Source organism: Megascapheus bottae, chromosome 9, assembly GCF_031878675.1.
Source record: "Megascapheus bottae isolate mThoBot1 chromosome 9, mThoBot2.hap1, whole genome shotgun sequence".
In the NCBI taxonomy this organism is placed as follows: domain Eukaryota; kingdom Metazoa; phylum Chordata; class Mammalia; order Rodentia; family Geomyidae; genus Megascapheus; species Megascapheus bottae.
In genome coordinates, this window is record NC_143517.1 from 30,511,246 (window position 1) to 30,760,566 (window position 249,321).

Genomic DNA, 249,321 nt, shown 5'->3' on the forward strand with positions numbered 1-249,321 from the left:
CTGCATGCTCCAGAATTCTTTCCTTCTTTTGAATGCAGTCTAGAAGACCAGCTCAAGTCAGTCCCATCTCTCTAAACACCTACGTATATCCCTCAGCACTTTCAGTATAGCTTTTTCCAAATCCTTCCTGGTTTCCTTTAATTCACTCAAGCAGAAAGGCTTATGAATTAAGTAACCCATATCTACCGGCTGGAGGGGATACCACCCCACAGTTTTTGCCTATAGACTTTCTAGACTAAAGGGAGAGAGGCCATGGGATGTGATTGTTTCAGCTCATCCAAGCTAAGTAGACAGGAATAAAAACCCAGCATTATTTTTAGGTAAGTTAACTGAGACTCTTAAGAAATGTATATATATATGGGGCTGGGAGTTTGACCTAGTGATAAAGTGCTTGCCTAGCATGCACGAAGACCCAGGTTTCTTGGTACCGCCGCCATAGAAAAAGCCAGAAGTGGTTCTGTGCTCAAGTGGTGTTGGGAGCCAGAGTGGAATCAAACTGTACCTTGATTTGCATCAAACAATGGCTTTATTGTCTTATTGTTTTCTGGCCTTATTCTGTTTAAATGACCTGAGATTTACCATATGAATGTAACACCTGGAAGTTCCCTGGGTCTCAAGGAGGGAAGAAGCTGGAGTGGAAAATAAACGCAGCAGTCTTTACCTGGACTGCAGACATCCCGGACCCGGTGTGTCTGTCTCTCTTCTATTTCTTCCTAGTCCTTGCCCCCTATTTCAGGAACCCCAATCTGCGAACCCTGGTTTGCTGCCGGCTGGCCCGGGCAAAGTGGTAGAGCAGTAGCCTTGAGAAAGCCCAGGGACAGTGCTCAGGTCCTGAGCTCAAGCCCAGGACTGGCAACAAAAGAGAAAGAGAAGGGGGGGAGAGAGAGAGAGGGAGAGAGAGAGAGAGGGAGGAAGGGAGGGAGGGAGAGAGAGAGGGGGGGGGGAGAGAGAAACAAATATTAATCCTGAGTTTCATGAAGGACAGATACTCCTAAGAAACAATTTCATTAGCAGAGAAACTTTGAATATGTTCCAAAAGCTTCAAAAACAAAAGCTCCATTAAATTGATTAGTATATTTGGCCTTTGGGGTCTTCAAAAACCCAGATAATATAGAGGAGCCAAGGGAGCAAGAGGGGTCAGTTAAAGACAAAAGAACAAGCCCTGTGGCTGTGGGGATTCTGATAATGGATTTGGCTCTGGGAACTTGAAAAGGGAGCATCATCAGTGTTGAGAGCAGGGCACTGGAAGTCCAATCATCCTAAAAGGAAGCCAAAACCACCAGGACTTTGCCCCTTCTACAAAGAAGAAAATCACGGGAGGAAGGTATGTCCTTTACTCCCAAGGGAGGAGAGTCCACTTGCCTCCAAGATGGGAGAACTGGAAGACTGAAGGTGCCCAAAGCTTCCTTCTAATCGAGCCCTGACGAGACAACCACAAATAGCATTAGAGGAACCTAGGGTTTTTCTTAAAATTAGATATATTATTAAATTTCCTCTCGGATTCTAGGACTCACTATTCTGCACTAACAACTTTCTCCAGACCTCCACCAAAAGCAAATTTCTGCTGAGACTGGTGTTGATGATTCTCCAAAGATCAAAAGATACACTCAACCCTTCACATGCAGGTATGAATATTTTATTTTCTCTCATCGGTTTCTAGTTATACCTAAATGTTCAACGCCTTCATGGAGAGAGGCATATTAGTTAATTTGGGGATAATTATAACCTTAGAACTGAGATACACATTACTAACATTCCCTTTACGAGGGCTGTTAGTAATCTCCCCTTCCAAAGACCTCTCTGGTATCCCAAAGGAAATCTCATTAGCAGTTCAAAGTCTTCAGGCATGAGACACAGAAATACTTGTCAAATAAATGCACAGCCAGTGATTATTTGTTTAAAGAATCATACGAAGTTTCCCCTATTAAGCCAGAAGCCTACTGAAGACATTAGCCTTTGATTAAAAAGTTTAAGTTTGGACTCAGAACAATATCAAACTCCATGTCCTAGTCTCCCTGTTTTAAAACAAAATGGGGAATACCAGCTTGCAATAAATGTGTCTAAGGGTTATTACCTTACATTAAGTAAAACTGTCATTTGAATTCAGAATTTTTCTAAGAATTCAAAGTGCAATTAAAAAAAAATCAGTAGGAATTTCAGTAAAGAAAGTCCCGGAAAAAGAAATTGAGGAAATAAATATAGTTTCCTTTGGATAAAAAGTATTTGGAAAGTAAAATTTGTCTTTAATGTTCATTCCAAAATGGAAAATGGAAAAATTGAAACTAACCACAGAATGTTCAAGTAAGTAGATAGTATGAGTATGTTTTAAATTTTATTTGATAGAACTTATTCGTAAAGTTAATAGCATGTAGTTTAAATTGTCTGTCATTTAAAAACTAAAGATTTTTTTAAGGTCAAGATTAATACACTGATTTTAAACCTTTATCCCATTCTTTTTGTCCAGCTATCAAAATAACTGCTTATGTAATATTAAGCTTGTCAGGTTTAAACCACATAAGCCAAAATTAATTTAAGTGTTCCTGTGGGTCCTTGGGTCTAGATGATACTTTAACAGATACTATCACATTTGGGATGACTATTTCTGGCTAACCACCACTACTGGACAACTGAGCCAAAAGTCTCCTCTCTGTTAGGAACAGCAAAATCACAATCAATGGGAAGAGACAGGCTAGTCTTCAAAATAATATGGCTTTAGAAATCCTTACTGCAGCCCAAGGATGAACCTGCACAATTGTAATGTTAAATGCTGTGTTTATATTCCAGACAGCTCAAATATTGTCTCCTCAGCACTTCATGATCTACTTACTCAGATTAATGCTATGTCTGACTCTGCCCCTAGCTTTAATGATCTCCTTACCTCATGGTTCTCTGGAACCACATGGTGGAAAACAAAATTATTGTTTATCCTTATGGCATTAATTTGTAGGGGAATATTAATTTGCTATGCCTTATATTGTTTCTATGTCTTATCATCCTCTCCAATTTCTTGCTTGACTTCCTTTCCAGTTCAGAGTCAAGGATGTTGGATCCTGGCAGTCGAACAGCTGAACTTCTCTTGTCACCCCTCCATAAGATAGGGCAAGACTTCAGGTCCCTGGTTAGGAAGGGCCAATGCCCCTAGTCAGCTTGAAGCAGTTACAAAAGACAGATATTCACCAGTCATATTCCCTTAAGATTACCGGACCAATGGCATTTTAGAGGAAAATGAACCAGGATAGATTAGGGAGAATGAGACATGGAACACAACTGCCAGAAATTCAAAAACTCAAGCTTAAAGCAGATACAGGAGCTATTCATCCATCTACTTCCTTTAAGATTAAGGGACCAAAATAATTTTAGGGGAAGTAACTGAGAAGGTAAGCCAGTGGGGATCCCTCAGGAACTCAAAGACTATTGGGGTCTCATCAGTGAACAGAGAACAAAAGGGAGAGGCCTCGGAGGGTATGCCTTCGGTCCCAGGGTGTGTCCACGGTGAAGGACCCTATAATCCAAGGAGGTAACTCTCCTGCTGCTAGTTAGAGGAAGTGATGGCTGGTTGTAGCTACCCTATTGGCAAACCAGCACTTTCTCCCCCCACCCCAGTTTCCTCCTGTGCAATAAGAGCAAAGACCTGTGTCTTTGTGCGCTGTGTGAGCTCAGTGCTACCCCTGGAGAACCTACACTCTACCAGGATATGGTTTTGCATTTTTGCTTGCCTGCCTACTTTCCTACAAAACTGGGGAAGGATTGGTTTGAATTTTCATATCAGTAACTGCACAGTCTCAAGGGATCAGGACTGAGGGGGATTTTAGAATCTAGTGCTGAGTCACTTTATAGAGGGGTTCCAGGACTGGAAAAGTAATCAACTCCCCAGGAATCTCAGAGAAGACCTTCCAAGGGAGGGAAAGCATAAGCAAAAAGCTAACAGTAGGAGGAAATCAGAGTGTGGCTAAGGAGCAAAGATAAGCTATAAGATATAGCTTCTTTTGCCCAGTGTGATGGCTCACACCTGTAATCCTAGCTACTCAGGAGGCTGAGATCTGAGGATGGTGGTTCAAAGCCAGCCTGGGAACTAAAGAACATGAGACTCATATCTCCAATTAAGCACTAGAAAATGGGAAGTGGGGCTTGGCTCCAGGCGTAGGGCGGTAGCCTTGAGCTGAAGGGCTCAGGGACAGTGTCCAGGCCCAGAGTTCAAGCCCCATAACCCACAAAAAAAAAAAAAAAGATATAGCTTCTCTTGAGAAAGTATGGTCTCCCTTGATTCTGAAGAGGCACCTCTCTACATTTCCCTTTAAAACACATAGACCCCTTGGGACCTCTCTTCCACCCCTTACAGGCATTTCCCATCTTCATGACAACGGAGTACTTGACTCAAATGGGGGGGGGGGGCTGTAAATTCCCTGATAACAGAGCTCAGATTACAAGAACAGTTTAACCAGGTGGCCTTACCAGAGTTCACCTGCCAGGAAGCTCCCTCCCTTTCCTTTGTCAGAGCAGTGCACCTGAATCCCACCGAGATGATAGATCAGCTCAAATAGCAAAAGTGTCAGTGGTTGCCCCAGCCATCACTCAAATATGTTGCGATTCCATTGGCCACCTGTGTATGGCCAAGCCCAACCACATGGCTGGTGGCCTATAAAAGTAGCCTGTGAGATTAGAAGGGGGTCGCTCTCTCATTCACATTTTAAAGATTGCCCTGACCTGTCAGTATGATTCTTGATGCTAGGCGCAGAATAAAATTCTGTTTAACTTCCACTTTTGTGTCAGACTTGTTCCTTTGATCACAGACTCTAATATTGGGGGACTAGACCCTAACAGATTCAAGAAAAGTTCAGCATACTGCTTGGGGACAAGGGTAGAGCAGAAGTCTTTATCTCAGGCTACATACTGGCCTCTTAAATCCAGGGAGAAAGAAAGTCCTCTCCATTTCAGTATAGCTGGACAGACCCTACGTGGGGGTGGGGATGGCACAGAACCAGATGGCCCAAAGAAAAAGTTGGCTTTGTTCCACAGGAGACTCCCCTCATCCACATGTCATATGCAGCCAGTATAAACCCCAAGACTCCCTTTCATGCAGGAGAATATCCCAGATAACCTACCTCCAGAACCTTGAGCCAAATAAATTTCTGTTTTTTTATCAATTATCCAGTTATAGATGATTTATTGTGGCCACACAAATGATCAAAGATGGAATTTGAAGACTGTTTTGGACTTAGATGGGAGACACGATTAACCTTTGGCCTTCTTACTAAAATGTCAATAACCACAGAAGATTAAAGTCTTACCACAGAAAGAGCCTGGAGGAACTTTGTACTAGGCCACTATTTTTCAGGCTCACCCATTTCCCCTTCACCAAATCTACTACTCCTTTCTCCAAAATTCCTCACTGCCCCGGACTTAGCACTGATATCCAACTTGTGAAGATATCCACTGATATCCAACTTGTGAAGATATCAGTAAACTCCAGTCATCTGACCTTCTTTGAGGTTCATATTTTATATGGGTCCTATACGTATAGTACATCGATCAATTTGTATATGACTGTTAAGCCACCTATTATCCATCTATTGTTAGCAGTGTCAAAGATCCAAACCTTCAGAGAGGGAAGAAAACGTTCTCTTTGACCTTATTATATGTTCTGCCTTCTCACCCTCCCTCCCTTCCTTTGCTCCTTTTCTTTCCTTTCCTTTCCTTTCCTTTCCTTTCCTTTCCTTTCCTTTCCTCCCTCCCTCCCTCCCTCCCCCTTCCTTCCTTCCTTCCTTCCTTCCTTCCTTCCTTCCTTCCTTCCTTCCTTCCTCCATCCCTCCTTTCCTTTCAGTTTGTTTCTGGTTTAGTGCAAAGAATTGAATCTATGGCTTCATGCATTCTAAGACTCTTTTTCACCACTGAGCTACCTCTAGCTCCTGCCCCAACGTAAGTAAGGCAACAAATCATTCTATGTTCAAGACCTAACAAATCTAGAAAGTTGTTCACTTTTTTTTTGTCTGTTGTGGGCTTGAACTCAGGGCCTGGGCATTGTCCCTGAGCTCAAGGCTAGTGCTCTACTACTTTGAGCCACAGTGCCAATTCTGGTTTTCTAGTGATTAATTGGAGATAAGCACCTCATAGATGTACCCTGCCTAGACTGGCTTTGAACCATGATCCTTAGCACCCTGGGTTGCTAGGATTTCAAGTATGAGTCACCAGCACCCAGCCCTGTCTACTTATTTTAATAATTTACAGATTGAGGACAAAGGTTTACTTCTACAAACAATAATTTTAAAATCAGAGAACTTTCAACTAATCATGCTTCTGAACTTTGGAATCTAGTTAAATGATTCATGTCTATATTTTCAGACTAATATGGGGAAAGAAACCTTGTTGAAATAAATTTGTTCAAACTTTCTGAATTTAGAATTACCTGGGTTTTATTTTTTTATTTTTAAATTTACTTATTGTGTTTTTATTTTTTGCCAGTCCTGGGGCTTGAACGCAGAGACTGAGCACTGGTCTTTCTCATGGCTAGAGCTCTACTACTTGAACTATAGCAGCACTTTCAGTTTGTTCTATATATGTGATAACAAGGAATCAAACTCAGGTCTTCGTGCATGCTAGGCAAGTACTCTACCACTAGGCCAAACTCCTAGCCCTAGAATGATCTGGTTTACTTGTCTTATTTACATAACCATCAAGGTGGCCCCTTTTGTACAAGGCAATGATATAAGCTTATTTTGAATATGCTTTAGTCACAGTAAGAATTTTTTTCTGATCATTCAATTTAAAATACATATTACAATCAAGTTGTATTATTTTAGGTCTGTCTTATTTTCAGACATTTATGGCTTTGATAGTAGTTATAAACTCAAAATATGAAGTATTTTATATATATGAATAAAATAATTGTAAGTAATCTAATCTAATATTCCCTATCATTTATAAGCTTTTATTTTGACCGTATTGACTTTAGTAATTTTTTACTTTAGCTTAATATTTGACAGAAAAAATTATAGTTGTGCATCTGGGAGTGTTTGCCTAGCATGAATGAAGCCCTAGGTTCAATACCTTAGTACCACATACACAGAAAAAGCAAGAAGGGTGCTGTGGCTCAAGTTGTAGAGCACTAGCTTTGAGAAAGCCCAAGGAAGGTGTAGGCCCTGAGTTCAAGGCCCAGAACTGACATATTTTTTTAAAAAAAAGAAATATAATAATACAGTTCTGACATAATGGCATGTACTTCAGACATGAATTATGTTTTTAAAGAAAAAAAATTGAATGAGTCTAAATGAATGTATCTCCAGGATATGGAAACAAAAGCTTTATCTTGTGTGATTGTTGTTCTTAATGTTCTATGTTATTTCTCTTCTCTTTTTTTCCCCTTATGGTTAATCTCATATTGTTACAGTATCTGACTTTGTTACCTGGCATATTGTATATACGTTTATTTGTTTATTTGAAATAGGAAAGGGAAGGGGAGGAAACAAAATGATTGGGTGGGGTTGGGAGAGGGAAATGGGGACAAAAGCATGAGGAGGGGTATCAATGTGTGAGAAGTATGCCCCTACTATCTGGCCAATATAATTGTAACCCCTTCATACGTTACAATAAAAAAAGACTTATAAATGCAAAAGCCACCAAAACACAAAATAAAAAGGCAAGAAACAGAAAAAAAGAAAGAAATTAAAGGCAAGGGAAATTATTTAAAATTGAAAATTTGGAAAACATTTCCATTAATGGTTTCCATAATAAACACTTGCAATAAATCAACTTAAAGAGAGGCTCACTATTTTGAGGCTTTCAGTCTGTGAACAGTCCCATGCTTTGGGTCTGTGATACTTCAGCTCATAACAGAAGAGGCATGTGGCAGAGGGTATCTGTTCATCTCGTAGCCAAGTATGAGTGAGCAAGGGTCTTTGGTCACTTCTGAGGGCACACCTATGATGACTTAAAACCTACTGGGTCACACATCTGGCAGGTTTTTACCACCTCCCAAATACCAAACTAGAGTCTGAGTCCTGGAATATGTAGGCCTTTGGGAGCCATTTAAGATCTGATATACTGAGTTTATTTTATTTTATTTTATTTTACTGTTGGGATGATGTATTACATTCATCAGGTAGTGAGTACATTACTTTGAACATTGTTATCCCTTCCCATGTGTTTCTCCCACTTTCTCTCCCCCACCCCCTCCCACTAATCTTGTTTTTCCCTTACCTTCCCATTTTCAAATACAAAAATAAATGCATATATGATATACCAGGTACCAAAGTCAGATACAGTAACAACATGAGATAAACTTTAAGAGGAAAAGAAGAAAAAAGAAATAGCTTCACCTAGTATATTAAGAACAACAATCACAAGATAAACCTCTTGTTTCCATATCCTGGAGTTCATTTTGCTTAGCCTCATCCTATATGGACATATATGTACATAGCTTTTGAACTATTATGATCCTCTGTTAGTAGAATCTTAAATGTATACTAATTGTTACAAATGAGGGAAACAAATGGTTTACTTCACTTAATATGATTTTTTTCTAAGTCTTTCCATTTCTTGTGCCTGGGAGGTTAGCCTAGTGGTAGAGTGCTTGCCCAGCATGCACGAAGACCAGGTTAGATTCCTCAGTACCACATACATAGGAAAGAAAAGCAAAAAAACCAAAAACCAGAAACAGGCTCCAAGTCTTTCTATTTCCTTACAAATGGGGCAATGTCATTCTTTCTGATAGCAGCATAGAATTTCATGGTGCATTCTCCCCCTCCCTGAATTCTTAGTGTAAGAATGTGCCTGCATAGTTCCTTGCCCTAAGGGCAACATTTTGTAATTAGGTCACTAAGCAACACCTGCCTGCTTGTATTGATATGCAAACATCCTACCATTGGACCTCCTACCCCGAACAGTACCCCAACCCCCTCTTGCCTCTCCTGAAGAGGCATATAAACCCCTGTGTGAAAAATAAAATTTGCAGCTTGATCAGAACACTTGTCTTGCTGCCTTCTTCATGTCTCCTGTCCCTTTCATTCCTCCCTCTAGGTTCTTGGCCCTAGTTGACGCCCCACTGGACGGGACATAAATACCACATCTTCATGATCCATTCATCTACTGAGGAGAATTTGGGTTGGTTCTATATCTTAGCTATAGTGAATAATGCTGTGATGAATATAGTTGTGTTGGTAAGTTTAAAATAGCCTTTTTTCCTGGATATTTGGTAGATGCCCAGAATTGGGATTGCTGGGTCATAGGGGCTGAGTTTTTCTTTTGTTTTCTTTTGTTTTTAATTTTTATTAGTGGGCAAAATGATTAACAAGATTTCCTAAGTAACTATTTGATTTCCTGTGCTATTCTTTTTTCTTTCTTCTTCTTTTTTTTTTTTTGTTGGTTGTGGAGCTCAAACTCTGGGCCTACGTACTGTACCTGAGCTCTTCAGTTCAAGACTAATGCTCTACAACTGAGTCTATTGGGCTTTTGTGTCCCAGCAGGTTTTGGACTGTGATAATCAGATGTTAACCTCCTGAATAGCTAAGATTACAGGTGTAAGCCATGGGCACCTGGCCCTCCAGCTATTCTAAACAAATTGTTCAGTATGTCATTCTTTGAATAAAAATCATCTTATAATCATAAGCAAGAAAAATAACGTGTTACATTCCAGCCATCTCATCTAGAAAACTAAACCAAATCCTTTGCTGATTAACAACGGTATGAGATAATCATGACCTGGAATTTCATTAAAACATAACAAGTTCTGCTAAGTGGAAATTTAGAAAACCCTTTGCAGAAAAGAACAATAAATTTTTTTATTAAAGAATTTATTAACATTTATTTTTACATCATATTTCAAATGACGTATTTAACAAACAAGTATTCAAGAAGGGAATCTAAATACAATCACTGGCACTTAGATTTTAGAACATAATTAAAATTAGGCTTAGGGTTTGTATGTCATAGATACATATTAACCTATGTAATAATATATTATGTCTATAGAGTCATAAATTAAACTTTTTTAACCAAAGAATCAGGGATTTTTTTGAGTGAAAATAGTGCTAAAATGTGACTCCTTGATTACTCTGAATGCTTGCCCTCTAGTTTTATTGGTTCATTTTCATGTTTCATAATATTTCCTTGGAGTCAGTATCTCAGCATGGAAGTTATTTCTTTTCTTTCCCCCACAAGGGCAGATCAAAATCACTCGCAGGGGAAAGTTCACCAAATAGATTCAGACATGAAGACAACAGGGTAGTCAAATTGTACTAATGCTTCTTCCAGCTATGTCAGGAGAAAGCAAACAGCAATATCAAAGATTCTCAAATTATTTGTGGAGGAAACTTCAGTCTTCTCTCTGTTTATGACTGTTTCTATTTGTGTCTGAACATAATAGTGAAGCCAAGACCTAGCATAGCCACAATGATTTTATGTTGCTATTTTAGAGGTATCCGGTCAACAGTGCTTCTAAGCAACTCAAAGAAAGACAAGGGCTTCAGACTACTTTATCAGGTGAACACTCTTGTTTGAGATTATTTAGATTTTCAAATTATAGTTCATATTTGAGTTTGCTCTTTTCTCACCTCTAGAAAAGAGGCAAAGACATAATGGCCTTTAAAGCTTAGCCTATGTTGGCAGGAAAGTTCAAACACACAAACTATTTTTGATAGCTTGGCCTTGGAAAGACCAACCTAGCTGCCTGTGAGCTATTTAAAACCTGCTCTAGATTCTTAGGCAGCCCCAGCTCTTCTGATTACATGTTTACAAAGCAGCCCTTAAAGATTCATGCTGTCTTCCATTCCACAGCCAGTATTCTCAAGGCGATTTATCTTTACAGGGAAGCCCCGATATAGCAGAATGGGCTCCATAAAATCTATGAATATGAGTGTAATTAGTGCCACTTTAGAGATAAGCCAATAAGCTCCTATCCACTACTAGTAGAAGAACCCACACTATGTCTGTTTTCAAATCTTAAAATTCCCCATCTTAGTCTCATATCAGAATGAATCTGATATACTGGAAATACTTTTTTTTGAGGAAATGTGATACTCTGTAAGTCATATGAGAAGAAAGAGCTTAAGCTCATAGATCCTAGAGCCAGACTCTATGATCTTTTGGCATTTTGCTTCATTTTCCTGTGCCTCAGTCCATCATTTTAAAATAGCACAAGTGGTCATAAGCACCTTAAAGATTTGTTGTGAGAACAGAGTAAGTTCAAGTCTGTAATGTGGTCAGAGTCATTCTGTGGAATGAGTAAATGAGTTCACGTTGTGAATAAATCGAGATTCTTCATCCTACATGCAATAAGAGAGCCCATTCTTCGTAAAGATTTATTTGTAAACAACAAAACTATGTGATGTTACATCTTCACTCTCATAAAAGTTGGCATTGGTCTTTGGTCAATCTCAAATTGTTACTGTATCTGACTTGGTTACCTGAGATATTGTATATATGTTTATTTGTTTTTTGAAATAGCAAAGGGAAGGGGGAAAAACAAGATGATTGAGAGGGGGTGGGATTGGGAAATGGGGACAAAAACATGAGAAGGGGTATCATTGTGTGAGAAGTAATGCACCGGCTATCTGGCAAATGTAACTGTAACCTCTCTATACATTACCCCGACCAAAAAAAAAAAGTTGGCCTTGCTCCTTTATGACACCTCAGATATATTTTTTTTTCTTTTTGTTGGTCGTGGGACTTGAACTCTGGGCATGGGCACTCTACTCCTTGAGCCACAGTACCACTTCCCACAGATGTATTTCTTTTTATCTTGCTCTAGAAAAAAAGAGGCCCTTACCAATCAAGAAAGAGATTTAGAACTACAAATACTGTATGAGCAAAAGTCTCTAAAGAACGGCAGTCTCAGGTGGCTCACACCTATAATCCTAGCTACCCATGAGGCTAATATCTTAGGATTGCTGGTCAAAGCTAGCTTGGGCTCACTCCAATTAACCACTAGAAAAAAGGGGAGTGGGACTGTGACTTAGAGATAAGGTGGTAGCCTTGAACTGAAGAGCTCAGGGACCCAGCCCAGGGTCAGAGTTCAAGCCCACGACCCACCCAAAAAAATTTTTAAAAAGAAGAAAGAAAGAAGAATTGCAGTCTTTATAAATGAACTTGATTTCTTTTTATCTGTGGTAGAAAAATCATTCTCATTAACTCAAGATAAATTAGTTTCTATTTAATCCATCTCTAATGACTTTCCCTTCTCTCCATTTATTCCTTTTCCCTTTCTTGCTGGAATAAAATTCCTGAGACTCCAAAGGTAAGAGGTAAAGGGGTTAATGTGGGGAGAAGGCAGTCAAGAGTTTATTGTATATACCACAAATGTAATACAAAGGAAGGGGTTGGGGGGAGAGAATGTTGAAAGGGTGACACTGATCAAGATGCATTGTACCCATAAACTGCTTTGTTAACTGGCAACTTCTTTGTACAACTACTTAAAGATAATGAAAAGTTCAAAACAAAATTCCTGAGACTTGATAAGTTTTTGAGCCCTGTTCATGGGGCTTTCTGGGAGAGAAAGGGTCTGAGACTCCATTCTCTGCTGTCAGGTTAAATTGTAATTAGAGTGGAGCTCTGGCTACTGGCACGTGGGCACTGGCCTCTTTCTGTATCTCCCATGAAGAACAACAGTTGGTAAAACAGTTGGCTTGGCGTGGATAGCCTACCTTTCATACTCTGTTACACCCCAGCTGCGGACTAAATTCTTAGCTGTAGAGAGTTGGGGAAAGAAGTAGGCTGGTTCATAGTTGTTTTGCCAAAACATGCTACCCTACTATTTCTCTCATAGTAACCTTTGGTTGGCACCATTCTGGAGTCATGCACTGTGTGACATTATATACTGTTCCAACACGTAAACCAAATTTCTATTATCTCTGTTTCTGTGAGTCAGCAATGGAGAAGCAGTATAGGTAAATAGTCCTTGCTCAGTTCTTTCTGAAGGCTTCCATGGACTGTCAGGACAGCAGAGGACTGGTTTACAGTTCCACTCACAGTGGTTCCTTGCCTTGTGTGCATTCTTGGTCAGGACCTGGAAGCCCTCTTCCTCTGGAGCAGGTAATCGAAGAAATATCACAACGACGCCATATTGTCCTTTATGACCCAGGTATAGAAGTCCCCTACTGCCAGTTGAATCATACTCCATTGGGCACAGTGTGGAAGGGAATAACAGAAAGTGGTCAACTCCAGAGGGACAGAACTGCAAGGCTTTGTAGAAGTTGACTTGCACATACCTATTCTAGAAAGCTTTATTCCACCTAGAATTCCATAAGCTATTCTTCTTGATCTCAAAATCCATCAGAAATAGGACAAGATCTGGGTTCTAGTTCTGTTTAAACATTAACTATAAGACCCTTGGAAATTGGTTTTTGTTGTCTTAAAATTGTGTGTGTGTGTGTGTGTGTGTATGTGTGTGTGTGTGTGTCCTGTGGGCTTGTACTCAGAACATGGGTGCTGTCTCTGAGCTTTTTTTTACTCAAGGCTAGTGCTCTACAACTTGAGCCATAGCAACACTGTGGCTTGTTTGGATGTTTAATTGAACTTTCCTTCCCAAGCTGGCTTCAAACTGTGATTCCTCAGATCTTAGCCTCACAAGTGCCTTAAAATTGTTATACATAAAATAGAGGGGATAATTTTCACTATGTTTTGTTTCAGAATTACATAATGTAATCCCTGCTGGCATCCAGCAGTTGCTTAGAAAATATTATTATCATCATCATTACCATTATTGTAGGAGGATGTCAATATATAACTGGATAGAAAGGTAGGCAATGAGCAAAGCTTCCCATGGTATATGAGATCTCAAGTTCCTCTTTCCAAATACTCTACCAATTCTTCTTGAAATTAGTTAAGTTTGGGCTGTTGATTTTCAGCTTTGCTTTTTCTATTCTTATATCATGACTTAAAATTGAACTTAGAGCCTTACCACAGACTCACTCTCTATAATAGTTATGATAAACTCTGCAAATCCTCAAAGTTTGGTTTGTATTACATAAAGTTAAGATTTTGAAATCTAAAGAACACTTCAAAGCATAGGCTCTTGGAAACTTCAAATGAGACTTAAATTCAACGGCAATAGGTATTACGATTAGCTACTGCTATTAGAACTCCCAATCAGTTATTAATGTAAAGGTCAGGCATGAACATGCCTTATGTAATTAATAACATTCTAATATTACAACAAATGTATCTGTCTCTGATTCCTGACGCAGAGCTGTTAAAGCTCTTGAAGTTTTCTGAATGTCATAAGTGATGGGAGCAATATTTTTTTGTCAGTCCTGGGACTTGAACTCTGGGCCTGAGCATTGTCCCTGAGCTCTTCAGCTCAAGGCTACAGTCCTACCCCTTGAACCACAGCGCCACTTCTGATTTTCTACTGGTTAATTGGAGATAAGAGTCTCAGGGACTTAAGTGCCCGGGCTGGCTTTGAACCATGATCCTCAGATCTCAGCCTCCTGAATAGATAGGATTACAGGCATGAGCTGCTACACTCAGCCTGGAGCAATGTTTGTTGTTATATTTGGCTGTAGCCTCAGTTCCTGACACCATGCTTTTTTTTCTTTTTTGTTGGTCATGGGGCTTGAACTCTGGGCCTGGGTGTTGTCCCTGAGCTCTTCAGCTTAAGGCTGAAGCCACAGCGCCACTTCTGGTTTTTTGGTGGTTAATTTGAGATAAGAGTTTCATGGACTTTAGTGCCTGGACTGGCTTTGATCTCAGCCTCCTGAGTAGCTGGGGTTACAGGCATGCGCCACAGGGGATGGCTTTTTTTGTACTGTTTGCACTTATTCCCTTTTCTTTCTTTTTCTCCCCCTTTGGTTTATTCCGTTATTGTTTTGGGTTTTTTTGTTTTAATTTCTGTATATTTTGTATTGTGTATAAGTTTATCTGATTTGGGGGAAGGAAGGAGAACCACAGAAATCGTGGTGCTAAGGGTGAAGCAATTCTAATTCCACAGTGACACACTCGGTACCGTGCTTCTAAAACACTTGAAATTTCCTAAGTAACAAAGGTAAAAGGAACATTTTTTTCTTATCTATGCTAACTCGATTTCCTTGTCACATATATGCTTATGAGTGAATGGGCAGATGGGAAGTGCTTGCCAAAGAAACCAACCATGTGATTAGAGGGCTAGAACTTTGAGCACCACCCTCAAATCTCCTGGAAGGGCATAGGAACTAGGACAGATTTAATTACCCATGGCTTTGACTTAATCAGCCATGCCTATGTAATGGAACCCACACAAAAACCCTAAATGAAGGGGCTCAGAGAATTGCCTGGTTAGTCAATCCACATGCTAGAAGAAGGGTACACTCTGACTGCACAAGGACACAAGCTGTCAGCTTGCAGACATTCCAGACTTCACTCTTTTGTGGAGATGTGATCTTTATCTGGAGACTCTGAATTCTTTTTACTATCTTTTAGAATAAATCCAATGGTAGTCAGTAAAGAGCTACTGATAAGCCTTTAACTGTGTGAGCCAAGACAGTAAGGCCTCACTGTGCAGAACAAATATGGAAATCCCTGATTTGTAACCAAGAAGTATAGGCAGCCTGAGGGCTCATGGCTTGAAGATACCATCCAAGGACCACTGCTCCCAACTGCAAGATAAGCTGCAATGAAAGGGTTATTTGAGCCATTACAGAAAACAAAAGAGACTAGGTCCTAGGCTATTACAGAGTAGAACTGGTGTAGGAGGCAATGAAAGATATAAAGATATATTAAACAATCCCAATAATAAGTGTGATCCAGTTGATCATTCTCTGGGGTGGTTAGACAGCACTGGGTCACAATAAAAAAGGAATTCTGGAGGGCAGTTTTGACTCTTGTCACAAGACAGTACCTGTCAGTCTTTCACTTCCTGGATTCCAAGATGCTTACAAAATGACTTCAAAGAGAACAGCTCAGAATAAACAAACAAAGAAAAGATATGAAATGAAGGAAAAGATTTTTAAAAAAAACTTTTATATTTTTATTATTCCTTGGAAATTTTGCAGGTCTAAGTGAAGTGATTTTCAGCAAAAGCAGATCTTTAAAACCTTTTAGAAAACTATGTGGACAACAGTATACCAACAGGTGCTGAGGGCTCTGATGGAAACTGAGCAGCAAAAGTTGGTTAAAGTATAATGGTTTTATTTCATTCAATAGAGAAAAACTAGTACAAATGAGAAACGCTGAGGCTGTCATAGGCTAAGTAACTAGTACAAGGTCACTCAGCTAATCAGTAGAGGAAGTGAGCCTGACCTCAGAGGAAACACTCTTGACTATTGTGCAGTTTTCCTGGTTAATCCTTCCTTGTTTATATTCACTATTTGATGAAAGAATGAACAAAGAAGAGGAAAAGTCTGTATTTCCTGAAAGTTCAGGAGGAAGGTAAACCAAAGGGCAGTGTTACCACGGCAAACAGAATCCCCTGCCTTTGGTGCCAGCTGAGGAGCACCCACCATGCCTTGCTTGTCCCTTTGTGGTTCTCATAATGTTGCACTTACAATTCCTTTTCTATTTATTCTTTCCCATTGGGCCATAAACAGCTTGAAGAAGGGCACTGCTTTAACAATTAGTTTTCTGTTCACAGTATGTTCCTGAGGCAATAATTGGTCAATAAATGATTACTGAATGAACACATCAACAGCTAAAGGGAAGTTTGAGATAATCTTTTTCTTTTGTTTTATGGTGTAGGGAAATTGAACCCAGGACCTGCGCATGCTAAGTATACACTATACAACTGATCTACATCCTCAGCCCTAAGAGAAGTCATTTTAAACAGATGAAATAGGAAGAAAGTTGTCAGACAATCACCTACACAGTCCCGGGGCCCACACTCAGTATACTCACAGAGCATTTAAGAGCTTTGATAGCAGAGGCAGAAACAAAAGGTTAGATTCTCAGCAGGAAACTTGACAGTTGTAACCCTTTGTTGTAAGCCTCAATTTTTTTCAATCTGCAAATTACAAATGATAGTAGTATATAATGTTGTTTTGGATGCCAGAATTAGATACAATGATTCATTTTCAATTCTTAGGTACACAAAGCATGCTATAATTGCTGTCTACATACTAAATTGTCATCAGTCAGTCATCATTATCATCTTACTTAATTGACATAAACTTATACCCAAATGTCTTTTCCTAAATAATTGTAGTAAGGCAAGATACTTTAGAAATGATGTAACCCACGCATTTTTTTCCTTTCAGAGTTTTCTTAGCCTTTGAGATGATAAAAACTAAATCATTTTCTCAACCCAAAGGATTTGAGAAGTTTAAAATGGAAATTGTAGGTGGTGGATTGACATGTAGGTGTGGGTGTTCTCAGAGCAACAATTTAAGAAGTCACCTTCTCCATTTGCCATTGGATCGAGAAGAAATGTAGAGTATGAGTATTGGTTGGTGAATGATCCATGACTGGTTTTTAACTTGTGTGACTAGCTGAATAATTGTTCAGACACATTCTCTTTTCTCAGATTAGTAATTGCCTTGACCCAACAATCGCAAGATTCATTTGTTTTCTGTCTTTCCTCTTTCTGTGTCTCTCACAAGAAACCATTTTGACCTATCACACTTGAAAGTTCTTACGAAGTTGAGTCTAAAGGTAAGATGCCAAGCAATAAACTCAGATATTAAAAATAATATGACATTACTGATGCATGATTCCTTTATCAACAGAGCAAGAAGAATTCTTCATGCTGATTTTCTGATCACAACAGTAACTTCTTCCTCTCCAGAGAAAGAGTTAAATAAAAATGCTCTTCCATTATGTATAAACACTATATATTGATCAAAAAAATACTTAAAACAAAAAAAGAAGATTGAGACAGACAACAGTGTCTCATACTATAATTCTAGCTACTCAGGCACCTGAGATTTGAGGATCATGGTTCAAAGTCAGCCTGGGTAGGAAAGTCTATAAAACTCTTATCTCCAATTAATCATAGAAAAAGCTGCACATGTGAGCTGGTCGTGGTGGTTCACATCTGTAATCCTAGCTCCTCAGGGGGCTGTGTTCTGAGGATGCAGTTCAGGCCAGGCACTAAAGAAAGTGAGACTTATCTCCAATTAATCACTAGAAAATGGGAAATGGGGCTATGGCTCAAGGTGTAGCGTGGTAGGCTCTTAGCTGAAGAGCTCAGGGACAGGGCCCAGGCCCACAGTTCAGCCCCATGATGAGAGAGAGAGGGGGGGGGAGGGAAGGAGGGAGGGAGGGGGAGAGGGAGAGGGAGAGGGAGAGGGAGAGGGAGAGAGAGAGAGAGAGAGAGAGAGAGAGAGAGAGAGAGAGAGAGAGAGAGAGAGAGAGAGAGAGAGAGAGAGGAGGAAAAACTGGACATGGTACTGTGACTCAAGTTGCAGAGGACTAGCCTTAAGCAAAAGGAGCTCAAGGAGAGCCCCCAGGCCCAGAATTCAAGTACCAGGACCAACAACAACAACAACAAAAAAAGGAAGATTGTCAGGGTAGTATGTAAGTGTATACAAATAGATTAAAATATGGTAGATTCAGGAGAGAACTCAAATAGTGCAATTTCTTAGAAAGATTAATTTATAGTCTAACTAAATAAATTCCAGAAAACAGGTTCTTGCCAAACACGGTGGCTCACACCTGTAATCCTAGCTATTCAGGAGGCTGAGGTCTATGATCAAGATTCAAAGCCAGCCCAGGCACTAAAGAATGTGAGATTCTTATCTCCAGTTAACCACTAGAAAACCAGAAATGGCTCTGTGGCTCCAGGGGTAGGGAAGTAATCCTGAGCTGAAGAGCTCAGGGACAGCTCCCAGGCCCAGAGGCCAAGCCCCAGGACTGACCAAAAAAAGAGAGTCTCACAGACTTTATTTAGTGCCCAGGCTGGCTTTGAACTGTGTCAGATCTCAGCCAAAAGCACATTTTTATAAGGAGAAATTGTGAAATATGTTAAGCTATGTTATAGTAATCCCATAAAATGCATTTGGAAAAACCCTCTAGTGATGGAAACATTTCATTGATCCAAAATGTCTGTAGCTCTTCTGTGAATAAGTAAGAATAGTAAAATGAACATTTTACTTGATGGTTTGTTTTCTTGTTGTTTGTTATTTTCCAAGTCTGGGGCTTGAACCCAGGGCCTAGGGACTATCCCAGAGCCCCTTTGCACTACTGCTTGAACCACAGTGCCACCTCTGGCCTTTTCTGATTAGTTTATTGGAGATAAGAATCTCACTGATTTTCCTGTCCAAGCTGGCTTTGAACCACAGATCTCAATCTCCTGAGTAGCTAAGATTACAGGCATGAGCTGCTGGCACCCAGCTTTCTACTGATTTTTTTTTTTTATGTAATAGATACCCTTCTGTACTCCATAAGATCTTTGACTATATCCATTATTGTACCCATTATACTTTTAACATTCTATTGTCTCTCACTATATTTTAAACAGAGTTCTATTATTTTTATCTTTGTAAACTGAGCACAAGCCTTGCTCTCTGATATAGTAGATAATAAAAATAACAACAGGGCTAGGTATGTTGGCAGATCCCAGATTGTTGGAAAGTGGAGCTGGAGAACCATGTATCTAGGTCATCTCAAGCAAAATGTTAGTGAGATTTCCAGCTACTTGGGAGGCATAGAGAGGAGAAGGACAATCCAAGGTCATCCCCAGATCAAACAGGAGATCCTATCTGAAAAATAACTAAATTCAGTACTAGCTATTCAGGAGGCTGAGATCTGAGGATCATGGTTCAAAGCCAGCTGGGGCACTAAAGAATGTGAGACTCTTATCTCCAATTAACCACCAGAGAACAGGAAGTGGGGCTGGGGCTCAAGGGGTAGGATGGTAACCTTGAGCTGAAGAGCTCAGGGACAATGCCCAGGCCCTGGAGTGAGGTGGTAGCCTTGAGCTGAAGTGCTCAGGGACAGCTCCCAGGCCCAGAGTTCAAGCCACATGACCCACAAAAGAGAGACAAATCCAAACAGCAAAGAGGACAGCTCAAGTGCAGAGTGGGCCAGCAATAGCTGGCAGGTAGAGCTTTGTAAGTACATGTGGATGAGAGTCTTCTGGCACAACTCACTGGAAGATGTCATTGGCTTGTTTGGAACACTTTGCAGCTGACATCGTGGAAAACCCCACTAGATGGGAGACTGGTAAGGGAACGACTAGTACAGCTGAAAGGGAACAGGCTCAGTGAGGAGACCCTGTTGATGGGTGCAGGCAGGTAGACTCTGCCTTTTTGGAGAGGGTGAAGATGGACAGGCAGTACTGGAAACATTAGGACTCACTTTTTTATTCTGCTGAGAAAATTACCATGAGATTGACTCAGCCGCAATGAGTCACTTTGTAAGTGAGAACTGATCAGAAACAGAAAGGCATTCTGTGTGTGTGTGTGTGTGTGTGTGTGTGTGTGTGTGTGTGTGTGTGTTCAATAAACCTGTTTTCTTTCCCTTTGCGGTTGTAGGACTGAGTTTCAACCAATAGAATATGTGATCTATGTGAAGTCCTCTGTTGGCTCTTTCCTTTCTCTAGTGCCACGGTGGTGGTGAGAAGACACAAGCTGGAGGCCACCTGGATGACAATGGCCCTTCTTTGTAACATCCTCATTGGATTATGCTGTAAGTGATCTCCAATATGTTTTCACTATGTTTCATTTCCAAGGTTTGAGAATAACTTGTTATAACTGAGAATAACTTGTTATAACATAACCATATTACATACAGATCTTTAAAAAAGAAAAAAAAACTTTAGATGCAATAGCAGACTCCAGATAGTATTATAAATAGGAGACACCTTTTTTTTTTTTAACAATTTTTATGATTAGTGCCACAGAAAACATCTTTTAAACGAAGCCATAAAAAGAAGAGCAAGCTCCTGTCAGGCACAGTGGTAAGATAACACATAAATGTATTAAAGCAAGTATACATTTTGGAACATCCAAGCTAGAATAAAGAAAAAGGACTGGGAAGATTCATCTACAATGTTAGTTTATTTTTTAAAAAAAGAAAAAAAACTAAAATGACAAGCAGAAGAAATAGAAGATCATAAAAATTCCACTGAAGATCAAAACAATGTCATTACAGAAAATTAATGTATTATTAAAAAACAGAATGGACAGAAAAACAATTTTAATTGCTAAAAGAAAGTTTTGAAACAAAACAATTACCAATAAAACCAATCACCAAATGAAAATATGGGAAATAACTCAAAGAATCAAATTTAAACAAATAAATAAGAAGGAAAGTTACCCACAATTCAACACAAATCATTTTGAAACAAGTGAGCATAGTTCATGCAAGAAATACTTCTCAAAAAATATTACCCAAGGGGCTGGGAGTTTGGCCTAGTGGTAGAGTGCTTGCCTAGCATGCACAAAGACCCAGGTTTGATTCCTCAGTACCACATACATAGAAAAAGCCAGAAGTGGTGCAGTGGCTCAAGGTAGAATTCTAGCCTTGAGGAAAGCTTGAGAACAGGACAGTGCTCAGGCCATGAGCTCAAGCCCAGTACTGGCAAAAAAAAAAAAAAAATACCCCCCAAAACCCCCCAAATCGAGAATATTCCTAGCAGTCATTGGTTATACAAACAAAATGGTCAACACTAAGCTGTACATCAGTTAGAAATAATTGTCTTAAGATAAAACACACAGAAGGTGGGGGGATAAGGAAAAAGGAAATGTAGGTGGGAGAGGGAAAGGTAGTAGACAGTTTCATCAGGGGCTAGGCAGAATATCTTGTAAAAGAAACTGTCTTTATTTTTCACAGCATGATGCAATCCACAAAATGTAGTAGAGAAATAGAAAGAAAACATCTAAAGGGGAAAGAAACAAAAACATAGCCAAGAGGATTAGATTAAACCAAGATCTCAGAACAGCAAGCAAATCTTCCCATATCTAAAATATCTCCAGGGATAATAGCACTCATGGATTCTTACTGGGTGGGAAAAGTAAGCAGAAAAACAAAAACAAATTATACAACCGAGAAATAGAAAATTCCTATAAATAGACTGAGGTATACATGAAAAACACCTAAATATGAAATAAATATTGAAGTCAATAATGGGGTTCAAAAAGCACACACAAGAAATATATAATTTGGCAATACAGAAGAGTATAGCTCACCAGTGAGGATGGACGAATTGGTGAGAAAAGTGGCTCCACTATGTAGCCAGGGCAGCCCAGGACAGACTTCTGGCCTTGCTTCCTAAAGTGGTATGTCATGTAAACTTCCTGTACCATAGTGCTTTTATCTAAACACTGAGAATGTTACTTGTACCTTTCAGGATTAATTTCATTCACATAGGGCATTTAGGACAGTCCTTGGTATATTATATCCTCAAGGAGAAATGCTAGCTTTGTTAGTAAATGTCCCCAGTTCCCAATGCAGAGACTTCAATCAATGCTGTTTAAAATTGAAGGAAGTAATTTTTAAGAATGACTCAACTGCTTAATGCTTTTCATTATCACTTTTCTTAAGCTAAAGGAAATCTGTTAGAACACAATGTCCCTGCAAGTTTATTTCTCTTTAACTCAAATATATTTAAATATAATACTCCTTATTTAGAATGTGATCTTATTAAAAATGACTTCTACCAATTTATAGATTTACGCTTCCATCTGTGTATATGTATGGGAAGGTTTCTGGAGTAAAATTATTTCTGTAGAATGGGATTTACCATAATCTTAAGACCTTTTTATAGACTTTAGTATTTCTTAATTTCCTCATATTGATTCTATATTTTAAAAATAAAAACACACGTCTTAAATGAAGTCAGACCCAAAGAAACATAGGCTCCATGATTTTCATGATTTGTAATCCTTAGTATACGTCTAGGATTTTCCTAGCAGAGGATCACAATAGATCAAAAGCAATGTGCATATGGCCATATAGGATAATGCTAAGCAAAAAGACCTCTAAGATATGGAAACAAGGTTTATCTTTGATTGTTATTTTTAATGTATGAGGTAAAGCTATTTCTTTTCCCCCTTATTTCTCCTTATGGTTTGTCCTGTTGTTACTGTATCTGTCTTTGGTAGCTGGTATATTGTATATATATATATATATATATATATATATATATATATATGTATTTATTGGAAATAGGGAAGAGAAGGGGAAAAACAAGATGATTGGGATGGGGTGAAAAGGAGAAAAAGTGGGAGAAAAGCATGAGAAGGGGTTTCAGTGTCCAATAAGTAATGTGCCTACTACCTGACAAATATAACTGTAACCCCTCTATACAATAAAATTTAAAAACAAATAAGTAAAAATAAAAACACTACTCTTTTAAAGTATAGTGTTTTTATTTTAAAGTATAATAACCTAGTCTTTATTTTAAAGACACTATTACTGGTCCATAATCCACTGACTATACCTTTGATTGAGCTTGGTATACTAGCAGAGCCTGTTGGTACATTTATCTTTAAGTATATTTGTTTTTCAAAAGATACTTTAAAAATTTTTACTAGAGGGGCCAGGAGTTTGGCCTAGTGGTAGAATGCTTGCCTAGTATGCACGTAGACCCAGGTTAGATTCCTCGGTACCACATACATAGAAAAAAGCCAGAAGTGGTGCTGAGGCTCAAGTGGTAGAGCTCTAGCATTGAGAAAGTCCAAGGACAGTGCTCAGGCCCTGAGCTCAAACTCAGGACTGGAAAAAAAAACAAAACATTATTTTTGTTGTACAAATGAAGCATCATTTAACAAAGCTTATGAATACATCTTGATTAGTGTCATTCCATTCAGCATTCGCACACCTTTTTGATTCACCCTTTGTCTAAGTTTTAAAATTTTTATGGCATATAGTATGAATTTATGGTATACACAGGGAATGAATTTACATTCTCCCTTCTTTCCCCTTTCATTCATTGACCACTTGCTCCTTGGTGCCATCCCCCTTCTTCATGTACCCATTTCCTAGTGTTGATTTTGTTAAGCTTTGACTTAGTCTCTCTCTAAAAAACAATGCTATTTGAGCCTCTCCAGAGTCAATTATACTTCAGTTAATTCATTTGCTACCACTTGCATCACCCAATATGTTTACTTACAAGTTTATAGGCACATTTTATCTACCACAATGAGGGAAACTATGCAACCTTTGTTTCTCTGGTTTACTTCACTGAACATAATTTTTTCTAAGTCTTTCCATTTCCTTATGAATGGTACAATATCATTCTTTCTAATAGATGTGTGTATGTATACATATATAAATATGTGTTTATATATATGGATATCATATTTTCTTCACCCATTCATCCACTGAGGGGCATCTGGGCTGCGTCCATATTTTGGTAAACAGTGCTGCAATGAACATGCTTGTGTTGGTTTGCTGCTTCTTTTTGACAGTGTTAAGAATGGAACTCACATATATAGCAACTACTACTGTAGTTGACTTGAAGCTCTCGCCACCAATTGTACTCCTGCCCTAAATGAAGTTATTCTAATCGTTTGTGTGATATCACATCTCAGTTGCCATTAACTTCTGAGTATTTTATTAAATCATTAAAAATTCTTCATGAGGTGCCGGGAGTTTGGCCTAGTGGTAGAGTGCTTGCCTAGCATGCACAAAGGCCCGGGTTGGATTCCTCAGTACCACATACATGCAAAAAAAAAAAAAAAAAGCCAGAGGCTGGGAGTTTGGCCTAGTGGTTAAAGTGCTTGCCTAGCATGCACGAAGACCCGGGTTCGATTCCTAGGTACCACGTATAGAAAAAAAGCCGGAAGTGGTGCTGAGGCTTAAGTGGTAGAGCTCTAGCCTTGAGAAAGTCCAAGGACAGTGCTCAGGCCCTGAGCTCAAGCCCAGGACTGGCAAAAAAAAAATCTTCATGAGCATGAATAATATTAATTATTCAATAAAATAAATAATACGTATAATTCTAGCATCTGGAGGCTAAAGCAAGAGGATCATGAGTTTGAAGCCAGCCTGGTCTATATAACAAGATAAAAAAGTGGCAGGGAGGGAAAGGAAGAAAAGGGAAGGGAAGGGAAGGGAAGGGAAGGGAAGGGAAGGGAAGAAAAAATAATTCTGACATAAGCTGTTACAAGGATGGGTAAACTTTAATGTGTTATGCCAGAGGAAGCAAATAAACAACAAAGAATAAATACTATGTGAATCAGTGATGACAAGTATTCCACTTCAGTAGTGAAATTCATAGAAACACAAAGTAAAAGGTTGGTGCTAGGGGATGAGAGAAGGGCAGAGGGAGAAATAATGTTTAATGGATTTGGAGTTGCAGTTAAGAGAGACTAAAATTTACTAGAGATGTATAATGATAAACTCTGTACAACAATGGCAATAAAGGTGTAACTAGAACAGGAAGCTTTAAGTGTGTATCTTACTATAATTTAAAAAAAATAAAGAAGGCCCTGTGTGGTATATATCTTTCTAGTCATAGCATTTGGGAGGCTTATACAGGAGGACTGAGAGTGCAGGGCCTAAGTAACATAGCAAGACCCTGTCTCAAAAAAAACCCTTAACAACAAATAAATAAATAAAAATAACAGTACCTACTCATCATTTCATTAGGAAATGGGGAACAATAGTCCTGGGGCTTGAATTCAGGGCTGGGCATGGTCCTTGAGCTTTCTCAAAGCTAGTGCTCTATCACTTGAGCCACAGAACCATTTCCAGCGTATGTGGTACTGAAGAATAGAACCCAAGGCTTCATGCATGCTAGGCAAATGCTCTACCATTAGGCCACATTCCCAGCCCCAATCCTTCCCAATTTTGACTGATGGTATTTGAGGAAAGCTCGATGAATGGAATATGAAAAGCCTCAGAAAGTTTAGTTAAACCTGTCATTACAATCCAGTCCCATTTCTGCAATTTGAGGTTTATTTTCATATCACAATGTATAATCTTATCTGAGAATACAGGACTTTTCTATAGTAAAGAATCTTTGGTTCTTTTTATTAATGGTAAGGAAGTATGTATTTATGTGCGATAATAATTATATAACTGCCATCCCCTTTATACATATGCAAAGAAAACACACCAAGATTGGGCATCGTAGTCTGTCTGTATTGGAGAGGCTGAGGTAGGAAGATTAGCACTAAGATCAACTCAAGATAAAAAGCATGAGATCCTGTCTGAAAAATGAACTAAGAAGTTCTGAAATTATGACTTACATGATAGAGCACTTATCTAGTAATTGCTATGATAAATCCCAGAACCAAGAAAGAGAGAAAAAGAAAGGAAGAAAGAAAGAGGGAAAGGAAGAAAGAAAGAGGGAAAGGAAGAAAGAAAGAGGGAAAGAGATAAAAATAGAAGGAAAGAGGGGGAGAAAAAAAGGAAGAAAACAGATGGAGGGAAGGAGGGTGGAGAAGGAAGGAAGGAGGGAAGGAGAGAGAAAACGAGAAAGAAAGAATGAAACATTTCAGGACACTTGAGCACTTAATGTTGAGACAAGTTCATCTTCCTCCTACTAGCTATCAAATAGGAATAAAGTATTTCCCCAACGGTCAAAGCTGTAACCAGAAATAAAAACCAGGTCATTAGAAATGAAAGTTTAAGAACAAGAGAAATATTAATTATTAGCTATTTTTGGAAAAGATACATTTTGTAGTATAAGTATATAATGTTACAGACATCATTTTCTGATATTGACAATTTCCTTAAATTGATGTTACAGACACACATAGTTTAGTGATATTGACAATTTCATTAGACTGAAACTGAATCTCAAACATATAAAATGAAATTGACATTATTTAACATGCTATCATAAGGATTACATATAACTACTGTCCTTGGAAAAGAGTGTAGGTTTTTATTTAACATGCTATCATAAGGATTACATATAACTACTGTCCTTGGAAAAGAGTGTATGTTTAATAAATTGTTCTTCCTGGGAATCTTAATAAGGCAAGAATCTGATTCCTGTTAAGATAATCTATATCTTCCTAAGTTCATTTTTATTCATAGGCAATTGAACTTTCGAGAAGTAATCAGGCTTAGAACTTAGGTTAATAAAAAAAATAATAAGACACCATTATCATCTGTCCTTGAAGCTCAAACCTAAAAGCCATAGAATAAAACTTTTTACATCTCTCAATTCAAAACTCATTTCAATTACTCTGCTACCAGAGGCCTCTTATTTCTAACGCAAAGAGCCTCCTCAGCCAGGCCTACAGTGAACAGTGACATTTTGCCACCTGCAACTCTCTGATAGGTTCTTTCCTACTGAAATCTGAAGCAGCAGTGATCAGGACAGGAAGATAGCATGCCTGCTAAAAATTTCTCTAAACCTGTCTTTAGGGAGATAGATGCTGACTTCCACTTTACCCCATCTAGCATAGGAACAGGAGCAAATTGACTCCATTTGCATACAGAATGAAAGTTTTCTTCATTCTCTACTTCTCTTAAATTATGGCCCAATAATACTGTTCTTTCATTACGAATGTCACAGAAATAGCACACTCTCTTTGTCTCTCTCCTATCACACCATCCTTGCAGTGTGGTTTTCTTCTCCTCTCTCCTCAGAGTTCACCAATGACCTCAAAACAGACACTAAATGTGTACCCACTTCACCTCTTCAGCTTTTCTATGCCATGTGACCTGTTTGACTAGCTCTCTCTCTCTTGAAAAGAGTTCAATTTTCTCTCATTTTATTATACTAAAATTATGATTTTGTCACTTCTCACTGAATCTTCTTCTCTCATCTGTTTTCTAAGAATGGGAAACATCAACTTTTCTTTTGGCTCCAGCATGGCACACTTCCTTTGGTGGCCTTCCCAGTTTTCATGGCATTTTAAATGCTTTATCTTATAACACCATGCTGGCATAACATCAATCTCAGTCCATATTCTGTTTTATTTCTATTTTCATAGTTTTACCACTCCTGTTTAGTCTGCCTAAATTGTTTGCCTCATGATCCTTTTTTTCTCAACTCAGCTCTAATTGTCACCTGTACCATAGGGTATCTTTTAATAGAAGTGAATATTCATTTCTGTGGCTGTCCAGAGTTGTTTCTTGGCATGTCATTGATAATGCTTCTTAGATATTGCCTCACTGTCGTTTCTTCTGGAGTCCGAGTCCAAGCCAAGAACAGCAAAGTACTGAGGAGGCTATAAATCTGTGCCTTAGAAGAGGTGGAAACCATCAGTACAGGTAAGGACAAAACTGATGTGTGGAATTCACTGCTGCAATTCTTCCAACTTCCTGACTTTTCTTCACCCCCCCCTCCCCTCACACAGTGTACATGGTTGTAAGGATCTCCCTGGCACACACTTTCAAACAAACACATGCGTAGACTGATTCTGCCTGAACCTAGAGTGGGAAAATGCTATGAAGTATCTAATGTGTCCTTTGCTGCTTGAGGAAATACATTTCACAGGCTAAGGGGAAAACAATAAGAAAGCAGGAGAAGTTGATGTGTGTTTGCTTCCTTTTAGAGTAGTTTCCATTCTTCCTTTTAAGTATTACATCTGTTTTGTGATCTTAGGTAGAGAGTCTGGAAGCACCAGGAGTGGAAGCCCACAGGAAAATGGTAACAGTACTCATGGAACAAAATTGACCAAACTTTGGAACATGTAGTAACTGGGTCTGATTCCTTTATGTCTTATGAAGCAATAGTGGGAATGGATAAAGGTAAATGACCCATCCTCATTTGAAGCCAGGCACTAGTTTAGGTGCTTACGCATTGTACTTGAGCACAGGATAACTTTATGGTGTCAAGGTTATTAAGACTATTGCTCAGCTGATAAAATTGAGTCTCAGAGCCAGGTGGCCAGGCAGAGTTCAAGCCCCATGACCCACAAAAAAAAAAAAAAAAAAATGGAGTCTCAGAGAAATAAGTTGGTTCAAAAGTCATGTGACAGGCCGGGAGTTTGGCCTAGTGGTAGAGTGCTTGCCTAGCATGCATGAAGACCCAGGTTTGATGTCTCCGTACCACATACTTAGAAAAAAGCTGGAAGTAGTGCTGAGGCTCAAGTGGTAGAGCTCTAGCCTTGAGAAAGCCCACGGACAGTGCTCAGGCCCTGAGCTCAAGCCCAGAACTGGCAAAAAAAAAAAAAAAAAAGTCATGTGACAGTGTTTGAGAACACAACAATGAAGACAGATGAATAGTTTTAAGAAGGAGGGATGAGGGATGGAGGATAAGGGAGAGCAATCAAAGGGATGAAGTTGAAGGGGTATATTGTAAGTATGTGTCCATGTCTCAAAATGTCATAATGAAACCTTACGTGAACAACCTCATGAAAAATCATGTGGGCTGGAATGTAACATAGTGCTAGAGTGCTTGCCTAGCATATATGAAGCTCTGGGTTTCATTCCTCAGTATCACATAAACAGAAAAGTCAGAAATGGTGATGTGGTTCAAGTAGTAAAGTGCTAGCCTTGAGTAAAAAAAAGTTCAGGGACAGTGCCCAGTCCCTGCGTTCAAATCCAAGGACTGGCAAAAAAAAAAAAAAAAAAAAAAAGAAAAAGAAAAAAAAAACCCACATGCTAAAACTGGGAGAGGGCAAGGGAAGAGGTAGACATGGTCCAAAAAGAAGTGTTCTCGTTACCTGGCTTATGAAACTGCAACTCCTCTGTACAACACCCTTATAACAATAAGAAAATAAAATTAAAAAAATAAAGCAATTAACACCATGCTTAGAGTAAACAACAAAGACAAATGGATACCATTGTGGTATTTGTTTAATCACCATTCTCCTGGAAGCCTATGGTGTGCCACTTTAACCAAAACATAAAGCACCAGAGGTCAAAGGACATAAAAACTTGCAAGGAAAACCTAAAATATCTCCATAACCTTTGTATTTATTAATATCTCCCAGAGAACCATAATTAGTGATGTAGATTGGTTAGGAGACGTTAGTAGAAAAAGGACAAGGTGGTGGGGGTAGTATTGTTTGTTTTTTCATAAATAATTTATACTTGAGGACAAAAACTTGTAACAATGAGTATTTAAGATTAATCTTTCAGCAGTGCCTCACACGTGTAATCCTAGCTACTCAGGAGGCTGAGGTCTGAGGACTGCAGTTCAAAGCCAGTCCAGGCACTAAAGATCGTGAGACTCCAATTAATCTACAATTAATAAGTAGAAAACCAGAAGTGGAGCTGTGGCTCGAGGGATAGGGCCCATAGCCTTGAGCCGAAGAGCTCAGGGACAGCGCCCAGGCCCACAAAAAAAAAAAAAAAAAAAAAAAAAAACCTAATCTCTTCAATAGTATTTCCTTTGAACATTTGTATTTGTCTGGGGGTTAAATTTTGAATTCTAACTACTCACTCATAACCTGCATTCCCTGGTGTACATTCCTCTTAATCAGGAAAGACACAAAGAAGTGAATGCAGTTTATCATTGCCATTTTTTCTGGACAATTTAGCTATATTTCAAACTTGTTACATTGAAATAGTGTTAGATTTCTAAGACATTGAAGCCTGGATAAAGGTCCCACATTTTTGTCATTTAGTTTCTGTCAATGGTTGTCCTCCTTACGTAACTACCCTGTAATATCAAACTAGGGATTTGACATTGGTACAATGTACACAGACTTCTGCATCACTTTATCACAAACATGGACTCCTGTAACCAGCGCTTCCACATAAACAGAAGTGTTCCATCACTTCTGCAAGTGTACTTCCCACCACTTCCTCTTCGTCTTCAAAACAAATTAGCAAAACCCAGGGCTGGAGGTATGGCTGAAGCAATAGTGTCAGCTGAGCAAGTACTGAGGAGGGGCCCTCCTTACGTATGTTGAGAACAATTACCAATCAGGATTATATTTACCTACATTTTAGCTCATTTTCCTTCCTTCCTGACAATCCCAAGGTATTTCTGCTACGGTTGTATTAGTTACTTTCATGTAGCTGTAGCCAAAATACTTTCAAGAACATCTTAAATGAGGAAGAATTTATTTGTTCATGGTTTTAGAAGGTTCAGTTCATGCTTGCAGACTTTAAGTACTAGGATACAAGCTCATGGTGTCAGGAAGATTGCCATAGGTACTTCACTCTTCTGAGAAGCAGAGCATGGCAGAGCTAAAGAAACAGATAAGCACCAAGAAGATTGCAGAATAAGACATAGCCTCCAAGGACTGGCTTCCAGTGTACAACCTCCTTCAGCAATATTCTGAAATTTCCAGAAGATCGCAAAATAGAACCACCAGCTGAGGCTCCAGCATTGAACCCATGAACTAGAGGGGAACATTTTTAAATTAAAACCATAACTGTCAAGAATGTTCTTCAACCGTTCTTTTATAGTAGCTCTGGCCATATAGTCTCTTCGTTTCCTTTTACCGAAAAATGTCTTTACTTCCCTTTGGAATTCTAGGTTGTCATTTCTTTTGCTTGAGTAATTGACAAATATTGATGAGAAATTCACTGTGGGTAAATTATTTTTCCTATTGGTAATGTGTCCTTTAGCTCTTGCTGTTTTCCAGTTTTCTCTATTTTTTTTTTTTTTTTTTTTGCCAGTCCTGGGCTTGAGCTCAGGGCGTGAGCACTGTCCTTGGACTTTCTCAAGGCTAGAGCTCTACCACTTGAGCCTCAGCACCATTTCTGGCTTTTTTCTATGTATGTGGTGCCGAGGAATCGAACCTGGGTCTTCATGCATGCTAGGCAAGCACTTTAACCACTAGGCCAAACTCCCGGCCCTTCTCTATGTTTTTTTTTTGTTGTTTTCAGAAGTCTGACTATGATGTATGTTGGTGTTTATCTTATTTGGAGTTCACTCAGATTCTTTAATCTGTGGTCTTGTGGTTTGGTTTTGTTCTAATTCTTTGCTTGTAGTCACTATTTATTTGATTATGATTTCAGCTCCATCCTCTTTCATGTCTCCTTGGATGCTCCAATGAATCAACTAACTGTTGGTTATTTTATTTTATTTATTTATTTTTTTTGCCAGTCCTGGGCTTGAGCTCAGGGCCTGAGCACTGTCCTTGGACTTTCTCAAGGCTAGAACTCTACCACTTGAGCCTCAGCACCACTTCTGGCTTTTTCTATATATGTGGTACCAAGGAATCGAACCCGGGTCTTCGTGCATGCTAGGCAAGCACTATAATCACTAGGCCAAACTCCCTGCCCCTGTTGGTTATTTTAATATCACATGTCCTAGAGACTCTGCTAATCCCCCCCACACCTACTTTCTCTCCATTGTTCATGTTATATAACTCTAGTTTTTCCTTCAAGTTCTTTCCTTTGTTCTCTTTACGTCCATTCACTGATTTTTTGGATTGTTTTTTTTTTTAATAGTTTTGCTAAATTTTCTACCTAGTATTTTCCAATTTGTAACATCTTCTTTGTAACTTTTTTTCTGCTGTGAGTCCGATTTCTTTTTTTTGGAAATTTCCTTTTGCTTACTGAAGCATGTTTAATGTAGCTGCTTTAAATTTCACCTAAGATAATACTAACATCTGAAACATAGGTTCAGCATGTGTTGATTTTGTCATCTCTTTCGGTTTGACATATACCAGGTTCTTGGGATGAAAGAAACACCATATCTCTTGGGTGAAACACAGACATAGTTATCATTACACATAAGACTGTTTAAGTTTTGCATGCTAGCAGCCCTCCTCTCATATTGCTATAAAGGGGGGAAGAAGCCCCGTCTTGTCATTGACATGTGGAAGATGGAAGTCTAGACTCTCCACTTAACTTCCACCATGTCCAGCTGGAGAGAGGTTCCATATTACTACTGGGTGGCAATGAGAGTTCAGCCCTCCTAGTGGGCCTCTCCTACACCTGTGAGCCAGAAGGGAGAGGTAACTTCCTATGGCTCCCATGTGACCTCCAGCGACATGTGGAGGGGAGAAATGGCCTGACCGTTGCTGAGTAGTATCAGACTTCTGGTCCTGCCTTAGAGGGAGGGAGAGGGGGGTCTTATTACAACAAGTGTATAGTGAAAATCAAGTCTCCCCCTTGGTCTATCTTGTCAGCAAAGGGAAAGATAAAAATTCCCAGATTTCAAGCAAAGGATAGGGCCTAAGGATCCTTACTGCAATCTGATACTCATTTGGCCTTTGCTGTCTGGGGGAATATGTAGTGGCTATTATTTATTCATTTATTTTTACTTTTTGGGGGGGGGGGATCATGGGGCTTGAACTCTGGCCTGGGCACTGTCCCTGAGCTCTTCAGCTCAAGGATACCACCCTATCCTTGAACTACAGCCCCACTTCCTGTTTTCTAGTGATTAATTGGAGATAAGAGTCTCTCAGCTTTGTACTACCCAGGCTGGCTTTGAACCTTGATCCTCAAATCTCAGCCTCCTGAGTAGCTAAGATTTCAGGCGTGTGTCACCACACCAGCTTATTCATACTTTTTTGAAAGAGATTCTCATTGCCCTAGGCTGGCCCTAAGCTCCTTAAGTTATGGGATCCTCCTAAAAATTAGAATTACAAGTCTAGCCTCTTTGCTTAGACTATGAGTATTGAATTTCATACTATTCTGAGTAATGTGATAAAATCTTGCACAGTCCCACCCAGGATGTGAATCATGCCTTGTCCAGTGATCTCACTATACATGCTTACTGTCCACTCACCATCCATCAGATTGACTGTCCCTGCATCCCAGATCTCTTACTCGCATCACAGTTACTTCACTTATTAATGGTCACAAAGAACAAGAGCAATGATGCTGGTGATTCAGACATGACAACAGAGAAGCCATAAAAGGATTCCTTTAAGTGAAAAAGTGAAAGGATAATAAGATATTTGGGGAAAGAGAGATCATAATTACTTAACTTTTATTATCATATAAAGTTAAATATATATATGTTCTATTTTATTATTGTTACTATCATACTGTACCCAAATTATAAATTAAACTGTCATACATATGTGTAGGAACAAATATTGTCATACAAGGTTTGTTACTCTCTGTGGTTCAGCTGTCCCATTAGTGTCTTTTTCTTTCTTTTTTTATTGTAATCAATAGAAGGGTTACATTATATTTGTCATTTCTTAACAATTATTGCTACTGCTTCTCATGTTTTTGTCCCCATTTCCCTCCCCCAACCCTCATCTTGTTACCCCTTCCCTATCCTATTTCAAATAAACATATATACAATATATCAGATAACAAGATACAATGAGGAATAACAGTACATTAAGAACCACAGTCAGACCTTATATGGCTCTTCTTTCTATATCTTGGAGGATTTTCTTTCTTTCTTTTTTTTTTTTAAGAGAACATATTTTTATTTTTATTTATTTATTTATTTATTTATTTATTTATTTATTTATTTATTTTGCCAGTCCTGGGCTTGAGCTCAGGGCCTGAGCCCTGTCCTTGGACTTTCTCAAGGCTAGGGCTCTACCACTTGAGCCTCAGCACCACTTCTGGCTTTTTTCTATGTATGTGGTACCGAGGAATCGAACCTGGGTCTTCATGCATGCTAGGCAAGCACTTTAACCACTAGGCCAAACTCCCGGTCCGATTTTTTTTCTTTTTAAAGTAGGAAGGATGTAGTTTGGCTCAGCAGTCAGAAGGTTCAGTTGAGCCCACTAGGGAAGAGCATTATTAGAGCAGGAAGGTGTGACAGAGACTGAGGAGCTTCTTCAGTGCGGACATGAAGTAGAAAGAGGGAACACCTTCTAGGGAGTCTTCTAATTCCCCCTCGTACCTAAGGGGAGTCTACTGTACAAGGCCAGATAAAAGTATTCCCAGAAAATATACCTTGATGTCATTCCTTGGTTGCAGAAGTCTTAGGCTTGTTTGTTTGTTCCAGTATTAGAGATTGAAAGTGCATCATGCATGCTAGTTAAGTGCTATACCACTGAGTTATACCCTCAGTCCAAGCTATTTCTTCTATGAACCTTCCAAAGTTTTCCTGTTTCCTTTGTATATGCTGTCTAGGATTTGTATGTTTCTGTATATACATATAGATTTAGTAGAAAGAATAAGGTAAAGTATATTTACTTCATTTTTTTGGAAAAAGTCCCTAGGTTAGAAGTAAAGCATTATAATTTGTCAAATAGTAAACCGTAGACATTCTCATTTATCAGACTGTTAAGATTTCTTAAACAGTTACTTACAAAGATGAATTATGCTTCTCTTAAAATTTGTACTCCTGATACCTCAGAATGTGACTGTATTTGTAGAAAGATCTGTAAGGAGGTAATTCAGTTACAATAACATAATTTGGATGGGCTCTAATCCAATATGACTAAGGCCTTGGGAAGGAGAGAAGATTAGGACCTAAACTGAGAGGGATGACCATGTGAAACTCTTTCCTTTTTCCTTGTAAAACCAGGAGAAAGATGTCTATCTACATGTGAAGCAGTGAGGTCTCCAAGAAAACCAATCATGCTAACACCTTAATCTTAAGCTTCAAGCTTCTAGATGTGTAGAAAGTACATTTCTGTTCTTACGCTACTTTTTACAGCTCTGGGAAACAGATACCATACCATAAACAGATGTGCCTTTTTAACCTTATTCATTTTTTTTAAACAAATGATCAAGACTATTATGAGGCAGTATAATCTGTTTTTTTCCATATTTTTTTGTAATTAATAAAAGGGTTACATTATATTCACCAGATAGAGGGTGCATTACCTCACTAACATTGATACCCTTTCTCATGACTTGGTCCCCATTTCCCTCCCCCCAACCCCATCCCTCATCTTGTTTTCCCTCCTTCCCTATCCGACTTCAAATAACCAAACATGCATATATAAAATATATCAGATAACAAGGTGAAATACTGTAACAATATGAGATAAACAAGGGACAGCAAAACAGGTGAGAGATAACATAGTTTATTAAGGACAACAATCACTCATTATATGGCTTTTATGTCTATATCCTGGAGGTCCTTTCATTTAGCATCATACTATATGGCCTTATGTATCTAGGTTTTGCTCTATTGTAAATCTCTGCTAGGAGATCCCAAGGTTTCTACTGATTATGACAAATGAGGGAAACCATTGAGCCTATGTTCCTTTGAGTCTAGCTTACTTCACTTAATATGATTTTTTTCTAAGTCTTTCCATTTCCTTACGAATGAGGCAATGTCATTCTTTCTGACAGCAGCATAGAATTCCATTGTGTATAAATACTACATCTTGTTGATCCACTCATCAACTGAGGGACATCTGAGTTGGTTCCATATCTTTGCTATGGTAAATACTGCTGCAGTGAACATTATCGTGCTAGTGGATTTAGTATGTCCTTGTTTCTGGACGATTGGGTAAATGCCAAGTAGTGAAATTGCTGGGTCATAGGGGAGCTCTATGTTTAGGCTTTTGAAGTACTGCCATACTGCTTTCCATAGTGGTTGAACGAGTTTTCACTCCCATCAATAGTGTAGTAGTGATCCCTCCTGGCCACATCCCCTCCAGCATCTGTTGTTATTAGATTTCTTGATCCTGGCCATTCTAACTGGAGTGAGGTAGGATCTTAAAGTTGTTTTGATTTGCATTTCTTTTATGACCAGAGATGTTGAGCATTTCTTCATGTGTCTATAGGCCATTCTTAATTCTTCTTCAGAGAAGACTTTCTTTAAGTCTTTGGCCCATCTTTTAATGGGATGGTTGTTTCTTTGGAGATTAGTTTTGGAGTGATTCAATTTTTTGAGCTGTTGATATATTTTAGATATGAGGCCTTTGTCCATTGTGGTTAGTGAAGATCTTCTCCCACTCTGTAGGCTTTCTAGTTAGTTTGCTAGCTATATCCTTTGTCATACAGAAGCTCTGCAGTTTAATGTAGTCCCACTTATCCACACTTTCTCTGATTTGTTGTGTTTCTTGGTCCTTATTAAGAAAGTTTTGACCTCTGCCAAGGAGACCTAGTATATCTCCTAGTCATTCAACAGTTTATGAAATTAACAAAAAGGAGCACACAAAATAACAGCTCCTTTGGGACACGGCAAAGGCAGTACTCAGAGCACTCTGAGTGCTTACATTAACACATTGGAAAAATCACAAACCAACAATTTAATGTTGCACCTTAAGATCTTGGAAAAAGAGCAACAAACCAACCCAATCCCAGTAGAAGGAAGCATATTATTAAAATCAAAGCAGAACTAAATAAATTGGAGTCCAAAAAAACTATAGAAAGAATCAAGAAAACAAGGAGTTGGTTCTTTGAAAAAATTAACAAAATTGACAGACCCCTTAGCAAATCTTACCAAAAAAAGAAGGGAGCACACCCAAATAAGGAAAATCATAGATGAGAATGGTAACATCATGACAGAAATTACCAAGATCCAGAGCATCATGAGGGAATATGTTTCAAACCTTTAGCCAACAAATTTGAGAATCTAGAAGAAATGGATGAATTGCTAGCCAATATTAAAATACCCACATTGAACCAAGAAGACCTAATCCAACTAAACAGACCTATTTCAAGCCCTGAAATAGAAATGGCAATAAGAGGCTTCCATCCAAGAAAAGCCCAAGCCCAGATGGATTCACAGCTGAATTCTATAAGGTCTTCAAAGCAGAGCTCAAACCAATGCTTCTCAAGCTCTTCAACAAAATTGAAAAGGAAAGCTCTTTGCCAAACTCATTCTACAAAGCCACTATAACCCTCATCCCAAAACCAGACAGAGATTCATCAAAGAAAGAGAACTATAGACCCATTTCTTTGATGAATATTGATGCAAAACTTCTCAACAAAATACTGGCCAACTCTCTTCAGCAACTCATCAAAAAAATTATACAGTATGACCAAACAGGATTCATTACAGGGATGCAAAGCTGGTTCAACATATGCAAATCTATTAATATAATTCAACACATCAACAGGAGCAAGGACAAAAATCACATGATTCTCTCAATAGATGCAGAAAAGGCATTTGACAAGATCCAGCACCCCTTTATGTTAAAACATTTGGAGAAACTAGGAATCCATGGAACATTCCTCAGTATAATAAAGGCTGTGTATGACAAACCCACAGCTAGCATTATACTTAATGATGAAAAGCTAAACCCATTTCCTCTAAAGTCAGGAATAAGACAAGGATACCCACTCTTTCCATTCCTCTTTAACATAGTATTAGAATTCCTAGACAGAGAAATAAGGCAAGAAGCAAGCATAAAGGGGATCCAAATAGGGAAAGAAGAAGTGAAACTTTCCCTCTTTGCAGATGATATGACTCTGTATTTAAAGAACCCTATAGACTCCACTCCCAAGCTGCTTGAGTTGATTCAAAATTTTGGCAGGGTATCAGGGTATAAAATTAACCCTCAAATCTTACATCATTCAGCTCTAAACCTTACATCATTTAGCATGGCCAAGATACCCAGGGAAAGGTAAGACATAGATGTCCACAAATTTTAAAAACAATGAAATTTTACTGGGCAGATATTCTATAAGCCTTCATTTAAAAAAATAGACAATTTTGTGGTGCAAATTTAGTTTACCTTTGTTCAATACAAGCTATGTTTCTCCTTTCTGTCATTGCTATCTAATTTATTTTTATATTTTTCTAGAAGAGCGTGTTTCCTGGGAAGCCTTATTTACTATCTTTGGTAGTGTAATTTCCAAGGCTAATTTTGATGAAAGATATTTCAGATCTGAACATCAAAATTCTTAAAATATCAGGGCCGGGAATTTGGCCTAGTGGTAGAGTGCTTGCCTAGCATGCATGAAGACCTGGGTTCGATTCCTCGGTACCCCACATACATAGCAAAAAGCTGGAAGTGGTGCTGAGGCTCAAGTGGTAAAGTGCTAGCCTTGAGAAAGTCCAAGGACAATGCTCAAGCCCTGAGCCCAAGCCCAGGACTGGCAAAAAAAAAATCTTGAAATATCGAGAATTAGAAGGCATATATATAGTCTGGCTCTACTTAGCCTATGTAAGACTATTTGTGAACAGACTGCATTCATTCTTTAGCATGGCATACTTAAGAACTGCATAAAGTACAGAATGTTAATAGGTAGGATGAAAACTAGATATTTTAAAGAGACATCTAGAATGGTTAACCAAGAACAATGTAAACTAATTGGCATGGTGGTGGTTATAAAGCATTTAAATGAAAGATAATAGACTACCAATTTATTATGAACTTTGTGAATGCTACAAGCACACTTCTGTTCTCTGAAGGTTTTAAAGAACTCTATCACAGGGGCTAAACCTAGAAGGCATGCTACAGCACAGAAGACTCCTTCTAATTCTGAGATGCTCTGAGCCTCTACCACTTCTTCCTCTTATTAAAATAACTTTCACATCCTTACCTGAACCAGTTCTGAGTTAATAGGAGTGACAGACTATACAATCTAGACAGTGAAAATGAAATTGTGCTAAAGTTATTCATCTCCAAGTTTTAACTATATAGTTTCTTTATAGCTATGTGATTTTTTTTGTTTTGTTTTTCTGGGGTTATGTAAGAATTTCAGGAAATGTACACAGAATGAAGTAAACTAGATTTTAAATTTAAGATGGTGGTACTAAAACTTTGAAAAAGCCAACAGAGAGAATAGAGTTGTCCTCTTAACTGGAAAGCAGGATTCAAGATAGATTTTGTCTTCATTAAATTTTATTAAGCGAGTGTTATGTAGTTAATAGAGAAGGAAATGACAAACCAGAAAGAATGGATGGGAGGGAGAATCACCACTTTTTGTTTTGTGTATGAAATCAAGGGTGCTACAGCTTGTACTTGGGTGCAGTGAAACAGACCAATAGCAAATAGAGCAGGCCCTGCCTTACTACACATTTTCATGACACCTCCAGGAGGGCCTTTTATATATGTATATATATATATCATTATATGTATCATTTTATATATATAATGATTTTTAAACTAATTAGAGTAAAAAGCACAGTCAAGTTAATTATGATATATATTCCCTCTACCCAAAGAAGAAAACTATAGAGTAAAAATATCTAAGGAGGCTTGATTATTATAATCAAAGCTAGTACATTAGGAGTTTGGAAACCTGGCCAAAACAATTCTCCTGAAAGTCTTCCAGGAAAAGACCAAATTTCTACTATCACTCCCTCCTGATTTAGCAGTCTAAGGATCCTGTGCTAAACTGTATATCTTAGGGGGGAGAAAAGTAGGCAGACACTTCTGATATATAATTTGAGAGAACCAAGCATTCTCCACTACCCCAAAAATATCTCCACAGCTAGTCTCAGATTTTGCACCCCATAATTAAATGTGCATTCTTTCTTCCCCTAGAAGGGCTTTGTGCTTTGTAGTCTTCTGTAACTGGAAAATACTGGGGTGGGGGAGTAAATCTATCAGCAATTCAGGAAAAATTAGTTAAAACAAGGAAGTGAAACATTCAGAGCAACTGAAAAGACAAATTGCAAACACTTCTTAGTTGTACCTAAGGCTTTGTAAATTCTCATTCGTTATCAGTAATCGTAAGTAATGCTAACTGAATACATTTCATGTGGCAATGTGCCAATCTGCTTCTTGGATAGTAGATTTGAAATTACTCATCAAGAGGTTCTCATACTCCAAAAAGGATCATTTTCTTTCATTTTTCTAAACTTGAATACAAATTAGTTCATGAGAATCCCTGACCACTGATGATTGAAAAAAATAAAAATAAAAGCAACCATAGATTTGCCCATAGTAATTCCAGACACATCTAATGAAAAACAAATCTCAATTCAGAATTGTCTCTTACTGAAAACTCTCATCTGCTCAGATCTCATCTTTTCTGTGGTAGTGGTAGAGATAAGGCCGAGGTCTATTAAGAGTGGTGTTTTCCAATCTCCTAGCACTGGCAAGGATGCCCCATTCCTAGGCTCTCTACTGGTCAAACGCCTTCCCTACAGAGATGCAGTTTCTCTGCTTTGGCCTTTAGGCTCTGAGTTTATTGTCTCTATCATAGGCTTTCACTTTCGATTTGGGAACTATAATTGTAGGCTTCATTCTCCAACCCTGCATTGATCCTAAGGGTGAAAGTCCAGGAAGTAAATCCCGGTGAAAACCAGAATGAGAAGTGTTTCTATTAATACTGCACAAGGGGTAATCCAAGGTTAAATAGCCAGTGCAGGGAAAGTCTGGGAATTTACTCAGGTGAGACTGAATGTAGAACCTGCATTCTTATGTTTTAAGTTTTGTTGTTTTGTTTTTAATCCAACAATCGGTTAAATTCCATGACTTGACAAGAGACTGTGACATAAAAATAAATAAATAAATAAATAAATGGGGCCCGGGAGTTTGGCCTAGTGGTTAAAGTGCTTGCCTAGCATGCATGAAGACCCGGGTTCGATTCCTCGGTACCACACACATAGAAAAAAAGCCAGAAGTGGTGCTGAGGCTCAAGTGGTAGAGCTCTAGCCTTGAGAAAGTCCAAGGACAGTGCTCACGCCCTGAGCTCAAGCCCAGGACTGGCAAAAAAAAAAAGAAATGGTGAGAACAAATCTGTCATGTGTTACTTTTAAGAAGATCCTACCAGAGTGGTACTAATATAGAGGATCATAGAGAGGTCTTTAGTTGTAGACTGTCTTTCCACAAATGCTTCTAGTGCAAATAGCCTTAGAAGATATTACCTTCTAGAAGCTAGGAGAAAAGGCTTGCTTATTTGCTAGCAAATATAATAAAAATAATGTCTCCCTCCAAGTCAAAAGTCAGATGGGCTTATGTGCAATGCACTAAAAAATGATTTAGCTCAGGGCCAGGAATGTGGTCTAGTGGTAGAGGGCTCGCCTAGCATACATGAAGTCCTGACTTCAATTCCTCCATACCACATACAGAGAAAAAGCCAGAAGTGGTGCTGTGGCTCAAGTTGTAGAGCACTAGCCTTGAGAAAGCTGTGGATAGTGCCCAGACTCTCTAGTCAATCCTCTGAACTGACCAAAAAAATTTTATTAAAATAATGATTTACAGGCAACAGTGGCTCATGCCTGTAATCTTTGCTACTTAGAAAGATGAAATATTGAGAACTATAGCTCAGGGACAGCCTGAACAGGAAAGTATATGGAATTAAATACCTAATTAGCCAGCAAAATATCTAGGCTGAAGGCATGACTCAAGTGGTAGTGTACCAGTCACAGGCAAACAAACTGAGTGAGAGTGCAAGGCTTTCAGTTCAAGTCCCAGAACTGGCTAAAAAACAGCAAACCAAAACCAGATTAAGAGCAGAGTTCTACCCTGGCCCTAATGGCTCACATCTGTAATTCTAGCTACACAGGAGGCTGAGATCTGAGGATTGTTCTTCCAAGCCATCAGGAGCCGGAAAGTCCATGAGATTTTTGTTGACACTAAACTACAAAAAAGAAAAGAAAATAGAAAGAAAGAAAAAAAAAGCCAGGAATGGAACTGTGGCTCAACTGGTAAAGCACTGGCCTTGAATACAAAAGCTTAGGGACAGTGCCCAGGCCCAGAGTTCAAAACGTAGGACTGACAAAAAAGGAAGAAAAAAGAATGGAGCTCTTTCATGGGAATGCAAACCCACTACCAATACAGCATTTTCCTACAATACTTTACTTTTCTGTGACTTGAAGGACATTGGAAGCAGTCAGAAACATGAAGCTCATGCTGCTTTTCTGTCCTGTAATGAATAAAGTCACTAGTCTGAAAGCTCTAGTAAGATACTCTATTATTAAGATGAGAATCATAATAACATTAGAAAGTCTAAAACATTCACAGTAACACATACACACACACACACACACACACACACACACACACACACACACACACGTGATTTGAACCTAGTTTTTCTGTTCCTCAGTATTTCCCCAGAGACTTAACATGCCTTCTTAACAGAATTCAGAACATGGAGTGACCAAGCTTGTTGATGTGTTAGTGGTCTACATGCAATGAAGATTTCTTGAATCCATGTTTTGAATCAGCATTGCTTTAATCTTGGGAATGAATAGTTTTGAAGCAAGCAAAGTTCTTGATCATATTTATCTTAAAGCCAGTTAGAAGACATATCAGAGGCAAATAAACAAGAATGGTATGGTATTACATAATATATTCTGGGAAGAAAATTAACACAATATTAACTAATATTACTAAACATTAATGGGCCCACAGTAATAGTGGGAAGAAATGCTCCCTTGTGTCATCATTGTTTATTAATAATTAAATAATCAAACAATGTAAACTGCAGGTTTCTTGACAAAGATAAATTCTGAATTTTAGTAGAATAATTTCCTGTTTCATTTTACTTTATAGTTTCCCCCCCTTTGGTGGACTTTAATTTGTATCTTAATTTTCTTTCATGCTCTCAACTTATCATCCTAAACATGATCTAAACAATTTAAAATGTATAGGGGTTGGGGGTTTGGCCTAATGGTAAAGTGCTTAACTAGCATGCAACAAAACCTGGGTTCAGTTCCTTGGTACCACATACATAGAAAAGCTGAAAGTGGTGCTGTGGCTCAAGTGGTAAAGCCGTAAGGAAAGCCCAAGGACAGTGTTCAGACCCTGAGTCCAGTCCCCAGGACTGGCAAAAAGAAAAAAAGATGTATAGATATACTAAATTAACTCATGACTTGGATATTCATTTTGTGAAAAAAAACTTAAAAGGAGTTTTACTCATGTTTTCAAAAGTGTTTTATGTATTCTAAAATATTTAAGTTATAATAAATATGAAAACTTTAAATTACTGTGATTAACTTCATTTGAATGATTTTTGAACATTTAAATGAGATGTTATTAGATTATGTTTCGAAAGAACATCATTTGCAATTTTATATCCATACCTAATTGCCAGTATAAATAAAAGGTATTATATGTCATGCACTATGATTAGAACTACTTATACTCAAATTTACAAGTAAATCTAAATTACTGAACATTGCATAATGTTCCCTAGGTCCCAGGTACAGCTATTACGAATCTCAGGTAATTGTGGTGTTCTTCTAGAAACATGACCTAGAAAAGTAAAAAAAAAAAAAAAAAAAAGAAGGCAAGAGGCAAGAAAATTAATGTATGGCTATTGGGAAATGATACTTCATCTTGCAAGAAATTGTTGTTTTCATGCTGTCTGTGGGGGGGAAGATCTGAAATGCTAATTAGCTTTCCTCCCATATAAGTGCTTCCTCTACTCAAATTATCCTGTGCTTTGAAGTCACATTAGCGTAGTTCTTTTGTTCCCCGGGCTGGCTTTGAACCGTAATCCTCAGATCTCAGCCTTCTGAGTTGCCATGAGTACAGTCATGAGCCACCGTGCCCCATGACAGGGAGGTCTCGTCACAAGAAGTTGCCATTCTGCTTATATAATATAACTTGCTGTATATAACACTGATGTATCCCTGAGTACTACAAAATCCTATTTAATTAGCAATTTATTACTCAGTATACGTGAATAAATGCATTAAAATTAAAATATACCATTTTGTCTTTGATTTCTAATAATAATTTTGACATAGCTAAAAAGACTTTGTACTGAATACAGTTTATGTAATATACACACTTAGACACTGTGAAATTAGACCAGAATACATAATCATTGTACATTGTATAAGTAGTTGAGTACTAAATTATCCTTCATATTAAATTCTGCACATAGTCAACTAATATGGGAGAAAAACTCCAAAGTCACTTCCTAGCAATTGCTTTAGTTTTAGGTCTTAATCCTAAATGAATACATAAAGGTTCAGATGAATAGTAATGAAGTAGCAGAATTTCTAGTTTAGAAGCCTCAGACTTTGAAAGAATTACATTCAGCAAACTGGAAGGATGGAACATGATAGCTGAAGAGGCTTATGTTTGCAATTAAGGCCACATTTTTGTGCTGTCAAATATTTCCAAGATAGAAACTTGTCCATTACCACATAAGGCTGCATATCAACCTATCCCAAAATTTAGTGGCTTAAAACAACAATAGTTTTTGTTGTTGTTATAGTTTGTTTTTCACATTCAGGGAAAGCTTACTATTTGTTTTTGACCTGATCTAGGATTGATCCATTCTGAGCTCACTCATACTATTTATTGATTTGGGGCTAACTGGGTCAAGATGACCTCAGCTGGTTTACACATGGCTTTTTTTCCTTATCCAGTACTTGTTCCTTGGTAGTGATCAACATCTAAAAGAGAGTAGATGGACACAGTTTCTCCTAATGTCTAACCGCATAATCAACATTTCATTCCTACAATATTTCAAGCAAATCATGAGCCAGTTCAGACTCTAGGGGTTGGAAAAGATAATTATCTTGACTCAAATTGTTAAGAGGGAGGATACAGGGAAGGATGGGGAATCTACTGCCATTTTGTTATCAATCTATGGCAATGAGGTCTCAGATGTTGCATGGCCTCTCCCTCTTCCAGTCTACCACTCTATGTACAATAAGCAGGTTACATCTAAATAACTCATTTGAATTGTAAAACCTTTTATAAATATTTGATTGACCTTCACTATTACAAGCATTTAACCTCGCTTTAAAAAGGAAACAGTCTTGAAGGGTTTTATTATATGGAGGAAATAGGATTCAATTTGCGCATAAAAGGTTTTTCCTGAAAATTGTCTGGAACTTAGAAGAGGTAAATAAAACGGAAAGCAACTGAGGCTGTTGAGTAATTCCGAAGATGAATGACTAAGGGGCTAAACTTAGGGCAGTAAACATAGAAAGAAGATAACTTACAGAAATATTTAGGAAGAAGGCCCCAAACCAATATTTATTTGTTGGTACGAATGTGTAGGTAAGTAAAGCAAGGATCTAATATTGAATTATGTGTTTCTAACTGGTGGATATGCTGGATACTCAAGATGAGGCATTGAAGATAATTAGTAGTTTTGAGGTATAGGCATAGGCTAGAGAGTTCAAGTTTGGGTAAGTGGGGTTAGAGTTTCCAAGAACATTTAAGCAGATGTCCAGTAGCTATGAGAAATAGGAATATGGAGCTCAGGAGAACTCTATGTTCAATACGCAGTTTAATATCAAGACCATCTCTTATTAAGGTGGCAATGGAAGTGAACATATATAGAACAAATGTATCAAGGAAGAAGTTATAGGAAGAAAAGAATTAAAGCTTTAAGTCATTTATAGGAAGAAGAGACTTAACAATGGGATTCTGGGGCAACTGTAGAAGGTGTTGAAATATCTAAGGCTGTCTTTTTGTGAACAAAATTCAGGCTACACGGAGAAGCCATGTGAAAGAGTTCTTGTTGACAACTTGAGTTAAGATTCCCAGCCAAACACCAGCATCAATTGCCAGACTTGGGAGTGAATTGTTTCCAGGTGACTTCAGCCCTGACCATTACTTCATCCAGCTTCTAAGCCTTCTAAGGGGAAGTTCCAGATATAAGAGACAAGCCATTCCCTGCACCCAGTTTCTGTTTCAAGCCCAAAGAATCCATGATCACAAGAAATACTGTTGGAAGCCACTCAATGCTGAGGCCATTTGTTAAATAATAACTTAGACCTCACTGAAAAACAGTGACATCTCCAAAGAGAAAAGATATACATTTTATTGAAGTAAGGAGGTCAAGTCTTGCCAACTTGGCCACGTGGTTAATGATAAGATCTGGCATCTCCTGGTGAGGGAAGGTGACTTTCCCAGCCCTCAGGAAATGGGCATGCCTGACTCTCTGGAGAAAGAGGTGGACTCTTTGCTGATAGTTTACCAGATCTGTCAGTCCAGTGCCTGGGTCTGTGAAGTTCCTGTGACCCTGCCACCTGACCTGACCCTATTTAGGCCTGACCCAGCTCAGGCTCCATTATGCCATACCAACACGTCTCTGTGTTCACATCCTGTGTCCTATCTCCTGGATGTTCTCTAGTCACTCTGGTGTCCCAATTCAGCTCTCGATTGCAGCTGAATTGGTTTTTTAGTATTGGTTTTGTGGTTTCCTCTCTGGCCTGTTCCCTGTGTTAAGTTTATATTGTAGCTGCTGGTCTTTGAGATTGGAGTCCACCATGCAGTTTCCGGCCTTTTAATAACCACTCCAAGATTCCACCTCTCCAATGTGGCTTCTCAGTATTCTCACCTTATAACATGATGATCATTTTTAAAGAACCTTAAACTTACAAAATATGCTTCCAACTCAAATTCTAATCTTTCCATCTTTCTCTGAAGCCAGGCATTCCTATTCACCTGTTTCTTAGGATTTAGAAGAAGCTCCATTTATCTACTCTCCAAGGCTACTTTAAATCTTATCCTTCCTCTGAAACCTCAATGACCCATCAAGATAAATTTTACCTTTCATTTCAGTCCTTTGAACCCTCTTAATAATTTGTTTTTGTTTTTTTAATGAATAAAAAGCTTATCCTACAAAACAGAACTAACTAGCATGGAATTTAATTATGTTTCCTGTGTCACACTGATTGCCCCCTCTATTACACTGCATGTAATAGGTATCCACTGGGGGCAGGGAATGTGGCTGTGCAGTAGGGTGCTTGCCTATCATGCATGAAGCTCTGGGTTCAATTCCTCTATTACATGAACAGAAAAGCTGGAAGTAGTACTATGGTTCAAAGGCTACCGTATTAGTCTTGAGTAAAAGAAGCTTAGAGACAGTATTCAGACCCTGAGTTTAAGGCCCAGGACTGACAAAAAAGAAAAAAGAAAAGGTGTTCACTGTTTGTTGAATGACAAACCTGAATACAAAGCTGATTCTTTTACTCTGAAAACTAAAACAATTTATTCATATCCTGCTTTCAAAGAAAGAGATTTATGTTTAGTCATACGTAAACTATATGTTCTTAGTGTCTTCCAAATCTGCCTCAGTTGTAGGAAGCTATTTCCACTTTATGTCATCTGAACAAATGTATTTCAAAGGATGTATGATCACATTGCACATAGAAAAGTACAGGGCCTAGTTTCTACTGAGTTTGTTGTACTACAAGAAAATGGAGAAGCCACATTTTGAGGTCAAATCCAGAGTTCATTAAAAGGCTGGTGACTGTATGATGGACTCCTGTCTCAATGACCAGAAGCCTAGACTGGTGCAGTAGCTCACGCCTGTAATCCTAGCTACCCAGGAGGCTGAGATCTGAGGATCAAGGTTCAAAGCCAGCCTGGGAACTAAAGTCCATGAGACTCTTATCTCCAATTAACTACCAGAAAACCAGAAGTGGCACTGTGTCACAAGGAGTAGGGTGGCAGCCTTGAGCTGAAGAGCTCAAGGACTAACAACGACAACAAAAATAGACCAGCACCTTCGAAGAGTGCTTGCATCAAGTGTTTTTTTAATTGTATTTTATTGTTGGGAGTTACATTCATCAGGTGATGGGTACATTATTTCTCAAAACTTGATACCTCTTCTCATGTTTTTGTCCCCCTTTCCCTCCCTTCATCCCATCCCAGATACAGTAACCTCATGAGATTAATCGTAAGTGGAAAAAAGAGAAAGAAAAGAAATAACTTTATGTAGTACATTAAGAATAGCAATCACAAAGATAAACCTCTTGTTTCATTATCCCAGACTTTACTTCATTTAGTCTTATCCTGTATGACCTATGCTTTTGAATTACTGTGGTCCTCTGTTAGGAGGATCCTAAATGTGTACTGCACCAAGTTTTTAAAGACAACAATTACATGCTTAGGGTGGAGACCAAATCTTACAAAATCAGACCTTTATGTGGCCATACTTAGGTACAAGCTCAGGTACAGGCAGAACTTTTCCATCTAGGAAAGAAACACCTCAACCTTCCATCTGGGGAAAATCTTAGAGAGTGGGTCAAGCCTTTTAGAGAAGTAATCAAGGAAGAATCAGAACATTCCCTAACATAAGCTTTCCTACCACTATAACATCTGCATTTCTACAAGGCAGAGCCCACCTAGCTCACCTTGAACTAGACCTCTGCATTCAATGAATGGCCTCTCACCTAATAGTATTTTTGTTCCCTCATCCCAGAAAGAAGCCCCAAGGTGAGACTGAGCCTCCTTACTTCAAATTCGTACAACTTTCCAAGAAGGAAAAAGGAAATAGGGAAGTGGAAAGGTGACTGACTCAGTGAGAGGCAGCTTGAGCCATATGGCTACTTTTCAGAAAAGCAAAGTACATAAATTTCAGTTGTTTCCTAAAAACACATTTACTTGTACTTCCCTGATAGATGTATGTTTTATTGTCTTTGAGAACTGAAAAATTTGTTTACTGAGAAAAAACAAAATGGGTGGGGGTGGGGGAACTAGAGGAAGTTGCAGAATCATCTCCGAAGCAGGCTGAGGGAAAAAAAGGAATCTTTTCCAGCTGAGTGCTTGTGAAACAGCAGTGAACAGATAGGACATTCACATGAATCATTCTTCCTTCTTAGAAAATGTGCAGTATCAGAACTGAGTACAGAATTTAAGGGTGAATGGGATGGGAGGTCAGACTTGATCATTTTCCAGATAGGTATAAAAGCGGGAATTTTAAATCACTTTTTACTTGTCATATTAAGGGATTGAATAGGCATAAGTAAGGACTGTCAGAATCACCAGACTGGGGGCATTGCATCGTCCTTTGCTTGTGACTCTGCTATGGAATTCATGGACCGCTGTTGACTTATTGGGTAGGTATTTCCTTAGAACATATTACGAATCCAGCCATTGTGTTGGGGGAGATTTATGTCTTTTATGTCATAGATTTATGTCTTTGCTTTAAAGGCATACTCTTTACTAGTAGGGAGAGAGACAATAAGAAAATAAGAATATCCCCTTTATAATAATAGCACACACACACACACACACACACACACACACACGTGCATAAGCAAAATGGAGGAGAATGAAAAAAGAATTAGGCTGGACTTGAGCACAGCAAGAGACACACACCTGGCAGAGGAATTGGAGGTTGTGCAAGGGACTGGATTTGGTGGTAGGTTTATCTAGGGCTTAACAAGGGAGCAAGATTAAAGAATGGATGGGGGTCTCTTGGAGGCCCAGGGTGGTATTCTTGACCTGGCCTATAGTGGAATGCTCCACCTTGGATGTGGGGGCTTATCATCCCCTGGGGAGCCAGGCTAGAATGAGCTGTCTGCAGACCAGCACATGAGCATGTACCTGCTGCTTTGCTTGACCTTGGGGAATAAGACAGAACTCAATCCTGCAATATATACATAGAAAAAAGAAAAGAGAATTTTCAGATGATGCTTAGGATCATGGAGAAATTAAGCCAGAGTGACATTGAAATGGCTCTCTCTATGGTATGGGACTAGCTCCAGAAGCCCAAGTCAGTGCAAATGTCGGTGCATTCATACCTATGGGACAAGCCTGCTGTTTGCTTCAAGTTCATGGTGACCAGAAGTTTGGAGCTGTTCTGAAATATAGGCCTCTTTCAGCTGACACTCCTTCACTGAAATAGCTGCTTCTCCTAGCATGCCCTCTGCCATGGATTATTTATGTTTTTCTTGATTCCCTAATGCCATTGATTTTAATCTTGAACAGCACCTCTTTTTCACTACTACGAAATCTGGACTATCCTGCTTGCTTTCTGAGACAGAAGCAAGTTTGTCTGATCCTGTGCAGAGCCTAATCCTGTCTAATTATTATGACTTGGATAGAGCATGCTGCCAGCATGCCCCACAATGATGACATCCTGGCATCACTTGGTTTTGCCTTCCCTATGTCAGCACCAGGATTTTTGCCAATTTGCCTATTCTTACAAAACTCCAGTAATGCCTTCTTGTTCTGTTTTGTTCCTCCAGGGCTCAGGATCAAACCCAGAGCCCCATATGTGCTAGGCAAGTTCTACTCCAGGCCTGTAAAGCTTTCCATTAATGCTCTCGAAACTACTTTCCCAACTGAAGTTGGGTTATGCTTTGAAGCCTTGGTGGTACAGAAGAATAAGCTAAGTAAGATATCCAAATCTAGACCTGCTTGATGGCTAAGGAAACTATAAATTAGCTTTAAAAAATGTAATGTCTGGGAAGAACATATATCGACAAAGACAGAGGAAGCTCAAGGCACTGTGAGGACACCTGACACTTCCTCCAGAGGTGTGCTTACACTGCTAGAGAACTTGAGGCACTGTGTTAGTCCAGTTTTGTTTTGTTTTGCTTTCAGTGTGTCAAAACTTTGGAGCAAAATCAACTTACAGAGGGAAGCTTTACTTTGGCTCACAGTATCAAACACTTCAGACCAGGCTTGCTGGATCCCTTATTTTGAGGCCTATGATGAAATAGAACTTTATGGCAGAAGGCCTTGGGAGAGCAAAGCTCATCACCTCATGGAGTCTGAGCACAGAGAACAGACAGGCAGGGGTCAAAGGCACACTCCAACTAGGCCCCATGTCTCAAAAATGCCATCATATTCCAAACCCAGCAAAAGAGTATTCCTTTGAAAGTATGAGAGCCCTCATGGTCCAATCACCTCTCCATGAATGAGTCTACCAGTCAAGATCCAAACCTTCAACACACAAGCCTATGGGGAGACATTCGCCATGCAAACTCTATCAGATACTCTGAAATTGCTATATAGATTCTTATCCTAAGTCATTTATTTAAGGATTTGGGAAAGATGTTCCATTAGCCCAGCTGAACAGAGACTTCATTTGAAGTACAATCTTACACAATGCAACTGCAAATAGAACCAGTAGGCCTTAAAAATGTTTGAAAAATGGTGGAGAGCACCATTCCCCTGTTCTGCCTCATTCTATATGTCAATCCCTTTACGTAGCCAGGCATCTTTCACTAGGCTGTTGGTGTCTGTTCTTGGGTAACTTCTAGTTAACACAAACTCTGCACTGCAATGGTATCTTCTGACTCAGACTTTTACCAGATACTCCAGCCCCAGCACCCAGAAAGGATTAATACGTCAAATTTACTCACACCTTAATTGAAATTCTTGTGTAAGAGAATTTGATTGGTCCAACTAGGCTTGTTTTCCTCTGAATGTGGCAAGATCCTGGAGCTGGAGATTGTATGCTCTGGTGACAGAAATACAGTAATTACAGGAGCTGCCAAAAGAAAGATTTTCTCAGCAGGGAAGAAGACAATGGGTAGCCTGTATAAAACTAAATACAGTTATGAAGTCCAGTTACCACTCACAACTACCATAGAGGTTACTTTTTATTTTATTTTTTATTTGTGGGTCTTGGGTCTTGAACTTGGGCTGGATGCTGTCCCTGAGCTCTTCAGCTCAAGGCTACCACCTCACCCTTGAGCCAAGCCCCACTTCCTGTTTCCTAGAGGTTAATTGGAGATAAAAGTCTCAGGTCCTTTTGTGCCCCAGCTGGCTTTGAACCTTGATCCTCAGATCTCAGCCTCTTGAGTAGCTAGGATTACAGGCCTGTGCCACTGTGCCCAGCATTTTTCCATTTTTGAAAGAGAAATCAAATTGTAACCATGCTAAAGATGGATATTTTGTCAATCTTGATCTAACAGTTTTAGTCTAGCAAAGAAGAAATTTGTAAAGGAATAATAAACATGGATGTGAATAAAAATAATTTTAAGGGTCTCAGACTAGGATGTGGCTGAAGTGGTAAAGCACTTGCCTAGCAAACACAAGACCCTGACTTAAAGCCCCCGTACCTCAATAAGAAAGGAAGGGGAAGCTAGGTGCTGGTGGTTCATGCCACCTGTTCAGGAGGCTGAGATCTGAGGAGACTCTTCTTATGAATTACTCAGAAAAATCTGGAAGTGGCACTGTGGCTCAAGTGATACAGCACTAGTGACTAGAAAGTGTTCATAGTCTTCCTTGTACTTACATATACTGTACCATATTCCTTGTATATCTTTCTTTTACACTCACATTAACAAATTTCTATGTCCTTCAATACACTAACCAGCACTGCAGGTGAAGTTTCTTCCCCCCTCCATCCGCCCCATAGTGAAGGCCTCATACTTGCTAGGTGAGCAGTGTGCTATATGATCTATGCCTCAATCTTTTTTCTTTTTTCTTTATGTATTTTTTCATGTCTGACCTAGAACACAAACTTCCTCTATTTCCAATTCCTGAGTAGATGGAATTACAGGCAAGAGGTACCACACACTCCAGGACAGAGTCCATTTTCAAAGGCAAAGATGACCACTCTCTTTTTTGGTCACACTTGGTATTCTTCTTCTTTGCATTCCTCACATCTACTGCAAAATGTATATGAATCTTAAATAAGTATCTATTGAATAAAATCAAATAATTATTAGAATAAGACTCTCGTTTCAAGTCCAGGACCACAACCCCACTACCCACCAATCTAACACAGAAATAAACAAGAACTAGGGTGTGGTTCAAGTTGTAGTGTATCTGGCTAGCACATATAGGCCCTGAGTTCAATTCCTAGTACTACAAAAAACAAATAAACCAACTAAAACCCCAATAATAGATGTATTTGGCTAATAATCTTATTTATATTTAAATTAAGATTTATGTGTGACTTGACTTTAATGGAATGTTGGATAGTTAATATTAGACATCATAACTCATCTACTCTGTGGCCATGATTAGTTGACCAGTTTATAGATGTATCATTAAGAGAAGAATCCTTATGTCCATCTTACTACAATGGTTTGTTTTTGTTTTTGTTTTTGCCAGTCCCGGGGCTGGAACTCAGGGCCCGAGCACTGTCCCCACTGGGCTTTCTCAAGGCTAGCACTCTACCACTTGAGCCAGAGCATCACTTCTGCCTTTTTCTATGTATGTTATACCAACGAATCGAACCCTGGTCTTCGTGCATGCTAGGCACGCACTTTTACCACGAGGCCAAACTCCCAGCCCTGAATATAGGGGTTTTGACAGCAGTCCCAGTAAACCAAAAAAGACAAATTCATTAATTACCTTGACAGACATTCAACAAGCATTTTTGTTAGTGACACTTTACTATGTGACACACATTTCCTATATCTATTTTATAATAGATAGATCATGAAGAATGAGATATCAAAATGGGATTACAGTGTTACATAATGATTGCATTGCAATCCCTGCTATAAGATATTGTTACAAACTCCCATAGATGTTTTACAATATCAGTGTGTGCATGTAATTGTTGCCTTCTTTGGTGGACGAGACGCTATATTATAATCCAGACTCGTCTTACTTGTTAATATCAAATCTGTGTAGCACAGGGCCAGCACCTAAGCAAGTTTCCAGTAAGTTTATGCCAAATGAATATGAAAAGGTAGATGTATATGTATAAAAGAATTGCACAGCCAGATGCTGGTGGCTCATGCTGTAATCCTAGCAACTCAGGAGGCTGAGATCTGAAGATTGCAGTTCAGAGTCAGCTGGTGAAATTCTTGTCTCCACCAGAAAATCAGAAGTGGTACTGTGGCTCAAGTGGTAGAGCCATAGTCTTGAGCTAAACAGCTCAGGGACAGGGCCCATGCCCAGAGTTCAAGCCATATGACAAACAAAAAAAAATGCATGTGTTCAATATGTAAATAAATGGCAGCATATTAAGTTATCCTTTCCTGAAGCCAATTTAAGAATGACAAGTTTGGGCCGGGAGTTTGGCCTACTGGTTAAAGTGCGTGCCTAGCATGCATGAAGACCCAGGTTCGATTCCTCCGTACCACATACATAGAAAAAAGTCAGAAATGGTGCTGAGGCTCAAGCGGTAGAGCTCTAGCCTTGAGAAAGTCCAAGGACTGGCACCAAAAAAAAAAAAAAAAGAATGACAAGTTTTTCAAGACAATTATTTACAAGCAAACAAATAAAATATATTTGTTACTGGATTCTGGCAAAGGTTTACTGGCTTAATAATTAAGTAATCTGTTCAAAAACTATTAGCTGTATTCATACATAGTACCAGGCACATTATTGGGTGTTGAGATGCAGGAGAAAATAACAAATCTTGATCTCTATCTGCATCGCTGTCTGTCTACAAGGAGTTTACAAAACCCAGAAGGTTCAAATATTATTTTCCTAAAATATGAAATAAAACAAAACACCTAACATATTTTTTATTCTATTTGGGCAAATGAAACTTTCAATTCTACATCATACTCTGTTATTTCAGAGACCACACCACTGTTCAAGCTAGGTATTGTTCATATAAACCCTTGAGTTTGGTTTCTTGATACAGAAACTCCTTATTCATCCCAGGGAGGCATCCAACTCAAGATTCTTCTATTATATTCTCCCGAGTGTGGAGATTACAGGCATGCAGCATTGCACCCAGCATAAATCTTTCTTTTTGCTTTTATTCAATCTTTAAATTCTTGAGACAGACTTGGTTTTCCTTCTCATACTCCACACTTTCCAATCACAGCAAGCTTTGTATAATCTCCATCACTGGGTTTTTAGAGTACATTGATATCATTATTTGAATACATTCCTTTAGGGCAGAGACTATATTTTGTCTCCCAATTTTGCACTTTTAATTCCTGGCATGTAACTGATGGTCAATAAATTCTTTAACTGTAACTGAAGGGACAGGTGTTTGGCCTAATCCTAGAGTGCTTGGCTAGCATACACAAAGCCCTGGGTTTAATTCCTTGGTACCACATACCAAGAAAAAGGGGGAAGTGATGCTGTGGCTCAAGTGGTAGAGTGCTAGCCTTGAGCAAAAAGTGTCCAAGGACAGTGCCCAAGTCCTGAGTTCAGCCCCAGAACTGGCATAAAGAGAGAAAGAGAGAGAGAGAGAGAGAGAGAGAGAGAGAGAGAGAGAGAGAGAGAGAGAGAGAGAGAGAGAAAGAAAGAAAGAAAGAAAGAAAAGAAGGAAGGAAGGAAGGAACTGAAATCATCTTTGTTTGCTACTTAGAAATTTCTCTCTCCCTAAGAAATAAGAGCCAAGACTTCACCTCATAGTCTCCGAAATTTTCTCAGACAGACATTTAAAGGCTAAATCGTCAAAAAATGTAACTAGGAAAATATTCACAAGCCCGAATGTCTTCTCTTTGGTTCTCATCCATAGCTTAAATCCACATGAGAATTTAAAACAAAGAATGTCATTATTTTTATTGTCTTGATCACATAAACTTCTTAATCCAACTTTTCTTCCTTTTTTCTTTTTCTTTTTTCCCCCAGTCTTAGGGCTTGAACTCAGGGCCTGAGCACTGTCCTTGGGCTTTTTCCTCAAAGCTAACACTATGCCACTTGAGCCACAGCACTACTTTAGGCTTTATTCTATGTATGTGGTACCGAGGAATCGAACTCGGGTCTTGGTGCATGCTAAGCAAGCACTCTACCACTAGGCCAGTTTAGACTCCTGGCACCTACATCATACTCCTGGCCCCTCAATTTCTTTTTTTCTTTTTTTATTGTCACTGTAATGTATAGGGGGTTACATTTACCAGATAGTAGGTGCATTACTTCTCACACATTGATACCCCTTCTCATGTTTTTGTCCCTCTCTCCCTCCTCCCACCCCCTCCCAATCATCTTGTTTTTTTCCCCTGTCCTTTCCTGCTTCAACTAAACAAATAAACATATATACAATATACCAGGTAGAAAAGTAAGATACAGTAGCAATATGCGATTAACCAAAAGGCAACAAAAGAGAAAAGAAATAACACAGTACATTAAGAACAACAATCATCCAAGATAAAGCTCTTCTTTCCATATCCTAGAGATCCTTTTATTTAGTCTCATCCTATATGACCTATGTACCTGGGTTTGGAGCTATTGTAATCCTCTGCTAGGAGAGTCCTAGATGTGTACTAATTATTACAAATATGGGCAACCATTGACTCTATGTTCCTTTGAGTCTGGCTTACTACATTTAATACAATTTTTTCCAAGTCTTTCCATTTCCTTATAGATGGGGTGATGTCATTCTTTCTGATGGCAGCATAGAATTCCATTGTGTATAAATACCACATTGTTGACCATTCACCTACTAAAGGCCATCTGGGTTGTCTCCACATCTTAGCTATGATAAATAGTGCTACATTGTTGTGCAAGTGGCTTTAGTATGTTCTTGTTTCTGGACATTTGAATAAATGCCAAGGAGTGGCCCTCCAATTTCTTAATATCTTATATATATAGTGACTATACTGGAGTTTGAACTGAAGTGTTATTTCACCTTTCCCTCCTGGGTGCTGTGCCTGAACTCTTCAGCTTAAGGCTACCACACTACCATGCTGAGCCACAATACCACTTCTGGTTTTCTGGTGGTTTATTGGACATAAGTGTCTCATGAACATTCATGCCCAGGCTGGCTTTGAACCTCAATCCTCAGATCTCAGCCTCTTGAGTAGTTAGGATTATACTCATGAGCCACCAACCAGTGGCTGGCTCTGAAGTGCTATTTCACTAGAGCCATAGTCTTTTTTTTTCATATATTTTTTATTGTACTTAATAGAAGGGTTACATTATATTCACCAGATAGAAGATGCATTACGTCACATACATTGATACCCTTTCTCATGTCTTGGTCCCCATTTCCCTCCCCCCATCCCCACCCCTCATCTTGTTTTCACCCCTTCCCTATCCTCTTTCAAATAACCAAATACCCATATATACAATATATCAGATAATAAGGTGAAATACTGTAACATTATGAGATAACCAAGAGACAACAAAAGAGATGAGAGATAACATAGTACATTAAGGACAACAATTACTCATTATATGGCTTTTGTTTCCTTATCCTGGAGGTCCTTTCATTTAGTGTCATACTATATGGCCTTATGTATCTAGGTTTCGTTCTATTGTAAATCTCTGCTAGGAGAGCCCAAGGTTTCTACTGATTATGACAAATGAGAGAAACGGTTGAGCCTATTTTCCTTTGAGTCTGAGCCATAGTCTTTTTCCCTATATTTTTTATTAGCATGAGTCCGTTGGACAAGGAGAATTCAAGGAGGATTTTGTTTTTGTTTTTGTTTCCTTGCCAGTCATGGGGATTAAACTCAGGGTCTGGGCACTGTCTCTGAGCTTCTTTTGAGTCACAGCACCATTTCTGTCTTTTTCTGTGCATGTGATACTGAGGAATGGAACCCAGGGCTTCATGAATTCCAGGCAAGCACTCTACCACTAAACCACATTCCCAGCCTTAGGAGGGTTTTAACATGTCTATTCCTTCTCCTCACTTTACTTCCCCAACCAATTTCAGGAAACTTCATTGTTCCAATATTCACTAGGCTTTAGTTATTTGTTCCGATAGAGTCTCTAGTGTTTATCTCAGATCAGTCTCAGGCCACAAACTTCCTTCCTGTGTCTCTGTAAAGTTGACTTTACCACCATGCCTCAAGGGTCTCACCTTATAGTTCACACAGGCCTCTAGCCCACAATCCTCTCCTATAGCCTTCCTTATTTACAAGTTTGTACCACTATGACCAGCATGAGATATCTTTCTGGAAAATTCAATAATTAAAATGCTACTGAGGTGATGGAAAAAATATTTCCTCATGTCAATACTGCCCCTAAGGTAGTAAAACAAGTTCTTCAGAGAAAGAGTAAAGTAAAAATAAATAAATAAATAAAACAAAAGGTATAAATAGCCAGCACTCAGTAATATCAGCACCCACGAGAATGTAGCAGGAGGTTCTGGAGTTGCCCACTAGCCACAGTTATAGGCAAAGATGAAAGAAAGAAAGAAAGAAAGAAAGAAAGAAAGAAAGAAAGAAAGAAAGAAAGAAAGAAAGAGAGAAAGAGAGAGAGAAAGGAAGAAAGAGAGAAAGGAAGGAAGGAAGGAAAAAAGGAAGGAAAGAGAGAGAGGATAGAAAGAAAGAAGGAAGGAGAGAGAAAAAAGCAAGCAAACATGAAAGACAAAGAAAGAAAAAAGAAGGAAGGAAAAATAAAGAAAGGAAGGAGGGAGAAGAAAAGAAAGGAAGGTGAAATAAAGAAGGAAAGAAACAAAGAAATAAAGAAGGAAGCCGGGCGAGATGGCTCACACCTGTACTCCCAGCTACTCAGGAGGCTGAGATCTGAGGATCAAGGTTCAAAACCAGCCCAGGCACAAAAGGACCTGAGACTCTTATCTCCAATTTAACCTCCAGAAAATGGGAAATGAGCTTGGCTCAAGGGTTGGGCAGTAGGAAAGAGAGGAAGGAAGGAAGGAAAAAAGAAAGGAGAACAAATGAAAGAAAAAAAGGAATAAATATGTGAGGATATTTATTATGTACAAACATCTGACATATTTCAAATACAAATACACAGTGTCCTCACTAATGAAATCTCATTTGAGCTTCTTTGTGTTATATATTGCTTCAGTAATGCTTTATAACAAACGTACTTTAAACAGTTAAGTATTACTCTAGTCCCCTACAATCTCCTGATTTCAAATGGTTTAGCTGGGCGGATCCCAGCTGGATTTCCTCTTGGCTGGAAGAAACAATGTAGAAAGCCATAACATTTTGATTGGGAAATACAAACAGATATCAATCAATCCAAACACTATATAACGTTCACTATAATGAGCATTATAATGTTCATCAGAGTAGATACTAAAAATAGAATTAAAGAAGTAGTAGTTCCTCCCTCAGCACGGTGCATATTCTTCTGTTGTTGCCCTTGAACTTTACACTTCACACTTTTTGACCTTTGCAGTCTTGACCTGCACCAGGGTCAAGAGAGAGTCTGGAGACTCTTGGGTCTTTGGCCTCCTACTGAAGACTACCACTGGCTACTCTGTTCTGAGACTCTGGGCTGCTGTCATTGCCAGTGGTTTATCTGGCTGTCCAGATTGGAGATGGATAGTCATCAAGGAACTTGTCAATCTTTGACTGTGTTGCTGTGACAAATACCAAATAGCACCTGATGCAATTCCCCAAAATTGTGTGTATGTGTGTGTAATATAAAAAAAATATACTGGTATCTATCTAGCTAATGCTTCTATATTTACAGAGCTCCACCTAGTACAATCACCCAAAATAGTTTGCTTCAGAGGATACAGCTGCTAGTCATATAGTATCCTTAGGTGTAAAATATTTGATAAATATGTATATACTTGACAAAGGTAGATAGGAGAGAGGACATCAAGGAAGAGAAGTTGGGCATCATGTTAATTTCACTGTCCTCAAAGGAATGTTGAAAGGAGCAGCATTGTCCAAATGGGTGCAACACTCTATATTGGATTTTGACCAGCAGTGGATCATGGGGAGAAAACCAGAAAGAGTTACGAAATGAAGAAAGAAACATTTGAGTAATGGCTATGGTTCAAACCCATGGTTTTCACAAACACATATGAAAGAGGAAACTTTTGAGTACAAAGTGCATGGTTTTTCAATCATAATGTAAATTGCCCTGTGCATTGTTCAGTGTTAACATATGTGATGTTAACTACTTGTTAAGAGCCAGTGAAAACTACCTCTCCAAAACACCACTACAAAAATCTTCTCCAGACACTTCCAGGTTCCTCTAGGATCCAAAATTGTCTCAGGTTGAGAACCAGTGGGTTAGTGTATTGGTTGTCTCTTGCCCAGATGGCAAATTATTATTATTTTTATTGTTGGGATAATGTATAGAGGGGTTACAGTTGCATTCGTCAGGTAGTAGGTGCATTACTTCTCATGCATTGATACTCCTCATGTTTTTGTCCCTATTTCCCTCCCCCACTCCTTCCCAATCATCTTGTTTTCCCCCTTTCCCTTTTGGCAAATTATTCTTTTTTTAAAAATTTTTTTAGTATATTTTTACTGTATTTTATTGTCGGGGTGATGTATAGAGGGGTTATAGTCATATTTGTTAGGTAATGGGTACATTACTTCTTTTTTTTATTGTAATTAGTAAAAGGGTTACATGATATTTGCCAGATAGAAGGTGCATTAATTCACATACATTGATACCCTTTCACATGTCTTGGTACCCATTTCCCTCCCCCCCCCACAAATTATTCTTAAAACAATAAACATTTATTGTTGATTCATCACATCTGTGGGTCAGGAGTGTGAAAGAGATTTAGCTAGGTGGTTTTGGCTCAAGGTGTCTGATGAGGTTGTAGTCAAAGTACAATCATCTTCTACTGTGTCTGGCACTTGGCAGGAGGTCTCAGTAATTGCTACCAAGATGCTTTCAGTTCCTCACTCAGTGGTGATTGTTCCATTACCATTGGTAGCTGCTAAGGATCCCATAGTGTGGAAAGGACCACAATACCTTCTCTTTTTTTTTTTTTTTGGCCCCTTTCTCTTTCTCGCTCGCTCCGGCCCGGCTAGGCCCCCTTTCTAGCTCAAGCCCCGCTCGCTCTGGCCCCGCTCGCTCTGGCCCTGCTCGCTCCGGCCGGGCTAAGCCCTCTTTCTAGCTCCGGCCCCGCTCGCTCCGGCCCCGCTCGCTCTGGCCCCGCTTGCTTCCGCCCGGCCCTGCTCCTGGCCCCGCTCGCTCGCTCCTGGCCCCGCTCGCTCCGGCCCTGGCTTGCTCTGGCCCGGCCAGCTCTCGCTTGCTCCTGGCTCTGCTCGCTCTGGCCCCGCGCTCTCTGTCGCCGTCTCGTCTCTGCCACTTTTCCGGTTTGGTTGTGTCTCGTCTCTGCCACTTCCGGCTTGGTTGTGTATGTGGGATACCGAGGAATCGAACCTGGGTCTTTGTGCATGCTAGTCAAGCACTTTAACCGCTAGGCCAAACTCCCTCATAACCTATTCTTGGAAGTGATATTTCTGTGTTAGTGGATATGTTATAGCCAAGTTGCTGACTATAGCCCACACTCACTTGGATGAGAACAGCTTCAGTTTGTGAAGGAAGAGCTATCAACAAACTTATGGACATAATTTAGTATCATTTATAGTTATAAGAAAGATTCTTTAATAAATAGTCTAGGGAATACCAATGAGCCCCTTAGAGAAAACAAAGACCATCATTCCAAAACAAATCCTAAAGGATTAAATTATTTAACAACAACGCAAAGTGAACTGTCAAGTAGAAACAAAAGGCAGATAAATACTTGATCTAAGGATGTGAAGAAAAAAATTAATAATACAAAGTTTTACAGTGACTCAGTATCTCCATGAAACATTACTCTTGTGAGCAGTCCAGAAAAAGAAGGGACAATCGGGACCAATAATAACATATCACAATCATTCATATAAGAATATACTATGATCACTTGCACACACAATAGAGAATCACATCTCTTCTCATATCATGCTGTGGGAAAATTAATAATAATAATAAATTATTGCTTATGTATTATGCTCATTCATTAGATAATTACAAGCATTTACTTGCTTTCCAAGCAAGTTATTTACTTATTACTAAATGCCATGTGATATGCCTATACTAGTATTGTAACTGAGGTGCCTTTTCATGTAAACTAGCCAAAACTTGTAGCTTATAAGCAATCACAGAGTGAGCTTAATATCAATTCATTTGTCACAATACAAATGTAGTCAGATTACAGAAGTTGCAATATTAATTTGTGGAGGAAGAGACCATAAAAATAAAAATGACAAAGGCCATGCAAGTCAGAATGTGGCTTTCAGTGACAGAGCTGAGCTTTGATCCTGGGTTCTTTCCTGGAAGGCAACTTGCCAAAGTGTTTCAAAAGGGCTAAATTTGTTCACACCCTTTGATTACTTTGAAAGATTTAACCTTAGACTTCTGGAGGAGTGGAGACCCCGCGGGATATGCATGGAACTTCTGACCAGTTGTTTATTAGCAGCTGTTAATTTGCTTAAATGGACCTGAAGGCAAAAAGTGGAGAAAATGTAGAGGAAACAGTATGTGTTTAAGCTGAAAGAAGAGTGAGCACTTTAAAGATCTCTGGAGAGATTTTGAAACAGGAGCAGTAGAGATGTGAGCACTAAAGCCTTGAATATCACTGATGTATCCTGAGATTTCTCAAGAACCAATGGATGATTTTGAATTGTGAAGTGACATTTTCAGATGGAAGCTTTAGAATGATCTTTGTGGATCATATGGATAATGCACCTAATTTAGGTGAAGTTAGAGGCAGGAACTGATACACTGAAGTGGAGACAAATTCACGGAATCCTGTTATTCTTCTTTTTTTTTTTTTTTTTTTTTTGTGGGTCAGGGAGGCTGGGTGGGACTCTGTGTCTGGGCGCTGTCCCTGAGCTCTTTAGCTCAAGGCTACCGCCCTACCCTTGAGCCAACCTCCACTTCCCATTTTTCTAGAGGTTAATTGGAGATAAGAATCTCAGGTATTTTTGTGCCCGAGCTAGCTTTGAATCTTGGTCCTCAGATTTCAGCTTCCTGAGTAGCTAGGATTACAGGCTGGAGCCACCACACCCTGCTCCTCTGTTATTCTTGGTGCACAATTCTACCAAAAAGTTTAGTTGTGACAGGAAAAGAGGAAAAAGACTTAGAAAGGCCATCTACAGTTAAAGGAAAATTTAGAACGGACAAATCTTAAAATGTGATTAGAGTGATAAATAGTAATAGTCCCATAGAATGAAGTAGGAGGCTGGCTTTGAAGAGGTTGCAGAAACATCTAGCCTGAGACCACAGGAAGCCAAGGTAACAACAAATTTGGGAAGTGGATGTAGGGAATTTGTGGGGATTGGATTAGGTGTTTGCTTTTTTTTTTTTTTAATAAACTGTAGACACATATGCTTGAATATTTTAGCTCTCTGAAGTAGATTAGATTATGTGGTGAGTAATGCAGTCCACGCACACTTGTATTAACAGGGAGATCTTACAAAAGCTACACAAATCTTCATCAGCACTAGGTAAATGGGTTGACTCATTTTATAATGGAGATAACAGAAACTTCCTTACAGGATTTATGTGGAAAATTGCCGCTGACATACAAACTTTCTCACCAGGTATTCGCTCTGTTATTGGGGTGACAGGTTGACAGAGGGGGAGAGCGATCTGATTACTAATAAAAATGAGCTGGCAAGTCTGGTAGGACTAACTACTAAGTGCAAGTCTTTACTTTTTGCAATGGGTTCTAAGTCAAATACTGAGCTAGGTCAGGAAGTATTCATTAACAGCCTACTTCTGCGGCAAAGTGTGTTTGGAGAAGAGAATGGCAGTGCCCAGAGGATCTTAGCTGAGGTCACGCGCAGGATTCCGCGGTGGATCAGAAAGTCCCAAGTCAGCAGCAAGTTCCAAGCTAGCAGCAAAGCCTCCGCCCCGGCCTCGGGGGTTGGCCCCGCCTCTTCCACAGGTTCAGGCCCCGCCCCCTTCTCCTATTGGCTGTCATTCGACCACTCGGAAGACCCGGAGGACCAGAGTTTTCCCAAAGGCAGGCTCCGTGAGCCCTCCCTGCGCATGCTCGCAGGAAGCTGGCTTCTGGGTCCGGAGTTGGAGGCTCTGGGGCGTCCGTGGCACCTCAGCGCGCGCGTGCGCGCCCGCGGGCGGGAAGGCGCGCGCTAAGTGCGCGGCGCCGGCATCGCAGGCACGCGGCCGGCGCGCTCCCGAGGAAGGGAGGCGTGGGGTCGGCGGGGAGGGTAGGGGGGGCGGAGGGTGGCGCGCGGCCGGGGTGGGGTGGGGGGTGGGTCGGGTGTCGGCAAGCTCGGCGTGTAGCTTCCGAGCGAGTGCGAGGCAAGGCGGCCTGGGCTGCCGGGGCCGACGCCTGGGTGGCTGTCGCCGCCGCCGCCGCCGCGCCGACTGCGAGATGGCGATCTTGGGCGCGGAAGGGTGAGGGCGCCCGCTGCAGGAGGAGGCGTCGCCGCCGCCGCCGCCGCGGTGGCTGCCCGGCCCGGCCGCCCGGAGCCGCCCGGAGCCGACGGCTTCGCCCCGGGGTAAGGACGCGGCCGGGGGGCGCGGTGCCGGCTTCCCCCCCCACTCCCTCCCCTCCCGCGGGGACTCCCCAGGGGGGCGCTCGGAGGCCGACGGCCGCCGCCGCGCTCGGGCCCCGCACCCCCCCACACACACACCGGGGCCGGGAGTCCGCTGGGGTGCTGGGGTGGGGTCACGGGTCTCGCCCCGTGGTGGCCTGGTCACGGGCCTGTGCTGGGGACGTCCGAGCCGAGTGTTTCCGTGACTCTGCAAGCCGCAGTTCCCCGGCTTCCTCAGCCTCCTCCACCTCCTCCTCTGGGACCTTCTCCTCCTCGTCCTCCTCCTCCTCGCCCGCCTTCCACCTTCGCCTCACACCTCCGGCCGCGCTGCCGGTACCCGGCACTTGCGCCCCAGTTCCTCCACCCCAAACCTGAGACCTCTTAACGCGTCTTCTTCAGACATGTTATTTAAAACAACCAACCCCCCAAACACTCGTGGGGCTCCCCTGGCTCCGCAGCTCCCCTCCACCGCCGTCCCCAGCTCCACCTTTTGTGACCCGGTAGGTTCCTGTGACCTTGCAGATTTCACCGGTCCTCCTCGACTCGGGTGGCCCGGCCCTCCCCTTTGGTCATCTTGGAACATTTAAATTTTCATTGTGTGCCCTTTGCCTTTCCAGCCTCTACCTGAGAGAGTGTGTGTGTGCGCGTGTGCGTCTGTGTGTGAGTGTGTGTGCGTGCGCGCGCGCACCGGGATTGTGCAGTGTGCATCGATCTGGAGTTGCTTCTTGTGTTCCAGTAATAATTGTAGGAAACCTTCCTTACCCGGAGAGCTGGAGTAGTTAGCATGTTGGTAACTTTTACTCTTCCTGGATAAAACCTGTTTATTTATTTATTTTCACCAAGAGCTTTTAGTTTGTTAAGTTTTTATCTTCCTGAGGGCGGTAAATGTGCCACAAGATTGGAGTTTCTGCTTTCAAAAGCTACTGTTAAAAGTCATGGAAAAAGAACCTCCAGGAGTCAGCTCAGCCAACCCCAGCCCCTGCGGTGTTATTTACCTGAAATACCTGGTTTACAGTTCTCTGCAGGTTTCTACAAGAGTTCATGCTTAGGTGGAAATCCACTCTGCCAGGCTCACCAAGTCTGCGTATTGCGTAAAAGAAAGGTATTCTCTTATCTCTATGGCTTGCTTTTAGCTGTAAAGGAGAATTTTTAGTTGTGGCTGATAAATGATCATTTTTTCCCCCCTAAGCCATTAGTAAGTCTTATAATTGAAAGTGTCATGGTCACATGTTGCGGGCTATGGAAATTGAGCCATGTAAAGTATGTGGCATAGTTCTTTAGGATATAACAACATTTTCAAATCCTTCTTCCCATTAAATGCTGACGTGCTTATAATACTGAAGACAAGGGCCTTGAAAAGCTGTAAGTTAGATTTTTGGGTAGAAGTGTCAAGATGTTGTGGACTAGTTCCAGTCCATGCTTTGAAAGAGATGTTGATCTTTTACTGCTTACCCTGCCACGGTTAAGATATTTTTTACTTCTTTGCACAATTATTAAGCATATATTGTGGGACTGTGATAGGGGATTATGATGAGGAGGATTATCAGTTTTTTGCCTTCACAGACTAGAAAGGTAGGGTCTCTGTAACTTGCCATCCTCAGAAGTTCTGACCTGACAGGTATGAACCATCACATGAAGCTTATCTTTTAACATATAAACATTTCATAAACAATACATTCTCATAATTCAGACAGGTAGAAATTTTATTTTATTTTTTCCCTTTTTAAAAAATTTTATTTCATTGTCAGGGTAGTGTATAGAGGTAATGTATAGAGGGGTTACAGTTACATTCATAAGGTAGTAGGTGCATTTCTTCTCCCACCTTGATACCCCTTCTCATGTTTTTGTCCCAGTTTCCCTTCCCCAACCCCCTGAAATCATCGTTTTGGTAAGGTTTCATTCTTAGAGCTGTTGGATCTTGGGCTTGAAGGATGACTATGAGGTTTGATGGTCAGGTAAAGGTGATGGAAGCAGAGAAAAGGATCTGAGAGAACACCGAGTTCTATCTACTGGAGAGAGAAGCAATAGTTTTGTTTGGGTGGAACATTAAGTATTTGTACTTAATGTGAGTATTTGTGTTTATGGGTGAGAAAGCTTGAAGTAAACAAGTTAGACAAGGTAACGTGTTGCTTTTTTTTTTAAAGAATTTATTAACATTGATTTTTACATCATATTTCAAATGACGTATTTAACAAACGAGTGTTCAAGAAGGGAATCTCTATGTACAGTTGCTGACACTTAGTTTTTAGAACATAATCAAAATTAGGCTAAGGGTTTGTATATCATAGATACATATTAATTTATGAAATAAAACATTATGTCTATAGAGTCATAGGGTTTTTTTTTTTGGCCTGTCGTGGGCTTGAGCTCAGGGCCTGAGCACTGTCCTTGGACTTTCTCAAGGTTAGAGCTCTACCACTTGAGCCTCAGCACCATTTCTGGCTTTTTTCTATGTATGTGGTACTGAGGAATCGAACCCGGGTCTTCGTGCATGCTAGGCAAGCACTCTACCACTAGGTAGGCCAAACTCCCGGCCAGAGTCATAGGTTTTTATGTCTCTGTAGTTATGTTTATATTTCTAATACCATGCCCATAGGGTATGCTCTTGTACTGTTTGGATCTAATAGCCACATATTAAGGATACCATGCGCCTTTTGTTCCTTTGGTCTTGACTTGTCTCAATTCGCTCTAGATTCATCCACTTCCCTGCAAATGCCATTATTTTATCTTGTCTGTTGGCTATGTAGAATTCCATTGTATATATATATATATACCACATTTTCTGTATTAATTCATCTGCAGTAGGGCATCTGGGTTGTTTCCATCACCTGGCTGTTGTGAATAGTGTAGAGATAAACATAGCTGAGAGTGCGTTGCTTTTTAAACATTTTTTATTGTCGGGGTAATGTATAGATGGGTTACAGTTACATTTGTCAGGTAGTAGGTGCATTACTTCTCACACATTGATAACCTCTCATGTTTTTGTCTCCATTTCCCTCCCCCTAACACATTGTTTTTAATGTCAGGCTGATAACTTTCAACTTTGAAGGTAGTGAGGATTCCACAGATGAGTTTTGCATTGGAAGTTCAAAACTTTTGTCTTAGGAGGATCAGTATGATAGCATCATATAGAGGTAGGGCAAGCCTGCATCTACATAAACCTGATTGCTGAGGTCATAGGCAAGCATAGGAGTCTTGAATCTTAGATTTCCATTGGTATATGCATGTTTGTCTTATTTTTCATGTGCTTGAGAGTCTAAGTGACTAATTGGATGCTCTGGAGAGCAGATAGCAATATCCTAGCAACTCAGGAGTCTGAGATCTGAGCTCATAGTTCAAAGCTAGGCCCTGCAGAAAAAATTCCATGAGACTCTCCTCTCCAATAAACTACCTAAAAAGCCAAAAGTGGGGCTGCGGCTCAAGTGGTAGCCTTGAGCCAAAAACAGCCCAGGGACAGTATCTAAGACCTGAGTTTGAGCATGAGGACAAGTTGCCCCTCCCACTTGCCCTCAAAAAAAAGAGAAAAAGGAAAAAAAAAATGAGGGATGGTGGGAAACAGGAAGAAGGAAAGAAAGGAAAATGATGCTCATATTCTCATATTCAATGAAAAGGATTAAACGAGCCAACTTGTAACTAGTTTATTTGTAGCATAGTTTAATCAGTCCATTACTAACTTTTGCACCCGATAACCTGTTATTACTTGATTTTTTTTTCGAGAAATACAGAGAGAATAATTTCTTCTATATTTGCTTCTTTAATTTTTGGAAAGACTGGAATCTTTAATTCTTCATATAAGAATAATGTTCATATAATTCTAATGAACAGTGAAAACCCAATAAATTGCCCTTTATTAGTGACATCCAATGAGTTTATTAGTAATACACATACAAGAAAACACTTCTTTGCTGGCATTAAGATAAAATAATATTCATTGTAGATATTTTATTTTCATTTAAATTATATTTAAATGACAGTTGAGAACTAGGTGGTTAAAAGGGATTCATTGCCTTGTAGGTGACAACACTGCAGCTCTCACCTGTAATCCTGGTTTCTCAAGAGGCTGAGATCAGTGGATCATGGTTTGAAGCTAAGCCCAGGCAAAGAATATCTGTGAGACTCCATTTCCAAAATGACTAGCAAAAGGATAGGCTGGAAATGTGACTCAAGTGGAAGAATGCCAACATATGGTTAGCCTGCAGTCAAACTTAGAACAAAGACTAAAACGTTTATTTTTTTAGAGTAAATAGAGGAAAGTTTATTGGGGTACATTCTCCGGCAAAACTTTTATTTTTGTACTGATTTTTGAACATCAAATTCTTTGTATATCTTCGGCCTTGAAAGACTAGGGCTCTGTCACTTGATCACTTGAACCATAGTTTTGCTCCTACTGTTTTGGAAGTTAACTGGAGACTTTCCTGTCTGTGCTGGCTGAATTTTATTTAGTATTCGCACTAAACTTATTTATTTTTTACCTGAAATTACTTATAAGATATATATGGTGTAATGCACCTTTTATCTGGCTAATATAACTCTAACCCTTCTATTAATTATAATAAAAATGTATAATAAAAAAGATATATATGAAAGGTACAATGGTGAAAAGAAGGTATTAGTTTCCTTTTGAAAATTTGTTGCTTTTAATTTTATGATTTGAAGTTGAAGTTTTATTATCTTTGATGATTAAGTATATATAATATTTCATGATTTTGATAATTACATATCAAACTGAACTATTGAAAAAGACAAGCCAAAGTCCTTACAAATTAGTTTCTTTTTCTTTCCTTTTTTTTCTTTGGTTGGTATTGAGACTTGACCTCAGAGTCATGTGCTTGCTTATGGCTGATAGTCTACCATTTGAGCCATACCTCTAGCCCTGTGGTGTGTGTGTCTCCCTGCACATGCATACATACTTGTCATCGGACCTGAAACCAGGGCCTATGCAACGTCCCTGGACTTTAAAAAAATTTTTTTTTTATTTTTTGACTAGCACTCTACACTTAAGCCATAACTCAGGTGATTGAGAGTCTTAATTGCCTTTCTTGCTTTGGTTGGCATCCTTAGATCTTAGCTACGATTACATGCATGACCAAACTAGCCTTGCGTTTCTCTGGTCAGTTGGATATTAGAAACTTGTACAGCTTTCTTGTGGCTTTAAACTCCCATACTACAGATCCCAGCCTGTTGAGTACTAAGATTACAGACATGAGCCACCAGTGCCCACAAATTAGCTTTTTTAAATTTATGAGTTTTTTTCTACAGAACCATATGTCAGATAGTCTCTAACTTATAGTAAACTAGCATTTGTTGATTTAGTCTTGACATTTCTTAAACTTGCTATTTATTCACAACACCTACTGGTGTAGTAGCCATATGCCATACATTCTACTAGGTATTTGGTACAATTTTGAGACAACAAACATGAAGTTTGTTCTCCTAGCTTGGAAGATAAGGTCATTGACATCATCAATCAGTAAGAAAATATACCTGTCTTCTCAGGTTGTGGGAATTTGGAGATACATAATTAACTATAACCTCCCTTTTTTTCCTGGCATTTGAATACATTATGCAGAAACACAAGAAACCTGGTAAGCATTATTTCAAGCATCTTTTGCTCTGTGAACTGGTTTTATTTGTTTATAGTTTTGTTCACCTGGATTGGGCTCAGTTGGTTAGTTCTGCAGGATTTGCTGGTAGTGACTGCTTTCAGCTGGCATTTTAGGTGAGGGATGGACACATGTATCCTACGTTCTTTGTGCAGTCTTAGTCTAGCCTGTCCTCTCTAGGTGGCTTTTGTAAGGATTGCCAGTTTTATTGGTAGCTTATGGTTCTTAATAATGTAAAATTAGAAGCAAATAGGCCCTTTGAAGCCATGAGTTTACTCCTGGGATTGGCAGAGTATTACTTCTGCCTGCTTAGAGCAAATCAGAGGTTTAGCTCAGATTTCAGGAGAGGGGACAGATTGCACAAGTACTTGAATCCTTTTGGGGCCACCATCCAAATAGATTACCAGGAATTTTACTTTGAAAAAATACAGTGTCTGGGCCAGGAATGTGGCCTTGTGGTAGAGTGCTTGCCCAGTATGCACGAAGCCCTGGGTTTGAATCCTTGGTACCATATACACTGAAAAAGCTGAACATGGTGCTGTGACTCAAGTAGTAGAGTGCTAGCTTTGAGAAAGCCCAAGGACAGTACTTCAAGCACTGAGTTCAAGCCCCAGAACTGGCAAAAAACAATAACAAAAAACCCCCAATGGTGGTCATGTTATACAAAAGCGAGTATTGTGGGAAACTAACTGAAGCTTAGACTGCTTTCCTCAGTCTAAACTTTGAACCTGGTCCTGCCTGAGGGAAAGTTGAGTCTAAAGTGCAAATGATAGCACATGTGGCATGTTATACAGCTGGAAAGAAATCAAGGGGAACTGTATGTAGCTTAGAGTTAAGCTATAGAGCATGTTTAAGTCCTTGGGTTCTAACCCTGCCAACGTGCACACACACATACACACAACAGCCTCTACAGCTTGAGATCTGACCAAGCATGCATCCACTGGAATATGGCAAGATTGATTGTCTTTGAGGGCAGTGGAATATAGCAGAGGCCCATCCCCCTCACTCCTTGTGATTAGATAGGAGACCAAGGGGAGCAAAGCTACTTGGCCAGTCACTCTGGCCTTGACCCATCTGTGCCCTACAAATGTATCTTTCATTTGCATTGTGTTAAGAAAGGGAGAGAGGAGCCATTTGTATGAGAGATGCTTAGTAGTCAAGGAGAAAATACTCTGTTATGTGGAAGTTAGAGGAAGATGGCCATGCTTCTCTCTTCCTGAAACAAGCAGATGCATTCAATGCTGACTGTATTTATTTATTTTTGTACTCTTGATCTCAATGTCATTTTGCTTTCGTTTCAGTACTATTTTTATTTATTTATTTTCATGTTAACTACTGAATGATGACATGGTAAATGTTTGAAATACAGGATATGAATTTTTAAAAAATAAATTGTAGCTCTCTGAGTGGAATTGTGAATTAGTACATTTCATTGAAACCTACAGCAAACCACTTTGCAAATTTCTGGAAATGGTGCATTGAGACCGATGTGAGGAGGAGTTAGGTGCCGGAAAGTACTGAAACATGATTTATAGAAATAGGAAAGACTAAGATGCAAAGAGAACTGTCTTAAGAAGGTTCATCTCCCTCCCCCCCCCTTTCCTTCTTTCCTTTTCTACTTCCACGGTAGAAGTTTGAACTCATTAGAGTTTGTGCTCACTTGTAATACTTGCTAGGTTGGCACTCTACCACTTGAGGCATTCCTCTGGCCTTAACCTTTTTTTTTGGGGGGGGGGGGGGTTGGTCATGGGCTTGAGCTCTGGGCCTGCGCGTTGTCCCTGAGCTCTTCAGCTCAAGGCTATGACCCAACCTCTGAAGCCACTGAGCTACTTCCCGTTTTCTAGTGGTTAATTGGAGATAAGTCTCATGAACTTTAGTGCCTGAACTGGCTTTGAACCTTGATCCTCAGATTTCAGCCTCCTGAGTAGCTAAGATTATAGGCGTTAAGTCACTGCGCTGACTTTTTGTTGATTATTTTGGTATACAGGGAATTTCATTTTGACATGTCCATGTATGTGCACAATGTGCCATGATTAGACTCAGTTTCTTCATTACTCTCCCTCCTCCTACCTTTTCCCAAACCAATCACAGCAACCTATATTCATACGTGTAATACAGAACTTATTTATTTTCTGCCTGTCCTGGGCCCTGTCCTTGGGCTTTCTCAAGGCTATTGCTCTACCACTTGAGCCACAGCACCACTTCCAGCATTTTCTGTGTATGTGGTACCAAGAAATCGAACCCAGGCCTTCCTATGTGCTAAGCAAGCACTCTACCACTAGGCCACACTCACGGCCCATAATACAGAATTTTGACCACATTTATCCTTTTTCCTTCCCCAGTTCCATTTGTACTGCCACTCTGACTTTTAGCGTATGCTGATTGCCCCAAGGGGTTTCACACATGAGTATGCAGTATTTTAGTCAGATTGACCCCTTATTTACTCTAATTTCACCCATACTCACTAACTTGTATTCAAGAGAGTGAATTTCATCTTTGTAACATAGATCTTCATTCACAGGTACAGTATATTTCATTATTGTTTACTCTCAAACATTTTCTTTTCCTATCTCTAATCTCCTCACATAGTTCCACAGTTATAAATATATTATGTTTATATGACCCTCTTTGTGTTTACATAAATGTATATCTTTTAGGTCTAGATCTATATATGAGAGAAAATATTCATCCTTTGGCTTTCTTAACCTGGCTTAATTTCCTTAATATGTTTGTTCTTCAGTTCCATTTGTTTTCCTGTAAATGCTATGCATTACTATTCTTTACAGCTGAATAACACTTTATTGTCCACATATATCATATTTTCTTGATCTGTTTATTGGTTGTAGGGCATTTGGGATGGTTTAGTAGCTTGGCTATTGTGAATAATGCTGCAAAAAACACAGGCTTGCAGGTGCTTCTATTGTATCCTGCCTTAAATTCCTTTGGATATATGCCCAAGAATAGTTGTTGAATCATATAGAAATCAGTATGGAGGTTTCTTTAAAAACTAAAAATATAATTGCAGTGTTTCTTAATGGTACTTCTTGCTCTAAATTACTTGGGTAGTTCAATAGTTCTAGCAGTAACAGAAATGTAAGCATAGTAGCTTTATTTAACTGCGGAGAATACATTCTTTTGATAGCTATTTAGTATATTTGTAATTATGGTTAAATAGGGAGAGTAGAAGCCTATTTTGACTTGGAACTCAAAGTTGAAAACTGCTGTCATATTCTTCCAGTGAATTAGCCCAGAGAAGATACTGTGTGCCTTAGAAATAGAAGGACTTGGCCAGGCATAGACGACACCAGTAGTTCCAGTACTCAGAGGATTTTGAGTTAAAGGATCACCATCTGAACTACATAAACTATATCTCTGAGTTAAAGGATCACCATCTGAACTACATAAACTATATCTCAACAAATCAATTAAGCAAAACAAAATACACATAAAGCAAAAACAATAGAAAATGGTAGAGTTTTCATGAATTAGTTACTTGGCATATGAATTGAGCTATAGTTAGAAATCTATTATATTTAGCTTGTATCAGAGCTGTTTAATACTGTCACCTCAGTTTCTTCTTTTGAAAAAGGTAACAAATCTTCATTACTATTTTTTTTTGTAAGAATTAACTGAAATAATCCCCCACCCCCAAGTCCTGGAGCTTGAACTCAGGGCCTGGGCACTGTCTTTGGACGCTTTCTGCTCAAGGCTAGCACTCTGCCACTTGAGTCGCAGCACCACTTTTGGCTTTTTCTGTGTTTGTGGTACCAAGGACTTGAATGCAGGGCTTCATGCATGCTAGGTGAGCACTCTATCACTAGGCTACACTCCCAGCCCTTGAAATAATCTTTATAAAATGGAACTTTAGTGATATATATGTATGTATACATAAATATATATGTATGTGTGTGTATATATATATTCAGTTACTTCATTTATAATTAAATTGAAAATTCAAAAGGTAGACACTCAGTTGTGGAGTTGAATGTGTATATGAGCAGAGCTGCATTTTAAATCTCCTCCCTTTTCTTCCTGTTCTCTACCTTTTTCCCTTTTGCAATTCTGGAAATGGAACTCAGGGCCTCAGTAGGCCAGTGCTCTTGACACTTGTACCATGCATCCAAATAGTGTTTACTCTCTTTGTCCCACCCCTACCTCTGCCTCCTGAGCAACTCAAATCTTACCTTTGAAAGGGGCAGGGGGAGAGAGGAGAGAGAAGTGGTGTAAGCTGCTAGAAAGTTGGTGTTGATCCGATTCAATAGGACTCACCTTATCATTTGGTGAAGGGTTTGGCTGTGTAACCTGGAAACAAGAAATGGTTAACCTCATCCTCAGATAGAGTGGGTAGCTCAGCTTGTCAAGATACAGTTTTTGCTTAACAGTTCTCTGAGAGACTACTTGTTAAACATTCAGGCTATGAAGATCTTTCAACATTTTTATTTTTGTTTTTAAGCAAGCATTCAGCTGATATTATACACATGAATTTAATACCTACTGGCAGAAACTGAATCTGTATTTGTGGTTCTAGTGAGCTCTGTTAGAGATAGTTTTCCTAACTAAATTAGTGCTTCCTAGTGCCCATTTCTAATGTAACTAGAAAGAGAGCTGAATGCCTGAATCTGCCAGATGTTTGAAAAGGCTTACATGGTTGGTAGGACTTGATTTCCAACCAACTACAGGAATCTAATACAGAGTGGTTGCCACAGGACAGGGAAATGACACCATTCTATAGATTTAAAGACATTTAAAGAAATGACTAAGAGGTAGGCTGGATATTACAATTTATTTAATAAGTCTGATTGCTTTTCACTTAGCTAAAATAATCTACTCAAATAGAGATTTGAGAGATTTTGATTGAAATGCATCAAATTTAGAATTGGGCTTTTGGGGAGAAAGTAGGTTGGCTGTGAGTGTGAGATGTCTTTTGGGAAAAGCCATTGTTTATATAAGGGCATTGACTTGGGAAGAAATTCATGAGAGAAGGTTTAATTTTTAACTAAAAAAATAAAAATTAAAAAAAGCCAATTGCTCTAACTTTTGCGAGTGATGGCCGCCTATATGCATGTAACATAAGCCTTCTCTAATTCTGTGACCCACAGAACTCCAGAATCTGATCAAATCTGTTATTGGAAGAGCATAAATTGAAACCAGTTCAAACCAAAAAGCGTTGTTGAAATAAACAGTTATGGCTTACGTTTTGTGGTAGAGAAGAAACCAAGCCCATGATACTTGTAAATTTGAGTGGAAAATAGCAGTTGACATTACTGTTTGAGGAGCCTATTGTTTTTGAGGCTGTTTTCACTGTTTTGTGGCCCCTTCTGTGAGGGGAAAGAAGAACAATAGACATTTCTTTTTGTCTTGTGACTTGTGAAATACAGTGTTTGTTTTTAGATGATGAATACCCAGATTGAAAAGTATACATTATACTAGGGAATTTCATTTTTTGAGGTTAAAATTTTTGTTAATTATCATTTGTTTTAAAACTTTATGTAGTTTAACATTTTCTTAAAAGTATTTTTTAAAACTTAGACCATGAATGAATTTTAAAGAAATCTAGACTTGTAGTCTGGCACTCACTAATTGACTAAGTGATATGGGTCAAGTTAACCTTACCTAAACCTGAATTTTATGATCTATACAGTGAGAATAATAATACCTTATTCATAGATTTATTTGTATTTTAAACCCACATAAATTTTAGTAATCTGGCACTTATTCAGAAAATGGTATCATTAGAATGGTTGGGAAATATCACTAATTTCTTCAAATCTGTTTTAGAATTTTCATTATTATTGTTGTTGTATTTGTGCTGGTCCTGGGGCTTGAACTCAGGGCATGGGCACTGCCCCTGAACTCTTTTGTTCAAGGCTAGTACTCTACCACTTGAGCCACAGCTCCACTTCTGGCTTTTTGGGTGGTTATTGGAAATAAGAGTTTCAGACTTTCTATGGCCTGATTTCCAATCCTGATTCTCTAATCTCAGTCTCCTGATTAGCTAAGATTATAAAGGTGTGAGCCACATCACCCAGCAAAATTTTCGTTACTTTCAAATGAAAATTAACTCTGTCTACTGTTACATAAATCCCCACTGAAGTCTGAAGCATTCAGTGCCTGTGCTTTGTTTGAAAAATGTTTATGAATCAGTTAAGGGCAGTAAGTATTCTCACATGAGACCAGATTTTACTGCTGAATGAGTTTAGAACAATTTAGCTTTTGCCAGCAATGAGTAATGAAGGAATTTTCCTCAGTTTTACAGCTTTTTGTGTTTTGGATTTGAGGATAAAATACTGTCCTATTTTTACTGAATTTAACTTGGTAAGGATTACTTTGTTCTAGTGGTAGAATTTCAGCTACTGACAACTGGTTACCTCCTTTTGGAAAATTCTATATATTTTCGATTCTAATATTTTCCTCTAAGAATGAAAAATGCTTAATGAAAGTTTATAATTTACAGTGTGCTTTAAATTTTTTATTTTATTTATTTATTTTTTATTAACGTCGATTTTTACATCATATTTTAAATGACAGGTTTAACAAACTAGTGTTCAAGAAGGGAATCTCTACAATCACTGGGACTTAGTATTTAGAACTTAATCAAAATTAGGCTAAGGGTTTGTATCTCATAGAAACACATTAATTTTAGAAAATAAAACATGTCTATAGAGTCATAGGTTTTTATATCTATCTAGTTATGTTTATATTTCCATGACCATGTCCATAGCTTTGGGTATGCAGATATTGAGTCCTTGCTCTTGTACTCTTTGGATTTAATAGCCACATATTAAGGATACCATGCGCCTTTCATTCCTTAGGTCTTGACTTGTCTCACTCAACATGCTTCGCTCTAGATTCATCCACTTCCTTGCAAATGCCATTATTTTATCTTGTCTATTGGCTAAGTAGAATTCCATTGTGTATATATACCACATTTTCTGTATCCATTCATCTGCAGTAGGGCATCGGGATTGTTTCTATCGCCTGGCTATTGTGAATAGTGCAGAGATGAACATAGCTGAGCAGGTGTCCTTATAATATCTTGGGTCATGATGTTCAGGATAGATGCCCAGAAGTGGTATGGCAGGATCATAGGGAAGGTCTATTTTCAGTTCTTTAAGAAACCTCCACACTGCTTTCCAGAGTGGCTGAACTAGTTTACATTCCCACCAGCAGTGTAGTAGGGTTCCTTTTTCTCCACAACCCCGCCAGCAACTGTCATTGTCTGAGTTCAAAATCTTGGCCATTCTTGTTGGGGTAAGGTGGTATCTTAGGGTTGTTTTTATTTGCATTTCCTCTGTGACCATAGATGCTATTTAATTAATTTTTTTTGTGGGTTGTTGGGATTGAACTCTGGGCCTGGGTGCTGTCCCTGAGCTCTTCAGCTCAAGGCTAGTGCTCTACCACTTTGAGCCACAGCACCACTTCCATTTTTCTGGTGATTAATTGAAGATTAAGTCTCCTGGACTTCCATGCCAGGCTGGCTTTGAACCTCCATCCTCAGATCTCAGGTTCCTGAGTTGCTATGGGTACAGACATGAGCCTCCCACAACCGGCTACTTTAAAATTCTTAGGAAGAATATTTATAAATAATGACTTTACAGTGTATGTGTCACTTTAATAATTCTAAGATATATTTTTCTTTCTTTCACTTCTCTTTTTCTTTTATCGTTTGAAATAGGGTCTCCCTGAGTAGCTCTGGCTAAGCTGTTAGCTCAACAATTCTCCTGCCTCTACCTCCAAGTGCTAGGATTTACAGGTGGGTGCCATCACACTGGGCTAATTTTATATTTATAACAAAAACTGTGGCAGTTATTCCTCTTATATTCCTCTTTACTGTGTGTTGTTTGGCAGCACATCTATGAGACTGAAATGCCTTTTTTTTTTTTTTTTGTCAGTCAAGGGGCTTGAAAAAGTTTTTTTGATTGGTCTTGGGACTTGAACTCTGCACCTGGGTGTTGTCCGTGAGCTCTGTCCTACCCCTTGAGCCACCGTGTAACTTCCAGTTTTCTAGTAATTAATTGGAGATAAGCATCTTACATTTTTTAGCACCTGAGTTGGCTTTGAACTGTGATCCTCAGATCTCAGCCTCCTGAGTAGCTAGGATTGCAGGTGTGAACCACCTCGCCTGTCTTACCTTTTTTTTTTTTAAAGAAGTTTTGATGTCTTCCCATTCATTATAAATATAATGTCATAGGGACTTGAGAAGTAATATAGTAGAAAGAAAAGAAACACTTCATTTTCAGTACTTAAACCATTTAGGTATAGTTCTTAGTTGATGTGACAGGTTTAGTATCAATTCAAGGCTGAAAAATAAGAATCCTCTTAATGAAGGAGTAAATACAGTTTGTCAGTGTATAAGTAAAACTATATTTCAGTTTTTTATGATGATAGGCATAGCAGTGTTACTGCAGTCTTGTGTTTCTGTTTAATTTTTAAGAAATCATAGCTGTTTTGTTGAAAATCAGAATGGTTTCTGATGTATTTGGTGAGTAATTTTCCGTTTTTACTGATCTTTCTAAAATGTAGGCAATTTCTATAATCATTTTTGTGAAGGAGTTATTTCATTTGGGGGAACTTGATATATTAAAAAAATTCTTTTTGTGGAGCAACATCACCATCTTGTGGCCCTGTAAGAATATTGTCAAAAGTGAAGTTTTTTTTTACAGCTCGAGCAAAAATTGTCCTCTAGATATTAGCCAAGGCGTGCATCTGGTTTCTAACTGGCAGTGTTTACTGTCAATAGAAAATAAGTGATTTGTGTACTAGCATTGCAGCTTTGTTAAAAAAATTTTATTAGAGGAAAATAAGAGAATAAAAATGAAAACAATTACAGGTGATTTGCTAAGATTTCATGTTAGTAGAAACTATGTAATATTTTTCAATGAAGTAAATCCAGGCTAAAATTTCTGATCTATTTATTAATTTAATATGAAAACTTAAGGCTTGGAGATAATTTAGATGTCTAGCCACTTAATGGGACTTTTTTTAAATTGTTGTTATTGTTACATTTTAAAAATCAGTTCCCAAATATATTTAACTTTATTTTTAATCTGAAAATTATTTCAAATTAAACTGACTTTGAAAGTGATTAGCATGAACATCAACAGAGTTACCTGCCTTGCCTAAGATCTCAATCTCCTCTTTGTGTAGGAATGCTTTGTTTAGTAATGCCGCCTTCTCTTGTCTCTGCTCATTTTCCTCTCTTTGACACTCCACCTCATTGGCTTGATTTTTTAAAAATTGTATGTATGTATGTATGTATGTATGTATGTATGTATTACTTGTCAGTTGTAGGGCTTGAACTCATGGACTGGGTGCTGTCCCTGAGCCTCTTTGTACTCAAGGTTAGTGCTATACCACTTGAGCTATGGTGCCACTTCCAGTTTTTGAATGGTTAATTGGAGATAAGAGTCTCACAGGTACTTTTCTGCCTTGGGTGGCTTTGAGCCACGATACCCAAACCTCAGTCTCCAGAGTAGCTAGGATTACAGGTGTGAGCCATTAGCACCTTTCCATAAGTCAGATATCGAGTGCAATTCTTCTTGGACAGTTTCACCCCTTTCTTTGCTTTCCCTTGTTTTTCCTCTCCTGTCCCTGCATAGTGTTTTGGGATTTGTGTGTGTGTGGGGGGGGGGGGGTCCATGGGGTTTGAAGTCTGGGCCTGGATGCTGTTCCTGAACTCTTCAGCCCAAGGCTACCACCCTACCCTTGAGCCACAGCCTCACTTCCCATTTTCTAGTGATTAATTGGAGATAAGAGTTTCTCAGCTTTGTGATGCCCAGGCTGGCTCTGCAGAGATCCTCAGATCTCAGCCTCCAGAGTAGCTAGGATTACAGGTTTGAGCTGCTGCTCCTGGCTTTGTTTTTGCATTTTTTAAAAAATATTAAGCTGCATATTTTGAACTAGTTACTCTCGGCGGAACATTTTCTTGTCTTTTTTTCTTTTTTGGCCAGTTCTCAGGATTGAACTCAGGGGCTGAGCACTGCCCTTGGGTTTTTTCAAGGCTAGTGCTGTACCACTTGAGCCACAGTACCACTTCTTGCTTTTTCTATGTATGTGGTACTGAGGAATTGAACCCAGGTCTTCGCGCATGCTTAAGCACTCTACCTCTAAGCCAAACTCCTGGCCCCATGAGGGACGTTTTCTACCTTAATTTATTTTCCCCTCTTGATGAATGTCTTGCTGTGTTGCCCAGGTTGCTCCTGGGTTTAACTGATCCTCTGCCTCAACAGAGACTGTGGGCATGTTGATTTAGTATGCTGCTATGTTGATAGTGAGTTTTAAAGAGAGGAGAAGAAAAATATGATGTAAGAAAATACCCCAAAGTGATGCAGCTTACTGGCCTCATATGCATTGGACCCAGCACTGCAATCTAAGAAAATAAATAAATAGCACCTAAAAGAAATAAGTCCATTTTGATTTAGTGCTTATGTTTGTTCCTTCTGATATCTTGTTGACTAGGATATAAGTTAAATACCTATGTGTGTGGGCTTTTAGAGAGGGAAGTAAGTGGATATAAAGGACAGGATTTGTCTTGGTACTTTTGGAACTTAGTCTACTATTTAGTAAAAATAAAAAAAATAATAATTTGAAATCCGCAATTCTGGAGCGTATCTTTTGTTTATTGAGTTTTTTCCTTTGGTCATATACCATACAAGTGCTGTGGGTACTTTTTGTATTCTCATTAGTATACTTTGGGCATACAGGGACAAGGCATATGAACATAAACAAGGATTTGTGGAAGCCCTGAAATATCTTTGGAACAATTGTCTTCCTTGTATAGTTCAAGCACTTCAGCCTGTTCAGGTTCAATAACTTTTAGTGAGACTGTTTCTGTGGGGAAAATGTGTACTTTGTTCTTAGTAGTCATCTGTACCTCAATTTTTTAGAGTCTAGTTGATATATAATTGGGAATTAGGATACTACGTCTGGAATGTTTAAAATATTTATTACAGCTGGGGAATATCCACATATAGCAAGTCAACTAAGCATTGTAGATTCTTTTTTTTTATTTTTTCTTTTGCCAGTCCTGGGCTTGAACTTAGGACCTGAGCACTGTCCTTAGAGTTTCTCAAGGCTAGTGGAGCCTCAGCACCACTTCCGGCTTTTTTCTATGTATGTGGTACCGAGGAATCAAATCAGGTCTTCCTGCATACTAGGCAAGCACTCTTCCACTAGGGCAAACTCCCAGCCTAGCATTGTAGATTCTTTACTTTTGTAAAGCTGCTTTACTATTGGAGAAATAGGCATGGACCTGATGCTTAGAATTAGCAGGATCAAAATTAGAAGAGTATTATGTGGTTTTATATTACATCTTCATGGAATTAAAAATATTTTAATTAGGAGTTTCAGTTCTGTGCTATATAGATATGTTGTTGGCCTTGAATTCTGCGCCTGGAACCTGTCCTTGAGCTCTTTTTGCTCAAGGCTAGTACTCTACCACTTTGAGCCTCAGTGGTGGTTAGCTGGCAGTAAAAGTCTCATGGTCTTTCCTGTTTAGATTGGCCCCAGATTGTGGTCCTCAGATCTCAGCCTTCTGAGTAGCTAGGATTATAGGCATGAGCTGCCAGTGCCCAGCACTGTATAGTTTTTGTTGTTTTTAGTTCTTTTCTTTTTTGGTACTGGGAATCCAACCCAGGACATTACACTTACTAGGCAAAGTGCTGTTCCCCTGAGATACACTGAAGTTTTTTTTTTTTTTTTTTTTTTTTGCCAGTCCTGGGGCTTTAATTCAGGGTCTGAGCATTGTCCTTGGGCTTTCCTTAAGGCTAGCATTGTATACCACTTGAGTCACAACACCACTTCCAGCTTTTTCTATATATGTGGTACTGAAGACTCAAACCCCAGTCTTTGTGCATGCTAGGCAAGCACTGTAATGCCACGCTCCTGCCTCCTGAACTTTTTTTTTTAATATAGATTCTTTTTAACCTAATCACCCTTACTGTTCTGTGTGGTTTACATTTTATTAATTGTGAATCTTCGTTTGACCCATTTATTGAGTTTTTAATAAAGACCAGACACTGGTCTCAGCTCTGAACTATAGTGAGTAGTAATAGAGAAATTTACAATATAAGTAGGAGATGGATAAGTGTTCATAGCTATGAAAACACATCTCATGCTGGGAGTTTGGCCTAGTGGTAGAGTGCTTGCCTAGCATGCGTAGAGACCCAGTTCGATTCCTTGGTACCACATTCATTAAAAAAAAAAAAATGCTGGAAGTGGTGCTGAGGCTCAAGTGGTAGAGCTTTAGCCTTGAGAAAGCTCAGGGATGTCACTTAGGCCCTGAGTTCAAGCCAGGGACTGGCAAAAAAAGAAAAAGAAATAAAAAATAATAAAAACATCTTAGTGTGGTACAGATGACACATGAGCTGAGCTATATAAATAATTAGAAATGAAGGAGACAGGAGGCAGAAATAATATCTGGGTAGTCATTGGTACATGAATCTGAAAGTGAGCATGCCGTAGAATTCCAACATAAAGTCCCAAGTGATCTGATGTGCATCCAGTGTGGGGGGATCTGAAGTGGATTAGAAATATGTGGGGAATAGTGAGCTTTGGGTAAAGGGCTTTTTAATGGGCTGTGTGTATAAATCATGTTTTTGGTGATAAGTACTTTGGCCATGCCTGGAACTATCTCTTCTGGCATCTGTCCTCTAAACAATACTGTTAGTGCTATTGCTTGCTTCTTCATCTGAGTTGTGAAAATAGAAGACAATTCACAAGTTTGTGGGAATTGTTTCACTACTTAGTTGGGTCCAGAGTTCCCCTCTGCTTCAAAGTCTTTATTGATAGACACCTTCCTGGTAAAGGAGAGAAGCTTTGTTTTTCCAAGGCCTTAGTGTGTCTTCTGCTACTGAGGAATTGGAGCCATTAGACTCCTTGACTTACTTACTGATACTTTCTGTGATGTCTGCTCTTCGCATTTCTCTTTTTCGTTTTTTAACCTGCCTGCCTGCCTTCCTTCCTTCCTTCCTTCCTTTTTTCTTTTTGCCAGGGCTTGAACTCAGGGCCTGAGCACTCCCTTGGGCTTTCTCTTGAGCCACAGCACCACTTCTGATACAGAGGAATAGAACCTAGGTCTTGGTGCTTGCTCAGCAAGTAGTCTACAACTAGTGTGGTCCACAGGCCAAACTCCCGGCCTGTGCTTTTTCACTAATGACTACAGGCCAAACTCCCGGCCTGTGCTTTCACTAATGACTACCCTCATTTTCTTAGAGCTATGAGGTAGTATAGGTTGAGTATGTACAAAGCAAAGGTATTTTCCCCCCTCCCAAATGGATCAAGATTTACTGTTAGAATTGAAATTCTGAGGTGTATGGTGCATATTAATGTAAGGATTTTCTTTTGTATTACACATATTAGAGGTAAATTTGAGGAAAGTTAAGAAAATGCATACATTTATATTGCTGGAAAAGAAGTAGAAATTCGAGAATAAACACAAACAGAACCGGATTTGGGAAAAATGAATACATTCATTTCTTCTGGCTGAAGGTGAAAAATCTAGAATTAAGTAGAGATGAATAATAAGAACTGCATATTAATGCTAACTTAGGAAATTGGGCAATTTAAGGATTAACTTTTTTCTTTCGAAATACTTCTTGTATCTCTCCACTAAAATACTAAATGTGTATATTAAATAAAACTCAGGAACAGTGTCCAGGCTGAGTTTAAGCCCCATGACCCCCCCCCAAAAAAAGAAACGAAAAGAAAGCTTAACTATTGCTAGAATAAATGATACTCCTTTGTCCCTATCTTTAGTTGCCTTTTGTCTGGTAGGTATTAGGACCATCCTTTAAGTCACCCAAAGGGCATAGTTGAGAAGATGCTCTCCAATGGATAAATTAATCAACAAAATGAGATACATTACAAAGGAATTTTATTCATCCATTAGGAGAAATGATACTGTGTCATTTTCAGAGAAAATATATAAACATATGGGAACATATGCCTACATATGCAAGCGTGTTAAGTAAAGTGTTGAATACACAAGGGAGATTTTCCGATGATGTACTTCCCTTTAACAACTAACTTACAGTTTAACAAAATGAATAGCAAAAGTTGAAACTTGTGTCAGCTGGGTATGTGATCAAGGAGAGAGGGTTAGATGAATGCAGAGGGAAAGAGTGGGAAAATGCAATCCTAATATTCAGTGTGTATCTGTGAACATGGAACTTGGAAAGTTGAGGGAATGCGGTATGGGAGAGAATGATGAAAGGGGTGGCAACAAACTGTTACGCATCACCCAGTAGCACACTTGTAACCATCAGTATGATGACTTCTCTCTTTCTCTCTCTCTCTTTTTCCCTTTAGTAACGATTTTGACTACTCTCTTTTGTGTTTAATGGAATGAATCTGATATTTATGGAGAGAAGGTCAATGTTGAACCTTATTAAAAAATAAAGCCAGATCTAGTAAGATACTTCAGCTCATAGGAAAGGTTCAAAGAGGCATTACTCTTTTTCCCCCAGCATCACACTCCTAAATTATAAGGAAGATGACATTTTTGTGATTTGTGTTTGGGACTGATATTTATTGAGAGATCACTGAACAAAAAAGCTCATTAAGAAATCAGCTAAGTTCTGTCCCAGACAGTTGAAAGTATATAATGAGAATTTAGTACTGGGTTTATTTGAGATAAAAATTCACAGTGGTTAAGTATGGTACAGAGAAGCAAAACACTGTGAGAGAAAGAATAGAAATGAAAAAAAAGATGTCAGTGTTGCCTTGGTGAACTTAGAAACAGCCGTACACTCTTAATGTGTGTGTGTGTGTGTGTGTGTGTGTGTGTGTGTGTGTGTGTGTGTGTACTAAAGGAGTGCGGGCTTCCCTGAGGTGAGTGGGCAGACTCTTAAGGTTGCAACTCTTGGGAGATTGTGGCCCAGGTAGGGTCATCAACTTCAGGATGAAGTGCTACTGCATAGAATGGAGATCTGCAAGCTATAAAGATTGTAAATGGGAGACTGTGTAATGAAGATGACAGCATGGGATAAGGAGGAACAGCCGGACTGAGTGTTAAGGAAGTCTGTGCAGAAATTGCAAATTGTTGGGTCATTAGGAGTCAACCTGGTGAGTTATGTGTGTATTTTTTTTTTTTTTGTAAGCGATTGATTCTGAGGGCTAAGAGAGACACTGGTTACAGAGAAAACCTCTTGGTCTACCTTCTTCCTGACTTTGTACTTTCTGGAATTCTATCCTGAAGAATTTTACTTCAGATATAATTTACATAACAATTATTTTCTCTGTGAACCTTTTCCTGAACCCTGTAGATTGGTGAGTTGCCATCTTTGTGTGCCCCAAGTATATGCATTCACATATTGTATCGTTTTTTGTAATTATTGCACTAAAAGCTGTTTGTTCGTTTGCAGGGCTATCTCTTCAGCAGACTATGAGCTCCTTGAAAGAAGGAATCGTGTCTTACTCATCTTTGTGTACTGCTACAGTTCCTGATACATAGTAAGTGACTAACTTTTTTTTTTTTGGTCCTTTGTGGGGATTGAACTCTGGGCATGGGCACTGTCCCTGAGCTCTTCTCAAAAAAGGCTACCGCCCTACCCTTTGAGCCACTTCCAGTTTTCTAGTGGTTAACTGGAGATAAGAGTCGCCTGGGCTGGCTTTGAACTGCAGTCCTCAGATCTCAGCTTCCTGAGTAGTTAGGATTACAGGTGTAAGCCTGCTCTTGTCTTTGACTAACATTTTTTAAACTAACATTATCTTTGACAGTCAAACTCAGTGCAATTTGTTAATTATACCTATGTAAATATTATAATGTTTTAATAGTAGTGTTATTGTAATGTTCAGACTGACGAATATGTATATGTATGTGTGTGCTACACACACATAACCCCACATACATATATATTCTTTTCTAAGTGTCACACAACGTTTGTTTATAAATGACTTGTGAGGTTAGATGTAGTGTATGTTTGAACATGCCAGAATATATGTAACATATGGAAGTCAGTAATAAATACAATTATCTGTGAGCCAACTATTCCAAACTAGAATTTAGATCTGTGCTAAACATGATTAATGAACTGCCAGTCTCTTACCCCATATTCCTGGATGCTATCCCTGAGCTTTTTTCCTCAAGACTATCACTTGAGCTACAGCTCCAGTTTGGGATTTTTGGTGTTTAATTGGAGATAAGAGTTTCATGGATTTTCCTGCCTAACATGGCTATGAGTTGTGATCCTCAGATCTCAGCTTCCTGAATAGCTAGGATTATAGGTGTGAGTCCTGGTCCCTGGCTCCTAAATTTTGTATTTCTTCATTTTTGGTGTTATTAGGCTTTCAATTCAGGGATGGCTCTACTACTTGAGCCATGCCCCAGCCCTTTAAAAAAAAAAATATATATATATATATATATATATATATATATATATATTGCCAGTCCTGGGGCTGGAACTCAGGGCCTGAGCACTATCCTTGGGCTTTTTCCTCAAGGCTAGCACTCTGCCACTTGAGCCACAGCACGGTTTCTGGCTTTCTCTATGTATGTGGTACTGAGGAATCAAACCCGGGTATGTCTTGGTACATGCTAGGCAAGCACTCTACCACTAGGCCAAACTCCCGCTCCCCCCACCAAAAAATTTTTTTTTGAATAGGATCTCACATTTATGCCTGGAGTAGCCTGAATTTTGATTCTGAAATTTATGCTTTTCACATAATTGGGATAAGCCTCTGTTATTATACCCAATTTTTTATCGGTTGAAATAAAGCCTCTTATACTTTTTGCCTGGGAACGCAAACGTACAGCTTTATATGATAATGTCAGATTGATTTGCAATAGAATTTACCAGTTTAAACATGTATCCTTTGATGTTCCCCATCTCTGCCTTCTAACTAGGTAGGTGTACAGATATGAGTCACCACTGCTCCCTTCCCCCCTGCTTGCTTGCTTGCTTGTTTTCTTTCTTTTTGTCTTTCTTTCTTTGTCAGTCATGGGGCTTGAACTCATCTCAAAAAAGGCTACCATGGGCCTGGAGTTCGGCCTAGTAGTAGAGTGCTTGCCTAGTATGCACTAAGACCTGGGTTCGATTCCTTGGTACCACATACATAGAAAAAAGCTGGAAGTGGTGCTGAAGCTCAAGTGGTACAGTTCTAACCTTGAGAAAGTCCAAGGACAGTGCTCAGGCCCTGAACTCAAGCCCAGGACTGGCAAAAAAAAAAAAAAAAAAAAAAAAAAAGGCTACCGCCCTACCCCTTGAGCCACTTCCCATTTTCTAGGGGTTAATTGGCGATAAGAATCCCACGGACTTTAGTGCCCAGGCTGGCTTTGAACCTCAATCCTCAGATCTCAGCCTCCTGTGTAGCCAAAACACTGTCCCTGTGCTATTTTGCTAAAGGCTAGTGCTCTGCCACTTGAGCCACATAACTCTACTTCTGGCTTTTTGGTAGTAATTGAAAATAAGAATCTTTTGGACTTTCTTGTTAGGACTGGCTTTGAATTACAGTCCTCAGATCCTTAGTAGCTAGGATTACAGCTATCAATCCTCAGTGCCCAACCCATCTGTATAATTTTTAAAGTGTGCACAGATATTATGTTATAGAGAAAAATCTAATTTACAGATTTTTATACAGTGCAAGAAAAACATTCAAGCATACAAGATTACATAAACAGAAACCTATTTATATGGTATAAATTGTAGAGTCTTGAAACAGTAGTATCTGTTGGTAACCCTTTGGATCTTAGTAATTTTTCAGTGTGCTTGATTTAAATTGTGTTTGTTATATAAGCTTTGGAGACTTGCCATCTACACTTTGTTTTTCAGTTATGGAAACATGCCATTTTCAAAGAAAATGCGTGGCAAAAGATGAAGTCATATTGACAGCAAAAATGAATCAGTTTTTTAGTTCGTCATTAGGACTTGAAAAGATTTTTTTTTTTGATGACTTCAGTATATGGATTGTTAGGTCTTGTGGGTAGGATTGAGAGGAAGATGTTAATGGTCACAGGCTCTGTTTGTCCAGAATAACAAAACAAAACAAAGCAGATATAAGCGGAGATGAAGTTCAGTTGTGCAATACTTTTCTAAGTAGGTATGAAGCTCTAGGATCACCTCAAAAAAACATGCAATAAAAAAACCAAGAAAATGGGACCAGGAGTTTAGCCTAGTAGTAGAGTGCTTGCTTAGCATGCATGGAGACCCAGAAATGGTGCTGTGGCTCAGGTGGCAGAGTGCTAGCCTTGAGGAAAAAGCCCAAGGACAATGCTGAGGCCCTGAGTTCAAGCCCCAGGACTGGCATTAAAAAAAAAAAAAATAAGAAAAAAAAATCCAGAAATGCAATAGTGAGAGTGTCATAATGTTGGATTTTTTTTTTTTTTTTTGTCGGGATGGGGGAGGAATTCTTTTCTTTTCTTTTTTTCTTTTTTGTTGGTCATGGGGCTTGAACTCTGGGCCTGGGTATTGTCCTTGATCTCTCCAGCTCAAAGAATACCACCGCCCTACTCCTAGAGCCACAGTACCATTTCCAGTGGGCCCTCTTAATGAGCTTCTCTAACCTTGCAGCCAACCCTTACTTTGTTTTCTCACCTTCAGACGCTAATTTCAGTACTCACATTTTGGGTAACACTTGAGCTTATTTATTTATGTCTACTTACTGCTTACCATTTATTACTGCTCCCTTTAAGTTTTTTTTAAAAAAATTTTCAATTGTATTTTATTGTCACAGTGATATAAAAAGGGGTTAAGAGTTACATTTGTGAGGTAGTGGGTACATTACTTCTCACACATTCATTAGTAGTGGATATATTGATATCCCTTCTAAGGTTTTTTTTTTATGCTAGTGTTAGATGCAGGCTTATTATTTCTGATACTTCTCAGGAATTTAATGAAACTTGAAAAGAGGCTTATTTTAACTTATGCAGAACCTGTTTAATTTTTTTGTTTTTTTTTGGTTGCTCATAGGGCTTGAACTCTGGGATTGGGTATTGGATGTTGTTCCTAAGCTCTTCAGCTCAAAGCTTCCACCCTACCACTTGAGTCACAGCACCACTTGCAGTTTTCTGGTGGTTAATTGGAGATAAGATCTCATGGACTTTTGTGCCCAGGCTGGCTTTGAACTGTGATCTTCAGATCTCAGCCTCCTGAGTAGCTAGTATTACAGGTATGAGCCACTGGCTTCTGGCTCCGTTTAATGTTAAAGCAGGAAGGCCTTAAGCCTTCTATTTCTATTTATTTTCTTCAGTGTTCATTGACTATTTAGTTCATTAATAATCAGTGTTTATTGTTTATTTATCAATAATTTTATGTTCGTTGGTCTGAAATATGGCAGCTGATTATCCTCAAGTAGATATTATGTATATATATTTCCACCCCCCACCCCCATCCTGAGGCTTGAATTCAGGGCCTGAGCACTGTCCCTGAGCTTCTTGTGCTCATAGCTAGCACTCTGCCACTTGAGCCTCAGCCCTACTTCTAGCCTTTTCTGTGATACTGAGGAATCAAACCCATGGCTTCATGCATGCTAGGAAAGCACTCTATCACTAAGCCATATTCTTATTCCATCAAGTAGATATTTTTTTTTTTTTGCCAGTCTTGGGCTTGAGTTCAGGGCATGAGCACTGTCCTTGGACTTTCTCTAGGCTAGAGCTCTACCACGTAAACCTCAGTGCCACTTCTGGCTTTTTTCTATGTATGTGGCACTGAGGTATTGAACCCTGGTCTTCATGCATGCACTGTACCACTAGGCTAAACTCCCAGCTCTAGATATGATTTTTGAAGCCTATTTTCCCATCTTGTGAATAAGAGCATTGGCCTAAATGAGGCCTAAAAAGCAGTGAACGCACATTACTCAGCTAATTAACAACTATTTATTGTCTATATACATGCAGACAGGCACATACAAAGTACATTTGAACATACAATATATGCAACTGCAAACAAGGAAGAAAAGATAATGATTTTCTGGCAGTAAGGCCTTGATTTGGGGACCATATCTAAATAAAGTATAGAGACAACTACAAATGGTAGAAAACACAAGAAAATATTAACATTCATAAATTTTCCCCAGTGTGGTGTGCTTTATTTTTATTAAGTTAAAACTGTATAGTAGCCAGCAGGCTGGTGGCTCACTCCTGTAATCCTAGGTACTCAGGAGGCTAAGTTCTGAGGATCAAGGTTCAGAGCTAGCCTGGGCACAAAAGGAGACTCTTCTCTACAGTTAACCTGTAGAAAATGGGAAGTGTGGCTTGACTTAAGGAAGGGTAGGGTGGTAGCCTTGAGCTGAAGAGCTCAGGGACAGCACCCAGGCCGAGTTCAAGCCCCATGACCCACCAAACCCCCCCCCCAAAAACAAACAACCCCCCCAAAAAAACTGTATAGAAGTTGAGCTTTGACATTTTAATATGAACGAAAGATATATTTTAGTGCTTATATTTCATAAAAACAAAACAAAAAAAACTTGGGCCAGGAATGTGGCTTAGTGGTAGAGCGCTTGCCTAGCATGCACAAAGACCCAGGTTTGATTCCTCCATACCACATACATAGAAAAAGCCAGAAGTGGTGCTGTGGCTCAAGTGGTAGAGTGCTAGCCTGAGAAAGCTCAAGGACAGTGCTCAGGTCTTGCGTTCAAGCCCCAGGACTGGCAAAAATAAAAATAAAACTTGGGTCGGGGGAGTTGGAGCGGAACTTGGAAAAAATGTATTTGGACTAGATTAAAATATCCTCTAGACTTCATAAAGTTTAAAAAAGTTTATGAAAGATGTTGTTGAAATTAGAATATGGACTGTATATTAGAGAATAATGAAATGCTATTTAAATTCCCAAATTTAATCATTGTGCTATGATTATTTTAAATAATATATATATATATATTTTTTTTTTTTTTGCCACTTCTGGGGCTTGAACTCAGGGCCTGAACACTCTCTTTGGGTTTTCTCAAGTTAGAGCTCTACCACTTGAGGCTCAGCACTACTTCCGGCTTTTTGAATGTATGTGGTACTGAGGAATTGAACCTGGGTCTTTGTGCGTTCTAGGCAAACACCACCACTAGGCCAAACTCCTGGCTTAAAATAATATTTTCATTCTTAGGAAATACAAAAATATTGAAGTATAAAGGATCAATGTACTCAAGTGGTTCAGATAAATATAAAATATTCAAATTTATTCATTGTACACTTACATAATTAAATGACCCTTGATTCTTAATATATTTATTTTGTTATTTTGATTGACTCAGATGTATTTTATTTACCATATTCAACTGTAATTTATGGTTCTAACTCTCAGTTTTAATTTTAGGTGAAGGATGCCTATGAACATAAACATGATGGATTGAAAATAAGAGTAGATTATAGTTGATTTGAATAGTCATGTTTAAACATTTTGGAAATTGCAACATTTTGTCTCATACATGAATGAATGATCTTTTCTATAGACTTAAACTGAATTTTGGGACATGGCCACTGCTTCACCAAGGTCTGATAGTAGTGATAACCATAGTGGAAGGTTACAGTTACAGGTAACTGGTAAGTGATTTTCATAACAATTTAATATGGTGATTTTTCTGAAATTCAGTTTTGAATACCCCAAGTCAGCAGATATGTTGCGTAAATAATAAGTTTGTGTGTGTGTGGGGGGGGGTGGTTATGGGGCTTCAACTCTGGGCCTGGGAGCTGTCCCTGAGTTCTTCAGCTCAAGGCTACCATCCTACCTTTGACCCAAGCCCCACTTCCCATTTTCTGGAGGTTAATTAGAGATAAGACTCTCAGGTCCTTTTGTGTCCAAGCTGGTTTTGAACCTTGCTCTTCAGATCTCAGCCTCTTGAGTACCTAGGATTACAAGTGTGAGCCACCACGCCCTGTTTAATCTAATTTTTAAAATAAGAATTACCTGGTAAAATCTGCAGTCCTACTGATTTCACAATATCCTGTATAGTATGTATCATTTTCCTCATTATTGTTGAGGCAACCAAAAAACAAAGGGGCTAATTAATAAGTGCCTCTTCTGTTGGTAATAGGTGACCAATTAAGACCTTAAGATTCTAGGCTTTTCTCTTTTTATATTAGTTAGCAGTGATCTCTGGACTAATTTTTCTTTTTGGTGCTAATGGTTGAACTCAGGCCCTCTTGCATGCTTGGCAATTGCTTTATCAGTAAGCTTCATCTCCAGTTTTATTTTCAAATAATCAGATGCTATCATTAGAGGCTTGGCTCTTTACTATTATGAAATTGAAGTGTACTCTTTATTAAACTAAATTATTTTAACACCTCAATTTATTTCTGTTATTACCATATACTTTTTTGTTTTGTTTTGTTTTGTTTTTTGAGACAAAATCTCACTATGTAGCCCAGACTGGCCTTGAGCTTGGGATGCTCATACCTTAGCTTCCTTGGTGCTAGGATTATCTGTGTATCCCACTATAATTTATTGTTCTTTTTCTTCTTTCTAGCCATTTTTTTTTGACAGTCCTGGGGCTTGAACTCAAGGCCTGGACACTGTTCTTAGATTTTCTCAAGGCTAGTGCTCTACCACTTGAGCCACAGCACCACTTCTGGATTTTTCTGTTTATGTGGAATCAACCCAGGGCTTTGTGTATGCTAGGCAGGTACTCTACCACTAGGTCACGCTCCCAGCCCCTTCTTTCTGTTCTTTTTTTTTTGGTTGATCATGGGGCTTGGCCTCTGGGCCTAGGTGCTAGCGCTGTCTCTGAACTCTTCAGTTGAAGGCTACGGCCCTACCCCTAGTGCCACAGCATCACTTCCAGTTTTCTATTGGTTAATTGGAGATAAGAGTCTTTAGTGCATTGGCTAGCTTTGAAATGTGATCCTCAGATCTCAGCCTCCTGAGTAGTTAGGATTACAGGCTTGGGGCGCCATGCTCTTCTTTCTATCTTAACCTATATCTGATTGAAAGTACCAAATAATAATAGTGGGCAACAAGGTTGTGTGTGGTGGGGGGGTAGAGGGAGAGGAGAGGGAAAAGGAGAGAGAGTGCGAGTACCTTTCTTGGCATGCTGGAGGCCTTAGGATTGATTCCCAGTATTGCATAATAATAATAATAACAGTAAGGATGATTATTATAACAGAAGAGCAATCATGTGAAGCAGGAAAACTATGACAATAAAGAATCAAATAGAAAACTGTTCACTACACTATGATAGTATATTATAGTTTACCCTGTATATAGGCATACTAGCATACAGAAGTATGTTACCTTGAATATCTTTTTAGATTTCAGATTTTGAAGGAAATGGTCAGAAGCACAAAGTTTCTTAAATACACAAAACAGAGAATACCTGAATTTGAAAAAAAAATATAGACTGTTATAGCCACACTTGGAGTATTTGTTCCTTTTGTGTCTTCACTTTTTTAAGTTAAAGAGTTTATTAACATTGATTTTTACATCATATTTCAAATGACGTGTTTAACAAATAAGTATTCAAGAAGGGAATCTCATATAATCACTGGCACTTAGATTTTAGAACATAGTTAAAATTAGGCTGAGGGTTTGTATGTCATAGATACATATTAATCTATAATAAAACATGTTTATAGAGTCATAAATTTTTATGTCTATATAGTTGTGTTTATATTTCCAATACCATGTCTATAGCATTGGGTTTGCAAATATTAAGTCATTGCTCTTTTTTTTTTTTTTTTTTTGCCAGTCCTGGGCTTGTACTCAGGGCCTGAGCACTGTCCGTGGACTTTCTCAAGGCTAGAGCTCTACCACTTGAGCCTCAGCACCACTTCTGGCTTTTTTCTATGTATATGGTACCGAGGAATTGAACCCGAGTCTTCATGCATGCGAGGCAAGCACTCAAGCACTAGGCCAAACTCCCGGCCCTAAGTCATTGCTCTTCCACTGTTTGGATCTAATAGCCACATATTAAGGATACCATGTGCCTTTTGTTCCTTTGGTCTTGATAATTTCACTTTTTAAAAGTAAGAATTTAAATTGTACATGTCTTATTTGAGTATTAGTGGTGTGAAATTAATAGACTATTATTTGTGTTGCAGCATTTATGGTTGTCTTCTATTACTTTAAATTATTATTATATACAGATACCTTTCTTCACTGTCAGACTATCACACTTGCTTTCATTTTGTAGTACTTAAAACTTATGTGGAGAAATCTCTCATAGTTTGCATATTATACATCTTTATAACTTCTCTACTCAACAATTTTTAAAATTTTATTTAGTTTGAATCTCCCTCATTTCCTCTGTCTCTACCAGAAAAATTTAAAAACAGGAGGAACTTTGAGGTTTATTTTAAAAATGCTATTAAATAAAAGATAATTCGTATCTTTCCATATTAAAAATTTTAGAGCTGGGATTGTGGCCCAGTGGTAGAATGCTTGCCTAACATGCATGAAGAGTCTGGGATTTTAGTTCCCGGGCTGGCTTTGAACTGTTATTCTCAGATCTCAGCCTCCTGAGTAGCTAGGATTTTAGGCATGAGCCACCGTGCCCAGCTGTGTGATTCTTTTAAAGACAATAAACTGAGCTGCCAGTTCATTCATAAGTGGATGAATTATGGGATGTGTAAATTACACGTCAATATAACTGTTAACAGAGAAACTAAAATAGCAGTCTGGCATTCTTACTACCTTCTTTTGCCAATGAGAAGAGATTTAGTTGCACTAGAAGAACTTCCATTTTTATTGGTTTATTAGTAGGCAGTATGACTTACTGGCTACACATTCTATTGATGATTATTTTTCTGTTAGTTTCTAGTGCCAAACTGAAAAGAAAAAAGAACTGGTTTGGAACAGCAATCTATACAGAAGTAACTGTTGATGGAGAAATTAAAAAGACAGCGAAATCCAGTAGTTCTTCTAATCCAAAGTGGGATGAACAACTGACTGTGTAAGTTTAGACCCTCTGGTTTTTTTGTAACATGAGTTCAAAGTAAAGTATTTTCTCCAATTGTTAATAGATAATATAAAATACAAAGGTAGTTGAAATCATTTTTCATGAAGAGAAAGAATACTAATTCTTGCTTTGTTTCATTATTTCCATAGAGCCTTTCACTCTGAATGATGTGGCATAAAAATTAAAATCAGTCATTTAATTTTGCTACTTTTGAAACAATTTGGTATGGATTCATATGTTGTAAAAGTATTGTAACTATTGCCATCATTTTGCTTAAATGTTTTTGAAGTCTATTTGAAAATTTTTCAGATAAATACAGTATTATTTTAAATTCTCAGTCCAAGTTAGATTACTGTTGATGCTTACGTCGTCACTGAGTATATATGTGCTAAGGGGCAAATAGCAAGCAGCAGGATTCCCCCACAAGTAACTACAGAAATTCTTAAATAACTATTAAAATTTTTATGTATTTAAAAGTAAAGGTTTAAAATTCAAATGGTTTTGTTTCATATGATATTAAATAAACCAAATTTTCTGTTTTAAAAAGTATTGAAATACATAATCACTTTGAGTGATACTTGTATTTTGCTTTATTTTTGCTACAGAACTGTGACCCCACAGACAACTTTAGAATTTCGTGTTTGGAGTCACCACACTTTAAAAGCAGATGCTTTATTAGGAAGAGCAGTGGTGGATTTGAAACAAGCACTTTTAACGCACAATAGAAAATGTAAGTTTCTTTTGAACCCTTGTTCCTTTGTAAGTTTATTTCATACACTTTTTTTTTTCCAGTCCGGGGGCTTGCACTCAGAGCCTGGATACTGTCATTGGATTTACTCAAGGCTAAAGCTCTACCACTTGAGCCACAGCACCACTTTCCGCTTTTTCTATGTATGTGGTACTGAGGAATTGAACCTGGGTCATCATGCATGCTAGGCAACTCTGTCACTAGGCCAAACTCTTGGCCCTATTTCATATGCTTTTAACATACCCTAAATTACAAAAACATACCATAATCTTGTACTGATAAAGGAGAATTTTATTTTTTTGTGTGATTGCTTTTAAATTTATGAGTATCATATAAAATATACTGTTTTAAACTCTTGTTTATTTCCATTCTGTCAAATGATTTCAGTCATCTGTAAGTGTTCTGATGATCACTTAATTAGTCGTGGGTCATTTTATTCATTTATGTGTTTGGGAACTTAAGCAGCATGTAGTGGTGCAAATGTGCATCTCTTGCATTCAGGAGGTGGAGGCCAGAGAATTGTGAGTTCCAGGTCAGGCTAGGCTATAGAGGAAGATCCTGTCTTGAAATACATCCTCCAAGACAGACAAAGGTCCTTGAGAAAGATTGGCCTGTTTGAGTTTACTCTTCCTTGTTTTTTGACTAAACAATTTTATTGGGATAATACAATGTTAACTTTTTGTATTTCTAGCATATAACTAGTTCATTGTAGGAAATATGGGAAATTTAGAAAATCACAGAGGGATATAAAAATTATATGTATTTTTATTTTATTTTATTTTATTTTGTCCAAAGTGGGGCTTGAACTCCAAGCCTGGGCACCGTCCTTGAACTTTTCACAGCTCAATGTTAGCAGTCTTCCATAGCACCACTTCAGGTTTTCTGGTAGATATTTGAAGATAAGTGTCTCACAGACTTACATGCCCAGACTGGCTTTGAACTGCTACCCTCAGATCTCAGCCTCCTGAGTAGCTAGGATTACAAGTGTGAGCCACTAGCACCACACTTATCTGTAATTTTTTATCCTAGGATAAACCTCTCAGTAATTTGGTTCTGTGATTTTTCTTGTTCATAGATATAAACATGTCCATCTATTACTTCATCTTCTGGTTTTTATTTTTTCTAGAAGTTATTTGTAGATAAACGTCTCAGGTCCTTTTAGGACTGGCTTTAAACTGTTATCCTCAGATCTCAGCCTCCTGAGTAGCTAGGATTACAGGCGTGAGCCACCCTGCCCTGCCCGGTTTATTTTCTAGTTTTAAGAATTTATCAGTATACTGTAATTATGTTTCCATGATTTAAATTTTTTTTAGCTTAAGGATTTATTTATTTTTTTGCCAGTCCTAGGGCTTGAACTCAGGGCCTGGGCACTATCCTTGAGCTTTCTCAAGGCTAATGCTCTACCACTTGAGCCACAACACTACTGCCATTTTCTATGTATGTGGTACCAAGGACTTAAACCCAAGGCCGTGTGCATACTAGGCAAGTGTTCTACCAGTAGGCCACACTCCTGGCCCATAGCTTGAGGATTTTCTTTTTTCTTTTTGAATGGGTCATGGTCTTGAACTCTGGACCGAGGCACTGTCTCTGAGCTTTTTTTTTTTTTTTTTTTTTTTTTTTGCCAGTCCTGGCCTTGAGCTAAGGGCATGAACCCTGTCCTTGGACTTTCTCAAGGCTAGAGCTCTACCACTTGAACCTCAGAACCACTTGTGGCTTTTTTTTTTTTTTTCTATGTATGTGGTACTGAGGAATTGAACCCGGGTCTTGGTGCATGCTAGGCAAGCACTCTACCACTAGGCCAAACTCCCAGCCTGTCCCTGAGCTTTTCAAGCTCAAAGCTACCACCCAACCCCTGAACCACAGCCCTACTTCCTGTCTTTCTAGGGATTAGTGGGAGATTAGAGTCTCACAAAACACTGGCTTTGAACTGACTTTGAACCTTGATCCTCAGATTTCAGCCTCCCGAGTAGCTAAGGTTACAGATGTGAGCCACTATACCTGGCTTAGCTTGACGAGATTTTAAGATAGGCTAGACTGCAAATATTTTGTAGATCTCATACCAGTATTTGTAATTCTGCAGAATTACAAATCATACGATTTATGGGATTCTCAGAATATGTAATTAATTGAAGATTAAGTGCTGTACAATGTTTTTTCCATAACATTAAATCTTATTGTCTGGCAGATGGCTTCCAGTGGTTTACTTAAAGTAATGTTCGAATCTGTAAATCTTTGTCCTTATCTTCTTAGTGCCTCACAAAAGATACATCACTTCATTGTAAAGATTAAGCCTTGTGGTAAATTTATAAGGTTTCAAACATAGAGGAAATATGTATGTCTTAGTCTCAGTTACTCATTTTATTATAAATCATTTATCTTACTATAAAAATAGCAGAGTTACTTGCTAGAATAACAAGGTTATAAGTAGAAGACAGATTTTCTTTCTTAATTGTTGAATTTTGATTAGAAGTAATATTAATTTTCTGTTTTTAGCTAGCTTTAGAATAATTAAACGTACCGAAGATGATTAAATTCTTCATCTCCTTTGATTCAACTACTTTATATAATACTTGGATTTTAGTTCAGCATCAGTTGGATGAGCTCTAGTGACCCAAGAAAAACCTGACAATATTATGATTGTAGAGATATTTGATGTTACATTTTGTCTTCTTTAGCTCTTAAAATGACTGCATTTATGTAGAATCTAAACACCCTAGTGATGAAAGAGAAGTATTTGATTTTATATAAAAAAATAATAAACTAGCCAGTCCGTGGCTCATGCCTGTCATCCTAGCTGCTCAGGAAGCTGAGATCTGAGGATCATGGTTCAAAGCCAGCCTGGCCTCAAAAGAACCTGAGACTCTTATCGCCAATCAACCTCTAGAAAACAGGAAGTGGGGCTTGGCTGGAGGGTAGGGAGGTAACTTTGAGGTGAAGAGTTCAGGGACAGCACCCAGGCCAAGTTCAAGCCCCATGAACCACACATAAAAACAAACAAACAAACAAATAGTAAACTGTTGTCATAATCTTTAGTAGCATTCATTGAAGACTGTGTGTGCCATAAGTGGACTTTACATTAAGTGCTTATGATTGGTCTTAGTTTGAAGTTTTTGTTTTTTTTTTAATTCTGTCCCCATTTTGTAGTGAGGAGATATGAAATGTAAGTGTTCAAGAAGTTTAAATAACTTAATCGATAGTGTGGCTAATTAGTAGCAGAGCTAGGATTTGTCACAATGCTATTAGGCTGAAATTATGCCTCAGCCAAAGGGTTGGGCCCAAGATCAAATTTGTTCAGTTATAACACAAACTATTAGATTTATTTATGCAAAATGAAGTTTGAACTGTGTATAGAAGCAGTTAAAGATATCTATCAGAAGCCTGGGGGAGAGAGGCATTATTTAAATAGGTGTGAAATGCTAGTATAGATAAAAAATACAAAAAATTCCTTCTAAATAGCTGTCAAGTACTGGATTACATTCATTCTTGAAATGTAGTGTTGAATTCCAAAACAGTTTTGTATGTAGCCAGAATGATGAAATAGAATATTCTTTTTTCTAGTGGAAAAAGTGAAGGAACAATTAAAACTCTCTTTGGAAAACAAGAACGGCATAGTACAAACTGGTGAGCTAACAGTTGTACTTGATGGACTAGTGGTTGAACCAGAAAATGTAGCAAATCATAGCTCTTCTCCAACAAGTAAGCTACCTGTATGCTTTTAAAATTTAAAGCAAGTCAACAAGAAGTATATGAAAACCTAGTTCTTTCTTTGTTTCTTCTTCAGTAGAAATACAGCAAAATGGGGATACCTTACATGAAAATGGAGACCCTTTGGCAAGGACAACTACCAGGTAGAATGTTTCACTTCAATGTTTGTGGTAACTTATACTAGTATAAATTGGTTTGGATTGCATTCCAGTAGGTCACACTTGCAATCTTAGCTACTAAGAAAACTGACATCTCGATTCCAAGCCAGCTGTAATAACCCACCAAAAAGTCAGAAGTAAAACTGTGGCTCAGAGTAGTAGAGCATGAATCTTGACCACAAAAGCGAAGGATCTGCCTAGGTCCTGAATCCAAGCCATTGTACAGGCATAAACAAAATGTTTTTTTTCTTTTTTTAAAAAAAAATTTTTATATTCCTTATTTTTGTGAAACGGGGGCTATATAGCTCTGGTGGACTTCAAACTTTCTGCCTTAGTCTCTTAGGCTTTGGCATTACAATTCTGCATAGTCACACTCACGTATGAAGTTTAAATTTTTAACTTAAATTTAGAATTTGTCACAGAATTTAAAAGCTTACATGAAAACGTATTTGTTGAATGTGAAAGCAGCTTTTAAAAATAGTAATAGTTTATTAAGATATAACACATTCCATAATCATTTTTCTAAAGAATAAATTTCAGTATAATTTTTTCATATTTCTAGATGCTACAACTACGCATCCAGTAATTTACCTTTTCTCTCTGGATTTGTCTGTTTTCATCATTTCCTATAAAATTCATAAATTGTGAATATTTGTGACTGGCTTCTCAGACTTAGCATAACATTTCAAGGTTCATTTATGTTGTAGTGATTTATGAAATTCATTTATGTGTCTGAACTTCATTCTTTCTTACTAAAATATTTTTAAAAATGCGTACTTTGTTTTTTTGATAAATAAATTAAGAGATTGTTGGTAAATCTTTTATTTATTTATTTATTTATTTGTTTATTTATTTTGCCAGTCCTGGGCTTGAGCTCAGGGCCTGAGCACTGTCCTTGGACTTCTCAAGGTTAGAGCTCTACCACTTGAGCCTCAGCACCACTTCCGGCTTTTTTCTATGTATGTGGTACCGAGGAATCAAACCCGGGTCTTCATGCATGCTAGGCAAGCACTTTAACCACTAGGCCAAACTCCCGGCCCCTGTTGGTAAATCTTAATGCTATCTGAATTGGCTTTCTGTAGATCACAAGGAGATAAATGCTCTTCTGATTGGCTTTTCTAAAGAGCTCATCAAGGGATAGGGTGGTAGCCTTGAGCTAAAGAGCCCTGGGACAACTCCCATGCCTAGAGTTTAAGTCCCACAACTGCCCAGAACACACACACACACACACACACACACACACACACACACACACACACACACACACACACAATCATATATATTTGTGACAATAGAAGGTTTATGATATTTAAATTGGAATAAATATGTATAATACTAAACACAGTAGAAGTGTAATCTTTTATTTTATTTTTTTGTCAGACATGGGGCTTGAACTCTGGCCTGGGCACTGTCCCTGCGCTCTTCAATGCAAGGCTACCACCCTACCCCTGGGTCTGGGCATTGTCCCCGAGCCACAGCCCAACTTCCAGTTTTCTAGTGGTTAATTGCAGATAGGAGTCTCATGTTGTTTAGTACCTGGGCTGGCTTTGAACCTTGATCCTCAGATCTCAGCCTCCTGAGTAGCTAGGATTATAAGTGTGAGCTACAGCTCCCGTTTGAAGTGTAGTCTTAAAATATAAAAGTATATTTCTGTAAAACTAGTTGGCACATTAAAAAATACATGTTGGTGAAGGACCTAAAGTGTGACCTTTATTACTCTACTCTAAATCCCAGGTGTGGTATTGTAATCCTAGGTACTCTGGAGGCTGAGGCAGAAGGATCACAGGTTGGCCAACTTAGACCCTGTCTGAAAATATAATTTTAAAGCCAGATGCTGGTGGCTCATGCTTATAATCCTGGCTACTTGGGAAGCTAAGATCTGAGCATAGAGGTTTGAAGCCAGCTGGAGCAAAAAAGTGCTTACATTTCTTATCTCTAATTAAACAGCAAAATGCTGGAAGAGAGATGTGGATTAAGTGGTAGGTCAGTGTCCTGATCGGAAAAGCCAGCTAAGGACGTGAAGCACAAATCTCAGTAGTATACAATTAGGACTTAAAGTATTTTAAAACTTCAGTGTAATAAAACTTCTATCACTTTACATGAATATTAAGAATTTTAACTTCTTCTTAGAGAAATGATGATGTTTATTCTTAATGAACAAAGAATTTATTTATTTATTTATTAAAGAATTTATTAACATTGGTTTTTACATTATATTTTAAATAACAAGTTTAACAAATAAGTGTTCAAGAAGGGAATCTCTATGTTTGTTTGTTTTTAAAGGTTGGCTATTGAAGGTACTAATGGAATCGATAATCACGTACCTACAAATGCTGTCATCCCAAACTCGTGCTGTTCGTATGTAGTTAACGGAGACAACACACCTTCATCCCCATCTCAGGTTGCTGTCAGACCCCAAAATACACCAGCTCCAAAACCACTCACCACTGAGCCTGCCAATGATACTGGTAACCTTGGCTGTTTATGATACATTGTTTACGTGAAAGCAAAATTAAGTCTATGTATCTATGCCTATACTTCCTTCTTTCTGTAATCTTTTTTCTTTAAAAATTTTTTTATTGTAAAGGTGATCTACACAGGGGTTACAGTTAGTTACATAAGTCAGGTAATGAGTACATTCCTTTTTTTAAAAACTATTGTTGGAATAATGTACAGAAGGGTTATAGTATATTTGTCAGGCAGTAGGTATATTATTTCTCACATAATGATAACCCTTCTCATGTTTTTGTCCCTGTTTCCTTCCTCCCACTCCCTCCTAACCATCTTATTTTCCCCCCTTCCCTTCCCTATTTCAAATAAACAAATAAACATATATACAATATACCAGGTAACAATGACAACATGAGATTAGCCACAAATACAAAAAAAAAGAGAATAACATGGCAGAAGCACACAAAAAAAGCATGTTTCTGGAAGAACTTTAGTGAATTCATTGGTTTGCAACTAAAACTTAGCAGCAAATGATTCATTTTGTTTTTCTATCTAGTTTGATATAAAAATGGCCTATGACTAACTATAACTAGCAGAAAGTTTTATAGACCCAAAGAAGGAACTACTCTACTAGAGAGGCAATAGCTAAGGTAGGTTTTTCTCTGTCATGTTTTTGGGTCTGTCTGAAAGTACAGCATAATATAAATACAACATTTTGTAGTTGGAGAGCATATACAACAGTTCCATTAGTCTTGCTTTGTGTTATCCTTCAATGTAGATCATGACATATAATGCAAATCAGTTAACAACTAATGTTATAGGTAGCCAAAACAACACGTTCTAAATACTTTGCTTGGCTTTGAAAAAAAGTCAAAATTTGAAGTTTTAAAAATATAGGAACTGGGCTTGGAGTTTGGCCTAGTGGTAGAGTGCTTGTCTAGCATGCACGAAGGCCCTTACCCCTTGAGCCAAAGCACCACTTCCAGTTTCTAGAGGTTACTTAGAGATAAGAGTTTCACAGAGTTTAGTGCCTGGGCTGGCTTTGAACCTCAATCTTCAGATCTTAGTCTCCTGAGTAGCTAGCATTATAAGCATTCGCCATTCGTCTCTGTCAGCATTTCATTTTCATAAGACCAAATAAATGAGTTGTTTTGTTTGGTTATATTTGAATTAAGAAAGGTTGAGCTAGTGCTATTCTTTCTGACAGCAGTTAGATAACAGACCCTATCATTTAAATCTATACCCTTCTTTTTTCCTCACTCTTGGCCAGTACCAGATTTGGAACTCAGACTTTGTCCTGAGGCTGACTTTGAACTTAAATCTTTAGGATCTTAGCCTCCTGAGTAGCTATTACTAAAGATGTGAACCACTAAGCCTGACTTGATTTCATGTAAAGAATATAAGATAACGATGTTGAGTGCTTAGTTTAGATAGGTTTATACCACTTTCCTTTCTGTTTTCTTCCTGTCATCTCTATTTAAAGTGCATGAAGTTTCCTTATTTGTAAAATGATTACCTATCTGAATAGATTAGTGAAAATAGTCTTGTGACCCCATAGTTCCATATTTTCTGTGTTTGGGTGTATTCAGATGTGGACATAATTAAGGAAGAAGGAATTAATTAAGGATTTTCTGAATGTAGACTGATAGGCTTCAGATGGTATTCTCCCAACCTTTTACATCTCCTGCTATTGAAAGTGTCTTACAAAACAATCCTATTGTCATCATTCCATTGCCTAGTTTAATAAAGGCTTCCGGAACCTAGCCTGTTGATAGCAACCACTTAATGAATGTCTTCTTGTATGGTCAGCATCCCTTACCAGGAAGATGAATTCAGGTACCTTTTCCAGGGATGGGCAGTTCCTGTTCCTTTAAGATGTTGGTACAAAGCAGTATTTCTTTACTTAAGGTAAGGTCCTAAAAATGGAAAGACTTGGAAGAAATCATATTAAGTGAAGCAAGCCAGACCCAAAGGAGCATAGGCTCAATGGTTTCCCTCATTTGTAATAATGAGTTCAAACCTTGGACTCTCCTAGGAGAGCATTACAATAGCTCAAAACTTAGATACAAAAGGCCATATAGGATGAGGCTAAATGAAAGGACCTTTAGGATATGGAAACAAGAGCCATATAATTGTGTGATTGTTGTTCTTAATGTACTGTTATTTCTCATCTCTTTTGTTGTCCCTTGATTATTCTCATATTGTTACAGTATCTTACCTTGTTATCTGGTATATTGTATATATGATTATTTGTTTATTTGAAATAGGAAAGGCAAGGGGGAAAACAAGATGAGAGGAGGGGGTGGGGGGATGGGGACAAAAACATGAGAAGGGGTATCAACGTGTGTGAAGTAATGCTTCTTCTATCTGGTGAATATAATTGTAACCCTTCTATTAATTATAATAAGAAAAAAAAGGTAAGGTTCTTAGATATGTTGTTTTTGTTGTTGGAGTTATAGATGGGAGTGTGGGTGGAGGAGATCATATTCTTTTTTTTTCCCTATTTTTATGAGGAGATCATATTCTATTGCATATTCTGCCTTTAGTGTTCTGAGTGTGTGCCTGACATCTGAATTGTTCTTTAGCTTTTAGTTCTTTGGCTTGCTACCTGAATGTCTTGATCTTTTCTCATATGTGTCCTCACATTCAACCTGAGGGCTTCAGTAGAGCTGCTCTTCCTTGAGAACCTCAAACTTTGAGCCAGATGAGCTTTTTTTTTTCCTTAAAAAGTTATTTATTCAGCCTTGTACTTACATTAATAATTCAAAGTAGACTTATACAGCTTTAATTCCAGTTGGGAAGTTGCTGAAGTTTGTTACTGTATTTTTTTTAAATTATTTTTTGTTTTTTCTTGTAAAATCATTCACTGGCAAAAAATTATTAGAACTGACATGAAACTATAGTTTTAGCGGGTGCCAATTGACTCATGTCCATAATCCTAGCTACTCAGAAGGCTGAGATCTGAGGATAGTAGTAGTCAGACAGGGCAGGAAGCCCATGGGACTCTTAACCTCCACTTTCAGAGAGTTGGAAGTATAGCTATAGCTCAAGTGTAGACTGCTAGCCTTGAACAAAAAAGCTCAGGCCTACCAGCACCCAGGCCCTGAGTTCCAGCCCTAAGCACTAAATTTGAACTGTCACATTCCTCCAAAAAATAAATCCTAGAGGTTTTATTTATGATGTATATTTCTATGCAAATTTATTTAGTCATGCGGTTCTCTATTCTGGTGTTAATGTAGTATGTAATAAATATATATGCCATTTCCTTTTATAATCTTTCAGGCCCAAAAACTTACAGCTTTTTATAGGATTTCAGATAAGAATTCTAGAACAGCACTTAGGGAGTTGAAACAGATGGTAACTTCCTGTTATGCCATTACACATGAAGGCTTTTCCTCCTTTCCTATTCTTTGTAGTCTTAAGATTCGTTTGAGAGATTTAGTTGCTTTGATCATTAGTACTTATTTTAGCCACTAATGAGAGACAGTTATAATGTAGTGAAGAATTGATTTTGGCTTCATATAGGACTGAACTCAGCCATTTAATCAGTGAATGATGATTTTAGACAAATCGAACATTCTCAAAATTAGCTCGTCTATTAAAAAGATAAAAAATAAGGGGCCGGGAGTTTTGGCCTAGTGGTTAAAGTGCTTGCCTAGCATGCATAAAGATCCAGGTTTGATTTCTCGGTACCACATACATAGAAAAAAGCCGGAAGTGGTGCTGAGGCTCAAGTGGTCGAGCTCTAGCCTTGAGAAAGTCCAAGGACAGTGCTCAGGCCCTGAGCTCAAGCCCAGGACTGGCAAAAAAAAAAAAAAAAAGATAAGTAAAACTTTTGTAGGATTATTTTGAAAGTTTAAATGAGTTTATAAAACTACTATAGTTCTTAGTATATTCTTTCCTGCTTAGTTTCCTTATCCCTAACTTCTATTATTAAATTGGTCTTTTTATAATATATAATCATCTTTTAAAAAAATAAAGTTGATCAGAGCTTAGTTTCTTCAGCCAGAGCTAGCTGATCTCAGAAATTTGACACATTTTTTTATCTGCGCTTTTTATATTAAAAGAACTCAGAAAGAATGTATTGGAAGGTCCCATATATGAGCCTTTCTCAGGTGTTAACATCTTGTATTACTATAGTAAAATATCTGCATCAGGAAACTGACAGTGGCACAAAGCAGAGTGTTTTTGTATTATTTTGCTTGCATTCTGTGTGAGTGTGTTTAGTTCTGCGCAATCTTATCATAGGTATGTTTCATATAATGGCGATGGCAGTCACAATACGAAAACAGCATGTTACCACATGGCTTACTCAAGCTGATCCACTCTCAAGTATCTATTAACTTTTTTTTTTTTTAGACAGGGTCTTGCTTTGTAGTTTAGATTAACATTAGATCCTCTGGCTTTGGAGGTACAAAGTGGTATGTTAGTGTGCTTATGTTCCTGAAACAGAACACTTCAGGATATAAAAAAAAAAAAGTGATTTAGGTAGCTCAGTTTTGGAGGCTGGATGGCCATGTCTGGAGCACATACAGAAGGAGAGATCACAATGACAGGAAGCTGAAGTGAGCCTAAAGAATTGTGTCTGCTTTTCTTTTTTTCTTCTAAATAATAGCTCACTCTTGAAAGTACTCATCATTCCATATCTATAATTACTTCACGGATTTTCACCTATCACAGGGCTCTCTGGAATGTAACTCCCACAATAGGTATCATTATTTATGTACTTTTTAAAGAACCCACAATACAGTGAAGCTGCAACAAGTGAACTAATAAAGCAAGGGATGACTGAAAAGTATTTCATTGTGGTATTTACATACATAAATATATCAAATTCACCCACTTCATTTATTTATTTATTGCCAGTCCTGAGCTTGAGCTCAGGGCCTGAGCACTGTCCTTGGACTTTCTCAAGGCTAGAACTCTACCACTTGAGCCACAGCACTACTTCCAGCTTTTTTCTATGTATGTGGTACCGAGGAATCTAACCCGGGTCTTCATGCATTCTAGGCAAGCACTAAGCACTCTACCGCTAGGCCAAACTCCAGGCCCCTATGCAGGTTACTTTTGAGATGAAATCCCATGGACTTTTAGCTTAGGTTGATCTAACAGTTCTAAGCCTCCCTAAGTAGTTTGGATTACAGGAATGATTACTGACAGTGGCTTGTAACAATTTTTAATGAGTTTTATCATTTCATTTATTTATACATGCATATACACACATACATATACAAAATGCATTTCAGCTATATATTTAGTATAATTTGCCTATTGGCATTTTGGGGAGTGATTAGTGTGTTTTTCTGTACATATCCTGTGTGAGAGCCTGTGGGTCTCAGAGGCCTCACTATAGTAGTTTGAGTAGTTGTGCTGTAGCCATTAGTGTACAACATCTTGAATCTTCTTCATTGCAGTTTGATTTGACAAACTTTATAGTATACATATACTGGGAATGAACCAGTTACTTAAAGTGAAAGTTAAAAATGTCAGTGAATCTCAGAAAATGCAGTCATACATTTCCTTTTTGTACATTAGAAGGGAAGTTGAAACAAATGTTTTTCATGTTTGTTTATAGTCTGTGTAGATTGTCCCTCAGAATGATAATTTGGAAAAGAAACATTTATATGCTAATGTTGGCTTGTTTCCTTAAGCCATGGCTATTAACATGCTTAAATTTTTATTATTTACACACTTATCCTTAAAGGTAAACTATGAAAAATGCAGTATCTTAGATTCATCAGTACTGGTCCATTGCTTAGTGTGAATTACTATCTGAAGACTAGATTAGGTAACTAGGTACTTCATTATTACTTTATAGGTTCCCTCTCAGTTAATGGAGAATCATCTTCATCTGCATTAACTGCTATGGATACCCCGCTACCATCTGAAGAACTCACATTGACTTCAGATTGCACTAGCACTACCATCGAAGATTCTCCTGTTCAGGAGCTACTGGCATCCTCAGAGCATAATGAATGTATTCCTTCTGTCAGTACAGAATTGGTATCTGAAGCTCAGAACCTATTAGACCTTAACTCCTCTAATTCTGGAAGTAGTTCTGCTTTTGACAAATTAAGGCAACCGGATGGATGTGTGGAGCCTCTTCGGCAGCAGTCTGGAAATGCAAACACAGAGTCTTTGCCATCAGGGTATGTGAAAATATTTTTTTTAGCATTTGACTTTCTTTTAATTAGTAACCATATTATATGGCTATTAGATGTGTATATATGATCTTTTATTACTGTAAATTAATTATACAAAGGGGTCTCATTAAAATATTTGTGTGTATGTATATAATATACTTTGATTAGATTCATCCCATTTGATTTTATACCTCTCTTTCCTCTTCTAAAATAGTTTTAATATTTAAAATCAAAGTTGGAATGATTTATACACTTTTTTTTCCTCAATGAAAGTACTTTTTGGAGCTGAGAACAATTGTTCACCTAGTGGAAGTATGTATAGTATGCAAAAAAAAGAATCTGATATTAATTTGAAAACCTTGTGAGTTTGATTTTTCCTTTTTGATGAGAATGACCATGACTACATAATAATGCCAGTCTTCCAGCTTTCTGTGTAGTCTGCTCTCCAAGCCTCATATGAGAATAGCTAGCAACGCTTTTCATGTGTTAATGCTGGTGATGGTCTCCCAGCCTTTCTAGTGGGCCCTATTATGAACTCTGGTTTTTATTGCTGTGTAATTTTTATTGGTCTCCTTTAAGTGTCCCTCTCTGTTCAGCTCTCTACGATTTTCTTAATATTTATCTTTATTGTAGCTATAGTCATCCCTTCCATATTTACTTGTTTTGACTCTTTACTTGGCACTGAAGATGCTAATTAATAAAGCAGTATAGACACTGTGTCAATGTATAGCTGTTGAAACTTCCCTTCTTGGGTATTTAGTTACCTAGTGCCTTCATTTGTTCATCACAATATTTACACTCATACTTATTTCCTCCTTTTGGTACTGTTTTTTATGCCCCCACCTCTCCCTTCACGTTCCTGTTTTCATCTAGATTTCACCACTGTTTAATTGTAGATTGACCCTTTGGTATATGCTTCCCCTGACAGATCTGTATGCTTGTGTCATTTTAGTTATTAAAACTTTATGTCTAGGGTAGTTCTTTTTCTAACCTTTTTTTTTTTTTTGGCCAGGGCTTGAACTCAGGGCCTGAGTACTGTTCTTGGGCTTTCTCAAGGCTAGTGCTCTACCAGTTGAGCTACAGCACCATTTCCGTGTTTTGTTTTGTTTTGTTTTGTTCTCCTATGTATGTGGTACTGAAGAGTCAAATCCAGGCCTTCATGCACTCTAGGCATATACTCTGTCACTAGGCTAAACTCCTGGCCCCTCTAACCTTATTTTTTAGCTGCCTTTTGGGACAAATCCTTCTGTTTATTGTAGACATTTCAGGCCATATGTTATGTTCCACTTTCTCCTCAAAAATCTCTTGTGCTAGGTTGATTTTTGGTACTTCAGTCACTTACCTACCATTCACTATATGCAGTAATATAAGAGGCTGTTCTTGATGTGAAGAATCTCATGGTCTAATAAAGGGTAAAGAGAAATAAACTATTAAACTACATGTACTATACAGTATAGTAAAGCCCTACCAGAGGTATTTAGTATACTATGGAAAGGGACATAGGCAGAGATGAGTACAGGATTAGGGGAATATCCTGTGTTATTGAGGTCAAAGAATTAAGTCAGGGAGAGATGATATCTAGATCGTGAAAGAATCCTTTCTGAGAGGAATAGGAGTTAACAGATTAAGGGAGTTTAAGAGTGAAAGATTTCATTCTCTATAGTACCAACTCTAGCACCTAGGAAAATGACTATACTGAACTCAGGAGTCAGTATTTGGTTTTAACTTCAGCATTTTAAAAAGCAAGGACTTTAACAACCGCATATTAAACAGTTGTGTGAAGAAGCATCTGCTGTATGTCTGCTGAGGACTGAGAAGCTTTGAAAAACATCAAGAAATTTTAATAGTGAAGTGGCATGATCCTGTTTTCATCTTGTTAGGGTCTTTCAGTGACTCTGAACTGATTTGGAGTTAAGGAGGTATGCATTCCAGTTAAAATAGCAAATATCTTAACTTAATTCTGTGGAGTCAAATAAAATGCACCAGCAATCCTGTAGCTACTGTTTATGATCTGTGTGTTCAAAGATCTGCCATAATTTCAATAAGTGTTTTTTTAAATTGTGGTCATGACCAGTATTTGAGCATATAAGAAAGCAAATCAGTGTAGGCTAGGATGAGAAATACATGTAAGCAGCTGGGACATGGCTCAAGTGATATACAAGGTCCTAAGTACTATCCTACCAACCAGAAAGGTTATTATTTCCTAAAAGATATTTTTGGAAGTTTAATTTTGATAAGAATAATAAAATAAAAAGCTTGTAAAGAAAGGTTTGAAGCCTTGTAACAAAGTAGCAAAGGAGCAGTGATGAAAATATCTAAAATATCACATAAAATTATTGGGAATCTCTGGAAACTAAATCAAGTCTTCTAGTAAACTTTATTTGGGGGAGGCAGTAATTAAGCATTCATATAGCTAGATAGCTGATGGTTTATGTTATAGGAATTCCTGGAATATATTTAAGCTGAAATTATTATTACTATTTTTTGCCAGTTGTAAAGATTAAACTCAGGGCCTGGGCACTGTCCTTGGACACTTTTTGCTTAAGGCTAGCGCTCTGCCACTTAAGCCACAACACCACATCCAGACTTTTATATGTATGGTACCAAGGAATCGAACCCAGGGCTTTGTGCATGTGAGGCAAGCCCTCTACCACTAGGCTATGCTCCCAGCCCTAAAATTATGTTTTTAAATCCTTCTTTCTCATTTTTTAAAAAAATTCATAGAAGCAATTAAAGTAAATCTAAACTTTTCACTTATTTTTAGTGATTTTTTTTTAATTTTGTGGTGGGTCATAGGGTTTGAACTCAGCCTGGGTACTGTCCTGAGCTCTTCAGCTCAAGGCTAGTGTCCTACCCCTGGGCCTGGGCATTGTCCCTGAGCTCTTCAGCTCAAGGCTACCACTACTACCCTACCCTTGAGCCAAGCCCCACTTCCAATTTTCTAGAGATTAGTTGGAGAAAAGAGTCTCAGGTCCTTTTGTGCCTAGACTGGCTTTGAACCTTTATCCTCAGATCTCAGTTTCCTGAGTAGCTAGGATTACAGGCATGAGTCACTGCACCCAACTTATAAATAAGAAATACCTTCATTTTTTGTAGTATGTTGTAGCATTTTATACCGTGGTGGCATTTAGTAGGGAAGTTTAATAATCTATGCTTCTGCAAAATTATGAACTTGGGAATACTTATTGTTCATCATTACTAAAGTATTGTATGACTTAGACTTGTTAGAAGAGGCTTAAACAGATTATTAAATTACTTTTGTGGGTCATTTTAAGGACAGGTACAATTTAGTAGTAGAGACTATGTAGAGAATATGTAGAACCTCAGTGTATGAAGATAATTTGAGGAAAATAATAAGGCTTTTCTAAAAATCAATTACTGTTTCACATAAAGGAAAAGTACTTTCAACTTGTTATATATTAAAAACCAGAAGGCTAAACTCAAATATTAGGTTTTTACTTCAAACTTTTCTATATATTAACAATGGAAAGGAGGAATTATGGATCTTAAAGGAGGCAAATAGGGGCTGTAGGGGGTGGATAAGAGGCAGAGAATCTCTGAGATAGAGAAAAGTAGATAAGATTGTCTATAAATTAGCCAGGGGGTGGCTCACGCTTGTAATCCTAACTACTCAGGAGGCTGACATCTGAGGATCAAGGTTCAAAGCCAGCCTGGGCACAAAAGGACCTGAGACTTTTATCTCCATCTAACACAAAACAGGAAGTGGGGCTGGCTGAAGGGTAGGGTATGGTAGCCTTGAGCTGAAGAGTTCAGAGCCACATCCAGGCCCAGTAGTAGGGGCAATAGCCTTGAGCTGAAGAGCTCAGGGACAGAGCCCAGGTTGAGTTCAAGCCCCATTACCCACACACACAAAAGAAAAGATTGTCTATAAATTCAAAGGTCTATCCAAACCAAATGATGAATTATCAGGAAGCAGCAATACTGCATACTTCATTAAGGCTTTTTTCTAATAAAATCTTGAAGGCATAGACAAAATTGGTATTACTTAATAGTATTTTATGCCTTGGGCTTGATAGTAAGATGAGAGTCTTCAATTCTTGATTGTATTTTTTTATCTGATAATTTGGAGTTTTATAAAGTAATATAACTTTCAGATTTTTTTCTCTGCTAGCTACAGTTACTGTTTGACTTTCTAATATTGTTAAGAGGAATCATTAAAGAGATTAAAATAGCAGTAAGGGAGAGGAGTCCAGGGGAATGAGTGAATGAAGAGAGGAAGAGGAAAAATTTTGTTCAAGAATAAAATGCAATGCACATTCTACAAAGTTGAGAAAGGGGAGAGGGAGGGTTGGGAGGAATGGAGAAGAATGGAGAATGATGATGAAAGGGTGACATGCATAAACTGATTTGTTGAATGATAACTCCTTTGTACATCTACAGTAGAAAATGTATTGAAAGTGTAAAAAAGCAGTTAATATCTTTAAACTTTTCATGTATAAACATATATATATATATACCCATTTAAAGTAAGACCTGTAATTTTGCTGATTATAATTATTCCAGTTGTCCTTATCTGTTGTCTTTTATCTTTTTGTATTTTTATTAAAGATGGGAACAGAGAAAAGACCCTCATGGTAGAACCTATTATGTGGATCATAATACTCGAACTACCACATGGGAGAGACCACAGCCTTTACCCCCAGGGTAATTTGACATCTTTTTTTATCTTCATTTTTGGTTTTATCACATGTGTGATTTTTAATGTATTTGTACAGCATTAAGTGCATAGTTGGCTCTAAAGATGAACTTAAAGAGACCCTGCCGAAGTTTTGGACAGTAGTTTCAGTGAAACAAACCGCATGTTATTGCTGTGAGTGGATGGGTTGGTGATTCTATCACATGGTGATTCTGTCAACAAAGTACTGTTATGTCTTCGACTTGATATTTGAGTGAAGTACTAGTTTTCAGTATCTTATGGAAGATTATTGTTTATTTGTGTAGTTGGGAAAGAAGAGTTGATGATCGAGGAAGAGTTTATTATGTGGATCACAATACCAGAACAACAACATGGCAGCGTCCCACCATGGAATCTGTTCGAAATTTTGAACAGTGGCAATCTCAGCGGAACCAATTGCAGGGAGCTATGCAACAGTTCAACCAGCGATACCTCTATTCGGTAATTAGCAGGTTATAACATGGGAATACAGCCTTTGTGTTTGCCATGGGCTCTCTTCTACTTTGCTTATGTTCTGAAGTGGAACATACTTTTTTATATATACATGGAATGAGTACTCAAAATATTTATTGCTTTGGAACATTTCAGTGTTTGAAAGAGATCTTCAATCTTTACATAATATGTAAGACATTATGTATCATAACTGTTGGTTTGATTTCTATATGAATCTTAGCCGTGAGCCTGAAAAACGTTAGGGTAGCAGGAAAAAATTAAATAGTAGATACATTTCTGAAATATTTTCTATGGACTGACTTAAATGGACTGACATCTTGTTATTTCAGTAGAATGATACATTTGGGATATGAGTCTAAGACAGATAATACATTGGCTCACAGTGCCATCAAGTGACCAAGTTCTGCCCTTTAGCTCATCTATCTTTTTTTGTTTTTGCTAGTCCTGGGCTTAAGCTCAGGGCCTGAGGACTGTCCTTGGATTTTTCTCAAGGCTAGAACTCTACCACTTGAGCCTCAGCACCACTTCTGGCTTTTTCTAAGTATGTGGTACCAAGGAATCGAATCCGGTCTTTGTGCATGCGAGGCAAGCACTCTACCACTAGGCCAAACTCCTGGCCCTAGCTCATCTATCTTTATCATGCATCATACTTGTGACTTTGAGAAGATGGTACAACTTCCCTCTAGTTCTGATTTTCAGAGTCTATGCAAGAAGAAAGGGAAAGGAGAATGGAAAGGAAAGACAGCTTTGTTCTACCCTCATATCTAGCAAGGCCTTGCCATTTGCTTAGCAAGAGATATACACATGGCCTTCTGCCTATAACTCATTGGCAGAACTTCTCACTCTACCATTCCAGGTACAAGGCAGGCAGAAAATATGTATCCTTATGGATAAATGGTAGTTTTATTATCAAGAAAGAAGGGGTGAAAATACATACTATATTTGTATATATACTGAAGAATCTATAACAGCATTCTAAAATATTCATCAAGATGTATATACCTTATCAATAAGAAATTGATAAGAGAATAAAACATGAGGGCTGTTGAAGAGGATGGGAACCAGAGGAGGAAGAAGGTAACAAGAGAGGGTAAAGTCAGGTGAATATGATCGAAGTGCTTTGTTTGAAAGAGATCATGAAACTCAGTAAAATTTGTTTTAAAAAGAGAGGAAAATAAATAATGACATGAATTTGGTCAAAGTACATGGTACACATATATAGAAGCACCACAGTGAGGCCTCTCTGTATAATTAAGTACATTAATATGCATTTATATGTTTATAAATATAGTTATTTTAAAAATATTTCAAAATTCATGATAGAATATATTTTCTTGTGATTATATTGATATATTGTAATGTATAAACATGCAGAAAATATGTAGATTACACAAATATACTAAGTATAGGATAAAAGCTTATCTCTACAAAATGAGTTTAATCTTGTTTGTATTAATGAACATTAGATAACCCTATTAGTTTTTTTTTAATTTTATTTGTTTTGGTTCTATATTAAATAATCACTGCCTTATTTAAATATCATAATATTTGATGTGCTCTTTGCTCATCTTCTGTCTCCTCTATAGATCATTATGGAAGGGCTAGAAGATTAAAATATTGATATCAATATATTATTTCATTGAGCATTTTTTTATTGTTATTTTTTTGGCCCATCCTGGGGCTGGAACTCAGGGCCTGGGTAATGCCCTTGGACACTTTTTGCTCAAGGCTGGCACTCTTTCAGCGTTTACAGTGTATGTGGTACCAAGGAATCAAACCCAGGACTTCATGCATGCTAGGCAGGCACTCTACCACTAGGCTATGCTCCCAGCAATTATTTCTAAATCCTTTTTGCAAAATTAATAATTATAGCAGTTGATTAGATGCTATTATGTTTAGAACTTTGTGATACTGAAATGACATTTAATTAAAATATATTTTTTCAGTTATAAGATTTGACTCTGCCATGTTGTTTAGTATATTTTTACTGAAATTCCACTGTTTTATTTCTGCACTCAACTCTTTCTCCAACTAGGCTTCAATGTTGGCTGCAGAAAATGACCCGTATGGACCTTTACCACCAGGTTGGGGTAAGTTGATAGGGTACTGATAAAAAAAATAACTGCAGAGTATATAAATTAAATAGTTATATAATTATTACATTGCTTTTTTGTTTGTTTGTTTTTGTTTTAGAAAAACGAGTGGATTCAACTGACAGGGTTTACTTTGTGAATCACAATACAAAAACAACCCAGTGGGAAGATCCTAGAACTCAAGGGTTTGTATACACTGTAGCCGTACTTAAGTCATCTTACATAGACATGTCAAGCGAAACAGTGAGCCTTAAGTATCTAGAAAACATTCATTTGGAAATCATTACTTCTCTCTTTTAGCTTACAGAATGAAGAACCTCTGCCAGAAGGCTGGGAAATTAGGTATACTCGGGAAGGTGTTAGGTATTTTGTTGATCATAACACAAGGACAACAACATTCAAAGATCCTCGCAATGGGAAATCATCCGTGTAAGTAAAAGTGTGACTAATACCTTAAATGGTATTTAATGAAGACATGGGTTTAGTCTCAAATGCAACCTCAGGTTGAGTGGGAAATTCTACTTTCTGGTTCAAGAAAATCTGCACAAGTAATCCTCTAGTATTTCTATCTTTGATTTGTCTTATTCTGGAATGAATTTGGGGCATATAACTATATATCATACAACATATAATAATAGTAAATGGCCATAGTGATTAATAACTGTCAAGGGTTGTTCTAAACACTTTGTATCTATTAGCTAATTTTTATCTTCCACTAACTCCTTAAAGTATCATTTTTCCTGTTTATCAAGTGAGTGGGTAGCACAGCTAGTTGCATAGTTAAAAGGCATGATGAAATAGAATTGGTTTCAGACTAGGCAATCTGTCCCCAGTCTGTGCTGTTAGATGTCACATCATACTGCACCAGCAACATCTGTGAAGAAAATGTTAAGCAAAACTGAGTTTTCCAGATAGATTCCTTAATTAAGCAGTGGACAGATCGTGCCTTCATCCTTACACATGTGTGGTCTTGTATCACTTTAGAAAGCGGAAGCACGTCATAAAGCCTTTTGCAAATTCACAGTGTCATATGTGCTTACCTAACAACTTTTATCACTTGTAATTTTTCTTTGTTCTCAACTTGAGAACATATCCACTGTATCTCACCGCTTCTCTATCACCAATTGAGTCTAATCTTTCATTTTTTCTGCCTGCAATGACACTGGAGTCCTCTCTAGCTGCTTTGTGTTCACACCTGGTATAGTGTGATACTATTCCCTATAGAACAGACAGAATGATTTTTAAAATTCTAAATAAGAAGTCAATTAAGTCAAGTAAAAATTACCACATATAAAGTAGAATCTGTATAATGATCTAATAGGCCTTACAGAATCTGACTTGTTAGAATCTGACTTATCTCTGTAACTTCTGTTTTCCTGTTTATTCACTATGCACCACCTTCAAAGTCCACCTGGCCGGACCCCAAACTCATGCTTCTACCTCTTTGTGGTCCTTATTCCTTCTGCTTGGTATATTCTTTCTCTAAATACTTACATGGTTTATGTTCTCTTCCTCTTCATGTTTTCACACAAATATCCATTGTCTATCAGTCTGCTCCTGTTATTTCTTCCCATACCACTCCTAATCTTTGTTTTTTTTCCTTCTTTCTCCTCCCTCTGGTACTAAGGATTGAACTTAGTACCTTGCTTGCTGAGTAAGTGCTTTATCATTTGAGTTATGCCCAAAACCTGTCCTTTCTGCTTTTAAGAAATAGTCCTCTCCCCCAAGTAGTGTGCCATTTATCAAGCTCCTTTTTTTTTTGTCTGTCCTGGGCCTGAGCACTGTCCTTGAACTTTCTCAAGGCTAGAGCTCTACCACTTGAGCCTCAGCACCACTTCCGGCTTTTTTTTTCTGTGTGGTGTTGAGGAATTGAACCCGGGTCTTTGTGCATGGAAGGCGAGCACTCTACCACTAGGCCAAACTCCCAGCCCCCTATCAAGGTCCTTTTAACACATACTATACGTAGTTTATTTATTCATGTGTTTTTGTCTCTCTCCTAGTAGTGCTTAGTTACTAATTCCACAAAAACATATTTTTACTTATTAATAAGTAATGTACTCACTATCTAGAAAACTGGCAGGTTCACACTACATATTTAATTTTTGTTGAATTAACTTGAATCTGACAATATAAGAGAACATTTTCTTTCCACTCTTTTTTTTTTTTTTTTTTGCCAGTCCTGGGCTTGAGCTCAGGGCCTGAGCACTGTTCTTGGACTTTTTCAAGGCTAGAGCTCTACCACTTGAGCCTCAGCACCACTTCCGGCTTTTTTGTATGTATGTGGTACCAAGGAATCGAACCCAGGTCTTTGTGCATGCTAGGCAAGGACTTTAACCACTAGGCAAAACTCCCAGCCCTATAAGTTTGGTTAGCCAATTCTTTTTTATTATTATTATTATTTTTGGTGGGTCATGGGACTTGAACTGGGCCTGGGCACTGTCCCTGAGCTCTTCAGCTCAAGGCTACTGCTCTACCCTTGAGGCAAGCCCCACTTCCCTTTCTTTCCACTCTTAAATATCCCCTCAGTCTGTGCAAGTTCTTTGTACCTATCTGTTAGGCTATCTCTAAATAGACAGCAGATCTAGGCCCTCTCTCTTGTGAGGAGAAATCATGATAAAAATAAATCCCTGCATCCCCAGATACCACTATTATGCCGCTTCTCTAACTAACTGCTTTATGTGGCCTGGTTGTAACTTCTTCCTAAGAATTTCTTCTTGCTTTGTTTCCTCCAGCAGTATTTTTTTCTTTCTTTCCTTTTCTTTTCTTTTTTTTTTTTTAATTTTTGGGGTAATGTATAGAGGGGTTACAGTTACATTCATCAGTAGTAGGTGCATTACTTCTCACACATTGATACCCCTTCTCATGTTTTTGTCCCTTTCCCTCTCCCACCCCCTCATCTTGTTTCCCTCCTTCCCTTCCCTATTTCAAAGAAACAAATAAACATATATACAATACACCAGGTAACAAAGTCAGATACAGTGACCACATGAAATTAACCATAAGGGGAAAAAAAAGAGAAAAGAAGTAACTGCACATAGTACATTAAGAACAATAATTACAAAGATAAACCTCTTATTTCCCTATCCTAGAGTTCATTTTGTTTAGTCTCATCCTATATGATATGTACAAAGCTTTTGAGCTATTGTGATCCTTTGCTAGGAGAGTCCTAGATGAGTACGAATTATTACAGATGAGGGAAACCATTGAGACTATGTTCCTTTGGGTCTGGCTTACTTCACTTAATATGATTTTTTTTTCCAAGTCTTTCTATTTCCTTACAAATGGTACAGTGTTGTTCTTTCTGATGGCAGCATAGAATTCCATTGTGTATAAATACCACATCTTCTTCATCCAATCATTTACTGAGGGGCATCTGGGTTGGTTCCATATCTTTGCTATGGTAAATAGTGCTGCAGTGAACATTGTTGTGCTAGTGGCTTTAGTATGTCCTTGTTTCTAGACATTTGGGTAAATGCCAAGTAATGGGATTGCTGGGCATAGGGGAGCTCTGTTTAGTGGCATAGTGGCATAGTGGTTGAATGAGTTTATATGCCCACCAACAGTGCAGTAGTCTAGCAGTATTTTTTTGTTCAGGTTTATGGTATGATTTTCTTCTAGGTCTTATCTACATATAGTGATTATCCTCATTTAGAATTAGGGAATAGTAAAAGCTTGCTTTGAATTAATCTGTAGTAGACTTGAATGTTTTTAGTTAACTAATTAGTTATGAAAACACTCATTCCTGCATGAAGTGTGTCTTCATGTGTTGTGATTGGCCTTATGCTCCCCTCTCTATTGTCTTATTGTATGTAGCTTTATTTTTTTCTTTTCTTTAGTCATATGTAGGACTGGCACTCTCTGCTTTCATTTTGAGTATTAATTACTCAGAGTGCCCTGTATTAACATGTAGTTTGTTTTATTTTTCTTTAGAACAAAAGGTGGTCCACAGATTGCTTACGAACGCAGCTTTAGGTGGAAACTTGCTCACTTTCGTTATTTGTGCCAGGTACTACAGTGGTAAATAAATCTTATCTTTATAATCATTTAGTCTGATCTTTACACTGTATGTATGCTATGGCTGACATGATATTATGATATTTTTGTTTTTAGTCTAATGCACTTCCCAGTCATGTAAAGATCAATGTGTCCCGGCAGACCTTATTTGAAGATTCCTTCCAACAGGTAAAGAAAGTTTTATCAGAGTGAAACAGCAACTATAGAACTAAAGAAAACTAAAGATTTGGGTACCAGTTGCTGAGTGATTACTTTAATAATAATAATAGTTGTTTTAAGCCTCACCATGCATCGAGTGATTTGCTTTGGCATTAGCCTGTTCTCTTTGTTATTTCGTTCATCTTCACAAGACCTCATATTATTTTCTCCTTTTTATATGTAAAGATGTTGAGACTGAAAGACAGTTACTCTATCATGAATTTAGATATGTATGTACTCAATAAACAGTAAACACACTTTTAGAGTAAGTTGATCTGTTTCAACACTCACTTAGCTAAGAATTTATTACCTCAAACAAAAAATATTTTGATAATACTAACAAATATAAATGAAATTGGTGGATACTGTATTTCATTTGAATTTTCCATTAGTGCACACTATTAATAATACATTAAGCTTAACAGAGACTACTAACAAACTCTAAATAATTCATTCTCATCTTTAGGCTTCTTTTTTGATGACATGATCTCAAAACAACCTCGCCTAAGCATGCAGTGTAAGATGCCCATCCTGGGCTGGGAGTGTGGACTCATGGTAGTAGAGTACTTGCCTCACATGCACAAAGCCCTGGGTTCGATTTCTTGGTACTGTATACACAGAAAAAGCTAGAAGTGCTGTGGCTCAAGGGTAGAGTGCTAGCCTTGAGAAAGCTCAAGGATAGAGCCCAAGCCCTGAAGTTGCCATGACTGGCAAAAAAAAACCTATAAAACTTCCCATTCCTGCTCACCTCTTTCACAGCCATGTTCTAGCATTTATCCTACTTAATTCTTTTTCATAACACCTGATACCTCATATTAGATCTTACTAGAATGTGAGTTCCATGAGAACATGGCTATTTAACTTACTGTTCTTTAGCCCAATACTTAAAACTAGTGACATGAAAGCTAATATAGCTACTATCAAACTTTTTGGTTTTTTCGTGTGAGTTAATAAATTCTTAGCAAAACAAATGTTTCACCTTTCCAAATACCTTACTCCAAGGTATTGACCTGATTTTAGTAATTACATCTAAATTCTCGTTAGGCTTTCCTTTTCTTTATGTTGTCTTGTTGAACGAATCGTGCTCTTTCATTGTTAGGTAGGGATGGAGTTTATGACTGTCCCTGAAGAGGCCTGGTGTTAAACTGTACTGTGCTCCTCTAGTCTTGACTGTGTGGTTCTTGCATCTCACATATGTGTGGTAGAAGTAATTTTTTTTTGGTGGGTCGTGGGGCTTGAACTCAACCTGGGCGCTGTCCCTGAGCTCTTCAGCTCAAGGCTACAACCCTACCCTTGAGCCAAGTCCCACTTCCCATCTTTGTCTTCTAGAGAAAAGAGTCTCAGGTCCTTTTGTGCCTGGGCTGGCTTTGAACCTTGATCCTCAGATCTTAGCCTCCTGAGTAGCTAAGATTACAGGCGTGAGCCACAGTCATGAAGTAATTCGTTTTTATCCACAGGTGAAGCCTACTTTTTGGGGGGAGGAAGGTCAGTCCTGGGGCTTGAACTGAGGGCCTGGGCACTGTCCTTGGATACTTTTTGCTTAAGGCTAGCTTTCTACCGCTTGAGCCACGTCTAGCTTTTTTCTGTGTGTGTAAGGAATTGAACCCAGGGCTTCATGCTTACTAGGCAAGCACTCTACCGCTAGGCCACACTCTTGGCCCCAAGCCTACTTATTTTTAATGTTGATGAAATTTATTGAATATGAAGACTTGGCTAAGTAAACATTGACATGAGATTTATAAGCAGGTTATAAAAAAGTTTCTTTTCCTTTTTAACTGTTGCTGCTCAGAAAAAAAATAATAAGTCACTTATTTTGGTACAGTTTTGAAGAATGAGAAGGAAGAGAATGTTTTCTGATTACTTTGAAGTCTCCTCACTGGGCCCTGGTGGCTCATGCCTGTAATACTAGCAACTCAGGAGACTGAAATCTGAGGATCAGTTTGAAGCCAGCCAAAATAGGAAAGTCTAGTAAAACTCTTATCTCCAGTTAACCACCAGAAAATGGGAAGTGGCTCTGTGGCTCAAAGTGATAGAAGGCTAACTTTGAGCAAAAAAGCTCAGGGATAGCACTGAGGCCCTGAATTCAAGCCCCACACTAACCTTTTCTCTCCCTCCCCACAAATCCTCAAGAAAAAAAGTTTTGCTTTTTTTGTTTGTTTGTTTTTTGTTTTATTGAACTCTCTTTTTTTTCCTTTTTCTTTTTTTAATTTTGTTTTATTGTCAGGATAATGTACAGAGAGATTACAGTTAGAGGTAATGTGTACATTACTTCTCAAACCTTGATGCCCCTTCTTGAGCTCTTTTTTTCCTTATCACTAGCCCAAAGTAGAAATATCATTGAATATTAGAAGAGGGGATGAGTGTATGAAAGTGAGTCAAAGAAAAGTTAGTAGATCAGTGTGTTCATTTAGAGATGAGACAATTTATTTAGAAAATATAGTTAAGTATAAATTAAATTGTTTCAGAAATAACAGTCTGTGTGTGTTTAAATATTCTTGTTCTTGTTTTTAATTAGATTATGGCATTAAAACCTTATGATTTGAGGAGGCGATTATATGTAATATTTAGAGGAGAAGAAGGACTTGATTATGGAGGCCTGGCAAGGTAAAGTTAAACACCTATCTGCTTTGAAATAAGCTCATTGTATACAGTGAGTGTATTTTAAAAGATGAACTATACAATTAGAAAATGTAAGATTTATTTTGCTGGTGAGCATGTAGTGGCAGAGCTTAGCATGCATGATCCATTTCATTCCCAGCACTCCCAATTAAATAATGAGGGAAAGGAGGGTGGGAGGAAGGGAAAAAAATGAAAGGCAAGAAAGGCAGTGATTTGGCTCTTTCATACACTTTGATTATTTTTTTTTTACATTGTAGACATTTTCTGTATCAGTGGGATGAAAATACCTATACATATTGGGGGCCGGGAATTTGGCCTAGTGGTAGAGTGTTTGCCTAGCATGCTTGAAGACCCGGGTTCGATTCCCACATACATAGCAAAAAGCCGGAAATGGTGCTGAGGCTCAAGTGGTAGAGTGCTAGCCTTGAGAAAGTCCAAGGACAGTGCTCAGGCCCTGAGCTCAAGCCCAGGACTGGTAAAAAAAAAAAACCTATACACATACACACATATATACATATATACAGAAAGCTAATATTCTTTTTTATCAAATGGCTGCAGAGTATTCCATTTATGGATATATCATAATAAATTGACTGGCATAAAACTATATTTAGTTTTTGTTATTTTAACATTGTACATTCTTTTTATGTTTGCACTTTTAATCTAATCAAAGTTATTCTTTGAAAAAGACATTTTCCACATGTTCATGGTAAGTATTTGTCTTAGTAATGAGTGGAAAATCCTTAAAATTTGTTTTCTCTACATTGCTTTACATAAACTTAAGTTGACAATAATTCATTTTTTAAATAAAAGTTTCACAAAGTCTCTTGTAAGAATTCAACTTAGGGCTGGGAGTGACCTGGTGGTAGAGTGCTTGCCTAGCATGCATGGGTTCGATTCCTCAATACCACATACATAGAATAAAAGCTGGAAGTGGTGCTTGGCTCAAGTGGTAGAGCGTTAGCCTTGAGAAAGCCCAAGGACAGTGCTCAGGCCCCGAGTTCAACACTCAGGATTGGCAAAAAAAAAAAAAAAAAAAAAAAAAAAAGAATTCAACAGCTCTTGAGTTTGTATTTCACAAGTATACATGATTATAAAATCAAAATTTTAGTATAACTATCATAAAGAATTGCAGGATGCTCATGGAAACAGATAGCTAATATATGTGAGGTTATCAGTTTTATTGCTGCTAGTATATATCTTTGTCCAGAATATAATTATGATGCTTCTGCAGTAAATATTACCTGCCATGATAAGTACTCATACTTATTGTGTTTTTCTCGCAATATGTTTAGAATATGTTAGGTTTGTTTAGAAATAAAGTGGAACATAGGCCTTAGAAGTAAGAAAATAGGGTATTATTTTCCATTATCTGATGTTATTACATTTACATTCTTGTCTGACGTCTTATTTGCCTTAAATGTTTGTGTCTGGTTCTATATCTTGCACTTTTAATGTATTTAGCCAACTCTTTCTTTGGCCTTTTGGGTGTTTAAAGGAGACTAAGAGTCTCACAGATTTTTCTGTCTGAGTGAGCTTTGAACTATTATCCTCAGATCTCAGCCTCCTAAGTAGCTAGAGTTACAGGCATGAGCCACCATCACTCAGTGAAGACAACTCTTTTATACTACTGTTTCCTTATTTCCGAATTCTTTATTTGATTCATGTGCTGGTGGGATGGATTTATCCTCAAATGTTTTCTTCAAGAGTTCATGGGCTAGCCTGATGCCAGTGGCTCATGCATATAATCCTAGCTACTCAGGAGGTCAAAATCTGAGGACAGTAGTTCAAAGCCAGCTCAGGCAGAAAAGTCCCTCGGGGCAGGGGATGGGGGAAAGAAAAGAAAAGTCCCCTGAGATTCTTATCTCCAATTAACTACTCAAAACCCAGAAGTAGAGCTGTGGCTCAAGTGGTAGAGCTCTAGCCTTGAGCAAAAAGAGGCTTGGCAACAGCTCCCAAGCCCTGAGTTCAAACCCCAAGACTAGTTAATAAAGGAGGAAAAACAAAAAGGTTATGGGCTGTAGATTCCTAAATCTTTCAGTGTCTGAAAAAGATTTTCTATTGCCACCTCACCTAAACTACATACCTCACATGACACATGGCTCTCCAGTACTCTGTAGGCATTGCTTCACTATTTTCTAGCATTGAATGTAAGTACTATAAAGTATGAGGCTAGCCCCTGTAGGAAACTTGTCTGTGAGTCTACATACACAGTCCTTTACCTTAAGGTTCATTAATTTCATTGTTGATTGTTTTGAAACGAACATATTAAGATCTTCCTTAATTTCAAGAAAATTTTCTTCTGTCTTTGAATATTTTTTTCTGTTCCATTTGTTCCATTTTTCTTCAGGAACATCAATCATGGGTATGTGGAATCTCCTTTCTCAGTCGTATATGTCTGTCATCTTTTCTCTAATCATTTTTATCTTTGTGCTTTTGTATTTTGTTTTGATTTTTCTTGAGCCTATCCTTATATCACGATAGTACTGCCCTACCTTTTACTGCTTCTGATGTGATTTTTCCTCATTAGTGGTTATTCATTTTATTTTCTTTTGTAGGTTCTGTTAGCTCATCTGTTATGTCATAACTTTTCAACCTCTATGCCCCCTCAGTTCATCTGAGTGTAGAGAAGGATGTGCTGATAGTTAACTATTCTGTCTCTTGCTCGTTAGGCATTTTTCTCTTTTGTGCTAGTACAGCAAAAAGGTTAATTGCCATATAATCATTCATTTGAATTGCTTTGATTTCCTCTGCTGTCTTGGTCCCTGATAATGACCTGAAACTATGGGAAATGTTATTCTTGCTTTTTTGTGTGTCTGGATACATTTTCACTTGACTTGGTTAGTCTTCTTCCCTGGGGCATATGTCAGCCTCATCACTAAGGAAAGTCACATGGTTCAACTAGTATTTGGGTTTGGATTTAATTTTATGCATTGGTATTAATCATTTTTCAGTTGGTTTTGTTTAGCAACAAAGGCAAGCGCTTAAAAAAAAATTTTTTTTTTTTTGGTAAGTAGTTTGCCAAGCCATAAGAACCTGCATAGAGGGGCCAGGAATTTGGCCTAGTGGTAGTGCTTTGCCTAGCAAGCACGAAGACCTGGGTTCGATTCCTCGGCCCCACATATATAGAAAAAAGCTGGAAGTGGTGCTGAGGTTCAAGTGGTAGAGCTCTAGCCTTGAGAAAATCCAAGGACAGTGATCAGGCGCTGAGCTCAAGCCCAGGGCTGGCAAAAAAAAAAAAAAAAAAAAAAGAAAGAAAGAAAGAAAAAAAGAACCTGCATAGAAGTGACCTGTGGTGGTTTTAAAATTTTTAGGTTGTTGGGACTGTGAGTTTGGCTTAGAAGTAGAGTGCTTGCCTAGCATGATGATGACCTGGGTTTGATTCCTCAGAACCACATACATAGGGAAAAAATGCTGGAAGTGAAGCTGGGGCTCAAGTGGTAGAGCTCTAGCTTTGAGAAAGCCCAAGGGCAGTGCTCAGGCCCTGAGCTCAAGCCCAGGCCTGGCAATAAATAAATAAATAAATTTTTTTAGGTTGCTTAATTAGTAATATGGAAATGACCAACTTATGCTTAAGAACCAAGATTTCTGGATTTTCTTTAAAAACACTATACCCTACACCCCCTTCTTTGATTAGAATATGTTGACCTAAGTAGCTCTTTCGCCTTTTGGTTAGTATACACTGTTTTACTATAGTGCTCAGCATTACTAGCCAGTCACTTGAGGGCTATGATCATATGCCAAGATTCTCCTTCCTTAGAGTCAGTAATATCAGCTGGGGTATGATAAGGAATGAAGAATTGTGACTAAGCAGATAATGTAAGTGTTCTCACTGCCTTTAAGTTGGGAATCTTCTTCAGAGGAAATTTCTGTTGAAAAGACCTTTTATAAATTGAATGTATTTTATGATAGGAATTATTAAAAAGGCTATAATTAATAAAATTAGAGAGTATCACATTTAATATTTTAATTCTGGTTCCCTTTTTAATATATTGACAAGATGTAAAGTATTCTTTTATAGTAGTGTGCTATGTATTATAGTATCACTAGAAAACATTATGAAAGCCAGTTGTGGGGTTGGGGAGTAGCTCAGTGAGACAGCCTTCATCTAGTATGCCTGAGGACACAACTGTGATCCCTACCACCACCAGAAATAAAACAAAAACCACGAATAAAAATGTGTGTTATACATTGATCCTAAAACGCCTATAAGAATTAAGGGTAGAAAAATATATAAAACTTAACAATCCAGTGAAAAGGGGTTTTGTTATATAAAGAATTTAGTAACTAATAGAGGTAATATTTAGAAATTGCTTTCAAAGATTCCTGGAGCTGGATTTTAGTATGCATTGAGAGAAAAGGTGGATTCTACCACAGTTGAATGGATGTTCAGACATACTCAAAAGTGTAGCATAGCAAAGAACCTGTCTCTTAAAGAAGAGTGATTTTGTAGTTTGTCAGTAGAGTTACCAGCAGGTAACTCTGAATGGAAAGCTAGCTCATAGAAGAGTTTAGATAGAGGAGGGCTGAGGCATTGGCAGTAAAACTGTTAAACGCTTTTAAGAACAGATATGATGTGTATGTATAGGTTATTTAAGGTTTCTTTTTAAATTCACAAATAAATGAAAGCTAAAACATTCACTTATTTTCTCATAGAGAATGGTTTTTCTTACTTTCACATGAAGTTTTGAACCCAATGTATTGCTTATTTGAATATGCGGGCAAAAACAACTATTGTCTACAGATTAATCCAGCATCAACCATAAATCCAGACCATCTTTCATACTTCTGTTTCATTGGTCGCTTTATTGCAATGGTGAGTTCCAACTTTTAGTTACTTAAACATGGCTTATTTCAAAAGCGTTTTATGAGAACATTAGTAAGAGAAGCTAAGCATTATATTTGTTATTTACTTCCTTTCTTGAGATAGTGTCTTTCTGTGTATTTCAGGCTTGCCTTGAACTTACAATCCTCCTGCTTCCCAAGTGCTGAGGTTATAGGTGTGCTACTACACTTGACAGTCATACATTTTGTTACCAAGAAAGTTTACTTTGTAAGAGAATAACAAAATGCAGCTTGTTAATATGAGGATTATTTAAATAGTTAATTATATTTAAGTCATTTTTAAACTAAGGTTTAATTATATGTAATATGATTTTATAATAAAAGGTTATTATTATCTCTTAAGTGACTTGATGTGTTTGGAATATGCAGGCATCCTGTGGAATTACTTTTGAAAAGTATATACAGGGCCCAGAGCATGGCCTAGTGGTAGAGTGCTTGCTTAGCATGCATGAAACCCTGGGTTTGATTCGTCAATACTGTGTACACAGAAAAAGCTAGAAGTGATGCTAAGGCTCAAGTGGTAGAGCATTAGCCTTGAGAAAGGCCAAGGACTGTGCCCAAGCTCTGTGTTCAAGCCCCAGGACTAGCAAAAAAAAAAAAATGCAAGCAAGTATATACATTTTTTTGGAATGGATTTTCCATTAATTCATTTATCAAGTTATTTATTGAGGGCCTACTGTAATGACGTGCCTTATTCTGGGCACTGGAGATAAGAAAAGATACAGTTCCTATCCCTAGGGATCTGTATCGAGAGGGAGCAAAATAATAAATAAGTGCTTGGGAAAAGGTAGTAATTGCTTTTTTATATATTGTGGTTAGAGGAGGCCTCTAAAGATTGGCATATGAACAGAAACATGAAGAAGGCAAGGGATTAATTCGTGACAGTACCTTGTAGATAAACATTTTGGGCAGAAGCAATAGCAAGGCAAAGTTTTCCAAGGCAGAGGTGATTTTTGGTATGGAAAGACTACATGAGTGGAACAGAGCTTATGGAGGAATGTATGGTAGGAAATGAGACCTCAATTCTTTTGAGAAGAACAGTTAGAACTACAAGTTAAGTAGCATGATTTAACTTGAATGCTATTAAGTTTGCTTTGCTGCTGTATAGAATAAAGACTGATTGATAGCAAAAGAAAGCAAGTGTAGAAACAATAAGACTATTCTAACAACCTTGGCAGTGACAGAGAAGTGGCTTAGATTCTAGGTATATAACTCTGCCAAGACAGTAATTCAAAGCTTTTTCATAATAAATTCATAAATGTAGGTGCTTTAGTGAGCTGTCCACTATCTCAACCACTTTACTACCAGGCTCGAATTCTGGTAGAACTTAAAAGGATTTTCTGACCTATGAGATGCAAAGAAAGTATTCACCAAAATCTATGGCTTGTACATCCTGTGGCAGTTGCCACTTCCCACAGTAGGCTGGGTTGAAGCAAGAGCTAATATCAGGGTGTGAGATCAAGCATATAGATTAGGTTGCTGTGTTTGGGATACATGTAGACTCTGTGGAAATGTAAAACAGGTTGTTAGGTATTTAACTTGAGAAGAATGAGAAGTTATCTAGGTTAGAGGCATTTGGTCATTCTGGGCTTTTAATATTCTCCATGAAGAGAGTACTAAAGCCTGGAGGATTATTTAAAGATGTAAATTTGGACAGAACGACTGGAGGCATCCATAAGTTAATGAAATGAGAAAGAATCAGCAAATGAACTGAAGTAGGAAAGTAGAGTGAAAATGATTGTTGAAAGAAAATATCTCAATGAAATGTTACTGAAAGGCTGACTAAATGAAGTCTGAGTTGATTGAGGTGAAAGATACTCATGAGTAGTAAGTTGGAAAGATTGAGAAGAGAATTGAGAGAATGGAAGAAATAGTGACAGCAAGCATAAGGAAGTCTTTTAATGAGTTTGCTATAAAGGAGCATAGAGCAGGTAGAAGTAGATGGCAAGTTAAGGAAGGAAGGAGAATAAATCATTTATACTGCAGTTGCTGGAGGCTCATCTGTGTAATCTTAGCTACTCAGAAGGCTGAAATCTTAGGATCATGGTTCAAAGCCAGCCTGGACAGGAAAGCAAAGCCCATGAGACTCTTACCTCCGGTTAACCTGGAGAAAAGCTGAAGGTTATACAAGTGGTTATAGAGCACTAGACTTGAGCACAAAAACTCAGATAGCACCCAGACTCTTGAGTTCAAGCCTCAGGAACAGCGGGTGCGTGCACGCACAATTTATATTGCTGATAGTGATGAACAAGTATGAGTGTAAAGACTGTCATGATGTCAGTAATACAAGGAATATGGCAGTAATGGCCTATGTAAAAGAGAGTAAGTGATTTATTTGTTGTACACAGAAGATAATAGAAAGCTTTTTTTTCCTTTTTTGCCAGTTGTGGGGCTTGAACTCAGGGCCTGAGCACTGTCCTTGGGCTTTCTTAAGGCTAGAGCTCTACCACTTGAGCCTCAGCACAACTTCTGGCTTTTTTTTTTTTTTTTAATATATGTAGTACTGAGGAATCGAACTTGGGTCTTTGTGCATGTTAGGTAAGTACTCTACCACTAGGCCAAACTCCCGGCCCCAAAGCTTTTTTTTAAATAATAAAATCTGTAAATGTAGGCGATTTAGTGAGAGTTGGTAGAAACATTACAAAAGTTCTCTCCCAATTATTGTTTCCTCAATGAAATATTGTCAGGTCAACTCAGGAAGGAAGACTGCAGAGGAGTTATTGAGCAAAAAGAAATAGGAAGGAAATAATGTTAAGAGTGGGAAAATATTAATTGGCAAAATTAAGCATTAGCTTTTAGGTTATTAGCTATGAACCAGCTAGCTTAATACATGCATTTCTGGTGTGTTTTTGCTACCTATGTATAGGCATTGAGTAACATCAGAGTTGAAATTTAGCCAGGTTGGGGATTTTGTGGGAAATGTACTAGGGCAGAGTTTAAATAGGTACGCAAGGGAGTAATTGTAATGATTGATGATGGCATAAACTGAGATAGGGGAGACTCATTTTATGAGAGTGGTAGGGAGACAGTAAGAACGTAATAGTGTCAGTATCAGTAAAAATCCCCCAGGGTCAGAAATTTCTGGGATACTGCAGTGGTTTCTTTCCTTGACCACTTTTATGAATGGAGCACAGTGCTCCTGAAAATAAAGATTAAGAGTGGGTTCTATCTGCACAGAGGTCTTTTTCATTTTCTGAATCCAGTTAGGTTAATTTATAAAACATTAGAGTATTTTATTACCAATTCCTACTTTTTCTAAAAGGTCTTTTATCATCCTACTTAATATGTTTTTTTTATGATATGTGCCATTCACTTATTGATATGTTTTCATGAGATAGCTTCATTTTGTGTTATTATTCTACTATACATAAGAAACTATTGCTGTATAATTTTTATTACTAAACAATTTGATATAACTTGTGTTGCTTTTCTTTGCAGGCACTATTTCATGGAAAGTTTATTGATACTGGTTTTTCTTTACCATTCTACAAGCGTATGCTAAGTAAAAAACTTACTATTAAGGATTTGGAGTCTATTGATACTGAATTTTATAACTCTCTTATCTGGATAAGGTTTGAAGATTTATTTTTTTCAGTAATCTATTTCTTAAAACCCATTTATTTTGTTAGTAAGAATATATCTACTTATATATGGATATGTTTATGTTTTATTTTGCCTAGAGATAACAACATAGAAGAATGTGGCTTAGAAATGTACTTTTCTGTAGACATGGAGATTTTAGGAAAAGTTACTTCACATGACCTGAAGTTGGGAGGTTCCAATATCCTGGTGACTGAGGAGAACAAAGATGAATACATTGGGTAAGCTGATAGGCTAACTTGAACTTAGTTACACATTAAAACTTAATTCTCACCTGTACTCCTAATTTTATTATTCCAAAATAACTTGGGGAAACACCTTTTTTTTTTTTTTGTCAGTCTTGGGGCTTGAACTCTGGCCCTGGGCTCTGTCCTTGAGCTCTTCAGCTCAAGACTACTGCCTTACCCCTTGAGCCACAGTGCCACTTCTGGTTTTCTAGTGGTTAATTGGAGGTAAGAACCTCATGGACTTTAGTGCCTGGGCTGGCTTTGAACCCAGATCCTCAGATCCCAGGCTCCTGAGTAGCTAGGATTACAGATATGAGCCACCACACCCAATGTTTTTGAAATGAGAAAATACATAACAACCTTTACTTTCTCACCACCATTTGCCGTGAACATTCTGCGGGGAAGGAATCATGTGTATTGATGTTGGAAAAGGGGCTGCAGCAGTGGTGCACACCTTCATTTCTAGATAAAGCCACCGAGGCTCTGTTAGGTAGGAGCAAAACCTTGTTGTTTTGTAAGAGGGAGGTCCTGATTGGGCCTGTGTGCAAGTTTGCTACTAAATAATTATCTTAAATTTAGTGTGTCCAGAATAGAAGTTCTCATTTTTTTCTACCTGATTCATTTCTATTCATGTTACTCCAATCTCACTCCCATCTTCACTGGATTCTGGCATTCATTTTTGTTTCTTCCTGTCAGGTTTTTGTATTTTTTTTTTTTTTTGGTTTGGTATTTTAAAACAGAAGCAAATCATTAATGTTACTCTAGCTTGCTTTTCTCATCTTTCAGGTCAGTAGATAGATACATGTCATTTTCTAATACCTACATAAATTGCAGTATATTTGTTTCATGCTGTTCAGTCATTTCTGTTACTAGGAGTCATTCAGGTAGTGTCTACTTTGATCCAGGACAAGGAGGACAGCAGAAAACCTCCTTAAGCATGAATCCAACTCCATGCTGCTTATCTCTGGAATAGATATATAGAAATGAGATTCTTTTCTTTTTGTGTTGTTTTGCTTTCTTACAAATTCCATCTTTTTTTATATTTTTTATTGTTGGGGTAATGTGTAGAGGGATTACACTTGCATTCGCCAGGTAGTGGGTGCATTACCTCTCACATATTGATACCCCTTCTCATTCATACCCCTTCTCATGCTTTTGTCCCCATTTCCTTCCCCATACCCCCTCCCGATCATCTTATTTTCTCCTCTTCCTTTTCAAATAAACATATATACTGTATACCAGATAGCAAAATCAGATAGAGTAATAATATGAGATTTTTCTTTTTTTTTTTCCCTTGTTTTTTTTTTTTTTTCCAATTGTGTCCCTGAGCTCTTCAGCTCAAGGCTAGCACTCTATCCCTTGAGCCACAGCGCCACTTTGGGTTTTTTAGTGCTTATTTGGAGATAAGAGACTCCTGGACTGGGCTGGCTTTGAACCTCAATCCTCAGATCTCAGCCTCTTGAGTAGCTAGGATTACAGGATTACGCCAGCAGCTCCTGGTTTTACTATGTTACTTTCTTGGGAGGTTAAAAAGCAATCCTTTCTTCTTGTCTTAAGTTAAATGCATACTACTTAGCATTGGAAGCCTCTTGTTCCCTACATTTTTACTAGACCAGTTATTTCTAAATAATAGAAATTACCAATCACTTATTTCTTCATTGTACATCTTGGAATTTTCTGAGGAATTTTTGGTTTGCTTTGTTCTGCCATGAGTACTGGAGATTACAATGTCTTTATATTTTATCTTTTTGATTATTCTTTTTTTAAATTGTCAATAGAAGGGTTACAGTTATATTCGCATGTCTTTATATTTCAAAGAAAAGATGTCCATGAAGAGAGTATATAGTATATTCCTAAGCCTTTGTACAAAGTCCTAACAATAACCAATTAATAGAATGACTTATGCATTGAAGAAAATACTGCCAGTGGTCTGAAATAAGAAAATTTATCACATCAGGTTTGTTACATTTATGTAGTAGTACTTTGAACTTCTTCTGTTTTGTGTTAACTGTGTCATAAAATCTTACCTCTATATTACCTACTGTAAAGAGTTGATAATCTAATCCAGAATACAGTTTTTTGGAGGCTCTGTCTCAGTCCCTAGTAAATCAGAGTTTAATCTTGTTTTTCAATCTGTGATTCTACCCTTCTCTTAGTTGATACCTTTAGTAAACAAAATAGTTCAACTGCCGGGAGTTTGGCCCAGTGGTAGAGTGCTTGTCTAGCATGCACAAAGACCTGGGTTCGATTCCTCTGTACCAAATACATAGAAAGAAAAAAGCCGGAAGTGGTGCTGAGGCTCAAGTGGTAGAGCTCTAGCCTTGAGAAAGTCCAAGGAAAAAAAAGTTCAACAAATAGGACTAAATGAATGTTAGAAATATATATGAAGTGCTGTCAGCATGCAGTGTGAGAAAGGAACTATCAGTCCCTTCAGGAACTAAGATTGCCTTCAGGAAATCTCTTCATAGGGATTTGTGTTAGAGTTGGTTCGTACAACATCTGTGAGAAAGCTAGACTCTAGTGACTCAAGGCTATATAACCTTAGCTTCTCAGGAGACTAAGATTTGAAGACTGCCCTTTGAAGCTAGTCTAGGACAGGATAGTCTGTGAAACTTGTCCTTAAGATAACTACTGAAGCAGGGCTGGGAGTTTGGCCTAGTGGTAGAGTGCTTGCCTAGCACGCACAAATCACTGGGTTTGATTTATCATTGCCATATACTCAGAAAAGGCTAGAAGTGGTGCTGTGGCTCAAGTGGTGGAGTGCTAGCCTTTAGAAAGCCCTAGGATAGTGCTCAGGCCCTACATTTAAGAACTGGAATGAAGGTGGGGGAGGGAAGATGGGAAGATAACTACCAAAAAGTCAGAAATGGCTTAAGTGGTAGAACACTAACCTTGAGTGCAAGATTAGGAACAGTGCCTAGGACCTGAGTGCAAGCATCAGGATCAGCACACATACAAAAACATCTCTGAGAACATACGGGACGATGAATTTCTAGGGAAATAGAAAATAACAGGAACATAGGAAATAAAGGGATTTGTTTAATTTGTGAATGTACAAGTAACTTCAGTGTTTAGGAATGTTATGAGTGTGTGGGGGGGCATCAGTGGCTCATACCTGTAATTCTAACTTCCCAAGAGATTGAGATCTGAAGATTGGATTTCAAAGCCAGCCCGGGCAGGAAAATTCCTGTGAGACTCATCTCCCATTAACCAACCACTCAAAAACTGGAAGTGGCTCTGTGGCTCAAGTGCTTGAGTGCTGCTAGCCTTGAGCACCGAGAGGCAGAGGCTCAGGGACAGCGCCTAGGCCCTAGCTCAAACCCAGCAACTGACCAAAAAAAAGGTGAGAAATAGTGCCTAGATGTGAGCTTAAAATTACACAAAATTTCAACTTACTATAAAGAAACTACTATTCTAAAACATCTCAATATTTATTCAATATTCTAAATTATAGTCATTATAAACTGAGATAGCATAATCAGAATTATTTGGAGAATGACAGTTATGGTATGTTGAGGATACACTGGGAGACATTTAACAGGGAGTAATTAAGAGATCAAAATACTAGAGAGTTTCAGTAATCTAGTAATGAGATTTAAAATATGACTAATTATAGAACTTAAAAAATGACATAATGTATTTCTGAAGCTATGGCAGGAATGAAGTCATACAGCATCAACATTGGTTAGTTTGAAGTTCCCCAAGTTCAGCCAGAATTGGAATGAGCAATCCAGGAGGTATGGCATAGGAGTTGAAATACTAATGACCCCTATAGGAGGCCGAGGTAGCATGAAGGCCCGGAATGTATCCTGTTTAACAGTTAGATCTTTGGTAGCATTTCTAAAGAAAATTTTGAGTTCTTGGAAAAGATACTGGAAGCCAAATTACCATGGTTTACTAAAATTTGACATGAGTAGGAAGTGAGAAAGTTGAACAAAGAATTTAGTCCCTCTTAGAAGATCAGTAATAAAGAGGACAGAGACTAGTTTAAGACTGGCTGGGTTGAAAGGAAGAAACACGTTTGAGTTTTGGTTTGGCTTTAATCTGTTGTGGGTCTATTCCCCCTCCCCCCACCATGACAAGGGTTAGTGCCTTATCACAGCTCCACTTCCAGTTTTTTGGTGGTTAACTGGAATAAGAGTCTCAGACTTTCCTGCCCCAGGCTGGCTTCAAACCATGGATTACAGGTGTAAGAGTTACCAGTACCCAACCAAGGCAAAGGATTTTTGACTGATGAAAACCAACTTATGTGATAACACAAAATGAAAAGATAGAATTGGAATAGCATGGATAGATTGTTCTCTGACCCCTACTATATTAATTCTCCTTTTTAGGCAGTTTGTGCTATCTAGCCAGAAGATCATCATTTCAAAGGTCCTTGTATGGATAGATCAGTAACAGATTTTCTTCTATCTTTTTTTTGTCCTACTTCTCTACGCTGTGGGTATTTTAAATATTTTTCAGAATATTCCATTGTGATCTTGATACTTTATTTTTATTAGGAAATCTGTTCAACAAACAAGCACATTTTAATCCTTCCAGACTATGAAACTATATAAAAATGTGGACCAAGGGCAGATTATCATTGCAAGGTTATCAAGATAATTAATCCCTGAGCTGTTTTTCAAGTCCTTGGCAAAGGCATAGACAGACTATGACCATCGTGTGCCTATGCCAGCACACAATATTGGGAGTTGCGTATATATTAATGCTGAAATTTTGCTAGTGTACTGATAAGAACCCATTGGTTTAAAACTAACAGCTATCCCTTTTAACAGTTGTTGATATCTAGAACAATTTTCACACAAAATCATACTATTGACTATTGACATGAGTACATACACATATACATGTGGTGTATGTATTTACATATATACAGGTATATATGCTTGATACACATGTTCTGTCTAAATGTGGTATATAGAGAAAAAGAAGGAATTTTTTTAAAGTTCTTAGTGCTTTTAATCTAATTTCACGTACAGATGTCCTATTTTCACATAGCATCTTTGTTTTTAGTTTAATGACAGAATGGCGTTTTTCTCGAGGAGTACAAGAACAGACCAAAGCCTTCCTTGATGGTTTTAATGAAGTTGTTCCCCTTCAGTGGCTACAGTACTTCGATGAAAAAGAATTGGAGGTTAGGCTCTTTTATTATGCTATTATAGAAAACATGTTAATGGGGAAGGGGGCTGTTTTGGTGCCCTGTTTCTTCCCTCCTTCCCTTCCCTTCCCTCCCCTCTCCTTCCCTCCCTTCCCATCCCATCCCCTGCCCTCCCTTAGCAATTAAGTGTCTTGATTGAATTCTCTGAACTATAATGTATCATGAGCACAAAATCATCCATCAGTGTCACCCACTGGCAATCGTAAGGAATGATTTCAACATTATTAATAACTTGAGAATATTTCTAAATTTTAGTTAAAACGGTAATAAAGTAGGTATCTTTTTCTGTTAAGAGGTGGTTTGAGTTCAGTCAACATGGGGAAAACATCCCAAAGAATCCTTTATGATGTGCTGTCAAAATTTGGATTTGCTTGTTGTGATTTTTATTTGCCACACACATAAGCACATTTGCTTATTGTGATTCTTATCACACTCTTGACATGATTATGCCACATGTGTAACTTTTTATGTATCAGAAAGTTTCACTATACGCTCCTTACTAAATCCTTGCTGTGCTCATTTCCCAGGTTATGTTGTGTGGCATGCAGGAGGTTGACTTGACAGATTGGCAGAGAAATACGGTTTACCGACATTATACAAGAAACAGCAAACAAATTATTTGGTTTTGGCAGGTATTTGTTTTTACCTTTTGAAACCATGAATTCAAATAAAATGTTTTCTAATGAAAATAATGGATTAGAGAGTCTTAAGTTAAAATTTAATGATAGTAGTTTTTTTAATATATATTTTTTATTGTAATTAATAGAAGGGTTACATGATATTTGCCAGATAGATGGTGCATTAATTCCCATACATTGATACCCTTTCACATGTCTTGGTCCCCATTTCCCTCCCCCCACCACCACCCCTCATCTTATTTTCCCCTTTCCCTATCCAATTTCAAATAACCAAATACAAATATATCCGATATATCAGGTAACAAAGTGACATACTGTAACAATATGAGATAACCAAGGGACAGCAAAAGAGATGAGAGATAACATAGTACCTTAAGAACAACAATTAATGATAGTAGTTTTAAACACAGCATTTTTGACAGTATCAACTGAATTCTATAAATTCTATTTCTAGCAGTAAGTTAGAAAGTATGAAGTTATTATTATTTGTGTGCAGGGACAGGAAGGCAGGTTTAGACAGAGTCTCATAGGACATCAAGCTGACGTTAACCAGCTTCATCATTTTCCTGCCCTAGCTTCCCAGATGCTAGGAGAATGGATGTTCTCTACCATGCCCATTGAGGATTGTTTTAATGAGGAAACCAATGCGGATTTATTAATTCTTCTGAGGTGATATTATTTAATGTCCAAAAGAAGATAATGCCTCCAAATAACTTCATTTATTTTTATTGTTAGTGTTTTGATTTTATCTAGAAGGTGGGTCTCTGGATATACAAGAGCACCAGACTCTTGTTGAGGCATATTTTAGTAAATTTTTTGTCTTATGTTTTTGAGAATATAAAATCTCTAGTCTTGGTATATTCTCTGCAGAAGTAATAAGTACTGAAACTTATTAGAGCAACTTAATGAACTGATGGCTTACTTCTGTTTAGCTGTTTTAACATTTAGGTATTATCCTAACATTGTATCTTTTCATTAAGGATAGATGGTATGAGCATATTGCTTAATATGTTTCTTTTCTGTTGCATAATTTTTTAGAAGTATGAACACTTCTAAAAATGTATTTTAAAATATATTTCAAAATGTGCAGAATGACCTATACCAAAATATTTAGTGTAACATCACTGTATGCTAACAGGTTTAAAAACAATCTAAATGTCCATCAGGAAAAGACTGACTAAATAAACTAAAGAAATTTATATTCTAGATAGTAAAAGTATATACCAATATAGGAATAATCATCTCTGAAAAGACAAGAGAAAAGATCCCTGGCACCTATAGTTAAAGGAAGCTTATTAATTAGAGGCCAATGTAAGCTCCTTTTCAGACAACATACCCTTGCACTACCTTTGAGTTCTCTTTTATAGGCAGACAGACAGACAGACAGACAGACATAAATAGGAGTCAAATTTATGTCCAAGTCTAAAATATTTGGATTGCATTACCTATAGTGTATACAGATGTTTGTAATCTTCCTTTTTTACTGGCTTCATTGAATTGCATATTTTCTTTGGACATTGGTACCTACATAGCAAAGGACCTTAGATTGCATAAATCTAAAAAATGGAGTATTCATATTTTCTGAACTGGCTTTCTGTTAGGGAAAACGATGAGGCTTAGACTAGACTTGGTAATGAAGCTGTTTCTGTTGTTCTGGTACAGTATATGCTTCATCACAATTCTATGAAACATTGTTGGTCAGCATTACCATAGCATTTTTTTCTTACATTCTGTTTTTTTCTTACATTCTTATATTCTGGTTTTTGTTTGTTTGCTTGATTGGTTTTTGTCAGTATAGGGACTTGAACTCTGGGCCTGGGAATTGTCCCTGGGGCTACTGCCCTATCCCTTGAGCCACAGTATCACTTCTGGTTTTCTGGTGGTTAATTGGAGATTAGAGTCTCCAATGCCCAAGCTGGCTCTGAACCTCAGTTTTCAGATCTTAACCTCCTGAGTAGCTAGGATTACAGGCGTGAGCCACTGCACCCAGCTATTCCCTGTTTTAAAGATACATCTCTGCTCTCAAACTATTCCCTAAATTTTTTGATTTACTGAAACAAATCAAAGCAGTATTTCAATGTATTTTCCATTTACATCTTTCCTTTCAAAAAAATACTTCCAGGTATCAGGAGTGTGGCCTAGTGCTTGCCTAGCATGCACAAAGCCCTGGGTTCCATTCCTCGGTACTACATACACAGAAAAAGCCAGAAGTGGTGCTTTGGCTCAAGTGGTAGAGTCCTAGCCTTGAGAAAACTGAAGGAAAGTATCCAGACCCTAAGTTCAAGCTTCAAGACAGGCAAAACAAAACAACAACAGAAACCCTGGGCAGTAAGCCAGGTAATTTCGGAGGCGTTGTCCTCATTAGAAAATGTTTGCTGGAATCAATACCAGAAACTGTTGAAAAGTGTCTATAAGAAGGTATTGATTTTTTTTTTTTGGTAGCTTAAAAGGGAGATAGATAACTCAAATAAAACAGTGGTTTAGAGATACGTCAGGCCTGAGTTCAAATGCTAGTTCTGTCACTTATTTGCACTTGGAAAGGACCAAAGTATAGGCCTGCCTTTTTCTTACACAGAGAAGATAATTGTATGACCATTGACTAATAATCACATCTATCGCATAGAATTGTTGTGAGGTTTAAGTAAATGAGAAGCCTATGGCCCAGTGCTTAGCAAAGTCCCTTAATGAGACAAACAGCCCAATATTTGTACTGATACCACCTTTTGGTGGCATGACATGAACAAGTGATGTAACCTTTAAAAGCCTTTCTTCACTGTTCCCATTTATTTCCCCTCTGCATGGTGGACATAATACAGCTGCACCCAGTCATCAGGGTTAATTGAAATAATAGAGTAAGATTCATAGTGCCTAACCTGAATAGATGATAAATGCAATACTCGTTTTTGTATCATACATCTTTTGGACTAACTGCAGTGCTAAATATTACTTAATTTCAACAACTGTCTACAATTCATTCTTTTTTTTCATATATTATTTATTGTAATTAATAGAAGGATTACATGATATTTGCCAGATAGATGGTGCATTAATTCCCATACATTGATACCCTTTCACATGCCTTGGTCGCCATTTCCCTTCCCCCAATCCCCACCCCTCATCTTGTTTCCCCCCTTCCCTATCCAATTTCAAATAACCAAATACAAATATATCCAATATATCAAGTAACAAAGTGAGATACTGTAACAATATGAGATAACCAAGGGACAACAAAAGAGATGAGAGATAACATAGACCTTAAGAACAACAATCATTCATTATATGGCTTATGTTTCTAGAGATCCTTTCATTTAGCGTCCTACTATATGGCCTTTTTGTATCAAGGTTTTGCTCTATTGCAAATCTCTGCTAGGAGAGCCCAAGGTTTCTACTGATTATGACAAATGAGGGAAACCATTGAGCCTAAGTTCCTTTGAGTTTGGCTTACTTCACTTAATAGAATTTAGCATACATTTTAAAAACTTAAAGTACATTTGTTTTTGTTACATAGTTCGTCAAAGAGACAGACAATGAAGTAAGAATGCGACTGTTGCAGTTTGTCACTGGAACCTGCCGTTTACCTCTAGGAGGATTTGCCGAGCTCATGGGTAATTGCTTTTCTATTACAGTTTCTTGATTATTTTGTTGTATTAATAGCCTCAAGAGATATCTATATCTGATAGACTTGAACTTTGGGATTATTTGTGGAGCTTTATGTAAGGTTCCAGCCATAAGAAATAAACATGATGATTAATATCCAAAGACTTTGTACGATAAAAATCACTATTTCCTAATATTGCTGAAATGGCCATGGCTTTGTTCCCTAGGGAAGGTAGTATGACTCGAAAGAAATAGCTGTCTTCCCACAGATGTATTTTGTCTCCATGTGGAAGCAACTTATATTATGAACCTCTTCTTTGGTTTATTCTGTATCATCTGTACAGTATGTTCTGCTATGTAATGAGTTGTCAAAACCAAGAATTTAAAGGACCAGATAAATATTACTATTTTTTTTCCTGGTTTAGGAAGCAATGGGCCTCAAAAGTTTTGTATTGAAAAAGTTGGCAAAGACACATGGTTACCAAGAAGCCATACATGGTAAGTTTAAGAGTCCAAAACAGAGTCTTTTTTAAGGTCCTCAAGAATGGTGGTGTGGCTCAAGTGTTAAGTTTGTTATCTGAGAAAGAGGCCGAGTGAGAGCGCAAAGAATTGCTTGAGAAATACTACTAAATATTTATAGTACCAAATATATATAAAGCAATTCCTGCCTTTTATGAATTTATCACTCCCTGGTAGGGCACAAATGACAACTGGAAATAAAGTGCTATGACAAGGAAACAACTTCAGATGGTGAGGGAAATTTCTTGGAAGGGATAATGTTTAACTTGAGTAGAATAATGGTATGCTATAGGGAAGAAATAGAAGAGCATTCTTTGAATAGAAATACTGGAGTAAACATGGGCTGGGAGTTTGGCCTAGTGGTAGAGTGCTTGCCTAGCATGCACGAAGACCCGGGTTCGATTCCTTGGTACCACATACATAGCAAAAAGCCAGAAGTGGTGCTGAGGCTCAAGTGGTAGAGTGCTAGCCTTGAGAAAGTCCAAGGACAGTGCTCAAGCCCTGAGCCCAAGCCCAGGACTGGCAAAAAAAAAAAAATACTGGAATAAACAAAAAACCTGAAGTAAGAATAATTATTCAAGGAAATAAATGATGATTAGTATCATTAGACTTTGGTGAGTTAGAGAATAGGGAAAGATAACATAGGTAGGGGCTAAATTATGTAGACACTTATTGCCTGTTATAAGGAATTTGTGTTCTCTATATAAGGAAAATTTGATGTTTTTGATGAGTTTTAAATAACAAATAGAGATTCAAGAAATGTCATCTGGCAATAGTGTAGAGAAGGGATTGATGTAAGAATGAATAGTCACAGAAATGTTCTGTTAATTCTAGTGAGAAGTGTAGGCTCAGAGATATATGGTTCTTTCTGGAAGTTGGAACTATTTGTATCTTGATCCATTATCTAGATTTTATTATTTTGAAATTTATAAGGTGAAAAAGCAATAGGGGCTAAAACTTGAAGGAGGTTTTCACAGAAGTTATGACACTGACCCATTTGTAAGAAGAAGGAAAGCTGTATTTGTTGAAGACTATCTTTATAAAGCAGCAGAAAAGCTGGAAGTTTGGCCTAGTGGTAGAGTGCTTGCCTAGCATGCACAAAGACCTGGGTTCGATTCTTCGGTACCACATACTGAGGAAGTGGTGCTGTGGCTCAAGTGGTAGAGCTCTAGCCTTGAGAAAGCGCAAGGATAGTGCTCAGGCCCTAAGTTCAAGCCCCAGGACTGGCCACAAAAAAAAAAAAAAGCACCCGAAAATAATGAAGTATATTAGATTTCAAAGTTAGAAGATATGTCTTCCTAATATTCTATGTGAAGAAATGTTTGCCTATGACATTTGTGTACACCAAAGAATGGTATATTGGGCATTTGCTTCAGTTGAAAGGCTAAATTGACCTGCTTTTTAATGAAACACTATTTTTACATGAAAGAATGAAAAACTATGCTTGTTCACCTAGGTATTTTACCTTCTTTTTGTTAAGTAATGAAGTAAACTTGTCACATCAAGAAAAATAAGTGACTATTTATTTTTTGAACTCTGTTTATTGTTGAGCTAGCTCAAGCCATCCTCGAATCCCTGATCCTTCTGCTCTAGTCTTCTGAGTGCTGGATCTATAGGCATACATCACTATGCTCAGCTAAAAGTTGAAATTTAAAGCAAAAATTAGAAGTTTGGAAAATTTCTGTGTCATTGTGAACCTGTTTCCCAGGATTTTACTGATAAGAATAATGGTGCCAGCTGTAGTGGCTTAAGCCTGTAATCCTAGCTATTTAGGAGGCTGAGATCTGAGGATCAAGGTTCAAAGCCAGCTGAGGATCAAGGTTCAAAGCCAGCTGAGGCATGAAAGTCTGTGAGACTCTTAGCTCCAGTTAACCATTAGGAAACTGAAGGGGGCACCTTGGCTCAAGGGGTAGGGTAGTAGCCTTGGGCTGAAGAGCTCAGGGACAATGCCTAGGCCCAGAGTTTAAGTCCCGTGGTTGACAGAAAAAAAAAAAAAGATTAATAATGGTGATGTTTTTCTGTTATAACTAAGTATATCAACATCTAGAAATATAACTTAGTAAGCTAAGCCAACATTTTTAATGACAAATGCATGATATTACAATATCATGAGTGGATAGAAGATGCACTTAAAGTATAAAAGATATCAATGAATTTATTATAACAAAAAGTTATCTTTGGTATGATATCAGAATCCTTACTGTGCATAACATTGTCAAATTTAATGTAGCTAAATTAAAAAAAAATTAACCATTATCTGAAAAGATGATGAGTGCATCTCCATTTTCTGACTACTTATGCAGTCCTGTGATTCTAGCTACTCAGGAGGCTAAGGTCTGAGGATTGCAATTTTTCATATAATTAGTCTAGATTTTCATATACTTATAATTCAAGAATTATAAAACAAGCCAGGCGCAGTGGCTCACGCCTATAATCTGAAGATCGCAGTTCAAAGCAACCCAGGCACTAAAGACTGTGAGACTTATCTCACTAGAAAATTGGAACTGGCACTCAAGGGGTAGGATAGTAGCACAAAATATCTTCTGTTTAACTGCATATTAAACAATAAATGTACTTCACTGGTTTTTGAAAATAGCTGTTTTTTCATGTTTATATCAACATTAGTTTTTTGTTTGTTTTTGCCAATCCTAGGACTTGAACTGTGGGGCCTGGGCACTATCCCTGCACTTCATTTTGCTCAAGGCTAGCAATCTCAGCCACAGTGCCACTTCTGGCTTTTTCTATCTCTAACTAGAGATAAAAGTCTCACAGACTTCCATACCTGGACTGGCTTTGAACCATGATCTTCAGATCTCAGCCTATTGAGTAGCTTGGATTACAGGAGTGAACCACCAGCACCTGACAACATTAATATTTTTAAAATTGCATTTTTGTTTATATCAATAGAACTCAAATAAACAAAAGATATTTTTGTTTCTTGTGACCAAATATATTTAAAGAACCTGTGGACTCAAGTGAGAAATCAATAGAGTAAAATTGTTGCGGTAAGGGAGAAAGGTTATAAGTTTTGTAGTAGGAAAAGTTACCAACTGTGTACTTTCTGTATTCTCAGAGTAGAAGGTTGCTTAATGTTTTAGAGAAAAAGCATTGGGAGGGCTTTAAGAGAAGAGACAGGTATTAAGCAGAGAAGCGGGGCTGAAACCCTGTGATTGCTCACTTGGATTTACTATTTAAAATGATAAGGATGTTGGCGGTTGACACAATCCTACCTACTCAGGAGGCTAAGATCTGAGGGTTGTTATTTGAAGCCAACCTGGGCAAGAAAGCCCCATGAGACACTAATTAACCAGCAAAAAGCTGGATGTGGAACATAGCCTAGATGGTAGAGTGCCAGCCCTAAGCAGAAAGCTAAGGGATAACACTGAGGCTCTGCATTTAAGCTATTGTACTGAAACCAAAAACTTAACAACAAAAAAGATCATCTACTTGATTGCCCCAGAAATTGTCGATGTGTAAAGAAAAAAAAAGCCTGAATTTACTTAGAATTTAAATTTTGATTAGTTTCAAGCAACAACATTTAAAATTATATGTAGTTATTATTATAACGATAAACTATGATCTCAAAAATAATGATGGTCTGTAGATAAAAAGATGAGGACCTGATAGGATAATGAAAGAGTAACAAGTTAGTAGTCTGGCATTTTCAGTGAACAAGCAGTAGAGGATAGTAGTCAAAGAACAAAGTTTACAGATTAGGGATGTCCTGATGTTTCAAGTTATAATTCTGGGGTATATAAGTAAAGATAGTAGAGGGACAACAGTGGTAAAGGGAGAAGGAATTGAGGACTGTGAGCCACCTGCCAAAACTTACGAGTGGACAAAAGCACAACCACAGGTCAGCAGACTATAGGAAACTGCAGACTATGAAAAAAGTAAAATAAGGAAATAAATTTAAGAAATCAGCAGTTGGAATTATTTCAGTTGGAGCATAGCATTTGGGATTTTTGTGCATGTGTGTGCAGACACACGTGCTTGATCTGAGTACACAGGTGCTGTACTGAGTTTCTTTCAGTCAAGACTATTGCTCTACCACTTGAGCCACCATTTCGAGCTTTTTGCTGGTTAATTGGAGAAAAGTATCTCAGGCCCCTGTGGCTTCAAACCACAGTCCTTAAATTCTAGCCTCATGAGTGACTAGGATTATTGGTATGAGCCAAAGGTGGCTAGCTGGGGTTTAATTTTTAACAGTAAGGGAAGCAGTTGTCTGATCTGTGATGAAATAAGCCAATATTATTCTTAGAGGAATTAGCATAGTTTTTGCTATCATCCTTCATGCAGTGCTCTACTTCGGGGGCAGTTTTAAGCTTTTCTGAAACTAAGTACAATTCATAAGCCATAGCCTATTGTTTCCTTATATCACAAGGAAAATGTATTGGCCAGTCTTGTCTGTTTTTAAATGACAAAGTTGAAGTAGCAAATTTGATGGCACAAGCTGAACTGTATATCCTCCACTAGCAGGAAATCTGAGGCTTGAATTCTGGGCCTAGGTGCTGTCCCTGAGCTCTTTAGCTCAAGGCTACTGCCCTACCCTTGAGCCAAGCCCCATTTCTCATTTTCTAGAAGGTAACTGGAGATGAGAGTCTCAGGTCCTTTTGTGCCCGGTCTAGCTTTGAACCTTGATCCTCAGATTTCAGCTAAGATTGTAGCTAAGATTACAGGCATGAGCCACCACATCCAGCTTGCCTCTGTGTACTTTAATGTCTAGTGGGAAATCCAGTCAGTCATAATAAAAAGTGAAAGTCAAAGGTGGGGGTGGAGTTCTAGTGCTGGAGCATATGACTTTGTAAACATCAATTTCAAGTTCAAAACCACACCACCAAAAAAAGGAAGTGTGGGTAGGAGATTAGTTGATTCTCCTTATGATTCTCTTAGAAGATATTGTAGCATTTGCTCTGAAGAATAAGACTTTAATAGGCAGAAAAGGATATTTTAGACCAAATAGAGCCGAGAGCATAGTTACAGAGAAAATTATGCTAGCACAAGATTAGGAGATAAGAGGCAGTACTAAAGAACATTGGGGCCAGGAGTTTGGCCTAGTGGTAGAGTGCTTGCCTAGCATGCATGAAGACCTGGGTTCGATTTCTCAACACCACATACATAAAAAAAAAGCCAGAAGTGATGCTGAGGCTCAATAGGTAGAGCTCTAGCCTTGAGAAAGCCCAAGGACAGTGCTCAGGCCCTGAACCCAAGCCCAGGAATGGGGCAAAAAAAAAAAAAAGAAAAAAGAGCACTGGCCGACCTCAACCTCTTATATATCCGTAGCAGCTGGAAGCAGCAAAATTTGGAGAGGGGCTCAGCAACTGAGTCTTTTAGCAAGGTCTCTTGTGCAGTATTACGTGAGGAAGCATAAAAATTCTCTTGGTATAATACTGTATTGAAAATGAAATTATTTTCCTAGTCAGTCAGTATCACTGTGAGACCTTCCTGACGCAGCTCTTTTTGAAGCATATAGTTTTAATTGCTACCATTATTGTGTTTAAATTCTATAAAACACAAACAGTATGGTTCAACCAAAGCAGTTTCAATCTGCTGTTTCATTTTCAACTTTCCTGGTTCTTTTTTTTTTTTTTCCTCCTTTGTGGGGCTTGAACTCTGGGCCTGGGCACTGTGCCTGAGCTTTTCAGCTTAAGGCTACCTCACTTGAGCCACAGTGCCACTTCTTCTTTTCTTACATTCAAATAGATTCATCATAGAAACGTGGCTATGTTATATAATGTAATTGTAAATTTTAGAATATTTTTGGTAAAAGTTTACATATATAGCCCACTCCATTCAGCTTTTCAGTATGATTTAAATAATGCTATATTTAAAATATTGTATGAATCTCTTTAGTTTGTTTTATTGAAAACACCTGATTTTGTTTTTGTTTTTGTTCAGTTTTAATCGCTTGGATCTACCACCATATAAGAGTTATGAACAACTAAAGGAAAAACTTCTTTTTGCAATAGAAGAGACAGAGGGATTTGGACAAGAATGAATGTGGCTTCTTGTCTTGGAGGAGCTCTTATATTTAAATGCCCAGCCAAGAAAAATTGCACAGATAGTGTATATAAGCTGTTCATTCTGTACAGTGAATTTTCTGAACCTCTCAAAGTATAAATGTTTTCCATTCTTCCACAGAAATATGCAAAACAGTTCATCGTTTTCTACTTTTATTTATTTTTCCCTTGAAATGACTGACCAGGAAAAAAATCATCCTTAAATTTTGAAGCAAGCAAGACTTTATTAAAAAATAATAAGTATATATCTATATAAACATATATAATAGTGGCTCTAGTTTTATAGAGCTCCAAATGTATTAAATGTGCCAGCCATCCCTTCCTAAAGGTATGATTTGCTTCACCTTTTCTGATGTCCAGGGGAAAGTGCAAATTGTCCCATGGTCATCTCTCTTAGGTAACAACCCCTAGGGATGTTTAGTTGCATGGCTGTTCAGGAAGGTATTAAGGGCTTATGCCAAATCTTACCTGACTATATTAAAAATGCTGCTGGCTTTTATGAAGACAGGTGCTTGAACCTGCCAATTTGTTTTAAATGAATAGTTGAAAAACTCCCTCTTTGCTCTATCAGTAATAACAGTTAAAGTAATGAATGACTCTTAACTTACATGGAGCTCATGTACTCAATCAAATAACTATTAGTGATTGGGAAGAACTCATTGAGCAATGTAGAGATTTGTTTATATGTTTCTTTGGGATATTAGGTATTTATGGAATTTTAAAGAATCAGGAATTTCTGTACTTGTTTCTTTTTCAATGTGATGTTCTTCAGATCTACTAGTAATAAATTGATAGTTTGACATTTAGGAACATAAAAAACAGTAATGTGGACTTCACCACTTTTCTTTGTGTTCAAGCTTTGGGTTTATAAAAAGATTGAATAAAAAGAGATGGGTTGAAAAGTTACATAAACATTAACCAAATAGACTAAAGACTTTCCATTAGTGTTTAAGTAGCCTATTTTCTGTCAGATTCATGAAAATTCTATTTCCTTAAATGAGCATAAAAAATCTGTTTCTCCTGTCCCCAATTTTATAATTAATCTTGTCCAAATAATACATTTTTCATTATAAGAGTATTTGATAAACTACAAATATGTACATACAAATAAAATCTGATGTGAATGATAGTGCTGGTTTTAGCAAAATGGCCTTCCCAAGTAATATAAAAATTACAATTTCCATTTATATCATGCTTCCAGTTGGCACTATAAATTTCATTGACTTAATTTTTTTTTCTAACTAGGAAATGACTTCTTAGAATGGTACCTGTAAATATTTCACTGGGTGCATACAGAAAATACTAGTATACAACTTAATTTCTAAACACTAGTTTTTGTTTTGCCAAAATTTTATTTTTCTACATATTTTAGATTGCCCTGCATTTTTATTCATAATTCATAGTAAAGATGGAATAAAGGCAGTGATGATACACTTGGTTGAGTAGAGTCCTTTCTCAGATCCTAATTACAAACTTTCCACTTTCAAGCTCAAAGAAATTTTCTTGTAATATTTAACAGGTTATCCAATAGTCTTCAAAGGACTGCTTAAATTATTTCATAAAACAAGTAGCACCTAGCTATATGAATTTACTTACCACAGAAGTCATATATCAACTGGTGAAGGTATGTTAGACTAACACTTTTGCAGAAAAAATTGAAAAAAATGATCCTCAGGAATTTAGGGTAGGTCCTTCTTGTATGAAGTTGCAGTAAATCAAGTAAGGCTCTATATAGAGTCTACATCATTTTTCTGATTTCTAAAGGCTATTCCTTCCCATTTCCATATCTAATTACATAAAAAGCAAACCTACAAAAAGGCTGTCATTTACTGAATGCAGTCAAAAGCCCAAGAGAAATCTAGTCCACTCCTCTCACTTTATCATCTTCCTTCAAGCCCTCTTCTGAGCTAGACTAGCAATAAAGATATTGTGCTTAAATATAATTCATGAGGAAATAAGAGGACAGGGAGGCGCTCATACTGCATTTTGGTTACATTCCCACTACTCATATCATAAGCATAGGAACTCTGGTTACATGCTTAACACAATTTCATCTATCTGGTCAGTCTGTTCTCCAGGAAAAGCTACAAGCGCATTGATTTGTATCTTCACTGAACAGTGGAGGTAATCATATTCACAAAACATGGTTCACAATGTCTTTAAATGCCTAGAACTTCTTTACCTGAAAACTAGATAAGATGGTATGTTCATTACCAGGCAACCTTGCTTCTATGCAAGGTTAAAAGTGACCCTGATAAAGTGTATCTGGAGGAAAAAAAAAAATAAGCCTCCAAATACATAATAGGAAGCTCTATAATTAGGATTCTCCCTGAGTGAGAAAACTTTTACAACTGCCTGGCCTTTATAGAGACCCTGAGCTTGGGGAGATGTTGGTTGTTTAGAGCACAATATGGATACTGTTTACACTCTGGTATGGGGCCTCATGAAAGAAAGCCCAAGGTCAGCTTGCTGTCCACTTACAGTTCCTGCCCTGACACTTTCTAAGTAAATTTATGCCACATGTAGGTTGAGTCCTAATGTTCTAATGAATATTACAGAAGCAAAACAGAAGTCTCTTGTTGAATTATGTGAATGAGAAAATAAAATTTTTCTTATAACATCCCTATTTTTCTTAAATCTGTTGTACTTAATATAAGCAAAGTTTGGTCAAAGTCCAAAATTGATGTCTCATGAACTGTGAAATTTTCTGGTCCCAAATTTAGCAAAGATGTTCAGATATTAACAGGATTTTTAAAAAGTACTTACCAGTGCTCATTATAAATTTTTTACATAAAAAAAGCTTTCTCTCGGATCTCACAACTCCATGACATGAGGTGAGTGGTTTTTTTGTTTAACCACGTTTAGTTTGGTAATGAGAAGAGTGATCTGCAAAGTCATGTTTACAGTATCAATAGCTAGGTCACTATAAGCAATGACTAAAAACTTTAGTGGGAAAATTATGCCATCCAGAAGTGAGAACAAGAGGACTGGAACTGTAGCTCAGTGGGAGAACACATGGATAGCAGGTATGAGGACATGGGTTCAGTTCCCAGCCCTAACTGGGGGGAAAAGAACAAAGGTGAGAACAAGTTCAATCTGGAGCACTGCAAAAACAGAACAGCTTTTTTGCCTAGGATGCACAGGTTCCAGGGTCAGTGTTCAGCAAGGGGGGACGGGTGGGAGGGATATATAAACACAAGTTTCTTTTATCCTTGAAGAAAGAAAGGAGTGGTGCACACCTGCTGATTATGCTCAGAGGCTGAGGCAAGATTGAGAATTCAAGACTAGCCTGGACACTGTATAGTGTCCATTGCCTATGTTTGTAATACATAGAGAAGATATTATAAATTTGCACACATGTATGCAGAAAAGTATTAAGGCTGCTCAACCATCAGCTAGCTCAGGAGTATACACAAGGACAGTCAGTTACACAGAAATTATACAAGAATACAGGCACGGTGGTTCATGCCTGTAATCCAACTACTCAGGAGGCTGAGATCTGAGGATCACAGTTCAAAGCCAGCCTGGACACTAAAGACAGCAAGTGGGACTGTGGCTCAAGGGTAGGGTGGTAGCCTTGAGCTGAAGAACTCAGGGACAGAGCCCAGGCCCAGAGTTCAAGCCCCATGACTGATGACCAAAAAAGAAAGAAATACAAGAATTTAATGGAGCCAAAATGTTCATTCTCAGGAGTGGGTCTCACCTTAACTAGGAAACACCAAGAACCAATATAAATCAGTCTATTGAGAAGTCAAAACAAAGAGGTACTTAGAAAGGACCAGATCAGAATTTGGGAAGATATTCCCAATAGTTTCACAACAGATTTACTGAAGAAAAAATACACTTGCATGGATGGTTAAAGTAGTATATCCAGTGAAATAGCAGTCAATATCAAGAATTACTAATGAGATTATGGGATTTCAGTAGCTGAATAGAAAAGGACAACCTCAAAAAGTGACAACAATGACTCCACAACATTCTTGAAATGAAATGACAAAATTGTAGAGAACAGATCAGTGGCTGTCAGAGCCAAGCATGACGAGGGTGAGACAGTGACAACTCACTTAAGCACTAGGGATCTTTTGAGACTCTGGTGGCCAGTATAAAAGTTTATGTGATAAAATAACAGAGCATGTACAACTTAAAATATGAATTATATAGGTGTACCGCACCAGTATGTTTCCTGATTTGGTATTTGTTGTAGCATAGTTAGGATGTTAACTATAGAGAGCAAACTGGAATAAGGGTGCAAACAACCTCTGTGAATCCTTTTGAAATTTTTTTGTGAATCTAATCTCAAAATAATTTTTTAAGTTCCACAAAATATCAGAAGATCCTTTTATACACATAATTTTGTGTATGTGTGCTAGAAATTGAACATAGGACCTCGTATATGCTAAGTATTCACTTTACCAGCATGATGTGCCCACAGCCCGAGATTTTTTTTCCTACTGAACCCCTAGTTATAACCTTCCATTGATCACCTAGTCTTGCTGGTAATAAAAGAAATACCTCTAAAAAATTACATTTAAGGGCCGGGAGTTTGGCCTAGCGGTTAAAGTGCTTGCCTAGCATGCATGAAGACCTGGGTTCAATTCCTCGGTACCACATATAGAAAAAAGCCGGAAGTGGTGCTGAGGCTCAAGTGGTAGAGCTCTAGCATTGAGAAAATCCAAGGACAGTGCTCAGGCCCTGAGCTCAAGCCCAGGACTGGCCAAAAAAAAAAAAAAATTACATTTAAGTCACTTTTAAAAGTGAGAAAAGAGATGAGTATATCTGTAGTAGAGCACTTAATTGCATGTGCCCATTCCAGGATTTAATCCACAGCACTTGAGAAGTAAAGATCCTAGCACAATATGCTAATTTGAGTTTATAAAAATGGCATCTTTGAGAAAATCCAACTTAGAAATTAAAAAACTCAGAAGTGGACGATGATTTGAAATGCTGCTGACTGAAATTGAGTAAAAACTTTAAAAAAGAAAAACACCTCACAAATGAAGACAAATGTAAAGTATTACAAAGGTAATTTGAACATAAAGCAAGGGGTTACAGATGGAAAGAGCTTACAAAATGTTGCAAAATACAAAAGTTACAGATCTAAAATAGGAATATGAAAGGGCAAAAAAGATCTAATATTTGTATCATTAACTGTCCCTGAAGTATGAATGAACCGTTCTCAAAGTATGGTCCATCAGACTAATCTGAAATGAGGGATGGACAAAGGCAGGAAACTCGATTAGCCTTTCCAAAGTGTCAGTTTTGCAAAAAGAAAAAAGACAAAACTGTTTTAGATTAATATCAACTAAACTATTGACTAAACTCAGTTAAATGCAACATATGATCTCTGGCTCTAGCTTTAAAAAGTGTAAGACTAGACGTATGAAAACATTTTAATAGGGCTTTTGATATTAGGCAATATAGAGAATTCTTGTTAACTTTCCATTTGTGATAATGGACTTGTATTTGTTTTGGAAGCAAAAGAAATGGCTGTGGGGTATCACAGATGGGTATATAGAATTCACTTTCTCTTTTTGTTTAAAGATTCACATGATAAACATGACATTCCTAAACCATTCACCATATTTCACTATTCTCAAATCCTTTGGAAAAAGTATACCTACACACTTTTTAGGTTTATCTAAGTAGCATTCAGAAATTTCGCTATAACACTTGAAATTTTCAGTGGTGGCAAACTCAAATATTATTTTGCCTAATTAAGTGTGGCCTAGAGGTACAGTGCTTACCTAGCATGCTCAAAGCCTTGGGTTCAATTCCTCAGTACCACAAATACAGAAAAGGCCAGAAGTAGTGGTGGTGTGAATCAAGTGACGGAACGCTAGCCTTGAGAAAGCCCAAGGACAGTGCCCAGGCCCTGAGGTCAAGCCCCAAGACTGGCAAAAAAAAAAAAAAAAAAAAATCCAGCCCATGTTAATTTCTGTTTAATCCTAAATTCTTAGTTCTTTTCACCTAGTAAGGGTGTAGAATTTTGGCTTTTTCTGGTGACAACTTGTGAGACCACATTTTGAAAGAAAAACTACTCAATTTCAGCCACCCTTATTCAGGGTGACATTCAAGATAGCTCACTTACCTAATTTAAACCAAGAACCCAACCAGTTGCCTAACACTTCCCTGTACTTCTCTAAAATCTCAACCATCAGTCAAACTCAACTTGAAAATCCACTCTGCTGCATACCAGCTCTTCCACAAAGCTTTCTCTCATGATAGGTACCCTATTATCTTCATGTGAGATCTGTAAATTTTATATCATTGGCTGTCTCAGCGGTAACATAATCCACCTGAGCCATGGAGTTTACTGCTACTAGTTTAGGACAATATGCCAATCATTTACTGTGTTGTTAACAAAGCCTAGAATTTTGTATATGTAACCTGTTAAATTATAACATTAGAAAAACAGACACAGAACCGTTATGCTTAATAAATTATCTTTATAAGTAAATGAAAAGGCAAAATTTGTTAGATACTTGATGTTTCTTCTCTAGAACATTCTTAGTTGTCACAAACCTGTAAGCAACTGAGCAGCTTCTATTTGTACCTTAAATAGAAAAACATTTTATAAACAGTACAGTTAGAGGATAACTTCTGAAATTTAAGTTTGTAAAGTAGAGTGGTTTCTACAAGTTTCCAAAATAACAAGATAGGACATTATATGAAAAAAATTATTTCAGTGATAACAAGACGCTTACAAAACCATTCCACCACTGCAATGCTGTGGAACCAACCTAGAGTCTTGTGCCTCCTGAGCAAATGCTTTATCCCTTAGCTAAATTCCTACCACATTCTTTGATTTTATGCTTTAGGATTTATTTGTTCTGTATTACAGCAAGAATGTCATAATATTTAGTGACAATAACAGTATTATGTGTTGGGATAATTATTCTTTTAAAGAAATTTTTAGTTTATAGTGCCTCAATGAACCTATCTGCCTTACTTGAGTTACTAGAAATGTTTTTTTTTTACCTGTTTATCTTCCTCTGTGTGTGCTGGATAATCCTTGGCTTTCATTAGCCAGAGAGCAGCAAGCTTTTTGTTGTTTAGTTTTAAGTATGTCTTTCCTAAAAGGAGCAAGTTTTTGCTGTAGAAGTTTGGATCCACTGTACAAAAGAAAGAAAATTAAACTTAGTTCAAGAGAAATAGGGTTACTCTCATTTTTAAAGGTCTAATTTTTTGTGTGTGTCTAAATTCTATTAATAAAGTTATGTGGTATGTGATTATATTACATTTTTCTTTTGTTCAACTATTCTTATTTCAAACAAGTATTTGTAAACTAATTGCCATTGGCTCAATGTCTGTTACTAAATATAGATTACATACATTTTTCATTTTAACAACTGCATAAAGTAGATACTTCTATTTTATAGTTAAGAAGCTGAGGCTCTTGGTCAAGAATGTAAGCCACAGTACTAACCACTATTTTTTTAAACCTCTTTTCCTACCTGCAACCCAAGTGCCTAGAAAAAAAGTCTACTACATACACACGCGCCTAGAAAAAAAAAAGTCTACTACATACACACGCACACACAGAGTATATTTGCTGACTAAAGGAAATCACAATGGTAATGTAAGTCTGATCAACATTTGGTGAATGTTTAGAGGTTTTAGACACATAGAATAAAATCTACTTTTTTTGGAATTTATAATGAAAAGGAGAGAGAACATCATGTGCAATAAGAATGAAGAAATGCCTGCCTTCTTTACCAGATGTACAAACTTCAAAATAACAAGAAGCCAATGGAAAAATCAACTAAGTGATAATACCTGTGCTAATTTAGAGGCTGACTAGGAGAGTGCTGAAGAACACAGTATGAACAAATGAGCTATGAAAACGAGAGGATAATCACTGGAAATGGGGTGGGGACAGGATAAAGGTAGGCTGGCTGAGGAGAATAATAAAACATAGTTAAGAGGAGCAAGATGTACAGCATAGTAAGAGTGATTACAGCTTTTACATTGATTTTAGAAAGTAAAGCACAATACAAAGAATGATCAATGTTTCAAAAAAATGGAGATACTGATTAGTCTCATCATTATGTACTATTACAGGCTGACATCAAGTTCTTCATAAACAAGTTACGTTCCATAATTTTGCATTGAGGATGGATATGGTTGAAATACTTTGCATGTATAAAACTAAACCTGTTGAAATTTTAGGAAGGGGAGAGGGTAAAATTGATTGGGATTCAATGTATACATGTGTGGAAATGTCACAATGGAACCCCCCTTGTATAACTAATGTATGCTAATAAAAAGTAATTTTTATGACGTCTATGACTGGAAGCATGAAGGATGGGCATGGTGGCATACCTGAGGCTGAGGCAGGAAGACAATGCATTCCAGGCCTAGCCAAGCTACATACAGGATCTTCAAATTTCATTAGTTTTTCTTTTTGCCTGAGTAAGTCTCCCTAAAGTACATGCTAGTCATGAGCCTCTTGCTTCAGCTTGGGTTTACTAATTTGTTTCCTCCTAATAATCTAGGACCCTCTATTCAAAACATACTTTCTGGGGCTGTGTGTATAGTTTAGTGTTAGAACACATGACACATTATATACGAATTCAATCCCTGACACCAGAGAGTAAAGAATGTAATGAGTATACTTGTTTAACTGCTTTCTTTGACTTGATAGATTTTGTGTTACGTCTAGTTGGTATACTTCTGGTTCCCTAGCTTTAAAGTCCACTGACACATGAATCTCTTTACTTATTCATTCAGCAGATATGCTGAGCATCAATGTTAGGAGTGAAGATGATATTCTATACTAGAAAGATAAAAGCCCTAACTTCCTGTACTTTTAGACTTGTACACATAAATATTAAATGAAAAGGGGCTATGGTGGGAGATGTACAACACACATGGGAAGAGCTTCTGAATTTGGATAACCTTATGGAAAGTGAGCACCAGGATGATGCGTGAAGGATGACTGATATTACAAGGATCATTTTAACTCATTGAAGACAAGGCTGTGTTTTCTTCAGCACTTCCAATTGTTAAATTCTTAAAGGTCTGCCTTTTACTTTGTAATTACAGTTTTAATACTTTGAGAAAATTATATTCCATGATTCATAATCATGTGATACATAAAATGGTGTGATTAGAAGCTATGAATACACGGCAATAAAGTATATCAGAATTCATGAATCAGCAATTACAGGTGTTTACCACCATAACCAGATCATGGACTGTGGCTAGAATTATAGGTGTGTCCCACTGCACCTAGTTTTAAGTTGGTTTGTAAAAACCAACTCAACTGTAATTATTAAAACTTTTGAACAAGTCCATGAGTACAGGGCTCCAAATATAACAGACAGTATGGTTCGTTTTTCTTGTGATTAAATCTTATGGAAGCATAACTGCATTGGTGTGTGTGGTGTGTGTACATGAGCATGCCTTGGGCTGGTTCTGGAGCTTCATTTTCAGAGCTTTATACTCTCAGTCTTTTCATGCTTCCACTTTTGGAATCTCACTGGTTAATTGGAAATAGTCTCAAGGATTTGTCTGCCGAGGCTACAAATTTATACTCATACATTTCACATCTGCTGAGTAGATTATGGGCATGAATCACTGGTGCCTGGCCTCAGCAGTGGTTTCTGTGGTATATTTGGTATCTCTTTTTTCTGGTGCTGGGGTTGGAACCAACAGCCTCATGCATGCTAGGCGACCTATATGCCACTGGACTACAACCACTGTACCAATATTTTGAAAAGGATAAATGTTTAAGACACACAGTAAAAATTTAATAGGGCTTATTGTTCTATAAAGTGAAAAACTGAAACTTGCAAAAGAATACAATATTTTTCCAACACACTAAATATCTGCATAGTTTAAAGCCAGAACTGTCATTTTAAGTGCCTCTAGTTAGCTATATCCTCAAACAAGATAGTCAAGTTGTCAAAGAAGCCACCTTTCAAAAGAGAAGGTAGAGGAGTAGAGCATACTTTCAAGTGGTAAAACCTCAAGGCCTAAGTAATCATCTCTCACTCTGAAAAAGCTAAATTACATAAATGGACCATTCCAGAACTGGAGTGGTTTATTATTTAAGTGACTTTTGTCAAATATAGACAAGGGCATTATTTTACAGTATCTATTACAAAAAAATTAACAACTTGTACCTGTGTTTTAAAAATTCCTATTCAGTACAGGCACAAAAGATTCCTATATATGTCTCAGTAGTCATACAATTTAAACTATATCAATATGCAAAATCAAAATTATTACCTTGTTCTGCCTTGTGAAAGTAGCCCAAAGCCTGTTAAAAACAAAATGAAGATTAGAGTACACTCAATTTTTTTTTTTTTTGCCAGTCCTGGGCTTGAGCTCAGGGCCTGAGCCCTTGTCCTTGGACTTTCTCAAGGCTAGAGTTCTACCACTTGAGCCTCAGCACCACTGCTGGCTTTTTTTTCTATGTATGTGGTACCAAGGAATCGAACCTGGGTCTTCATGCATGCTAGGCAAGCACTTTCACCACTAAGCCAACTCCCAGCCTCAATTTTTTTTAAGTATATTCTCGAAGACCTATTCCTACATTACATATGAGTAAGTAAACGATCCTAAAATAATGATCAACTCAATAGCTGACAATAAGATGGCCCGCACCCTTTTACACCTGTTACAACACATTTTTGGGGGTTTTTTGGCCAGTCCTGGGCTTGAGCTCAGCACCAATTTCAGCTTTTTTCTATGTATGTGGTACCAAGGACTCAAACCCGGATCTTTGTGCATGCTAGGCAAGCACCCTACCACTAGACCAAACTCCCGGCCCCAACACTTGTTTTTTTCAAAAGACAGTTGGTGTATCTTATTAATTTGTTTAAGTGACCAAATTCCAACTCAGGCTCTTGGAGTAAAACACAGTAAGAAAGCAAACAGGAGGAAAAAAAGGTAGTCCCAAATACCTACTACAAAAGTAGCCTTGGATAGTGGCTCATACCTATAATCCTACACCTTTGGGATATGAATATCTGGAAGATCATAGTTGAGGGCCAGGCTTTGAACTGAGGTTTGTGTGGGGGGGTGTGTGGCAACAGGCCTGTCATCCCAGCTACATGGGAGATCAGAGATTGAGAAGAACAAAGTTATAGGCCAATCCAGGCAAAGATGTTTTCAAGACATTATGTCAGTGGAAGAAGCTAGGTGTAGTGGCAGGCATTTGTTATCCCAGCTACTATAGGAGTATAAAATAGTAGACTTGCAATTCACATGTAGACTCAGGCTGAACGGAAGACCTTAATTTAAAATAATTAGTAAAAACAAAAACAACAACAACAAAAAAAGAACCAAGGCTTGAGGTTTGAGGTCTGGCTCCTTGGTAGAATGCAACTGAACTCAAGCAATGGAATTCAAATCTCAGTACTGCCAAAAAGAAATCATTCCTTACAGTTGTATTCATTTTTATTTATAAATACTGAGGTTTATTTAAGAGAAAATATAAATTTATGGTTGTTATTTGTTTTTGCAGAACTGTTCTTTTCTTATTATGAATTCTCCCTCTATTCTTAAGAATGAATTATTCCCTAACATTTACTTTGCTACTCAATTTGCAATAAGAAAAATGCTCATAAAGTTGATTCAGAGTTTCCTGTTTAAAAAAAAAAGTAGCCTTGGGAGAAATTAAGCCTTGAAACAAAACCTCTTGATTTTAGGCAAGTGGGGGTATTTACAAAGCAAACTGAACACACTCTGTTAAATTATCAAGTAAGATTATATGTGGACCACTTCCGTAATAATTTCATTGTGACTTACAGTGTTGCAAATTGTCATGTGCAACTCTGAGTACTAGCTAATCAGGACACTAAGACCTAAAGGATTGCAATTTAAGGCTGCCCAGGCAGAAAAGTCTATGAGACTGGCTCCAGCAAAAATGATGAAATCATTGCTCAAGTGTTAGAATACCAGTTGAGGAAGCAAGATGAGCAAGGCCAAGGTCAAGCCCAGTGCTAAGAACAAGAAAAAAACCAGCCTGTCATGTGCTGAAGGGACAGAAATAATATGTGCAACATAGCTATTTTGTCTTTAGTATTAAATCCTAACAGTGGCTCCTACTATGAAGCTGAATTTACTCAACAAAATACTGATTGTACTTTTTGATTTTTTTTTTCTTTTTCCTTTTTGGTGGAGTGCTTCAGGCAGAGCCAAGAACCTTGCACATACTACATGGGTGCTCTGAGTCACATTTTTAACTCCTATATCAATTTTCTTTCTTTTTTTTAATTAGTTGCATGTCTTGAACTCCAGGCTTGGGTGCTGTGCCTAACCTCTTCAGTTCAAGGCTACCCTTGTGCCACAGCACCACTTCCGGTTTTCTGGTGGTTAATTGGAGAAGTTAGAATCTCACTGTCTTTAGTGCCTGAGTTGGCTTTGAACCATGATCCTCAGATCTCAGTCTCCTGAGTATCTAGGATTACAGTGGTGAGGCTGCGCACATATCAATTTTTTTAAAGTCCATTATTGAAACTGTATTATGAACCTGAATTCAATGCACAAGCCCTGGTTTTATTCTGAGTATCAACAATGAATAAAAACAAAGGAAGTCCCTTAAATTTTATTCTTAATATGAAATGCAAAAGGCCTTGAAAATAGAGATGAGCTTTTCATGTTTTTATTAAAAGTTGTAATATTTGCAATTCAGACACATTCTCGTCTTTGTTATTTTTTTAGAATACATGAAATATACTGGGTAACATGCTGTTACTTCTTGTTCTTGGCTTTTATATAAAATAAATGAAGTAGAAAAGGAAGGCAGATTTTTGCCATGAGCTATATAAGTTGACAATATACCAAAATTACCAGCCACTGGCCTAAAGGGGGAAAAAAAGCACTCACCAGTCCTGGATAATAAGTATTAAGTCTTTGTGATAGGATAGTTGCACTGGATCATTAGAAACTTGCTCAAGTCCCTCACTGAATCAGAGCTCCATATGCCGTATGTATGAGTACTGTTGAACGCGCTGCATATGCTGCAGTAAGAAATCAGTACTAATTTAACAAAGGGCATCACACTACCTCCTCATAGGTGGAACTAGGAGGAGTTGCAAACAGCATTTTAGCAATTCTTCTTTGATACCAGGGCATTTCAGCAAATGTGTAGCACCTATAGAGGAAAATAAACCAATATTATATATTCAAAAACTACCTCTTATTTTTAGTTTAAAAGAACTAAACTTTTTAAGATATAAAAGAAATCCTTTAAAAAACAGATACTTTATATATATATATATCCAACTGGCTAATATTCATAATGAATTAACAGGGCATGTAAAATCATTAGATACCTGACAGCAGTGTCACTATGCTTCTCCTTGGCTACCCTCTGCTATCTGCCTGTATTGATCATTTTGTTCTTCCCCTAGTGATGTTACAAACAGTCAAATGGCCTTTGGTAGAAAAAAAGTTATTAACCCATGATGGAGACTGACTTGATATAGTATTTGTATGCATTTTACAATTAAATGTAAGTAGTAAACAACAGTTCAAGTAATGATAAAACAACATATCACAGGCCAGGAGTTTGGCCTAGTGGTAGAGTGCTTGCCTAGCATGCATGAAGACCCGGGTTCGATTCCTCGGTACCCCACATACATAGCAAAAAAAAGCTGGAAGTGGTGCTGAGGCTCAAGTGGTAGAGTGCTAGCCTTGAGAAAGTCCAAGGACAGTGCTCAAGCCCTGAACCCAAGCCCAGGACTGGCATAACCAGTTAAGCACCTGCAGAAAACTAAAGTTGGATCCTTCTTTGTCACCCTGCACTAGAATTAACTCCAAATGGATCAAAGACCTGGAGGTAAAAGCTGACACACTGAAAACTTTACAAGAAGGAATAGGAGATACACTAGGCCTCCTTGGCACAGGTCAAAACTCTCTTAATAAGGACCAAGAATCACAGCAAATAAGAGAAAGGCTGGATAAGTGGGACTGCATTAAACTGCAGAGCTTTTGTATGGCAATGGACATAGCTAGTAAATTAATTAGAAGCCTACAGAGTGGTAGAACATCTTCACCAACCAAACAACGGACAAAGGCCTCATATCTAAAATATATCAACAGCTCAAAAAATTGAATCACTCCAAAACTAATCTCCAAAGTAACAACCATCCCATTAAAAAATGGGCCAAAGACTTAAAGAGAGTTTTCTCTGAAGAAGAAACAAAAATGGCCTATAGACACACGAAGAAATGCTCAACATCTCTGGTCATAAAAGAAATGCAAATCAAAACAACTCTAAGATTCCACCTCACTCCAGTTAGAATGGCCAGGATCAGGAAAACGAATAACAACAGATGCTGGAGGGGATGTGGCCAGGAGGGATCACTACTGCACTGTTGGTGGGAGTGCAAACTCATTCAACCACTATGGAAAGCAGTGTGGCAGTGCCTCAAAAGGCTAAACATAGAGCTCCCCTATGACCCAGCAATTCCACTACTTGGCATTTACCCAGCCATCCAGAAACTAGGGCATACTAAATCCACTACCACAACAATGTTCATTGCAGCATTATTCACCATAGCAAAAATATGGAACCAACCTAGATGTCCCTCAGTTGATGAATGGATCAACAAGTTGTGGTATTTGTACACAATGGAATTCTATGCTGCTGTCAGAAAAAACGACATTGCCCCATTTGTTAGGAAATCTGTTAGGAAAATCATATTAAGTGAAGTAAGCCAGACTCAAAGGAACTTATGCTCAATGGTTTCCCTCATTTGTCATAATCAGTAGAAACCTTGAGCTCTACTAGCAGAGATTTGCAATAGAGCAAAACCTTGATACATAAGGCCATATAGTATGGAGCTAATTGAAAAAACCTCCAGGATATTGAAACAAAAGCCATATAATGAATGATTGTTGTCCTTAATATACTATGTTATCTCTCATCTCTTTTGCTGTCCCTTGGTTATCTCATATTTTTACAGTATCTCACTTTGTTATCTGATATATTGGATTTATTTGTATTTGGTTATTTGAAATTGGATAGGGAAGGGGGGGAAACCAAGACGGGGGGGGGAGGGATGGAGGGGAGGGTAATGGGTACCAAGACATGTGAAAGGGTATCAATATATGTGAATTAATGCACTTTCTATCTGGAAAAGATCATGTAACCCCTTTATTAATTACAATAAAAAATATAAAAAATATATATATATATCATCTACCACCAAGTGCTGACTTCACACCAGGTGTTCAGACAGGGTCATTGGCTGTATGTTTGGTTTACTTTCTCTTTTGTGGCAGTATGACATTTGAACTCGGGACTTCCAGGCAGATGGCGCTTCCGTGTGAGCAACATTTGCATCCCTCCTTTAAAATGAGTTAATTTTCTCTTGGACAGGATCTCAAGCAGTGTTCAGGGCTAGTCTTGGACCAATAGCTGCCTAAGTATACTTCTTTCTTTTTATTGAAAGGCAAAGGCTGCAAGTTTTGAACTCACTGTTGACCTGTCTTTGTTTCCCAAGCGCTCAGATTTGTGTGCCACCAAACCTGGTTCATTTCCCCCCCCCCCCCCGCCACCTTTTTTTTAATTCAATGTTAAAAAGAAACTTGCTCAATAAAATTACTGAAAAACTTAAAAAGAACTTACTCAAAACTTACTCAACGGGCTGGGAGTTTGGCCTGGCAGTACAGTGCTTGCCTTACATGGACCAATACCTGAGTTCAATTCCTCAGTACCACATACATAGAAAAAAATGACAGCAGTGGTACTGTGGCTCAAGTGGTAGAGCTCTAGCCTTGAGAAAACCCAAGGACAAAGCTCAGGCCCTGAGCCCAAGCCCAGGACTGGCAAAAAAAAGACTTAAAAAAAACTAAATAATTTTAGCCTATTTTTAAAGGAGTAATGCAAGTTAACATCCAAAAATATTTATAACTTTCTGAAATAAATAGAAAAATGTGTTGAATATTTGTCTATAGACTGAACTTGTTGAGAAAGAGGGCATACTTCATATTTGTTTCCTGATTACCTCTCTATTATTGATCATCAATAATTTAATATCCTTTAGGCTGTACTTTAAAAAGTCTGACAGGAGCATTATTACCCAAGTTAGAAAACAATATTTAGCTTTGCTGATGATAGCCAAAGGAAACACTGGAAACTTGTTACTCAAAAGATTCTTTGAACAGTTCCCAGGCTCTGAGTTCAAGCCCTAGGATTGGCAAAAAAAAAAAAAAAAAAAGATTCTTTGAAGCTAGGCACTGGTGGTTCATGCCTGTAATCTAAGCAAACTGAGATCCGAGGATAGCAGTTCAAAGTCAGCCTGGGTAGGAAAGTCCTTGAGAATCTTATCTCCTGTTTTCCACTAGAAAACCAGAAGAGGCACTGTGGCAAAAAGTGGTAGAGTACTAGCTGAATATAAAAACTCAGGGACAGTGCCCAGGCCCTACGACCAAAAACAAAAACAGTCTTTGAACGACAGATATCTAACATTTATTTACCTTCATATCAACAAAATAATGACACATTTTAGACCCAAGGTAATTCTGAAAATTGAACAGTATATTGTTCCTCAGATAAATCGAGTCTACATCTGACATATTTTGAAGGTGCAAGGACCTGCTTGATGCATCCTTCTGTATTTCTGTAGGTAGATGAATCTAGTTTCACTTAACATGGCAAGTAAGAATAGTGTACCAATATATAACAATGATACTTAGTGATTCACCAAACTGTTGTTATTATTCTTCAGTATTACATTTTACTTTGTATAACATTACAAAATAAATAAGTGCATACTAAACAGCACTGAAATATAAAGAAAAATTTCTTACCAAATACCCATAAGGTGAATTGAGGTTGCATCTTTTGGGTTCAGCTTAATTGCTTTCTATTGAGGAATTAAAATAAATAAATTACTCATTTATTTTCCAAATAGCAATAAGTGCATAGTATTTTTTCTTAAAAGTCATGATTTACAAAATTCAACCATGAATTTTAATAAGCAGCATTTTCCCTCGTTTTGTTGGTACTAGGTTTTGAACTTAAGGCTTTGAGCTGGCGAGGCAGACGCTTTACTGCCTAAGCCATTTTTTCCAGATCTAGACAATTTGTGTATTGTATATACCATTTATACCCAGGCTGGTCTGGACTTCAATCTTCCTTAAGCTGGGATTTTTAAGCTTATTTTAGGCTTTATATCTTACATTTATTTTTAGTTTGGATGATAGGTGTGACACATCATACCTAGCTACTGGATGAAATGGCTTATCACTAACTTTTCACCCAGACTGGTTTTTAAACTACTATCTTCACACTCTCTGCCTCCTATTGCTAGAAGGTTATCTTGAACAACAGGCAGTATCAATCAAGGCAGAAGTGCTACTGCACTCAGCTCAAAAAATTATAGGAAAATAGTAAGTCATCACTGTAAGCCACGAAGTTGCACAGAAGTCTGTGAGACTCTTATCTCTAGTAAACTACTAAGAAAAAGCTGGGAGAGAGGGGGGGGGGGAGGGAGAGAGAAAGGGGGAGGGAGAGAGGCAGAGGGAAAGAGGGAGAGAGGGGCAAGAGGGGGAAGAGCTGAGAGAGAAAGAAAGAGAGGCAGAGTGAGGGAGAGACATTTTGTTGTCCATGCTGACCCAGAAACCTAGATTCAAACTATCCTCATGCCTCAGTTTCTTCAAGTATCTAGAACTGCAGACAAAGGCCAACATATCCAGCTGTAGGTTATTAAATTCAAGTTTTGCTTTTGTTTTTGTTTTGGTCAGTTGTGGGGCTTGAACTCTGGGCGTGGGTTCTTTAGTCAAGGCTACCACTCTACCCCTGGGCCTGGGCGCTGTCCCTAAGCTCTTCAGCTTAAGGCCCTACCCCTTGACCCACAGTGCCACTTCTGGTTTTCTAATGATTAATTGGAGATGAGTCTCACGAACTTTAGTGACTTTAGTTTATGGGCCAGCTTTGAAGGCAATCCTCAGATCTCAGCCTCCTGAGTAACTAGGATTATAGGCATGAGCTACCACTCCCGGCTTAAATTTAAGGTTTTGTAGTATATAGTAATTGAGTACTAAAATAAACCTAATCAGAAAAGTATTGATTTCTTTTAAATGTATGAACTTCAATAATTCATCAGTACCTCAAAATGCTCCTTGATAATGTAGGCATTTGCAATTTTAACCTTGATGCCTTCGTAATCTCCAACATCACTTATGCAGATTGCATACCACTGAAGTAGGAAAAAAAAAAAAAGGGCAAGTAATACTCTGAGTATTCCATTTAGAACAAAGAACAGTTAGATGAGTGTTTATTCTTTAGTTGTCATTTAGCAAGAAATTACTGGGCATAAAACTATAAAATGTAGACAAAATGTGAACATGGCCCTCTAGAAACTAAGGAATAGAATAGGATATGTTTGTAGAAAACATGACATTACAGAGTAAAAAGTACTCAATTTTCCAAGAAAGCTGTCAATACAACAAGAAGATAGTAAGTCATGTTTATGGTTTGATTATACATTTAGAAAAATTTATAAATGAATGACATCTTTATAACTATTCACTCTCTTTTGTGGGAATCACCTCTTCTTTGACATACATGCCATTATATAATTGTAAATTGTAACATTCCCCACAGCCCCAAAGTCAAGGTGAGACATGCCTAGGAAGCCAGCTACTCAGGAGGAAAAGGTAGAAGGATCTCAGTCCAAGTCTAGTCCAGGTAAAGTTAACAAGAAAACTCTGAAAAGCAAATTAAATGCAATGGGCATAGCTCAAGTGGTAGAAAGAATACTTGCCTAGCAAGTCCAAAGCCCTGAGAACTACAAGAAAACAAAACAAGGGGCCAGGAGTTTAGCCGAGTGGTAGAGTGCTTGCCTGGCGTGCACAAAGACCCAGGTTTGATTCCTCAGTATCACATACACAGAAAAAGCCTGTGGCTCCAGGGGTAGAGCTCTAGCCTTGAGTAAGCCCAAGGACAGGGCTCAGGCCCTGAAATTAAGCCCCAGGACTGGCAAAGAACAGAATAATATACATCAAAATAAATCAATGCTTATTTTTTTTTTTTTTTGCCAGTCCTGGGCTTGAGCTCAGGGCCTAAGCACTGTCCTTGGACTTTCTCAAGGCTAAAGCTCTACCACTTGAGGCTCAGCACCACTTCTGGCTTTTTTTTTCTATGTATGTGGTACCAAGGAATCGAACCCGGGTCTTCGTGCATACTAGGCAAGCACTCTACCACTAGGCCAAACTCCCGGCCCATGAGGGTGGTTTTGTAATGGTAAAATTTTTTTGGGGGGGGTCCATTGTGGGACTTGAACTCTGGGACTGGGCATTATCCCTGAGCTCTTCAGCTCAAGGCTACCACCCTACCCGTTCAGCCACAGCGCCACTTTCAGTTTTCTGATGGTTAATTGGAATTTAGTGCCTGGGCTGGCTTTGAACAGAGATCCTCAGATCTTCCTGAAAAGCTAGGATTACAGGTGTGAGCCACCATGCTGTAATGATAATTTTTAAAATATTTAATTTGATAACCTTATAAGGAAGTCATTTACCAAGAAAGTAACATTCCTAAATGTTTATAATAGCACTTGTAAAAAGTAATGGAATTGCATAGCCACAAAAAGAATAAAACATTTAGAAATTAACCTAACCAAAGATATAAAGGAATGATTTAATGAAAACTATAAAAGTCTAAAGAGAGAAATTAAAGGGGATACTAGGAAATGGAAAGACCTCTCATACTACTGGATAAGGAGAAAAAACATTGTGAAAATGGTCATACTGCCAAAACTAATATAGAATTTCTATGTGATCCCCATCAAAATCCCAAGGATATTCTTTACTAAAATAGAGAAAATAATCCAAAAATTCATATGGAACAACAAAAGACCTAGAATAGCCAAAGCAATTCTAGGCAAAAAAAGCAGACTTCAAACTCTACTATAGAGCCATAATAACAAAAACAGCATGGTACTGATTTGAAAGTAGATCAGAGTATCAATGGAACAGAATAGAAGATCCAGAAATGAAACCACATACTTATAGTCAACTTATATTCGACAAAGGAGCCAGAGATACACAGTGGAATAAACATGGCCTCTTTAATTATTGGTGCTGGGAAAACTGGGCAGCACATGCAGAAAACTAAAAGTTGATCCTGAATTGTCACCATGTACAAACATTAACTCAAAATGGATCAAAGACTTCAATATCAGACCTGAAACTGCTACACTACAGAGTAGAAGGGACACTGGAACTCATAGGCACAGGCAAAAACTTCCTGAACAGAGTCCCAGGGTCACGAGAGATCGGAGAGAGACTCGGCAAATGTGACTACCTAAAAATGAAAAGTTTCTGCACAGACAAGGGCATAGCTACTGAAGTAGAAAGACACTTAACCAACTGGGAAAAGATATTTACCAACAATATACCAGACAAAGGTTTAATATACAATATCTACAAGGAACTTAAGAGACTAACTCCCCCCCCACACACACACCCAACAAACCAATCGAAAAACGGGCAAGGGAACTAAAGAGAGACTTATCAGAGAAAGACATAAAAATGGCAAAGAAACATATGAGAAAATGCTTATCATCCATGGTTATAAAGGAAGTGCAAATAAAAACAACCCTAAGATACCACCTTACCCCAATCAGAATGGCCAATATTCTGAGTTCAGACAACAAATTCTGGTGAGGATCTGAAGAAAGAGGAACCCTACTGCATTGCTGGTGGGAATGTAAACTAGTACAACCATTCTGGAAGGCAGTTTGGGGGTTCCTCAAAAAACTAAACATAGACCTTCCCTGTGATCCAGCCATACCACCCCTGGGCATCTACCCTGAGTAACATGACTCAAGATATGATTAGGACACCTGCTCAGCCTGTTCATTGCTACACTCTTCACAATAGCCAGATGCCCCACTAAAAATGATAGACACAAAAAATGTGGAACATATATACAATAGAATTCTACATAGCTACCAGACAAGATAAAATGACTGTATTCACTGGGAAGTGGATGGAACTAGAGCAAATCATGTTGAGTGAGATAAGCCAAGACCAAAGGAACAAAAGGTGCATGGTCACCTCCTGTAGTGGCTCACACCTGTAATCATAGCTACTGAGGAGGCTGAGATCTGAGGATCAAGATTCAAAACCAGCCCAGGCACAAAACAACCTGAGACTCTTACCTCCAATCAACCTCTAGAAAAGTGGGGCTTGGCTCAAGGGTAGGGGTATCCTTGAACTAAAGACCTCAGGGACAACGCCCAGGCCCAGGGTAGGGTGGTAGCCTTGAGCTGAAGAATTCAGGGACAGTGCCCAGGCCAAGTTCAAGTCCCATGACCCCCTCACCCCCCACACATACACAAAAATGGTGCATGGTCTTCTGGATATGTGGGTATTAGATCTAAACAATACAAGTGTTGACTCTTGTGATTACATATATTTTTCTTGAGTACTTGACTGCAAAACATGACATTTGAAATATGATGTAAAAACTCAATTTTAATAAAAAGTTTTAATAAAAAACCTAATGGAATTGCAAACAGAAGTCAACAAATCTACAAATATACTTGAAGATTGCAACACTTCCTTCTCAATAAATTATAGAAAATCATAAAAGAGCCAGGTGCTGTGGCTCATGCCTATAATCCTAATTACTGAGGAGGTTGAGATCTGAGGATAAGTTCCATGCCAGTCCAGGTACTAAAGTCTGTGAGACTCTCAACTCCAATTAACCACCAGAAAACTGGAAGTGGGGCTGTGGCTCAAGGGGTAGGGTGGTAGCCTGAAGCTGAACACCCAGGCCCAAAGTTCAAGTCCCATGACTGACACACACAAAAAAGAAAGAAAATCAGAAAGGATTTAGAAACTCAAAGCAAGAAAACAAGATAACCTAAATGAAACTTACAAAGACAGTCCTAACAATAGCTAAATGCACACACCTGTACACACACACACACACACACACACACACACAGTGTGTCCTTTCACACTTAGGGAGGTTATGCCAAGGAAGTGCCTATAGATTTACCTGTTCAGGATGTTTGAAATAGAACTGTGATTCAAGTGGTAGAGTGCTAGCCTTGACCAAAAATTTCAGGGACAGTACCCAAGCCCTGAGTTCAAACTCTTGCAGTCCCCCAAAATGATAATAATAATTTGTCTTACATACTCATAACCACATTTTGATAAAATACTGGAAAAATAAATTTCTTTCCTACTTTAATGTAGAGCTGTTTTGTTTGTTTTGTGGGTCATGGGGCTTGAACTCTGGGCCTGGATGCTGTCCTTGAGCTCTTTAGCTCAAGGCTACCACCCTACCCCTGGGCCTGGGGATTGTTCCTGAGCTCTACAGCTCAAGGCTACCGCCCTACCTGTTGAGCCAAGCCCCACTTTCTATTTTCTAGAGGTTAACTGGAGATAAGATTCTCAGGTCCTTTCATGTCCGGGCTGACTTTGAACCCTGATCTTCAGATCTCAGCCTCCTGAGTAGCTAGGATTACAGGCCTGAGTCACTGCACCGCACCGGGTAATGTAGAGCTGTTTCGTCTCCTCTGTAAATTAGTAAGTACAGACCAATAGACCACTAAGGCCAACTCACCTTATGAGCACCAAAACTTGACTCATTTTTTTCTAGTGCTCTTTTTGCATACTCTAAAGCTTCATAGATCAAAAGCTTTTTGTCCTCTTCCGAAGTCCTATTAAGCTGAGCTATATCACGTGAGGCCCGTGCCAAACGCCACAGTAACTCTGCATCTTCACTAATTTGAAACAAAACACAAAATGAACATTTTAATTTACATTTAAAATTGTTAAGGCCATATCATTAATAAATGGACTTTTTGCTTAATTAGGACACAGGAAGCAATGTATCAGACACTATTATTAAAAATGTTAATTTATTCTTTTCTTTCCTGAAGCTTTTTATTTGGTAAAACTTCCCATTAAAATTTTCAATATTATTCATAGATATGCATTATCTACAATGTCTAAAATACTGACTTCCTGAGAAAACATCTTCAATTGAGCTCTCTAAACCCTTGTCCTCTCAACATGTAACTCGAAGACTGAGCTCACTAGCACTATGCTTCAAGTAATTCACTGCTTCAGAGAATACGATAAAATAAACAATTTATGATGGACTTATGCTCTAAAAAAAACAAAACTACCAAATCAATAGCCTCATAAAACACCAGGCACAAAACAGGTAAATGACAGGTACATCTAATAAATAAATGATTCACTATCATGTAATCTCAAAGAAAGTCTTATGTTTGAATACCATGATGCGTAGCTTATTTCAAATAAGTGCACTAGACTCCTTCACCAGACACTGGTATCTCTCACCTGAAATCCAAGCTACTCAGGAAGTAAGAGCTGAGGATTGCAGTTCAAAGACAGCCTGGGCAGGAAAGTCTGTGAGGCTCTTATTTTCAATGAACCACCAGAAAACCACAAGTGGAGCTGTGGCTTAAAATGAAAGAGAGCTATAGCCTTAAGGGAAAGAGCCCAGGCCTTGAATTCAAACCCCATCACAAACACACACACACACACACACACGCACGCACGCACGCACACCTATCTGCTGCTGAAACATAATCATATTTAAAAAATGGCTACTAAGTAATCACAACTTAAAATAGTCTAAAAGCTTAAATTCTTTATTTTTAGGCAATATATCAGCATTTGCATAAAAGGTTAAAAGTAAAATAGTACACTATTTAATGAGAATGGAGTAACTGGCTGGGCCCAGTGGCTCATGCCTGTAGTCCTAGCTACTTAGGAGGTGAAGATCTGAGGATCAAGGTTCAGAGCCAGCCTGGGCTCTAAAGTCCACGAGACTCATCTCCAATTAACCACCAGAAAACCAGAAGTGGTGCTGTGGCTCAAAGGGTAGGGCAGTAGCCTTGAGCTGAAGAGCTCAAGGACAAGGCCCAGGCCCAGAGTTCAATCCCAGTACAGACCAAAAAAAAAAAAAAGAAAGAAAGAAAATGGAGTAATTGAACTCTACAGCATGTAAGTTATCACTATAATGACTACAACATACCCAACCACCATCTCAAAGATGGAATGAAGAAATGATTCCTATATATAGCTAGGGAGTAAAATTTATGTGTTTGGCACAGAAAACTGGCTTTTGGGATCTAGCAAAGGTAGTTGACAAATAAATCACAATTGCTAGATTAGGAACTGAGGTAAATGAGGTATCTGGAAGTGCCACTGAGTCTGAATGACTTATTTTATAGGGCCCAGTCTTCCTCCATCTCTACCTTCCAAAAAAGTACTATATATTGATCTTCTAGACCAACCATGTAGTCTAGTACTAAAAATGCAAAAAGGCTATATTTGTTCAGTTTCTCTCAAAAACGGTTCTCTCAAAAATAGTTTCGAAACACAGCTACCATTCAATGGTGGCATATAATCATCTCAAATCTCCATAAATTCATTTAATTTTTATAATAAGGAATTAGCTTAAAATAGGAGAAATATGGAATAATCTATATAGATAGGTGAGGTACACTTAGTGATAACTTGCATGAGTCAAAAAAATAGAAAAAAAAAAAGAGTTCAACATTCCAGTATTCTTAAGCAGAAGCATCTTTACCTAATCAATGAGATTCATGTAGCACTTCTGCTTTGCTTAATGTAAGAACTAGCTTATAATGTAAATTTCAAAAAAAAATGTTATATTAAAGAAAAAAAAAACACAACTAAAAAGATTTCAAGCTGGGATCTGGTGGCTCACACCTGTAACCCTAGCTACTCAGGAGGCTGAGATGTGAGAATTGCAGTTCAAAGCCAGCCAGGGCAGAAAAGTCTGTGAAACTCTTATCTCCAGTTAAACACCAGAAAACAGGAAATGGTGCTGTGGCTCAAAATGGTGGAATTCTAGCCTTGAGTGAAAGAGCTCAAGGACAGCGCCCAGGCCTGGAGTTCAAGCTCCATAACTGATCTGGGTGCTGATAACTCACACCTGTAACTCTTGCTACTCACATGGCTGAGATCTAAAGATCTTGGTTTTAAGCTAGCCAACTCAGACAAATCCAAAAGACTCTTAGCTCCCATTAACCAGCAAAAAGCCAGAAGTGGTAGAATGTCAACCTTGAATGAAAATGCCAAGCAAGGGTGTAACATAACAGCACCATAAATTTAAAAGAAAAAAAGATTATGAGATTCTGAAGAAGCCTCAGAGCTATGCCTATCATATATTCCTTACCTTTCTTTGTACTGGGTTAGCAACTGATAAAGTTTTTCTGTTTCTCCACTTTCATACAGATAGTCTGCTTGTTCAAGGATTTCCTCAACTTCAAAGATTATAAAAGAAAAAAAAAGACATAATAAAATAGGTCTTCCCAAATTAGATGGCAGTAACTAAAAAAAAAAAATCACACATTTTACATGCAAGTTAATAAAATTAAATACATAAACTACCTATGAGGAAACAAGACAGACAGACAGACAGACAATGTCCAATTACACAGCAAAAAGCCTTCAATGGAAATATGGCTCAAGTGTGACTCTAATGCTAGATTTGAATGAAAAAGCACTCTTCTATGTGTGCATGTTTCTTACCTATTCACATATATTAAGAGTGTTTACCACTGAACATATTCTAGAAACTAGGTAGGCATAGTAGCACTGAATCACACCTCCAAGTCCTGTGTTTTTACTGGCTACTTTTAGAATACAGTCTCATTTCTCATCAGAGCCCACCTCAGCCTTGAGCTACTTACTTTAAGGAGAAGCTGGGAACACAAGTGTGAAACCGCAAGAAGCTTCCCTTTGTAGTGATAGATTCTCTTGGACTTTTCAGTCTGGCTCACGATACTCTAAATCTTAGCCTCATAAAGCTCATGGTTACAGGTATGTGCCATGGCACTCAGCAGTAAGTAGTTGAGAAAGAGTCTGATGAACATTCTTTTGCCCAAGCTGGCCCCTAAGATGAGAGTCTCCCAGTTAGCTATGAATAGCTGTGAGCCAGGGGACCCTGCCAAAAATTTAAATATATGTACAAGAATTGTGTGGAGCAGTGCTTGCCTAGAATGGACAATATCTTAGGTCCAATCTCCACCACTGCAAAAAAAACAAAAAACAAAAAACCGAAAACAAAAAGCAAAAATGCTCATAAACCATAGTGTTCCACTAGTAATAGTCCTGAATCCTACACATTAATATTAATGAGAACAAAAATGAATAACAATATAACATAAAACTATTAATTACATGTTTAAAAATAACTAAATATCAAACAAAAATAGCTCTAAGCCTTGTAGATGTTTTGCTTAACCTTACCTTTGGCTTTGGCATGAACCACAGCAGTCTGAGAAATGACTTGGTAAGTTTCGAAACCCAAATAAGACAAAGCTGAGAATATAAGGCCTCTCTTGAACATTTTTATGTTTCCTATCACCTGCAGAAAACATAATCAAAGTTACCACCCTAGAAAATTTAGACAAACTGCTACATCAAGCAAAATGTATCAATTTTCTCCCACCTCCAAAATCAATTAATAATATGGGTAGCTTGAAAATGTCTTCACCTAATTCTCCAACAAAACTATTTCACATCTTATTTGGAGCATATCTTATTTATTAAGAAAAACACAACCTACAAATGGCAGTTCATCTAAAATTCAGTGATAAGCTATGTATATTGTTCAATGACAGAGTGTTTACATAAGTACAAGGCCCCAGGCTGAATAACTCCCAAACAGATAGACAAGATAAGCATAGCCATGCTAGTTAGTGATAAATTGGAAGATCTGAACTTATTTGCTGAGATACAGGTATTATAAATAGTGTAAAAAGAGTTACTATCATATAATATCTACCTTATATGAGATAAAGATTAACAATAATGCTAATTACTACACATAAATTGTACTTAGCTTTTTTTCTTTTTGTAGGTATTGGGGCTTGATTTCCGGCCTGGGGCCTGGGCGTTGTCCCTGAGCTCTTCAGCTCAAAGTTACCACCCTACCTCTGGCCCTGGGCATCATCCTTGAGCTCTTCAGCACAAGGCTAGTGTCCTCTCTTGAGCTAAGCCCCACTTCCTGTTTTCTAGAGGTTAACTGGAGATAAAAGTCTCAGGTCCTTTTGTGCCTGGGCTGGCTTTGAACCTTGATCCTCAGACCTCAGCCTCTTGAGTAGCTAGGATTACAGGCCTGAGTCACCAGGGCCTACCCGGCTTGTAGTTAGGTTTAAGCAAAGGTACCATGCCAAACTCTGCCCACAAAAGCCAGTTTTAATTTTATATAGACATTTAATTCATTTATCTTTATCTATTTTTGAGGTACTGGGTTTGAACTCAGGGACTTGCGTTTGCTAGGCCAGAGTTCTATGACTTGAGCCATGACCCCAGTCCTCTAGATTTTAAATTGTTTTCCAGGTATGGTCTTGTTGTTGTCCAGGCCTGCTGGGTCCTCAATCTTCCTACCCGTGAGCAACAAGTCACTGTGATTCCAAGTATGCCATATTCAGAGTAAACATATTTATTTGCAGAGGGCATTGGCGGCTCACGCCTGTAATCCTAACTTACTCAGAAGGCTGAGATCTGAGAATTGCTGTTCAAAGCCAGCCTGGGCATGAAAGTCCGTGAGACTCATCTCCAATTAAATAGCCTGGAAACTGGCAGTGGTGCTGTGGGCTCACGAGGTAGAAAGCTATCCTTGAGCTAAAGAGCTCAGAGATGATGCCCAGGCCCAGAGAGTTGTCCCTGAGCCCAAGCCCCATGAATGACCAAAAAAACCCCCCAACCAATCAACCAAACCACCACCACCAACAACAATATATGTGTGTGTGTGTGTGTGTGTGTATGTACTTATTTGGTAGGGCAGGACTAGTGTTTGAACTTGGTGCCTGTTTGCTAGGCAAACATTCTACTACTTGAGCCACCCTGTCAGCTCAGAAACTCAATTTGTAAATAAATAAATGATGAATGAAATAAAGATTTTCTTCATGAAGGTCTGGAAATTAATTTTCATCATTGTCAGATTCTTGAAAATAATGATGAGGAAAATATCAATATTACTCTAGCAGTTATTTCCTTTATCTACATTTTACACATTTTATCATGTTTCCATTTCTATATACAAACTACAAATACATAAACAATGTTAGCCATTCTGACAAGCTATAATTTTTTTTTTTAAAAGCATACCTTTGGCTCCACATGTCCTACTCTCATTTCTCAACTCCTCCTTTTAGTAAGTCTTTTAAAGTTTTCTGTACTAGCCACCTGCAGTAGCTCACGCCTGTATTCCTAGCTACTCAGAGGCTGAGATCTGAGGATTGTGGTTCAAAGCCAGCCAGCCTAGGCACTAAAGTCAGTGAGACTCTTATTTCAAATTAACCACTAGGAAACTGGAAGTGGCATTGTGACTCAAGGGATAGGGTGGTAACCTTGAGCTGAAGAGTTCAGGGTCAGTGCCCAGGCCCAGAGTTCAAGTTCCACAACCCACCAAAAAAAAAAAAAATGCTGGGCCAGGAGTTTAGCCTAGTGGTAGAGTGCTTGCCTAGCTTGCACAAAGATCCAGGTTCAATTCCTTGGTACCACAGACTAGAAAAAAAAAAAAGCCAGAAATGGTGCTCTGGCTCAAGTCGTAGAGCTCTAGCCTTGAGAAAGCCCAAGGACAGTGCCCAGGCCCTGAGTTCAAGGCCCAGGACTAGCAAAAAAGCAAAAACAAAAATGCTGTACTATTTCTACTTTTCTCCCCATTCCTTTTCTTTTTGGCAGTTCTGAGGCTTGAACTCAGGGCCTGAACACTGTCCTTGGTCATTCTCAAGGCTAGCGCTCTATCACTTGAGCCACAGCACCACTTCTGGCTTTTTCTGTGATGTGGTAGTGGGGAATCAAACCCAGAGCTTCATGCATGATAGGCAAGCACTCTACCACTAGGCCACATTCCTGGCTTCTCCCACTCCTTTAGCCCACACGTCACATTTTATCCCCACAATTGCACTGATGCTATTAATGACATAATACTGTTACAGGTTGGGGATTCATTATGTCAAATGCTTGGAACTACATGGATTTCAAATCTTGGATTTTTTTTCAGGTTCCAGAATATCTGCTTTATCATGAGATATCTTATGGGTGAGACCCCAGTCAAAACAAAATTCATGTTTCTTAAATATTATATATATGGCCTGAAGGTAATTTTATATAGACTTTTAGTGTGTTTTTGCTGTGTCCTGACACCAATAAGGAATTTTTCACTTATGGAACTCAATTTTTTTAAACATTTACATTTTATATTTTCACAACCAATGATTTGGTTTTGTACTGCACACCTATAAATTCTAGCTATGTAAGAGACAGAGATGATAGGACAGTGCTTCAAGACCAGCCAAGGCAAAAAAAAAGTTAACAAGATGTTATCTTTAATAAATAACCCAGGAGGGGTGGTAATTTCTGTAATCCCAAGTAAGCAGGAGGTGGAAGAAGGATTGCAGTCTGAAGCCACATCAGAGGAAGAAGTCTGAGACCCTATCTGAAAGAAACTAAGGCAAAAAGATTAGAGGGACTGGTTAAAGTGGTGGAGCAGTTTTCTAACAAGCACAAGCCCTGAGTTCAAACCTCAATATCACCGAAAGGAAAAACTCATCCTGTATACTTGGCCTGTTTGACGGAGGATCTTTCCCTTTACAAATGGATATTTGTTGAACTAGCATTACTCAGATATACCTACAGATTGCACAGGATATGCAATTTTTAAGGCCTGTTTAAAACAAAAGATTATATATTCCTGAAAGTTTCTTCTCTGTAATAACCTCTTTTCTCAGTGTTTACTTTGTCCTATTACTCACTTTGTCCTTGAAAATACTTTCTTCAATTTCTTATATCTCTACTGACTGCTTCTTTGGTAGTTCTTCATCTGTAATATTTCATTCCTGTTATTTGTTTCAGAGCTCTTTTCTCTATTTGTGATCTCATTTTATCTCACAGCTTAATACCAACCTTCCCGAAGCAGTTTGAATGTCTCTTCTAAACTTCATCCTACTACACATGAACTCTGCTAGGCATCTCAAAACAGCTATTTTTCCCACTAAACCCACTCCTCTCATGGTTTTCCTGACCATGAGAGTAGAATTCCATTCTACTTGTTCAACTTAAAATCCTTGGACTCATTCTCAGTTCTCTCACAACCATGATAAGCTTCTTAAAATAGAAAAGTGGAATGCTTTCTTAAGCATGAATATTCAAGGTATTCCACACAAATAGAATATTATAAAGTTGCTAAAACAGTAAACTAACTCAGTTGCACTTATATTTCTAGCATTTATGAGTGGGTTTTTAATTACCAACTAGAATATAGTCCAAGCTCTGGGGGATCATGCCCAAATCATAGCTACTTAGGAAATCTGAGGATTGCAGTTCAAAGCCAAGCCAGTGTTCTGCTTAATTGGGAAAAGTCCCAATACTGGAAATGGAGGTGTAGTCTTAAGCAAAAGAGCTCAGGGGCAGCACTCATTCCCTGAGTTTAAGCTCCACTACTGGCAAAAAATAAAAAAAAAAAAAAAACATAGAGTAAGAGCAAAGAAAATGAGTGGACATGTGAATGTGTAGAGTTGTCTAGAAAAAAAGAAGAGGAAGAGACCAAGATTTTATCAGCAAGTCTTTTAGTTTTTCTCCTGCTAAGTGATACTACATAGCAAAAAGATTGTGTAGACTGTAATTTGAGGAAACTTTGTTTAGTGTTTATTTTCAGTGCTCAAATATCCTATCTTTTTTACAAGGGAGGAAAAAAAAATTCTATAATTGAGTGACTATAATTGTATTGTAAATTCATGAACTGACAGTTTACTGCCTAAACTATTACCAGTTTGGTTAATGTTTAACTGGATTTTTGCTCATTTCTGGGAAAGTCAGGATAAAAATCATGTTTCTGGAATAAAAAGTTAAAAAAGACTCAGAATTCAGTGGGACCACAGAAATACAAATAACTTGTGAAACAGCTTGAGTGTGCCATTTCTATCTTCAAAGCCCAACTCAATGCCTTTCATAACATGAGTTCTTTTTTAAAAAATGTTTGCTAAAGCACGCTTTTCTCAGATATGTTGTTTCTTCAATATTAATCAAAAACTGTGGGGCTAGAAGGAGAAGAAGAAAAAAAAAACATCATCACTAAATGGAAAGGAATATATCACTAGTCTCTTATTTCCTGAAGCCTACTGGTCCTTCTTTTGGTCTTATTAGTAAATATTTTGAATGTAACTGGCTTAATTTAAAATTAGTAAAGGCTCCTTAATCTGGATATCTTGTCCAGACATCAGAAGGTAATTATTAGAGCCAGGCATGGTGGCTTATACTCCTAGCTACACAGAAGGCAAGAGGTCAATCAGGAAAATCCAGGTTCAACGCTAGCCTGGGCTAAATTTTTGATATCCCATCTTGCCCAATAAAAAGTGGGGTGAGGTGGCCCGGACGAATCAACTTAGGGTGTAGAAGTTATAAACAGAAGGATCAGAAGCCAGGCCTGTAACTAAATGCAAAGGCTTTCTTATTTAATTAAATCATAGCAGTGGACAGCCTGATTCACCCTCAAGAGAAACACAGCTATAGCGTCTAGGTTCTGGCTCAATTAAAACCACAAGATAACAAATGTTGGTTATCCCCAGCACGCATTTAAAAATACATACATTTAAGAGTGTAAGACAATCTAAAACTTGACTTAAGACAACCGACTTTCAGAGGCCCCCGTCCGCTTTCAAGAAGACGCCCGGGCCTACGACTGCCTGTGGATCGAGACTACAATCCAGCATCAGTATCCTTCCTGAAAGCCCGCGGCTGAACCAAGCCACTCCGGAACAATTACTAAAAAACGAGCAAAACGCGCCCAGTACGCTGCTCTTCCCCAAATCGCCTCCTTATCCTAAGAGCTTCCAAAGCCGACACCACGCACGTAGAGATGGAAGGGACCTGGCCGGTTACCCGGTCCTGCCTTAGATCCACACGGCTGAGGTGTCAGTTCATGGTCCCTTCCCTGGGAATCGGGACCTCCCGGACCCCAGCCCGGCTTTCACCCGGGAGGCGGGGGAAGGAGGGCCAGGCCCGTCCGGGGAGCGTTCCAGAGCTCGGGCCGCCGCGTTCCACCAGGCCGGGAGGGACCCTCTCGGCGGAGGTTACCTCGGAGCCGCCGAGAGGACGGGAGCCGCACCCACGGCTACCACAAGTCCTCGTGGGGAACCGGAGGCCCGGGGCGACTCCGCGTCCCAACGGGAAAAAGCGGCCCAGTCGCGAGGCCAGCGCCATGAGACACGTCTGCCGCGACTGACCCTTCACTTCACCTAAAGCTACGGAGGGGGCGGGCGCAACGCGCCTTCCCACGCTTCCTTCCGATCCCCGACTTCCGGGCCACGAGTTGGGGGGGGAATACCTCGGAGGGGTGGGGCTGCGTGCTCTTCCTGCGCATGCGCCTAGCGGACCCTAGCCGGGCGCGAGAGCATCCTCTTGTGGCGAGCTCGGGCTCTCGGCTGCTGCCATCATGGGGCTGTTGCACGGTCTTAAAACAGAGATCGTTCTCCACAGCTGAACTGGGACTTCTGTGGTAAGAGTCGAGAACGGAAGGATGGAAGGAGAAGTTGTTTGGCTCTTGCTACTGCCTTTACACATCGCTTGAATCCTGGCGCGAGGGATTCCTTTGAGGAAATGGACGCTTGGAAAAACTGCATTGTCCTCAAGGGACCGACTCTGGAAAGGGATTTCCACGAAGGACAGAGAGGAGCTGGAGAAGAGCCACAGAGCCAAGCACCGCCCGGTCTCAGTAAGGAAGACCAAGAAGAGACGGGCTCTTCAAAAGGAGTTGATGCCAGGGGCCCGGAGCGTGGCCTAGTGGTAGAGTGCTTGCCTAACATGCTCGAAGACCCCGGTTCGATTCCTCAGTACCATGTATTCATAGAGAAGAGCCGTTGGTGGTGCTGAGGCCCAAGTGGTAGAGCTCTAGCCTTGAGAAAGCCCAAGGACAGTGCTCAGGCCCTGAGCTCAAGCCTGAGACTGGCCAAAAAATAAAATAAGTTGGTGCCAGGCTGAAGTGGATAGTTGACTGGTACAGTGCTTACCTAACATGCAACAGTGGGTTGTTATCCCATGGACTGCCCAACAGAAATAAGCTAGGGCTGTTGTTAGGAGATGAAAAACATGAGTTTCTACCTCAGAAGCTTTTCTCTCTAGAGTGAGGTTGGGAACTACTTCCAGACTGCACAGGCTGCAGAAAGAATGCCGTCTATATATATATATAGACAACATAAAGTTTTGTGGGGTACAAGGGTGAGTAGTCATGGTTAAAAAAATTGGTTGTACCAATGTGGTATTTTTGATACACATAGTAGACGCATACTTCATTTGTTCTTCCCAAGTATCTTGTAATGTACTATAATAAAACTATAGTAACAGAAAAAAAAAAGTACTACACTGAGGACACAAAGCTAGTAGAATTTTTTTTTGGAAGACTGGAATCCATATATATCTTATGAGAAGGAGTAATAGTGCTATTTAACATTAAATGTCATGATTGTTCTTTCCACTACTCCAGTCATATTTATTTAAGATGGATATCTGTACTTTATTTGTTTTTGTTTCTGTTTGTGTTTAATGCGAGTTTGTTTGCTTGTTTGATTGGGCCTTCTTTTTTTTTTTTTTCCCAGTCAAAGGACTTGAATTCTAGGCCTGGGTGCTGTCTTTGAGCTCTTCGGCTCAAGGTTTGTGCTCTACCACTTTGAGCCACAGTGCCACTTCTGTTTTTCTGGTTTCAGGGGAGATAAGAATCTCATAGACTTTCAGTCTCAGGCTGGCTTTAAACCTTGATCCTCATATCTCAGCCTTCTAAGTAGCTGGTGGTGAGAACCACCAGTGCCCGGTGATGGAGAGTTGCTTTTTGAGACAAGGTCTCACTGTGTGGCTTAACCTGGCCCCAAATATATGTCCTCCTTCCTCCATCTCCCAAGTGCTGAGGTTAGAGTTATCATATGTTTTGAAAAATACATAGGTCTCCTCAGCTTCTGGACCCCAAAGGGCCCCTTTTATTTTATTTCTGCTGATGGCTGTCTCAGTGTTACTTAAATGCTTTGTTTAGCATGACCATTCTGAAATTGCATTTCTGATACCTAGAGTGATTTTTGTATGTGTGCTGGGGATAAGCCTAGGTCCAGTGCGTGCTAAGTACAACTGAGCTACACCATATTCCACCGTACATACTTGTTTTATACGAAATTCAGATTGTGGGAGCTTTCTGTGTTTTGTCACCCCATCTTCATTCTTCATGATTGAGAATCATTAGCTTACAATGTACCTCAACTTAAGCTTTGCTAATAGTTTTGTATGTCTTGACGGCTCAGGTCATGCATTTGTGCAGGAATGTTCTGTGACTAAAGCCATACATAGCTTAACTTAATGAAGCCTCTGATAAAATATTGTCCAATTACTGTAAAAGCAGATTTAAAAAAATGTTTTGGGGGCCGGGAGTTTGACCTAGTGGTAGAGTGCTTGCCTAAAATACACGAAGGCCTGGGTTCAATTCCTTGGTACCACATACTTAGAAAAAGCCGGAAGTGGTGCTAAGGCCCAAATGGTAGAGCTCTAGCCTTGAGAAAAATCCAAGGACAGTGCTCAGGCCCTGAGCTTAAGCCCAGGACTGGCAAAAAAAAAAAAAAATGTTTTGTGCTTACGGTCAAACCCAGGGCCTTGTGTATACTAAATAGGCACTCAACCACTAAGCTACAAATCGGGCATGAATTGGGATCTAGTGAGAGGTTAAAAGTTTGCTAGTATCACACAGTGATAGGGTACCCTGAGTGTGATCCACAGCACTAAAAGGAGTAAAGGTACATTAGGACATTTTATTATCTCCTTTAAATTCATTTCTGTTATACTACATCCTACTTAATTAACCTATGCTATCTTCTTATACGCATCTCTTTAGTCCCTCATTTTCCCAGTCCTTTTCTCTCTCCTCTTTCTCCTTTCCTCTTTACCCCTCTTAAACACACACACACACACACACACACACACACACACACACACACACACACAGAGGTTAGCCAGCAATACTTTTTCTGTTCTTCAGTGAGCCTCATGATATTATTTCCCCCCTCAATGAACCAATGTGATATTCTTTCAAAATCAGCAGTTTCCATTCCAATATCTGATACATTCTTCATCGTTTACCCCACTTCATTATTCTGAATTCCACTAATTTCTATTTATCTCTTAGCTGTCAGCTTAAATGTCATTTCTTCAAAGAAACTGTTCTTCTTAATATATTTTCATTTCCTTTATGATACTAAGCACATAATATAATTTCAGTTTTACGTTTGTGATGTTAATCTGGAGTACATTTTAAAGACATAGTTGATGACTTTTGGTAACATATACTTTCATTATACTGTAATCTTATGAGCATTTATGATATTTTGCCTATAATAAACTTGCATATATTCTCCATTTGCTCAAGAAGTATGTATTATATACCGGTAATATGCATAATATTCTTCTAGAAGCAATTAACAAAACAATTCCTAGTGGAATATATATTCTAGTTGAGGAAAGATATAAACATAAATATCAAAAGTATAATATGGTATAAGTTGGTAAATGCTAAAAAGAACAATAAAATAGAAATATCATTTCCTATATTTAACAATAATTATTTACTTCAGTGTTATGGCATATTTTCATCCAATATTTACTAGAGATTGATCCTAGGACATCATACTGCTAGACAAATAATCACTCTATTGGTGAATGACTTCTTCAGCCCAGACATTAGATGATAGCCAGAGAAGACAGTATTAAGAACGTTTTTTGTTTTTTTTTTTTTGCCAGTCATGGGGCTTGAACTCAGGGCCTGAGCATTGTCCTTGGGCTTTCTCAAGGCTAGAGCTCTACCACTTGAGCAACAGCACCACTTCCGGCCTTTTCTGTGTATGTGGTATCGAGGAATCGAACTCAGGACTTCATGCATGCTAGGCAAGCACTCTAGCACTAGGCCAATCTCCCAGCCCCAGTACTAAGAACTTTTAAATAAAGAACCAAAGAAGAAGTGAACCATGAGGCTATTCATGAGCTGAGTGTGGTTTTTTGTTTTGTTTTGTTTTGGTTTTTTGCCAGTCGTGGGGCTTGAACTCTGGACCTGAGCACTGTCCTTGGGCTTTCTCAAGGCTAGCATTCTACCACTTGAGCCACAGCACCACTTCCGGCTTTTTCTGTGTATGTGGTACTGAGGTCTTCCTGCATGCTAGGCAAGCACTCTACCACTAGGCCAAACACCCAGTCGTGAGTTGAGTGCTTTGGGTGGAAGGAAAAGAAAGTGTAATGACCAGCTTTGGGAAGGCAAATGATGTTTTACATGAAAAGTAAATCTACCATAGATGGACTAGAGTGAACAAGGAGAAGAGTAGAGAAGATCAGAAAGCAGATGACTGCCAAGTACTGTAGGTTATTATAGGCCATTGTAAGAATGTTGATATTTTTTTTGTATATGATTATAGCATGAATTTTATTTATTTACTTACTTGCCTGTCCTGGCGCTTGAACTCTGGGCCTGATTGCTTTCCCTGAGCTTCTTTGGCTCAAGGCTAGTGCTCTGCCACTTACGCCACAGCAACAGTTCTGACATTTTCTGAATACACACACATCCACACAGCACATATAACAAAGACTCCAGTCATCTGCTAGGTTGATATCAGGACATTATGCTGCTAGGCAAGTGTAGGCCAAACAGCTGAAAAAGGATATTCCATCACTTTGCAAAAAGAAGAATGTAGAGGAACTGCTCTGGAGAGAAAGATCAGGACTTTGCATCTGTGCATGTTTTGAAATGGATAGAGACAGCCTGGTCTGGTGGCTAACACCTCTAATTTTGGTTTGAGATCAGCACAGGCCAATGATTAGAGAGACTCCTATCTAAAAAATAAAAACATAAAAGAACAGATGAAATTCAAATCTTTGAGATTGTGCAGTAACTAAAGATGATAGAAAAAAGAAAAGGTCCAAGGACCAATCCCGGAGGAACTTTGGTGTTTAAAAGCTCGCAAACTTGGCCCAGGAGTTTGGCCTAGTGGTAGAGTGCTTACTGAGCATGCACGAAGACCTGGGTTCCATTCCTTGCTTCCACATACCTAGAAAAGCTAGAAGTGGTGTTGTGGCTCAAGTGGTAGAGTGTGAGCTTTGAGGAAAGCCCAAGGACAGTGTCAGGCCCTAATTTCATGCCCCAGGACTGGCAAAACAAAACAAAACTGGCAAACTGGAGTTGGGAATGTGGCTTCTTGGTAGAGTGCTTGCCTGGCATGCATGGAGCCCTATGTTTGATTCCTCAGTACCACATAAACAGAAAAAGCTGGAAGTGGTACTGTGGTTCAAGTGGTACAGTGCCAGTCTTGAACAACAAGAAACTCAGGGACAGCGCCTAGTTCCAGAGTTCAAGTCCCAACAAAAACGAAAAACAAACAAGAAAAAAGAAAACACTAGTAAACTGCGTGGTGTTGTTCACATGAGTGATCACAGCACGTAGGAGGTAGTGTTAGGAGCAGTGTAATTTGAGGGCTGAGCTCCCTGAGAATACAAACATGTCCTGAGCTACAATAGTGAGTGAGACCTGTCTCCAAAAACAAAAAGTGCAAAACAACCACAAAAGAAAAACCTCCAAACCAACAAACGAGGCAAGAAAACAAATAAGAATCTCTGGTATTATAAGGATAAAAAAAACAATGGAACATCCCATGAGGTAAAACATGTTTGTAAGTGTTTCTTAAAATCTCATTTATTTCAAAATGCACATTGAACTCTTCATTAGATACTGAGTCCTATATCTTTTTCTCAACCTCATTATATCTGTTACATAACATGTATTCAACACTTGTCCAGTTAGTAAGTGAAGGAGGAAGAGCAAAAGTACAATGGAACTTTAGATTCAGGTTGAGGAGGATGAATAAGTTCATTGAATAGTTTTGTATTCAACGACACAGTGCCAAAAATAAATGGCTTTTTTGGCTTAAAGCAAAAAGCCATCATCTGTCTCTACTCTCTGATTACTGTAGTGAAGATAGAAGTTGGAAGTTAGTTTTAAATACTATGCATTCTGGGAATTCTGAAAACCAAATTGGTGGTGTCTGAAGACTTGAATTTAAATTTAGAAACAATAAAAAATAGAGCAAGCAATGTTAGGAAATAAATAAATGAACAAGTCTCTTCTCATCACAACTCTATTCCTGCCACAGAGGCTTGGTGGGCTTTGTTCTTTCCTCTGTTTCCTCTACAACTCTTTTGTGCCCAGATATTTTTTTTTTTAATTTTGTACTGATTTTGGGGCTTTAACACAGGGCCTGGGCAGTGTTCTTGAGCTTTTTTGCCCAATGCTAGCATTAACCACTTGGACCACAGCTTGACTTCAGGTGTTTTGGTAGTTAATTGGATGGAGATCAGAGTCTTCCTTCTCAGGCTAACTTTGAACTGTGACCCTCAGTTACCAATCTCCTGAATATCTAGTAGTAAGCCAAAAGTAGCTAAGCTTTTAAAAATTATTATTATTTATTTATTCATTTGTTTGCTTAGTGCTAGCAGTAGGGCTTGAACTCAAGGTATGGGCACTGTTGATTAGCTTTTTCGCCCAGGACTAGCTCTCTTATCACTAGAGTTACAACTCCACTTCTGACATTTTGGTGGTTCATTGGGGAATCCTATGGACATTCCTGCCCAGGGTTGCTTGAACCATGATCCTCAGATCTTAGCCTCTTGAGTACCTAGGATCACAGATGTGAGCCATCAGTGTCCAGCTATGTCTCAGATCTTTGTAAATACTAGCTCTGCTTAATTAATAATCAGTTAATTTTTGCTGGTCCCGGGGCTTGAATTTTGGGCCTGGGAGCTGTCATTAAGCTCTCGTGTTTTAGGTTAGTGCTGTACAACTTGAGCTACAGCTCCACTTCTGGCTTTTTGGTGGTTAATCAGAGATAAGACTTTCCTGATGGTTCCTGCCAGTGCTGGTTTTAAACCTTGATCCTCAGATCTCAGCTTCCTGAGTAGTTAGGATTACAGGCATGAGCCACTAGCACCTGGCTTTCCATCTTATTTTTGAAGTGTCAGATGAAATACCATCTTAGAGAGGTTTTCACACCCCAGTCTAAATAAGTCCCTAATATTATCTGCAAGTCCTTCTCTATCACAACTCTCTGTATCCTTTCCTCTTGATACCTGATGCTGTGTGAGATCTTTTTGGTGTTTAATAACGCACTATTTGCTCATCTTTTAGTACAGAAGCTCCTGCCAGGCTCACTCTTTTAGCATAAATGTAGAACAATGTTTGGTGCACATTTTTTTCATTTCTCCCCTTGTATAATTTTGAATATTGTTTCAATATTTGCACATTATGAAATTTTCTGTGTTCAGATATAGTAAGTTCTCAAATATTTTAATTCTTTATACCTCAGGAATTTATTTTCCATTCATGGAATGGCTTAATGTCTACAATCAACTTTGGGTTTGGAGTTTGCAAGTGATCTCCTGAATAGCTTTTTTCTTTTAATTTAAATTCTATTGAAAAGGTGATGAACAGAGGGTGTTACAGCTATGTAAAAGTCAGGTAATGAGTACAACTCGTTTTGAAGTGTTAAACTGAATAGCTTTTAAAATAACTTACAGGCCGGGGGCGCTGGTGGGTCAGGACTGTACTCCTAGCTACTCAGAAGGTTGCGATCTGAGGATCATGGTTCAAAGACAGCCAGTACAGGAAACTCCATGAGACTCATGTCTAGTTAACCACCGGAAAACAGGAAGTGGGGGCTGTGGCTCAGTGTGGTGGAGAGAGCAGAAAAGCTCAGGGACAATGCCCAGCTCCTGAGTTCAAGCCCCGTGGTCGACAGAAGAAAACAAAACAGCAGTTTACAGGCAGGAAGTTTAGTAAAATCACTGGCCGAGGCAAGGATGAGGATCGGTGCGGACTGCCTATGGCAAACCCCGCCCTCCCCGTCCCTCCTCCCCCCCCCCGTCCCCACCCCCTCCGCTGTCCCACCCCGCCCTCCGGCCCCCGCCCATCTGCCCTTCCAGCCCCGATTTCCTCCTGTAAACCCCGGGCGGCCGCGGCCACCTTGCAGACTCTACCTTTCCACTCCCTTCTCCAGTCCTCCATCCGGTGGATCGGTGGATCGGTGCGTGAGTGCGGGCCTGCCCCGAGGCGGGTGTGCCCGGGCGCCCGCCACCCCTAGCTTCGGGGGGGAGGGAAGGTCGTCCAGGCGGGGAGGAGGGGGGGCGAGCCGGGCCACAGGCTCCGCGCTGCCGGGGCCCGCGCGGCCCTGCGCTGGAAGTGCCGTGCTCCCGGGCGTTCCTGCCGGCCGGGGGCGCCCCGCCGGCGAGGTCGGCGGCCTGGGAAAGCCTGGATCCGAGCCGCGCTCACGCCTGTGACCCCAGCTCCTGGGGAGGCTGAGAACCGAGGGTGGAAGTTCGAAGCCAGCCCGGGGCCGGGAAATTTGGCGGGACTCTTAGCGCCAATAAAGTACCACGAAGCTGGAAGTCGAGTTGTGTCTTACCGGGGCAGAGAAAGCCCAGGTGGCCGAGTTCAAGTCCCAGGACTGGCCCAAAGTGAGCGGGAGAAGCTAGAGCTCGCCAGCGCCTCGAGGAGGCGCCCGGGATCGGCTGGGAGGGGACGGTCAGGTGTGTGTGGCCTCGCGGGGAGAGAAGGGGGGGCGTGCGAAGTGTCCTGGAATCACCCCGGGAGAGCCGGGTAGGGTCACCGGCCGGAAGCACCGAGCCCTAGAGGCGAAGGTGGCCCAGGTGAGATGGACAAAAGGGATCACCGATTTCAGGGTAAAGCCAGGGCTTGGAGGAATCCTGCGCTAGCACCTGCGCGCTACCGGTTCCTGCTTCCCAATTCCTCCCAGGGCCCTGGGCTCGCTACCAGAGGGGCGTGGAGGAGGTGCCATGGCGTTTAGTTCGCTGTGCCCGAAACTGGCGTGAGCCGAGTGGCTATTAGTTTGTTCCCGATGCACTTGATGGTTATCTGTGACGTTGGCTTCTTACCTTCTAGTGGCTGCCTCTGAAAGGGATAAGCAGAGGGAAGAGTGGTCTTCGATATTGCGATTACTGATTACAGCGCCTTACCCTTTTGCAACATAGGCTTTCTAGGTGTTGGTTCATTTAGTGCTCACAAACACTTCAGTCCTGTTATTGTCTATTTTATACCCCAGGAAGCACAGTGCAGCAGGGCTTTCGTTTTTTGTGTGATTCTAGGGCACAAGTCTTAAGATTTAAGTAAAGGGGAATTATTCTTTGGATAAGACAGACATCTGTCTGGAAGCTTTGAAGTGCTTTAGCTGTCTGATCTTGAGCGGGATACGTAACCTTTCAGGGCATGTTTCTGCATTTGTGAAACAGAGATAAATACCTGCTGTGTCACAGAGCTGTTGAGAGGATCTAGCAGAATTTGTATTTGTAAAGCATTTAGAAGAGTGTCTGGCACATAGTGGTAAGCTACTATGCCTAGGTTCCTCCTGCAGTGGTCATTAATTGGAATCAGCAAACTACCACTGTGAGTGCTGCCGGCTTCGTCTCCACAAAGCCTGCACAGACCTTAAAGCACAGGTAGAGGAAAATGGCAAAAGATGGGAGAAGACATGTGAAGGCCAGTGGACCACACCTGTAAATGTCTCAGGTTTTATCTGTGGTTCTCAGGGCTTTGGTTTTCTTTCACTAATTCTGCTTTTGAGATAATTTTTTTTTTTTTTTTTTTTTTTTGCCAGTCCTGGGCTTGAGCTCAGGGCCTGAGCACTGTCCTTGGACTTTCTCAAGGCTAGAGTTCTACCACTTGAGCTTTAGCACCACTTCTGGCTTTTTTCTATGTATGTGGTACCAAGGAATCGAACCCGGGTCTTTGTGCATGCTAGGCAAGCACTCTACCACTAGGCCAAACTCCCAGCCCCTTGAGATAATTTTTGAAAAGGCAGTTCTCTTGGGTTGACAAATTGGTAAAACCCATCCCAATCTGGGCTGAAAAACTTCAAAAGACCAGTTTCCAGGATTGGGCCATTTTGAGGTAATGTAGATGTCTTGTGGAACTGAATTTCTGATCCTCTGATGAAAAGGTATCTGGCATAAATCCCAAAATGAAGTACGCCGTTTCTTTCAGGATTTTTTCTCTTTGGTCTAGCCATTAATGAAAAGGAGGTTCCAGGAATCCTGTGCTTCTGGGAGTATCTTAATGATTCCTCTCCTACTTTTACCTGTAACTGTGCACATCTTATAGACAATGCTCTTCATTTTCACACATATTTCAGGCAACCTAACAATTACACATTTTAAAATATTTTACTGGCCTGAGGGATGGCTCTTGTTTACCACGTGGAGGCCCTAAATTTAATCCCCAGCTCTGCTCAGTAAATAAAAATATTTTTAGGCTGCGAGTTTAGCCTAGTGGTAGAGTGCTTTGCTTAGCATGCATGAGGACCCGGGTTCATAGAAAAAAGCAAAAAATGGTGCTGTGGCTCAAGTGGTAGAACTCTAGCCTTGAGAAAGCCCAAGGACAGTGCCCAGGACCTGAGTTCAAGGCCTAGGACTGGCAAAAAAATTTTTTTTTCATCCTTATAATGCTGTTTCTGCTGCCCTGAATAATATTCTTTCGGAGCTTCTTTATTTTATTTTTTGTGGGTCATGGGGCTTGAACTCAGCCTGGGTGCTGTCCCTGAGCTCTTCAGCTCAAGACTGCCACTCTACCCTGGACATTGTCCATGAGCTCTTCAGCTCAGGGCTACCAACCTACCCTTGAGCCAAGCCCCATTTCCCATTTTCTAGAGGTTTTGTTTTTCTTCTTTCTTTTCTTTCTTTTCCTCTCTTCCTCTCCCCCTCTCTCTTTCCCTCTCCCTTTCTCTCCCTTTCTCTTTCTCTCTCTTTCCTTCTTTCCTCCCTCCTTCCTTCCTTGCTTGCTTGCTTTGTATTTTGACAGGGTATGTTAGCCCAGTCTGGACTTGAATTTGTGATCCATCTGCTTCTGCTTCCTGAATGCCGGGACAACAGTTATATACTACCAAGTTCAGCGAGGGAATGAATTTGAAGCCTCATGTATGCTAGGCAGCAATTATTCTACCACCAAGTGATGTCACTTTCATATAACTTTGAATGTAACTTTTAAAATTTTTTCTTTCTTCTTGTTACCACTAGGCTTTCCCCTCCCCCTGAGTTTTTTCCTGTATATCTCAAATTTCCTTTTCAATAGTTATTGATTATGCCAGAAAAGTATGCCTGTCAGCAAAACTAAGACAGATAATGTTGAATGAAAAAGTAGTGTCAAGACATTTTGACTTTTAAATCTGAAAATGAGCCATCGCTCTTCATCAGAGCATAATCTCTTAGGTGGATCTTTTAGTAAGTATCAATAGAACTGAGCAAAATGGGACATTCCTATCATACACCCTGCATTACTTTATAATCTAGCGTTCCTAGTTTCCTTTTTATGTGTTTGTTTATTCTGTTAGGATTTCTGACTGTTAAAATTGAAATGCATGGGGTAAGTTAGTGGTTGGAAATGTATTTTTTTTTATATATGTATGAACATACTGAAGATTGAACTCAGAGTCTGTTATTCGTGTTTGTCTGTTTCACTCCAGGCTGGCATTCTTCCACCTGGGCCACACCTCCACTTCTTGTAGGTAAGAGTCTTACAGGCTTTCCTGCTTATAACTTTTCTTCCCAGGTTGGCTTCAAACTTCAATCCTCAGATCTCAGCATAGCTAGAATTTTAGATGTGATCCACTATTGTCAGCTTGGGAACTTTCTAAAAGTATTGGCCAAGACGGTGGTTTAAATTACCACCTAGACTTAATTTGGCAACATTCTGATAGTGATTATCAATTGCAATTATGTATGTGTACATTTTTATAAGCTTCTGATAACTATATTTACATGTGTTAAAAGTATATTGGATGTGGGATGATAATAGAGTTCTTTGGGAAAGGTTATTCATTCTAATTATATATAATAACTTAGCCAAATATGGTTTTAAAATGATAAGGAAGTCAATGGTCAGTTTATTAATATATATTAGGAAGGTAATGTATTAATGCAGTTTGCTTATGGAAAAAAACGAAAGGAAATGTTGTACAGTTGTGTTAATCATTTAGAAATATCCTCTTACCAAATGGACATATTATGTCTAGTTCCTTTGGTAATTACCAAAGCAGTGGTTAGGTTGCAATATAGCAGTCAGCTACTTAGATACTTTGAAGCTTCTAGACTTTAAGATGATAGTCAGTGCATGTTAGAAGGTATGTCTGCAAATATAAAGAGAAACTTGTTGGTGCACATTTTTTTAAGCTATTGAAGGCTCACAATTTTTTTTTTTTTTTTGCCAGTCCTGGGCTTGAGCTCAGGGCCTGAGCACTGTCCTTGGACTTTCTCAAGGCTAGAGCTCTGCCACTTGAGCCTCAGCACCACTTCTGGCTTTTTTTTTCTATGTATGTGGTACCGAGGGAATCGAACCCGGGTCTTCATGCATGCCAGGCAAGCACTTTAACCACTAGGCCAAACTCCCAGCCCCCCTCAGAATTTTTTTTAAAACCAAAGAAGTGAAAAGCAAAACAAATACTTCCTGCTGGCATTATCAAAAAAAAGTTTATTAGATACATAAAATTGTATCTCATTTTAAATATTTGTTGTTCTTCTTTCTTGTTCTGTCTTTCCCCTTAGCACTTACGACTTAGCATGCTATTTTATTGGTTCATCAGTATTGTTATCTGTTTCCCTCTAACCTCTAGAGAGTACAAATTTTGTTTATTGTCTTCCTCTTTGTTGGCTACCCACCATCTTAGAGTAATCTGTCACATAGAATGCATTCCATAAGTATTTGGTAAATGAGTGTTGAATATGTGAGTTGTGTGATTTGATTATTCATGATTGGAAAATATGGAAGGTTTGCCAGAAAGTTAAACAGCTGAACTGTGTGTGCTAAGCAATCAGGAAGTGAATATTCTTGAAATCTGAAAATGTCCAAATAGCTCCATAGTCTTTATTTAATATGCAAACTTTATTATTTATTTATACTTTTTGTTAGTTCTGGTAATGATGTGTACATGATCTGTGTGTTTTGGTTTTTTGTTTTATTTGATTTGCTTATTTGTTTGTTTTGTGTGGATACTAGTGCTTAAACACTAACCTGGATGCTGTCCTTTGGCTTTTTCACTCAAATTTGTGTGCTCTAGTACTTGAGACACACCTCTGCTTCTGCCTTTTTTGCTGGTAAACTGAAAAGAAGAGTCTTTTTAGACTTTGGTGCCAAGGACAGCTTTGAACTGTGATCCTCAGACCTCAGCTTGCTGAATTGGTAGGATTACAAGTATGGGCTACCAGTAGTGCCCCTCTTAAAGACATGCAAACATTTACATTTTCACAGTGAAAGTAGTTGTGGTTGGCAGCTTTTAACGTAAGGAATTTTTATATTATAGGTCACCATGAACTAGAGAGGAACAGATAGTACCAAAAGGTAAAATGCATGTCTTTTCTACATACCCAATGCAGAGAGGAGAGGGAGCCAAACTTTAAAAATAGAGTATTCAGAGTCAGACCTTGTCTACTAATGATAGTTTAAACCTTTTTTTTTTTAAAACATGGGAGACAAGTGTTTACACTTCTGAAAAAAAAAATGGTATTGCAAAACTGATTCTCTTTGCTGTCACATACTGAGAACTTAAAATGGGAATCTATGGGTAGTAAAACTCACTTCTTCCTCCTGATACATTTACTTAATAGACTAGACCCTATCTTCTGCTTGTTGATATGTATTTTTTTGAAGTTATATGATATTTTAATTACAGTTTCAAGCAAAAGTCCTTAAGTAATGAGAAAGATATGTGTATTTTCATATATATTTTTTTCAGTAAAGGCCAAGTTTGGAAAACTTTGTTCTTCCATTTCTCATTTTAGTTCTTACAAATATTCCCATACATTCTATTCATTAAACAAGTTCTGTGTTCACCTTACTTAAACTGGAGTAGTATAACATTAAGGAGAAGATATTTTGGCAGCTAACTAAAGGGATTGACTGAACTGAGATATAACAGTTGAAAAACAAACAAAAACAAGAAGGGGCTGGGAATTTGGCCTAGTGGTAGAGTGCTTGCCTAGCATGCACGAAGACCCAAGTTTGATTCCTAGATACCACATACATAGAAAAAAGCTGGAAGTGGTGTTAAGGCTTAAGTGGTAGAGCTCTAGCCTTGAGAAAATCCAAGGACAGTGCTCAGGCCCTGAGCTCAAGCCCAGGACTAGCAAAAAACAAACAAAACAAACAAACAAACAAGACCCTGGAGCATGGTCTGGTGGTAGACTGCTTGCCTAGCATGCACAAAGCCCACAAAGCCCTGGGTTCAATTCCTCAGTACCACATACACAAAAAAAGCCCAAAGCAGTACTGTCTCAAGTGGTGGATTGCTAGCCTTGCCAAAGTTCAAGCACATTGCTCAGGCCCTGAGCGTAAGACTCAGGATGGCAAAAACAAAACAAAACAAACAAAGAAAAAAACCCGAAAACCTAAATAAGTTAATGGTTTTCATCCACACAAACCTACCCTAGTCCAGTTTAATGCAGTCTTGATTTGATGATCATCCCTATTTCTCATTTTTGGTCAATTATGGGACTTGAACCCTGGGCTTGAGCTGTTTATCTTTTTTTTGATATTAAAGGAAAATGTGTCATTTTCTCTGTTTTATGTGCACTTGCTTTTGACCTCATTCTCTTTTTTCATTTCTATTTTGTGGCAGGAATTACAACAAGAAAGAAACAAAAACTATGAATCAGCCTTTTCCCACTAAATAGGAGACAGGTTTTGTTTAAAGTCCTTTAATGTTAGCTTTTTATTCTCTGCTTGCATTTAGTTACTTATTTAAGGCTGGGGGATTGAGTCTAGGGTCAGAAACATACAAGACATGCCATCTATCATTGACCTCTGTCCAAGCCATTCTGGTTATTAACGCAGTATATTCCTTTTATGGATTGAGTCTTCAGTATCCCCTACTCCCCCCACCCACCAGGAGCTCATGTGCTGAAGACTTGGTATTTTTGTAACAGTGATGGAAACCTGACTAACACTTCCTGAGACTAAACATTGGTACTCTAAAGATGGTCCATCTGACCTGCATATGGGAATGTGTTAGAAGCATAATATACTTCTCAGCCTTGAGTCATTTATAGACTCCACAAGAGGTTCTGCTGTGATACAAATGTGAACTCTCCAGTTCTTCCAGCCCTGTGGCAAGGTACTGTTTGCTTAAGACATATGGTCCAAGTATTAACTTTGTATATTTAAAAATCTTACTTCCTTATTAATTTGTGTAAGGGTAGAGAGGACATTTGTTGTATTAACTAATAAGCAATAAGGGAATCAAATCAAGAATATTGTTGTTATACTGGGCAAATATTAATTTAGTGTCTTGAGAGCATTTTGGCATGGCAGGCAAACCTTGCTTTGGTTCTACTATTTATTAGTAGTGATAAACTAAACTGAGTAATTTGAGTTGTAAAAACTCAGAACTCATCTTTTCCCTAATAAGCAGTGTGCAGTGTCTTCTGAAAATTGCTAGCATATTGTAGGGTAAACAGTTCAGATACTTGAATGTTTTAACATTTTAGTCACTGCAGTGACATGAACAGTAATCCTCATTACAGTCTTCATGAGGGTCAAAAGTAATATGTTACTTGGAAGCACTTTTCAAAATTAGAAAAAGGAAAAATGATCTGGATGTGTGGAATTTTTAGCTATCTTTTCCCCTTTCATTTTACTTCTTACTCTCTTCTGGTAAGTTAGTGAACTTAAAAAAAAAAGAAAATCCCGTCGGGCACTGTGGCTCATGCCTGTAATCCTAGCTACTCAGGAGGCTGAGATCTGAGGATCAAGATTTAAAGCCAGCCTGGACACTAACATCCATGAGTCTCTTACCTCCAATTAACCACTAGAAAATGGGAAGTGGTGCTGTGGCTCAAGGGGTAGGGTGGTAGCCTTGAGCTGAATAGCTCAGGGACAGCACCCAGGCCTAAAGTTCAAGCCCCATGACTGACCAAAAAAAGCAAACAAAAACAAAAACCTATGATCAGTGACCACATAGTGCCCTTTCTTTTAAAGTAAAATATACTTGAGGGTGCTATGATAGTTGTCTGAACCACATAATCTTAATTTTGCATTTATAAAAATAACTAGTAATTGTTTTTGTTTATAGATGAGCCTTCTATTCCAGAACTATGGCCTCTTCTTGATCATAGCCCTCTTACTTTATGATAGTGTAGGTTCAAGCTAACAGCTGTTGCTTTTCCCCTTCCACTTTTAGGACACATAGAATGCTTTCAATAAATGATTGTTTGGGGGACACTGACAGTGCATGCCTGTAATCCTAGTTACTCAGGAGGTTAAAAATCCAAGGATCTCCATTTGACAGACTGGCATAAAGAACTGAAGTAGAACTGTGGCTAAAGTGGTGGAATGCAGGCCATCTGTGGAAGAGCCAACCTAGAGTACATGCAGTAATCTTTTACTATATGCCATTGCTCTGGGATGTTGAGTAGCAGTCCTCAGAGGCATGGCCATACTGCTTCCTGCCTCTTTTTTGGAGGAGACACTTTTTAGTGTGTTTTTTTTTAAAGAATTTATTAACATCGATTTTTACATCATATTTCAAATGACATATTTAATAAACGAGTATTTAGGAAGGGAATCTGTATATACAATCACTGCACTTAGATTTTAGAACATAATTAAAATTAGGCTGAGGGTGTGTATGTCATAAATACATATTAATCTATGTAATAAAACATTATGTCTATAGAGTCATAAATTTTTATGTCTATGCAGTTGTGTTTATATTTCCAGTACCACGTCCATAACATTGGGTATGCAAATATTGAGTCCTCGCTCTTGTACTGTTTGGATCTAATAGCCACCTATTAAAGATAACTTTTTGGTGTTTTGAGCAATTCAGTTTGAGTAACACTGTGGGATGTTTACTGCAGCTTCTCAAAGGTCACTCCTGCTGGCTTTCAGCTGTCCTCACACAGGGCACATGATGGGATGGCATTCAGAGAATCACAGCATTAGAACTAAAAGAAATAGCTGACATTATCTCCGGCTATTGTTGAATTAATTAAAAAAATTAAAGACAATATCTCTAGTATAACTTAAGCCTGCCTCAAACTCATAATCTCTCAACCTTAAGCTAGTTTCCAGCAGTGGAACTTCAGTTTTGTGCCAGAGTGCTAAAGGGAAGGGTAAGAGAGAGGAGGAGAGGAAAGCAGGAGGAGAATGGAAGAAGGGATTGGATCTGAGATAGTTTTCTCCTAGTAGTGACTGAAAAACATCCATTGGATCTAAAGAGACCACTTATTTTGTAATGAAAATCTGGGGGAGAGAGAGCCTGAATTGCTTACATTGAACCTGCAATAGCAATAGAAAAGAGGCAAAGAGAATACAGGCAAAAGATACAGGGAAAGAGAAGCGGGTAAGGTTCTGGAGTAGTCATAGAATAGAAGGATAGTGACTTATTGATTGGAGTGCTGTTCTGAAGACAAAGTCATCTTCAAGACAGATTTCCTGAGCATTTCAGTCCAGGATTTCAAGGTGGAGCGGGCCAAGGGTTGTTAATTGACTTCTCTTGTCTGTCCTACCCTCCATCCTAATCTTTGAAGCTAAATTTAGGACACCTCAGAATTTTGTCTTACCACCAGTTTCCTCCTTTGTAGCTGGAGGGTGACTGAAGTTTGTAGAAAGCATGGTGGCTACAGACTCTTCCTCCCCCCACCCCAACTACAAAACAGTAGCTCAGACAAACACTTCTAAAAGGCTTGTGGAAATTTTTCTATAGTTATTGATTCTTTTATTATTATTCCAAAGTTTTTCATAAGCAAGGGCCATGCTACTTTAAACCATCTATGCAGAGACAATTAAAATATTTGAGGGATGAATAAAATAATTGCTGTAATTTATGGCACATTTAAGAGATACTGAGTAAGTTACAAATCTGCACCTGTCATGTGCTTTTCATTTCCCCATATGAGGAAGGTGAGGTTCAGATAGGTCACTTACCCATGGTGACAGGTAGATGTATACTTTAGGAAGATATAGGCATGTGGAAGGAATACAAGGTGAAGGCCATTATAGCAGATGGGTTATAGCACAGGTTTTATGGAAGAAGTAGCCTTTGAGGTGGGTTGCTCTGTTTTGTTTTGTTTTGTTTTGTTTTGAAGCAGGGTCGTTTCAAATTCAGTTTTCTTGCTTCAGTCTCCCAAATGCTGGGATTATGTGCATGCATGGCTGTGCCCAGCCTGGGTAAATCTAGAAGAATTTAAAGAGTCAGAGGAGCGGGGGGGACAAATATGAATTAAACAAGAATTCCATGATATTCAGTAAACTCTAGTCCACTGTCATTTTCCTTTCTCATCCCCCCCACTACTTCTTCTTTTTTTTTTTTTTTTTGCCTCAAGCACTTGCATTTTTGTTGTTGTTTTGTTTTGCTTTGTTTTGTTTCTCCTCACATCTGTCATTCTACCACTTGAACCATCTTGTCACCTGGTCCAGGTGAGGATTTATGAAGTTTCCCTCAATTTCATTTACACTTTCCACTTCAGTTATTATTTTTTCTCCCTGACAAACTGGAGTGAAGAGTCTTTGATTTGTCAGTGCAGGCTGGCTTTGAACTGCAATCCTCAGATCTCTGTCCTGAGAAAGGCATTTTTCTTTTTTAACCAGTTCTGATAGGCTGGAGAGAGGATGGGCGTGGGCGGCCCTCTAGTAGCTACACAGTAGGCAGAGTACAGATATCGACGACTTGACAGAGGGTTCTAACTATGCATGGCGGGGGGAGGCCCAGGGCTCCAGCTCTAAGAGAGGGCTAGAGTAGACATAGCAGAATCCTCATGGCAGCCTTGTTGAACAAATCTATCTGGAGGTTTGTGGGTGAACTATTTTGTTATTCTTTTAACCACTTGTATATCGTGTATAAATAATTGCTAGAAAGCAAATGGAAAGAACTCTTCATGAATATTGCTATTGACAAGGCTTCAGACCTGAGCATTTATGTAATTTCTTCTGCTTCTCAAGCAGACATAATGGGTTTTTAGACATAATAGAGAGGCTGAAGTCACAGTCATTTTCAGGGAAGGAGGACCTGCTAATAATAGAAGCAATTTGTATTCTGACCACAGAGAACTAATGTAATTGTCAGCAGTTTGCTAAACAGCCAGTTATGTTTTATAACTTTTATATGAACATTTTTAGGAGAGAAAGAGTACATTCACCTGACAATGTTCTACCTCTTTGTTCAAGACTGACTTAGTGTATAAATATCTGTCTTCTATTATGTTCTCCTCATCTCTATTTAGAAAGACCTTTCTGGTTGCTGATGGAGCCTTCTCTATATGTTGCAGTAATTGTAGGGATCTTTTTTCCTATGTGGTTATCTACCAGATTATTGCTGACAGTAATTTTTAAGACTTTAAACCATTTTATACCTAGGGGGAAGAAATTGAACAACTGACTTTATTACACAGACTCTATGTAAAAAATGTAAAATTAAATTCCTGGCACATGACAAATTTAGGGTTATAATCATAGTATCTCCCTTTCTACTAATGAGGAACTCTAGGTTCAGGGTGGTTAGATTTTTGTAAGATTACACAGCTAGCATCAGATTCGGTTCCTGTCAGTTCCTGGGCTCTTCTTCAGGACTGCATGCCCCTTCAGATGCTCTTGTTTCTGCTGATTGGAGATGGGCAGGGAGGGTCTGGGGAAGTGAGATTCACTCTGATCTTTGGCACAGCAGGAGAGATGATGCACTATACCCCTTTGCTGTATGCCCGCTGTAGAGCAGTACCCTTGGTCACCTTGAAGGTCATTAGGGAAATCTAGGTGACTGAGGCCCAAGTTACACCCTAACCCAGTTGAAGCAAATGCCTTCCTGAGTTACAGGCATTAGCATTTTTAAAGACGGTTCTAGTAAGAGCCATGATTCAGAACTACTACTGTAAAATATGCAGGCCTAGAGCAGAGTAGAGGGAAGGGGATATTGGGTGTCCAAGGTTTGACTCTTACTTAGTCAAAGTGTTGTTTTTCTTAAATATCCCATGTATCTTGTTAAATAAAAGTAAAAATTAGATGACAGTTGAATCTGTTGTGCTTTGTAGCAATATGTAGATTTAAGCAAAGAAAAAAATTGAGGTTGTGCTTGGACTTTCTTTGAAGGGTAAAGTGTATTGTGAGGCAAAAAAAGATAACTGTGTCTTAATTGCCGTCTTAAAAAGTGCATTTTACTGTCACATGGTGCATTTTATCTCAGCTAGTGCACAAAGTGATATTACACAGCTGAGTCCATCACAGCAAATTCTCTGGAGTCTCCTAAAGAAACAAGACTCATTCCAGCACGTTCACTCTGCAAGCCTATCTGCCAATTCATCTTGAGAACTCAGCCATTTCCACTAGGGGTGAGTGCACTTCTGAAAGGCACCCAGTCACCCGCCTTCTCCTCTCATTGCTTTCCTGACAGAGCCAGAGATGGCTGCCCAGTGTGTCACCAAGGTGGAGCTCAATGTTTCCTGTGACAATCTCTTGGATACAGATGTAACCTCAAAGTCAGATCCTTTATGTGTGCTATTTTTGAACACCAGTGGACATCAGTGGTATGAGGTAATACTGAATATTTTAGGTGACTAGTCATTTGAATTATTCTTTTCACAATGTGAGGAGTAGTTTTTTTAAGACTGTTGGAAATGTAATTCCATCTCATTTGTTACTGTAGTTTTTCTGTTTTGAAAATGTGTCTTGGCTTGTGGAATTGTCCATATATATAGAAACTCCCTTTAGTTTCTTATATGAATATATATATATATATATATATATGCATGTTTAGTACATAAAGATGCTAAAATACAAGTGTACCTATGATCTGAAGAAACATTTTTTTGTTTTTGTTTTTGTTTGGGGTACTGATTATAGGTTGAACGTACAGAGAGAATTAAGAATTGCCTGAGTCCCAAGTTTTCTAAGACATTTATTATTGATTACTACTTTGAAGTGGTTCAGAAACTGAAATTTGGAATTTATGACATTGACAACAAAACCATTGAGTTGAGCGATGATGACTTCCTAGGAGAATGTGAATGCACCCTTGGACAAGTGAGTACCAATAGCTCTTAAATTCTCTCGTAGCTGAATTTTTTTTTCTTGGCTGAATTTTTAACCAGAGATTTGGATGTTTTGACAAGTATTCACTAGTTTAATTTATTTTTATTTTATTTTATTTTTTTGGTCGGCCATGGGGCTTGAACTCTAGGCCTGGGCACTGTCCCTGAGCTCTTTAGCTCATGGCTACCGTCCTATCCCTGGAGTCCTAGCCCCACTTCCCGTTTTCTAGTGATTAATTAGAAATAAGAGTCTCACGTTCTTTAGTGTCCGAAGTGGGTTTGAACCTCAGTCTTCACATCTCAGTCTCCTGAGTAACTAGGATTACACCATTCTGGCACTAGTTTAATTTTTGAATTCGGAAAGTAATCCCTGTAGAGACTGAATTCATATAGTAGTGTGATTGGCTTTAAGGTTCTAGAATTTACGATGAGTGTGTGTGTGTAAAGTATCATATGTTTCTAACAAAATACATTCCTTCTTTTGAGCTAGAGATGCTTCATTAGGCATTTTAAGAAATGCCTGATGAATCACGCCTGTAATCCTTGTGACTCAGAAGTCTGAGATCTGAGGATTACAGTTTGAAATCGGCCCAAGTAGGAAATTCCATGAAATTCTTATATCCAGCTAACCAGCAAAAAGTAAGAAGGATGGTTAGTACCATTCTTGAACGAAAGAATTCAAGGGACAGTGCTCTGACCCCAAGTTCAAGCCTGGATATTGGCATGCATAGAATTGAAAAAAAAAAAAAAGTGAAACAGAGTTTCTAGCTTTGCTGAGTTCACTATAGTCTCTTATTGTCAAGTTGTAATCATATTGATATATTGTTAATTTCTCCAATGTTCTTACCAGTATGATGATACCTCTTGACTCTGATGCCCCAACTCCACCATTTTACCTAACTCACTCTTCCTTTACCTTGAGGGTATTATCTTAAATGTCCCCTTCCCCTTGAACTTTCTCTGACCCTCTAGAGGAGTCTGGAGCCTTTCACTGACCTTATCTTGGCACTCTACTGCTTCTCATAATATTTCATTTTAGTAGCTTTATTACCTTATTACCTGTATATGTTGACCTTGATCAAAGTAGGCACGTGTTTGCTGATTCAATACTAGCTTCAGCTCTGTCTCATGTATTGGAAGAAGTCATAACCATTTGTATAAATTAAGGAAAACTTTAGTAGGGAGGAGTCTTTATTTTAACAAGTTACATTTATCCTTTAAATTTGTGTTTTATGAGATTATTTTTGAGGATTGAATTATTTGGTGACCATGGTTTTTACTCTCCCAAGGAAATTATAGAATGGGTCTGATTTGTAAAAGTTTCATGAATAGGGGAAATTAAGGAAGTATTTTGTCAAGTCATGTTTGAAAAAACAATTAGCTGAAATTCTAATGAAGGGGCTGGGAGCATGGCCTAGTGATACAGTGCTTGCCTAGCATGCATGAAGCCCTTGGTTCAGTTCTTTGGTACCACATATACAGAAAAAGCTGGAAGTGATGTTGTGGCTCAAGTGGTAAAACAGTAGCCTTGAGAAAGCTCAAGGGCAGTGCCCAGGCCCTTAGCTCAAACCCTAGGATTGACCAAAAAAAAAAAAAAAAAAGAAAGTTTATCTAGTATATTAAGAGATAACATCAATTTGAAATTATGTCAGGGAATAATATTATTCTAAGTGAAGCGCTATTTTCTGGAGGCAAATATTAAAGTTATGTGTTTGTCAAAAATTTGAATCACATTTATTGAATGTTCTGAGGCCTACCTTTTATCTTTCAGGCTTTCTGCTCAGTGATCTATGTAGAAGATGAAAATCTGACCCCATTTTACTATTACAAGGGAGAAATTAAACTTTGAAACAATGAATAAAGAAACTACTGGTCAGGGAGATTGTATATGCCAGAGGAGGCTTTGGGAAATCTTTTCCAGAGTTTTAAATATGGAGATATATTTTAAAAGTTATTAAAATCTTTACACTTTTAAGGAATGGACTTTAATGTTACCAAATGTAATGAGTTTAGATAAACTTTATTCTTAGCCTTCTCATTTGAAATTATTCAGTTTAAAATTTTACATGGTGAGATGAAATAGCACTTTGTGTTACTTTTTACTTTTAATAGATTGTTTCCAGTAAGAAGATAACTCGACCACTGGTACTTAAAAATGGAAAACCTGCTGGGAAAGGGAGTATTACGGTAAGGATATTTGTCTTTAGACACAAAAGATTTAGCATGCAAGTATATATATGTATTATATATAACAAGTTATATGTGTATGTGTGTGTGTGTGTGTGTGAAACTAATCTACAGCTATGCTTGATCATTTGAACATTGTCTCCCATCCTCCCTTGCCAAATTTCCATAATGTTAGCAAAATTTCCATAATGTGCCATGCTAAAATAGGAGAGAACTGCGGTGTAAGGATCCCTTTCAGTGTTTTAAGCTTCCCTACAGATAGAAGTCAGGTATACCTGGTGATGTTTTTCCAGCTCCTAGGGAAGGGAAGCTCAAGTCCCTAAGTTAGGATTCAACTACTTAAAATAATTCTCTCCCCCCCTCTTATTTTTGTGCCAGTCCTGGGACTTGAACTCAGGGCCTGGATGTTATCCATGAGCTTCTTTTGCTCAAGGCTAATGCTCTATCACTTGAGCCATAGCACCACTTCTGACATTTTCTAAATAGTTTATTGGAGATAATCTCATGGACTTTTCTGCGTAGGTTGGCTTTGAACCACAATCCCATATCTCAGCCTCCTGAGTAGTTAGGATTATAGATGTGATCCACCCAGCTCAAGTTAATAATCCTAATGGATCATTTGATTCTCTACAAAGGAAACAGTCCTCTCAACAGAAGGTTTCCACAGTGGTCTGTTTCTCAAGAGTTGGCCATAGAACCTATAAGCTCTACGACTCCTTTTAGTTCTTGCACTCTGTTACACACCCACCAGTTTCCATGGCAGATTCCTGGTCCTGTTAAAAGGAATATGTGCTTTATCATACTGTAGATTTCTATTATATGATGACCAATTCAAAACACTGTAACCTCTTAAATTTCTGTTTAGGGAGCCACTGCCTAGTACGCTTTTTCTCAGATTGGAAGCATGGCTTCCTGAGAGAGCCATGTTTAATAGTTCATGTATCAAATATTTTTTTCCTGTGCAGCTGTTTGGCTCTAGGTTAGATTTTCAATGGCCTAAGAATGTTTAGACTTAACAGAAAACATTATCACTAATTAGCTTTATGGCTTATGGCTCTTGGGGCATAATAGCCTGGGTGTTTTGTTTTGTTTTGTTTTCATAGTCCTGGGGCTTGAACTCAGGGCCTGGACACCTTCCTGAGCTTTTATATTGCTGGGTAATGTATAGAGGGGTTATAGTTACATTCATCAGGTAGTGGGTACATTACTTCTCAAACATTGATTTCCCTTCTCATGTTTTTGTCCCACTTTCCCTGCCCCCACCTCCTCCAGATCATCTTGTTTTCCCCGCTTCCTTTCCCAATTTCAAATAAATAAATAAATGTATATACAATACACCAGATAACAAAGTCAGTAACCACATGAGATTAACCATAAGGGGAAAAAAAAGAGAAAAGAAATAACTGCACATAGTACATTGAGAACAACAATCACAAAGATAAACCTCTAGTTCCCATATTATAGAGTTCATTTTTGTATAGTCTCATCCTATATGACCATATATGTACCCAGCTTTTGTGCTATTGTGATCCTCTGCTAAGAGAGTCCTACATGTGTACTAATTATTATGAATGAGTGTCCCTTAGCTTTTGCTCAAGGCTAGCACTCTACCACTTGAGGCACAGCACCACTTCTGTTTATGTGGTACTGAGGAATCAAACTCAAGGCTTCATGCGTGCTAGGCAAATACTCTACCACTAAACTTCATTCCCAGCCTGGGATTTGTTTTTAAGTAAAGTAATTCAGTTTCATTGGATGAAAAACATGCTAATCACATATTTTAATAGAGTTGTCCAAGTCTGATTTCTTTATATGAACATATGAAGAAATTCGTTTCATACGTTTGGAGCTATGTTCGCTTTGTACAAATCTACCAAGGCTTTGATTTTTCTATGGAAAAGAAAATACCCAATTTGGGCAACTCAATTTAAAAATGAGTTCCAGAATGCATGCTTAGCATATTTGGGGAAATATTTATTCTACACATGTATAAGAAATAAGGTTAAATGTTTGTTAAGTGCATTATTTTAGAAATCATATATAATAAAATAGACTTTCTAAAGGCCAGGAGTATGACCTAGTGGTACAGTGCTTGCCTAGCATTTAGAAGCTCTGGGTTCAATTCCTTGGTACCACATACACAGAAAAGGCTGGGAGTATGCTGTGGCTCAAGTGTTAGAGTGCTAGCATCGAGAAAGCTCAAGGACAGTGTTCAGGTCCTGATTTCAAGCCCCAGGACTAGAAAAAAAATAGACTTCCTATACTATTAGATTAAAAAGTTCTTAGTTCATAAGGGTATCAGAATCATTAATACATATTTTATTTCATTTACCTTATCTACTCATAGATTTCAGCAGAAGAAATAAAGGATAACAGAGTGGTCTTATTTGAAATGGAAGCCAGAAAACTGGATAATAAGGTGAGTAGATTATGCAAATTCAGCAAGAAATACTAGGTTTTGCCTCACATTGAAAAAAATTTTGATTTGAAATTTAGTTAGCGTGGGCCGGGAGTTTGGCCTAGTGGTAGAGTGCTTGCCTAGCATGCATGAAGACCTGGGTTCAATTCCTCAGTATCACATCCGTAGAAAGAGCTGGAAATGGCACTGTGGCTCAAGTCATAGAGCTCTATCTTTGAGAAAGCCCAAAGACAGCTCTCAGGCCCTGGGTCCAAGGCCCAGGACTGATCAAAAAAAAAAAAAAAAGTGAAATTCAGTTAGTATGAACTTCATTACCTGACTATTACATATATTTTCAGTTACTTTCAAATTCTTCTCTGCCTCTCTCTCTCTCTCTCTCTCTCTCTCTCTCTCTCTCTCTCTCTCTCTCTCTCTCTCTCTACTTTCTTGTGCCTACCTCTTCTGCTGCCTGGGGTGTGTGTGTGTGTAAGAACTTACTTCCCTTCACTTCTTTCACATAGATGTTATCACATAGATGTTACTTGTTATTTCACATAGATGTTATTTGTCTAGATTAAAACAAGTGAATAGACACATTGATGTTTTTATCAGTTAAGACAGTAATTGGATTAGTGGTTTATTACTGCTCTGTTACTCAAAGTCAAATGCTTCTTTATTTCCTACTAAGAATGCTTCTTAGAGGGACATTTTCCTATATTAGTATTTATTTATTTTATTTATTCTGAGAACAATCTACAGAGGAAGGCAAAATAAAGCATTTGATTCCCCCCCCCCCACATTTAGTATTTTCTGATAAAGCTTTCCTTAGCATTCTGTAAATATTAATGAGATTTTTGTTTTGCTTTTTTTTTTAAAGAATAGATATCAACTCATGATTTAAACATTAGGAACTGTAATGGGCTAATTCATTCAATATATCCAAATCTTGCTTTGAAGATACCTCTTTTAGTTTGTTCCTGAAACCTTTTGGCATGACCTCAAGAATCTTTAAAGTTCTCATTCTGTGGCAAATAGTTACATTTGGAGGTTTTGTAAATTTAGTTCTGCTCCACCTTCGCACATTAAGAGCAGCCCTATCATTTTTAGAATCGTTATGTAGAAGCTTAGTCTGTGGCAAAGGTGCTCAGAATTGGTTGGATAGTCCCCGTTTTTAGCGCTCTTCACTGAGTAGCTCTGAGTTTGATGATTGCAGAATATGTCACCACATCCAACAGACAAGACTTATTTATTACTTTTGTGTGCTGGTCCTGGGGCTTGAAATCAGTGCCTGGCCACTGTCTCTGTGCTTTGCTCATGGTTAGTATTCTACTGCTTGAGCCACAGCTCCACTTAACACTTTGTGGTCATTAATTGGAAATGAGTCTCCTGGGTTTTCCTGCCAGGCTGACTGAACCAGGATCTTCAGATCTCAGCCTCCTGAGCAAGTATTATTATAGGTGTGAGTTATAGACTAAAAGTGACTGTTTTTAAAAAAAGAACTAGATGCTTTGGTATGGTGGTACATACTAGTAATTCTTTAGCACAGGCTCTTAAGGTAAATGCTTCATGTGAGATGCATTTTTTTTCTTCTAGTCCTAAGGCTTGAACTCAGGGACTGGGCACTGTCATTGGGTTTCTCAAGGCTAGAACTCTACCACTTGAGTCACAGCACCATTTCTGGCTTTTTCTATGTATTTGGTACTGAGGAATCAAACCCGGGTCTTCATGCATGTTAGGCAAGCACTCTAAGCCAAACTCCCAGCCTGTGAAATACTTTTTTCACCTTGTTTTCGTTTGGAGGTCATTTAGGGGCGAAACAGTTTAGTGACCTTTAAAGAAAAGTCTGTTTTCTGTTCCTCAAAAGAGTAATAAGTAAATTGTGTCTTTCCTACTGCAATATTTTTTTCATATATTTTTATTGTAATTAATAGAAGGGTTACATTATATTCGCCAGATAGAAGGTGCATTAATTCACATACATTGATACCTTTCTCATGTCTTGGTCCCCATTTCCTTCCGTCCCCACCCCCATCCCTCATCTTGTTTTTCCCCCTTCCCTCTCCAGTTTCAAATAACCAAATACAAATATATCCAATATGTCAGATAACAAAGTGAGATACTGTAACAATATGAGATAACCAAGGGACAGCAAAAGAGATGAGAGATAGCATAGTACATTAAGGACAACAATCACTCATTATATGGCTTTTGTTTCTATATCCTAGAGGTCCTTTCATGTAGCATCATACTATATGACCTTATGTATCTAGGTTTTGCTCTATTGCAAATCTCTGCTAGGGGAGCCCAAGGTTTTTACTGATTATGACCAATGAGGGAAACCATTGAGCCTATGTTCCTTTGAGTCTGGCTTACTTCACTTAATATGATTTTTTTCTAAGTCTTTCCATTTCCTAACAAATGGGGCGATGTCATTCTTTCTGACAGCAGCATAGAATTCCATTGTGTACAAATACCACATCTTGTTGATGCACTCATCAACTGTGGGACATCTGGGTTGGTTCCATATCTTTGCTATGGTAAATAGTTCCTATTGCAATATTTTTAAGGTAAATAAGTGGCATGCCATGTTAATGTGGTTTTGCAATGTTGACTAAGTAGGATTCTGTTCTTAGTTTTATAATACCAGGGATACAAGAGACTTATTTATGTAAGATCCTTCTGAGCAATAAGGTTAAAGTTCTGCATAATCATTTTGTTTTCACTTTTTGCCACATACCACATGTTACTTGCTTGAATTAAATTTCATGGTCAGGGAAGGAATATTATCTTAGATTTTAAATACTAAGGGTTCACAATGGAACAAATATCTACTTCAGCAACATTACACAAGTATTAGCAAGTGCTCTAATTTTAAAAATAGCAAGTCACGGGCCAGGAGTTTGGCCTACTGGTACAGTGCTTGCCTAGCAAGCACGAAGACCTGGGTTTGATTCCTCGGTACCATATACATAGAAAAAGCCGGAAGTGGTGCTAAGGCTCAAGTGTAGAGCTCTAGCCTTGAGAAAATCCAAGGACAGTGCTCAGGCCTTGAGCTCAAGCCCAGGATTGGCAAAATAAAATAAAATAAATAACAAGTCACATATACTTATTAGTTTATGCTTTTCCAAATAAAGACAGAAAGTAAAAAAAAATGAAATCATCCATAATTATACCACTTGAGTTTGACCTTAACCATTGATTGTTGTGTCATTCTGGAATTATTTGCACATGTGTGTGCATGTGTATTGAGACTGATGACGGGACTTACATTTACAATGGGTAAACCCTTACCATGAGTTAGAGCAAAGGGTTACGAGCATGTATAACATGTGGTCACACAAGCTTCAGAGGAGAATTGAATGTGTTTGTTTGCTTCACATGTAGGATCTTTTTGGAAAGTCAGATCCATACCTGGAATTCCACAAGCAGACATCTGATGGAAACTGGCTAATGGTTCATCGAACAGAGGTGAAAAATCTCAATCTGAAAAGTAGAAGTTTTCTTTGAAAGTTTAGTTAGCTGATATTTCCTTAAATATTTATAGGAGCACATATATTTCCCTTTTTCAAAACCCTTCTAATACAGACAAAGAACACCCTACCCCACTTCTGGTTTTCTAGTGGCTAATTGGCTAAGAGTCTCACAGACTTTAGTGCCCCGGCTGGCTTTCAACCACCACCATTACAAGCATGAGCCACCATGTAGAAACTCTTGAATAACAAAGACCAGAAGGTCCAACATACTAGAGTCTTGTCTTTTCTCACATCTAGATTGAGATCAGACCTATCTGTCAAAAAAAAAAATTTGTGTGGTCCTTCCTTTCCCCCCACAGACTCAGTTTTGATGATACTAGGTTTAGCTGCTTTAAGCTGGTAACCATAAGATCTTGCTAAAATAAAGTCCCTTTTTTTTCTTGTTGTAATTACTAGGTAAATATTTAATGGGTGCTTGCATGAATTGCTTACTAATGGTTGTAACATCTGTTGATGATCTTTGGCTGAATCAGTTATATCCAGTATTAAAAATGGATTTCTTTTTGTAACTTTGTACACACTTAGATTCTTATAATTCATTAATATCATTATTTTTGCCACTTAAATGAATCCAAATTTAGCTAGGTAGAGCTTCTTCACGTGGCTTCTGGGTTTCTTATTACCCCAGTAGTTTCAAAGTAGTCTTTTATTGTATTATAGAGTATGTTTTTATTTTATCCTGTCCCAAATTTGGAACGACTCATTTCTCAGAAGGCACTCTAATTCTCGAAGAGCCATCAGGATTGGATTTAGACATCAACAAGTGAATGCAAAAAGAGTTCATTGATACTAAGATATCATTATTTTTTGTCCTTTTCAGTGGACACCACTGGGAAATGTATTTGTGTACAAGTATTTATATATCACTAAAAATTTTGAAATTACAAATTTTCTCCAACTCAAATCTAACACAAGGTTAATTTTTACCATTTCTCATTCCATATTTGCCTTCAGAATCCAACAAAGTCAATAAGCTTCAGTTTCATCCTTTCTTCTCTCTCCTTTACTTCCCTCCCCAATTTTCCCCTTCCTCTCTTCCTGGCTCCTCCTTTCTCCTCTGTTCCCCTCTTCTTTCCTTCTCTTTCTCTGTGGTTTTCTAAGAAATGATCTCTCTTTGTAGCTTAGGCTGACCTCAAACTTGCTATCCTTGTGCTTCTGCCTCCCAAGTGCTGGGATTACAGGCATATGTCACCATGCCTAACTTGCTGAAGTTTCTAAGTATTAGGTGAACATGTTTCCCATATGTCTTTTCATCCTTTCTGGGGATGTGCTACAATTGGACACTTATTAAATTTTTCATGAAATATTTGTATAGTATTGTCTAGTATTTTATTGGAAGAATCAAGTGGGTAAAAAGTTGAGGGATGAGTAAGAATGAGGTAAGAGCTTTGGAAAGGCAAAGACAAAATGTTAATGATCTGGATATTGTTCTAATAGATCTTTCAATCATCATTATAGGTTATTAAAAATAACTTGAATCCTGTTTGGAAACCTTTTAAAGTCTCCCTTAACTCCCTGTGTTATGGAGATATGGACAAAATCATTAAGGTAATTTGAATTTGTATGCTGATGTTCTTTGACTTACCAATGGACTTTTGTTTTGATGAATCTGTCATCAATTTAACATATCATTTGTGGGTAACTGACCGGTAACTGTGTAGTTAGTACGTACAAGACTGGGTTCAAAAAAGAAAAAGAAAAGAAAGCAAATATATCATGCTAAAGATACATTTGGTATACTACTTACCAGATATCATAGCTTAACAACACAATATGCTATAGAATATCTTCTGTTTATCTCAGAGTTCATGTGGCTGACAGGAGCTTCCGCTTGCTGCTCCTGTCCGGCATTGCAAGATAATCTCTTTAGAGTGTGTGTGTGTGTGTGTTTGTGTGTGTTTGTGTGTGTGCGTGCGCACGCGTGCATGTGCGGGTTAATAATGGGCTCTTATTTGGCTGCAACTCCGCCACCGGAGCCACATCTTTTCTTGTAGCTTTTGGCTGGTTAACTGAGTTTCATAGGGTTTTCTACTGAAGCTAGCTTAAAAACCAAGATCTTCAGATCTCAGCCTTCTGAATAGCTAGGATTGGAAGACTGAGCTTATAAGAGAATCTAATTTCCCGTCATTTAGTCCAGGAAGATATCAAAATTCAAACTTGGTCTCACTTTCACACTACCCTAAAATCAAAAATCCTTAAGTCTAACCATCCTAGGTTAGGAACTGACATGTATAATAATTACATATTTGCAAATACACGTATATTCACTTATTTTATTAAGTTAATATTTCATGGATATGTCCGTATGTATATGTGTATGTATGTATATCTGTATACATAAATTTGTACACATGTACATGGAATCCTGTTCTAATGATGGGGCTATGTGAGAGAATAAGGGGGAAAGGGAGAGAAAGAAAGATTGGAGAGTGAGTAATCTGAAAATAGAGTGCAGCTCTGTATGAAGAGGGCATAAGGAACCTCACTGAGAACTACTAGATAATAGAGGATTGGGAAGGCAGTCTAGAGAAAGCAGTAGAGAAGCTTATTCTGAGTAACCATAGTATATGCATCTGAAATACCACAGTGAAATCCTTTGGTGCAAAACATATATATTTGCCGGAGAGTATATATATCAGGAAAGTAAAACAGGCTTGGATGGAGAACGTGGGTACCAGCGGGAGGGAGGAAGGCTGACCAGAGTGAGTGAGAATGAATATGGGCAATTTATTTATTTGCCTTATGAAAATAGAACAACGGATCTTGTTGAAATTGTTTTTAGAGGGTGGGATGGAAGGGGAATAATGAGAAAGGGAGTGAGATTGATTGGGGTGTATGATATACAGTTAAAAATGGCACAATGAAACACCCCCCTTGTACAACTAATGTACACTAATTACAAGAAAGTAAAAAAATAAAATAAATGTTTTATTACATACCTTCAGAACAGAGTTTTATGTTGATATGTTATTGCTGAAATGTATTCTAGTTTGTACAGTGTATTCTAGTTAGTACCATAGTCTATTTGAAGGAGAAGCCATGTTTGATAAATTTGATTGCTGGAGCCAGCTGGCAGCAAACCGGGATTCCTAACTTTGGGGGTGAAGACTGGGAAAAAATAGAAAAGAGACAAACAGATGGGGTCGGGAGGACTGTCAGCAGCCCAAGAAGGCTGAGAGCTTAAGACTGTAGCACTGTTTATTTCCAAATCAAGTCTTATATACTTTCTTGAAACCAGGGAACTTCCAGGGGTTATATTCTTACAAAGCAGTAAATTTCAGATCAGTTAAGCAGAACAAAACCTTAAAATAGTAAAGCAATAAAGCAATAAATCGATAAGGTCTGGGAGCTCACAATATATACAATGTAGCTCAAAAGTTCCTAGACATGGTGCCATATATGACAGCTCATATCTTTGTGTGGTTATCTTATTACTGAATTAAGCAGATTCATGGGTTAGTCTGACTCCACACTCTGGCTCCCAACGTTTGGTGACCTAATGTTTCATGGGTATAACTTCTAGTTTCTGTTTCTACTCAGTATTTTTAAAAACACAGTGTCCAAATTAGGCATTTTTTCTTTTTAATATGATTTTATTGCTTTGCATATGATAACTATGCTGTTTACTTAACTGTATCCCTTTCATATCAAAGCAGATGTTGTGGGGCCAGGACTTTGGCCTAGTGGTAGAGTGCTTGCCTAGCATGCACGAAGACCCAGGTTTGATCCCTCGATACCACATGCATAGAAAAAGCCGGAAATAGAGCTTACGTGGAAGAAAGAGCTCTAGCCTTGAGAAAGCTTAAGGACAGCGATCAGGCCCTGAGTTCAAGGCCCAGTACTGGCACCAAAAAAAAAAAAAAAAAAAAGCAGATGTTATCCATAGAGCCCAGATGTTCCTCCTGCTCGTAGTAAGTGAGGAGAACAGTGGTGCCACTGCTGTAATGGGGAGAAGCAGAGGATTTCCATATGTGCTCTTACCACAGCTTGAACTTGGGCCTCCCACTCTTACTCACTTGGCTTGCATGCTCTGTTGGTGCTATAGCAATTAAGCCATACCACCTTACTTACTTTGTTATTCTGGAGACAGTCTCATGGACTTTTCTGGGATAGACTTGAGCCACAATTTTCCAGACTTCAGCTTCCTGCATAGCTAGGTTACAGGTCTGAGACACCAGCACCTGGCTGCCTCAGCAGTTTTTTTTTTTGTTTTGTTTTGTTTTGTTTTGTTTTTTTAACAGTTTTTATTTTTATTTATGGGCATTACAAACAAAGGTATTGATATATTTAAGATAAAAATTCTAGAGAGCTACCATTGTTACATAATGCAAAGTAGACTTTCTTACATCTATAGCTCAACTGTCCAAGGAGTTTTATTCATATTTTTTCACATTTTTCATTTCTTATTGTAATCAGTATATTAAAAGTAGAATAGGGTTTTGAAATAGGATTTGATGTCAGGCCATATTTGAAGTTTAACTTAGCCCTTTAACAAGGTAATAAGATGCTGGGCAGGTCAGCCTACTACCATACAAGAAAGTAAAGATAAAGTAATGAAAGTAAACATTTTGAAAATTGGAAGACACTTAGAAAATGTTGTTATTGTTGAAAACTACTTAATTCCTGAGCCACATTAAGAAATTATTCTCCATTTCAGAGAACTTTTAAGTGAGTGTTAACCATGACTTATAAGGTATGTCAAATGCAGTGAAAATGTAGGTATAAATTGTAGAAAAGAAGCTATAATAATAATTTCTGTTATTAGATCAATTCCAGAACTTTTGCTCTTCACATTAAAAATAGTTGGCACCATTAGATCTGAGAAAGCAGGAAAATCAAGTCTGTAACTAATTGATTGTTTTTATTGATTTGCTAACAACAAAACTTTCTAAAACTTTTTTGCTTACAGTGGCATGCTTGCAGGGCTAATTTATTGTAGTAAGTAAATTGACTTCTGAATTTTGTCTGATGAATATGTTCCATTCTTCAGTTTCTCAGTTTGTTTTTTAATTATTCACAACTTGGTTTGTCATTTTGTCACTGACTTTATTTCTCTAGTTCTGTATTTCTTTACAACATCAGAGAGTCATACATCTGTGGTTCAGTGAATATTCAGAAATGACTTAGAGGCACAATGAAGAATTACAGAGCAGAGAGTAAAGTCAGAATCCTCAGTACTTTCTGTGCTATAATGTGTCATCACTGAAGCATGTATTATTTCTATAATAAGACTGAATGCATAGGAGAAATCATGCATGCTATCTCCATGCCTACAATGGGAACACATTGTGTGGCGTGTACATTATTTTACATACATACATATGCATATGTTTATAAACATATATTTAAATTTCATAAGTTCTTCTGATACCTGTGCTTAAATAGTCCATAATACCTATCTTTTGAATTGCTGAGAAGAAATTATATGACATAAACCATCTTTCCTCAAGCTTTCTTTGAACATAGACCAGCATTTAAAATGTTATGGTTAGCCAGGCATTGGTGGCTCATACTTGTAATCTTAGGTATTCAGAAGACTGAAATCTGAGGATTGCAATTCAAAGCCAGTCTGGGTAGGAAAGTCTACAAGATTCTTATCTCCAATTTCCTTTCAGAAATGGTAGAAGCAGACCTGTGGCTCAAGTGGTAGAGAGCTAGCCTTGAGCAAGAAAGCTCAGGGAAAGTGCCCAGGTACTGAGTTCAAGTCGCAAGACTAGCACGTACACAGAAAAACTGTCCACCTTCAGAGAGACTGGAGGGAGATTCATATTCTCTCTCTCTCTCTCTCTCTCTCTCTCTCTCTCTCTCTCTCTCTCTCTCTCTCTCTACATTTGTAGTGAGTAGTGAAAACTTAGAGTAACACTATATTTTATACCTCTTGAAACTTCAGTCTAAATTTATATTCAGTCTATATATTTTTAGTTCTTGATGAGATTTGTTTAAATATAATCAAGGCCTTATGAAAGCTTAATCTTCCTTAAACATATAGTTTTTCCCTGAATGAAATCTAAAATATAACATTTCATTGTACATAATCAAAAAACATCTGCTGAATCAAAAAACATCTGCTGAGTCACTCTTGCTCAAATATTAAGGTAGTTTATGTTCTATTTTATCAATATTTTACATCTGCTAGAAAAAAATCATTAAGACTATTCCTTTATTTTTCTCTTCATACAATAAAAATTAAGATGAAGGAGCCTGGCTTTAAAGTTGGATGTTGAAGATATAGGACGAGAGTGAAAGCTTCAGATTGGATCAATTACCAGAGTGCCTGGGAAGCTTTTTCTTAAACAAAATCCTATACTGTTTCTCACAATTGCCTGCTTTTATCACTTACTAGACGTTTATCATTTCCAAAGAAGAATTAAAACCAAGGAAGGAATGAAAGGTTTCTGTGATATTAATTGTCATTGTTTAGGATTTAGCAGTAAAGCTATCACTTCCAAGTGAACATATAAAATCTTGATCACTAAGTCGGTGGTTAATACAACCACCTACAGGGGTAGTGGTAGGATGGGAGCTGTCTGTTGGCCAGCATTAATGTAAATTGCTTTTCTTTTATAAGCTATTATTTTGAAGGAAGCACTAGAAGCTCTCAAAATTACCTTTAGCATAGTCTCACTTTACCTGTGTTGGTTACCACAGAAGGCTTTTTTGTTCAAATTCTCCAAGTTTCAGGTTTTTTTCAGTTCTTAAAAAAAATACAAAAAAGAAACCACCACCACCACCACAACAACAAACCAGGATTCCCACTGTATGTAGCTCACAAGGCTTTTATTACCCAATGCAATAAATTACTTAACAGAAATGAAATCACCTGTTTTAAGATCATGAAGTTGTATAAAAACATTGTTGCTGAATATTAACAACCATTGTGGTTAGTTTTTAGATTCCTTGGAACACCTCAAGTTGCTAATAGTCATTACTTTATTTTTTCTCATTAGAAAGAAGTTTAATATTTGGAAGGATCTTTATTTTTCACTTGTTAGTAAACTATTTACATTGCATCAGTCAACTTCATGCAAAACTAAAGCAAATAAAACATTCTTGTCTCTGAGAGAGGGAGGGAGGACAGGCATAAAGAAACAGCTCAATCTAGGGTTCATTTTGGAGCTCATTTTGCTTACATGGAAAAGGAAAAGGAGTAATTATGATGCAGTGTAGGTACTTCCTCAGTGGTCTAAGTATTATTGACCTAGAATTTTCCATTTATTGTAAGAGTTGTGATCTTCAGAATGATGACAATCTAACTTCATGTCTAACCTCTGAAACCAAGTGCAGGCAATGAAATACATTTCCTATCATTCTAAATTGTCGTAGTTCTAGGATTTAAGTATAATCTTTTTTAGCTCCCTGTCTTTCTCCAGATATGACTCATAGCCATATAGTGAGTAATACTGGTGATAAAACAGTAAAGAAGCAGATAGGAAATTGGGTGTGATTCCACTTTGTCTTTTACCAGCACTTACAAAGGCCATGCCAGAGGAGCTGGAAACTATATATGCGATTTTCCTTACCTGTGATTTACCTGGGAGTTTAAGGACAGCTGGGGTTAAAGATTTTAACATCGCTTCTCTAGAATTAGTTCCTACTTGTTCAGGTAGGGCTTCATACTAAACATCTTCACTTGGTTTATTTACAAACGTACTATTGATTTACATCCTTTTTAAAAATCATACTTAATTCCAGGTAGAGTGTTATGATTATGATAATGATGGATCACATGATCTTATTGGAACATTTCAAACCACCATGACCAAATTGAAAGAAGCTTCCAGAAGCTCACCTGTAAGTGTCATCTTTGTATGTACTGTGTAGTCTAGGTGTACTTATTATTTATTATTATTTCTTTTGGTCTAGAAATAGTTTATTGTGTTTTTTTGTGTTGCAGAATTCTCACAAATTGGTGGGTTTTATTTGTCTAATGATTGGATATCTTAGAGTTCATACTTTGGTTATGTTTCACGTTTGATGGAACACCCGTAACGGTCTCCTGTTGTAGAGGAGCACTCCAACTTAGAGGAAGGCAGAGATCGTTACAGTATCAGTTACTGGGAATGGAAGTGACTTTTGCCCCTGTATCTTAGAAAGAAAGCCTAATACAGTCAGGCCAGGAGTTTGGCTTAGTCATAGAGTGCCTGCCTAGCATGCATGAAGACCCAGGTTCAATTCCTTGGTACCACATACATACATAGAAAAAGCCTGAAGTGGTGCTGAGGCTCAAGTGGTAGAGCTCTAGCCTTCTGAAACTCCAAGGACAGAGCTCAGTTCCTGAGCTCAAGCCCAGGACTGGCAAAAAAAACCCAAAAAACAAAAGGTGAGGGGTAAGGAGTGACCCCATTAATTAGATTTATTTTTTTAAACACATATTTCCTGTGAACAGAGATGGTCTTTGCTGCATATTTTACCATAGGGTTGGGCTTCATATAATTCTGATTTATGATGATAGCTTTCTCTTTTCTAAAGTTAACATTTAGGAGTAGCATTTTATTCCTTTTATTATAGGAAGAAAATTTATCATTTGGAGTATTTGCAAAGAAATTAGTTATCTACATAGGCAAACTTTATGCTCACAAACTATTTTAAAATGTTTGCAATTTTTAGGAATACCTTAACTGTTGGAAATCTGACCAATAATGATTTCGTGGTCTAAATGCATTATGTAATTTATAGTTGTATGTAGCAATAGAAAGTGGTTTGCTTCCAAGCGACAGTGGTTATTCATGTAAATTTACATTGGCATTTAGACTATTGGTAGTGAAAAAGCTAACATTTTTCCCTCTCTTCCTACAGATTGAATATGAGTGCATAAATGAAAAGAAGAAGCAAAAGAAAAAAAGCTATAAGAATTCAGGTGTTATCAGTGTGAAACTCTGTGAGGTCAGTAGGCTTCATTCACTGTAAGAATGTTGTGTTTTGAGTTCGCCTGTACTTTGATTTGTTTCAGATAAGTGCTTTAAACAACTGCAATCACTTTATAATCTGGTCACCCAAGGAAACAGTATAGAGTAAGAAATAGTGAAGAAGTCTTTTAAGAAATTTTGCTTCCTATACAACTTTTTAGCCACAGTCAAGGAATACTAAAACTTTCCATTACCTTAGCAAATATAAGTCTTGGTATTTTTCCAACCTATCAGTGGAAATTGCTTGACCTAGTTCATCTGTTACAGCTATAATATAAGATGAAATATTATAAATGGAAGGAGAAAGACCAACCTTCTTACAGTGAAAAAAGTATACTTTAAAACATTATTTTAGGGGCTGGGAGCGTGGCCTAGCGGTGGAGTGCTTGCCTAGCATGCCCGAAGACCTGGGTTTGATTCCTTGGTACCACATCCATAGAAAAAGCTAGAAGTAGTGTTGTGGCTCAAGTGGTACAGCTCTAGCCTTGAGAAAGCCCAAAGACAATGCTTAGGCCCTGAATTCAAGCCCCAGGACTGGCAAAACAAAACAAAAAAACATTGTTTTCCTTGTTTATGAGTTCTTATTAAAACTTTATAAATATTTTTACAGTAAAATTTCAGGCTAGGAAAAAGTTGAGATCTCGTCATCCTAAATGAATGTAGTTTCAGGCTCAGTACCAGTGGTTCATGCCTATAATAATAGCTACTCAGGAGGCTGAGATTTGAGGATCATGGTTCTAAGCTAATCCAGGCAGGCAAGTCTGAGAGGCTCTTATCTTCAATAAACTACCAAAAGCGGAACTGTGGCTAAAATGGGAAGTGCTAAAAAAAAGCTCTGGGATAGTACCAGGCCCCGAGTTCAAGCCTCAGGATTGGAAAAACAAGGCAGCATTCAACTACAAGTGTATACTAGTGGGACAGAATAAGAAAAATGTTTCTTGTGAGATATAGGATACCATAAAGTCCAATAGAATGACCACAGATCAATGCAGAAACCATTAAATAACAATTTTTCAATAGTTTCTGCAGCTAACAAGAATGGGAAGTGTAAGAATCAGGATGTTTTATTTGTTTATTTTTAAATCTTGATCACCACATGTGTTCAGACTCTTGAGATAGAATATTGAGATCATTCCTAATCTCTCAAAATGGAAAAGGGAATATATTTCATCTTTTCCCATTAATGCTATAATCTTAACATGGTTATAATAATCCTGAAGTAAGAGCAAACAGATTTGTGACATTTACGGACAGGAGCTCCTTATGCTCAAATCCTGGGGCGATTTCCACATGTTTATATCATGTGCCGCTCAACATATGGATTCTGAAAACCATATGCCAGGGAGCCTTTTGTGTCTCTTATGAAGAGGTCAGCTTCAGTTTTAACAGCTTATTGTTTGTCCTTAGATAACAGTAGAATGCACATTCCTTGACTATATCATGGGAGGATGTCAGCTGAACTTCACTGTAAGTAACACACTGAATTTTCCAACATAGACGTTTCCTCCTCCATTTTGCAGTATTTTTTAAATTGTGAAACTGACTTTGTATTGGAATTTGCATTTATATATATGCATATGTTTATAGTGATTTAAGGAAGCAAGAAAAATAAGATCAGCAGATGATTTCATCTTAAAGCTTTAATGATTTAGTTTTTTATGGAAATACTGATAGGCATGTGTTAGGAAATGGCCATAGTGGGCTCTGGGATGAATAGATCCAGTCTCTTGAAGGTTTCTTGAACTCCAGGCATAGTTGTCTCCACCTTCTCCTTAGTAAGGGCTGCTCGCTCTGTTTGGCAGGTGGGAGTAGACTTCACTGGCTCCAATGGTGACCCAAGGTCTCCTGACTCCCTCCACTACATTAGCCCCAATGGTGTGAATGAGTATCTGACTGCCATTTGGTCTGTGGGATTGGTCATTCAAGATTATGATGCGTGAGTATGACTTTGGAGATGCTATAGTACTTGTTTCCTTAATTCCCCTGGAGAGATAATTTCTGTTTCATTCTCCAGTGCTTCATCCTATACATGGTATAGGATAAAGGTGCTGAGAGATGAGTTTTCTCTTTAAATTTTTTTTCATATATTTTTTATTGTAATTAATAGAAGGGTTACATGATATTTGCCAGTTAGATGGTGCATTAATTCCCATACATTGTCTCTTTAAATTTTTTTTGTCTTATTTTTTTTTCTATTTTTCTCTTCATGACAATATTATTTTATTTTATTTTATTTTTGGTGCCAGGCCTGGGTGCTGAAGAATTACATTCTTCAGGTGCATTACTATTCACACATTGTTACCCCTTCTCATGTTTTTGTCCATTTCCCTCCCCCCACCACCTCCCAGTCATCTTGTCATCTTGTTTTCCTCCTTCCCTTCCCTATTTCAAATAAACAAATAAACTTATATACAATATAACAGGTAGTAAAATCAGATAGATGATAATAACATGAGATTTACTCTAAGGGCAAAACAAAGAGAAGAGGAATAACATAATACATTAAGAACAATAATCATACAAGATAAGCCTCTTGTTTCCATACCCTAGAGTTCATTTCATTTAAGACTAGCATTTATTCTTAAGCCACAGCACCACTTCCAGCTTTTTCTGTGTATGTGGTACCAAGGAATCAAAGCCAGGGCTTCATGCATGCAAGGCAAACACTCTACTACTAGGCCATATTCTAGGCCCTGATATATTATTATTCTTATTATTTTCAGAAGAAACTTATATTGATTTTATTGCAAATAAGGATAAAGGTTTTCTTTTGAAAAAGCAGTATTTCACTTATTTTGAAATTTGCATTTTAGTGATAAAATGTTCCCAGCTTTTGGTTTTGGAGCTCAGATACCTCCTCAGTGGCAGGTAAGAAGAAATCCTACTTAAAAATTTTTCTTCGTACAAAAGGAAACTGGGCTTCATCAGTCTTTCTTTTGTCTTTGAATAGGTATCCCATGAATTTCCAATAAACTTTAATCCATCCAATCCCTACTGTAATGGTAAGTTGAAAAAATAAATGTGAATACTATAAACTGAACTCCTTGCTCATCTCTGTTTTTCTTGCAGTTTAGAAATACTTAAATTCCAATTGTAGATTTTATTTGGGGACATGTTTAACTTTCTGTTGTATGAGGTATAAAAACTGCACAAGGTTGGTGTTTAATGTGATAATATAGAGTCCATTAGTATTATGGTGAAGGTCATAATTTATGCTATGTTATTCTACTTTGTAAGGTTTGGCAGAACAAAAAATCAGAATCTTAAGAACAGATCAACAAAAACTATTAAAAATATTATCACACATATATTGTTTGTAAAATATACTTCAACAAAAGGAGCGATTTAGGCCATGCCCTAGTCACTCATGCCTGTACTCCTCGCTACTCAAAAGGCTAAAGTTTGAAGGTCGAGGTTCAAAGCTAGCTTGGGCAGGAAAAGACTCAAGCCCCACCAACAGAAAAAAATAGAGCAATTCAGTTTTGCAGACCTGAAGAAATCTTTTCAGACAAGTGGACAGCCATTCTTCGAAGAGCCCAGTCTCTAATTATTATCTGTTCATAGAATACTCTGCAAGTGGAGAGTAGAGTTAAAGGAACAGAGAATTGAACTCCTGTAGTAAATTTCTTCTATGTGGGGAGCAGTAGGCAGACATTTGTCTTTCACTTTTCACTTCAAATATAAACAAATATTTCTGTTTTTTTAAACTACATTGTAAAAAAATAAAAACCTACAACACCAAGTCTTCCTCTGAATTATGTAAGACCAAACCATTGAGAAGGCACATAGGGGTGGTTTAGAGGCACCATTTAAAATTGTAGAGAATATGCTACTCTTTTTGTGAAGGGTCCTTTTAATAACTTTTAATAAATGTGTTGATTTCTTATTTGAGAAAGATCTTCTTTCCTTCTCTTCCTAAGCAGTGATGCTTAATATTGGTACAATTGATGAAAGTTTTCTACTTACATCTCTATACTAATTCATTGTTCTTCTAATATACTTTCAGTGGCCAGTTGTGACCTCTTTTTACCCATATTTGAAACTGAAAATCTTATTCTGTGTAATAGTTTTCTCTCCTAACAAAAGTCATATCGAGTCACATCAAAATTAAGCAAAATGTTAACAAAGCAGTAGACTAATGAATAATTTGACAGAGATAAGAATATGTGAATATGTGACTTCTCCCAGGAAAAGGCAGTTTGTAGGTTTTAGAATGAAATCTAGCCATGAAATTTAGATGAACTATGGAGTATGGAACTTTAAAGCATTATCTGTTGACCTATAACTGTCTTATTGAGTGAATACATTGTAGTTGAAGATTTTTAATACTGATTTTTTTGGGGGGCGGGGGTTGTCTAGGAATACAAGGCATTATAGAAGCCTACCGGGCCTGTCTTCCTCAGATCAAACTCTACGGACCCACTAACTTTTCTCCAATTATTAACCACGTGGCCAGGTTTGCAGCTGCAGCGTCACAGCAACGCACAGCTTCCGTAAGTGCTCTGTGATCACAGGATGTCAAAAATGTGGTTGCTGCTTAGTCCTCTTGCCATGGTTCTATTTATTTTGTCTGTCAGGAACAAAGTCTAGAGCAAAGAAGTAATGAAGTAGTTATCACTGGTTTAGGAGAAGTATCTGTTTTCAGTTAGAACAATAAAGCAGTGCTTATTGTTCATGAGTCATTCCAAGGTTTGAATTAATTTTCTAAGCAACTAAACTCCAATATTAAGAAAAGGAATTTAGTTCTTGCCACCCCCCCAATGACCATTTACCTTTTTGAAGAAAATGTTAGGGATTAAAGTTCAAGGAGACTTAATACTAGTTGCTTTGGTAAGATTAGTGACTGTTCTAAAGAACATTTGAATGTGCTATTACCAATTGGGCCTTAAGTAACAAATCTCTCCTAATTTCAGTATACTCAGAAGTAAGGGTGAGTTGAGTGGAAGCCAAGCCCTTTATAGAATTGTTGAATGGGATAAATAAAAAATTCATAGAAAGGGCATAGTACACACTGGGAGTTTGGCCAAGTGGTAGAGTGATTGCCTAGCATGCATGAAAACCTGATTTGATTCCTCAGTACCACATACATATAAAAAAGCCAGAAGTGGTGCTGTGGCTCAAGTGGTAGAGCTATGGCCTTCAGAAATCTCAAGGACAGTTCTCAGGTCCTGAGTTCAAGGCCCAGGACTGGCAAAAAAAATAATAAGAGAAGAAAGGGCCTAGTTTCTGCGTCGTAAGAAATACTTAGAACATGGTAAGCACCATTTTAAATCTTATTCCTGGTCTAGATTTAAATGGCCCCATAGATGGAGCACAACTTTATGTAACATGTTAAAACTCTGAAAAAATATTGCTAGAGATGACAACTCTGAAAAATATTGTTAGAGATGATAAAATTCAGAAAGATTTACTATCTGTCTAAATTAGTAATGTCAGGGTTTAATTAATTAATTATTGTGCCATTACCAGGGCTTGAACCTGGGCCTAAGTGTTTTCCATCAGCTGTTTTTTTTTGTTGGTGGTAGTTTTTTGTTAACAGTGTATTTTAGTTTGGGCTTTTGTGACTGGAATTGCTACTTGCTCTTTTGATCTATGCTTTGATATATTTAATATTTCAATTAAATAAGGGTGTTTATTCCTGTGCATATGGAAACATTTATCTTTGACATTTTGATGCCCTGCCTCTGTGTGTTTTGCCAACCTTATTTTGTGGCATGTGGCAATTTTAATGTATGAGTCACCAGAGAATTCTCTTGTCATCCGAGAATCATAGGATATTTTATGCAGATGATACCCTGAGTAAGGACTGGTAAGGTAAGAAGCAAGAATGAGAGGTCATTAATCATACTCTCTGAGACTCCGACTGCTCAGCAGATATGCTTCTTTGTTTTGACAGCAATATTTTGTGCTCTTGATTATTACGGACGGTGTGATCACGGACCTTGATGAAACCAGACAAGCTATAGTGAATGCTGCCAAGTTGCCTATGTCCATTATCATTGTGGGAGTGGGCGGAGCTGACTTTAGTGCCATGGAATTTCTGGACGGTGATGGAGGACGTCTCCGCTCCCCATCGGGCGAGGCGGCCATCAGAGATATTGTCCAGTTTGTGCCTTTCAGACAGTTCCAGAATGTGAGTACTGTTCCACTCTATTCAGACGTCTTAGCATTTGAACACAGGCCTTTGCCAGTCTACAAGCAAACAGCTGAGTCAGTGTGCATAGGTAGGGAAGGGATGAGTGATTAGTATTACCCCTTTTCCACAGGAGAGCTCTGATTGACTGTGCCACTGTTAGCCTTGAGTACATTTTGCAGACTGTTTGATGAACCATTAATATGGTATTGCTGTGAATGTGTTATGCATATTTTATCTTTATCTTTGAAACAAAAAAATGAGTAATTTTGAATTTATCAGGGTAGCAGGTGATTCGATGAGAATCTCTTAGAAGACTGTTTGACCCAGTTTGTTTCAGTGGCAACATCTTAAAGAAGTGTTATATAGAATCACAACTCAGAATACCTCTTCTGTAAGGCTACTCACCTTGCTCATATTCATTTCCTTTTTATGTCTGTCATGCCTTCTTAACCATCAAATCACTAATCTGTTCTCCATTTCTATGATTTTTGTCATTTCAAGAAAGATCTATATAGACAGTGTACTGTCTTTTGAGATTGGCTCTTTTTATTGCTTAAAATAATTCTTCTGAGAGTCACTAAGGCTGTTGCTTATATTCCTATTTTTGTTGTTGTTGTTTTTGGCCAGTCGTGGGGTTTCAACTCTGGGCCTGGGCATTGTCCCTGAGGTCTTCAGCTCAAGGCTACCATCCTACCCTTTGAGCCACAGCGCCACTTCCCATTTTTTAGTCGTTAATTGGAGCAGAGTCTCACAGACTTTAAGGCCCAGGCTGTCTTTGAACTGTGATCCTCAGATCTTAGCCTTCTGAGTAAGCTAGGATTACAGGTATGAGCCAACAAGCCTGATTTGTATTCCTATTTTATATGTATATATTCATATAATCTTTTTTATTAAAGAATTTATTAACATTGATTTTTACATCATATTTCAAATGATCATGTCATCTTTTTAAGAATCAGTATGTGAAAGGGTATTTTCATCTGTGGTTAAATACTTTGCATTTTTCATCAGTTGTACAAAAGGCTTTAGTAGTTTGCTCTGATAAGTAAATGTATTGCTCATTTCATAAATATTCTAGTAATCTTATAAGTAATTTTGTTTCTATGTATGTGGTTCTGAGGAATCAAACCTGGGTCTTCGTGCATGCTAGGCAAGCACTCTACCACTAGGCCAAACTCCTGGTCCCTATAAGTAATATTTGTCAGCTCTGGGCATTGTCTTTAAGCTCTTCAACTCAAGGTTAGCATTATACCACAGGAGGCACAGCGCCAATTCCAGTTTTTCTGGTGTTTATTTGGAGAGTCTCATGGACTTTCATGTGCGGATTGTCTTTGAACCTTGATTCTCAGATCTCAGCCTCCTGAGTAGCTAGGATTACAGGCATGAAACACCATGCCTGGCTTATCAAGTAATCTTCAAACGCTAGTTCTTAGTATTGGTTTTCACATGGAAAAAAGTATGTGGAATTTTACTAATGAAGCTGTATAAAATTTAATGTGATAATATGACTTATAGAAATCACATGAAGTCTGAACACAAATAGAACCTGGATATTATTCTTCCCAAATAACCTTCCTATAAGGCTGTCTTTGTAATCATACTGAAAGCTATTTTATTTGAACTCTGGGTTTGGGTGCTGTTCCTGAGCTCTTCGGCTCAAGGCTAGCTATCAGTCTACCACTTGAGTCACAGCACCACTTCTAACTTTTTCTTGTTTATGTGGTACCAAGCAATCAAACCCGGAGTTTTATGCATGCTAGGCAAGCACTGTACCACTAGAAAGCTATTTAAAAACTGTTTACTTGCATTCATTGTTATTGCTGAGTACTATTGCATGACATGATTGTACCACAGTTTGTTTACACCCATGGAAACATATTAGGATTGTTTCTAGTTTTGGTCAATTGGATAGAAAAGCTGCTACAAGCATTCATGTATAGGGGTGTTTTTGTTTTTGTTTTTGTTTTTTTTTGTGCGTGTCCTATAGAAATTACATATGTAAATATCAAATCACTCAAATATTTTCAGTGGCTATACCATTTTATATTACCACTAACTATGAAGGGCAAGTGGCCTCTATGGGATTATGAGTGGAGATCTTTATGACTATGAGATAGCTCTGGCTTGCTTGTCTGATTACTAAGATTGGCCCAAAATGATATAGTTGAATACACTCACACACATAGGGAAACCTGATGAGTGCCTATACTAATGTCAATTTCCTGGGTTGATGTTATACTATAGCTGTTGTACTATAGCTTTGAAGAAAATTAGGTGAAGGGCCGTGGCACCCCAGTTATCTTTACACCTTCCTATAATTGTTTTGAAATAGGAAATGGTATTATTTAATAGCAAACAAATAAAAGACAGATTTAAAAATTTAAAAAAAATAGCCACAAATTGCCAAACATTAAAAGCCTGGAAACCAAGACTTATCAGGTAATTTGCATGGGTAATAATAGCAATCATAGGTAGCATTGATTATTTAGCTTATTCTATATTTTCAGTCTTGTTCCTGGGAAAAGCTACAAAGCTGGGAATTGGGAAGTATAGCTCGTTAATAGCTAGCAAGGTAATTCTAGTCTTTTCTTAAAAGAATCTGTCATTTTCAGTTGTTAACAGCTACTTTGATTTCTTTTGTCTACAGGCTCCTAAAGAGGCCCTGGCTCAGTGTGTCTTGGCGGAAATCCCCCAGCAGGTGGTGGGCTACTTCAACACATACAAACTCCTTCCTCCCAAGAACCCAGCAGTGAAATAATGAGCCTGACCATCTCTGGCAGAATTCCTCTGCCGCCTCTTTGAGAAGCGATGCCATCCTGTACACAAAACCATGTATCTGCTGTGTATCTACCATTTTGTGTATTCTTTACCCCCAGTGTTTAGAATGCACACGTCAGCTTTGTTTTTGTTTTTGATTCTTTTTCAAGCATACTTTCTGGGCTTTTTGAGGCAGCCAGTGCCAAGTCCAACTTTACCCAGTCAATTCAGCACTGCAGATGAATTATATTAATTGTACTGAAATTATTTAGATTGCAACAGCGCAGGAGAGGCTGGTTTCTGCTGTTTTATTGTTTGCTTCCATGTGATGAAAATGTCATGAGAGATGCACGCTCAGTGTTCTAAGTGCACAGCCATAACTAGGGAGCTTCTCGTGCTGTTTTATGTCTCTCGTTGCCATTGTGGCACTGTAAGCATGCTCACCAGTTGCTTTGCTTTTCATTGAGTGAATGAGACACTCAGGATTCTGTAGAAGCATAGGTCTGCTAAAATGATTAGCATTGTTTTAGCCAGGAAAGCCAGGTGGACCAAACATAAAGGTGAAAATTCAGAATTCTAGTTCATTCTGATTAAAGGAAGGCTAATTTAAATAGAAAAGTTGCCAAGTAATTTTTATAATTTTTTCTGCTAATGTTCCATATGTTAATTGTAGGGCTACTGCCTTACCCCTTGAACCACAGCACCACTTCCAGTTTTCTAGTGGTTAATAGGAGGTAAGAGTCTCATCATGTTCTTTAGTGCCCTGGCTGGCTTTGAACCATAGTCCTCAGATCTCAGCCTCCTGAGTAGCTAGGATTATAGGCATGAGTCACTACGCCTGGCCATTTTTACTTTTTAAAAAATATTTTTTTTTGGACTCAGATATGTATTAATCAGAGTCCCTATTTTATATATATATTTTTATTGTAATTAATAAAAGGGTTACATGATATTTGCCAGATCAGAATCACTTTTAACATCTTAATGGTATACAATTTCATAATTCACAGATTGCAACCTCCTAAGTAGCTAGGATTATAGGTGTGAGTCACGGTGGCTCTATCATTTCTTTCAAGAGTAAAATTTCTTTTCCTAACCATACCCATTAGAAATATTATATGGAAAGTGTTTCATTTTCAGAGTTAGATTCAGTAACTTTTGATTAAGGAGCTGTGTGCCAAGGACTGTGCATATCCATATGCTGGCCCCTTCTCAGAGCTAACATGTAAAATTATGTACTTATCCTATGTCCCTTAGTAAATGCCTGAGCATACCACATTACTGCAGACCTGCTATGCGGCTCCTGCCTCTTCTCTGTACGACATGCGAAGGAGGTAAGCTGTCTGCCAGCAACACCTTAGTTTTCTAAGAGAGCTTAGAAGGTATCTACTTGGCCCAGGTGCTGAGCTTAGGTGGGCAGTTACCCCTTCCTACTTGGCTTGCTTGCCTCTGGGGTGACTCTTAAACCTAAGGCTACTAATCTATGTATAATATGTCTGATTAGATAATACATTATTTCAACATTATCAATAGAAAAGGAAATTGAGTTTATAGGCCAGGAATGTTCCCTCATTGTAGAGTGCTTACCTAGCATGCACGAAGCCCTAGGTTCAAGTCCTCTGAACCATATACACAGAAAAAGTGGTGCTGGGGCTCAACTGGTAGAATGCTAGCCTTGAAAAAGCTCAAGGACAGTGCCTAGATCCTGAATTCAAGCCCTAGAACTGGCCAAAAAAAAAAAAAAAAAAAAGGAAATTGAACAGTTTTCTTTTTGTTGAAACTTCATTGTTTCAGATGTTCTAATTTTAATTCTGTTTCTTTGTGTGCTTATTGCTATCCTTTGCTTGTTCCCATTTTTTTTCTCTTGCCAGTCCTGGGACTTAAACTCAGGGCCTGGGCACTGACCTTGAGCTTTTTCTTCAAGGTTAGTGCTTTGCCAGTTAAACCACAGCACCATTTCCAGTTTTTCTATGTATGTATGGAGAATCGAACCCTGGTCTTCGTGCATGCTAGGTAAGCACTAGGCCAAACTCCCTGCCCTGCACTGTTCCCTTTTTTAAACATAGAAAGGTGTTTAATAAATGACTTCCATGTATTCTTAATGTGTGGAAAGCACTAAGAAGTGTAGCTTGTCTGTTGAATGCTGTGTCTGGTCCCACTGTGCCTGCTGCTCCCCCATTCCCACCCTACCTCCTCACCAACTCCTGGGTCACCTGCCCTGGACAGCTGGGAGCTGCTTGTTGTGAGCATTGATTACTTTCCTCAGACAAGTAACATTCTTGCTGTCCTTTATAATTTTTATATTCTGTTTTTTCCAGAATTACTCCCTTTAAAACACATTTTTCTTTCAATTGTTTATTTCTCGATTAGCTTCATCAGTAAATTCATTTAAGCTATGAGTCCAGTGACTTAAGGTGACTGGTACCTTTCTGCAGTTGGAAATGAAAGCTGTTGCTGTTTCTCAATTGTCATTTAAAAAATTTCTGATAGAAACTAACAGTCACATTACAAGTTGTTTTGCATTAAAATAGCCCTTTGCATCTTGTGCTGTCATTCATTCCCTCTTTTTTTTTTTTCTTTTGGGTGCTGGTACAAGAGCTTGAACTCAGAGCCGTTGTGTTTTCCCTTGGCTTTGTGGCTCAAGACCTATGGTCCACTGTCATCTTGTGGCTAAGGTGAATTGTATGACCTTTAAACATTTAAAGTCTTATGAAAGACTTAGAGCTATTTGCTTTAGGTGTACCTTAGGCAGATTTTTCTAATGTAAATTCAGTGGCCCCTTGCTACTAATGCTGTATTTTGATATACTTTGGTTTTTTTCTTAAATCATTTTGTAAATTTACTAGAAAGCTATCTTTAATAAGTCTTACTCTCTATTTTTCTTCCTGAAAGTGATATATAAGGTCAGAAGTATGGAAATTGTGAGAGACAATTTTTATGAATGTCATACCTAAGTCTGTAAATGTTATAATATATGAATTAATGTGTTAAATGTATCCTCCATGTGAATCCCCTTTGGATAAAGTTACTTCTTGATGTGACACAGTAGTGTCTTGTTTTCATTTCATTTCTGTCTCCATTTATTAAATAATAGGAAAGTTAGCAATAACATGTTTTAATCTATTTTCTTCTGCTGTAACAGAATTATAAAGATTGAGTAATTTATAAATAATTCAAGGTGGGAAATTGAAGTGTGTGGTGCTGGCATGTCGTGATGGCCTCTGCTGAGACATAGCACTGCTGAGGGCTACAGTAAACAAACAGATGACAAGAACTCACCTCTACAGTAACTGACCCACTCTTGTGACCACAGCATTAATCTACACATGACAGGAGGACAGCCCTATCCTATTCCCTTGTGGCATATTTGCCTGCTCGGGCTCTATTTGGTCTTACTGATTTGGTCAGTTATGTTAAGCAGAGGATATATCCATCTAACATTTTATATATATTATATATGTAGTATACATTATGTATATATATGCATATAATATAATATGCATTACATATACATGATATACATGTATATATAACACACATATGCATATATTAGTGTAAATTGTATATGTTACTATACATATTACATATATTTTATTCAATATTGCATATATTAGCATATATTATACATCTTATATATTATACATATTATGTATAATGTATAGTATGTATTTTGCATTACAGATGTATAATACACTGTAATATATGATACATTACACATGTGTTACAAGTTATATATGCATATAATATATATGTACATACATACATACATACATATAAATGTAATTGTTCCTCTTGATTCTAGTCCTTGGATTGGGCTTTAGTAATACCATAGTATTCCAAAAAGCAGCCACATATGTTACCTTTGTGGAAGTTATTGTTAATGTGAAGACAAAATAGAACAGCAGTGAGAAAGGTGGGAGACCGCTATGTAAGATAGTGTACAGTAGGAAGAGACCTGGTTATTCTAATCTGGAAGGCAAAGAACAGTTGGCTGAGGATGTGTCATGGAAGCTAAAAAATGATGGTGAAAGCTTCTGTGAAGAGAGCAGATGAAATGGAAAGAAGTTGGAGTTTGATGGACTATCAAATTATAGAGGAAAGGTTTAAGAGGAGTAAAGAGAGGAGGTGGACCAGCAGGTAGAGTTTATATTCTGGGCCTATTGTTAAACTTTGGTCTAGCTACAATGGCTTTGCCTTTGTGGAGAAGTTGACAGTGGTCATTTTTTGCTTCAGAATCCTCATCTTATTCTTGGTCTGTTTCTCAATTCTTTTTCTTTTCTTTCTTTCCTTATTTATTTTGTTGTTGTGGTCATGGGGCTAGAACTCAGGATCTGTGTGCTGTCCCTGAGCTTTTTCACTCAAGCTACCATTCTACCACTTTAAGCCTCAACACCACTTCCACTTTTCTAGTGATTGATTTGAAATAAGAGTCTTGTGGACTGTCCTACCCCAGGATGACTTCTAACCATGATTCTCATATCTCGGCCTCCTGAACAGCTAGGATTACAGATGAGAGCTGTCAGTGACCAGCTTTCTGATTTCTTTTCTTATTACCATTCTAGCTCCATGTGAAATCACTTATGGACCCAGATCTCAATTCCCTAATGATTGGGAGGCTTAATTTGGTGACAAGACAGATCTCAGACTGCCAAACCCTTGTTTGTGGTGAGACTATGTCTGGACCACCTGTCACTATTATCTTTAGCCTCATCCTACAGAAAACTCAGAAGAAATGGCAGTGTTCTTAGAGAATCACACCTTAGCCTAGCTATCCATTTTCCGAAAGAAACGGGAGTAGGTGTGTATTGTTCCAAGCAGAATGATGACTTCATACAATGGGGGAAAGATAGCCATATGTTAAGTCTACTCAGCAGTAGACTCAACAAACACCAGGTAACAGCAGCTTGTCTTCCAGAACTGCTCTCAGAAAAATGTGAGGAATTGGAGAGCTCTAGAGAGTTCAAGAAGGAAATGATTTGTCTTTTCCCACTATCCATTTCACCCTGTAAGAAGTGTTCTCTTCCTTGCATAGTAGTAAGCACCTCAGCATTCCCCTAGCAAACAATAGGAGAATCCAAAAGGAGATTCTAATTTCTAACCTTATGATATAATAAAATATGGAAATAACATGAAGAAGCCCCTCTACACCTGGAATGAGCCTTCCCTCTCATGCCTTCGGGTATCTAGTATCCTCCCTTGCTATACTTTTCTTTTTTCTTTTCTTTTTTTACCAGTCCTGGGGCTTGAACTCAGGGCCTGGGCACTGTCCTTGGATACTTTTTGCTCAAGGCTAGCCCTCTTCCATTTGAGCTACAGTGCCACTTCCGGCTTTTTCTATATATGTGGTACTGAGAAATTGAACCCAGAGCTTTGTGCGTGCTAGGCAAGCAATCTAGCACTAGGCCACCCTCCTGGCCTGTTTTTATCCTTTTGGTCAGTCCTGAGGCTTGAACTATAGGCCTTGGTGCTGACCTTATGCTTTTTATATTCAAGGATAGTGCTGTATCACTTGAACCACAGCTCCACCTCCAGCTTTTTTTGTAGGTTAGTGGAGATAAGAGTCTCACTTTCCTAACTGGACTGGCTTTGAACTACATGCAGTCTTCAGATCTCAGACCCGTGAATAACTAGATTAAAGGCATAAGCCACTGGCACCTGGTGTTTCACTTGTTATTTTTTTTTGGAGGGGGCTGGAAATATCACCCCACCTACCCAAGCATTTGTTACTTTTCTCTGCTGTCCCATGACAACTGAGTCTCTTCCTGCCAGTCCTCACAGCAAGTCCAGGTAATTAGCTTCTGTACTCTAATCCAGATTCTCACTCCAACATCCCACTTCTTTCTGATGCCCAACCCTTCCACTCTGATCCGTGGAACTGTGTTATTCATTAGTAAAATCCCTTAGATTAATGCCTGATCTGACACAGTCCCTTCTTCTACTTCTTACTTGAGTGCACACTGTTTCCTCTACAGCCTTGTCAAGTGGAGGGTATTTCCTCTTCCTGATCCACCACTGGACTTAGTTCCCTCTTTAGTCTTACCTCCTACTTTTTGTTTTGTTTTTGGAAATAGGACTCCATACTTAGCCCAGGCTGCTTTGGAAATTGCGATCCTACTGGCTCAGCTCCTGACCAAAGCTTTGGATGAGTTTTTCCTCCTCTTTAGGCTCTCTGACTTGGAATTTTAATCATCAGATTGCTCTAATCATTGAGTTAGGTCAATATCCTTATTATAAATAAATAAATAAATAAATAAATAAATAAATAAATAAATATATGTATATGTCTTGGTAATCGTATTGGTCTCTACTTTGCCTCACATTCCAAAGATCATATTTGAGACCAGAATGTTATTATTCTTGATAAGAAACCCACACCATAAGTCTCACTTCTAAGTAACTCCATTTCCCAGAGCAATGTGCTTTTCACCTCAATCCTAGTATCACAACACTAGCAAATTGTTATCCACTGGTGTCTTTAGTCCACTAATTCTAACAACTTTCAGTGTCCCTCCTAGCATGACCCCCTCCTCTTCTTCTTTTGTTTCCTTCCCTACTTTCTTTTTATTGATTTAGCTATGCTGCTTCAATCATCTGGACTTTCTTGCTCCTATCGATTGTTCCTGGTGTGCTTTGGGCTCATGTTCTATGTGCTCCATGTTGCCCTTTCCTGGAAGACCTCTTCCTTTGCTTCCTGACCTTCTGCATCTCCTGCAGAGGCCCTTCCTAATCAGTCTTAATGAAATTCTGGCTCTTTCTCAGTTCTTTCCATCTTTTCTCTTCATTTAGGCTTTATTTACTTTATTATCCCTCTTCACTTACAATTTCTAAGAAATCAAGTGTTTTAAAAGCATGACATAAGGGGATTTATTCATTCTAGTGAATCTTCAGGATCTCATAGCAGTTGCATAGTTTTATTTGTGCAGGTGCTGAGCCTGAGGAACTGTGTGCCTAGAAGGTTGCAGTAACAGCAGAGGTGACAGGAATTTAAGTTTGAATGTGTTGAGGAGCAAGGTATAGAAATATGCATACAGGACATGTCTAATAGAGCATAGTAATGTTAATGTTTAATTCCCAGGGTATTTGTTATCATGTAGAGACATCATCTGTGATTGCATGATGTTTTATTATATTTATATATAATAATGACTTTAAACAACCAAGCCGAAGTTAAAAAGAAAAAGAAATCAGAGATTATTATTTTTTTTGTCTGTTCCCATTCTATTCCCAGAACCTAGAACTCTGGGCATTTAGTAGGAACTTGCTAAATAAATACATATTGAATGATGAGTTAAAGATAGTTATAGAAGTTAGAAAGACAGACATTTCTTTTCTTTTTTTGGCCAGTCCTGGGCCTTGAATTCAAGGCCTGAGCCCTGTCCTTGGGCTTTCTCAAAGCTAGAGCTCTACCACTTGAGCCACAGCACCACTTCCACCTTTTTCTAGGTGTGTGGTACCAAGGAATTGAACCTGGGTCTTCGTGCATGCTAGGCAAGCACTCTACCACTATGCCAAACTTCTTTTTTTTTATTGTAATTAGTAAAAGGGTTACATGATATTTGCCAGATAGAAGGTGCATTAATTCACATAACATTGATACCCTTTCACATGTCTTGGTACCCATTTCCCTCCCCCCACACCCCCCCACCCGTCTTGGTTTTCCCCCCTTCCCTATCAATTTTCAAATATCCAAATACAAATAAATTCAATATATCAGATAACAAAGTGAGATACTATACCAATATGAGATAACCAAGGGACAGCAAAGGAGATGAGAGACAACATAGTACATTAAGGACAACAATCATTCATTATATGTATGCCAAACTTCTTTACACGAGAAAATCCTGAAATTTATAGAGTAGGGGAGTGTCTCTGTGAAATCTAAGGAATATTTGAAGCAGTTGGGGAGATCTGAGAGATCTTTGGGAATGTTTTTGTGTTTCATTTGGGATCTACATAGGGTGTTACAACACAGAGAACACAAAGAAGGCTTTCTAAGAGAAATGGCCTTTGGGTGGCATGATATAGGCAAATAGACTGGATTAGTAAACATTGTTGGGACAGCAAGATGAGTGGATTTGTGATAACCTTATTGTGTCACAACTATCCCTTTACACTTTTGCAAACATGTCATCTAAATGCAAACTATATTTGTCTTTCACATAGTCCAGTCCTAATAAAATTTGTGATGAAATCACTTTCTGAAAGACAAGCTAAATTTAATCTTTCCTCTCATGGAATATAAACGTGGTCCAAACTTGACAAGCTTGATCATCAATTGACCCTGTGAAATTTGGAGAAATGCATTTGTTTACTTGAAAAAAAATTCCTGCTTTTAGTAGGTACTGTTTTATGAAGTTAGTATATAATCTTTGTGTTTGAAAAGTTATGTGGTATTCAGCCTGGGACTACCATACTCCACAGTAACTCTGGAAAAGGATTATGGCTTGTGCTTTGTGAACTGAGTATTTGAAATAAGAGTCTGTGAATTCTCAAGTCTGTGATTCTGTTACAAACAACCGAGCTTTAAGATTTATTTAAGGCTGGATGCATGAAACTACATTATAAGCCTGGTTAATAAACCTTCACCTTGACTGTGTGCTGAATTCCTGTTTACCTGGGATTCCCATCAGAGAGGTCACCCATAAATTTGTTGCAGATTCACTGTGTGCTGTGGGCAGTGGTGACTGGCAGTGCAGCAGGACAGTAAGAAAGGCTATGACCTTTCAGGTAGCTTTCCGTTGCCTCATGCAAGGGAGTTATTACCTAGAAATGTCAGGTATTGCTTAACGATGCACATTTATTTGACCTTTGTACCATCAGTTCTAGTCACAAAAGTTATGGTAGGGAAAATAGAGCTAGTCATAAAATCTCATAGAAGAAAACATCAAATTTTACTACATTGTTATGGGTATGGTGCTTAAAACATGAATTTTAACTATCTTTGGTCTGATTAGCTACAATAAGTTCCAGAACAGTGTAGTGATTAATCTCTTTGAAAGACTTGAAAACATTCCTCATAGGAAAGGAAAGAATTATAACAAATGTAAAACAGGTCCAAATTATAGGAAGCATAGATTCTTCTCTTGTTGGTATTAGATATAGCAATTTTTTACCCACTATATAACTGAGTTTAAGAAATGTGTTATATATTATTTTAGGGTTACTTAATAGCAGCATTAAGCCAGAAATGGCCTCTAGACTACAGAAGCAACGGTAAGTTTTTTGTTTTAATTTCTGGTATGGACTGAGAGCTTTTGGCCCATTTGAATATAACATTTGATAACATACATTGTAAAAGTAATTTCTAGGCAACTGCTTGCTTTTCAAGGAAAATTTTACAAAATTTTGATATGGTGTATGTATAAGGTTTCCTGACATAAACTAAAAATATAGTACAGCAAGTTAAAATTGAATTACAGATGTTTCATGTATGTATGTCTTAAATATGACACAGATCATATCTGCACTGCAAATTGTTCATTAATTGGGAGTCCCACAGTTTACATAAAACTTTGTCTGAGTGACAGATTGAATAATCTTTCCACTTTTTCCAGCTCCACTGTTTTTTACCCTGTGACTCTGCAGTCCTCTCATTAAGAAGTAGATTTAAGTGGGACGTGGTGGCCCAAGCCTGTAATCCTAACTACCCAGGAGGCTGAGATCTGAGGATCAGGGTTCAAAGCCAGCCCGGGAACAAAAGAATGTGAGACTCTGATACCCAGTTAACCACCAGAAAATGGGAAGTGGAGCTGTGGCTGCAGGGATAGGGTGGTAGCCTTGAGCTGAGGAGCTCAGGGACAGCGCCCACGCCCAGAGTTCAAGCCCCATGATCCACCAAAAAAAAAAAAAAAAGTAGATTTCATTGTTCTAATCATTGCATCTAGGCTTGCCTTGTGACTTGTCTTAATAGAATATGGTAGAAGTAATGATGACCAGTTTGGAGCCTAGGCCTCCAGAACTTGCTTTGTCTCTTGGACTCATGGATGTTCCAGGACCAGGTGAACCTTGTGAAGAGTAAATGGGAGACCATATGGATTAGAGGCATAATTCCATTGAAGACTGGCCTTCTTCATCTACACTAGTCAATACATAGCTGAAAGGAATGCTTAAATTACTCCAAGAGAGGCCAGAAGAACCACCAGCTGATTGTAGACCAAATTGGAAACATTAGAATCATAAGTTCATGAGTAATTGTTACTATAAGTCACTAAGTTTTAGATGCAAAGGCAAATTCATAAAAAGCAGAATTGCCTCCTTCCTAATGATATGTATGTGTGATGTGTGTGTGTGTGTGTGTGTGTGTGTGTGTGTGTGTGTGTGTATGCTAGTGATTAGGACTCAGGATTGCTGTAGGTTAGTACTAGGCACATACTGTACTACTAAACTATATCCTTATTTCTGAATAAACTACCCTTTTCCCCCTTTTCTTTTCCATTTTCTTCCTCCACTCCCCCTTCAGTATTGGGCTTAGAGTAAAGGCCTCTGTGCTCTACCACTTGAGCCACATTCCCAGGTCAAATTCTCTCTCTCTCTCTCTCTCTCTCTCTCTCTCTCTCTCTCTCTCTCTCTCTCTCTCTCTCTCTCTCTCTCTCTCTCTCTCTCTCTCTCTCTTTCTCTGTCTCTTTCTTCTCTTTTTCTTTCTTATTGTTTTTGCCAGTCCTGTGCTTGGGTTCAGGGCCTGAGCTCTGTCCTTGGACTTTTTCAAGCTAGAGCTCTACCACTTGAGCCTCAGCATCACTTCTGGCTTTTTCTATGTATGTGGTATCAAGGAATTTAACCCGGGTTTTCATGCATGCTAGGCAAGCACTCTACTACTAGGCCAAACTCCCTTTTTTGGTTTTAAATTGTTATTGTAAAGGTGATGTACAGAAGGGTTATTGTCCCATAGGTCAGGAAATGAGTCCATTGCTTTCTGAACAGTGTCACCCCTTCTCCCAGGTTTTCCCTCCCATCCTTCCCACAAATTGTATAGCTCATTCTCAGCATAGTGTCTAGTGAGTATCCCTGCTGCATCTGTTCAATGTTTGTCCCACCATCTCTGTGCTTCCTCCTCACCCTCCTCCAAACAGATAAACTCATGTATAAGACAAAAGGTACAAGAAACAAAATCAGCAACAGAGGAGAAAAACAAAATAAGAAAAAAAATAACCTCTTTTTTCCATTTCTTGGAGTTCTTTTCTATAAACACAATTTTATATGGTTACATGCACAAGGCTATTAAGAGTTAGATTATTTATTTCTATTATAATTTTAATTTTTCTCTTTCCACAGTCACTATCTATATATTTTGCTATCTCTGTTCAATCTGCAGTGATGCAGAAATTAAGCATCGATAGAGTGCTGTGCTACTACTATGCTGTTTCCTGAAAATTCAATGCATATGGCATGTTTCCATAGATATCTGGATATTTTTTAATTACATGGTCTATTTGTTGCTGGAGATTAAGGGCCTCATGCATTCTAGGAAGCACTCTGCCACTGCCTGACATGTCAATTTACAGTGTTTTGTCTATGCTTTAAATTTAGGGTCCCTAGAAACTACTTTTGGTAATCAACAAAAGACAGAGTGCTCAGAAACTTTTGTTTACTTGAATCATAGACTCAGAAACTTTGCTATATGAAATCTTTTTTTTTTGCTAGATGAAATCTTATCAGCAACATGGGTACATTGCGCATTTATACCCATTTTTGAAACATAGAAGTAGCCAGATGTTTAACTTTTAGTACAAGAGGAAGCCATGCACCAGTGGCTCATACCTGTAATCCTAGCTACTCAGGAGGCTGAGATCTGAGGATTGCAGCTTAAAGTCAGTCTGGGCATGAAAGTCTATGGGACTCTCATCTCCATTTAACCACCAGAAAACTGGAAGTGGTGCTGTGACTCAAACTGGAAGAGCATTAGCCTTGAGCTGAACTGCTCAGGGACAGTGCTCAGGCCCACAGTTCAAGTTACAAGACCAACCCTCTTCCCCCGCCCCACCCCTGTACAAAAAAAAAAAAAAAAAAAAAAGATGTTCTAGTCATAACAGTCTCTTTGTCTCTTTTTCTGACTGTAGTTGTTTCTGGAGTCTATCTCTAAGCTTAATGTTAAGCTTTCTTGCCTAAGCCTAATGTTAACCCCTTTAGACAGTTTTGCTTTAAGTATGTCAAAGATCACTCCACTTAAACTATACTTAAACTCTCTCTTGCAATATTTCATAGTAAGCTTGTCCTTCCTGTGTTTTGTGAGACACTATTTACTCCTTCAAGTGTTTTTTTTGTTACAAGTTAATAAATTTGACTATGTAATAGTTTTTTCCTGATGGGTCTTTTTTAGATGGGTTTTAAACAAATACATATGCATGGAATTATGGAAGATATGTTTTCCCCTTGCTTTTTTCAGCAGCTACCTAAAGTATTTGAAAGAGATTTATCCATGTTTCACTATGCAAAGGTAACCCATTAATTCCAAGTTTTGAATAGAGTTCCATCTTATAAACATATCTGCACTTCCACACTTCATATTGTTGCTATCCATTCTGCTGAGCTGCCTCCAATTCCTTTGTGCTATAAAAAATGCTGTCTTTCTTCATGCCATTTCCTCTTATAGACCTGCTGGGGAATTTTCTGGGATATATATATATATATATACTCTGAAATAGTCCTGCTATATTTTAAAATATACTGCCAGGATTTTGCTAAATATATTGCCAGAATGGTATTTCCAAGGTACATACTTGCCAGAACGTTGCATTATTTTCTGCTTTCCAATGTTCCTCATCTAGATAAATATAATATGGGGAAAAACAAATAACAATTGACATAGGAAAGATGCTTGACTTCACTTGTGCTCAAAGAAATACAAATCAGAACAGAAATAGAAAACCATATAATCTCTCCCTTAAAAAAACAACTTACACAAACAAAGCTTAGAAGTTAGTCTTTGTGTTGTTATAATTTATAGCTAAGTAAAAATAATTTATAATTAGCCAGAAATTAGCAACAGTAGAATGATGTACAGTGTGAAAATGAAAAAGATAATCCGTTATAGTTGAATTTTAATAGGTTGAGAGAAAGTTGGGAGAAATCAAAATGTGCCCAGATTTGAATCCTAGAGAAAAGGTAGTAGGAAAGAGAGACCACTGACTAGGCTAATGTAAGCAGCATGAACAAAGGCCAGAAGAAGAAGAGATCTGCTTAGAGGGTATAGTTGTAGTAGTATTGATTAATCTTGAATAAAAAAGATTTAGTTGGTAGAGAACTAGTAGATCCTTGTGATAGTTAATAGTAGGAGTTGACTTGATAAGTCCACAGGGTGCAAGACAGGATGTAACACCTTACTTGGGAGGCGGTATTTGGATGAGATCAGCACTTGAACTGGAGGATGGGCCAGTATGAATGGGCATTATTTAATCCATGGAAGTCCTTAAAGAAACAAAAAGATGGAGGAAGGGAGAATTTCTGCTCCAGATGGTACATTATTAGTCTTATCCTGACTTAGACTAGAATTTATACCATCTGCTTTCCTGGTCCTCAGGAATCGGACTACAATGATACCACCAGCTCTCTGGGGTTTCACTCATGCAGCTTGAAGATCATGAGACTTCTCAGCCTTTGCAATTGTGTGAGCCAATTCCTAACAAATGCCTGAATAATGACTATTGAAATGTCATATAGACTACTGAAATGAATCTATATAATATTAAAATATTAAATATTTAGGATCATGTAGGATACTAATATCTCTATACTATTAAAATATATAATTCTCTCTATATAGCTATACATTTTTATTGTATAAGGCATTAGCTCATGCAATAATGAAGGATGAAAGCTCTTACAATTTCCCATCTTCAAGCTGAAGACCAGAAAAGCCAGTAGTATAGTTTGTTTTTCTTTCTCTGAAGAATCCTAACTAATATAGTCCCTGAGTAACATGATCAAAAGTGGGGTTTTGGAAAGTGCTGATTTTCTTAAGACAAAGGACTGAGAAGCTAGGCTAGTGATGAGAACAGATTGAAGGTAAGAAGTGAATCTTCACTTGGAATGAAGAGAAAATAGTTGTTGGCTATTAATATTGGGATTAACAAAGAATGATTAGAAGGTTAAAAATGGAAAAGATTGACAACACTAGATCTGTAATGGAAGAGCTATTGATTATTCTTGAATTGGATGTTGAACTCAGGTCCTCAGACCTTAATAAGCCAGCATGCTAGTATTTGAGCTACATCCCCAGTCCTCTTTTTATGCTGCTTGTTTTTTTTCTTTTTTCTTTTTCTTTTTTTGCCTATGCTTGAGCTCAGGCCCTGAGCACTGTCCTTGGACTTTCTCAAGGCTAGAGCTCTACCGCTTGAGCCTCAGCACCACTTCTGAGTTTTTTCTATGTATGTGGTACCAAGGAATCGAACCCAGGTCTTCGTGCATGCTAGGCAAGCACTCTACCACTAGGCCAAACCCCCAGCCCCATGCTGCTTATTTTGGGGATGGAATCTAGAGAACTTTCTGCCTGGACTGCCCTTGAATCATAGTCCTTCAGATCATAGACTTCTATGAAACTAGAATTTCAGGTAGGAACCATTGGTGCCTAGTATAAATCTTTATACTCTTTTTAACGTGTATATTGGGGAAAAGAGGATGATGATAATGTGTAAAATAAGATAATTTTGGAGGAAGAGTAAGCAATAGGAGGTTGCGATGATGTTATAACTTTTATTTGAAGAAGTTACAGAATGTAAGGTGTTCATGAGTTTTATTTATTTTTCTTGTTAAATTACTTTTTATGTTTTCTAACCACTCTTTCTACACAAAACTCCCATTTATTAAATATATGTCTATAGTTCCTGGAATCCTGATAAAGCAGCAACCAATCTTTTGTAAAGTTTGTCTTACTTTGTGATATTCAAACACTATTAAAAATGGCAGTTTTAAGGGCTTTCTACCAATTCAATGCAGTACTCATCAATATCCCAATATCATTCTTTAATAAAAGACTCAATACAGCAAAAAACAATCTTTAGCAGAAAGAACAGTACTGGAGGAATATCAATACCAAACTTCAGACTCTGTCACAGAGCTATAGTAACAAAAACAGCTTGGTACTGGCACAAGAACTGACGTGAGGACCAATGGAATGGAAACAAAGACCTAGAAATCAACAAGGGAGCCAAAATTAATAGGATGGAAAAAACAGACTCTTCAATAATTAGTGCTGGCAGAATTGGTTAAGCATCTGTAGAAAACTAAAGTTGGATCCTTATATGTCACCCTGCACCAGAATTAATTCGAAATGGATCAAAGACCTTGAAGTAAAAGGAGATACCCTGAAAACTTTACAGTAAGGAATAGGACTCCTTGACAGAGGTCAAAACTTTCTCAATAAAGGTGCAGAAACATAACAAATTAAAGGAAGTTTGGACAAATGAGACTGCATTAAACTGCAGAGCTTCTATATGTCAAAGGACATAGCTAGCAAGTTAAATAGAAAGCCCACAGAGTAGGAGAAAATCTTCACTAGCCATACAACAGACAAACACCTTATATCTATTTTATTTTATTTTTTGCCACTCCTGGACTTGAGCTCAGCACCTGAGCACTATCTTTGGACTTTCTTAGGGCTAGAGCTCTACCACTAGAGCCTCAGCACCACTTCCGGCTTTTTTCTATGTATGTGGTACCAAGGAATCAAACCCGGGTCTTCGTGCATGCTAGGCAAGCACTCTACCACTAGGCCAAACTCCTGGCCCCCAAAATCCTTATATCTAAAATATAATACCTACAGCTCACAAAATTTAATTTCTCAAAAACATATCCTCAAAACAACAACCATCCCATTAAAAGGTAGGTTAAAGACTGAAAAAGAGACTTCTCTGAAAAGGAAATAAGAATGGTCTACATATATGAAGAAATGCTTGACATCTCTGGCCATAAAAGAAATGCAAATCAAAGCAACTCTGAGATTTCACCTCACTCCAGTTACAATGGCCATGATCAAGAAATCTAATAACAACAGATGCTGGCAGAGATGTGGCCTGAAATGACCCTTAATACACTGTTGGTGGGAGTGTAAGCTTGTTTAAACACTCTGGAAAGCAGTATGGTGGTTTCTCAAAAGACTAAATATAGACTTACATTTGGATCAGCAATCCCTCTCCTTGTTTATGTCCATAAACAAAGACATACTACAGCTACTAGCATGACCATGACCATGTTTGTTACAGCATTATTTAACATAGCTAAGTTATGAAATCAACTCAGATACCCTCAGAAGATGAGTGGCTTAAGAAGATCTAATACTTATTATTTTTTAAAGAATTTATTAATGTTGATTTTTACATCATATTTTAAATGACAAGTTTAACAAACAAGTGTTCAAGGAGGGAATCTCTATTTACAATCACTGGGACTTAGTATTTAGAACTTAATCAAAATTAGGCTAAGAGTTTGTATGTCATAGAAACATATTAATTTATGAAATAAAACATTATGTCTATAGAGTCATAGGTTATTATGTCTATTTAGTTATGTTTATATTTCCATTACCATGTCCATAGCTTTGGGTATGCAAATATTGAGTCCTTGCTCTTGTACTCTTTGGATTTAATAGCCACATATTAAGGATACCATGCGCCTTTTGTTCCTTTGGTCTTGACTTGTCTCACTCAACATAATTCACTCTAGATTCATCCATTTCCCTGTGAATGCCATTATTTTATCTTGTCTGTTGGCTATGTAGAATTCCATTGTGTATATATACTACATTTTCTGTATCCATTCATCTGCAGAAGGGCATCTGGCTTGTTTCCATCGCCTGGCTATTGTGAATAGTGCAGAGATGAACATAGCTGAGCAGGCGTCCTTATCATATCTTGGGTCATGATGTTTAGGATAGATGCCCAGAAGTGGTATGGCAGGATCGATCGTAGGGAAGGTCTATTTTCAGTTCTTTAAGAAACCTCCACACTGCTTTCCAGAGTGGCTGAACTAGTCTACATTCCCACCAGCAGTGTAGTAGGGTTCCTTTTTCTCCACAACCCCGCCAGCAACTGTCATTGTTTGAGTTCAAAATCTTGGCCATTCTTGTTGGGGTAAGGTGGTATCTTAGGATTATTTTTATTTGCATTTCCTTTATGACTATAGATGATGAACATTTTCTCATATACTTTTCTGCCATTTTAATCTCTTCTTCTGATATGTCTCTCTTTAGTTCCCTTGCCCATTTAGTGAATGGTTTATTGGGTTTTCGGGGGATTAGTTTCTTGAGTTCCCTGTAGATACTGGATATTAAGCATTTGTCAGATGTATTGCTGGTGAATATCTTTTCCCATTTGCTTGGCTGTCTCTCTACTTTTGTGACTATGTTTTTATCTGTACAGAAACTTTATTTTTAGGTAGTCCCATTTATCGAGTCTCTCTCCAATCTGTTGTGACCCTGGGATTCTGTTCAGGAATCTTTTGCCTATGCCTATGAGTTCCAGTGTCTCTCCTACTTTTTCATGTAGCAGTTTCACGGTTTCTGGTCTGATGTTGAGGTCTTTGATCCACTTTGAGTTAATGCTTGTGCGTGGTGAAAGGCTAGGGTCAATTTTTAGTTTTCTGCATGTGGCTGCCCAGTTTTACCAGCACAAATAATTGAATAGGCTGTGTGTGTTCCACTGTATATCTTTGACTCTTTTGTCAAATACAAGTTGCCAATAGGTATGTGGTTCTATTTCTGGATCTTCTATTCTGTTCCACTGATCTTCTGGTCTGTTTTTGTGCCAATACCAAGCAGTTTTTGTTATTATGGTTCTATAGTAGAGTTTGAAGTCTGGTATTGTAATATCACCAGCATTGCTCTTTTTGCCTAGAATTGTTTTGGCTATTCTAGGTCTTTTCTTGTTCCATATGAATCTTTGGATTATATCTTCTATTTCCTTAAAGAATGTCTTTGGGATTTTGATGGGGAGTGCATTGAATTTGTATATCAATTTTGGCAGTATAGCCATTTTCACTATGTTGGTTCTCCCTAGCCATGAGCATGGGATGTCTTTCCATTTCCTAGTGTCCTCTTTAATTTCTTTCGTTAAGCTTTTATAGTTTTCATTGAATAATTCCTTTACATCTTTGGTTAAGTATTTTGTTCTTGGGGGCTATAGTGAATGGGATCATTTTCTTGATTGGGCCTTCTGTTTGTGTATTGCTGGTGTACAAGAAGGCTACTGACTTCTGAAGGTTAATTTTGTATCCTGCCACTTTGATAAAGTAGTTTATTAATTCTAGGAGTGTGGGAGTGGAGTTTGTTGGGTCACTCAAGTAGAGGATCATGTCATCTGGGAATAGGGATAGTTTAATTTCTTCTTTCCCTATGTGAATCTCTTTTATGTCCTTTTCTTGCCTTATTGCTCTGGCTAAGGGTTCCAGCACTATATTGAGGAGAAGAGGAGAGAGTGGGCATCCCTGTCTAGTTCTTGATTTTAAGGTGAATGGTTCCAGTCTTTCACCATTTAGTATAATACTGGCTGTAGGTTTTTCATCTATGGCTTTCACTATTTTGAGGAATGTACTTCTTATTCCTATTTTTTCTAGTGCTTTCAACATGAATGGGTGTTGTATTTTGTCAAACGCCTTCTCCGCGTCCAGAGAAATTATCATATGATTCTTATCCTTAGCTCTATTGATGTGATGTATTACTTTGATTGATTTGCGAATGTTATGCCAGCCTTGCATCTGTGGGATGAATCCTACTTGATCATAGTGTATGATTTTTTTAAATTTGTTTCTGGATTCTGTTGGCCAATATTTTATTGAGTTTTGCGTCTGTGTTCATTAGAAAGATAGGTCTGTAGTTTTCTTTTTTGTTGGGTCTTTCCCTGGTTTGGGAGTGAGAGTAATATTAGCTTCATAAAATGAGTTTGGTATTGCTCCTTCTGTTTCTATTTCTCGGAAGAGTTTCAAGAGTATAGGTGTTATTTCATCTGTAAATGTCTTGTAGAATTCTGCAGTGAATCCATCTGGACCTGGGCTCTTTTTGGTTGGCATTTCCCTGATTGCTTCCACAATTTTGTTGTAAGAGATTGGTTTGTTCAATTTGTTTACCTCATTGTTGTTCAGTGTGGGTAGCCTATATTTATTTAAGAAATCATCCATTTCTACTAGATTTTCTTGTTTCTTTGAATATAGGTCCTGGTAGTAACTATTCATTATGGACTGAATTTCTTGGGAATCAGTTGTAATTGTTCCCGTCGGGTCTCTAATCTTGTTTATTTGAGTCTCCACTTTCCTTTTTTTGATTAATCTTGCCAGGGGTCTATCTATTTTGTTGACTCAAAGAACCAACTTTTTGATTTATCAATTTTTTTGTATAGTAGATCTTATTTCAATCTCTGAAATTTCTGATTTTATTTTTGTTATTTCTGTCCTTCTAGTTGTTTTAGAATTAACTTTTTCTTGCTCCTCTAGGTGTTTGTTTTTTTTTAGGTTATTTACATGCTCTTCTTCTGTCTTTTTAATATGCGCTCCTAGTGTGATAAATTTGCCTCTGAGAACTGCCTTTGCTGTGTCCCATAAGTTCCTTTGTGATGTTTCTTGATTGTCATTACATTCAAGGAAGTTTTTAATTTCATTTCTGATCTGATCTGTTACCCAGGAGTTATTCAGAAGTGTGTTGTTCAGTTTCAAATAATTGAATGTTTTTTGACTTTGACTGCGTTGTTTAGAATTAGTCTGACTCCACTGTGGTCTGATAGAATGCATGGGATTATATCTGTCCTCTTGTATCTGCTTAAGTTTTCTGTATGAACTATTATATGATCTATTTTGGAGTGTGTTCCATGTGCTGCTGAGAAAAGTGTAAAAAGTTTCGCCGTTGGTTGGAAGACACTGTGTACATCTGTTAAGCGCAGCTGGGTTATGGTGTCGTTTAAGTCGATGGTGTCTTTGCTTAACTTTTGTTGAGTTGACCTGTCATTTGTTGAGAGTGGTGTATTGAGGTCACCCACTATGATTGTGTTTGAGTCTATCTTGTTCTGTAATCCTAAGAGGGTTTGTTTGACAAATTTGGGTGCTCCCATGTTGGGGGAGTAAATGTTTATAATATTTTTGTTTTTTTAATAATTTTATTTTTCCTAATTTAGTCAAGTACTTATAAACAGTGGAATTCTATGCTACCATAAGAAAGAATGACATTGCCCCATTTGTAAGGACATATAAAGACTTAGAAAAAAAATAACATTAAGTGAAGTAAGCCAGACCCAAAGGCACATAGGCTCCATGGTTTCCCTCATTTGTAACAATTAGTATATGTCTAGGATTCTCCTATCAGAGGACCACAACAGCTGAAAAGCTATGTACATATGGCTATATAGCATGAGGATAAGTGAAATAAACTCCAACATATGGAAACAAGCAAGAGGTGTTCTTAATGTACCATGTGAAATTGTTTTCTTTTCTCTTTCTTCTTTCTCTTTTCTTCTTTTCTCTTTTTTTCCCCTTATGATTTATCTCACATTATTACTATATAAGACATTGGTACCTGGTATGTTGTATATATGTTTATTTGAAACAGGGAAGAGAAAGGGAAAAACAGGATGATTGGGAGGGGGTACGAGAAGGGAAGGTGGGGGAAAAACATGGGAAGGGGTATCAATGTTTAAGAAGTAATGTACTCACTACCTGATTAATATAACTCCTCTATACATCACCTTAATGATAAAATAAAATAAAATGGCAGTTTTATCCCCAAAGAATATATATATGTACATATATAATTATACAGTCATATAGTTGTGTTGATTGATTTGTACATGCTTGACTGAATGCATCCATGTTGGAGTCTCTTGGGCCAATATAATCCTCTCCCAAAATGTTGTTCTAATAACCATCTTATGGAATTTGAAAATAGCCGTATTAAACAGACCTTGATGTTATATGCTAATAGAATTTATTAAAATGGAATTCTATATGTATTATTACTTCTGACATCAGCTTGGCTTTTTTAGTCTCCTCACAGCATGCTGCTTTGGTAATTATGCTAATGTTAGCTGATTCATGAGGACAACTTCCTAAAGTGCACTTAATTAACTTGGAGATTTTGTAAACAGCTGTACATGTGAGTTCCGCAAATTGGGGAGATATGTCAATCTGATGTGTGTACAGTCTGCCTTTCTAACCTCATCACTTTCTTTCTTTTTTTTTTTCTAAGCTGAAACTTAAAAAACATGGAGCTCCAATCTGGTACCTTTCTTAATGAAGCAAGTCCTCCCACAAAGTCTGGGAAATGTCACTTTTATTATTTATTGTAGTGGTACTGCAGTTTGACCTCAGTGCCTCTTTGCAGGCAAAGAACTCTACTACTTGAGTCACACTTCCAGTCCTTTTTGCTTTAGTTATTTTTCAGGCAATGCCTTGTATGTTGCTCAGACCTAGTCTTGCACTGCTGTATTCCTACTTCTGCCTCCTGTACTGCTGAGACCATTGGCAAATTCCACTATTCCCTTTTTGCTTTGGTCTCTCTCACAGGGCAACCCTCCTATCCCTGCGTGTCAAGTATCTGGGATTAGAGGTAATCCACTGTGCCTATCTCTGAGATGGCATGTCAGCCATACAAAGGTGAGGATCTGGCTTGGCCAGTTTGAGACTTTTGGGCAAGAGGAGATAGGTAGATTTTTGTCTTCTAAGTTAGGAAAAGAGTGCAATTTTTCTATCATGTTGCAGCAATGTAATTTTGTCAATTTGTTGGTCTCAGTTACCAACATTGGCATTTGGTAAACATCAGATTTCTCATTCAAAAGGTTTCTTGATCTCTATTTCCTTTCATTTTCAGCTGCTATATGGTTGGGTATTTTTCTGATTCTTCATTTACACTTAAATGGCAACCACTTGAATTTGAAGCTACTCCTCCTCATAGGACATTTAGCCCATTCTATCCCAGAAATTAAACAAAGTGAATATATTTAGGTGAAAACTCAGGATAGTGGATTGCATGAGATCCAAGACCAAACTAATCAAAATGGGAAGAAGCAACACCATTAGGAAGAAACAGAAGGAGAAATAAAAACTACCATATACAATTGTAAGAAACAGTAGTCGGACAAAGGTAGAGACAATGGAAAAAATATGTTTCTTTCCCAGTTTTTTTATTAAAGAATTTATTAACATTGATTTTTACATCATATTTCAAATGACAAGTTTAACAAACAAATGTTCAAGGAGGGACTCTCTATTTACAATCACTGGGACTTAGTGTTTAGAACTTAATCAAAATTAGGCTAAGGGCTTGTATGTCATAGAAACATATTAATTTATGAAATAAAACATTATGTCTATAGAGTCATAGGTTTTATGTCTATTTAGTTATGTTTATATTACCATTACCGTGTCCATAGCTTTGGGTATGCAGTTATTGAGTCCTTGCTCTTGTACTCTTTGGATTTAATAGCCACATATTAAGGATACCATGCGCCTTTTGTTCCTTAGGTCTTGACTTGTCTCACTCAACATAATTCACTCTAGATTCATCCATTTCCCTGTGAATGCCATTATTGTATCTTGTCTGTTGGCTATGTAGAATTCCATTGTGTATATATACTACATTTTCTGTATCCATTCATCTGCAGTAGGGCATCTGGCTTGTTTCCATCACCTGGCTATTGTAAATAGTGCAGAGATGAACATAGCTGAGCAGGTGTCCTTATCATATCTTGGGTCATGATGTTTAGGATAGATGCCCAGAAGTGGTATGGCAGGATCGATCGTAGGGAAGGTCTATTTTCAGTTCTTTAAGAAACCTCCACACTGCTTTCCAGAGTGGCTGAACTAGTCTACATTCCCACCAGCAGTGTAGTAGGGTTCCTTTTTCTCCACAACCCCGCCAGCAACTGTCATTGTCTGAGTTCAAAATCTTGGCCATTCTTGTTGGGGTAAGGTGGTATCCTAGGGTTGTTTTATTTGCATTTCCTTTATGACTATAGATGATGAACATTTTCTCATATACTTTTCTGCCATTTTAATCTCTTCTTCTGATATGTCTCTCTTTAGTTCCCCTGCCCATTTAGTGAATGGTTTATTGGGTTTGGGGAGGGATTAGTTTCTTGAGTTCCCTGTCGATACTGGATATTAAGCATTTGTCAGATGTATTGTTGGTGAATATCTTTTCCCATTTGCTTGGCTGTCTCTCTACTTTTGTGACTATGTTTTTATCTGTACAGAAACTTTTTATTTTTAGGTAGTCCCATTTATCGAGTCTCTCTCCAATCTGTTGTGACCCTGGGATTCTGTTCAGGAATCTTTTGCCTATGCCTATGAGTTCCAGTGTCTCTCCTACTTTATCATGTAGCAGTTTCACGGTTTCTGGTCTGATGTTGAGGTCTTTGATCTACTTTGAGTTAATGCTTGTGCATGGTGAAAGGCTAGGGTCAATTTTTTAGTTTTCTGCATGTGGCTACTCAGTTTTACCAGCACAAATAATTGAATAGGCTGTGTGTGTTCCACTGCATATCTTTGGGACCTTTGTCAAATACAAGTTGCCAATAGGTATGTGGTTCTATTTCTGGGTCTTCTATTCTGTTCCACTGATCTTCTGGTCTGTTTTTGTGCCAATACCAAGCAGTTTTTGTTATTATGGCTCTATAGTAGAGTTTGAAGTCTGGTATTGTAATACCACCTGCTTTGCTCTTTTTGCCTAGAATTGTTTTGGCTATTCTAGGTCTTTTCTTGTTCCATATGAATCTTTGGATTATATCTTCTATTTCCTTAAAGAATGTCTTTGGGATTTTGATGGGGATTGCATTGAATTTGTATATCAATTTTGGCAGTATAGCCATTTTCACTATGTTGGTTCTCCCTAGCCATGAGCATGGGATGTCTTTCCATTTCCTAATGCCCTCTTTAATTTCTTTCGTT

The 249,321-nt window shown here is 38.1% G+C and overlaps 3 protein-coding genes across 10 annotated transcripts; 2 read left to right on the forward strand and 1 right to left on the reverse strand.

Moving 5' to 3' along the window:
* Positions 1-63,883: 63,883 nt before the first annotated feature.
* Wwp1 (WW domain containing E3 ubiquitin protein ligase 1) lies at positions 63,884-149,098 on the forward strand. Of its 5 annotated transcripts, none has more exons than XM_090339022.1 (26): positions 63,884-64,132; positions 77,447-77,524; positions 85,134-85,221; positions 91,147-91,237; positions 94,443-94,581; positions 95,193-95,317; positions 98,894-99,031; positions 99,120-99,183; positions 101,482-101,666; positions 107,468-107,798; positions 112,362-112,457; positions 112,755-112,929; positions 114,977-115,031; positions 115,135-115,219; positions 115,335-115,463; positions 118,965-119,040; positions 119,145-119,216; positions 121,762-121,850; positions 126,522-126,681; positions 130,149-130,282; positions 130,391-130,531; positions 135,554-135,674; positions 136,226-136,330; positions 139,845-139,941; positions 140,359-140,431; positions 146,351-149,098. In XM_090339022.1, exons 4-26 carry the CDS (start codon positions 91,168-91,170, stop codon positions 146,448-146,450), a joined length of 2,760 nt encoding a protein of 919 aa, XP_090195148.1. In that variant the 5' UTR covers positions 63,884-64,132; positions 77,447-77,524; positions 85,134-85,221; positions 91,147-91,167; the 3' UTR covers positions 146,451-149,098. The 5 variants fall into 5 exon arrangements, with proteins under 5 accessions (XP_090195148.1, XP_090195144.1, XP_090195146.1 ...); XM_090339018.1 differs by having other exon boundaries at positions 63,885-64,132; positions 99,117-99,183; XM_090339019.1 differs by lacking the exon at positions 63,884-64,132 and adding an exon at positions 65,250-65,270 and having other exon boundaries at positions 99,117-99,183.
* A 3,800-nt stretch (positions 149,099-152,898) lies between these two features.
* On the reverse strand, positions 152,899-186,547 carry Rmdn1 (regulator of microtubule dynamics 1). 2 transcript variants are annotated; one of them, XM_090339028.1, is made up of 10 exons: positions 186,505-186,547; positions 172,705-172,822; positions 171,629-171,716; positions 169,013-169,172; positions 164,544-164,633; positions 163,243-163,298; positions 159,490-159,577; positions 156,706-156,736; positions 153,451-153,584; positions 152,899-153,025 (listed from the first exon to the last, which is right to left on the reverse strand). In XM_090339028.1, exons 2-10 carry the CDS (start codon positions 172,802-172,804, stop codon positions 152,987-152,989), a joined length of 786 nt encoding a protein of 261 aa, XP_090195154.1. In that variant the 5' UTR covers positions 172,805-172,822; positions 186,505-186,547; the 3' UTR covers positions 152,899-152,986. The 2 variants fall into 2 exon arrangements, with proteins under 2 accessions (XP_090195154.1, XP_090195153.1); XM_090339027.1 differs by lacking the exon at positions 186,505-186,547 and adding an exon at positions 178,540-178,694.
* Cpne3 (copine 3) lies at positions 186,445-228,503 on the forward strand. 3 transcript variants are annotated; one of them, XM_090339024.1, is made up of 17 exons: positions 186,445-186,551; positions 189,999-190,040; positions 198,909-199,048; positions 199,358-199,537; positions 201,658-201,732; positions 204,080-204,151; positions 207,515-207,598; positions 209,122-209,211; positions 215,356-215,454; positions 216,460-216,546; positions 217,977-218,036; positions 218,372-218,505; positions 219,383-219,437; positions 219,520-219,571; positions 220,929-221,062; positions 222,466-222,702; positions 225,353-228,503. In XM_090339024.1, exons 3-17 carry the CDS (start codon positions 198,917-198,919, stop codon positions 225,461-225,463), a joined length of 1,602 nt encoding a protein of 533 aa, XP_090195150.1. In that variant the 5' UTR covers positions 186,445-186,551; positions 189,999-190,040; positions 198,909-198,916; the 3' UTR covers positions 225,464-228,503. The 3 variants fall into 3 exon arrangements, with proteins under 3 accessions (XP_090195150.1, XP_090195149.1, XP_090195151.1); XM_090339023.1 differs by lacking the exon at positions 189,999-190,040; XM_090339025.1 differs by lacking the exons at positions 186,445-186,551; positions 189,999-190,040; positions 198,909-199,048 and adding an exon at positions 198,722-198,846.
* Positions 228,504-249,321: the final 20,818 nt, after the last annotated feature.

Bases quoted from the DNA above. Each gene is read 5' to 3' on its own strand.
- Wwp1 (XM_090339018.1), top strand. From the start codon at position 91,168: ATGGCCACTGCTTCACCAAGGTCTGATAGTAGTGATAACCATAGTGGA. The intron at 126,682-130,148 runs GTGAGTTCCAAC...TTTTCTTTGCAG, and splicing joins TTGGTCGCTTTATTGCAATG to GCACTATTTCATGGAAAGTT. The intron at 139,942-140,358 runs GTAATTGCTTTT...TTCCTGGTTTAG, and splicing joins AGGATTTGCCGAGCTCATGG to GAAGCAATGGGCCTCAAAAG.
- Rmdn1 (XM_090339027.1), bottom strand. From the start codon at position 178,665: ATGGCGCTGGCCTCGCGACTGGGCCGCTTTTTCCCGTTGGGACGCGGA. The intron at 169,173-171,628 runs GTAAGGAATATA...GTTTCAAATTAG, and splicing joins CTAACCCAGTACAAAGAAAG to TGAAGATGCAGAGTTACTGT. The intron at 164,634-169,012 runs GTGAGTTGGCCT...TTCCTACTTCAG, and splicing joins CAAGTTTTGGTGCTCATAAG to TGGTATGCAATCTGCATAAG.
- Cpne3 (XM_090339024.1), top strand. From the start codon at position 198,917: ATGGCTGCCCAGTGTGTCACCAAGGTGGAGCTCAATGTTTCCTGTGAC. The intron at 199,538-201,657 runs GTGAGTACCAAT...TACTTTTAATAG, and splicing joins GTGAATGCACCCTTGGACAA to ATTGTTTCCAGTAAGAAGAT. The intron at 216,547-217,976 runs GTCAGTAGGCTT...GTTTGTCCTTAG, and splicing joins TCAGTGTGAAACTCTGTGAG to ATAACAGTAGAATGCACATT.